At 39.7% G+C, this 288,358-nt stretch overlaps 4 protein-coding genes across 21 annotated transcripts; all 4 read right to left on the bottom strand.

Moving 5' to 3' along the window:
* Positions 1 to 23,548: 23,548 nt before the first annotated feature.
* On the bottom strand, positions 23,549 to 60,668 carry Tc2n (tandem C2 domains, nuclear). Of its 9 annotated transcripts, none has more exons than XM_074067303.1 (14): positions 60,551 to 60,565; positions 58,235 to 58,358; positions 51,733 to 51,893; positions 50,956 to 51,069; positions 49,056 to 49,289; positions 43,683 to 43,850; positions 42,353 to 42,444; positions 39,710 to 39,782; positions 39,043 to 39,143; positions 38,491 to 38,607; positions 35,926 to 36,117; positions 30,716 to 30,830; positions 28,632 to 28,831; positions 23,549 to 26,301 (listed from the first exon to the last, which is right to left on the bottom strand). In XM_074067303.1, the coding sequence occupies exons 4-14, from the start codon at positions 51,020 to 51,022 to the stop codon at positions 26,191 to 26,193; spliced, it is 1,470 nt and encodes a 489-aa protein (XP_073923404.1). In that variant the 5' UTR covers positions 51,023 to 51,069; positions 51,733 to 51,893; positions 58,235 to 58,358; positions 60,551 to 60,565; the 3' UTR covers positions 23,549 to 26,190. The 9 variants fall into 9 exon arrangements, with proteins under 9 accessions (XP_073923404.1, XP_073923401.1, XP_073923406.1 ...); XM_074067300.1 differs by lacking the exon at positions 60,551 to 60,565 and adding an exon at positions 60,327 to 60,461; XM_074067305.1 differs by lacking the exon at positions 58,235 to 58,358 and having other exon boundaries at positions 51,722 to 51,893; positions 60,551 to 60,668.
* A 26,105-nt stretch (positions 60,669 to 86,773) lies between these two features.
* On the bottom strand, positions 86,774 to 157,126 carry Fbln5 (fibulin 5). Of its 2 annotated transcripts, none has more exons than XM_020180924.2 (11): positions 156,665 to 157,126; positions 152,608 to 152,662; positions 150,275 to 150,326; positions 146,573 to 146,827; positions 109,878 to 110,000; positions 106,970 to 107,086; positions 103,760 to 103,879; positions 99,472 to 99,594; positions 98,329 to 98,455; positions 95,182 to 95,377; positions 86,774 to 87,719 (listed from the first exon to the last, which is right to left on the bottom strand). In XM_020180924.2, exons 1-11 carry the CDS (start codon positions 156,679 to 156,681, stop codon positions 87,558 to 87,560), a joined length of 1,347 nt encoding a protein of 448 aa, XP_020036513.1. In that variant the 5' UTR covers positions 156,682 to 157,126; the 3' UTR covers positions 86,774 to 87,557. The 2 variants fall into 2 exon arrangements, with proteins under 2 accessions (XP_020036513.1, XP_020036512.1); XM_020180923.2 differs by lacking the exon at positions 156,665 to 157,126 and adding an exon at positions 156,129 to 156,455.
* Positions 157,127 to 172,824: 15,698 nt separating this feature from the next.
* On the bottom strand, positions 172,825 to 245,436 carry Trip11 (thyroid hormone receptor interactor 11). 2 transcript variants are annotated; one of them, XM_074067296.1, is made up of 21 exons: positions 245,301 to 245,436; positions 240,690 to 240,748; positions 234,363 to 234,473; positions 230,724 to 231,002; positions 226,052 to 226,111; positions 224,249 to 224,414; positions 223,431 to 223,793; positions 213,497 to 213,537; positions 212,869 to 212,955; positions 210,113 to 210,325; positions 206,485 to 209,499; positions 203,224 to 203,364; positions 202,487 to 202,680; positions 199,273 to 199,436; positions 197,663 to 197,766; positions 192,796 to 192,895; positions 181,177 to 181,258; positions 180,290 to 180,404; positions 179,666 to 179,782; positions 177,556 to 177,700; positions 172,825 to 176,796 (listed from the first exon to the last, which is right to left on the bottom strand). In XM_074067296.1, exons 1-21 carry the CDS (start codon positions 245,434 to 245,436, stop codon positions 176,576 to 176,578), a joined length of 5,913 nt encoding a protein of 1,970 aa, XP_073923397.1. In that variant the 3' UTR covers positions 172,825 to 176,575. The 2 variants fall into 2 exon arrangements, 1 of the variants encoding a protein (XP_073923397.1); XR_012446055.1 differs by lacking the exons at positions 172,825 to 176,796; positions 177,556 to 177,700; positions 181,177 to 181,258 and having other exon boundaries at positions 179,750 to 179,782.
* A 6,072-nt stretch (positions 245,437 to 251,508) lies between these two features.
* Positions 251,509 to 285,733, bottom strand: Atxn3 (ataxin 3). 8 transcript variants are annotated; one of them, XM_074067297.1, is made up of 12 exons: positions 285,661 to 285,733; positions 278,638 to 278,802; positions 278,379 to 278,423; positions 276,329 to 276,414; positions 275,876 to 275,942; positions 272,749 to 272,836; positions 269,231 to 269,363; positions 268,470 to 268,636; positions 266,649 to 266,745; positions 260,840 to 260,934; positions 256,606 to 256,645; positions 251,509 to 255,817 (listed from the first exon to the last, which is right to left on the bottom strand). In XM_074067297.1, the coding sequence occupies exons 1-12, from the start codon at positions 285,682 to 285,684 to the stop codon at positions 255,814 to 255,816; spliced, it is 1,011 nt and encodes a 336-aa protein (XP_073923398.1). In that variant the 5' UTR covers positions 285,685 to 285,733; the 3' UTR covers positions 251,509 to 255,813. The 8 variants fall into 8 exon arrangements, 6 of the variants coding, with proteins under 6 accessions (XP_073923398.1, XP_020013106.1, XP_020013107.1 ...); XR_012446056.1 differs by lacking the exon at positions 256,606 to 256,645 and adding an exon at positions 265,640 to 265,693 and having other exon boundaries at positions 255,783 to 255,817; XR_012446057.1 differs by lacking the exons at positions 251,509 to 255,817; positions 256,606 to 256,645 and adding exons at positions 263,950 to 264,028; positions 265,640 to 265,693 and having other exon boundaries at positions 260,871 to 260,934.
* Between the last annotated feature and the right edge of the window lie 2,625 nt (positions 285,734 to 288,358).

Here is a 288,358-nt window from a genome sequence, read left to right as displayed (position 1 = left end):
TGTTCGATCTGTGGCCTGAGTTGTGAAAAGCAGTTTCTTTTTTCAACCACTGTTAAAAGGTGGTCTTGCTTCTTAATGAACAGAATAAATACTTTTTTTTTTCTTTTGGAAATGTTTTTAATGGCAAGTCACTTAGAGCTATTTTTCATCATAGAAAAGGTCAGTAAATGGAGAACACTTGTCATGTGGAAAATGCAGATTCAATCATTTGTGTCCATGTATATTACTGCACACATAGTAGGTTTCATTGTGATATTTTCATACATGAAGATAATGTCCTTTGGTCATATTCACTTCCTTATCTTCTTCTTATCCTCACTCCTTTCTTCCACTGGTCTCTTTCCTTTTTCCTGATACTCCTGTTTTATTTTCTAGATTCCACATATGACAGATAATATGTGATACTTGTTTTTCTGAGGCTGACTTACTTCTCTTAATGTGATAATCTTTAGTTCTCTAGTTCCATCCATTTTCCTGAAAACAACATGATTTTGTTGTTCTTTATGTCGGAACAATACTCTATTGTGCACATATCACATTTTCTTTATCCATTTATTCATTGATGAGCACCTGGGTGACTCCAAAATTTGGCTATTGTGAACAGTGTTGCAATGAACATGGGTGTGCAGGTGTCTCTATTGGGTGCTGATTTTGATTTATTTGGGTATATGTTCATGAGTGGTATAGCTGGATCATATAGGAGTCCTAGGTTTAGTTTTCTTGAAGAAACTTCATACTGAATTCCACAGTGGCTGAATTAGTTTACATCCCATCAGTAGTGTACAAGTTCCCTGGTCCCCAATCCTAGCCAGCATTTTTGTTGTTGTTGTCTGGTTGTTGGTTTTTTGTTTCTTTTTTCTTTTTTTTTATTTTTATTTTTTATTTTGTTTCTTTTTTCTTGGTGATAGCCATTCTGATTGAAGTGAAATGAAATCTCATTATAGCTTTGATTTGCATTTTCCTGATGTCTAAAGATGTTGAACATTTTTTCATGTATTTATTGGCCCTCTGCACTTCTCTTGAAAAGTGTCTATTCAGTTCATTTGTCCTTTTATAGATTAGACTGTCTGTTCTTTTTTATTTAATTTTTGGAGGCTCTTTATGTATTTTAGATATTAATCCCCTGTCAAATGAATAGTCAGTAAAGATTTTTCTCCCAAGCTGGGCACTGGTGGCTCACACCTGTAATCCTAGCTACTTGGGATGCAGAGATCAGGTGGATCTTGGTTCAAAGCCAGCTCTGGCAAATAGTTCAAACGACCCTATCTCAAAAAAAACCCACCACAAAAATTGAGCTGGAAAAGTGGCTCAAGTGGTAGAGCACCTGCCTAGCAAAGTGTGAGGCCCTGAATTCAATCCCTAGTACTACCAAAAAATATAAAATGGTTTTTCTTCCTTTCTGTTTTTCCTTTGTGGTGCAGAAGTTTTCAATTTTATGCCAGCCCATTTGTCAATTCTTGTAATTATTTCTTGGGCTATTGAAGTTCTATTCGGAAAGTCGTTCCCTATGCCTACCTCTTGAAGTGTTTCCCGTGTTTTCCTCCAGCATTTCCAAAGTTTCAGGTCTTACACTAAAGCCTTTGATCCATTTGGAGTTGATTTTTGTACATGGGGAGAGATGTAGTTTCAGCCTTCAACACGTGCTGTCCAGTCTTTCCAGCATCACTTGTTAAAGAGGCTGTTTGTCCTTCAACATGTTTCAGATGCCTGTGGCTGCGTGGGTTTATTTCTGAGACCACTATTCCATTGGTCTAAGTGTCTGTTTCCGAATCAGTACCATGCTATTTTGTGACTACGTGCATCATTCTCACACCATTACAAAGTTGAAAAATCTCAAATCCAGGCAGTTTAAGTGAGGGCTGCCTGTTTACTCTTCTTCCCACCCACAGAAGACAATCTAGCTTAGTAAAGAGGAGGGATTCTGTGGTTAGTTTCTCATTCCTGTGGTCTTTGTAAAAATAGTTACCTAGTCTGCTGTTTCCTCTTCTGAAAAATGAGGATATTACTACGAACCTCATACGAGTTTGCGCATGTGTGTGTGGGAACGCACATATATACTTTCTCTTTCCCTTCCTTACAAGGTGGCTCTACTTTGTTTTGTTTTTGGCAATATTGGGGATTAGCTCTACCATTTGAGTCATGCCCCAGTCTTTTGCTTTGTTTTGTTGTGTTGTATTTGTTTCTCAGACAGGGTCTCGTGCTTTTGCTTGACCCATCCTCAGACCATGATCCCCCTTCCTCTTCCTCCTGAGTAGCTGGGATTACAGGTGTGCACCACCACACTTGACATGTTCTATGTTTTTGAACCTAACAGTATATCTTCTTAGTGTCTATTTTGTGTGTGTGTGTGTGTGTGGAGGAGGTACTGGGGATTGAACTCAAGGGCTTCATGCTTGCAAAACAGGAACTCTACTGCTTGAGCCACACTTCCTGTTCATTTTGCTCTGGTTATTTTGGAGATGGGGGTCTTTCAAACTATTTGTCAGGGCTGGCCTTGAAATGTGATCCTCACAATCCCAGTCTCCCAAGTAGCTAGGATTATAGGCATGAGCTACTGGTGCACAGCAGTATCTTACTATTATTCCATTGGGTAGAGTTACCGTAGTTCATCTAACTGGCCACCAATTGATAAAATAGTCTTTAGCTATTGAAAAGAATATCCTTGTCTGAAAGTCACTTCATACATGTATAAATATGAATGAAATTGCTAGGTTAAAAGGGATGTGCTTTTAAAATTTTGATAATATGAAATTGCTCCTCACTGCTGTCGTAAAAAATTCACGCTCCACAATCAGTATGAGGTGCTCCCCACTCCCACCTCACCAACCAAGTGCTGTTGTGTTTAAAAAAAGATTGTACCTTCTTTAAATTTGCATTTCCTATATTATATACTTCTTTCTTCTCAACTTTTTATTTTATTTTATTTTTTTTTTTCATTTTTCTTTTATTATTCATATGTGCATACAAGGCTTGGTTTATTTCTCCCCCCTGCCCCCACCCCCTCCCTTACCACCCACTCCACCCCCTCCCGCTCCCCCCCTCAATACCCAGCAGAAACTATTTTGCCCTTATCTCTAATTTTGTTGTAGAGAGAGTATAAGCAATAATAGGAAGGAACAAGGGGTTTTGCTGGTTGAGATAAGGATAGCTATACAGGGCATTGACTCACATTGATTTCCTGTGCATGGGTGTTACCTTCTAGGTTAATTCTTTTTAATCTAACCTTTTCTCTAGTTCCTGGTCCCCTTTTCCTATTGGCCTCAGTTGCTTTAAGGTATCTGCTTTAGTTTCTCTGCATTAAGGGCAACAAATGCTAGCTAGTTTTTTAGGTGTCTTACCTATCCTCACCCCTCCCTGTGTGCTCTCGCTTTTATCATGTGCTCATAGTCCAATCCCCTTGTTGTGTTTGCCCTTGATCTAATGTCCACATATGAGGGAGAACATACGATTTTTGGTCTTTTGAGCCAGGCTAACCTCACTCAGAATGATGTTCTCCAATTCCATCCATTTACCAGCGAATGATAACATTTCGTTCTTCTTCATGGCTGCATAAAATTCCATTGTGTATAGATACCACATTTTCTTAATCCATTCGTCAGTGCTGGGGCATCTTGGCTGTTTCCATAACTTGGCTATTGTGAATAGTGCCGCAATAAACATGGATGTGCAGGTGCCTCTGGAGTAACAGTCTTTTGGGTATATCCCCAAGAGTGGTATTGCTGGATCAAATGGTAGATCGATGTCCAGCTTTTTGAGTAGCCTCCAAATTTTTTTCCAGAGTGGTTGTACTAGTCTACATTCCCACCAACAGTGTAAGAGGGTTCCTTTTTCCCCGCATCCTCGCCAACACCTGTTGTTGGTGGTGTTGCTGATGATGGCTATTCTAACAGGGGTGAGGTGGAATCTTAGTGTGGTTTTAATTTGCATTTCCTTTATTGCTAGAGATGGTGAGCATTTTTTCATGTGTTTTCTGGCCATTTGAATTTCTTCTTTTGAGAAAGTTCTGTTTAGTTCACATGCCCATTTCTTTATTGGTTCATTAGTTTTGGGAGAATTTAGTTTTTTAAGTTCCCTGTATATTCTGGTTATCAGTCCTTTGTCTGATGTATAATTGGCAATATTTGCATTTCCTATATTATATACTTCTTTCTTCTCAACTTTTTTTTTTTTAAAGACAGAATCTCACTATGTCATGTTGTCTGTTGCTTAGGTTGTCCTTGAACTTGCAATTTTCCTTCCTCAACCTCCCGAGTAGCTGGGACTAAGGCTCATGCCACCTTGCCCAGCCTTCTTCTGAACTGTTTGTGCAGAGATTTTGCCTACTTTTGTGTGTGTGTGTGGGTTGTTGATCTTTTTATTATTGATTTGTAAATGCTTTTATCTGTTAAGAAAATTAGCCCTCTGTAAGGTGAATTACAAAAAATTTCCTCCATCTGTCTTTTGTCTTTTATTGTGACATGATTTTTTTTGTAAGCTAAATAAATGGATTTTTTTCTTCTATTTTCTGGTAACTTATGGTTTTATTTTTTAATGTGACTTTTTTTATTCATCTGGAAATCATTTTGGCATAATCTGTGAAGTAGAGATCCAACTTTTTTTTTTCAGATGGCTACTCAGTTGTCCCAACATCATTTACTCAATGACCCATCTTTTCCTGCTGCCTTAAAATAAAATCTTTAATTGCTGTGTATTTGTATCTGTTTGTGGATTTTCTAGTTTGTTCATTTGTACTGTTGATACACTCATGTGCCAGGATCTCATTATTATCATTACTGTACAATAAGTTTTTAAGAACCAGCTTGTCCAGTTCCAAACACCCTCTTGGGGTCAGTGAGAGTAACTTCAGGAGAGAGGGCATGGTGGTGCCCACAGTGGCTAAGCCTTCTAAGTCTTCTGTTTTGTTCTCTCATGATATTTTATAATTTTCTTCACATGGATTCTGTATGTTTCATGTTAAATCTCTTCCTATCTTTTGCCTATTTGCAAGCTGTAAAGTGGGATCATTTATTTCATGACCTTTTTTTTTTGGTGGGACTGGGGTTTGATCTATTCAACATAGTGCTGGAAGTACCAACTAGAACAATCACTCAAGAAAAGAAGTAAAAGGCAACCAAAACAGAGAGGAAGAAATTAAATTGTCTCTGATTACAGATAACTTGATCTTACATATAGAAAACTCTAAATACTTCACCAAAAAAACAGAACTAACAAATTTAAGGAAGTCACATGATGCAAAACCAACACACAAAAGCTAATCCTGGGGCTGGGCTGGGGATGTAGTTCAGTTGGTAGAGCCCAACCCCAATCCAAGTTCTTGGGTTTGATTAGTGCTTCAGAAAAATCATGAAAAAAATGATAACAAAAATAAAATAAATCATTTTTAAAAGTTAGTAGTGTTTCTATACACCAACAAGAAATTGCCTTAAAAAAAAAGCCAGAAAGTAATCCTATTTACAATAGTTACAAAAAAATACCTAGTAATAAATTTAACCAAATAGTTTAAAGATCTGTACACTGAAAACTACAAAGCACTGATGGAAGAAGTTGAAAAAGATACAAATAAATGGAATGATAACCTACGCTCATGAACTGGAAAAAAGTATGCTTAAAACATCTATACTACCAAAGTGATCTATAGATTCAAAGCAATGTCTATCAAAATTCCAGTTACATTTCTCACAGAAAAGAAAAACAATCTTAAAATTCATAAGGACCCACAAAAGACATTGAATAGCCAAAGCAATTTTGGGCCAAAAAGAACAAAGCTGGAAGTATCAGACTAATCTGCTTTTTGATTTATTTCTACTTCAGTTTAAGTGCAATGGCCAGTACTTCCAGAACAAAGATGAGTTTGATAAAGTTATCCTTGGCTTATTCCTGACTGCAATGGAAATACTTCTTGTGCTTCCCCCTTAAGCATGGCACATTCAGTAGTCTTCTGTTGTCTACAGTTGTCTAATTCTACAGTTGCTGATGTGTTAGCATCACTCTGTTTGATTGGCTCAGTTGGTCTAAATTTATTACAAATTGCTTTTTAATCCAGAATACTGATTTTTTAATCTAGACTCTTAAAAGAGAAAAAGGCTTGATGGAGAGTCAACAGCTATGTAGACGATGAGGTAGCATAAGACTACTGAAAGGTATGGTGGAGCAAGCTTGTAGTTCCAGCTACTTGGAAAGATCAGAGTTTGAGGTTAACCTCAAAAAAATAGTAAGACCTTGGTTTGTTTGTTTGCTTAAAGAATACTGAGAGTTTCCACAAATGTAGATGACTACAAAGAGAATTAGAATACAAAAAATTATTAGGGTGATGGAGTGAATCATAGAAAAAGAAAAATTCAACCTGCTTTATAGATAGGGTAGGATTCTTTGTCTCCTAGGGTTGATAGACCAAAACAAACCAAAAATATGATGGCTGTTAGGAAAATTATTGACAATATATTTCTAAAGCTTCTGAACCAATTTGAACTTCAAAAATACAAATAAAAAAGAATAACTTAAAAGAAGCCAGAAAAAAGGACAGATTACCTACAAAGAAATAATTGACTTTTCTTTACAGCAATAATTATGGCCAGAAGGCAATATAAAAATACCTATAATTGTTGCCCAGCAAACTATCTAGAATTAGAAGGAAATAAAGGCATTTACAGATAAAATTGAGAGTGCTTACTATCAAGAGACTCACAGCAGGGAAACTTCTAAAGAAAATGACCCCAGAAAGATTATTAGAGGTGTGAGAAGGAATGGTGATGTGTAGGGAAATAAGAAATAATGCAACTAACTCTGGCTGACTTCTAAATAGGAGTTCGCTGGAAGGAATTGTTTAATCCACAAAATTGCTAGAAAGGCCAGAAAATGGGCAGGAACACAGGAGTTAAGATCACAGATAAGTATCACCATAGACCAGTCCTGGGGCACCCTGTTCCTGCTGCAACCAAAGTCACCTGAATCCCCAGCTTACCACACGATGTCCTCTGGAACTAAATGTTGGACATTGCTTCTGGAAACTGGGCACCGCTGAGATTCTCCACTGCCCCTGCTCCTTTTATCATATGCTGCAGACTTCTATAGTGGGGACTTCTCAGACAGGGACATACGGTTCTGAGCAACACAACACTCACTCCTGACAAATGTCTGTTATAGGGAGAAATTAAAAAACAATAATAAAAAAACCCAATAAAAGCAGAACATTATAATTGAAAAAATAAAAGCCAATGGGGTAAACCATAATCAGGGCAGAGTGTTTTACTTAAACTCTTTTCAATAATTAAGAGCATAGTACATAGACTGAGACATAATTTAAGCAACACATAGTATTGGATAAATCACAGCTGAAGGCCTTTTTTTTTTTTTTCCTCCTTTTTGCAGTACTTGGGGTTGAACTCAGGGCCTCACAGTTGCTAAGCATAAGCCCTTGCCACTTGAGCCAGCCTGCTGAAGACCCTATGAAAGTGACAAATGCCAGATAGACGTCCACACAGTAGAGAAGTTCCAGGGAAATGCTTTTAGTTTAGGTAAAAGTATTATGCTTCCCAGCCAGGATGTGGAACAACTCTGTCATACCAGCCAGGTCACATTCCATCACCTGTCATCACCTGGCTTAACTCAGTTCCCTTCCCTGAGGTCTTCAAATAAATACAGTGCTTGGGGGCGCTCAAGAAGAACCCAGTTTCAGATATGTACCTGGAAACTGGAGATCAATAGAGAGACAGTGATGTGGAGTGAGGAGCACAGCCCAGACTAGGTTTAACAAGCACCAGAACTTCAAACAAAGCCGTAAATTGAAATTAGGCAACCAGGAGACGGGCCAAATACAGCTATTAAAAGCCAAGTTTGTTTTAAAGAGTGAAGTGGAGGGCATGGTAGTGAGTGAGAAGAGGTGTAGCAGACAGCTGAGGAGTGGGAAGATGTGATAGTATAAAATCTAAGAAATTAATAGAACTGGAGAAAACTGGAGGTGGGAGCTGGCAGTGTCACAAACTTACCCATGGAAAAGTCATAATGGAAGAAGTTACATTGGAAAGATGGCTTGGTCCATTTTCTGTTACTGTAAAAAAAATACCTGAGTAACTTATAAAGAGGTTTATTTCACTCACAGTCCTAGAAGTCTAAACAACAGGGGGCCAGTATCCTGCTGAGGTCCCTCCACCTGCATTACAATATGGCAGAAGAGCAAACAGAAAGGCACAGGTGTGAGCAAGGAAACAGGAGACTGGAAGCTCCAGGCGCATTCTTTTTGTATCAACTTGTGGAGCTTCCCAAGAGAATAAGAATATGCTCATCTCACATTTCTTTCAAACACCTAATAATCTCCCACCAAGCCCCTGCACCTTTTTTTTTCCTTTTTTTGAGACAGGGTCACGCTATGTAGTTCAGACTGGCTTTGAACTCACTGTGTAGCCCTGGCTTCCTCAAACTTGTAATCCTCCTACCTCAGCCTCCCCAGTGCTGGGATTGCAGGCATGTGTCATCACATTTTAGCCCCTACTTCTTACCACCTGTCAATATTGTCACATTGGGGACCAAGTTCCCAGCACATAACCATATCAAAATCATAACATAAATCTGAACTTGTAACTCATATATATCCAGCTATCCTCTCAAATTTATGTGGATATTTCACATTTCAAATCTAATATGATTAAAATGGAAGTCTTCATCCTGTCTCCCGTCTACAATAATCTCCTCCCCAGCACTTCCTCACGTCATCTACCTACTAGCATAAGTTAAAAACTTGGGAACCATCTTTGGTTTGTTTCTCTCTCCACCTTGTCAGCTAATTTGCTCAGTTGGTTGTGCTTTTACAATTTATCTCAACTCTCCTTTCCCCTTGCAATGCCCCTGCCTAACCCAAAACTATTTCTCCAACACCAGTTCTTAATGTCTCTGCTCTCATTCTAACCCATGCTCCATAAGGGGGAAAAAAAAAGCAGTTGTCTTTGAAAAGCCTAAACCAGAATTGGAAACTTGCAAGTTCAATGGTTTCTTCAATGGCTTCCCATTGCACTCAGCATAAAGTAAGAATTCCTAACTGTGGCTGATGAGGCCATTTGTTAAGATCTTCCCCCACGGTATTTGGAACTTCTTCATCTCATTCCACTCTCACTCTTCCTTCTCTCAAGTTTTATGCTCCAGCCATCCAAATCAGCCTCCATTCAATTCCATAAATAAACTCAAGGTCTTCCCTACCTTAGGGATTTTCCATATTCTTCTGTCTCTTTTAGATCTTTCCATGGTTTACTTTCTCAGGACTCAGATCCCAGCTTGAGTGTCACTTTCTCAGACAGGCCTTTTGCTTTGTTTTAAACATTTTTATTAGTCTGTATTAGCTATACAGGGGGTTTCGTTGTGACATTTCCACATATGCTTGCAATATACCTTGGCTAGGTGCATCCCCACCATCATTATCCCTCATTCCCCAGCCGCCCCAACACACACTTAGAATTATTTCAATGTTATATACAAGTCTATAAACAGCCTCAACCATATTAATCCTGCTTTAACCTCTTCATTTATCCTTACCCTCCCACTAGTACTCTGTCCCAACAGTACCTGTTTTACATTCCTGTCCTTCATTTTTTAAAGTATATATTCATAGTTCAAAAGGTTCTTTGCCATGGTATTTCACCTGTGAATATATTGCTCTTTAATCAGATTAACCCCTTCTATTATTCTTCCTTTCCCTTCCCTCCTATTCTCTATTATTCAATAGCTTTTGGTGTGTTTTGTTGGGCTTTCTTGTATGATGCATTTCAATATTATAGGTGTTTTTGGTAACTCCAATATTTAAAGTACACAGCATCTCTTTTAAAAACCTGCTTTTTTATTGTAGCACTTATTATACATATTTTTAAGAAACATTCCACGTGGGTTATTGGATAAAGAGAAACTTATGAGAAAAGGAAAGGTGTGAGCATCCCATCCTCCTTCTATGGGAACCATCATACTACTGAGCTGCTCTTGGGCTGCCAAAGAATTTTTTTTTGCCTGATAGCCTGAAGTTTTTGGAAATTTATGCCATCCCAAAGGAACACTTATACCAATAATTCTCAGTGATGGGCAATTTTGACCCCCAGTAGTCAAAATGATCAGAGACAATTTTGGTTGTCATAACTGGGCAGGGGAAGGGAGTCAGATATTACGTGCATCTAGCAGCTAGAAGCCACGGATGCTGCCAGAAGCCCTACAATGCACAAGACAGACTCTCATAATCAACAACAAGGAACTGCCCTCAAAATGTTGGTAGTATGGATGGTAAACAATGACTGCTAGGAAGTATAAATTCTCTTACACCTGAGTTGAATAGTTCTGAGATACACAGATACTGTCTACAGAGCTCTCCTGTGGAACTGAGTTAAAACTGCTTGCTTGCAGTTGGCCTAACAGTGGGCCTTTCCTTGGTTCCCGTCTCCTCCTTTATTTCTCTACTTCCCAATATATAACATTTTGAGAACACTTCCTATTAAACTATGTTTACATAGTTTCTCATGGCAAGGCTGCTTCTGGAGAAAACAGTATGTACATGCAGATGTTTATGCAGAAGCACAGGCTTTCTGTACGTAGTATGGGACAGGTTACTAAATGGTGAGCTATGTTAGAACAGAACTTGGGTACTTGGATTAGCCCACAGTAGGGGGCAGGAGTATGGAACTCAAGTCACACAGAGTGCGGTAGGAAAAAAATAACCCGGAAGTTAGGAAACCTGAGTTCCAATCTCTGTGACCAAGGAACCATGAGATCATAAGTAAATTACAGCCCTGTGAAAAATGAGAGAAAAAAAATTAGATCATTGCTGAGGTGTTTTCTCTAATAGTCTGTGTTTTCTTAGAGCAATGGTTTTCAAATAAGGACGCTTTTTCTCCCCAAGGAGCATTTGACAATGTTTGGATACATTTTTGACAATCATAATGAGAAGCAGGGGCCTACTGACATCCAGTGAGTACAGGCCAGAGATGCCGTAAAACTCCCACAAGGCATAGACAAGCCCTCCTGCTCCTTGCCAACAAAGAACTTTCTAGCCTGAAATGACAATAGTGCCAAGGTTGAGAAACCCTGTCTTACAGAGATAATAGAATTAGATAATAACTTAAGAAACTCCAGATGATTATAATTATTAAAAGCAGGCAATGTGTTATTTATAACACAGTCTCTAAATATATCCTTACAACCAGCATTGATTATAGACGTTTTTCTGTGTAAGATTTGGAAGGGCTTATTCTAAACAAATCTTGAAATATTACATGAGTGCTAAGCATCAGGGAGCTAGGGGATAGGGGAGAGAGCAGGAACCTGGATCTTATCAGTTTGACACAATGCCGAAGAATACACTTGTCACATATTGTTATTAAATTATGCTATGAGTATTTGTCTAGACCCACCCCTCTCCTTTGTGATCACTGAAACAGCTTCCTTCCATGTCTATCAACCTTCATAAACAACTTTAGGGACTAATTTTTCCTGGAGAAAAAAGAAAAATTTATCCAAATCATATATAGAGAAGGGTAAGAAAAAAATAATGATTTTATAGCTAGTTTATGAGCTGATAGAAACATTTAAATGTATAACATATTTGCTTAGGAATCCGGGTTTTGTTTGTGTGACAGGTGGTAAGATGACGTCCTTCTTAACTTTGACTTCCCATTCTTGTTGGCCCAAACTGCTCACGCCTTTTTTAAACAAAGAACTGGCAGTAAAACCCAATATATTGCTTAACTAACCAATGTTACATATTGCTCTGAAAACTCTCTGCTGCCAACAGGAAACTCCCGGAATAAAAGGGTTTCTATTTCATTATCAGAAAGGTACCTTGTTCCAGTAACCACAGAAGGTAGATTAAAAGGAAAAGATTCATTCCTGGATTGTTAAATTCTCTGAAAGTGATTTAAGAACAAACTTCAGATTTTTGAAGTAGATCTTACATAATGAAATCTCTTTCATCTTTGACAATACTTTGAAATGTGCTCAGAAAACCTTCTAAGGTGCTTAAGACCCCGAAAGGCAAGCTGCTGCCACTCGAGGCGAGATCACAGGTGAGAGGAACCAAAGGCTTTTGGGTGGGCAACCTGTCTGAAATGCATGGCTGAGCAGAGGCTGAGTCATGCCCTCATGCAAGCCTGGTTCATCTGGACTTGGGCAAGGAGAGGCACATCCTCCACTTTCTGGTATTTTTGGTAGGCTCACTCATTAGGAGAATGACCCAGATATACCATCTGCCACAACTCCTACCATAAAATGCTTGGACTATCTGCGGTCAATTGCCAAACTGATTCCTGCTTAACAGAAACGCAGAGTTTTGACTTTTAAAATCCAGAATTCCAAAGCTGAGTATTTGCTCCCAATGATACAATGGCTAGGTGTTTTAGTCTGCAACAAAGCATACATTTTAAGCTGATTCATACGCTTATCATTACTACATACAAAATGTTAGAAAGCAGGTAGTAATTTTTAACCTTTTTATCAGGCTTTGCACCTGGTGTCACTATAAATCATAAAAAGAGTGTAATTAACATTCACTGAGATTCTACTCCAAATTTTCTGGTATATTTAAGTAAAATAAATTTACTTTTGAAAGGGTAAAACTGAAGGCACAAACGAAGTTATTTTACTGCCACTTTGTGGTACCCTAAAAAATAATAAACCTAAAAATAAGATTCCTTTTTTTTCTTCTTCTGCTTTGATATGTCAGTCTTTATTTGATTTAGAAACACAAAAAAAGCACAGTCTGATAGTAAGCTATGTTTTCTTTCTAAACTCATATAAAAATAACTGTCAAAAAAAAAAAGACAGGAAAGAGAATGAATGCAATTAAAGTAGGTAGATTTCTAATTGTTTAAATAATAGTTAAACAAATGTATATTAAGGATAATTATTAAAGGATAGCCAGCTCCTAGCAGCAGGCAAACATCTTCTACATTGGCTGCTTTAAGAATTTTATCAATAACTTGATAATAAAATGATTATTGAAATTTGATAACAAAATGATTATTAAAATTTGAATTTTATAAAAGCATAGTTCTCTTACATGGATAACATTTGATATTTTCAATATTTCCTCTTTTCTTACTGAAATTGACAGTGACTTATAAAGTTGTTATAACTTCTAAAATGATATTAACCAAAATATTGCATTTAACACATTTCCTCTCTATATAACAAGTACTTGACATCTGTTGAACCAGCGATTACTAAATTAGTCATTAAGAAGGATGAATCCTTGTCTCAGCTCTGCCATTAATTACCTAATAATCCCATGCAAGCCAATTACTTTGGGCCTAAGTTTTTGTTGTTGGTGGTGGTGATATAAAAATGCCCATTTTGGCTCTAAGTTTCTGTAGTTCTAAGATCAACCTGATGGTTAAGTAACTATGAAGAAGAAGACACTAACAATGTTTTAGACAAAGGAAAACAACTTGAACATAGCCCCAAAGGGCAAGACTGCGTATGAGACAGTCACATATAATTCCAAGACAAAGGTAATGATGTCAGATACTGCGATTTTATTGGTCTGTCTCCTATTCTATGTCCTGAGAAAAGGAGAAATAAGCATTCCCAAAGAACATGGATTTACATATCATCAAATCACTTCTCTTTTTCTCAGGACAGATTCTTTCAAGAAACTTCTTGCATGTAATCAATCTCCCTTAGTTAATGTTGACTATCGCTGCTTGAGTCAGATTCAGTCTGGAAGATCTCCAACCATTAATGGTCATTCAGTTACACCAAAATCAGCTGGGAGCTTTTCTTACCACTTTCTCATAGACTTGCATGCAAGACAATATATAATACATATGTTCAATAAATGGGAAACTAATTTTAAGTGACTGGCTAGCTTGTTATATGGCACTAAGGTTGATAATGAATGTCAACTGAATCACAGAATTAGTTATAAAACAGAAATAAATTAAAAATTTTAATTGCAGTCTTTTCTGGATTCCATATAAAATAGATACACTGATTTGAGAGCTGCATCCAAACCAGATTTGAAAGTCACTTGTCTACATAACATGAGCCATTTCTCAAATGTCTACAATTTCCTTTGGGTATGGACATTACTTTTTCTTCACATCTGTTTTTCAAATAAATGTGATTTTATTTGTAGCCAATTGGATTGGTGATGGTAAATAATGTTTTACTCCTGTTTTTTCCCTACTCCTGGAAACTTGAACTTTGTCTGAATTTGTTTCTTCATTATTACTGCTACATTTATTGGCAGAATTATTTGAAATCTTAACAGAGGGGCCCTTTTCCATGAATGTAAACTTCCAGCTGTTTTTGTTTTTTTTTTTTAGACAGGCTCTTACCATGTAGCCCAGGCTGTCCTAGTGTTGCAGGATATTCAAGCAGGGAAACAGGACACCAAGGCTTTTCAGGAAGCAATATTTATTAGTGTGCCCCAAAAACAAAGGGACCTTGCCTTATACCCTTGCAAGCAGGTTACAGAAGTGACAGGCAAAGTTTAACCCATATATGGTTATTGTAATTTCATTGGCTACTTCATCCTCAGTGCTATATGACTGTTTTCAGGTTCAGTTATTTTTTTTTAAGTTTCAGTTTCCTGCCATGTCTTCCCCTCTCCCCACTACACTAGAACTCATGATCTTCCTGCTTCAGCCTCCTGAGTGCTGGGATTACAGCCATTTATCACCATGCCTGCCTCCAGTTTTTTTTTTTTTTAATAAGTATACTATGGAACTCCCCTCCCCCCCAAAAAAGCCCTCCACTATTAATAGTTTCTGGACTTGTGACCATATCCTAGAAACAGTAAGTAGAAAGACTAATCTCAGATTAAGTAAATGTTAGACTGAAAAGCACAGAGAGATAGGCAAAGAGATGGTTCACCAACAGCACAAGTTTATTTAGGAAAAGAAACCTGTAGAGGGGTTCCCCAACAAGAGAGTTAGAGCCCACTGCCACTTACAGACTGGGGGTTTTATAGAAGAGGAAGGACCTGGTAAGGGGTGGGGAATGTTTTCATTGTGGCTTGTCCATTGTCTGTTGCTAGGGTTAGTCAAGGAACCAGGTCAGGTACAGTCATGGACTGATGGCAAGAACTGGATGTTGCTGGCGGTAGTCAGGGACCTAGGTCTTGTGTTCTGGCACAGGTCGGTAGGAGGCAAGAGTTTCCCTTGGGAGCCCATCTCTACTGGAGCTAAACACCACTATGGTCAAGCAGAGTTTAAGATGGCATAAGTGATGTCAAGTTGAGACCTAACAGCAAGTTCTTCAGTGGCGTTAGTTCTAAGAACGTGTAACTTTCTTTAGCAAACTCTGCTGTAACACACTATGTGCGTGATAATCACCTTGCCAGTGGTTAAAAATGCAGACAAGGTGTGAAAGAGGAAAGACAGTACTAGATGAGGAAACCGCTTTCCTTACATTTTAAGAAGCACTATGAACATTACGAATCTTATAATGAAGACACTCAGGAAGTGCTGTGGCAATGCAAAGGACATCAGTAAATCAGCCAGGTGCCAGTGGCTCACGCCTGTAATCCTAGCTACTCAGGAGGCAGAGATCAGGAGGAGCAAGGTTCGAAGTCAACTCCAGACAAACAGTTCTGAGAACCCCCATCTCAAAAACACTTAACACAAAACAGGGCTGGCAGAGTGGCTCAAGTGGTAGGGTGCCTGCCTAGCAAGTGTGAGACAATGAGTTCAATCCCAGTACCACCAAAAACCAACCAAACAAACAAAAAAACCCCAGTAAATCTTTAAAACATAGTATCAGTACAAGACTACATTTCTTTCCAAATAGCTGTATACCATTCTTTCTTAGACTAAAAACTGTTTCTCATCATTTTCTTCCTAAGGCAGAAAAAATAAAACCTTCTGGCTTTCAGATAAGAAAATGCCAGATTGTATCAAAGGTATATTTGTAACACTTTCAAGTGACCCTGCAATAAACATGGAAGTCTTGCTGGAGAGTATGACAAGCATAAAGATAGAAATAGATATTTTATAACAGTTTCCTATCTTTGGAAAACAGATCACTATTTGGAAACTCTGAGCTCCGGTCATCCAAATTCCAAACTGACATATTCTTGGGATGCAGATTCATGACTGTGATGATGACCTGAGATTTTCTTTGACAAGCCAGAGGCTGATTATTTTCTCTTCCATTCCTGTGGTATGAAGCCCACGAGTCAACAATGAAAACTCTAATTTCCATACTCTTTGAATGACAATATTCTATTTTCCAATCCAGTTATTGTAGCAATAAAGGAACACTCCCCATCAACCCCCCCCCAAAAAAACTTTCTTGAATGTGAAGAAAAGTATTGAGGAGGGAGTAATCAACTGCATCCAATCCTTCAAATACTACTTATTAAAAAAAAACTACAATCCGAGAAACCCTAGATATATATATTGGCAAAGAGTGCAGAGGTTCCCTACAACTGCCCTTAATATGACCTGGGTATAAAGTCTGGGAGAGATCATAAAATGTGATTATAACTAAGCAAGATGAAATCCCATCAATTAAATGATAATTGCCTGACTGAAGCCTCCGTAAACAGGAGGTTTAAGTGGTTAGAATGAAATACTGGAAAAACAGAATGCATGTGTGGATTGCATGCTCCAGGAGAGACACTGACTAAGGTTCTTCAGCAGGCTGCTGCTGCGGCAGGATGACATGAGGCCACACCCCAGCCTGGGTGATGCCTCTGTCTCCAGCCTCCCTCCTTTTGCTCCAATTACCTGACTTCTAAAACTCAAATTCATGCATGTCCTGACACAAAACAGGCCTGGTGAAGGCAGACATGAATATTTCTGTCGTCGGAAGGGACTACCTTCCGTTTATAAATTAATAAACTGGTATTGTAGTTTGTTCAGACTTGCTCAGACTTTGGAAAGTTTTGCTAGCAGAGCCAATTCCTCTAATTTATTAGCATCCTGAAGAAATTAAAATTTAAGCCTTGAAAAACTGCACCCAGGCTCTGCACTTGGGCATTTCCACTTGGCTGAAGTTGTCATGAGTAGCCTTGGTCTCCCCAGGTTATTCCCACCTCCCTCAACTCAAGTTTATCTACTATTTTATGATAACCAAGAGCAACCACTCAGGGTTCTGATAAGAATTATTATTTTTTTGGTGGTTCTTGGGTTTGAACTCAAGACCTCAAACTTGCTAGACTCTCTACCACTTGAGCCACTTGAGCCACTCCACCAGCTCTTTTGAGGGTTGGGTATTTTTCAAGATAGGGTCTCTTGAACTATTTGCCCGGGGCTGGCTTCAAACCTTGATCCTCCTGATTGCTCTGCCTCTTGAGGAGCTAGGATTACAGGCATGAGCCACTGGTACTCAGCTGAAAAGAATTATTGTTTCTACTTTACAAAGGGATAGTTTGAGGTATTAAGCCAATGTTTTCCAAATGTGGATCAAAGATCAGAAGATTAACATCTTCCAACATCCTGATTTTCAAAATAAAATAAATATACCTAGTTTATTTCCCTCACTCCTGAGGCATGGAAAATGTTAAGGCAAGATTAATAAGGAAGTGATGAAGAAATTCAAAACAAAAATTGCATTTTAATATGTGAACTACCTGAACAGAAAACCAGGTAGCTGAGGTATGTGTATGAATTTTACCATGATCTACCGCCTTCAAATAATTCTCAAAGGGATAACCTAGAGGACTTTTCTCAAGAGTCACAACCTGGGCACAAATTATTGCCACTGTAACTCACTATTAGTGATGGAAGTGTCATGCCCTCTGTTATGTTAGGGAAGAAAAAAGGTCAAGAACTACTATTTTATTTCTATGCCCAGGTAAAACTATTAGGAAAAAAACCATCTTTAAAACTCTCTCAGCTTTCCAGAGAAGCCAGAAAAGCTACCCCTAGGGAATTTATTACTTATTATCTACAGAACCCAGAGAAAGCTAGACACAGTAAACAGATCCTGTCCCTTTGAACCATATGTAATCTAAGCCAAAAACCAAAGGCATCATTCCAAACATTTTACTGTTTGGTTGTTTCTGTGACTTAGTTTCCTCTGGACTTGGAAAAGAAAAAAATTTCCCTTTTGTTATTTCTCAAGTTTAGGTTTTTCTGGGCAAGGAAAAGAAACTTGACTGTGACCAAACTTGTCATAATGTTTCCATCACTTATTCAATCCTGTTAATCATTTATTCCCTTCACTTTCAAGAAAACACATGTCATTTTCCTAACTCTAGAGATAAAGGGTATGTGCTTTGTGTACCCAGCTGTGTGCACGCACACAAGAAGTAAACGCAGGAAACTGAACATGCTTTTCTTTGGCCATCTCATGTATTCTAAAAATCTCCTGCAACCCAAATATGTTCATGGTCATTTTCTTTAATTCAAAAGCAGTAAGAACAAAATAACATTAAAAATAAATAAACCTCACTTCTACCATTTTTTTTAAAGCCAGAAAAACCCAAATGTAAAAGCAACCAAGATAAAAATTGACTTATAAGTGGGCTCTTTTTACAACAATCACAATACAAACCTAGGTTAAGAATTCTGAGGTGGTTCTTTTTCAATCAAATAATCCCTTGGTTTGTATGTATTCCTCATTTTTGCTTAAATTAAATAAAATAGTCACATAGGAGAAAAGACCAGGCACAACTTTTTTGGTCTTATATTTGCTCATTCATGGCATGAAAGCCATCAGGTTTTATTTGGAAATGTTGTGTGTTCTGAAATATTCACTAAAATATAAGCTATAGAAAGGCAGGAGTTTTTGGTCTATTTGTTTTGTGTTGGATCCCTGACACCTGAAATGAGTGGCACCAGGCTGCCGAATATATATTTATCAAATAAAATATCCCTATGTTCTAGTTAGCTGGGAGTGCACAGGAGGATTTGTAAGGGTTTTTTCTCCCCCCAGGCATGAGAGTCAATGATTTTATTATCACAGACCAAACTAGTTTTCAGATTTTCATTGAAAAAGTAAAAATTTAGCAAGTTTTTGGCAGAAAGGGAGATGGGAAAGAGGGAGGAAGAAGGCCAGTAGTAAAACTTTTGTATAAATGCCTCTGAAAGAAATGTGAAGAATGGCAAGGTTTCATAATGTAACAATATTGTCCTATGTAAAAAGTACATCGTTTTAGGAAGCATATAAATTCATTACACACTTGTACCCATACCTTCCTATTTTTCCATCCTCACTCTGTTCCTTACTTTTCTTCCTCTTTCAGGCCTCTTTCTGGCTGCCAATTTGTTCTGAAAAGGGTTCCTTTTTCATTGTAAGTTAAAACATTACTCAATCCTTCCCACTTCCTTCTCTCCAGCTTATTATCTGTCCTCCTAGATAAGGAGAGGAAGAGAAGGTTGTCCTTAGTACTTAGATGTGCATGGGGTTAGGCTTGCTGCCGTTTCAACCTCTTCCCCGAATCCCTTTCTTAAATTATATCAGGAAAAGCTCCAAAATTCTCATTCTACCCCTCCAGGATCATGTCTCTCTGGTTCATATCCAGAGCTATCATCTCACCAATACTCCATTCACCTTCTTTCCTACAGAAATTTTATGAATCCTGTTTAAGCTAGAAAATAGTATTTCTTCCTCCTCCTCTTCCCCCATCCCTCCTGCTAACATGCAATAAGGTGAAATCTGATGGATATCTCAGCAATCTACTGAATTTGGCATTAAGTATGTTATAAAGGCTTTAGAACTTCAAAAATTGTTTTTTAGCTTTGATAGTTTGAGTTAGAGACATGAAGCTATCATCTTTTGCTTCTTTGTAATTAAGAGATATACTGATGAATTTTAAAAGTAAATGTAGCCATAATGTATAATTCAGCATTATCTCTCTCAAGAAGATATTGGCCTTTCCTCCACTTTAGTGAGTCATAAAAGCTGACTCAATGCATTTATGTTTTCTTCTGTTTGTTCATGTTATATCCCTAGCACCCCAAACACTGCCTATCAGTTAAAGGAATGAATAACAAATATTGACCATGCACCTCTTATGAGCCAGGTACTGTGCTAGGCTCAGGAATTCAGCAATAAACTAGCTCCACTTTCACAAAAAATGTGGTGTAGAAGGAACAACAAGCTTTTCAAGTAACAATTTAAAAAATCATGTTAAAAACTATAAAGGAAAAATATGAAGTATATGGAAAATAGGATCAAATGCTGATTGAAAAGTCAGAAAAGACTATTCTGAAAAATAAACACGTAACTTGGCACCTAAAAAGAATAGGATTCAGCAAAGGGAAGAGTGAAGAGGAGAAATATTACACACAGATGACAGTGAGCATGAAGAGCTCAAGAAAGCTAGGTTTATACTGTATTCTTGGAGCTGAAACAGATCAGAGGGACAAAAAGAACAGTTCAAGATGAGGAGGGACAGAAGGCAGAATGTAGACTATGCAGGGCTAGAACTTCCTATTTTCCTGATGCCTCAACTCCCCCTCAGTCTGTGAGCACCCTTGCCCAGGCAACCAAGTGTCACCAGTGTGAGAAGGGTGGTTCCTTTTTGCTATCCTATGACCTAGTGTCATGCAAATATACCAATTAAATGCATTTGCTTGTATACTCCACCCTGATCCCCAATAAATGCATCTGCCCACCATTCTTCCTCCAGTCCATACTCTCTCTGCTCCCCACCTGCTTGGTTGTTCTGGGTAAATTCTTTTATATGACCCCATGTGACATACCATGTCTCCCTCTCCTAGGAGCTATAAAGTATAAATATCTTTGATTTCCATATGCTTTTCTTTGATGTTATTCCATGTCTGTATCTAACTGATCATTTAAGTTGCATTTAAACAATGTATCTATTCCTTACATTGCAGCAGGCTGAGGGGACCAGGATCTGCCAGCCTACAATACATTACTTTGACACAAGGATTATTTTTGAGCTGAAGGTAAATGAGAATCAATAGGTGAAGGAAGAGTTTTCTGCCTTCCCTTTATCTGTCTAAAAAGCAGGACGTAATTTATCCTTTATAAAGGTGTTCCTTCTATCCTTCCCCACCAGGAAAAGGACTGACTATTATCACTGGAGGTGGAGAGTGGACATCAATATGAGTTTGTACAAACAGACCAAACTGAAATCACACTTAACTTCTATTCCATTAGTTACTATTTCCTAGTGACTGCTCCACAGTGTAACATCCCTTAAAGCTCAGCCTCCATTTCCTTTATTAAAAAGGTCTACAAACGCCTAAGTCTAATTACCTGGAGTTTCACTTTTTTATGAATACCTGTTTTTATATAAGTAAAAATTATCTTTTCTACCATTTGTTAGTTTCATTGAAACTAAGAGGGTAGAAGTTTTCTCACCCGACAAGGGCCTTGTAGACATCGTTAAGGATTTTGAAGTTAATATAAGTCAATGGGAACTAAGATGTGATGATCAGATTTGCATTTTTAAAAATATCATTGGTTGCTGGGTGAATGGACTGGAGGGAGGAAGAACAAACAATTATGGGGAAAGTACAGTATCCAGATGGGAGATGATATTCCTTTGACCAGGGAAGTTACAGTGTAGATCGAGAAGTGCGTGGATTCAAAATCTGTTAATGATGTGTATTTCTAAATAGAGTACTGGAAGAGAGAGGGAGGAGTTCCATTGTGTGACACTGATACAAGAAATGATATACATGGTCTTGTCCCAAGTTAGTGGTTCAGAACTCCTAAACTTGAAATTTCATAAGTAATAAGAGGGATAGCAAAGTCTTTAGTTATATTTGGCTCTTGTCTCTCTGGCTCCTGAAGCAGCTTAGCTTCAAGGTGATTCAGGTCCTAGTTTGTTATTCATAAAATAAGTACCTTTCAATCTCACCTGAGTTTATGTTAGTGAGGTGACTTTTGGAAATCTCTTAAATGGGAGTGGGGCTGGTTGCCTGGGGAACCAACCATGTGATTTAGAGGGCTGGAACTTCAGTTACATCTCCTGACCAATACGGAAGGGAGAGGAGCAAGTCCAGTCACCAACAGCCAATGATTTAATCAATCATGCCTTCATAGTAAACCTTCACAAAAGCCCAGACTGGGTTTCAGAGAGCTTCTGGGTTGGTGAACATAGCCAAGTGTTCCCAAAAGAGCTATACAATGTTCCACACTCTTCCCTTGTACTTCTTCCACGTGACTATTCCTAAATCATACCCTCTCTAATAAACTGGCATGCATATAAAATGTTTCCCTGGGTTCTGTGAACCATTGCCAGCAAACTACTGAATTTGAAGAGGGGCATGAGAAGCTGCAGTCTGTAGCCAACCAGATGAATGTTGTGGGTAAGCTGGGACTCCACTACTAGTGATTAGTAATAGGAAGTGGGGAATTAGTCTTGTGAAACTGAGTCCCTGACCCCATGGGGATATGTGCTAATTTGGGGTAATGTCAGAATTGAGTTAAATCGTAGGACAATCAATTGGTTGTGAAGAATTGCTTGGGGTGGAAAACCCATCATTTGGTGTCAGAAGTGTTGAGAATAGAGAAAGTTTTTCATTGACAAGGTGACTCCTAGGTTTCTGGGATGAGCAACCAGGTAGATGACCGTACCATTTACCCAGATGGGGACAATTGAAGACCAGATTTGTGGAAGGAATGCAACATGTTCAAGAAAAGATGTCCACATTAGCTATATGATAGTGGACCTCACTGCAAGATTTGGGTAGAGATAAAAATTTGACAGCCCTTAGCCCATAGATAGCATCTGAAACCATGGAAATGGATGAGGTTGTCCAGAGATAGTGTAGAGTAAGAAGATGGCCTAGAGCTGATCTTGAAGAACTCCCAATTTTTGAAAGTCAGGTGCATGAAGATGAATCACCAGAGAAGAAAAGGATGGGCTAGAAAGGTGATAAGAAAATAAGCACAGCATAATGTCATGAAAGCTAAGGGAAGAGAGTTTCAAGGCAGGAGAGATCAATTATTCAACAAGTTGATGGGTAATAAAGAAAAAAATAGCTGAAAGGCATTTGATAACACTTCATGAGTTTCAGTGGCGTGGCGAGGAGGGAAGACTGAAAGGAAAAGGCTGAGGACAGAGCAGGTGGGAGATAAGGAATTTTTTAAAAGAGAGAAATAGACCAGAGAGGCCTGAAGCCTAAGTGACCTCACAGATGCTGTGCTGAGAAACCAACCCTCCTATTCATAGTTAATTACATTTTAAATTCTTAGTAGTTATCTGGATATGTTGGGATTGTTTTCTACCAAGCAGACATGAAGACCAGGTGGAATGAGAGACCAAGTTAAAGAAAACTTCTACTAGGAAATTACTAAAAATGCAGGTAGCATTCATCTTCAGAAATTTAATAAAATCCAGTTTTAGAGGATGACATTAAGTTCTTATTTTTTAAAATCCGTGTTTCAAAATGGACATGATACTTACTTATATGAGCCCATTTTCATAATTCTTTCAACTTGGTGTTTCAGCTAAAACTGCAAGTATTTGAAATTTAATTTTGAACAAGAATGATAGGCTATGCACCAAGAGAACATTATAAAGTGTCCTTATAACCAACAGAGACAGAAACATTTTATCTGGTACTTTTCTCAGTATTTCTAGAGGAAACACTAAACACATTTTATAAATACTGAACATAGATGTATATTTTTGAAATATCCATTACTACCATGATAAGAAAAGTTAAAATTTATTGCAAATTTCTGACGTCCTTTCATACATAAGCAAATATTTGATTATACAAACAGTGGAAAGTTTTGCTGAGAAACATAGCTTCCACCTGACTGCTGAGTACATTGGTATCAGAGAAATTTCCATACTATATTCAAATAGATATTCAGTTTAGGTTCTTTTTAGACCACAATTTGTACAAAATCTCATTGGTTTCTTCTGACCAGTCTGAAAAGAGTTGGGCCATTTCTTAATGATTCCCACTTACAAAATCATGTGAAACTAAATGAAAGCCAAGTTGTGATGCTGTGTTTTGACGTAAGTTGTAGCAATTTAGTTGTATTAATCTTTTAAGCTTTTAAGTAAATACGCTGTTAGAGATCAGCACTTTGCAAACTGTCGGCTATCAGTGTGAAGCTCCCATGGTTTTCTTTGGTCACCCAGTGTCATTTTGGTTCCCCATTCCTTATTACAGGTAAAGGTCAAAAAAAGCCTAAGCAAACATGGAGGGAAATGATTCTTGCATAGTATCTCAGCTTTTATTACTAGTTCCTATTGTTTTTCTTACAGCATGAGTGCCTATTAACAGAAGTGTGCTTATATTTGTATTTCCACACGAAAGCTTCCTGGAAACATGAGCATACATTTTAGTGATATTCAGTACATCTTCTCCTCAAAAAGGCTTAGTTAAACACTAATGAAAACATCTGGAATCTCTCTATCAATAGTTCTCTACCTAAAAGGTCTTTCAAATGAAAGGTTTTTGTTTTATCAATTTATCTAGGATTCTAAGAAACCAAGAAGGCAGGGCTTCCCTCAAATTACATATTATGCAAGTATTTTTAAAATACTGAGAATTAAATAACTAAAAATTGAGTTAAATACACGACCAAGTTTAGGAATTGAAAGCATTAATAGAACATAGAAAAGTGCTAAAATAAAATTCATGTTTTTAAAAAATAATAAAGCCTGTTATTTATTATCTAAAAGGCAACAAATACACTTACTTCTTTGGTACTACTAAAACAGTTGCATTTTTAGAGGATTTTTAGGACAATGAAACTACTTGAAGTGATATTATAATGGTAGATACATGCCATTAGACACGTGTCAAAACTCGTAGGATGTACCACACCAAGAGGGATGTCTAATGTAAGTACAGACTCTGGGGAGTAATGACCTGTCAGTGTAGGCTCATTAGTTGTGACAACTGTACACTGTGGTACAGGAGGTGACAGTACAGGAGGCTGTGCCTGTGGAGAGTATCTAGGTGATCTCTGTACCTTGCCTTCAATTTTGTCATGTGAGTACTGACAAGTATGCCATTTTTCACAAATCCAAAAATACTATTTCAAAACTCACAGTAGCAGAGAATACTTGTCAGTACCACAGGTACTATAAACATCTAAGCAGTAGAAGCAAAGGGGTTGTACAATATGTACATTTTGTAGTTTGAGGAGATGATCGCTAGAGAACCGTTTATTTTGGAAGACTATAATGAGATACACAAAACATAAGAACTGAAATGAAAAAGAAATGCTTAGGTTATAGCAAGGTAAATATACTTTTGGCCTGAAATATTTTCATCTATCTCTTGACATGTGCAGTACAAAGGAAGAAAGAAAAATAGAAGACCAAGAACACAGAGCATGTGGTCTTCTTACTAGCAAAAACAAAGACAGATTTTCCAGGGTTAGAAATAATGTTCTTTGCTTTTCTCCAAAGATGTTCTTTTTGGCCAAAGCTCATGTGGCCAAATAAGCTGAACTTACCCCAAACACTGAGTTCTAGTAAGTTCCTGAAAGGAGCCTGCAATTAAAAATATTTATTTGCTATATAACATTATCAGGTAGCTATTACAAAATGGGAAAATACTCTACTATTATGGATTATAGAATATTAATTTGTATTTTAAAAACCTAAAAACAAAGAAATTATCATAAAATACTGAATTTGCTATTTAAATTCATTTAATTCTGTAATTAAGATGGACCATGTATGATGCTCTTATTTCAACTCAAATAAAACAAAGAGCAAAATATTTAAGGAAAGGAAATATCAAAATGTGTGTATTTTGGGTCTTAATTAAATTTCATTTATTCTTGCTAAAATGAAATTTTCTATTTCTGAAATTGTTTGGAAAGAATTATCTTATGAAATGGCAATATAATGTCTTATGGGTGAGAAATTATAAACACAGAGCACAAACTTTCCCAAAATGTAGAAACCAGCCGAAATGGTTCAGTTCATTTTTGCTGAGAGAAAATATGTGGGAAGATGTAAATAGAAGCAAGATCTAATCAATAATGCCTAGAACTAGAAGAGTGGTAAAGTCTTCTAAATGTCTAACAGTTCTAACAGGGACTTGATATACTATGCTTTAACATCTAAGTAAGACTTAAAAAGCAAAAGCAAAACAATTTAGAAATGCCTATCTATGGTTGATATTTTTATAGACTTTGTAATGTATTTAGTGGTCCTAATAATACTACCTTTTTATTTTATTTCTTGTTTTGGCACTGTTTTAAGTACTTTCTTCATGTTGGATATCTGATAAAATTCATCACTATTTTAAAAAAACTGAAAGCATAAGTCTCCTAAAAGAATGTCAAGTTGTCTCTTCACCAGATGGATGTGTGAAGTTTTCAAGATGGATTTAATTTATGCCACTTGATAACAACCTTTTCTGGATTTGCAATTGTCTCTTTCCATTGGTTTACTGCTTCAATGTTATTACTGTCTTCACTTATCCAGATCTGTAAAGAAAAAGTACAATCATTTAACTTTGCATAATAATGATAACTGAGTTCAAACAGTTAATTATTCTTATCTATAAGAGATATTTGAAAGTTTGGTTTACATATTTTTAAGTAAACATCTTTCACTTTTCCAAAAGTTAGTTTGATTTCATCATTTGACACTTGAATATTAAAACACTTAACGTGCTAGTTATTCTGAAGCGTTTTATATGATTGGTAAAGCTGGGTGCTGGCAGCTCAACACCTGTAATCCCTGCTACGTAGGAGGCAAAGATCAGGAAGATAGCTGTTCAAAGCCAACCTGGGCAAATAGTTCTTGAGACCCTAGCTTGGGCTCAAAGCTGGCAGAGTGGCTCAAGTGGTAGAGAGCCTGCCCAGTAAGCGTGAGGCCCTGAGTTCAAACTCCAGCACTGTCAGAAAAAAAAAAAGGAATTCAAAGTGAGATATTTCAAAATCATTTCTTCCAAAACAGTTGTGAGTATCCTTTCTTATTCAATTAATCTAAGACTTATCTAATCTCAATTTATAATTGATCCTGATCACTTAAAAACATTTTTGTAAAAAAAAAAAAAACCCAAAAAATTTTTTGTAAAGATTGAGGCCAATAATGACTTCAACTAGAAAGGAATGTGCATTTTAAGCACCTTTTATATTAAATACAACTGTAATCTTAATCGAAAACTAATAAAGTCATTCTTGATTACAAATAATTTCATGGTATCTATTACTTATATAAGTTTAGATAATATATGTGAATGAACTTGGGAAAACTATAGTATTACACAAATGTTAAGACATCACAATGGTTACATATCATGGAGTTGCCTCCATGGACAAGGAATCAAAAATCTGAATCATTACTTTGGCTCTAACACTAACAAATGCTGTTACCTTGGAATTAACTTCTCTGAGACTCAGTTTCTAATTCTAAGTAAAGAGATTTGAGTAGGTTTTTGGTTTTCAAGCTTTTTTCCTTTTCTTTCTTGGTCTGAAGAAAATTTCCTTCAAATACTATCTTACAAAGAACCCCAATATAAAAAACAGATAACATTAAAGTGTCTTGGTTAAGAGAGTGGGACAACTTGAGTCTACATATGGTCCCCCACCATGGTGACACCTGAGGTTACCAAAGAAGCTGTAGGGAGCAGAAGACCAGCAAAGACTGTTCCAGAACTGTTATTCTGACAGTCACCTCTCAAAGTAAATTTCCTATTCTAGTCACACATAATAGTTAAGGAATGATAATAGAAAAATTAACTGAATTGACTTCAGAGGTCTCATGGTCATAAAAATTGTATTACTTACATGAATTCTTGAATTCAAACTCTTTTCCATATAAGAATAAATGCAGAAACAAAACTATAATATTAAATAAGTATTTTTGACAAATTATATGAAGAAGTAAATCAGAGTTGATACTGATTTTTGAAAATTCACATGCATTACACATTTTGAGGATTTCATATAGACTGTTACTAATACCTTGTTGTCAAGTTGGAGTTTTTAAAACAATACTATATTTGGGCTTTTAAGAAAAATGAAAGATTTCTATAGTCTGAAGAGAAACCAGAATATTAACTTTTTTTTTTCCTGCTGGTACTTGGGTTTGAACTCAGGGCCTCCTACTTGCCACTTGAACTGTGCCCTACTTTTGTGATTTAAATGTAGCTAAAATAATTGCAAATAAGTTAAAGATAAAAGATAATGGACAGTTATCACTAAGCTACTCAGAGTAGGGAAAGAAAACATACAAGGAAACAAGTTCCCATAGGATTGGCAAATAAACCAGTGTTAGGTAGTCTTATACAAATTTTTAGGAACTTTTAAATAAATTAATCCAGACACCAGTATTGGCTGTTTAAGTAATATCACAACCACTGCTAAAAATAGATGTTTTTTAGGAATTCATATCTAACATAACTTAGTTAACACCATATAAACAGTGCTTCAACCTTCTGTTGAAGGTGAAACAGAATAAAGTAAATGTGATGCCCAAGGCCTTAAGAAATTTGATTTAAATACTTAATGCTCCCTTTTTCACCAAGGAATGAATCAGTAGTACTGAAAAACTGACCTTGGTTATTAAATTTGAAAAGCTCAGAGAAAGTCCTACCAATAAAGCCTGACTGCTCAAAAACTTCAACAATTTGTATAAAAGCAAAAAACTGTGGTAAGATTTGGTTTTTGTGGCAACATTGAATTTTAACCTATGATGCCGAAGAATCTTACTCAATTCAAATTCAATTTTATCCTGCACTCCCTTTGCTAGTCAACTGCTTAAATGCCTAGAAGAATACAAGAAATCCAAGATAAAACCTCCTACTAACCTGGCCTACAAAGTGTTTTCTTCTTACAGAGCTTCGACTATAAAGCTTAATGAGAAAAACAATTTCTCTTTCAGTCTGTGTAAGTGGAAAAGTCATGGTTTCTCCCCATTTTACTCTTCCGCTGGAGGCCTTCAGCAGGTGTGTCTTCTTCTTATATATCAACTCCCCTGAGCTAAACATTCCCACTTTCACAAAAAAACCTACAAAACAAGACATTCTGATTTGTAAAATCTTACTTAAAATAGTACACATAAAGGTATATCATATAGGTAAAATATAAAGAAGCAATTTTTAAAGGTTAATGTCTGATAACCGAAAACATCTCTAGTGAATTTTATAACTTTTATCACACTTTACTAATAACTACTGCAGCCTCAATGAATTTAATCCTCTTATGGTCTGAATGGCTTTATCAACTTGAATCACAGGTCTATATAACAATCAGCAGCAAAGGAGCACAAGTGGAAAAGGATTATACAGTAGACAGTGGCACTGTGTGGAGAGTTAGATGTATTTATTTCACAAGTTTATAAAGGTAAAATTCTTTGCTGGAAACTCCAGAAGTATATGCCAACTAGAAAAACCAAACCAAACCAAACCAAACCTATTCTTTAAATAGGTTTGAGATGTGGGGCTTCCAACAATGATAGAATAGTTTCTATGAACTAACCTTCCCATAGATAACAATGATAAACTTGGGGAAAAATATTAAAAAAAAAACCCACTAAAGATTGAGCAAAATCAAGAAGAAATTGGAAAGGAGTCAACTTGGGAACTGCACTGAGAAAAATTCAGGTTAATATAGTTTTTCACCTACACATACTCACCTGTCTGACACAGGATGACTACAGCTCAAACAGAAAGTGCTGTCTGAATAATCTGAGACATCAGGGAATAGAATTGGGACTGCAGGCAGCAAGAAAGGGAAGAGGGGACTCCGTGCATGGAGGCAGCAGCAGAATGTGGACTGAGACCTGACCGTTAGAGTAATAAAACAATACTCAGCAGTAATCCTGAGTACCAGTTTTGATTAAGGGAAGCTGTCTGTTAATGCAGTATGCTGCATCTATACACTTCCGCTGTTGTCCTTGTTTCCAGAATTAACTATATATTAACTATAGTTAACATATTAACTATATGTGACTTCTTATTCCAAGTTGGATTTTATTTGTTTATTTTTTAGAATTTTCCACATAGCTACACAATTGATGACAGTCTATAATTACTTTCTTTGTGCACTATCCACTCTGTCTTGATATCAAGAATATTCTAACCTCACAAAATTATTTTTCCATGCTTTAGAATAGCTTATATAGAGAAGGAGATTCATGTTCCTTGAAGGCTTGGTAGAATCTGCCAGTAAAATTATCTTGGCTTTGTACTTTTTATTAGAGGCAGTTGTTTATCTTTTCATGGTTATTCTTCTCTTCAGATTTCTTCCTCTTTTGAGTGAATTTCTTAGAAAATCATTTACCTTATATAAATATCCAAATGAATTAGTGCAGTTATACAGGGGTTGTCTTATATGTTATCAAATCTCTTCAGAATTTGAAAGTGTATCCTCTTCTTTGTTCAGAATACCATTCATATTTTCTCTATTTTGTTTCATCTAACCTGCTACAAATTTGTTTTTTTAAATGGTCCTTTCAAAGAGAAAACTTTTGGTTTTATTATGCTTTTTGTTGTTGCCTCCATGTTTACCAACTTTAGTTTTAGCTTTAAGACCTTACTCTACTTTCTTTGTGTTTGTTGTTTTTCTAACTTCTTGAGTAGAATGCTCAGTTTCATTTATTTTTAGTCTTTCTAGTTATAGTGGCTATACACTGCTTTTGCCTGAAACCAGCAGTTCTTCTTTTTGGTAGGAAAAAGATGCACTCTTAACCCGCTTTCAGCCCTTGAGGTAGGGCTGACCTCAAATCTCCAGCTGTAAGGGTGGCCAAGTGAACCAGGTCTAGTAAACCAAAGATAACAAACCCCTGTTGTGCATCCAGAGAAAGGCACAGACCTTAATTCACTGACCCCTTGATTCTTATCCAATTTTAACCTCTGTGCATTGACACACCTTGAACTGCTGATGTACTTACTGGAAGTCAGAGGTGTTGATGAGCTTGGAAGGTATTGTGCTTCAAGAATCTGCAGTTGAATCCTGCTATTTACTGCTTGAAAACAAGTCCCCAATTCAAGTTCTGCATGGCACACCTGCACATCAAAAAAGTACCATTCAGTAGTTCATAGTAGAATTTGACGATATTTTTAAAAATTCAAAGATAAAGAGCAATAATTAGAAAATTCAAAAGCACTGCTTTTTTTTGGGGGGGGTGTGAAAGATGGTACTGAGGTTTGAGCTCTATGCCTCACACTTGCTAGGCATGCACCCTGCCACTTGAGCCACACTTCCAGTCCTTTTTATTTAGTTATTTTTCAGGTGGGTTCTTGCATTTTTCCCCAAGCCAGCCTGGACCATGATCCTCTTACCTACAGTCTCTCATGAAGCTGGAACTATAGGAGTATACCACCAGACCTGGCTTATTGGTTGAAACAGGGTCTTGTTAACTTTTTTGCCTGGGCTGACCTTGAACACAATCCTCCTAATCTCCATCTCTCACAGGTATGGGCCACTGTACTTGACTGAAAGCATTGCTTTCTACTGACACTCAAACCCATACGTTTATGAGAAGGTTACAAAGATAAATGTCATAGACGCTAAATATATTCACTTGCACCAATTCTAAAAACACAAGATATGCCAACATGCTGAGCTTTGAAATCAGCAACAAAATAATTCAACTGAACAACAAAGTAAATGTCTAGTGAAATTAAACAAAAGGAACACACTTTCAAAAGCATTAAAAAGTTAACTGAATTATTTTTAAGAACATATAAGATATGCCAAAAAAAATTATAAATGAGATCATTACATTTTCTAATTTTAGAAATCAGAAGGCAAAGGATTATTACAATAGGCAGATTTATGAGTTCAGAGTTGAATTACTATTCTCAATGGAAGCAAGCCAATGAAAACTGGCAAGAAGAAAGCTAGTCAAAGAGATGAGACAGTAAACAATAAGGGAAAGGTCAGAGAAAACTGGAGGCAAACAGTAAAATGAAGCAGACTTGGTGGGGAGGATTAACTGTACTCTTCAGTACTATTGATCAACAGCAAAAGATAATTGACTATTTGTGAAATATAGCACAACACATCCTACTTAGGTGAATCCTAATGTCCTTTAAGGGAAAAACCAAAAGAGAAACATAAAGCTGTCCTAACACAAGAACATTACTGTTCACGGGTTGAGAAGAATAAGAGCAGAAATAAGTCAAGAGCATAACATTATAGATCTTACCAGGGCTCAGCAAACACAAAAGTCTTTGCTAGCACTGATTCCAGTAGAATTACAGAACAGCTGATGACATTTTACAGAGGTTTGCACAGTATTTGATAATTGCCCATTATTCTGCAATAATTGGCTCACTGGCAAACAACCAACCACCAAACAAACCACCCTTTCTATGTGCGTGCCACTGACTGAAGCTTGAGCATTTTCTGTTATAACACTGCATGCCATAAGAAATCGAGAGAGAGATAATGAAAAGAGGATTGCTTAAAAAGTATAAACTAACTGCTGAGGCTGATTTCACTTGGAAAAGTCTAAAATGATGAGAAAACTTATTTTAGTAACAAATGTATACTTCTAATAAATGAGCTTATTACTTTTAATGATTAATCTGAATGAGAATGGATTGGTAACTTTTCACATGAACTAATTCGATAGCCATATGTAAAATAAAACCTTTGCTGGCAAAAGAAAAAAAAGTTTCTGTGGAGGTAGGAGCATCTTGAGTTGGAGGCCAGCCTGGGTTGCAAAGTGAGACCCTATCTCAAAAAAAAAATTTTTTTTAAAGTTTCTGCCCATGTCATTTAAATTACACACTTAAAACCCACACCTACTATTTACAAAACACAATGGAAACCATGATCAAAATTTTTTTTTATTTTGTACCCATGATTAAACATTTATAAAAACACCTGATGGTGACAAAACTCTTACGGTTATGCAATTGCAGAGTTCATTCTCATAAGACAGAGCAGCCTTTAGCAATGAGTTTGCCACCTTCTACTTGCCAAATCTAATTTTATGTTCCAGGACATTAATCCAGATCATGAAAAACAATTCAAAGCAGGTTCTTATTTTCTTTTTGGGGGGGCAGTAATGGGGGTTGAACTCAAGGCTTTGTACTTATTAGGTAGAAACTCTACCACTTGAGCCACACCCCCAGTAACTTTGCTTTGTTAGTTTTTCAGATAGGGTCTTGCCAACTTTACATGGGCTAGCCTTGAACCTGCAATCTTCCTACCTTCCCTCCAGAGTAGATATGCTACCAGGCCATGCTCAAAGTAGTTTTAAATCTCATAATAGCCCAAAAGTTAAAAACCCTCTCAATTAGCAGGTATGTACTGACTACATTTAATGAGCACAAAACTGAGAAATGTATAAGGTATTATGATCTTTGCTCCTGAATAATGTATCATTTTTGCAAGAAAACTTTATTAGCCTTCCCAGAACTGCTGAAAATGAAATGTGAAGCATAGTCAGAGAAAACTATGACCCAGCAATGTTTGACGATATCTTGTAGGGGGACGATACATGGTAGAGTCCAGAGAACTGGCTCTGGAAAGAAATCGACTCTCCAACAACTGCCATGTGTGAGTGCTTCAGTCTGGTATCCACATGAGGGATAAGGAGAGCACAGGCTTCTAAGTATGTACTGAGCACTGAGTCACCTGAGTCAATCCTCAGGTAAATCTCTACAAAGGTCAGCTATTTCTTCAGGCAAACTTTGTCTCTTTCACATTATTCATCACAGAAATTTGAGCTCTCAAGTAAATACCTTAGTATAGGTCAAGTCAGGAACTCTACTGAGAAAAATGTTACCTTTCAACTAAAGCTGTGCTATTCATCATAAAATAGTTGCCAATGCGCATGGGTGTATAAATCTGGCTCTTTCAATGTCACAACTAAAATATCTATTTTCCTCTTCAACACATGAAACAAAGCATACTATTCTTGCCTTAGTCAATAATATGAAATATCAACACTTGGTAACATAAAATCACCAGTCCCAGTCAGGAACAGTTCAAATGCTCTTCTTTCAAGCTATCAATCTTTGCATCCCTAGCACCTGGCATACAGCAAATATACAGATTGTTTAGAAGACTTCTGACATATAAAATAAGAAAAAAATCCAGCCATAATCTGGAAGAAATCTAGCCATAGTCACTCATTCAAATTTTCCAAGGCAGCTAGGGCAATAATGTCTTAGTTCCCCAGAAAATACCTACATTGAGCTTTCTTCTGAGGTACACAGCCTTAAGAGTTTTAATATATGAATTATCCATTTGATACCTGTATTTGGTCTTCTATAAAATATGGCTGCAGAATACTGTCTACTAAACTAGTGTCAATGATGTCAGTGACAAACTCCTGTCACAGTTGCTATACATTAATAGCAACAGTATAATTCAGCATGCCTTCATCATTTAGTTTTTCATACCTACCTACATACAAATATTCAGGATCAATAATATACCAGAGAAAAAAAGCACAGTAAAATATGAAAAAAAATGATGGAAGCTTGAGCCTAGTTTTGTTTTGTTTAAAATAACTTAAGTAATCCTATATCATAAGTTGGATATGGTGGCACACACTCGTACTCCCAACAGTCAGGAGGCTGAGGCAGGAGGATTTTGAGTTCAAGGCCAGTCTGGACTACAGTGAAACCCTATGTCAATAAAAAAATTACATGTTTGAATAAAGTTGAGAACATAAGCAAGATATAAATATGAAGAAATTTCAACCTTTTTCTAATCAATTATAGTAATTCTTTATTTTCTGGTATATTAATCTCTAATTTCCCTTCCCATTTGGTGGTTTTCAAGCCAGGCTACACATTCGGATCACCTAGGAAACTTTTGAAAACTACAAATATTTTTCCGTAGCCTCCGAGAAATCTTAGTTTTATCAGGGTAGGCGTGGCGTATTTTTAAAGTTCCCAGGTAATTCTAATGTGTAGTCAGGGTTAAAAGATATTTCAAGTCATCCTGAATATTTTTGGAAGAGGTAACATATAAATCCTATACAAATTTAAAATTTATAGGCTTAAATTTAAATTTATAGGTTTGACCTTAAAAAAATTGATTACTACCTATAAATGTTATCCTGACACAGAAAGTACATAGTTCAATCACTAGGAATCTGTAACATCTTTAACGACAGTGTTTGGCTGGCTAGTTAAGAAAAGCAAATATCGGGTCTCAAATATCAGTGGAACACTTTTTTTTTGGCGGTACTGGAGTTTGAAGTCAGGGCTTCACACTTGCTAGGAAGGTGCTCTACCACTTGAGCCACTCCAACATTCCTTTTTGGGGTTGGGTGGTTTTGAGATAGGGTCTTGTTTACTATTTTCCTGGGCTGGCTTGGAACCACAGTCCTCCTGATCTGATTTCTGCCTCCTGAGTAGCTAGGACTACACGAGTCACCTATTTTTTTTTTTTTAAACAAAATACAGTGGCTATGAAAACTTCCATTTTGGGCTTGGGATATAGCTCAGTGACAGAATATGTACTTTGTATCTGTGAGGCCCTGGGTTCAATCTCCAACATCAAAACCAAAAAAATAAAAAAACTTCCATTCTAAATGATTTGTAAACAGATATATACTGGACTCGTGATTAAAATAACTTTCCTAACCTATTTCAAGGCAATCTCAGATTGAGTATGGAGTTTATGATTCTTTCTTGTTTTTCCAAAATCATCAGCTGGCAAGATAATTTTTAAAAATAAATTATTTAAAGTTATTTAGGGTTACTGTTCACAAAGTATGAAACATTAATGAAGAATGTTCTAGGAAAAGGTAACCTGAGGTTATTTTCGATTGGAGAAAGAAAAACGGTTGTTAACCTTTTAACAATTATTTCTGAGATACTATTTCATTTTATTTATTATTATTATTATTATTATTTATTTCCTTTATTTATATGTGCATACAATGATTGGGTCATTACTCCCCCTTCCCCCTGCTCCCTCCCTTTCTCTCCAACCCCTCGCTTCCAAGCAGATACTGTTTTGCCCTTACTGAGATACTATTTTTAAATTATGATATTTCTTTCTCAGAACTTTTTTGATCTTCTATTACTCTATAGTGTTCAAGTCATCCTCCAACAAACAAAAACCTATTTATTAACTTATTCTAAAAAATATGAAATACTTTTAACACTGCATACTATTATCACTTACAGAAAATTTTGAAGGTGGTATTATATCCAAAGAGTAATCCACTTCCTGTGGGCTAAGAGTCCTGAGTGATAGAGAGCATTCTCCAATGGTTTTCTTCCTGGGTGTTTGAGTTTGAATCTTAAATACAAGTCTTACAGTTTGTAGACTTTGTAGTTTAATAGCAAATACAAAAGTTTCCATAAATTCAATGACCTTAAAAAGAAACAGGAAAAGATAAAATATATAAACATATAAATATAAAAGGATTAAAAAAGACTGAAGATGAAAGTGGACACAGCTTGTTTTTCCATGGTTTATCGTGAATACTACCTTCCTCAGCTTCACAAGTCATTCTTATAATTATCTAGGAATTAAAGTCAACATCAACACCAAGCTCACCAAAATACAGCTTCTCCTTTTTTGAAAATTAGAGTTTTTTCCATCTTTGGTTATAGGGCATCTTTCCTGCTATTCACAATTCTTCAACAGTTAAGAGAGTGGTCCAATTTCATATACGAACATAATCAGTATTGGCATCTAACTTGTGCACAGAAAGAGACTTTAATTCTCTTTTAAAAGAAGACTGAACCCTAGCCCCTTCCTAGCTATGTACTTTCTTCTTTCCATCTTCTGTATATTCTTTTGAAAAGACAACATGTTAGCCAATTGACATAAATATTTTGGATACTGTGCCCACATATTCACTCTTCTTGTAATCACCTACATCTGTACAGTCAGAATTGTGCTTCTGTGAGTCTCCCAACCCAAGCCTTTTCTTTTAAACTCTCAAGGCATAGGATCATACCAATAATATATTGCACAGAAAACATTTAACGATCTTACAAATTATGCAAGTGTGCTGGTTCACTGCATATTTCCACAATAGGGATCTCCCAAACAACTTGATACATAAGAATAACTTTTTAAAATGAAAGATTCCATACAGATTTTAATATAACATTTTCTAACTTTTCCTAAGTTAACTTAGTTTTATTTGAAACATCAAAAAGTAAAATCAGTATTCATCCTCAAGTGTTAGGATTATAATCAGAGTAAGATTTATTTTCATCTAAACTAATATATATGCATAAGGTGAGATTCTGATACACATGCAATTTTAATTATTACCTTTCCCATGTATTAAGAACATTTCTATGTTCTTAAACATTCTCCCTACACATTTTTCTCATCACTTCCTAACAGCTCATCACATAGTGTGATGAGCTGAATCATATTCCCAAAAGATGATATGTTGAAGTCCTAACTCTAGTATGTAAGACTTTGATCTCATTTGCAAACAGGGTCATTGAGAATGTGATTAGTCAAGTTAAGATGAGGTAATACTGGAGTAGGGTGGACCCCTAATACCATAAGAAGACAGTCATGTGGAGAAAAAGAGACACAGGGAGAAGGCAGTGTGAAGTAGAAGCAAAGATTGGAGTTATGTATCTATAAACCAAGACGTAAGAAGTGGCAAGGATTGCTGGCCATCATGGAATCTGGAAGAGTGACAGAACCAACATTACTGACACCTTGATTTCAGACCTCTTCTAAAACTGTGTGAGAGAAATTTCTGTGTTTTTTTGCTGCTGTTGTGATGTAAGGGATTAAACCCAGGGCTTCATAGATGCCAGGTAAGTGCTCTAGCACTGAGCTACACCCTCAGCTCAAAAGTTCTGCTGTTTGAAGTCACACCCAGTGTGTAGTACTTTACTTCAGCAGCCTTAGGAAACCAACCCTCATGGGCATACCATCAGGTTTCTCAATCATTCCTGTTTAGATTGTTCTCAACTTTTCCACTATGAATAAAACTATCAAGAATATTTGCATATGTTTCTGTTTACATTCTAGATTATTTTCATGGAACAGAGTCCAAGTAGAATTACTATGTTAAAAAGTATAAAATTTTAAGGTTTTGATATGCATTCTCAAAATAATTTCCAGGAAGTTGTATGTTCTAGAGTACTTGTATTTTCTAGTTCAAATAAGCAGAAAAATAGAAAGAGAAATATGTAATTTAAATTTGTATTTCCATGTTAATAATGAGAGTCAATTTTCATGTTTATTAGTCATTTGAATTATCTTTTTAAATGATATGTTCTTTTAAGGATACTTAACTTCTTAACCATACCAAAAGACAACAATGAACATGTATTTACATTAATGTGAAGACAAGAATCTATAAAATAAACTCAAGATTTTAAGTCCTCCAATTATAGTAACTGAAAGCATTTAAAAGAGATTAATTGCAACTGTACAGAAATTATTTTTCAAATATCAAGTGTGTGGAGGCAAGAGAAGATGAAAATATACTTTTCTTCCTTTTATATAAGAAAAGCAAATAGGTTTCTTAGTTACTATTAATATATTTTAGTGATTAGGATTTCCTTTTAAAATGCATCTTCATATTGAACAATAAAATATCAACTCATTTTGGGACTTAACACTATCTTTAAAAAAGCAAGGGTATATAATTTTTAGTTTCTCTAAAATAAAACACTTTCTCTTATTCTCATTCTTTACATAGATAAAAGTGAAAAATATGAGAAAAACAGAAAAGAAATTTAAACACAAACAGCCACTTACACTGGAACCTTCCTTGGGTGAAGACTTGAAATGCACTGGTTTGGGCAATGTCAGAATTCCTTTTATAGAAATTATGGGAGTGTCTCCATAACTAGGGGGCCAACTTAAATCTCTGCACTAAAAAAATTAAAAGTATAGTTTGAATTTTACAAAGCACTCTGGCAGTACAAATATTTGATATATTTATTGAATTAATGATGTTAGATAACAATTCTAAATATAAACTTTAATATACTAAGACTTCATGTTTGTTCAAACCCTAGTCCCACCAAAAAAACTTCATGCTTCATCCACATTAAAATAATTTTGACATTTAAACAGTGTAGATTCACATCAGTTTTATTACTAAAGTTAAAAGCATACATACTTCTGTCATACTACATATTTATTTTCTTAAATGCTTTATTAAATACTAACTTCTACAAAACAGTATAGAATACTAATTCTGAGGACAGTTATTGGTCCCTTCCCCAAAGGAAGGCAACAGTAGATATTTACAGGTCTAAATATTCAATTTAGTAATAAAAATTGGTATTAACTATACCAACTTACCTGTAGAATTGTGATCCAGATCTGCTCTACTGAGGAATTATAGAACAATTTCACATTCAATCTCCCCAAATCTCTTTCATCTCCTGATAGAGTAATTGTATCTGAATTGTAAAAGGACAAAGATTCATGTAATCTTTCTAACCCAATTAAGCTTTGATAAGATCCAATTTAAAAAGTACACTTGAAAAATGCTATAATTATTTTCTAAATTAATAGGACAATTCAATGAGACAATTTAATAAGACAAAAACACACTCCTATGTTTTTAGTGAAGTGCCAGGGGTAAAAAAAAATACTATAAAAGGTACATGGGTTAAGAACTTAACCAAATGATTGTGAGGAACTGAAACTTAAATTAAAACTCAGAAAAACCTTTCCAAGTAACATTACAAGGCATTAGTACTAAATGCTTCTGGAAGTTTCTTCATTCATATGAAGAAAACAAACAAAAGATATTTAACAGTTTCACTTTTTTTTTTTTTAAGATTCATTCCTATCTGAACACCTAGAAATGAACCATTTGATCTGAATACCCATATGCTGGTAATACTGCCAACACAGATATAGTCATGTACAATTTTTTTGCCTAATCATACACACTTTCAAATTACTAATGAGTAGAAATAATTTGCTTGAGAGCATCAGAATGGGATGCTTTATTCCTTACCCAGGCTTCTGTTACTCCCCTGAGAGCTTTTTCTTGAAGAACTACTGGGTACACTGGACAATGAATCGTGTCTCTGCAAATAAAATTCTTCTTTACAGAAACTGCATATCAAGTTTTAAGGATTCTGCTTTTTATGCCCCCTCAAACCACCCTAGTATCAAGTTTCATGCTAATCATTTTGATAGTGTTACCAGTCAGAATTTCATCATCATTGTTATTATTATTTTGGTGGTACTGGGGATTGAATTCAGGGCCTCCCACTTGCTAGGTAAGTGCTCAACCCAACCACTTGAGCCACACCAGTCCTTCTTTGCTTTTAGTTTGTTTTTCAGATAGGGTCTTGTGCTTTTTTGCTTCTGTCCAGGCCAGCCTTGGATGGCCATCCTCCTATCTCCATCTCCCAAATAGCCAGGATTACAGGTGTGCATTGCCATGCCCAGCCCACACTTTTAAATAATAGAAGGGAAAAAAAAGCTTTCTGTGTGTGTTATTGGGAAAATCTTGAGAGCTTGTTTGGAGGTTCTAGCAGGGGAGTCAGCTACCCGTATACCCTTGATGGAAGAATGGTCCTTCTCTATCAGGGATGGTCATCCTCTTCACTGAGCATGCAGCTTCAGGAGGGATGCACATGGAGCAGTGAGGGAGGAAGGGGACACTTGGCTAGCCAGCCACATCAGCTGAATCAACCCTGGCAATCAATGGGGTGACATGTTGCAACCAGATTGTCCTCACATCCAAATTATCGGGAAAATCTTAAATCTTATTAGACAACCTATTGGAAAGTCTTTTTGGTTTGGTTTTAAAATAAAAAGAGATTACTTCTTAAATTTCCTATTTAAACATTAATGCAAGTCAGAATATATTTGGAAGTTCCCAGTTACCTAAAAATCTGTAAAGCAGTATTATCAAAGCATAGTCCCTCTACACCAGCAGCGCAGCATCACTTGTGTATTTGGTACAAATAAAAAGTCAGGCTCCCCCACAAAAACTCTGGGATGGGGGAGTGAGACCTGGCAGTGTGCATTTTAGCAAGTCTTCAAACAATTCTGATGCTTGTTAAAGGACTGCTGCTATAAAAAATTAAGGCGTGGTAGCTCAGGCCTGTAATCCTAGCTACTTGGGAAATGAAGATCTGGAGGATCGAGGTTCAAGGATAGGACAAAAAAAGTTTGTGAGACCTCATCTCAACCAATAAAAAGTGGCCATGGTAACCCACACCTGTCGTCCCAGCTATGAAGGAAGAGTAAATAGGAAAACTGAAGTCCAGGCTAGGCCTAGGCATAAATGCAAGACCCTATTGGAAAAATACCAAAAAGCAAAAAAGGCTGGGGTTGTAGCTCAAATGGTAGAGCGCCTGCCTAACAAGCACAAGGCCTTGACTTCAAATACCATACCACCAAAAAAAAGAAAAAAAAAATCAAGTGAGAATTATTAAATATAACTTAGAATATATTTCCACTTCATAAAACATATACATACATCTACATTCACATTAATGTAAGCTAAATTTCTTTTTTTTTTGTTTTATTATTCATATGTGCATACAAGGCTTGGGTCATTTCTCCCCCCTGCCCCCACCCCCTCCCTTACCACCCACTCCGCTAAGCTAAATTTCTATGGGAACACATCATGAACATTATAAGAAAACTGACATTAAAAAAAAAGTCTTCTGATACAATCTAAAACATTTCTTCTTCAATTATTTTCCTTTGGTTTGAAACAGAACTAACAGAAATCAAACACTTAGATCCACATCAAGCACCAAACAGGTTTTTGCTTACATTCCCCAATTCTTCATCTGAGAAGAATAAGAGAATGCAAACACTCACAGCGCAGGTCCACAGCACAGTCCACAGTGCACATACAAACATTTCATAGTGCCATGCTTTTACCTAGAGGAATGCAGACGGTTTGTCTGTTTACTTTGCTATCTCTATTTCCTAATTTTAAGTAGTTACAGTATACTTGCACTAAAAATGAAGCATTTTTTAAAGTATCAAAAAATTCTCAATTCCATTTTAAAAACAGAATACTGTATTAATATCAGGAAATATTAAAGTTCTATATCTCAATGGAAATACTAACTTTTTGGTAACTATCTGTTATGTTCAATAAGGAATGTTCAAAAGCACTTTTTAACTATACTATTTTAAATTCCAACTGCATCAAGATTCCTTAAGTACATACCAACTGAGAGCTACAAAATTCATGAAAAACAAACAAAAAAACACTGCCTTTTATTTGTTAACTGAGAAGTTCCTAAAATAATGCATATGGGAAGTGTCAAGTATTTATTCTTCAGCTATTAGAATAGATTCACAAGAAATCACTTTTATTCAGCTGGGCGCCCATGGCTCACACCTGTGTCCTATCTACATGGGAGGCTGAGATCAGGAGGATGGAGGTTCAAGGGCAGCCCAGGCAAATAGTTTGGGAGACCTCATCTCCAAAACAGCCAGAGAAAAATGGACTGGGGTTGTGGTTCAAGTGGAAGAATATCTGCATTACAAGCACAAAACCCTAAGTTCAAACCCCAGTTCCACCAAAACCAAAGAACATTATTCCTGATGTAATTCACACATTTCTGAATTTTTAACCTGAAAAAAAAAATCACATATAATTTAATTTATATAACTACTTCACCTGAATGAATCGCTGAGATGAACTTGTCAGATCAAACATAGATTTGCTTAGCCCAGGGGAGCCAGGAAGTTTGCTGGTTCTTAAATCACAAACTACAAAAGACAAGAAAAAGTACGTATTTTATAGTAAAGAAAATGAAACACTGGGATTCCACCTAATTTCCAGAAGCTAAATTTCTATGGGAACACATCATGAACATTATATGAAAATTGATATAAAAAAAGTCTTCTGATACAATCTAAAACATTTCTTCTGCAATTATTTTCCTTTGGTTTGAAACAGAACTAACAGAAATCAAACACTCAGATCCACATCAAGCACCAAACAGGTTTTTGCTTACATTCCCCAATTCTTCATCTGAGAAGAATAAGAGAATGCAAACACTCCGTGCTGAATATAATTCAACTACTATTTAATGAGCACATATCATGTAAAAGATCAATTCTGAACTTCCACGTGTTCCTGTATTTCTAGTGTCCCTTTTAAATTATAAGATCCTTGAAGAAAGGACCTCTGCATACCAAGTGCTCAGTGGTGAGCACAAGGCAGGCAGGTCCTTAAGTAAACAGTAGTGGTTGATTTATATGTATATGTATATGTTGATATATATGTATATGTATATATATTTGGCATATATATTCAAAAACTAGAAAAACAGTGAGAATTTTATGAATTGGAGACATACAAGGTAGCCTATAACTGATATAATCTCAAATATCAAACTAAAACATTCTATAATTACTTAAGGATTTTCTATTTTTTTTATATTCCTAATCACCTTATGATTTCTCATTCATTAAACTTATTAGAACAGAGAAGAAAAAAGCTTATAAATAGCTTGTAGAATTTACTAATAGGTAATACATAAAATGTACAAAATAATGTAAAAGCAAAACTTTCAAAATAAGACTTAAATGGAATTTGGAACTACTAATGCATTAATCTTTCAATTTTTACATTAATTATAATACCACAGAGAAGTCATGATGCTTTTCATGGCACGTACATCTTTTTTTGGTGGCACTAGGGTTTGAACTCAGGGCCTCACATTTGCTAGGCAGGTGCTCTTACTGCTTGAGCCCGTCTGCCAGCCCTATCACAGCATTTATGAAGCCTGCTTTTCTCCTATTTTAAAACTGTTTTTAATAATAAGAATCATTTCTGGGCTATTGGAATGGTTCAAGTGAGCACCTACCTAGCAAGCATGGGGCCCTAAGTTCAAAACTCAGTACCACACACAAAAATCATTTCTGCCAGGGTCTTATATTTAATTTGATTTCTAAATTTGTTAAAAAGAAACACAGAGGAGAAGCAAAAAAAAATTTCATACCCGATCCATACAGTCTTGTGGCTTCCGAATGAGGAGGAAAGCGCCGGTTCAAGTCAGGTGAAAAGTGCTGATACATATAAAATGGATTATAGACATCATAGCTGGGCCCATGCTGGGATGAACCAGAAAGTTCTACCTTTCGATCTCCAAAAGATGCTCTGGCAGATCCTGAAAGCAAATGTTTTTAACATTTTACAATATCCTTTTCATCATATTATAAGCCAACATCTCATATTTGTTTCAAGCAATACAAAATCACTTTCCTTTAATAACTAAAAAAAATCAGCACATGTTTATACGGTTCTAATTGTACCAAGTATTATGTAATGCATCAACAGGCACTCTCATCTTAAAACAGTCTGGTAAATCTGGGCCATTTTTCTTTGCTCTATAGACAATTGTGTACTTTATGATTTGAGTTTCCTTGACTTTTCCACTTACATATAGGACATCTTTTAAATGAAAAGATTTTTTTTTTGGAGATATACCCTTTCAAAGAAGACACAGAACATTTATAAAAATAAACCACACACTGAGATAAACTAAGCATCTCTCATATTTGAAAGAGCTGAAGTCATGCAAAGTACTTTTTTATCCACATGCAATTAAGTTGGAAATCAAGTAACAAAAAGATGAATAGAAAATAATTATGGAAACACTAAGGACCAAGAATAGCCAAAAAGATAATCTTTAAGAAGATAACCAAAATTGAAGTATTTGCTCTACTGGGTATTAAGAATTTTGGCACAATGATAGAAAAATAGATCAATGGCATAGAATGGAAGCCCATGAAAGGGATATCTATTTATGGACACTTTATATATAATCAAGGTGACCCTACATATCAGTGAGGAAGGGATGGTCTTTTTCACTAAGGTGTTAAAACAACTAGATATTGGTATGGGAAAAAAAGACTTCATTTAACTAAATACATTCATAAATAGCTAATTCCATGAGGTGGTAGGTCTAAGTTAAATGTTAAAGGCAAACCAATAAAGTTTCTAGACAAAGTTACTTTATAAGAAAGCTTTCCCAATCTTAGGACAGGGAAGCACTTCTTAAATAGAATATAGAACACATTAATCACAAAAATATTTTAGCTATGTTAAAATTTTAAATTATTATTTGTCAAAAGACTAGAGAGTAAAAAGAAAACCCATAGAGTGGAAATGTGCAACAAATGTAACTGGCAAAGAGCTCATATTCAGAATATATGAGGAACCCCTACAAATTAGTAAGAAAAGGACAGATAAGCCTTTATATAGATTGATTCATGATTTGCATAGGCACAGCAGAAGAAAGACCATCATGAGAGAAATGTGAGCTAAAACCCCAACAATATACCACTATCTACTTACCAGAAAGGTTAAAACTAAAAAGACTCACAATAGCAAGTGTTGACAAGAAAGTGAAGTGATATGAACTACTGTATTCTGCTGGGAGGGACATAAACTGATACAGTCACTGAACAACAATTTGGTAATTTCTACTAAAGCTGAAATGCTTATACCCTATGGCCCAACAATGCCATTCCAACATAGACACAGCTAAAACTGCTGTGCATGTGCACTAAGAGACATGCACAAGTTTGTAAGTACCATTATTCATAGTAGCCAAAAACTGGAAAAACTCAAATGTCCATAAACAATAAAAACAATAAGATAGAAGATCTTACAGTAGGCTACACAGAAACACTACTGTATATCATTTAGAACAGAACAGAGGCTGGTGGAGTGGCTAGAGTGGTAGAGTGCCTGCCTAGAAACCATGAGACCCTGAGTTCAAACTCCAGTACTGCCAAAAAAAAGGTTTGAATTATTGTCATCTTTTAATTATTTTTGTCCCACTTTAAATAGAACACACAGTATTAACTGGTATTTTCTGACTTAACGCTAAACAATAAAACAAGTAATTTAACCTTGAGTTCAGAAAAGAAAAATAAAATATGGAGCATAAGGTGTGATTTAATCTTTATCCTGGCTCAAATAACACTGTGTATAATCCAAGTTCAGCACACAGGCAGAAGAGTGCCAAGAAGGAGCTGTGATGTCTGAGAGCCATTATCTGCATCCCTTATAAGCTAACACTTGAATCATTCAGCACACAAGCATTGCTAGAACTGTCTTTGTTTATAGTAACAAGGGCAGCACTGACCATTAGTAAGAACTCTTTCAAGGGCAGTATCACCAAAGATGACTCACTACCTTTACAAGCCATCCCTTAAAAAAGAATATAGCATTCTCATTTCATTTTTCCTTTATACTAGTAAATCATGAGAGAATTCCAATTTTCCCCTCATATACTATATAGTGATATCATTTCTCAGACCCAAGTGAAATTCCTCTCTGTTTACTAAACCACAGTGCTGTAAAATTTTATGTAGGGATTGGGAGCATGGCTCCAGTGGTAGTGAGCCTGCTTAGTGAGCGTAAGGCCCTGAGTTCAAACCCCAGTACTACCAAAAACAAACAAAATGCAAAATATATGATATGTACATTTCTCAAAAGCCATATTAAAAAAATTTAATTCAAAATGCATGCTCTTGAAAAGTAGGTAGAAGATATGTGGTAGAGAAAGAACAGCAAACGTTAATGGTAAAATCTGTATTTAAGCACCGAGGTACAGTTGTAACCAGACCCATTGGCAAGTAAACAATGCAACAAAACAAATCTCTAATATTTGAAATACAATTTTAGTCACTATGACAGTGATCTGTCTTCTCAAAATTTTCTTCTCCATCTCAGACCATCACTTACATATTCAATGCATATATGCATACAAAAATACACATACTTGAGTATGTTTAGGTTCCAAGAGAACTTTCTTCTTGAATAGAATTTTCTCTCCGATATGTTAAAATTAGATGGGCTCACAATATTGTAATAAACCTATAATTTTTTACCCACTCAATTCAAAATGCAATTTGTTTTGTAGTGAGTACAATGAGAAAAACAAAGGAAAAACTACTGTATATTTCTAGATATTTCTTACTTTTTCCTGATTATGAAAATAATATACAAAACACCCTATATGTCTTAAAATAGGGAATTACTAAATAAATTATGATTCATTCATGTGCTGAAATACTATGGACCTATTAAAAGCAATGAAAATGAAAACACATCCACAGTTTATGACATGAATAAAAAGGATTCTGAGGCTGCTTGTACAGTTTAATCCCAATGTTGTTGACAAGTATGAAAGAAAAAGATCAATTGCTCAGGGTACCCTGTGAGACAGAATATTTTAAAACTATTTTTGAGAGACATTTGACATATGCAAAATAAGATGGTAAGTCCATTCTTCCATCTTTCTTTAAAAAAAAACCATTCCTACCAGATCCAAACTCTCCTACAGATAATAATACACTCTGGGGCAAAAACAAAACAAGCAAAATCTCTGAAGGCCCTGAAGAGTAAAAGAAAGTAGTGCAGATTTTGGATGGGAGTTACTCTTAGGGAAAAGGTAATGGCACAAAGCGAGTTATCTGTTTTTGATGACTCAGCCTGAGTGCAGGCCAAAATTCACACCATGCAGGGTGTATAAAACTCCAATTGCAAACTGGCAGATAAATCAGAGTACAACATTCCAGGCAACCAGAGCTGTTGGAAAGAAAGGTGGGAATCCTGGAAAGAAGAGAGTCTCAAATTCTGTGAAGAAAGTCTGTTCAAATGTCTGGCTGATTTCTGAACCACAAGCAAGGGCTGCTACCCAAGAAAGAGTATGTAGTCTAAGTTCAACCAAATTACATGTCTAATGGGAAAAGGAGGAAGAGAGGGAGGAAGGAAGGAGGAAGGAAAAAAGGAAATAGGAAGGAAGAAAGGATGGAGAGAGGGCACAGAGAGAGAAGAGAACATCTCAAATTAATGTAACCAAATCTAATCTCCACAACATAACAATTAATATCCAGAATACAATCCAAAATTACTCCAAATACAAAGATACTGAAAAATGTGATCCATTCTCAAAAACAAAACAAAACAAAAGGTAATCAACAAAACCTAAATCCCCATTACCTAGATGTCACAATTAGCAATCAATAGTTCAATAAAAGAAAATAGGCTTGCAATAATGTAAAAATAGGAAATTATAGGAAAGAAATAAAATCTATAAAAAAGAACTAAATATAAACTTTAGAATTGAAAACTGCAATGTCTAAAATGAAATATTTACTAGCTAGGCTTAACAGCAGAATTGATATAATGGCGGTAAAAGACCATGAACTTGAAAATAGACCAATTATTAATTATTAATTATTAAAGAAAAGAAAGAAAAATGAGGGAAAAAATGAGCAGTCTCAGCAACCCACAGAATACTATCAAAGGTAAAAATATATGTAATTTGAATCCTAGAAGAGGGAGAGGATAGAACAAAAAAAAATTGGGGGACAAATATTCCAGGACTTAACAGATGTTTGGAATACACTGTTATATATATTTTTGTCAATATTCAGCAAATATACACTTGAAATTCAACAAATATACACAGAATTCAATAAACATATATTGGACAGCTCATTATGTATAAGATTTATGTCAAAAGAAGAAAACTGTAAGCAGATCACTGACCTTTGGCAAATGATATACATATTTAAGTATTTAGAGGTAAGTATATTGACAGCTTCAATTTATTAAAAAATGCATCCCTTTATTCACTGCCAGAAAAGAGGCTTAGTAATGGACAGAAGGATGGGTAGGTAAATAGATATGTAATAAAACAAGTAGAGTAAAATGTTAACGGGAGAATTTAAGTGATGGACATACAGGTATCACTGTTAAGTTCTTTCAACTTTTCTAATAAAAATTTAGGGGGGGGGGAAACACAAATTATTTTTTAAAAATAAGAGCTACATGTCATTTCATCCTGTCTTCATTAGCCCATTGACCTCTACTACATCAGCCAAATTTCAGTCAATGAATCTTCCTCCTTCACGTAGCCATTTAGTCTGGGAAGTACAGATGGGGTAAGAAAAAAAAGGAAGAAAGACTGCTTGATTGTTCCTTACTTTTCATTGTACCAAATATTAGAAAATAGTAGAAAAGAAACTATACTTATTTCTATGTTTACTGATCAAATTCCTTTACCTTTTCTTTCTAGATTTGTGAAGGATAACTGAGGTATATAATTAAATTATCCCTTTTAAAAAAAGCTAAACCTACAGACAAACGTATTATACTGTGGCCAGATTTCAGAATGGGATATTTCAAAAATACTATACATTAAGCCTCTCTACAGAAAGAGAAGACACAAAAAAAGCAAAATACAAATTTTTAATAGAAATGTTATATTAAAGATATAAAGAGAAAAATAACAGCAATAACAACATTTGAATGTGGCATGCTGATTTTTAAGTCCTGCCATTTCATTGTTTACCTTCGAGTTCTTCCAGATGTGAAGGAGTTCTTTGTGTCCGGGGCTGAATATAAGATAACTTAAACTTGGGCACTACAAATGGTACATCTCTGCCATCAGATGGTAATTTAGAAAGCAAATAATCCTCAGAACAGCCAACCTGAGGCTTTATAGAAACAGCAGTCAGTGGAGGTATACATATAGTAGTATTTTGGCTATTTGAGACTGTTGTTCTAAAGTCTCTTTCCACAGAAACTGCATATAAAAGAAGAAAAAGGGAAAGTAGAAAAAAGTCATAAATATGCATATAAGTTACACTAATAACTTAAACCTGAAATATCTTGATACTTATTCAATCATTTTAGAAAGATTTCTGGTACATAACTATTCTTGGGTCAAGAACTTCTGTAATCTACATTCATTTTAGCCAGCTAATGTTTGAGCAATTAGCACATTATTATCAAAGTACATTATCTTATCATAAGATAATGAAACTCTTTAAAAGAGTTTCATTCCCCTAAGAGTTATTGATGAAAAGCAAATTTAGTTATTTTCATAATATTTTCAAGTAAAAAATTTAGTCATTAAAAAAAAACTATCAACAAAGCAATTCTTGTTGTCAGTGTTATTGGTTAACACGAGTCTTAAATATATACATCAGTTCTGAGAAGAAGCTAAGGTCTCCAAGTCTACAAAAATCTCTACCAAATCAAAAAACAAATAAAATGCAGACTCTAGATGTATATCATAGTAGCAACTCTGTCCTAGCTTCTGTTGCGCATTCTGCCCATCCTCTAGAATATGGGATTCCTAAACTGTATAATTTAAGATGGGAAGGTAAGAGACAGTCAGTCTTTATGTATGTTTACTTGTAGAGTGAATGAAAATGTAAGTATGATCATACAGGAATTTGTGGAATGTTTTAATTAAAAAAAAAAAGCTTTTCTGCTATGGCATGGATGTGGTTTGTGCCTCCAAGACTTGATATGTTGAAGTTTAATCCCTATTACGAAGTATTAAGAGGGTGGAAACTTACTATGTGTTTCCAGGTAGGGACTTTGTGAGGCTATTAGGATTAGATTAAGGCCATCAGGGTGGAGCCCCCATGAGTGAATGCCAGTAGCTTTATAAGAGGAAAAGAAACCATGACACACATGTTCACTCCCTGTTTTTCACCATGTGATGCCCTGAACTGCACTGGGATTCTGCCAGCAAGAAGGTCATCATCAGATGCAGCCCCTTGGCCTGGACCTCCAGAACTATAAGCAAAATAAACCTCTTTTCATTAAAACTTACCCAGTCTGTAATACTCAGTGGTACTGTTACTGACACCAGAAAATACTCACACATGCTAGGAATCTCTGCCCTACACTAAGAAATAGAAGAGCCAAAGAAAAATAAAGTTCCAGTCATACCCTGAAGAGATAAAAAAAACCATGCAATAGCTTTCTTGAGGGGGCCATTAATAAATGTGGATCTCAATAAAGTTAAGTTTCTTCCCAACTGGTCATTCATTCATCAAAGACATTTTTAAATCTACAGTATATGAACTGGAAATTTTCTCTATATCAAAACACTTGTGAGAATGTATTTGTCCCCAGACACACTTCTCCCTATATTAGTCCACCTACCTGTCTAACTCCCACATTCTCTTACTTCCTTCTTCCTTTCTATCCAGCTTATTAAAATCCTATTCAAGTTCCCATGGCAAATTCCATGGTTTTTTTATGATGATGTCCAGGGTGTCTCCTGGGTTGAATTCATTTCTCTCTCCTATGCTCCAGAGTACTTGGGAGTTCTGGGATACTGACCTAGTGTGCCTTCTGTTTCTGTCTCTCCCGCAAAGTTACAAAATATCTTTATAAAATGCCATAAACAAAGGCACTAAGTAAATGTTTACTGAAATCAAAACAGAACTCACACTTCTGCTTTTCTGTTTCACCATAGAAACACCCTCTACAGCAACTCTTTATGAATTCTGCTGCCATTACATTCAACTTCCAATATTCAGCAAACTTCCAATTTTAATATCAACCTGTTGATAGAAAAGAAAGCAAATTAAGATTACCCTCATTAGATATTCACCAAATAATTATATTATTTGGCTTTCTAAGACATAATGAAGCCTCTGCAGCAAATATTTAAGAGGAAGACAGAATTTTGTTCCCATATGTAATTTTGATGAAATTGCTAAATGAGTAATTTCAATGCTAAAATCTGACAAAGAAAAATCCCATTCTCAATCTTCTCTTACACCTGATATACATAATATATGTCCAAGCAAAATTTGAAAGAAAATATGGCTCCCATAAAAAGCGTGTATATTGAGCCAATAAACAAATAAGTTTATACTTTGTGAATTATTTTAATCTTTAGTTATACCAACAAAAGTATATCTTAAAAACTGTATCATACTTATCCCCCCCACACACACACACAAATAAGGCAGTGCAAATGAAGGGGGCATGTTTTATATTTACCAGGAATAAAGTTTGTAAGAATTTTATGTCCAACTTCCCACCTGGTCTCAATGTCTTTGTTCCACCCAGATTCTCCTCATTTATACCTACTTAAACTCCATACAATTCTTTGTGGGAAATTTTAAACATATGCAAAAGAATACAGGACCACAAAACCCAAATCACGCAAACAATTATCAACTAATAGCAAACTTTTTTCATCTTTACCTTCCACTTACCTTGTCCTTTGGGTTATTTTGAAATAAATCCCAATCATATCATTCTATCCATAAATACTCAAGTAGTAATCCCTAAAATTTGTGGCAGGACTCAGGAGTTAACTTTGAGAGTTTCTCATTGGGTGAAGACTGGTCATTTCAAACATTAAAACAAACAGCATCTGTAATGGATTATAACATAACAAATGTTTCTAAAAGATACTCTTTTTTAAAAAATACATAATCATAATAGCATTACCACATACAAAAAATTTAACATAAGCAACTACTCAGTGATTACGTGTCCCCTATGGCTTCAATTTTTTATAGTTGTTCTGTTGGAATCAAGATCAAAATTTGGATTGCTGCTGCATCTTTTGCTATTAGAAATAGCAACTCTTTATAAATATAAATACAGATACTTATCAGATCTGTAAGATCTAGGACTACTGGGTCAAAAGGTGTATTTTGCTTGTAATTTTGCTTGTATTGCTAAATTTCCCTGGGAAGTGATACCATTTCACATTCCCAATAGCTATGTACCTCTATCTGTCACCAACAAAATGTGTTGTCCAAATGCCAGACTTTTGCCATTATGATAGGAAATAAATTATTACCTTGTTGATTTTAATCTGCATCTCTTTTATTATAAGTAACACTGAGCATCTTTTAATATAAAGCTCATTTGTTTCTATGAATTCTCTATGTTCATTATCTCCTGCTGTTCTTTTCATAAAGTCATTAGTCTTTTTCTTCACTAGCTCTAGAAACTCTATGTATTTTGGAGATTAACTCATTGTCCATCAGATAAGTGGTAAACATGCTTCTAGTCTGTCATTTGTCTTTTTTTATTTTTTGTGCCCTGTCATTTGTCTTTTTACTTTATTGTGTTTTCTGCTATGCAAAATTGTATGTATATGTGTATGTAAATATAGGACATACATCTACACATAGACAGATTGAGTATCCTTTATCTGAAATGGTTGGGATCAAAAGCAAATTTTTTATTCTGAAATATCTGCACATATATAATGTGGTAACTTGTGGATGGAAAGAAGTCTAAACATGAAATTCATTTGTGTTTCATGCACATCGAATATACCTGGAAGTAATTCTGTGCATGAAACAAAGTTTCATGGAATTTTCTACTCATGGCATCATGGTGGCACTCAAAACTTTCTAGTTTTGGAGCACTTTGGATGTATAAACATAGCACATATCCATATGTAATCATACTCATCTATGTTTTTCCTTTTTGCTTCTGGATTGAGTTATAGTTTTCCCCATTATAGGTCATAATAATTTACCTAGATTTTCTTCTAGTGCTTAATATGCTGTCATTGTCTATATTGACATTTTGGTGTACAATATGAGAAATGAATCCAAACCCATCTTTTCCCTGTTGGTTATACCAATATCACAAATACCACATATTTAAAAATTCCATGTTTTCTCTACTGATATTAGGATGTTCCCTTTATTACAACATTAAATTTCCATATACATTTGGGTTAATCTCTGTATTTTCTATTTTCTTCAGTTGATCATGTTAAATGTCAAAATTATTGTAGAAAAACTGACATCTAAGAATATTGTCTTCCTACCTAGAACATGGTACCACTTTACATTTGCTAAAGTCTATTTTTGTGCCTTTAGAATGTTAAATTCTTAACATTTTTTATGCGGTATGCCTCTAATTTGCTTGGCTATCATAAATGGCATCTTCTCTGTCTTATCTTGTGACTGATGTCTATTTTTAAAATTTATACATTTTCAAAGGTCCAGTATATTAGAGGATACTTTCTTTAACCACTCAGATCAAACTAATTTTCTGTTATATCTAAATGTCTGTTGTAATTTTTTTAAAGTTTAGTATTTTTCTTGACATTTCATGAAAACTTGTTCTATTTCCCACGCTAAAACATAAACAATATTGTACTCACTTTCTGCTCAACACTTGGCATTCTGTATGGTGCTGAGACTATAGTTGGCACTCAGTAACTCTAACTGGTAGACAAGGAACAATAATCTCCTATAAAAACTTAACATGCTCATCAAATCACACCTCTGATCCTAGTCAGCTTGCAAGTACTTAATATTAATCATGAGAGGAATATGAGAGTGTTGGTTAAAAATAACTACTATTTATTTTGCCTGATAGTAATAAAGCTATGTAGTTTTCTTTTGGATAGTACTTACATGGAATATCTTTTTCCATCTGTTTACTGTTTTCAGTTTACCAACCTTTACATATTTTAGATATTTCTCTTATAAATAGCATTAAGTTAGTGTTTTACTCCAGATTAAGAATCTTATCTTTCAATTGGAGTATTTAAGTCCATTTGTAGATATTTAAGGTAACTGATATTTTTGAGTTTGAATCTACCATTTTACTAGGCTTTCTATTTGTCCTTCTTGTTCTGTTTCTTTACATTCCTGTCACACCTTCTTTTGGAATGACTGTTTATGATCTTCATTTTTTCTTTCTAGTAGATTAGCTACTGCATTAATTTCTTATTGCTACTATAACAACTTGTGACAGATTTTGTGTCTTAAAATTACACACACTTGAACACAGTTCAGAATAGTTTTTTTTAATAATTCATGACTGGTAATTCAAGTTCTTGTGGGTTTGTTTCTAATTATTGTTTCTGCTGGTTCTTGCTCAAGCTTCTTATTCCTTTGTGCCCTTGGTTATCTTAGTTTATTCATTGACCATGAAACTTTACTGGAAGATCCTTTTAAAGCCAAAATGAAAGCATACTCCTCCAGAAAATATTTGTATTTGTTCACCAGATCATAATGTTTACTGGATCATGTATTAACAACCCAATTAAACGTGGGTGAAGGATTTCAATATTTCTGCAAAGATAGGCAGATGGTCAATAAACATATGAAAAGGGGGTCAGCATCAATAACTACTGGAAAAATGTGAATCAAAACTACAATGAGGCATCATTCACCTACACTGATATGAAAGGAATAAAATATAAATATTGGTGAGGATATAGAAAGACTGGTACCTACATACACTGCTGATAGGAATATAAACTGGTGTAGCTGCTTTGCAAAGAACACTTTGGCAGCCCCTCAAAAACCTCACACCCATGTGACCCGGGAATTCCACTCCTGTTTTATGAGAATGGAAAACATATTTTCATCAAAAACATGAACACAAATGTTCATAGCAGCCTTATTATTAACCAATCCTCCCACATTCCTCTAATGATTAATGTTAAGTATTTGCAAGCTGACCAGGATTAGAGATGTGGTTCGATGAGTATGTTAGAGTTTTTACAGAAACTGGAAACAACCGTCCAGCAATTGATGAATGGAAAAATAAATGACAGTAAATATCTGTCCATACAGTGAGATATTATTCAACTATAAAAGGAATGAAGCACTGATTCAAGCTAGCACATGGATAAACTTTGAAAACATTATGCTATGTTAAAGAAGTGAGACACTAAAGATCATAATAAATTATTCCATTCATATGAAATGTTCAGAATAGGGAAATCCATAGGAAATGGGTAAAATGGTTCTTGTGAGGGGTGAAGAGATAGTTCTTTAACCAAACACTGGTGATTATTGTACTACTTCATAAATATATGAAACACCACTGATTTATGTACTTTAAAGGGGTGAATTTCATGGTATGTGAATTAGATTTTTTTTTAAAAGTTAATAAATTAAAAAATTTTTTAGGCTGCCAAGGTAAACTTCCCCCATGATCTATTTGGTGTTCACAACTTCCCAAGAACAGGTTGTCTTCCTCTATATTTTACTTGGCATCAAAGCAGCTTTCCTTGCAGTTCTTTGAAAAATGTAGAGTGATTTTTTCACTTTTTTTGTAACAAAACAGCCCTTTAAGATTCCAGAATTTGGGGCAGAACATCTCACTTACAGTGAATGAGCCCTGGGCTGACTTCCAACTACTCTAGGAGCACTGCAAATATACCAAGCACCTACTCAAATCCCGCAAGTTCCCCTAGTGTGGCAAATATCCTCAGAATAAACAGGACTTAAGAGCTCCTTTACTCTCTATTTTCAACATTCTCTTAGATTTCAGCATGTTAAGTCCTACTTTTTGAATTGCTTTTTAAATATAGCATTCTTAGCGTTTTCAGTGTAAACCCTGCTCCAAACACCTCATTGTACTCCGTTCCTAAAGTGAAAACCCTATATTTACTTTTCAAGTTAAAATTAATTCTTTTAAGTTAGGATAAAATGTGTAAAAACTAAAGATAACTTGATATACTTTACATTGGAGTAGCCTCAGTACTTTTTGTGACCTCGGGTGATTACAGTAGATATTTATGAATTAAATAACACACTATAATCCAAATACAAGTTTACTTTAGAAAAAAGAAAAAAATTAAAACAATGTAACAAAACAAAACACATGAAAGTTTGAAAAGTCTAGTTTTGAAAGAAACATGGGTGGTGACTTGTTCTCTCAGATATCAAGGTTCTTTGTACAACTCTGTTCAATAAATGAGATTGTAGGGGAGGGATACATAAATAGGTCAAAGAAAGAATAGCTTCAAAGCATATCCACAGACATATGACACTTAAGAGGTCATGAGAATGAAAAAACAGAATACTCAATAAAACAAAAAACAGAAACTGAACCCCCTACACACACACACACACACTCACTCCACACTACACAAAACCAATTATATGTGGACTAAATACATAACTATGAAAGTGATCACTTTTTAACAATTTTTTAAATGGGTGTTAGGGATTGAATCCAGGACCCTGAGCATGCTAGGCAAGCACTCTATCACTGAGTTACAGCCCCAGCCCTTAGTTTTTTGAGCTCAGGAAATCTTTGACTAGCTATGCAACCCCAGGCTGGACTTGAACTCTCAAGTCCTCCTTCCTTCATTTCCTGAGTGCCACAAAAAAAAAAAATTTTTTTTTGAGGTACTGAGGGTTGAATTCAGGGCCTCCTCCTTGCTAGACAGGTGCTCTACCACTTGAGCCACTCTATCAGTCCTTTTTGTGTTGGTTTTTTTTGAGATAGACCTCACTTTATGCGTAGGCTGGCTTGGGCCATAACTCTCTTATTTGTGGTTTCCTGTAGAGCTGGGATAACAGGTGCATGCCACCACACCTGGCCACTGGTTTAGATGGGGTGAGCTCAGACTTTTGGCTGTGGCTGGCCTGGAACCTCCATCCTCCTGATTTCTGTCTCCTAAATAGCTAGGATTACATGTTTGAGTCACCACATTCAGCCTTCCCACATCATTTTTAATAGACTATTTTTAGAGCATTTTTAGGTTCACAACAAAATTGAGAAGGTACAATGATTTTCTATATATCTCTTGGAAAGACAGCATTTTAAAGCATTTAGCAGAAAATATCAGACAATATTTTTATGATGACAGAAAGAAAAGATCTGTAAAATAAGAAGCCAAAAGCCCAGACCATAAAGGAAAAAGTTGACATAGTAAGCTATGTTAAACTACAGAATGTCTTCATCACAAGACACTATAAAGAAAGTAAAAAAAGGCAAGCTCTTTACTGAGAAAAAGGTATTTACCATATGTGTAATTGATAAGGGATTACTTTCCAGAATACATAAAGAACTAGAAATCAATTTTTCAAAGACAATAAATAAATAAAAAATAAAAGCAAGCATCCCACAGAAGAGGAACTTAAAAGGTTCCTCTTATATTAAAGAAATGTAATTATATATATTTAATTAATATGCTATATATATTTAATTTAATATAATTATATTAAAGAAATATAATTAAACCTCCAGCAGAATACCGTTTCTCACTCACTACACTGTCAAAAAGAAGAAAATTCAGGTAATTTTTTAAACCAGTCTTACCTATTGGTGAGAAAGAGCAAACACTTACTGCTTGTGAAGGTATAAACTGGTACAACCACTCTATAAAATCAATTCACTATCTAGCAAAACTAAACACCCAGCATGGTGCCCGTGGCTCACATTGTAATCCTAGCTACTTGGGAGGCTGAGATCAGAAGATTGCAGTTTGATGCTAGCCTAAGCAAATAGATCAAGAGACTTCATCTCTAAAATAGCCAGAAAAAATGAACTTGGAGGTATGACTCAAGCGGTAGAGTGCCTGCAAGCATGAAGCCCTGAGTTCAAACCCCTGTCCCACTAAAAAAAAAAAAAAAAAAAAAAAACAACCAAACCAAACACCTACAACTCTACTCCTAGGTTTAAGAAGTACAGGAAATTCTTGCATGTGGACACGAAGAAATATGGACTTGAGTGATCATAACAAAACATTGCCAAACAGTTTTTCAAAATGAATGCACCAATTTACACTCCCACCAGGATAATATGAGAGTTCCATGTCTACATCCTCATTAACACTAGGTAGTCAGAATTTTCCATTTTAAATATTCTCTTCATATTCCTAAGGAATATACTCATTAAACTACTGGTCTGATTTTTTTGGGGGGGAGGAGCTGGAGTTCGAACTCAGGGATTCACTTTTACAAAACAAGTGCTTTACTGCTTGAGCCATACCTCCAGTCCATTTTGCTCTGGTTATTTTTGGAGATGGGGTCTCTTGAACTATTTGCCTCGGTCAGCCTTGAACTGTGAACCTCCTGATTTCAGTCGCTCAAGTAGCTAGGATTACAGTGAAGTGCTGAATTTTACGACAACAACAATAACAAAAATCAAATTTTTAATGAAAATTGAAGAGAAACTCATTATACAGAAATTTTAATCTAATAGCATTTTCCCTTCACTGCATAATAATAATAACTAAAGTAAAAGGCCCTGGCTGATGTATGTTTTGATTCTGTATTAGTCAAAACACTGGATTTCGACATAAGATTTTTAGGATAATTACTGAGATATACCTGAAAGAATCATACAACTTTAAAAGTTGGGAATAATAAAGCACTGGACTTCAGTGAAATGTTCAGTCCAACACAGTTCATACCTGTGACTTCAATGCTGATAAAACAGCAGAACCCAAAACACTATTAAAATGGTATTCATAGTCTAGATGTGGGCAGATGCAATACTTTCTCACTATTCGATATCCTCTGCTACTTGTTCTCAGCTTCTACTGTTTAATCATGAGAAAGGAACAATGCTGTAAGACCATTCATTTTAACATAAAGTTACTCTGTAGTCCTTTTATTCTTTCCAGAACATAAACTGCCCTCTAATAACCACACTGCCATCTCTTCTAGTCTCAAAATATAGGTTCTACCCTGCTTTTACTTCCTTATCCTCTATTTACACCTCAAATGCATTCAAAGTTGGCTCCTACCTTTTCCTTTTTTACGTGAATTATGTTTGCTAAGGTAAATGACCCCTCCTAACTATCAAAGTCAATAGGCAATCGGGTTCACTTCCTGGCCCCTCTGATCACATCACTCCCAGACAGACTTCTTCCCTCACTAGAGTTCCCTCACTAGAACTAGAACTCTACTCTTCTGGCTTCTAGAGCCCTGCTGTCTCCTGGTCTCTTCAGTCTCCTTGGTTGTCTCTATCCAACACTTAAATATTAGTATTTCCCATCTTGGTCTTCCCCTCTTCTTATTCTATACTGATTTGAATGAATTCTTACACCTGTACAGGATTGACTGCCACACATCCACGGACATCTATAACCCAGAGTCTGACTTCAAAAAAACCTGACCCCAATAAATCTAACTGCCAACTAGACAGCTCTGCCAGATGTCCTATAAAAACTGCAAACTCATTTTCTCCCAACCTCAACTAATTATTGGAATACACTTATAATTCAAGTGAAGCAAAAAATTCAAGACATACTTTAAAGTGTTTTTTTCTTGAAAGTTTAAAAAAATAAATTTGTAATACGGCTTCCCCGCCAGTGAAGAAGATAACATATTCATTAGCAAAAAAGCACAAAATACAAATGAGATAATAAAAAGCAAATCTCGAATTCTAGCTCCTAAAGGCAAGCGACATTAACATTTCCTTCCAAAAAAGGTACTTTCAACTAAGGTGAAGTTACATATCAAAACATTAAAATGGTAAACAGTGTTGTCAATTCTCAATATTTGCCCTATTTTTTTTTTTTACATTACTCATCAGGAGAAACACAACTCTGTGAATTGCCTACCTGTTGTGAGAATCAGAATAATATTTTAACTACAAAGCAGTCCTTTTCCATACTTTATTCTACAGAAATCAATGCTTGCTGGGCCATCCATCGCGTCTATACTCAGTCGTCATGGGGTGCAACATAACCCACAATTCAACCATTCTATCTTCCCATATTTAAAGAACACCATAGCAGAAAGGGAGGTCGCGGGCAGGGAGAACAGTGGAAGAAGTAGAAGTCAATACAACACTTAGTTGGGCAGATTGTGACATCTTCACACCGCTTTTCAAAGTTTCGGGAACTAGGCAGATGAAGCCCTGGGCCCACCGGGCCCGCGCGGGAGAGTCGCGCTCCGCACAGTCACTGCGGTCGTCGTCCGAGCGCGGGCCGGGTCCCCTCGCCACGGCTGGGGTCCCACGGAGCCGCCCGCGATGGCCGCGGCCCGCTCCCTCCCCCTCCACCCCCTCCCGCTCCCCGGGACCCCAAACCCCCTCAGGCCAGGGAGGAGACTCGGGGGAACAGCCCGCGCACCCAAGCAAGGCGACATTGGAGAAAAACGCTGGACAAGAGGACAGACCCGTCCCTCGCAGTGGCTCCTCAGCTAGCGTCGCGACGCCGGGGCCAGGGCCACTCCGCCGAGGCAGGGGTCGTTCGCAGCCCGCCGGGGAGAAGCGCACCTGAGCCGCGCCGGTTCCTTCCCCGCCGAGGTCCCGCCGCCCCACCCCGCGCTGAGGCCGCGCCACGCAGCCGGCTACCTGCTCCAGGTGCTGGCGGCTCTGCCTTCGCCGCGGGCGGGAACGCGACTCCCAGCTCTTCGCCTGGGGCCCCGCCCCTCAGGATCCCCGGCACCTTGGGCCCGCCACGCCCTCTTCAGATAGCCCCTCCCACTCCCAGCAGGTTTCCCCGCCCTATCCCGGGTCGCCCGGTCCGCCCCGCCTCTCTCCGGGCTCGCCCCGCCTCCCCAGGTCCGCCCCGCCCCCTGGGAGGGGCGAGAAGTGGGGGCTGCTCTCCGGTCTACCTGAGCCACGCTGCGCGTGCGTCTTGCACTGTTCCGCCCCTTCAGGCTGCTTGCTGCTTGGAAAGGTCTTAAAACTTGAGCCAGGCAGAAATTAGGGTGTGCAGAGCGATCAGAAGGGAGGCAAGAGATAGGAAAGGTGCAGAGTGAAAGCTATTGGCCCGATGAACTTGTCTGAATTGGGCAGGAAAAAGCAGTTTTCCTTGCCAGAGATGTTCCTGCACCCCTTTCTTGAAAGTGCAGAAATTGTGATGTCACTTTAATTTTAATGTTTTTTAAAAAGTCTAATTGTAAAGCCTTTCAGAGTTAGCTGGTGTCTTTTCACTTTTTTTGGTTTACACCTACTACTGCCTTGACACCAATGAGTGTCGTAGGAGTATTAAATACAACCACTACAATATCTTGCAGAAATACCCCCTAGAGATGCTGGTTGTGGGGGAGGGGGATAGAGCCCAAGATCACATTACTTTGGAGGAAACACAGTATAGTTGCTTTCCTGGAGATTCACAATGCACATTAGCATTTTACAGGCCTAAGAACTATTTTTGCTTTGTTTAATACTACATTTTCCATATTTGACCACAGAACTCTCTTCTTACAAAATGCCTGTTACCATCCTTGGGCATCCTTGAAATGAGTTTCAACAAACACACTTCAATAAGCACTGCTTGAAAGTTCTGGTACATTCACCTTCAATAATTTACCACCAATGTTTGCAAAACTCTGTATTGTTTACACAAAGCTTTCACATGAGTCATTTTATTTAATCCTGGCAATTATCTTCATGTTACAATTTTTTTAAAAAATTCCAAGCCAACCATTAAGTAGTTGCTCAAGTATAGGTAGTCAAGATTTGAATCTGGACTTTGGACTGAAAGGCTTAAATACATATATATGTATATATATTATAGTTATTATATAAAATATATCTATAATTTAATCCTTAAGTAGAGAACATCATAGTTGAAGCTTCTCCAGAATGAGACCGTATCTTTACATATCTTTTACCTTCCTTCCACACCTGATACAGCACATGGCACAAAAATGTCATTCACATGTGCTGAATGGATGACGAATGACCGCTCAATAACTACTGATCGAACTGGACTGAGCTAACTGAACAATTTAACATCATCTTCACTGAGAAGGAGGTTCCAAGAGCAGCGACTGGTAGAATTATTCCTAGTTTTTTTGCTTTTTGTTTTTTCCCATAGACCATCTTAAAAAAAGCTTTCTTAAAAGAATCCACTCTGTTGACAAGTTTTTGCAAAACCATGAAATGGCTTGCCTTGTTTTCCTTGAAATGAGCCTCCTTCCTGCTCCCCTGTCACAGACAAGGTTGTGTCCAGATGAATGGAGATTATTGTACCTTTCTTTGTGCTCTTGTGTTTATCCTCCTCCCATAAAAGGATGTCATTGCAACATTGAGCAGGTTTCTGTTTGTTTTTTAATGTTATCAATCATATATTATCTGAGGCAGATCTGGAGAGAAAAATAAATTTGGGTAGATGCGTATCAACTCTTATTCAATAAAGACAAATCACGTAATCCCTGTTCCTAATCTAGCCATTCTTTCTTCATTTACTGCAGTTAATAAGGCCTATCCCTTCAGTCTTGTCTCCCACTATCCACTGCCACACATTTTTTTTCTACCTCCTGGGCTAATTGCAGTTTCATAAATTGTCAAATTTGTACAAACTGTTCCCTTTAACCCTCTCTTATGGGCATGAACTGGTAAACTCATGCTCACTCAGCTGAAATATCCCCTTTTCTAGAAGATGAAACCCCAAAATGCCCATCCCTGACTGAATCAGGTGTCCTTTTTCCATGTTCCCACCACATTCCACCCACACCACTATCATGTACCACACAATAATTGTGAGTAATTTCATGTCCCCTTTCCACTAAACTCATGGTAGGTAAATTGCCAATGGACAGGGATTGTGACGCACCCCTGTCTCCTGAGCACACAGCATTACACACAATGGGCAGAAGGCACTCAAATATTTGTTGTATGAATAAAAACATGTCTTCAAGAGACTTTGGATTCCTATAGTGCTTGTGAAATGACTTCACAAATATAAACAGTCATCTGAATACAGCAGGGTGGTAGACAAATTTCTGTTTTCCCTCAAATTATTTCCTTCCCATTTTCTACCTTAAAAAACATAATAGCAGAAGTCTATATGTAGTCATCCATTCATTTAGTTGTTCAGCAAACATTTTTTAGTGCTTACACTATAGCAGGTGCAGTCCTTGACACTTGCTTCAGAGAGAAAGTGACATTTCAACAGTGTCACAGTTGCACACCAAATGTCAATTCTCCTTCCTGGGCACAAAACCAAACTGCTTTGCTCATTCCCCTGACAGATGCCAGGCAAGGCCATGTGGCCAGTTCTCACCAATGGAATTTGAGAAGAAATAGTCTCACTGGTGGATCTAGACAACTACAACAAAGTGAGCCTTCACTATCTCTCCCCGTCTCCCTCTTCCCATTCCTTGACAACCTTGGAACATTACTGTACTGTGCTGAACATTGGCAAAGCTGACGACACAATGAAATGGGAGGAGTCTGTGTCTTGGACTGACTCCACAGAACAAAGCTCTCCCACTGCCCACTAACCTTGACTCAGACATGACGTGAATGGAAACTTATCCTTACTATGCTAAAACACTAGTGTGTGAAGTTTTTTTTTTAGTAGCTAGCTTTATTTACTCTGATTAGTATTGTCATGAATGATGATATACAGACCACATAAAACAGATAAAATTTTGTCCCCTGCTGTAAGCATTGTAGAGAAAACATGGAATACAAAAATTTGTCAAAGAGGTATTGTGGTCATAGATATTTGAATTTTGTGCCAAGTGGATAAAGGAAAGTCTTTAGGGATACACAGAGCTCTTTGTTCTCTCTCAGACAGCCACCTGACCATAATGCTGACATCTTTGCCTGAAAACAAGCATAATGTCACCATCTCATCATCTTCTCCATCTTTGTTAGCCCTTCTCAGATTCTCTCAGGCATGCTGAAGGATTTCCCTGAGTAGACTTCAGGAGATCCAGGGTTGCCCAAAGTCAAGTATATACTGAGGAGAGAGAAGATAGGAGTGGGGAGGTAGGTTCTGAAGGGTCTTGAGTATCTTATTAAAGACTTTGCACTTTAATCTACAGGTCACATAGTTGAACAAACAAGAAATTATTTGTGAGTTTCTTTTCTTCCCTCATCATTTTCTTTCCTGGGATTCTGCCTCGTACTAAACTAACAATGGCAAAACGAGTGGTCATAGATGCTCCAGCAAGAGACCTAGACATGATAAGCGCCTGTTATTGGTGCCCTCCTACAAAGCCAGTTCCCAAAACATTGCCACCCCCCTCCACCAAACCCTGCTAATCAATGAAACTTTATAGTACCAAGAGACTTACAGCTTCACGGGAAGCCTAATCAAAAAATATTCCATATCTAGGGCGGGAGGGATTAAATGAAGGGTATGAAGGAGGAGACAATGGAAGAGGATCTAAAAAAAAGAGAGATTTCGAATTCATCAGGCTGAGCAACTTGTCCAAAGAGGCTGAGAGCACATGGAGAAGGTTGTGTGAAACTGCCACAAGATTCCAGAACAAAGACCCTCAGACCCACTGAGCAGTGCAGAGAAATGTTTAAATTCCAACTTCAAGTGAACTCTGTATGAATTGGGAGAAATGACTCGACCCTGAAGTCCATTCTTCCAGATTCCATGTGGACTCGCTTAAGCTGGTACTGCATTCCTCATACTTCTTCTCTAGGTGGTTCCAACTTAAATTGGCCCCAAAGAGGAATTTGGACAGGATTTGGAAAGTAGAAGTAAAGCAGAGCTGTTATTCTTTGAAGATCATCATGATTGCAGGCAGTGGAAGGTAGACACAAAGATGCTGGCAGATTCTGGCTTGTCTGTGAACCCCATGTCTAGCTCCTCTTCCGCACTGATGGTCCTGTTGACCACCAGAGAACACAGGCCTGCCTCCAGAGCTTAGCAGAAGGCCTGCAGAGTTTGGTAAAAGCCCTCTTTAAAGGTGACAGCTCCTCCTCTGGGTACCAATTCCACAGTTATGTGCACCTGGTTTCTTAGGTTCATTACAAGTTTACCTGCATCAGGGTGGCTATCTAGTGACTTTTCTCCCATCCTTTAATTCTGCTTCTAGACCTTCACATCATCACTTTCTCCCACAATTCTGTAAATCTACAAGATACTATCCATACATCAGTAATACTCTAGTGGCTCTGTTCCCTAATTGGACATGTATTGTGAAACACTATACATGTGCTTGGTTTCCCCATTTGAAGATTGTGTGGCTTATGACATCTTTCCCTTCTACCATTAAAGGCAGAGAGCTGGAGTTATATGTAGGAACTATAGAAATTTGGATAAAAATTACACTAATGTAGCAGTCACCCTAAAAGTGGATGATTGGTTGCACACTGCCTTTAAAGTGTGAGCTTACAAAAATGCTCACCATCTCTAGCAATAAAGGAAATGCAAATTAAAACCACACTAAGATTCCACCTCACCCCTGTTAGAATAACCACCATCAGCAACACCACAACAACAGGTGTTGGCGAGGATTCGGGAAAAAAGGAACCCTCTTACACTGCTGGTGGGAATGTAAACTAGTACAACCACTCTGGAAAAAAATTTGGAGGCTACTTAAAAAGCTAGTCATTGATCTACCATTTGATCCAGCAATACCACTCTTGGGGATATACCCAAAAGACTGTGACACAGGTTACTACAGAGGCACCTGCACACTCATGTTTACTGCAGCACTATTCACAATAGGCAAGTTATGGAAACAGCCAAGATGCCCCACCACTGACGAATGGATCAAGAAAATCTGGTATCTATACACAATGGAATTTTATGCAGCCATGAAGAAGAATGAAATGTTATCATTCGCTGGTAAATGGATGGAATTGGAGAACATCATTCTGAGTGAGGTTAGCCTGGCCCAAGAGACCAAAAATCCTATGTTCTCCCTCATATGCAGACATTAGATCAAGGGCAAACATAACAAGGGGATTGAACTTTGATCACAAGATAAAAGTGAAAGCCCACAAGGGAGATATGAGGATAGGTAAGACACCTAAAAAATCAGCTAGCATTTGTTGCCCTTAATGCAGAGAAACTAAAGCAGATACCTTAAAAGCAACTGAGGCCAATAGGAGAAGGGGACCAGGAACTAGAGAAAAGGTTAGATCTAAAAGAATTACCCTAGAAGGTAACACACATGCACAGGAAATTAATGTGAGTCAACTCCCTGTATAGCTATCCTTATCTCAAGTAGCAAAAACCCTTGTTCCTTCCTATTATTGCTTATACTCTCTCTTCAACAAAATTAGAGATGAGGGCAAAATAGTTTCTGCCGGGTATTGAGGGGGTAGGGGGGAGAGGGAGGGGGCGGAGTGGGTGGTAAGGGAGGGGGTGGGGGCAGGGGGGAGAAATGACCCAAGCATTTTATGCACATATGAATGATAAAAAAATAAATAAATAAAAATAAAAAAAATAAAGTGTGAGCTTACCATTGAAGAACTGACTTTCAGCTCTTTAAGCTGAGAAAGTTGGTTCTTTTCCCCTTTTGCAAATTAAATAAGTCTGTCTTGAAGAAGACTCTTCAGTCTTACTAGGAGTAGACAACAGAGTGACTGTCTATTAATATAGAATTGTGGCAGTACCTGTACATTTGTATCTTCTGGACAAAACAATATGCCATATAGGAATACCATTCGGGAAGCTAAATGATAATCAGAAGCCTGTCTGGGGAGATCCATAGAATCAAAATTAGGAAAGTTAGAAGAAATGTTGACTGCTTAACATCATTAAGTCATAATAACCATCCATTTTCAATACCAAAGAAGGGACTCATCACAGTTGCAGACAAGCTGAGTGGATCAGCTTGCTTGAAGGCACAGTCCTAGACATAAGTACTCTCTGTAGTAGATCACAGTATTGGTCCAGGACTTAGGCCCTCCTTCACTATGTCTATACCTTTTGTCATGACTTTGAAGTTCTTCCCACTGAAATAATGGAGTGTATTCCGCTATCCCATGATTTGGGTTTATCCACGTGACTTGCTTTAGGCAATAGAATGAGATAGAAGTAACAATGTGCAAGTTCTGAGCTTGGGCCTTCAGAATCTTCATGTGTTTCTGATTGCCCTCTTGTGCTTCCACCAATGCTAGACTTACTTGGGTGGGTCATCTTGTCCAAGGAGAATAGGAAACCCATGGAACAGGGCCAGCCAAATAAACCAGGCTGGTGGGCAGACATGTGAGAAATAGTAGATGATTGTTCTTTCATGCCATGGTATTTGGGGACTTTTGTTACACGGCAGTAGTTCTCTTTCATCGCCTCCAACCATGATTTTCTGGGATGGGTGGTAGAGGTACTCCTACTCCACTCTGTCCCCAGCGTTCCAGACAAATGGACCCAGGACCCCCAAGTCACTAAGGGAGCACCAATTGGACCAATAGTAAGTCCGGGGGAGATTCAACTTCTCACTCTTCATAAAATGCTACTGGATGGTTTCTGTCCTTTGTGTTAGACATAAAATCTACATATTTATCACAGGAGAAAGATTTGAAAACTCTTCAGAAGACTACTTCTGGATATTAATGATTGTAAATGCTTCAAAAAACACAATCTAAACTACAATTAGAAGCCTAACATTTATAATTTTTGTTTTCAGCAGAGTTTTAGAAAAACTCATACGCCCAGTAAAATCCCCAGGCAGTTTAAGATGCCAAAGCTTTCTTCCTCTTACTTAAAATCTGGTCCAAATCTATAAGGAGAATTCATGAATAAATGTGGTTGACAGAGGAGCCAAAAATCCAGAGACATAGTTTTAAGACACTTATGTCTTTGTTAGTATATAGTACACATTGGTCTCTCTATGAATTAAAAATATTGGAAAGGACGGTTTCTCAAAACACTTTATAATCCTACTTTTTCAGACATTCTTTCTTTCTCTACCACTCCCAGCCTTTCACTAGCTCCCTCTGCCCTCCCAGCTTACGAAGGGCTGATGGTGTTGGGATAGTTTCTGAGGAAATGTGGGAGGTCTGCAATCCATTTCCTACTTGATGTGGGTTACATTTACCAGAAGAAATAAACAATGCAAATACATTTCCAGCACAGCTGGGCAGCAGCTCCATAAAGAGGCTTTTAAAGAGCTATCATATCACCCTGCGAGGTGACAGCACTCAAGGGATAGGACAGGGTCTTTGAGGGCCAGAAAACCATACCCTTCCATTTCTGAAAAAAAAGAAAGAAAGAAAGAAAAGAAAAAGAAAAAAAATCCCCTAAGGAAACAATTTGGCGTTTCCTGCAAAACATGAACTTGCTTGGCAGCCTGACCAACTCATCACCCCTGTTCATCTCATAGTGCATGCCTGATTAATAACAATAACTCTTCTGAGAACATAGTGAATACAACTTTGATAGCAAAGGGAACAAGGGAGCCAAACAACACCCTTGCCAAACAAGCATGCATGTACACACATAACCCTTAAAATGTTGGGAAATATTAAATGCTTCAATCAAAACCACCTTACATGACTGAGAACAGGGCTGAAAATTACTTCCCTTCTCCCATCCAAATGTGTGCATAAACATACTTCAGGACGATAACAGCTGATATTATCTGGAATGATAATACTGCTACATGCCAAAACAGTCTGCTTATAGTTCATAGCACATTTAATTCTTGCAGCCACCCTGTAAGAATTAGCAGGCATTACTAACTAGACTTTACAAATAAGTAACTTCTCCAAGATCACAAAGAAGTAATTAAGGAGACAAAATTTGAACCCAGGGTATTGTATGATGCTAAGGCTTATGCTCCTTTCTCTAAACCACAGACTGAGTTGGTAAATTCTAAAGCCCAGATATAGCAGCTGTCTTTACATAAACCCAACTCATCTCTCAAAGCCCACTGGAATGTCCATCTCTTCTATGGATTCTTGATTTGTTCAGAGTTCTGATGGTTCAAGGAAGAGAAACTCACTCAAATTAGCTCAAATGAAAACAGGGAACAGTATTCTAGTCCTACCCCTCACTTAGGTAGGGAAACCGTGGGAATAAATTCAGGAGTCTGAAAAGCAGGTCTGGGAAAGGGCAAGGCCTGAAGCAGCCTGGAAACCCCCCTCAACATCTTATCTCATGGAGGCTGTCTTTTTGCACTTGGACATCCCAACCAGCTTCTTTGAGTCTCTAATCCCTCAAACAAGTAGACCTTGAGCTCAGGGCCCACCACTGAAGAAGTACGGGCTTTTCCCTTTCTGGATTCCTGGGAGGGGAATCTGATTGACTCAGCTCCTATTTCCCAGCCAGACCATACCCAAGGCTAAGGTTGCTGGCTTCTCTATGATTGGGCACCCCTGGGTCAGATGTCTGCCCCGGTGCAATCATTAAGGGATCTGCTGCCACACATAGGAAATTCAGGAAATGCTTGCCTCCTGAATTTCTGTTCTCCTTTCCTTTATTGGGCTGTAACACCTCGTCTAGCACGTAAGGTAGTAGTTTCCTGTGCTCTCCAGTTGTTTTCTATTTATTTTCTAGGCTTTTAAGAGAACCACATCTTATTGTTATGTTCTCAATGCCTAGCCGAGTACTAAGAGTTCAGTGGATGAATTACTAGTGATTTTTTATATTAAGAGAGACTTTATCATGAGGCAAGACAGTGTGAAGATCAAGAATAGTTTTACATCTTCTCTCATTTACCAGAATGAATATCAGTACTAAGAAGAAAATATCAACTGTTTCATGATAAAGCCTCAACCTCACTAGCTTAACTGGAGCACATGTAGAAAAGGAAAAGAATTTTGGTCCAAGCAAAAGAACTCTAAAGTTTCTTCCAACTCTCACCAAAAGAAGCATCCAGACCAATAGCACTCATCTGGAGTCAGGCCCCACATATTGCTCCTTGCTCAGATTCCATCCCTTTAGCTTCTGTTCAGAGAATGCTATGACAGTTATGCTGGGAATGTAAATTAGTACAGCCAATATGGAAGACAGTATGAAGGTTCCTCAAAATATTAAAAATAGAACTACCATATGATCCAGCAATCTCTCTACTGGGTCTATAAAAATCAGTATGTCAAAGAGATATTTGTACTCCTATATTTATTGCAGCACTGTAATTTACAATAGTGAAGACAGAGAATCAACCTAGGTGTTCCTTAATGGATAAGTAAATAAAGAAAGAAAATATGACCTATATACACAATAGTATACTATCCGGCCCCATCAAAAGACAAAATTCAGTCATTTGCAGCAGCATAGATAAATCAGGAGAATATTATGTTCAGTGAAATAAACTAGGAACAGAAAAATCAATACTTCATGATCTCACTAATACGTGGGATCTCATAGAAGGACAGAAAAGAATGATGCTTCTTAGAGGCTTGGGAGGTTGGGAAGAGGTAATCATGGAGAGATGTTAGTCAAAAGATACATAATTACAGTTATATAAGAGGGGGGAAAGTCCAGAACAGGCAAATACCTAAAGACAGAAATATAAGTGGTTGTCTGGGACTGACGGATGAGGAGGAAGGAAGAGGTAGAACTGGAAATGACTGCTAATGGTTACAGAGTATCATTCTAGGGTGATTAAAATGTTCCAAAATTGATTGAAGTGATGGCTATACAACTCTGTGAACACACTAAAAACCACCAGATTGTACAGTTTAAATGGGTGAATTGAATTGTCTTAATAAAACATTTTTAATTTTTAAGGAAAGTTCTACTACAATTAAAATAAGTCACATGCTACATTGTGGGGTTGATTATGCTCTGACTTGAAAAGAAAGAAAAAGTAAATAATTTCAAAACCTTAATATGAAATTACTAGTAACAAGTTACTGGTAACCATGTGATGATTGGAAATATGACTGAAAGCTGTTACCCATAGCTGAAACGACAATAACTATGTTAATGGTGTCACAAATAACAGAAAACCAATCATAAGAATAAGACAGTGTTTTAGCTGGTGTGGTTGTTTAACTTAGGGCCACAATTTTTTTTGAGAACCCCCTCTCAACAAAAGTAGCTCCTCTGAACGTTGTCTAGGCTGACCACTCTTTAGCCAGTGAAGTGCAGCAGAAATGATGCCACATGACAGCCAAGGCCAGGTAGTAAAAGGAAGTACAATTTCTACTCCTCTGTCTTGTATTCTTGCTCTTGGAATCCAGCCACCATGCTCTGAGGAAGCCCAAGCGTTTGTGGCAAGACCCACAGGAAAAGGTGTATGTGAAAAGGAGTAAGACCCATGACTGTACAGCTGTCCAACTGTGAGTGGAACTGGATTGGTAGTGGCTCTCACTACCACTTGTGTAGCTGACATAGTCTTCCCTGACAGGCCCTTCTCATATTTCAAACTCGTGAACTCAAAAAAAATGATAAAATGCTGTCTCTTTAGGCCATTACATTTTGAGAAGTCTTGTTCTACAATAGGTAACTGATATGACTAACTTAAAAGGAAGTCCAAAGGTAGACCAGACTTGAACAGTGACTTAACCATTTATCAAAGCGTTTTCCTTCTCTTTTCTAATTCTATAACACATAAACTTAATCCTAAATCTAATCACTTTTGTGGCTGTAGAATAACCATCAGGAGTAATCAGACCTTCCTTCAGTTCAGGTTAAGGAGACAGAATGAAGACCCTCCAGACTGCTCTTCAGAGAGGAAAAGTTTTCCAGAAATCAGCAAACCTCTCCTCCTGTCTCTTTGGCAAGAATTGGGTCACATCTTGAGTCAATATTGAAAAGAGGGTGAGATAACACTTTGATTAATCAGGCTGCTACTTAAGTTGAGATCAATTCCCCAGTCCACATTGCTGCTACTTATGGGATAGAAGGGATGCTGGGAAAGCCATAGCAAAGACATTTGAAAAAAGGTCAGTAAACAGGAGGACCCAAGGTTGTGGGTGACCCAGGCATATAGTAGCTAGGAGAAAATCCACAGGATTGGGACTATCCTGAGTGAGCCAGTAGGGGGGGTCTAGATTTGAACTCTCAAAGGGTTCAATGTCTGTTTTCAGATCCCATTGACTTTTCCTTTATCCCCTTTCCAGAATCCTCCATTCCATCACCTGCCTCACCTTCATCAACCACCTGCTTATTTATGCCTGCTGCCTTACAATGGTCAGCCTAGTGGGGAAAATGTACTTTTCAATGTCTGGTAACTTTATTCCAATATCCTTCTGAAGAAAAACCTTCTGACATGCAAGAATTGGTGTCGACGTTTTTTTCCACTTTTCCTAATGAAAAAAAAAAAAAAGGCTTTATGATAGTCTCAGGAAGATTTCCCCTTCCTGAACGCTGTCTAGCTCTGGGAGTCTCTGCACTCTTTCTTCTAGCTTCTCTGGGATGACCACTGTCAACACTGAGAATGTACAGCTTTGTTCAGTTGTGCTGTGTACTCAACTCTTTATGTTATCTCCCCATCCTTTACTAGCTTGCTCTCACCACTCTGGGTCACCTCCAAATTCTGCCTTCCTTCTTCATTTCCTGGACTCATCACCACCAAAAGTAATAAATACTCCTTAGCTTCTCTACATAGATTTTTTTTCCCTGTTTATACCTTTTGGCATTAAGCTGACTTCTTGTTTTGTTTTGTTTTGTTTTTGTGGTGCTGGAGATTGAACTCAGGACCTTGCATATGCCAGGCAAGTGTTCTACCACTGTACTATATTCCCAGCACAGACTGACACATTTAAACACAGAAAGGTGTTGAGATGGAGTTCAGCAAATATTTTCTTTCCAAAAATTGAGCTGGATATTTCTTGAAAAGAAATAATTTTGTGAATTAAGTTTAGAGTACTCAGAGTAGACATCTATTTTTTAGTCTGCTGGTAAGAATCACTCTTCCTCAACACCACATTTGTGTGGCTGCTGTATTTTCCAGTGATTTACTCAGCTAGTCAGAGATGGCATATGACCAAAGATGGATCAATCAAAATCTTTCCCTAGAATTTTTTTCTTTTTAATTATAACTAGAGAAAATCAGTTAATCCTCTTTTTAGTGACAGAAGGCATTTTGGTGGCTATGTCTCCTAGGTAGCACAAGTCAATCTATAAAAAAGGAAAATGAGTTGGATGTGCTGAGAGAAGTAATTAAGAGTGCTATAAGAGGTTCCAAAGGGGGAAAAAACCATGTAGAGAAGCTAAGGAATCCTTACTACTTTTGATGGTGGTGTGTCCAGGAAATGAAGAAGAAAGGCAGAATTTGGAGGTGACCCAGAGCGGTGAGAGCAAGCTAGTAAAAGATGGGGAGATGGAGGTGACATAAAGAGTTGAGTACACAGCACAACTGAACAAAGCTGTACATTTTCAGTGTTGTCTAGACTTCTTGGTTGTATTCAGTAGTTAGGTAAGCCAGTCCTCTATTTTTTTTATAGTATTAGCACAAAAGCCACAAGGCATAAACCCATAATTTTCAACTTTGCTTGAAATAATACGCACTAAGCTTCTAATACTTACACACAGGAAAGTTAGCATGAATACTGAAAATACTGTATCCCTATCTGACCCTTTGGATTTTGACGTTTTTCATTTGATTGTGATTTGCATACATTTTCATTTGCTTTATATACTTGCCCTATAGCGTTTGTTTATGGCATTGAGCACCAGAGTCGGGGGTGGGGAGTGGATTTAGAGTAAGAAAATCTGAGGTTCACTTCTAGCTTTAATATTTTTTTGTGTGACAGTACAAGAGCCCTCCTGAACTTCAATCACTTTCCTCTAAAATAGGGAAAATAATAATCTTTGCCCTAGCAAGCTCTTGGGGTCATTATGATCATCGAAATAAGGCCATATTCCTCTTAACACTCCTAATGTCACTAGAAGGCCTGGAACAATGATGTAGATGATGGACAAATATTTGATGATCGTAAAGAAAAGTTAGAAGCATTTTATCTACTTTAAAGCACTATTTAAGTGTGAATTGCATGATGAAGACCACTTTATAATGGTAAAGTATGTGTGTAAAGATTTATGTTAGAAAGTTATGTCAGTCTTGGGCTGAGTGACAATTTCAGTGTCATAAGCATAACCTCTTATAGACAAGCTATAAATGAACATAATTTGTGTACGGTATCCCTCCATCTCTCAGGTAGCTGGGGACTTTGGATTTTTTTCTCTACCAATAGATTATATAATATGGGTGCTTTAACCTTTGCTTGAGCAGTGAACCATCCAGAAGACACTTGACTGGCATTTTTGAGGAACTGTGAGAAAGCTGGTAGTGACTGGAGCAAGAGAAACAAAGGACAGAATCCGAGAGCAGAGGAGCATGGGGAAGGGCTTGAGGTAAAGGAGGTGGCTTGGGCCATTATGAAGACTTTTGCTTTTACTTTGAATAGTAGAAAAGATTTGGAATTTCTACAGATCACTCCAGCTGGCAGGTTAAGAACAGACCACAAGAGGCAGAGGGAAGAGGTGACTAGCTAGCTGCCTCTGATTGTAATCAACCAGAGAAGAAGGTGTCCAGGACAAAGGTGGTGGTAGTAAAGGTGACAGGTATGTTCAAAGAAAACAGCATAATGATTGGCACAGTCAACCACCAGGAGATGTCCACTGCTGTTGTGTCATCCTGAAGCCAAGTCTCATTAGCAGATAGTTGGTTCTTGAATGGTGGACCTAGGTAAGTGATTACAAACTACAGACTCAGTGTCAGCATGGAACTTTTTGGCTGGAACACGGCTCAAGTGTTAGAGCCCCTGCCTAGCAAACTCAAAGCCCTGAGTTCAAACCCTTTTACTGCCAAAACAAATAAGAAAAAGGAACTTTTGAACATTTCTGTGTAGATTAATCGAAGTGGAATTGAATCAAAACCAAAGGGCTCATACTACCATTGAACTTTCTGCTTGAACTGTCTGAAAAAATCACACACACACACACACACACACACATACACACAAAAATCTGTGATCAAAACATTTGTTTGCCTGCATTGCCCAGAATTCAGCCTGACCTTGCAATACTCCCATTTATTAAAAATCATTTCTATGGGCTCACAGATTTTGGTTTAATAAGCACAAGAGGCCATGAACTCTAATATCTCAAGCAAACGTGTTAAGCATCTGGGATCTGGCATAAGTTTCTCCTGTGGGATGAATTGTTTGTGCTAACTTTTATTGAATAAAAAAAGTAAGGACTGAGTTTCAAAATATTCGTGTAACCTAGTAAGACTATTTCTCTGAAACCAGAATCAAAATACAGTGTTTTTCAAGTCAATTAATTATCTCAGTTGAAAATAAAGCTAAAAATCTATTCTTAAAGCACACGTTTTCAAAGCAGAGTCCAGCTAAAGTATCCAGAGCTCTAGCTCAAGCAAGAAGACGGTCAGCTGAATTAAATGGGTTTTTCTAGACTAAAGCCTGCATCTCCACTATAAGAAAGTCATGGAGTTTGCAGGAAGGGGAGTGTCCTGGGTTAGGGCCGACTCTGTCATGTAAATGTAGGTGATCTAAGGCCACTTCAGTTACCTCTGGGCTTCAATTTCCTTATTTCTTATAAAAATCAGAAAGAAAAATACTGCCCCATGGGTCTTAGAAATTTTCTTGCATGTAAAAAAATAGAACAACAAAAATGCAGAATTTTTAAAGGCTCTACACTTATTAGACACAGAGGAGGAGTGGAAATACAGAGGAGATAGAGGGGGAAGTAGAACATAAGAGACTCTCATTCAAAGACCAAACCAACTGAACAAAGCTTTTAAAGAAGAAAACCCAAAGATGTTTTTCTAGAATGTTCCTCTAGAGCAGGACAACCTCTGCGTTCTTTTAGTATCTCCCCAAAGAGCCTGGGGCAGCATCAAGACAGGGAATAGTCCAGTCAGTCTGACTGACTGACCAATGGACGTGTTCCTCCTGACTTCTATCCGTGCCCTGAGCAGTCTAAGGGATAGGGCTCAGATGCCTCTGGTGGGCTGAAGGGCAGGAGGTAGAGAAGAGTTATGTTTTCCCCAAGGTGAGATACAAATAGCTTTTTAAGTCCTCATCTCCCTGTTTCTTGCAAAGACCTTTGTGCAGCCAAGCATCTGGAGGGCCCCTGACCTGAGAAATGGTGCTGGGAGCTGAGTGCTGCAGTAGAGTCAGATGAATCTGGCATTTGGGGACTTCATAGGAAAAAGCGATGAAGTTGTTAGGCAGAGAAGAGGAAGGATGGTGGTAGAAGAGCAGAGATGGGGAGCTGAAATGCCCATTCCTCTGTCCCACCCTCTGCTCCCAAATCCTCAGTAAAGTTGACTACACACCCACATAAGAATGCTGGCTGTTCATTTCTTAGGGCTGCCATAACAATGTACCACAGACTGGGTCACCTAAAACAACAGAAATTACCTCGCAATTCTGGAGGCTGCAAGTCCAAAATCAAGATGTCAGTAGGGCTATGTTCCCTCTGAAGGCTCTGGATAAGAATACTTCTTCACCTCTTCCTGGCTTCTGGTGGCTTCCAGAAATCCTAGGTGTTGCTTGGCTAGTCACTGTGTCACTTTAACTCTGCCCCCAACATTACATGACCTCTTCTTTGTGAGTATCTCTGTGTGTCTTCCCCTGTTCTTATAAGGGCATCATTCATTGGGTTTAGGGCCCATTCTACTCCAAAAGGACTTTGACTTAATTTCATTAATCACACACAAAGACCCTATTTCCACAGAAGATCACATTCCAATGTTCCAGGTGGACATGGATTTTGGAAGGACACTATTCATTTTGTTTTTGCAGAAGTCAAGCAAGAGGCAGTGTTTCATGTCAGGGTCCACTAGCAAGGGATATTTGAGGGACGTGGTTATGGTGGAGGTAGGATGGCCTCATGAGCCAAATGAATTCAAGAGAAGTTCATAATTTGGAGTAGAGATAGCCATAGTAATAAAAGCTCCCTCTACATCCAATGGGAGTTTTTAGAAACATGGCAGATGTTTGGAATCCTCTGGGCATGGGACAAGCAGTTCATAGCAACATTACCTAGATTTCCTGGGCCAGGGATCCACAGCTGACTTCTGGGTTACATGTAAAAGACATGTGAGAGAGAGGAAAACAGGGGAAAAGACCAATGATGGGAGATAGGTTTCAAAAAAAAAAAGCAGTTGAGTTTTTAAGGGAGACAGAAGAGAAGAAATCACCAGATCTTTTGGGTCAGGGTTAAGAGTCTAATAGTATAGACGTGGCATATGAACAGTACTCAAGACAAGTTTGGGAAAGAAAGAAAGAAAGGAAGAGAGGAAGGGAGGAAGACAGAGGTGTGCATGTGGCATCATCAACAATCGCCTCCACGGTTCCCAGAGGTGCTCGTGCTCACATGGCTGCCCTGATCAAGATCCCAGAGTGCCATGTGGAGCCTCTCCGCAGTTCTGGTTTCTTTTAGATTAGCGTACATTAGTAGCCCAATGAGGGTTGGTGGTGGTTCATTGTGTGCATCACAGCTCTTTAAGTAAAGAGGTGGGAGTCCACTTTCCACCCAAGCCTTCTGTCCTTTGCCAATGATGCATATTCTGTCTGAATGCTAGTGTGAATTGCCACATACTTCTGGCCTCTTTGTGGTTTCTGCTGTTCCTCTGGTGCCAGAGTTTACCTCACTGAATTCCCATGAAAGGTCACCAACATGGTCTAAATTAAAGAATGTCCTTTAATACCAAGGGGCAAAGACAGCCCTCGGATTGAGCAAATAGCTTTCAGAGCTCTTGAAACAGAAGCTGTTAAAATGGCTTTGGATTGGAAAAATGCTGTGGTTGGGGGGAGTAAGTTAGACCAAGAGCAAGATCAAGAGACCTATCTGCAATGTGATACAACTCACCAGGCCACTAGGAGATGGCCAGTCACCCATCCCAACCTGAGTCCTTGTTGTGCACAAACAGACCTTCTCAATCCTTTCAGCTGTCTGTACTCTCTTGAGCACAATAAAATAGTATGAAAGTTACTTCCCTCATATACCCACAGTGATTGAAAGAGTGAAAGTGTGAGAAAGCACATTTCCAGTTTGCAGAAAGTGGACATGAAACAGACCTGACATCAAGTGACATGAAATAAGTGCTCAGGACATATGGAGGGTAGAGAACATTTTGGTCCTCCAAGTTCCAGGAACTGTTTGTAGATTGAGGGGTTGGGGAGGGCTTGGGTATTTGAAATGTTGGAAGTGAAGAAAGGTATAAAGGTGACTGTGGCTTGCTAGAACAACAGAGAAGAAAAACACCAGCACTTCCACACACGTCATCTTCTTTCTCAAAACCACTTGAAGTGAGTATTGTTCTCCACATTGAATAGATGAGAAAAGTGAGGCTCTGGGAACCTGAGTAACCATTCCAGGTCATGAACTAGGGTGGACTTCACAGTCCAAATTCTAGTCCTGGTTGGTGTCCCTTTCTCCTTGCCAGAGTGGTCCTGTTGCACTGGGTAATGGTGTAACACTGGGTCCTGCTACCTGAGCCAGAGCCTACTCCTATAAAAGCACTGAGCGGCACTCAGCGTATGACCCATCCAGTGACACAGGGAACACGGCCATGTTTTTGAATTAAGAGTGATGGCTCTCTGTCCAAGGGACAGAGTAAAAACATTGTCAGAGTAGGGAGTTTTAACCAGGTCAGTGCCAGGAACACAGCAAAGTTTGAAAAGTATTTGCTGAGGAGTCAAGTGAATACCAGATTCAGGGTTAACACTTTCTTCATGTTACAATGGCTCAGAGGGACCAGGTGACTTGCCCTAGGTCACACAGCACAGAGAACTAGAAAAAGAACCAGATTTCTAAACTTCCAGCCTAGAGATCTTCTGTCTTGTTGCATCAGGGCAACTCCTCAGGGCAGACAAGAAAAATTTTCTGATACATTTAATTAAATGCTGTAGACTTGGGGGAAGCAAATGCTAACTTCCAAAGGCAAGCATTTATTTGCCTGGTGGGTTAATTAGTAAATGACTCTTGCTTCGGGAAGTGACAGCACTGTCAATTCAATTTGCAACTTTCACATTGGACTATGAGTCATTTTTGTTTGTCTCAGAATTTTTTCCTTGATTGTAGTGTGTGGTGACTATAATCACTGGGGATAACCCTGTTGCTTTCTCAGTAAGTGATCTCCAGACCAGCTGTGAGTGGATGAAGAAATACAGCTTTCATGAGTGTATCTGGTCATGGAGCTCAAAGAATGGTCCCAATTAATTGTGACCATCTTATTCTTTGTCTCCTGCACACTTTCCAACCCTTTTTCATCTTAAAGAGCAAAAGGAAAACAGCCAAAACAAAAGCAGAAAACAGCCAGACATAGGAGAAAACATACCAGTTGTCAGAGAGATGGTCCATGTACCCAAGTGTCCCATGGGCTGGCTGGTCCATGGCTTCTCCTCATGCCCAGTGGTCTCCTCTTCTGCAATCTTCTGGAGGAGTGCCAGAGCTCAGGCTCCTGTAGCAAGCTCTGTCCTTCATTGCATACGAGGGACATCCTCATGACACCTCCACCAAAGTTTTCAGGGTCATCTCACAGCACACTTTTTTACATTTGTCCAACTGTGTAATTAAGCTCTATGCATTTCACTGTATATAAATTTTACTACAATAGAAAAGCAAAGAAGAAGTGAATTTAAAACAAAATTCTTCTCCCCCCTTCTCTGCTAAAACTCCACCCCCTGAGGTCTTCAGTGCCACTCAGGTATCCCTTGGCTCCCTGGGTCTTCATGCCAGACCTGCTGATTCTAGCCCCAGCATTGCTCTTAAGTCTTCCCCTTCTCTCCTTTCTCTTGTCAATTCCCATCCTTGCACTCACTCAAATGACACCAGCCACCTACTGTGGGAGGGGCACTGGGCTAGCAGGTAAGTTTAGTGAAGACATTTGCACTTCACAGCCCTGATGCTAACTGCAGCACAGAAACTCTAGTTATACAGAGAGTGGCTGTTCTACACATTGAGGGGCAGGCAAGGCACATACGTGGTGGGGGGGTGGGGCAGGGCTGGATCTGGAATGCTGAAAAATGAAGACAGAGAGAGAGAATGAAGAAGGTGAGAGAGAGGGAGAAGTCATTCTGGTCTGGAGACGGGGTAGGGGTGGTGGTTTGCTTGTTTGAGAATTGTTCTAAGGAGGGGAAAGTGGAAGGAGCTCAAGCTGGAGGCAGGCAGAACCAGACCACTAAGAAACTTCTAAATTGTGTTCAGGAGTCTGAGCCTTAATCTGTGGGCAAAGGGGGTGCCAGTAAAGAGGATTAAACAAAGGGCTAGTCAGTCTTACTCTCTAGAAAGATCAGTTTAGTGATAATGATCACTTATGTGAACTGCAATAGTTTTCTTAACTCGCTTCTCTCCCACCTCCATGCATTTCCCAACTGATCTTTCTAATAAAGAAAAAAAAAAAAAAGCAAGCTAAGCATGGTGGTGCACATCTTCCATCACAGCACTCAGTAGGCTGAGGCAGGAAGATTGAGTTTGAGTTTGACCTGGGTACATAATGAGACCCTGTTTCAGTGAAGAAGGAGGAGGAAGAGGAGAAGGAGAGGAAGGAGAGGAAGAGGAGGAGGAGGAGAAGAGGGAAGAAAGAAGAAGAAGAAGAGGAGGAGGAGGAGGAGGAGAAGGAGGAGGAAGAGGAGGAGGAGGAGAAGAAGAAGAAAAGAAAGAAAGAAAGAAAGAAGAAAGAAAACATTAATAAAATCATCCTATAACTCCCCATAGTAGATAACAGCACTCTAAGGAAAATTTTTCCTGGAGATGGGAATAGTTGTGGGGCAGGGGTGGCAGGAATAGTTCCCTTGTAAAAAAAAAAAAAAACAAAAAAACAAAAAACCCCTTTTATTTAGCCTTTACATAAAATTAAACAAGTGTCCTTCCTATTGCAGAAAATATAAAAGCCTTTACTTTCCTAAAATCAGTTGTGCTTAAAAAGGAGATGTAGCATCCAGAGTCCTCAATTTGTTATGTGAGTGCACTCTGGTCTTGGAGCACTGACTGGCATCTTCTTGGACTAGCCTGCTATGAGCTGCTGCCCTCCACAATAAAGTCCAAACTTGATTACCTGAGGAGAGTCAGACATAGTCTGGTCTCAACTTCCAGCACTCCCTGCTGTATGCATGTCCTGGTGTCCTGTGTTCCAACTACCTTGATCTTCCTACCATCTTTCGCTCCTGTGCTTGAGGAATTCTTGGTCATGCTTGAAGGAAAACAGCAACTCAATTGTGCAAAAGCGGTGTTGGGTGAAGGTTGCTACTATAGTTTGGATGTGGTTTGTTGCTTCCAAAGCTCATGACAAGAGGTGGTGGGACCTACAATAGCACATGTTTGGGCCAGGGATTAATGTGGTTCTCCCTGGACTGGATTGGCTATATGTTATCCCTTCTGCACACACCTTGCCCTGCAGTTTTTCCACCATGAGCCCTTACCAGATGTGGGTGCCCTTGCACTTCCAGAACTACAAACCCAAATACATGTCTTTCCTTGCAAACTACCAGGCTCAGGTACTCTGTTACAGCAGTAGAAAATGGAGTAAGACAGCTGCAGAGATGTAGGTTGATCTGTCTATGTACTAGCACTTGGAAATGGTTTAGGTGGATAATTCTGTAGTCTGAGTTTGTGAAGAGTGCCAGATTATGCTTTACACAGAAAGTTAAGGGTTATTTGTTACTGACAAAGAGGCCCTGACCATCGGAGACTCTGCACTATCCTGGATTTATAGGAATACCAGTGTTTCCCAGCCTCTCTCCCATGAAGTCATAGGCACCATGTCAAGTGGCTAGACACCATGATGGACTAGGGACAAAAGGAGGGGACAAAGGGAGAGCTGGAGAGATAGAGCAGTGCATTTCTGGGAATGAGTGGGGGCAGCCTGGCTCCTGGACAAGAGTTGTTGGAATGAAGGCAGTCGATCCTAGAACGGAGAGATTGGAAATGGAAAAAAGCTGTGAGAACAAATCCTCCCTCATAAAGAATGGACCAGTACCCATGGGGAAAGACTCAGGCTCACAGCATTGATACAGTTGTTTCCCTTTTTTGAGTAAGGACAATCAGGAAATGAAAACTATGGCTTTGCCTGAGAAGAGATGTCCTAGAGACTGGTTCTGTTGCTTGGGAGGAGACAGAGGGAGAAGAGGGGAAATTACATAAATCACTTTCCACTTTGTCCCCTGTACCCAGCTTGGCTGTCATGGGACAGGATCTGACCCTGCTTTACAACTTCAGGATGGAGACCTGAGGACATGGGCAGGGTGGTGTCAAAAGGAAGAAAAGAGGAAGTGAGAAGAGGAAGACAAGGACAAGACAAAGGACTCCTTGGTGCTCTTACTCAGAAATAAAGCCAGATTCTAATCTCAGGAGGAAAAGCAAGAGAACCAGCCCCTTCTTCCTCCTCCTTTCTCTCACCTCAGCCTAGCTACCTTATGGACGAGAATGGAGCTGAGGGAAATCTGGTGAAAGTTTAAAACAAAAGCAGCCTCAAGGTGATTTCCCAAGATGGAAGCGAGGGCTGGGGGCCTTGAGTGTGAAGACAGGGGATCCTTAGCTCATGGCTTGCTTATAGGAGTGACTTCCTCTCCTCCCTGTGGCTTGCCTCAGTCTTGTAGCCACTCCAAAGAGGCCACTGCCTCTTTGTGGTGGCTTTACTGGTTCCAAATTCCTACCAGTACACCTGGGAGGTATTCACCCGCCCCCACACACACTTGTGAGAAGTCCTGGCTTTGATGAGAAAAGGATGCCATGGAGTTTTTTAAATAGTACTGAAGGTCTAAAAAAGATAACACATTCCAAAGTTCCAACAGGAAACAGAACAGGAAGAGGGGCGCAGTGTTCAAGCTCTCTCCAAATAGGATGCATTCTAAGCTAAAAGGAACCCCGTGACTATCTGGGTTTTACTGAAAGCAAAAGCTCACAATTTTAATAGTGCCTTTGCACAATAAAAATGCAGTCCTGTTATTAGCTCATAGGATTGCTTTTTAGAAAGACCAGCATAAGAGGCCGAGTGGAAATGCCAGGTTGGGGGCAGAAATCTCCAGAGGGTTTTTCTAATTGTGAATCTAGAAAAAACAGACAGAGCAAAACAAAAACATGCGACTATGGAATCACTGTAAAGAGCTAAGGTGTTTATAAATATCAAAGCTTGGTTTCAAGCTTTTTGGTAAAAGTTTTAAGAGCAAGGGGTAGAAACCCTTTACAAATAGAACATCAATCTACACTGTGTTTAGGGGTAAACTCTGAATAGTTTACACATTAAAACTCAAAGCACCTATTTTAAAGTATACTGGGGGGGGTGCATGTGTGGCGGTACATGCCTGTAATCGCAGCTCTGAGGAAAGCAGAGGTAGGCGGTCTGAGGCAGTCCTGGGAAAAAGCACAAGACCTTATCTGAAAAACAAAGTAAAGAGCAAAAGGCTGGGGGGTGTAGCTCAAGTGATAGAGTGCTTGCTGAGCAGGCATGAGGCCCTGAATTCAAACCTAGTACTATAAAAAATAAAAATTAAAAATATAACATAGTAGCTATCTGGGGTACAAATCAGTTTTACAACATTAAGTTCATTCTAAGTAGAAGGTTGGAAAGTACAAATTAGGAGAAGGGCTAGGTTGAAACCAAAACAATTCTCTCTAAGCAAAAATTACTTTAGTGATATCAAGCTATCCAATAGCTCTCTGGCCCTATATCAATGTTAATAATTTATCAAACCTTGATAAATAGCTACCATAATGACCTTGGTATTTGCATCTGTGTCCAATTTACTCCAATCTTCATTTTTATATCATTGCTTAAGAATATTCCAAATACCTGCGAAAAAATGCCACTAGTCACTGCCTGCTACCATGTTAACTCTGTCTATAAGAAGATACCAACAAGAGCAAATTAACAGATCATTCCTGGGTTGACACCTACCCTCTCACTTTTATGAGTTATATTTCTGCTATCTGCTGGCTGAGGTTCATTATTGTGAACCAAAAACCAGCCAGAGATTCTGACTGGAGGCTTTCATCCCAAGAAAAGTTATCAAAGTGATAAATCTTGACTCTATGTATTTCTTTGTTCTGGAGCTTCTTGGCTTTTTATAAATATATAAACCAGCTTTTAGTTACCCTCAGCTATCTGTTAAGTAAAGGGACTAAGAAATTTGAGCACAAAAATATCAACAGGAGGAACAATCTGTGTATCTGTTTATGGTTGGTGAGCATTGGTCCCTTCCAGACTAATGAAGAGCTTTATTTAATGTTCTCTGGAGAACAGGGAAGAAAATAGTGCATTTCAAAGTACATACAAGTCAACTCAAAAAGAAAGGAATGTTCTACCTAATGTTTATTTCATATTTCCCTTAAGTATACTTAATAGCTCTATGCAGAGGGATCTTATTCTAAATTTCAAACACATGTCTGTGGATGTTCACAGAATTTTGGTTATACAAAATAGATGTCTTGATAATTACTAAAATCTAACTATAATGTCTACATTGTATTCTGGTTTTGTCTCTGATGCTGCATAAATCCTTGGAGAAATGTGTTATCTGTGGACTGCCTACCTTGTTCATCTCTCTGAGTCCAGCAACTAGCTCAACCAAAGTTCATTCTTAAGCAACATATGTTATTCCCTTAAGACAAAGACCTTTTGTAAACAGGATTTTGTCTGGCCAGAGGGAAGAATAAAGAATAGTCATCCCTTTATCATGTCATTTCTTTCTGGATGAACTTCTTGGCTCAGGATGAATGATTTGTACATATTACAGTTAACACCCAGGCCACAAAAATACATCTAAACCACTGAAAATGAAGTAACCAGATCTACTTAAATGTTTTCACCATCTGGGCAAATAATATCCCAAGTGCCAAGACTGTTACCTAAGAAAATATCTTAAGTGTATTACCCAAGTACGAGAGGGAACAGGTAGGAGGATTTTGTGCCAATTAAAAAGTGTTATGATTGGCACACTTCTGTAAAACTCTAAAGTTGCAGTTTAATGGAAATGCTGGCTGTCATCCCCAAAATACATTTCAAGGAATCACAAAACTTCAGAATTAGGAGCAACTGAATGGAAGTTTTCATCTGTACAGAACTCAAATAATTAGGTGGTAACACGAGGACTTAATCCAGAGCCTCTTCCACTGCAGCCCCCTTCATCCTTCAGGACCTGAAGGGACAGTCTAGAGCATGGTTCACTTGACAAACCTGAACCCAGCTCCTGGATGGGGTCATGCTGACAAGGAACCAACTGGTAGCCCAGAGGTATCAGGGTCCCACACAGTTGGCTTGCTAGGCTCCACATTGGAGCACAATGCTGGGATTCAGAGAATAGGCTTATCCCTAATCTTGTGAAAAAAAAAAAAATCCAAGGGGTGGGTAAAGCAAACAGCATTTTCATTTCTGGGAGCCTCTGAAACCGTTTCCCGAATGTTTGGGGTTTGGCCTCCCAGTACACACTTTGCCCCAGGCTGTTCTTCCCTTAATTTTTAGGCCCAAGTGTATTTTAAGGTAAATTGATCCCACATGCTTCTGATTCATTTACACTGAACTCATCAGCTCATGTTTTGAAAGAGCAATCTAGTCCAAGAAGCCCTCAGAGCCTGCTTTTATGAAGTCTCTCTCTGCCTTTTTCTTCGAAGCAGGAAGCCACATTTGGACATGAACAAGTAAAATACAAGCCCTAGGGACTTGGGTCTGGTTCTAAATATGGCACCTTGGAAACCAATGAGTCCTCAAACCACCAAGACAAAGCTCCCGGGCCTTCTCTGTCTGAAGTGAAAGGAAACCTGACCCTGCACTATGTGGAACCTGAGTCCTTGGTTCTGGCTTCTGGGTGGATGCAGAGCTCCCAGAAGCCTCAGCATTTTTAACTCCACCCCAGCTGTGACACCCAAACCTCCCCATGCAACTGTCCAGGTTGGCAGGTGCCTCTGGCCTTTGCACTGCACAGAGCCTAGCAGAGGCTGCATGCTGGCAAGTCTAAAAGAATTCACCCCTTTTCTCTGAGCTTGGGAACTGGAACCTTCTGTGCCTTGTGTGGCTGTTATCATCAACGTCACCTGAGCCTGACCAGGAGCATCACTGAGCATAGTTTGCCTATGCTCAGCCATGATGTGTGGTGTGGGGGTGAGAAAGGCTCTCTAGTGAGGAAGGTGGCTGTGGTTGCTTGGGTGCTACAGTGACTAAGATCCCAGGAATTGCCTACTAGCCCTAAGGGCCAGGGAACAACTCCTGGCACTGTACTGGTCTTTAATAAATACATCGCAACAGGAGGGATGGGAGCATCCACAGATGGATCCTGTGGACTCAGCCTCAGTCCTCAGGAGCACACTTTCTCCCTCTGAAGCTTCCAGTCCTTTTCTGGGATGGACATGAAGGCAGCTGCCCTAACTTCTTCAATCTGTGTCGTGTGCAGGTGACTGACCCGGATGTCTGAGGCTTGAAGGAGAAAATCCAGAGTCTCTGATCAGGGAAAGGATAATGAGCCCCATAAGGAACTTTGAAGATGGTGAGGGCCAGATGGCCAAGACTTAGACCACATTTGTCCACCTCTCTTTCTAGAGGTTCTAACAAGGCATTCTCACCATCAGTTTATTAGTTTTTAAAAATCCTGATGCATGGGCCCTATAAGAAAAGACATCAGTTTTTGGGGGTGGAGCTTGGGGAGTCGGTTTTCCTTCCAAGTTATCTTTCTATGAAGCCAGGATTGGGAGCCACTGGTTTAAAGTAAGTTGAATTAATTTCTTGAATTTAATTAACTTGAATTTAAATTCCTTCCCGCGAGAGTCCTCAGGAAAACAGTCCACATAACAGAGATCACTAGTGGCATGAAATAGGATTCATTCTTCCCCCTAACTTCTCCACCACCCCATTTCACTGTCCCCCCACCTCCTGTCACTTTGTCACCTTCCTGGTGATGGTCCACAGCTCTCTGGAGATCTTTCCAGGCCAGTGAAAAATCAATGTGTTTAAACAGATCGAAAGCCAACTCTAAGGGCTGAATCATCTATGGTGTCAAAATGAACCAAACACAAGATCTCTTCAAATATTTAATCAGTTTTGGAGACCGCTGCCTTCTGACCCAGTTGGGTAAAAGTTTTAAAGAAAGCATGATTAAGGGGTCTTCAAAAAATTGGGCTAAGATGGAGGGAAGACTAGGATTGTGAAGACAAAACATAACGTGTCTGAGGCCTGTTGAAGGAATTCTAGCACTTTAAAAAATAAACAAGAAAAGGTTAAACAGTTATACAAATTTAAGGACACCTAAAACTTCTTTTATGGCTGAAAATACCAGACATGGTTTTGAAATAGACTCTAGAAACCCTTAGATCCTGCTGTGGTCTGTTTCCATAGCTTTCTCAGTACACGCAAGAAGCAAACTAGCGATACCCAGCATTCCCCCATGAGCTCTTGGGGCCTTTGCGAAGCAGCGATGCAGCGAGAGACAGAAGGAAGGAGTGGAAGAGGTGAGAGCAAGCTGTTCACAGTCTTGGAACATAGACTCATACCCCAGCAAGCCTGATCTATTTTCTTTGAAAAAGATGGAAATAAACTGAAGGCCTCCAAGAATCACGACGATCTCACATTGGGGCCAACAATAATACTTTTTGACAACTGAATCATAGAACTGGGGGTGGGATGTCCTTCAGAGTGACAGTCTGCAATAGTACAGGTGAGGGTCAGGACACTGGGCTGACTCCTCTAGAAACGTTCAGCAGGAAAGTTACAATGTCTGTCTCGCTCTCATTCTGTCTTGTTTCCTCTCTTCTCCTGTCCCTTGGTGCTGGTGAGAGGCAGTGTCACAGGCTGCAGCCCGAGGCTCAGAACGGGTACTGTGACACATATATCCGCAGTCGTATCACAGAGCTGCCTCTGAAGTTGATGACAGTGTTGACGGTGATCATCTCCAAGTCCAACTCGATGTCCCGGGGCCCTTTGATAGGGCGTGTCATCACCAGGGTAGCACTGATGGGGCCTGTTTGCTGTGGACAGAACCAGCGAACACTAATTAGAGAAGGTGTGACACCAGCAAAAAAAAAGCCTGACTGGTGACTCTGAAGCCTTAACCACTGCACTCCCCCTTGCTCACTTCAGTCAGCCTAATGTCCCCGTGGCATCTCAGTGGTCCACACTCTTCCGCCAGCTCTGCCTACTCTATTTGGCTCTTTCCTAAACCCTTAGGTCTCACCTGAAAGGTTACTTCCTAAGAGGAGCCTTCCCTGAATCACCAGTCTAAGTCACATCCCCTGTGACCCTTGACTTTGCCCAAGAGCAAAAGTATTTTTTACCATGTGAAATTGCATATACTATCTCCTTGATCGAGGTTTCATGTCTAAGTCCCTGCTAGATATGAGAATCCCCAGCAAGGTGCCTTAAACACAGTAGGTGTTTAGAAAATCCCTCCGTACCCAGGGGATCTGCATTCTTAGATTCAACCAACTGCAGAGGGGGGAATATTTGGAAAAAAAATATATACTGCATCTGTATTGAATATGTACAGCCCCTTTTCTTGTCACTATTCTGTAAACAATACAGTATGACAATGACTTAGTATTTACACTGTATTATATAAGTGATCTAGAGATGATTTAAAGTGTTTGGGAGGGTGTGCATAGGTTACAAGCAAATATTGTGCCATTTGAATAGAGGAGTTGAGAATGGCTAATCCCTCAGAGATACCAAGGGATGACTGTGTATCTTGAATGAAGGAAGGACTCATTAATTGAACTTACTACATTACTTCGGGCTGTCCTTTGTTCTCTCTGGGCCTCATCTCTAAAATGAAAGTTTGGCCAGATCACTCATTTTCAAACAAATGACTTCAAAAGCACCTACAACACTTTCTTAAACCAGCAACAATTCCGAAGGCCCATTCCCAGCTTTTCTAGTTCAGTCAAGTCTTAGGTAATGCCTGGGAGAGGTAAAATTGTTTAAGAGCCTACATGGGAAACGCGGTAGTCACCTCCAGCATCACCATTCTATGATCCTATCACTGAGATCCTAATAATTTCATGTGAACTCTTCTTCTCCATGGACTCTTTTTCTAGAACTTTTTCAAGAAGGTAGGGAGAGAGTACTGGTATCAACTGCACGACCACCAGGTGAGAGGTACTCTGCCTGCCACTTTCATGTCCTCCTACTTACTTAATCCTCATAAGGCCCCTAAAAGGCCTGTGACTCAAAGTGTGGTCCCTGGGCCAGCAGTGGCAGTGTCACTAGGGAACCTGGTAGAAGTGCAGAATCCCAGGTCTCACTGAGATATAGTAAGCCAGAATCTGTACTTACTAACATAATCCCCAGGTCACTCATGTGTGCATTAATAATTAAAAGGGCTGATCTAAAAGCAAGGACTCCAGTGGGGGACCCCAGCTGTCCTTGTCTAAGGCCTGTCCTAGAGGTATGTCTCATTATTTTCCCATTTTATAAATAAGCAAACCGAGGGCCTGCAGGGTTAAGGAATTGCTGAGCCTGCTAGTCAGAGTCAAAGCTGACGGCTTCCATTTGGATTTTTCTGCCTGACCCCAAAACCCAAGTCCTATTTCACTTTCAGTTATCCGAAGAGTCTGTGTGCTTTGCTTCTTCTCCCTAGCACTGTCCTAAATGAAAGATGCTCTTGGCCAGTGCAGTGGACAGATATGGGTCATCTGAAGAGGAAAGAGAACTGGACAACCACTTCCCAGAAGTTTCCCAGTGCCCAGAAAATGAAAGCAACAGGCTCCAGGAAATCAAGGAATTTGGCTTGTGTAAAGCCAAACCAGGCATTTATTCTATCTCCGTAAAGGACGTGCCCTCCATAAAGTTCTGGACATTCCCAAGTGCTGCCACTGGTACAACAGAGACGAAGCTGGCAGACAGGTGCAGGCCAAATGCTGGGACCTCCCCTGTGCATGGGTTGTCAGCGGCCTTACAGCACGCAATTTCCTCTTGGCATTGGCTTTCTGTGTTCCCGTCAGCATCCATGCCATTGGTAGCTCTTTGTGCAAAGGATCTCTTGGACTTCCTTGTCAGGCTTTGCAAAACCTCAGAGCCCTAGGCCAGGACTTCAGAGGGTACAGCCACACAGGGAAATGCTCATGATTTACATATACAAATCTCTTGCTAGCTTCCAGTATTGGCAGGAACAAGAGTTGAGGACCTTGAGCTGTGGGCAGCCCTCTGGACGATGATTTGCAGAGCCAAAGATCCCAAGGGGGGATAGAGCAAATGGAAACTTCTTTTGGATTTCCTGGAAAACATCTCCAGTGTGTGAAAGAAGCCCAGACTCTCCCATTCATAAGTAACCTTAGAGCTCAGTGAGTCTAGCCTCTGTTGGGGCCAGAGCTGTGGCCTGCCCACAAGCACTAGGGAGGGCACAAGTGCCTGCCAGGAAAGCCAAGACTACCACCTCCTACTCCACATTCAGCATTTAGGGTAGAGTCTGGTCAAGAATGAAATATCTGCTCTAAGAGCCCCTGGTCATTGGGAGTTTGGGGGTCATTGGTTCAAAATTAATGATAGTGATATGTTGGCAGGCATTTGGCTACAACCTTTCATTTCTTTCTTTCTTTCTTTTTTTTTTTTTGTGGTACTGAGGCTTGAACTCAGGGCCTTCACCTTGAGCCACTCCACCAGCCCTATTTTTGTGAAGGGTTTTTTGAGATAGGGTCTCATGAACTATTTGCCCGGGCTGTATTCGAACCACAATCCTCCTAATCTCTGCCTCCCAAGTAGCTAGGATTACAGCTGTGAGCCACTGGTGTCCAGCAACACATACTTCTTATTTAATTCTCATAACCCTACAATGGAAGCCAGTTAAGAATACTACATAAGGTCCCCAAACTAATGCATGGTACTAGAATATCTGACTCCAAAAAGCTTGCTTCAGATCACTGGGCTCTCTGTTTCCTGCCATCCTATGGGGCTTACTTGACTTGGGAATAGCCACTTTGTCGCTTCCTCCCCACCCCCACCCCCACTCCTCTGCCACTACAGGTTTTATGTCATGTATTTGAGCAGAAGCTGCATCCTGTTTGTTTCTAAACTCTCAGTGCCTGGGTCGAATCTGCATAGAAAATGGTGCCAAAGGAACAAACTAACGATGGTGATGGAAGAATGTATTAGAATGACTGAACACTGGTGGCATTGACTAAAGGGGAAATAAGCTGCAAAGAGTCCACCAAACGGAAGTCTCCTTGGCTCTGCTCCTGCACATACTCAGGTTTGCTCAGAATCAACTTGTAGCATTGTATTGTTGGATGTGGCAAGCAGCCAGGCAGGAGCAAGTCAGCTTCCCTGGGCCTTGCCACCTGGTCCATATGTGCTATAGAGTATACACCCTCTGGCCGAGTCTGAACCCCCGATCATGCTCCTTCTGGCCCTAATTGCGCCCTTGAGCTACCTGGTGACGGGCGTATGTGTGCGTGCACGCATGCATATATAAGCATGCATGTGTGGATCTCTGTGCATGCACGTGTGAGCAAGGGAGTGCGTGTGGGTGTGGCTTGCCTGCTGGGTGAGAGTCTGCTCTTCCCAAGTGCTTCTAATAAAAATCAATCAATCTCAGGGTGGAAGAGCCTAAATGGCTGCCCAGCCCAACCACATGATGTTCCCATCCCCCTGGAGTATCCCCGGCCTCTCTAAGGCCTAGGAGCTCATGGGCTAACAACAGGAGGAGCAGCAGTTGCAGCAGCAACAGTGTCTACACAATAACAACTAGTACTCTGGAACACTTTCTAAGGTTACTGAATGTTAAAGCAGACTTTTCTTACTATCTCAGTTTCTGCTGAGACCCTAAAGTTAGATGAATAGGTAAAAAAAAAAAATACCCCACATCCTAAAGAGAAATGTTAAGGCCCTAAGTAACGGCTGTCTGTCAGGGTGTGATTACATCCCACCATCAAAAGTCTGTGCAGAGCGAGAGCACACAAGGGAGGGGTGAGGATAGGTAAAACACCTAAAAAATTAGCTAGCATTTGTTGCCCTCAATGCAGAGAAACTAAAGCAGATACCTTAAAAGCAACTGAGGCCAATAGGAGAAGGGGACCAGGAACTAGAGAAAAGGTGAGATCAAAAAGAATTAACCTAGAAGGTAACACACACGCACAGGAAATCAATGTGAGTCAACGCCCTGTATAGCTATCCTTATCTCAACCAGCAAAAACCCTTGTTCCTTACTATTATTGCCTATACTCTCTCTTCAACAAAATTAGAGATCAGGGCAAAATAGTTTCTGCCGGGTATCAAGGGGTTAGGGGGAGAGGGAAGGGGCGGAGTGGGTGGTAAGGGAGGGGGTGGGGGCAGGGGGGAGAAATGACCCAAGCCTTGTATGCACAGATGAATAATAAAAAAATAAAAATTAAAAAAAAAAGTCTGTACAGGACATTGTGTCTACCACCTGTACCCCCACCTGAGCCCTGGAGGAGCCAGACTCAGTGGTGTCCCTGCTGGGAGGGGAAGAGGAAGACTGGACAGAAGCCAACTACACCTACTCCTGCTCAGAACCAGGGGCAGGGAGAAACTTGACACTGAATGAGACTGAAGGATGAAGTTCCCACTTAAACCATCAGGGACCTTTGACAAAAGAATAGAACAATCAGATAGTAACCCAAGGTGCCTGTGAGTCCTAGAGGAACAACCTGAGATATCAGCCAGGGGTGCACAGGTTTGAGCCAGCAGGGAGAGAAAGAGAAAGCTCTTGACTCTTTCACCCTGGCCCAACCCCATTTGTTAGACAAAAAGTTGTTCTGTGTTCCAGGCACTGTGCTAAGTGGATGATCTCACCTAATCCTAAAGCAAATACTGTTGTTACCAATCTCTTCTTTTATAAGAGGCAAATGAGGCCCAGAGAGGTGAGGTAACATGCCCATGGTCACATGGAAGAGCACCAAGTGAAGCAAGTCAGCCTGGCCCTGGAGCCCACGCTAAGCACCTGTGACTAGACTCCTGGAGGAGATCCTGCAGCTCTGAACAGACTGGATGCTTGGACAGCCAGCTTTATTTGGCCTTTTTGTGTCTGCCTACTCCCATGTACTGTGGCCTCCCCAGGACCCTCCCTTAATTTCTTTTTCTCATACCAGGTTCAGCCTTGGAGACTTTTGGGCCAGGAGCCATATGTCCCCCATCCTTGAGTTCCTTCAGTCATACTCCTGGCATGCCCTTTATCCCTTTGTTCTTTCAATGTCCTCAAATCTCTTCTGAACAAGTGCTAAAGCACTGGGCCTTCTCATGATTCTCAGACAGGTGCAAGCTCTACAAAGCCTGCATGATGAATTTCCAGGATTCCTTAGCTTTTGAGACAATCTAGGCCCAAAAGAAGTTCCCGGGAAGGGGATCACACTGCTGTCTACTCTAGAAAAGGACAGTCTGCTTTCCCCACCGTCTCTGGGCACCTCTCTCAAGTCAGCCACCACAAGGACTTTGGGGTCCAGGTTATTTAGTGGGTGGTGTCCAGGGAAGTGGCATCTTGCCTAGACAAGACTGGACTACAAATCTCTTTCTCAAGGTTGGAGAGGGGACCCAAGGCAGGAAGTGTAAGTGATGATGTCCCAATTCCCTGGGTGGAGGGGGTTTCTGTGACTGGGACCCACTGTGTCTGTCCAGATGATGGAGGCTAGATGGTAGGACACCAGTGGCTTACCCTGAGAAGACAGCCAGTCCACCATGGCTTCCCAGATCAGCTTTCTGTTGTGGTGCTTATGGGTTTGGAAAAAGGACACACAGTGAAAGTCCTTTTCATCTTGTAGAAGCTCCTCTACCCTAATTTCTTCAAAAAACCCTGACCATGCCATCCTGTTCTACTAAGCCTTGTCAATACCACCTTCTTGGGTTGTATAATTACATGTGACCTGGTTCTGTTAGGATCTTACCAAAAATATTTTAGTGAGGATATGCCACTAATTAGTGAGAAAAGGCCCTAGGGCCTTTTCTAATCTGTTCTTTCCTCTGCTTCTGAGACTTCTAGTCCCAGAAGCAGATGCAAAGAGTCTGCCAGAGGCTGGGAAGGGGGCCTAGAGCTCAGAGATGTGACCCTGAGGAAAGTGGGTAAACTTCCCCAGGCCTGCCCTCCTCAGTGTAGCTCCCTACAGTGATCTAGAGGATCATATGCAGTATCTGATAGAAATGCAGTTTCCTGGGTGTAGTGGGCTGAATTATGGTCTCCAAAGATAGCCAGGTCCTCATCCTTAGAACCTGTAAATTTTGTCTTATAAGGAAAAAGGTATTTTGCAGATGAGATTAAGGATCTGGCCATAAGGAGATTATCCTGGATTATATAGATTTGCCCTAAGTCTGATCACAAATGTCCTTATAAGAAGGTGGCAGAGAGAGATTTGATATGCACAGAAGAGGAGAAAACTGTGATCATAGAGGCGGAGATTGAAGTAATATGGCCACAGTCAGGGTGCTACCAGAAGCTGGAAGAAGCAAGGAATTGAATCCTCTAGAGTGTCTAGACAGAGCTCAGCCTGGCCAACACCTCCATTTCAACTCAGTGAAACTGATTTCAGACATCTGACTTCCAAAACTGTGAGAAAATATTTCTATTGTCTTTAGTCACCAGGTTTGTGGCCATTTGACTCAGCAGCCACAGAAACAAATATACTAAGCCTCTCTTACCATCTTCTGAAACAGGTCCTTTGAACAGAAAGATCTGGAACCTACTTTGTGGACAGGTGCCCAAATTTGTGCTTTATGTGTTAACCATTGCTCTGAAGATTGATTGTTCTGGGAGATACAGCACAATAACATGCAGGGCGTGGTATGAGATGCATACAATGTGTTTTAAAAAGTAAGCACATTTTAAGATATGTGCTGTCAAACCTACTGGTATGGTTTAAGTTCATGCTGATGCTGCTTGATCAAACTTTCTACAGTGATAGAATGTTCTAGATCTGAGCTATTCAACACAGTAGCTACAAGACTATGGGGTATTTGAAATATGACTAGTGCCATGCAAGAACTAAAATTTTAATTTTTTTTAACTTTAGTTTGGATTTTGAAAGCCAGAATGGTTACTGTGTGGAGAGAATGTACTTCGTAAGCCATGTCTCTCCATTCACTGACATGCAAGTACCATGAGGCCAAAGATTCAGAGGTGTTTTCTTACTGCTGGGTCCTCAGTTTCTAGAAGAACACAATAGGTAGTATTTGCCAAATGGCTAAACGGAGATATGTGAATGCCTCTCCCACAGAGTTTTAGAAGAAAAAAGACCACAGTTGCCTCACAGCCTAACCTCTCATTCACAGATGAGGATCCTGGGGCTGATGGAGGAAAAGCATCTTCTGCAAACCCATACAGAAAGTGATGGAAGCAGGACTTTGAATTCTTCACCCCCACCTACTATCTTCTCTCCTCACACCTGTCCTCCCTAGCTGTAATCTTACCTGTTCCTGTGAAATACATTCCTAAGTTAGACCTCACAAGGCTATTGTTAAAGATGGCAGCCACTGCTCACCAGTCTCTCTTACCCGCATATAGAATTCTCGACCCTCGTTCCCAGATTTGATCTGGAAAATGTAATAGGCTCCAGGGTAGCGGGTTGTTGCTTGCATCTGGAAGATGTCAGCGGGAACAGAGCGTCCTGACACGACATCCATGTCCCGGAACAAGATGGTGAAGGGCTGGTCTCTGCAGCCAGTATTCTCTGCAGGACACATACAGCGGCTGGTGGGAAAGAAATCATGTGAGAATGCGGTAAATCCCTTCCAGGTGCTGGCTGTGTTCACTCCCTCACTCAGAACACTGAAAAGGAGGCCATCCCATTCTTATCACAGATGGTGTAACTGGAGAACACCTCCACTCCTGGCTCTCCTCTCTTCAGCATGTGGAAATAGCCTTTTCTGCCACTAGAAAGATAGTCTGGAGGATATAAAGTAGATCTCTGGTTTTCAGAATGCTGGAACACTCTCAAATGTACCTAAATCATAGATTTAGCCAGCCAAATGTGCTAATGGTCACGTAGCCTTTCCCTTCCCAGCCAAAGATGCTCATTAAGAAATTTTAAAAGTGAAAATTACATTAGATTGACAGTTGTTCAGGATCCTCTCACACTTTGTTGCACTTAACCCAGTCTGTGCAGAATATAATTGAATCTTTTTATTTAATAAACAAGAGCTCAGAACTCATCATGTATAAGACATGACATCAGACACTTTAGAAACAAAACGATAAATAAAATTGTGACTCAGTTTACCTTCTGTTAGTAGAAATAAACCATACACACAAATATTTCTAATACAAAGCAGCTAATTTGAAACACTAACAATAGCATGTCCACATATAAAATCATTGACTTCTAATGCCTAGAACTGTCTGTTACAGACATGCTCTGATTTATCCCTAAGCCTGCTCTCCTCCATGTCTCACTTCACTCCTGAGACTCCGGTAGGGATTAGAGTTCATAATAGGGTGAGGACACCTGTTGATATGTGCCTTGGTGGTCAGGCCTGAAGGTCAGCATTTTTGGTTCTCTTTCACTTTCCAATAACTTTCAATCTATCTACAAAACCTGTCAGTTCTACTGACAAAATGGATTCCAAATCCAATGCCTTCTTACCATCTCCATTGTCATTGCCATGGTCACCCAGGCCGTCATCATCTCTCACTTGGTCCTATGATGGCTTCTTAACAGATCAGGGTGCCCTTTGTCAAACATAAGGTCTTTCCTCTGCCTGAGACTTTTCAGTGGGCATCTATAACAACTTGAGTGAGCACTAAACACCCATTTTAGCCTCCAGGACCCCATAGGGTCTGGCCTCTGTTAACTTCTCTACCTTACTCTCAGTGAGTGAGTCCCTTGCACTCACTAGGCTACAGTAACTCAGCTTCTTCCATTCTCATCAATATCACTCTTGCCTTACAGCTTTGCCCATGCTCTTCCCTCTGTTCTTCTACTCTCTGTTTAGTTAACATCAACTCACTTCCCCAGACTAGTCCAAAGGTCATTTCCTTAGTGGGTAGGCCTTTGGACTCCTGGATCTAGACCTAATTTAACCTACTTTTTTTTTTTTTCTGGTGGTGCTGGGGTTTGATCTCAGGGTCTTGTGCCAGCTAGGCAGGTACTGTATCACTTGAGTCATGTCCCCAGCCCAACTCTCTCTTTTTTTTAATAAACATTCCTTCTTTCTGTTGATAACATTTATCCCAGTCTATGATTATACATTCATTTATGCACCAGTTTGCTTAATGTCTGTAGACTCTAAGCTCTAAGAAGACCCCATAGTACCTCAGACAGAGTAGGAGCTCCAGCTAACAGTTAACAAATGAAAGAATATGAAGAATTATCAAAGTATCATTTTTTACGACCACATCAAAATAGCCAAGTCAAAATGTCCCTGGTGCCAGCGTGGCCACATAAAAACATCAAGTGACACATAGAAAAATAATTATTTCCTAGAAGAAATTTGGAGAAGGAGCGCTGGCTCCCAGCTGATGAGGATCACAAACAGCTGGGAAAGGGGGCATTGAACAGAGATCTAAAAGACGGGGCGGACCTGGCCATGCAGAGACAGAAGGAATGCCTTCCATCTGGCAGGAAGTATGTGCACAAAGGCAGGGAGGTTGGATGTGCCGGGTGAGGATCAAGGTCAGAGCAAGTCCCGTTCTGCCTGGCATGACCACAGGACACCTGAGTAGGCAAGGAGCTAAGAAGGGAAGAACTGAGTGTTTTTAGCACCAGGGCTGAGACTTTACTGGTAACACCAGCTCAAGGCCACCAGTTTAAGAGGATCAGTTCCTGGTCATAGACAAACCCATAGAGAATTGGACACAGAAGCTGGTGAGAGCAGCCCACAGTTCTGCTCTGTCACTAGAAGTTGAAGAGCCTTGATCTAAAGAGTTGCTTGGAAGCACAACTCCTAGCACAAGCGAAGATATCTCTGAAGGAGACTCCTGCCTGGCTTTGTTGTTAATTTTGCCCATTTTGATCAGAGCAGGAACCACACTGGCAAGCCATGAAACCTCTGGTAGATGCTGCAATCCAGAAGGGCAGGATGGGTGTGACAAATCCATCTCTTTATCTCCAGTGGGAGGGCTGCTCTGGGGGATGGGGGGAACTGTGTGGCAGATTAAAGAGAAAAGGGCAAGTGTACAAACACTTATGCATGTGTGTGTGCAGGCTGGGGAGGAACTGAGGTGGTCCAATAGGGGCTAACTCACCTTATACAGAGCAATCCCAGGAGACAAGAAGCCTTCATTTCTCCTGGGAACTTGTCAGAAGGGCAGAATCATGGGCCTTACCTCAGTTCCACTGCATCTGAACCTGCACTCTAACAAAATCCCCAGGGGAGGGTCTGCATGTTACATCTGAGAAGCCTAGCTCTGAAAGAGGCTATGTATCTAGAACACAGTCATCAAAGGAGAAAAAAGGTTCGTGAACCCTGCCTCTCCACTTGGTTAGCTTTCCACGGAGTCTTCATACAGCCTGGAATGAGTGGAGGAGTGATAGCATGTTGTGTGTACATGCACACACATCACACATGTGAGTAAATATAGTAGGTAGCTGGTCAGGTCTCCTGAGTCCCTATCTGGTATGCTCTCTTTTTATGACACTGCCAGTCCCCAGAACCAGACCCCTCACCCATGTTTCCATTTCCCAAGGGAAAGTCATGACTTACTTATCACCAATCAGCAGATAAGGTTCCTCACAGCGGATGGGGTCGATGCATTTGAAACCCCCTTGCAAATTATAGCAAGACTGTAGCGGGGAGCATGTGTGATTCCGGTGCTCACACTCATTGATGTCTGAAATGCAAGGTAGACAAGAAGCAAGGCCTGGTGTGTGGAGGTAGTATTGTAGGGCAGCTGGGGTGACTGGGTCTCACTATTGAACAACACTATCCAATATGGCAGCCATTGGTCCCACGGGGCTACTTACTGGGCTCTTGAAACATGGGTAGTGCAAATCAAGATGTGCTATAAGTAGGAAATACACACCAGATCTCTATGACTTTGTACAGAAAACAAGAACGTATGACATCTCATCAATAATTTTCATTTTGTGAGTATGTCAAAATGGTAATATTTTAGATCAATTGCATGAAATAAAATATAGCATTTAAAGTAATTTCCATGAAAGTATCTCTTCTTGTTTTTAATGTGGCAACTAGAAAATGTAAGGTTATATAGATGACATAATTTGTAGCTCATGTGTTATTTCTATTGTCCAACACCACCATGAAAAATCATTGCTTGGTACTAGGAAGAGGCAGCTTCCATCAGGCTGATCACAGAGCAGCTGCTCCACAACAGAGACCCAGTAGGCAGAGTGTGGGGCTGTCAACCTGGAGAAGACCTGACCCTTTCACAAGCCAGGTTCTTAACACTTTGAGGAACCCTAGAAGTCAGTGGAGCCAAGCTGAGTAAGCTGCCCTTAAGGTCAGTCAAGAAAACTGGGCTCTGGTCCCTGAGTAGGGTCTGGCCACAGAAGTCATGGTTGAGTGTACAGCAATCCTTGGAAGGGCCAAAGAGATCTGCCTGGTGAGATAGTAACCAGCCCCCAGAAGGTGCCACCTACCTCTTCAGAGTTCATTGCAGAAGTACGAGTGGCCCGTGTCCTAGCCAAAGGATGGGTCATGGCAGGAAGGGGAGGAAGGCATCAGCCCAGACATCTTGCTCAAAATTGCCACTCTGGGAGTTATCTGTACCCATTCACACCCTCACCCATGACACCTTCCTGAAGCCACACAGGATTCCTCAGAGGAAGATATCCAGATGACTACCTCACTCAGCCCCAGCCAGGCCCCTCTGGGCAGTCTTACCCTGGCAGCTTCGGTTGTCATCCAGCAAGATGTAGCCTGGTGGGCAGGAGCAGAAGTATGTGCCAGGCTGATTCACACACTCGTGTTGGCAGAGGAACTCGGAGAAGCTGCACTCGTCCATATCTGGTGGTGGGACGGAGACAAGTTATACCTGCTGTTTATTATCAGGCTATCTGGGAGTGGGAACTTAGCAGTCATCTACTTCAACTCACAAATTCTCCTGATAGATATAATGAAGTTGTTGATTCATTTCTTGAACACTTCTGGTGACAAGGAGCTCTTTACCTACTGAGGACACCCACTAATATTTGGACAACTAGAATTGTTAGAAAATTCCTTTCACCTTTATCAAGCTTCCAATGTCCTGTGACTTTGGCTCTGCTTCATCATCCACTCATTACTTACCCTCATTCGCCCTGTCAGAGCATCCACTCTGTCTGCCCAAAGGAGTGAGAATTGTTTGAACACAGGAGTCTTATTGATACAGATTTCTTCCCCAAGACCCCAAAATGTTCACTGGCCCAGTCTTTTCACTAGGCAACCTTAGCCGTGCTAGCTTCTCTCCCCCAAGCCACAAATTAAGGACGAATATTGTTCCTAAAAGCACAACTAAGAGACAGATACATAGCCAGCACTAGTTAAGTTAAAACTTCACTGTATCAAAAACAAACAAACAAACAAACAAAAACTTCCTTGCAAGGGAAAACTACAGGGTGGCATGAGGTGGGCAGGCACTGTCTCCTATGGCCTGCTCCCTGGGACAAGGACACAGCAGCTTCCCATCAGCCTGGACCCAGCCTAAGCAGGGCGATTCTCTAGCTGCAAAAGACTGTGGGAGAGGGGCACTGTCCCCGTGCTTTTTACCACTTGTCTATTGATACAGAAGCCAGAGTTCCAAAAAGGTTGGCTCTTCATAGCATACTGAGTTTGGCAACTGACGCCCCCATTTGTGCCTCATTCAACAAGTATGCCAAAGAAAACATGTTTTTCTTACGTTTGTTGTTTTCCAAAAACTTGCTTTCACTAGTTTCCCCATGTGACATGTCCTCGGATTACTCTGTAACTCACAGGCCACTGGTGGCTCGGATCACCCAGAGAGGGTGTCGGAATGAAGGAGGCTGCTGCTCTACCATAGGAGAATTCTGGATGTTACATGACTAATGCCTCCCACTTCTCATGGGGAAAACTCAGGCCCATCTCCCTCAGTGGTCTTCCCTCAAAGGGTATGAGGCAGTAGGGTTGAGATGTTGATTTTAAAAGTTATGGCATGTGCCAGTAACATTCACTTCTGTTTTGTCCCTGCCTGCTCCCCCACGAGCAAAGAAAGCTCAGGTCTCTGGCCCCAATTCATCATAACAGAGAGATGCCTTCACGAAGTTGGTAGGTTTCATTCCTACCTTTAGTTGACTTAGTAATGACACCTATAACTTCCTGAGGCTCACTTGGGCCAAGCACAGGGTTTAAGACTTTACATACCTCATCTTATTTAATCCTCACTTCAACCCTGTGAAGTAGGTTCTGTCACTATCTGTTTTTCCAGGAGAAAAATTAAGGTTTGCAGAGGTTAGACAACTTGACCTAGTTCAGAGATAAGGAACATGTAAACAGGAAAGCTGGGATTTGAACACAGCCAGTGTCTAGATCCTGAGATGGTAAACAAAGTAGTGTAATACCTCCAGGACTTCAAATCGGTGGATCTGGGCACTGGGGGAAGTCCCCTAGCAGGGTTAGCTCCAGTGCAGATGGGGAGGTATCATCAGCCCTGGATTTCTTTTGGAAGGGAGAGTTTGTAATCCACCCCTTTCTGATTTATCTTTGGGTCTGCAATTCCCAGATGTCATGAAGGACTGTGGCTCCCCACTCCTGAAAAGCTGAAATACAAGCCAGGTTTCTGGCAGGAAGCATGTATTAGCCCATTTTCATTCTTTCACATGAAACCCAACTGTTGTTTCCAGATCAGATCTGGTTAGAGAATCCATAAGGGACAGAGGGTAAGGCTAGGAGGGGTCTGGTGTTGTACAGAAGAGCCACACCAGCTGCCTTGGGAAACAGAGGAGCACTGAAAAGTAGGAGGGTGTAGAAAAGAAACTTCCGGTGCCACACTTTTATTCTGGGCCACTGTTATTCTCTTCATGAAGCCTGCAATAGCCAACTAAGGCTGTGGAAAGTGGGCATCATAGTGAACATGGAGAGGAGTTGGCCATGCAGGAAAAGTGAGTCAACAAAAACCCTGCCAAACCAGCAAGGATTTGAGCTCCACAAGAAGCCCAAAGTTTGCATGTATGGAAATATCAAACAAAACCTCTTGAACAATCAATACATGCTAATAAAAATGACAAAAAGAAAAAAGAAGCCAAACGTTCCCAAGACTTCCTTAGGGAAGATTCATTAACGGGTAATGACACAGGGACACCAATTTGTTTAATCCTAATGACTTCTCTATGAAGATGGATGGTTAACTGGAGGAAACTTGGGTGCAGACAGGGCCTTGGCCAATGAAAGTAGCAAACAACAGAGGGAGAACTTGAATGTGGCTCCATCTGGCTCCAGGGTCTCTCTTCCACACTGCTTCTGCAGGTGGTCAACAAGTGCCTGTGGATTTGCAGGCAATGCTGGAGAAAGCTGAGCTTTCAACATGTCTTGGTTCCTTGGCTCAGATTCCCCAAGGACAGCCACACAGCGGGGGTGGGGGAATGACTGAAATCTAGGAAGAAAGTGGCCTTTCAATTTCAATCCTGAGGGTATTTTATTTCTGGGACCGATACTTAATCAGGTTAAGGCACTCTGTGTCTCTTGACATTCCTGGCCCTAGAAAGAGGTGCTCATTTGTTTCAGGAACTCTGTCCATAGAACACTGCACCAAGTGAAGCTAAGAAACAAAACTCACTGACAGTCTGGGTCAGCTTCTGTCACAGTGAAACCCAGGATCAGGAAACTTTCCATTCTGCAGGACAAAAGGATTCTCACTTATTTTTAAAAGTGCAGGGAAACACTATTCATTTGGACTTCACTAATTTACAGAAGTGAATTGAATGGATTTTACTTTAATTCAACATTTTCAGTAAAAAAAAAAGGGAGGGTTGGGGACAGAGAGTTGCACAAGTAAAATGTGGTCCTTATTCTTAAAGAGTTAATAATCTAATAGTAGTTTTCTAATTATCTAGGAAATTAAAATTTAACATTCTGGAAAAAAAAGAGGAAATTAATAGGAATATTATAATGGCACCAACAAACATGCATAGGGAGGGACTGATAGCTCTTTGTGCTTGGAAGGTATTTATGAAAAGTACACTAAACCACCACATCTATGTCCTCACAACAAATCATTAAGATTTCATTCATCCAATGGACGGAACTGGAAATCATCATGGAAAATGAAATAAACCAGACTGAGAAAGGCAAATATCACATGCTTTTTCTCAAATGCAGAATCTAGACCTAGAAAAAAAAATTGACAATGGGGGAACTGTTTGGGGATGGCAACGAGCCAGAGGGAGGAGGGTGAAAGGAGAGGGTGGTGGGGGGTGAATATGATCAAAGCACTTCATAGACATGTATGAAAGTAGAATAATAAAACTGGCTACAAATTGTTTAGAGGAAGGAGGATAAGGAACATACTAAAGGGGTGAATTTGATCAAAGTACATTATATACATGTATAAAAACATCATGATGAAATCTCTTTGTATAATTAATATATGCTAATAAAAAGCAGATAAAAAGATTTCATTCACTCAACATTTAAACTTTCATTCACTGGTTCAAAAATGATTGATTACATGGTTGCTATGTGCCAGGCCTAGAATTGGGTGTTGATTATTTGTAGACATTCTCTAATTTCAATAAATATATACACTTACATACATGATTTATTCATTTAGCCCTCCCTTACCTAATGAGATATATGACTACTCCTGGGTCACTGCCCTCTCTAAGTATGATCTGGGCCAGCCCCAGGACTTTGGTCAGTGCTGGGTGAGGACAGAACTCTCAGACCAGCAAACAAAATTGAGTGACTCCTCTCCCTCATCAATCCCATCTCAGATCTAGATGGCAGCTCCATTGTCTTTTTGCCTTATTGGTCAGGTGACCAGGAAGGTGAGACTCTGCCCCACCTCTCAGGAAGTGACTCACCTCTGTTCTATGTGGTTGTGACCCCACAGCACTGGAAACTGTCCCCGGCTAGATATATGTCCAGGAAACGAGAGGAAACACCTGTGAAGGAAGCCTTTGACCCACACCCCCAGGTCCTTAGTACAAATGGAAGTCTCCAATGCTAAGCCTATTACCACTGCAATGCACGCCGTCATCCTCAAGTTCATATCCTGGGTCACAACGGCAGATGAAAGAGCCATAGGTGTTGACACAGGTTTGCACGCAGGGATTCTCAGTTGCACACTCATTCACATCTGCAGAAAGCCAAAGCATATAACTGACTATTTGTATAGCAGAATATCACAAGAAAGCACTTTCACTAGCAACAAAAATTACCACGGCCAGGAGACCAGATTCACGGCTGCCAAGAGTCTCATTCTGGAACCTCTCAGAGTATGATCCCAGACCCCAAAGAGCCTCCATCCTCATGGCTCTTCCTGTATGTGTATGTCCGTATGCACCTGCTAAAAAGTCTGGTCTCCAAGGCTCATGGAACTTCTAGGCAGTACCTGTTCTTTCCCAAACTAGCTATATTCTATCACCTATTAGCCTTTCTCTCACCTCCCATTACAATTTTAGGTAAACAAGTAATTATGACAAGTCAAATAATATGCTTATTACGTATAAATAACTTTGCTGATCGTAAGAAAGTCTCCCACTTACTCAATCCTTACAACTCTGCTTCGGAACCACTGCCCATTCTCTAGGTTAAGTAGGTTAGGGAGAAGACCCAAAAGGGAACAAGGAGTGATGGGAGACTCCATTATCACGTCAAAATTAATGAAATCATGCTCCTATTGTACGTCAATCAGACCGACAAAGCTGCTTAAACGTTTTTCTAGCTTGAGAGATGTGTCCCAGTCCACACACTAGCCAGAGCCTGACTGGAACTAGAACATGAGTCAGCGGTCTTTCCACAATCCACAGGATTCATTCTGCACAGCTCATCGGGATGGCACAGATGGAGTGGAGCAGACCCTTCAGACACTGGCACTGGCTGACCCCTTGCAAGAGCCCCCTCCCATGCTCCATACACCAGGCCAAGCTTCCAGCTGAGAGCTGGTGGATCCACGTCAGAAGCCCAGTTAAACTTTCTGAGGTTCTGAATAGAGACTTGAGTGTGCTCAGAGGTAAGGTCTTCACTCTGACAGCTTGAGAGGCTGTGTTCTTAGAGGAGGGCTAGCCCAATGCCCACAAAGCACCAGCATCCTGCTGTCTTTGGGGCTGTCAAAGAAAACATCAATAAATGAACAGCTGTGTAGAGAGAGTCCCATGAGATAGTCTGTCCTGCTGGCCATGGGAGGTTGGAATTTCTCCATCTAGGCTGGGTAGGAAAATATCCATGGTGCTAACCCAGTAAGCATCAGTACAGATAGTCCAGCGCTGGTGAGCATTTGGGCTGGTGTCCTCAGCTTCTGCCAGATGCTGGCCACATGGAGGCAAATGAGCTCAATCCTGCCCTCCCACTGCTCGCAGCTGCTCATGAGAACAGGACCCAAAGGATTCTACTCCCCTGTCCCCTAACCACCCTTCCCTGCCAGCCTGCCTTCCAAGCACCTTTGTGAATCCTGAAAGCAGAAGGCACCCCATCTGCCCTGCAGGGCAGGAAGACTGGGCTCTTGGTTTTCCTCTCAACTCTGCCACCATCTGGCTGCCTGACTTAGGCCGAGTGGCTTAACCTGTTTGAGCCTCAACTTCCTCTTCTATGAAGCAGGGCCACAAATACCTGCCAGCTTATCTCATAAGACTATTGTTGGGGTTCAGTGAGGTTGACAGACACGACAATGCTTTGTGGAGGTAAAGTGCTCCTTCACGCACTAGGTACTAGGATTGCAAAAGCTCTACGGGGTCATCACAGGCCTATGGGCCCTGCTGATGCAATATCCCAGTGGCTACGTGCCTGTGTCCAGGCCTGAGTGCTGTGCCCGCTGCTTTATCACACTGCTGGACTTGGCATTGCCAGGTATATTAGCTGGTCTTTGTCACACACCCATCCCTGACAGGCCTGAGGACACATGCAGCTTTTGGCTCTGCTGCGCTTGGCCACCCTTCAGGAGGTACTGACTGAGGCCACTGTGCCGTCCCCTGAGAGAAAACCTGGACTGGCACCTCCAGTGCTGGCCTTGGCACCAAGAAGTCGGCATTTGCCCTTAGTGGCTTATCACAGCAGTGAAAGAGCCAGACGCCTGCTCCCTCTCCAGTGGGAAGGAAGGGCCCTGCTCTGGACTTCCTCAACCTCCCAGCCCAGCTCTGCTCTCAGAAGAAAATGACCTCGCCTGGCAAGAGGGGTTCAGTGGTGACTTCTTGGAACAATTAGCAGAACCAGCTTTGGAGGCGAGCCTCACAAAGAATCGAGGATCAAACCCCCGAACGCTGATGCCTTCCTGTTTATCCACTGACTTAGATACGATTAAAGTAATGCAGACATAATATCCTCTGACTAGCTGGCCAGGGGCCTGCGGGACAGAATTCACTGCAATGGTGTGACAAGGAAATGGGCCTTGAGAAACCTGGTGGCAGGCTCCAACAAAGACCTCATTCTGCATCTCCGACGCTGTCTCCACCCAGGACCAGGCTGCTGCCAGGGACTGGAGGTCTGGCTGGGGCCTGGGTGGGGAACTGGAGGCCAGAGCTTGACTTACGCTAATTCCTTGGGTCTTTTGTACCCCTGTTCATTTCCTGAGCAGAAGAAACCTTCCGATAGAAACCGCGATAAATACGTAGCTGGCTTTTCTTACGTATCAGGATTTCAAGTGATTGTATGAAAACCAGAAAGTGCGTTCGTTACGTTCTGATTGCGTAGGGCACACTAGGGAAGGTACCCTTCCCCAACCCCAACTCTTTGCTAAGCCCTCCTGGCACAGGACAGAGGGAAATTTCTAGTGAGAGACCTCAAAATTACCCACAAACCCCCTGCCTAGTGTATATGTGTATATTTTGTGATTCATCAGGGGTAAGGGGGGCCCTGAACACCCCCTCTCTGGTCCTTAGCAACTGACCGTAGGGCTACAGAGCATTCGAGAATATTTCTGATCAGGCAAGAAAGCCTCAAGGCTACTCCTGGCTAGCAGACACAGAAAGGGGAAGATCCACCAACTTACAAGTGTCCAGCTGGTGGATAGCTATGGTTCTGCCCTCCACAATACTCAGAGCACTTTTTGAGCTGTTTCACATAATCCCAGTTTGGGTCTCAGGTTTCTGTAAGCTATGGGAATGGGTGGGCAGTGACAAGGAACAGGAAAACACTTTAATGACAGCGTTTTGCAGACATAAACCGTCAGGCTCTGAAGGAGACCGTGTCTAGAGTTTCACAACACATCCAAGTTATTGTGCACGTCACATACCTTGGCAAGACCTTCCATCCTCATTGAGGGTAAAACCAGGGTTGCATGTGCAGGAGTAAGATCCAGGAACATTGGCACAGAGCTGCTGGCAGTAACCATAGCGACACTCATCAATGTCTAGAAACAGAAATGCAAGTAGGTAAGACAGGTCTCCTCCCCAAGGCTACTATCAGCAGAGGCATCACTGCCTTTCTCTTCTATGATGGGACCAGGGAGGGACATGAAGGGGAGCTGATGCTCAGACAGTACCTAGTAAGTGTCGGGGATGGTGATACCTTCTGGGTTACAAGGCTCCACCTCCCTACAATCTTCTCCCTCCTGGAACAATCTAAATCCCATGAACTTCTGAACCTATTCTGAAAGCTGTATGAGAAATTTCTACTTTGAGTGGGATATTCGGCAAGATAGCATCCCAGAGTTTATCCTACTCTAAGATTCATGCTACATTAATATTTAACACTACGATTCTATGTGAACTTTTCACTGCCCCAAGAAGGGACAAGCTAGCAATGCTCCAGTGGGCCCCCTGCCAGCTCCATTAACAATTAATATAGCCAGCTGTCAAAACCAGGAGCTAGTGTGCACTGGGATGAGCTGTGTAGTGCTACAGTGAGACCTATGGATCCTGTAACACAAGGATGCTTGTGCTCACCTTGGCTCTTGTCCTTGCACCAAAACAGACACAAACCTCTAGATAAACACATCTCTACTAAGCCATGGCCAGCTTTCCCAGAGAAAGCAGTAGCAAAGTGATGAATGACAGTTTTACCAGAGCTGGGCAATCTGAACTCCCTGTAACATGAACCACCCCATGGGGAGCCTGGTGTCATCAGGAAAACACTTCTCAGCATCCTATGTCAATGGGATGATGAGCTGGACAGTGCATTCCTATAGGGCAGGGTATCTTGAATGAAATCACCAGCTATAGAAGGAGATGGTGTCCTTAACATATATATACAGGCTCTTCTGGGACCTGCTATTCTGACTGAAGCTGCAACTGAGCCTTTTCTCATCCCATCTCGCCCTAGACTAACCACATTCCCTCTGTAGCATCAACTCCTATGGAACCAGGGTCCACCCAGAGCCCTGGAGGCCAGCCCAGAACCTCAGTCCCTGTGCCCAGTTTCTTCTAACTACTGCCAAAAAAGTACTCCACTTGCCCTCCCTTACCTCTTGTTCAGCCCTCATCAAATTCTGTGCTCTGCCTTGCGATTCTATTTTATCTCTGAGACCTGGCCCTTAAAAGCTAAGAAGTTCTTGCTTGAAAAACATACTTTTTTGTAAAGTTTCTGGTCCTGACCACTTCTGAGGGTGAAGTTGGGCACATCACCAAGACCCAGGGAGGCAGCAGGGACCGGTGAGGATACCTTTCCCCTAGGGGCACCATTTTTCTACAAAAGCAATACCTCCAAAGTACACAGAAGGGTGGTAGGTGGTATTGATGCTTGCATTTTGAAGGAGAAAGAAGAGTTTGGTCAAGGGAAGGCATGAGTTTGTCCACAAGCAGGAAAGCTCTTCACTCAGATGTGTGACTGGGCTGTGCCACGTGGTACCTATCACGTGGTACCTGCCACGTTAGGCTTCCACGAGCATCCCTCCCAAACTTCCTGCTCTGGGAAAGAGATAAGCCCTTCTCAGATGAGGGGGCTGCCTACTCCTGAGGTCTCTCTGCTGGGCCCAGGTATGCTGGCCTCTACCTCTCTAGCGGCCCTTGTGGCAGAAAAAAACTGGCCTGAGAAGCAGGAGATTTCCATGTTAGACTCAACTTACTTCAACTTTGATCAAAAGTTCCTCTGTTTTGAGTTTATCTCCAACTCTACAAAGGTGTATAACATAATATCCAACGTCCCTTCCAGCTCTAAAGTTCTACCTATTAAGTTCTTGTACAAATAACTCCCTCACTGATCTGCTTATGTTCAAATCTGTGGCATCATATTTTCCATTAGAGCAGAGGTTGGTTTAAATACATGGGGACTGTTATATTCATGAACACCATGTACCCCAGTTCTTCCATTGATGTCTGCAGAAGAAAACCAAGCCAAGCAAGGCAGCTTATCCAGACATGTCAGACAGGTAATAATAGCAGACCCAAACATGGTCTCAATCAAGAGAGATTTACTTTTCTTCTCTCTCTCTCTCTCTCTCTCTCTCTCTCTCTCTCTCAGTTCTATGATGTTGTTGTTTAGATCTGTTCCTCAGTCCTCCAGGACTAACTTCCAGAAAACAGAATAATATCTTAGAATTGAAACTGCCAGGATTTTTCCAAGAAAACACAAAATGGAAACACACCCTAGAAGTAGAAATTGAAGTGAAAGCTAGAGATTGCTATGGATTCATTCACTTGGCTAAACACAAATCCAGAGGGAAGGAGAGGGAAAAAAGCCCTCCAGTAAAAATAAACAGAAGGATCGCATGGCAGATGCCAACTGCTTGGGACAAAATTCTCCATCAGTGATGACTGAAAGACCACAGCTAGTGTGGTGGGCACAGCAGGGCGGTGGGGGTTATGGTGTTGGGAGATGATGTCTGAGCAGAATCTACAGATCCTCATTTGAGACTCAGAACATTTCTGTAATTAAGCAAAAGTATTTCCTTAGCTTAGAATTATTTCTAAGTAGGGAAAATACCCTCACTTCTATTACCTCCTGGCTTAAATACAAACTTTCAAAGACAGGAAGAAGATCTAGGTAAAATCAAATTTGAGCCCTGAAAAGGTACTTTCAAAACCAGTAATGATGGCATGATAGTGATGGTGACAAGTGATTTTAATGGTGGTGACACATAAATGTTCATTTAATAGCCTTCTACACCATCCAAAGAAAAGCTTACTACCCTACCATGTGCCCAGTCTGGGTATCCTTGGCAACCTTCAACTTCCCAAAGTCCCTGTGAACCTGAGAGCTCTTACCCAGGCACTGGCCTTCCAGAAGCCAGTAGCCATCTGTGCAGGAGCAAGTGTATCCGCCCTCTGTGTTGATGCAGATCTGGGTAGGGTTGCACTGGTGGGAATCTGTTGCACACTCATCCACATCTGCAATACAGAAATAGTCCAAAGAATGTCACCTGCATCTTCCAAAGAGCCTGGAGCCACCAGAGGTGCCAACTGCTTATTTGTCTTAGCCGGGAGGTAGTCAATAATGTCATTGGTTACACCTAGGAGATGGAAGCACCTCCCTGACAGTCACCATTAGGAGACACTGATCTCTAAATAGAGGGAGCAGAGCTAGTCTGCTCACTGGAAACCCACAAAGGGAAATGACCAAGAAGGGGACACCTACCCTTAGGCACTCTTCCGCCATTCCATGCCATCACTCTCTGAAAGTATGTCACCTTGACAACAACCATGGCTTGATTTAGAAAGGCATTTTGTATTAAGCTTATTCAGTCATGTGCACAGGACCCTGCTAACCACTGAGAGTATAACCAAAGTAAAAGCAGTGTTCCCTGCCCACCAGAAGCTGCTAGTCAGTGGCTTGATTATATTTTTTAAGGAAAACCTTTTGGTTGGGGGCTCCTACCCCTTCCCTGAACTTCCAGAAGCTCTGCATGCCAGAGCCTCTGGGATAACATGAAATGAAGTTTTGCACTGATGTCAGGTCAATCCCAGCTCTTCCTTCAGGCACAGAATTCAAGCTGTATTCAGAGTTATATCTGGTGGCATGGGTACTGTACATAGTCCATGCCCAAAACTGTTTCCTAAAAATAAACCATCCTTCCTTCCTTTCTCCCTGCACTGCACAGCAGGGCAGAGCCCCTGGATCCTGAGACGGGACCTCCTGATAGCGATTCTCACTTGGGCATAAAGGAGACAGCACCATGTGTTCATGCACTGATGACTCCACACAGGTCCACTGAGTGCCCCGGACCTGCTGAGCCTGACTCCAATGCCTTTCCTCCTTGTTGGTTCTGCCCTCACAGCCTGCACCTCACACCCACGCCCCACATGTGCAGCAGGGTCTGCACACTCTCCCTGCCTATACCATAGGGACCATGGTGCAGTTGGAAGTAGCACTGAAAACTGCAATTTGCCTGACACCTTGCTTGAGCCTGTATTTATTCTCACAGCTCCTTGTAAAGTAGACTCAAGACCTCACTTTACAGATGGGAAAAGTGAGCAGAGGGAGCCAATAAGCACCAAACCATGAGCTGAGTCCAGGTTTCCTACCTGACTTCTGCCAATCTCTACAGGGATGAAAGAGGACATGGCCAGGACCAAGCAGGTGCAGAAGGGGCTGGCAGAGTGGATAGAGGAGAGCTTTCACTGCCCTTTCCCTCCCTGCCTCTTGACACTGTAGGCTGCAGCCTTTTCCCTCATCTATTCAGATGACACCTTTGCATGTATAGTGGGGTAAGAGGGTCCAGAGCCAAAACAAGTTGCCCTGTGCAGAAGACTTTGCCTGCTGTGCACTAAGGAAGCCAGCACAGCTAAGGGGGTCTTTCAACCAGGTAAACAATAGGCTCTTGGGGTCTGATGACATCACCATGTGCATACAACAACTAACATGAATGACAGTAAGTAATCCCCACATCAAACTGACCAAGATGCCCGGGCCTCACAGGTAGCCAGCCTTCATACCTCTCAGCATGAACCACTTCTAAGAACTGGCTCCAAGGTGGTGTCACTTTTGTTGTTTACCACCCTGAAGTGTTGACTATGTGCAGTCTTGGTGCAAAGCCCTAGCCCGGTTCCCAGCTGCAGCTCCTGCCCTTGACCTCTGCCTTCCTCCACAGGGTGGGTTCTGCCCACCAAGACCAGCCTCCCAGGGGAGCTGGTGAATAATGCTTGGCTAGAGGCCGCTCTGTTCCTGATCTGTATTGAAGCCTGTGACAATAAATAATGCTACTATCAGCCAGTACATGTTTACATTTTCTCAGTGGGGAGTGATGGATGGCAATTGTACCCTGGGAACAACATTGCCTTAGGAATTTCTTTTCTTTTTCCTGTCTTGAGGGTAATGAAGGGCAAGAGAGACCAAGGAGGGTAAAGAACTGTGAGAGCCAAAGTGACTGCAAGGTTCCATGAGCCCATGTTTGTGTGACTTATGGCACACACAAGCATGTTCGCAGTGTTCAGGCCCAGAAACAAATTCTTTGAAGTTCATCTTTTAAAAAAAATTCTACCACTTTTACTAAAGAATTAACTCCATGATACCCACTTTGTCAATGTATGTGTAAATACTTGAAAATTAACTTTTGTGAGTCCACTTACCAGATTGTTATAAAGTATATTTTGAGAACTCAGCAAGTTTCTGGGGTTTTTTGAAGGCTATCTCTCATGTTTGCATCCTCACAACACACCTGGAATAGTGCCGGGTCCATGGGAAAGGCTCAGTAATTATTGAATGAATGGACACATGAATGACAAACCTGATGCCTTTGAGCCTCCAGACAGGCTTTTCAGCTAACTAACTGACATGACCATTTTGATGTGTGCACTGTAAAAGTAGCTATTGTCTCCCAAAACACAATCAGCTCCCACACCTGACAGCTCAAACAGCTCGCACCGTGGGTTCCCACAGGAGACTGAAAGACGCATCATGCATTCCAGCTCACAGCTAAATTGCTTACATTAAATACATTTGACTTAAATAACAGAAGGAAAAATACATTGAACCACTCCAAGGACATTCTTTGGCAAGGCCTCCTTTTCTGCATCAGTGGAAAAATACATTACCGCAACCTGAGCAAGTGTCATTTTCCTCACACGCAAACCTTGTCTTTTTTTCCTTTCCTGTGGAATAGTTAGGGAGAGCTTCCTGGGAGAAAAGAAAGCTGGGTGTATGCAGCCATTCTTCACTCATTCACTCATCCATGCTTTATGCCCTACTGCAGGTCTCCAGCCTTCCAGGCCATTTGGGAAAACTGGCATCAAGTGTAGTCCCTCCCACTGGGACTTCACTGAGTGCCCTTCTGCCAGCTCCATGCTTCCTCCTATGAGCTACACCATGGTCAGCTGCCTGGGTACTCAGATGATTTATCCATAGCAACAGTGGCTTGGTCATCCCAGAGAGGGCAATGTCCATCCACTGTCCAGGAGGCCTGCACACTAGCAACTGGAGGAAAGCACTACTACATTTTCTAGAACCAGAAAAGATCCCACATTGTTCCTGCCCATGAAGAAATTAGCATCTCATGAAATAGCCCAACTCAGTTGAACCATGACACTTTACCTGGGCAATCACTCCTTCTTTCACACAGACCCAGAATGGCCTTCTCAATCTCAGACAAGTACTCACTCAGGAAAGTCATTGAAACCTGCCAACATTGGGTCCTGAAGAAGCCACAAGCAGAGTGGGCTCCCAGGCCCAGGATAGAGGGCCACACATGAGAAACACTCATTTAGGATTTCACTTCAGTAGCTATGTCTCATGTCCCCAGCCAGACAGCAAGCTTCACGTGGGCAGCTGTACTAAGGCAGGGTGAATGAAGTGGTGTTCTTTCAACCCAGTCAAGAGCTCACAGAGGCACCAGCTGGAGGAACTGGCCTCAAGACATCACAATAAGCTCTCCAACAACTCAGGGGACAACAAAATGAGCAGCATCTTCCATTCTGACTTAAGGGACAGCACAAAAAGGGACCATAGCCCACAAGCTCCTACAAGGTTTAGCCCCTGGGGCAAGTGTCCACAGCAGAATCCAGCACTGACTGGCATGCCCTCCCTTTCATCAGAAATTCTCCAAGGACTTTGTGGACATACCACTGTTGGCTTAAGCCCATTTTATGTCCTCTTCATTGGAGAGGACTGCTTCTCAAAAAACTTCATTCAACTCACTTTTCTGTCCCATAAAATGATTCTTAATGTGTTGCCCCAAATAGTTAAAAGTGTGTTTCAGAGTAAATAGCATGTATATGCATGCCAGCTATTTATTTTATTTCAATGTACACATTATATATTACATGCATTTATATTTCTACATTTATCTCTGATAAAATGTCCTTTAAAAACTGTACACAGCAGGGCTGGCAGTACGGCTCAAGTGGTAGAGCTCCTGCCTAGCAAGCTCAAGGCCCTGAGTTCAAACCCCAGTACCACCAAAAAATAAATAAATAAATAAAATAAACTGTACACAACAAAACATTAATGGATCTCCCATCTCCATAGGATGAACATTTTCTAAACCATTCTCCCAGCACTGAAGTTTAAGAGAAAAAACACCAAAGCGCTGAGACCTCTGCAGGAAAGGCCAGTGCATAAAAGAATAAGAACTTTGGGGACAGACAGAACTTGTGTGAATCCAGGTCCCTGCACTGATAACTGAGTCACGCAGAGCACAGTCTGCCTCCAGGCTGCAGTGAGAGTTCATAAATTACCATGTGCACCACCCGACACATAGCAGGTGCTTGGGAAATTTTAGTTTCTTCCCCAGTGAGGTCCTTTTCCTAACTTCTGTAGAAGATGGAGAAGCTTGGCTTCAGCCTTCTACAGGCTCTGTTCTGGAATTCACCAAAGACACCAAGACCACAGTGCTAGGGCTCTGTGAGCTGTGAGGCATGGTTAGTTCTGTGGACCTACCATAACCAAAATCAGAGACTTTTTCCCCTTGAGCCCTAGCCTCATGGCGAGGGACTGTAACACAGGTAAAAAATGGCTGGGTACATTTCTTTAAGGGGTCTCACTTTTCACCTCTGCACTCTGGCATCTATGGGTCCCTTTTAGGATTGCAGGCATCCTAAAGCAGAAAGGGATATGTGTGTTAAGGAATTTCACAGCCACATGTGTTCAAGCCTAACACATCTCTGATTCTTCCCTCCTCCTGTGTCTCTGTGTTACAATTCTACGAACAAGCTAGAGCTGATTTTGGAACCTGGGTCTGTAACCTCAGCTGAATGTCTCTGCTCTTGTGTGAGAACAGCCATTAGCCAAAGGGAAACATTCTCGCTGGGTGACACTGGAAGAAGCTGTCCAAAAGTACTTGGAAGACTACACCTTTCTTTCCAAGGCCTCCACTCTTCCTTTTTTGGACACGGCAAAAATCATTTCCTTGGTAGTAAATTGTTACCCAGTGAAACAACATGTTTTCCCAGCCTGACTTTGTTCCTTCCTTGCTCAAGCTAATGGTGTTTGATAAGAAGGCAAAAAATAACAATGGCACATTCCTGAGCCTCCAAGTGAAGCTGGTTTCAGCCCTGCTGCTAGGCTGGGTTTGTGCCATATTTCAACCAGACAAGCCCAGCCAAGGCTGGAAGCTACACAGGATCTGCTTCCCAAACACCTGCTTAATTAAAGATCTCAGCGTTTGAGAACTCAGTCGCTGAATTCCTGAGACATCTGCACTCCACGTGTCCGCAGTCTGTGGCAATCATTCGGAATCGTATCTTTTCATGTTTATGGCCCTTTTCCTAATGATTGATACTCAACATGGAACACCAAACCTTGCTCATTTTGCACTTCTAACTAGGTAACAAATATGTGGTCTATTTTCCAAATATAGAAAGCCTTCCCTTTTGGAAGAAACCAGCTAGAATTCAGGACCTAACCTGTCCTCTCTGTGGATTCTTCTTTTCTATCCATGAAGTGAGAACTTGGAGATTTCGGAATGTGCCCTTCTAGCTATGGTCCTCTACAGAGACAAACTATTCTAGTAATGAGGGTCAGATTGTTTTGTTCTTGGCTAATTATTTTCATCCACAGAATGCTTGGTAAACATCAACTGACTCTAGTTGCTTTGAAACTGGGTGGTGAATTGGCCATGCCCATTCAACTTGTACCAATGATATGGGTGCCACAATGGCAGAAGGGAAAGCACATGTCTCTTTTTGAGCATCACATATCAAGAGGTCCTGAAAGTAAGGTGAAAGGGCTGCTGATTGGCAATTCAGACATTTTTTAAAGGGGATGAGGCTTGGGCCATTATTGTGAATATAAAGCGAACAGGCATGAAGCTTGGATTAGATTTCCAGTTACTAAAATTCTTGCCGTTTGTCCATCAACAGAGATTTTTTTAATCCATACAAGCCAGCGATCCAAACTTAGACACCCAAGAGAATCATCTGACTATATCAAAATGTCTGGGGTTGAGCCTTGGCAAGCTGTCTTATTTTAAAGTTACCTAAACAAATCCAATGTGAAACCAAGTCTGGAAGCCACTCAGCTTTACAGTGCATGTGAATCAGTGGGGATCTTGTTAGGATGCAGATTCTAATTCAGTACATCCTGCATCTAACAAACTCCCAGGTGATACCAGTGCTGTCAGCTGAGGGATCACACTCTGTAGCAAGGCGCTAGACTGTTCTGAGCAAGACTTAGTGATGTTTAGTTTACTCCACACAACTTGCTTAGAGTTTCAGAAGGAATTCAAGAGTCTATGAGGGAATTTGAGTGTTCAAAAATCAAGCATTGATTCCTAACTGGATTCTTTCCTCTTCAAGACAAAGCCTGCTGGCTACAAAAGTACAGCTGGCCCTCTGTATCTGTGGGTCCTGCATTCATGGATTCAACCAACCACAGATGGAAAATATGTGAAAACTGAACATGTACAGACTTCTTTGTTTTGAGACAAGGTCTCACTATGCAGCCCAGACTGGCCTCAAACTCTCCATCCTCCTTTCTCAGCCTCCAAAGTGCTGAGAGTACAGGCATGTAGCATCAGGTGTTTTTTCTTGCCACCATTCCTGAAATAAAACAGTAGAACAATTATTTAGATAGCACTTACATTGCATTGAGTATTATAAGTCATGTAGACATGATTTAAAATGTATAGGCTATATGCAAAGACTATGCCATTTTATACAGGGCATCTGAGGATTTGGATATCCCTGAAGGCTCCTGGAACCAATCCCTTACAGACACTGGGAACTACAGCACTGTGGTTTGGGAGTCTTTGATACTAACGCATCTAGCACAGTCCAGCCAAACAGAAGGCTTTTCTTGTATGCAGACACCACCATGATTCAATTTCACCCTGCAGTGGTTGGATGCCTACTGTACCAGACCTTGGCCTAGAGCCCTGTGCAGTTCCTCCCTTCCTTTAGTTCATTGGTGGTGTTTTGGCTTCCTATGAGTAAACTCAATTCCCTAGATCTTAACTGTGTTCTTAGAAATACTGCCCCTAAGGTGATGACCCAAAGTGCAAAAATTCCTAGTAGGAGAAAAGACAGTGTGTTTCCTTCAATACGCAGCATCATTTTCAATTGCATTTTTAATAGCACAGTGATAAATCTTAATCCTGTAATCTGCCTGCCTTCCCACAGGCCCCTTCTCCCCACCCCCCACCCCCAGCACCTATTCCTCACCCACTTCCTGACTGCTATCTTGTCATCAACGTCAATGTATATAATCGCCTTGTCCCTCCCCATATCCATGGCCAGTCCCCATACAGCTCCCACTCCCTATCCTCTGTGTCAGTTAGTGGCACCAGCATTTTCTAGTTTCCCAAGGCAGAAAGTTTAAATCTTCCCCTCACTTCCACCTTGAAAACCCCCTTTCTTTCTTTATGTCCCCAACCCAAAGACTCCAGCACCTAGCTGTCTGTTCTCTAAATAACCGTGACAACTTCATAACTCCTCCAGTTCCTCCCTGCAAAAGCTATACTAAACACAACCTCCAGGACCAACCAAAACACAAACATGCCCTGTGGCTCTGCTATTCAAACTTTCCACTCCCTCTGTAGAACCCTCAGAACATTCTTTTTACACTTCAGCACCATGGCACGTCAAGCCTACTTCACCCAACCGTGCACAGCATACATCTAGTTTTATAGCAGTTCACATTGTATTATACAATTTGCTGCACACAGCTCTGCCTAAACTTGGAGTTTCTCAAAAGCAGGAGGTGGGTCTTCTTTAAATCTGCTTCTTAAGCACCTACCACAGTGCCTGGAATATGAGGGAGTGCCAAAGTGAACTCTCCTGGAAATGGAAATGCTTCAGACTTTTCTGAAGGTATAGTGGACATTCACAAGAGACCAACTCAGCTATGCACCTATGCTGTGGTTCTTGTCCACTGCTGTAGGTAAAGGCTGTCTGGGAGACATTAACTGGCAGTTCTAGTTCCAATAAAGCCTGAGGATAAAGCTCAGGCCTATTCCTTCCCACTCATGGCGCAGGGCTGATTTGAAAATGTTCTCAACTTCCAGATTAAGCCTATTTTATTGGCACATTTATTACATGTGATTTTGACAAACACAGTCAAAAAATTATAAAAATCAACATAAATTTCAAAAGCAGAAAATTTTATTTCCCACTCATGCATTTCAGAGCTCAGGTAATATGGAGAAGCTCTCAGTTAGCCCTGTGTTATTGTCAGTTGTGTTTAAATCATTGTGTGATCTGCTGAGTGTCTCCCTGCCCTTCATTTTGTGAAAATCTGCCTCTCCAAAAGTAAATGGTGCCCAAAAAGCAGGTAAAAGTGAATGCAGTTAATTGAAGTTATAAAGTGAAATCTGAGATTTGTTGAAAGGGAGCATGTCTTTAGTGGAAGTTGGGCAGTGTTCTAGAAAGAATGAATCAAGCATCCACAGCACAGCACTGTGCTCTACGCATCCTGGGCATGCGTGGTTTTTCCTTAACAGCAACCTCCTTGTAACCATGTACTGCAGATACCAAGGATCTACTGTATACACACTTAATTCACAGACCAACCACTCTGCTCATCTCTTTTCTTGTCCCCACCTCTCTACTACCAGTCTTACAATCCAGAGGTGGAATGTAGCATGACAGACAAATTCTCTCTTATCTAAGCAATGTATTCAAGCTCTCCAGGTTATAGCAGTTTAGTGTGTACTATTGTACAAATTAGAGGAGTTAGCTACAAAGAGGTAGGAACCATGTGGGCAAGGACACAGAAGCACAGCACATTTGGAGAGCTAAGCGCAGCTTAATTTGAGCAGGTAACACAGACACATGTGACTGAATACTGGGTGAAATTTGGGGAGGACAGCCCATTGGTGAAGGCCTCACATGCCAAGATAAGGAGGTTGGAGGAAGCACCAAGAGTCTCCTTATTAGTGTCTGCTCAGTTGCTTCTTAATGCATGCTTCTTTGACAATTTAAGCAGTGGGAGTAGAGAAAATTCAGCAGCATTTGGTACAGAAGACCTCTAGCATTTTCTTTAAAGATCCTCTTTGGGCTTTAAGCACTTCTAGAAGGCTCGCTGGGCAGTCAGTATGGATGGGTCAGGACATATCAGGTTCTTTTTGACCCTCACACCCTAGCTGACCCAGAGCCTTGCCCAGAGGAGACAGGTCAATAAACATGCTGAACTAAAAAGTGCCACTGATGCAGAACTTCACAGTTGGAAGGAATTTAGATATTATTGTCCAATTTCTCTCCACCTTGGCTGTAGGCTGAAATCACCTGCAGGTCTACAGTAGATTTCAGAAGTCCACCAGTAGCTACATGCAATGGGTTCGAATGTTAGTGAGTGCAAGCCAAAACAAGCATGGCCAAGACATAAAAGAGTGGAGAAAGATGTGTTACCTGCAGCAGGTAAGAAGAGCATGGGAGTTATTTCCAAATATGTGCCCACCTTGAATGGAGGAAGTTGGGCATTTTATTTGGGAGCCTATACATATTCATATAGGAAGTACTTTATGAGTGGGCGCATTTAAGATCATAATTTAAGAAGATGGCAGACACATTTTGGGGACATGCTTAGCTCAAGGTCATGGTGCATGTGTATGAAGGTTAAAATAGTGGATTGGAATGCCTCTAAGCATGCTTAGCTTGCATCATAAAATTTTAGCTGAAAATAAAGGAAAGGACACTTTGAAGGTACATTCATGTAGAAGTTGTCCCTAAAGATGCCTGACTTGCTTAGCAGCTAACAACCCTAAACAAGTTAAGTCAGACCCCTGGGAAGGTCTTAGGTATGGATTTTAATGTGCACCCAAATTGAGAACCACCAATCCAGCCCAATGATGTGCACAGAGTCTCCTGGAAGGTTTTTTATTTTGTTTTTAAACAGAGCTCCCAATTCAGGATGTCTGGAGTGGCTCCCAGGAATTGTTATTTTTAGTGGACCTCTCAGACAACACCGGGTGAAAATATTCACACTTGCAGAAACATGGGTCTAGTCTCACTATGTTTGAATTAACCATGTAGCTCCCTATACCAACCACAGTGCCAAAATATTCAATTAAATGAATAGGATTGCTGCTATCAAAAATAATAAATAAATAATTGGAAGATGTAGAAAATTGGAACACTTCTACACTTTTCATGGAAACATAAAATATTTCAGCCATTACAGAAAATGGTATGACAGTTTCCTATAAAACTAAACACAATAGCTCTCCTTAACTACAAATAAGAGCCCAGTGTTGCCTGAAAATTGTAGATAGCACCAAACCCTATGTATACTATGTTTTCTCCCATACATACCTATGATAAAGTTTAATTTATTTAATTAGGCATAGTAAGAAATTAATAATAATAACTAATAATGAAAAGGAAGAATTATAATAATATAATGTAATAATGTAATGTGGAGCCAAACATGGTGGACATGCCTATAATCCAAGCTACTCAGAGGTGGAGGCAGGAGGACCATGAGTGAGGTCAGCCTTGGCAAAGGTAGTGGAGAGGCCCTTCCTCAAAAACAAAATAAAAACAAAAAGGGCTGGGAATTAGCTCGTGGTAGAATTCTTACCTAGCATCATGCACAAGGCCCTTGGTTCAATCCCCAGAAACCCAGCAACCCAGCAACACACACACACACACACACACACACACACACACACACACACAGAGAGAGAGAGAGAGAGAGAGAGAGAGAGAGAGAGAGAGAGAGAGAGAGTTATGTGAATGTGGTCTCTCTCTCTCAAAATATTTTACTATGAACTTTTCACTTAAATAGAGCACTTTATGGCTCCTCTTTGACATATCCAAATTGTCAGCATTACTACCCTTGCCTTTTGGGTGCAATATTAAGTAAAATATGGGTAACTTGAAGACAAGTACTATGAAACCTGTGAGGGTCAATCTGATAGCCAAGGTGTCCATTAAATGACTAATGGGCAGGTAGTACATACAGCATGGACACGCTGAACAGAGGAATCATTCACATCCCAGGAGGGATGGAGCGGAATTTCATCATGCTACTCAGAATGTTGTACAATTTAAAACTTATCAATTATTTCTGGAGTTATCCATTTAATATTTCAGACCATGGTTAACCACTGGTAACCAAAATCATGGAAAGCAAAACCTCAGGTAAGGAAGGACTACTGTGCAAAATTACACAGTAATTTTGTAGCACTTCTGAACATTTATGCAGAATTAAAAGCAAGATCATGAAGAGATGTTTTTACACCTATGTTCATAATATCATTATTCATATTCCAAGAGGTGTGAGCAATTCAAATGTCCACTAATGAATAACTGAACAAAAGACCAGGGGCTACTATTCTGACATCTGCTACATCTTGGATTAATCCTGAGGACATTTTGCTAAGTGAGATAAAGCAGTCACAAAAAGACTAAGACTATCTGATATCACTTCTATGATGTGTCTAAAGTAGTTAACTCCTAGAAACAGAAAGCAGAATAGTGGCTGCCAGGAGCTAATGGGGAGGGAGAATGGGATTGTTTAGTGAGTCTAGAGTTTTAGTTTTGCAAGCTGAATACTAAACATTGGCCCGGCATGAATAAACTTAACACTACTTGAACTGCACACATCAAAATGATCAAGATGGAAGCCCTAAGATCTTGGCTCTTGTTATGTCACTCATTAACTTGTTGGTTTTTTTGTTTGTTTGTTTGTTTTTTGGTGGGACTAAGGTTCACTCATTAACTTGTAATGCAATTTCCTGTATCTTTGCTACTAGACTGAAAGGTCAACATAAATTTTTTTAAAGGTTAAGATAGTAAATTTTATGATATGTGCATTTTACAATAACTAAAATTAATTTAAAAAAAAACCTTGCCCTAGAATGAACATCCAGATCTGGAATTTATATGTAGTCATCGAGCACTGATGCCTGCAAAAAAAAAAATGTATTAGGTACTTCCACCTATGTTCTGTTATTTCATTTAACCTTCTAAACAGCTTCTTTAAGGAACATGCCATCAGTACCTTTTCACAAGTGGGAAACTGTGGTCCCAAGGATGTGCTTTAGCCATGGACATCCAGCTCACAAGTAGTAAATCTGGGGTTTGAATTCTAGAGTCTTCTGAAAAACTTCCAGAGAGTTTTTCCACTCTATTTTTTGATGATGATGAAGAAGAGAAGTGTTCTCTATACAAACACTGTCAGTCCTCTACCATTTGTCCCTCAAGGGACAGCTAGGTCACACCTCAAGTGATTGGTGCATCACCTACTGAAGCCCTTCATTTGCCACCAATGACTGACAGATCTGTGGGCCAGCCAGAATCATGATCCCTGGGTAGGACCCACACATGTGGGATGCTCAGTGGTTTGCTCTGTTCCCTTGGAAGACAACGATATTTCATCTCAGATGGAATTTGAGTCAGGGAATGAAAGCAAGGGTATTCTTAGACTACATCCTTTATGAAAATAAAGATGACTTAGGCTGAGGAGGAAGAAGGCCTGCTCAGTCCTTCCCTCCATCCACTGGCTGTCTGCTGTAGAAAGACAAGATAATCTGGAGCAAGGGGCTCCAGTCAGCACATGCCCCAAGCTTCTGGCAGGCACCTTGCAGACACACAGTGAGTTCCTCTCTCCTGAGGATACCAGCTCCTCAGGACAAACACCTTATCCCTTTTGCATCCCCAGTATAGCGCCCGACACATATGGCACCTGAGACATATGGGTAATAATAACTCCGTGCAACTGGAGGTTTACAGAGTAGGTCACAGCGATTGCACTAATAATGATTGGCTATGTGGGTTAAGGGCTTTTCATGCCTTAGCTTGCTGCATCTTCCATGAGGTTTGTACCACTATCTCCCTTGTAAAGGAAATAGACCTGAATTAAGTAGCCTAGCTGGTTATTGGTGGAGCCAAGATTGGACCCTGGCTCTGCAGCCCACACTACCCACTCCTACCACAACCTTCCTGGGAGTAAAATGAACTCATCCTCCCTACTTACCAAACATGCTAGAAGGACTGACTGATGTTGCTGTCTGTAATCACATGGGACAGCATGCGTGTGTGTGTGTGGGGGGACAGACCTGGTTGACATGTTAAGTAGAATAAACCAGTCCCAAGGGACAAATATTCCCTGATTCCCTATGTGACTTCCCTACAGTAGTCAAATTCCTAGAGACAGAAAGTAGAATGGTAGTTATGTATGGGGGGGGGGGAGGGTGGTAGTCGAATGGGTATAGAGTTTTGATTTGCAAGATGAAGGGCTAGAGACGTGGTTTAAGTGGCAGAGCACCTGCCCAGCAAGTGCAAAGCCCTGAGTACAAATGCCAGTACTGCCCTCCCCCCCACAAAAAATAGACTTGAAGGATGAAGTACGAGATGTTTTGCAAGAATGTGAATGTACTTAACATGACTGAACTACACTGAAATGTGGTGAAGATGGTACATTTTGTGTTAAGGGAATTTAACCACGATACAAAAGTTAGTATTTGATCCCAGTACTCAGGAGGAGGCGGCAGGAGAATCTCGAGTGCCAGGCCAGCCTGGGCTACGTTGTGAGACCCTGTCTCAAAAAGTTAGAATCTATAAAATCAAAGCCTACTTCCTCATTGAGTTCCATTCCAATTTTTACAAACTGTTCCTTCTCAAAGAAATAATCAACCTATGATCACAGCAAACCCCAGAAAGTAGCCAAGTTGTCGCTGTGCCTGGAGCAGCTTAAGTCTGCACCCAAACAGCCCACACCTCTCCCTCACCCTCCTCTCCATAAAGACAAGGAGAACCCACTATCACAGGATGGGAGCAGACATCAGGGAGAAAGGGGATGAAGGGGGTGAAAGATGAAGGCAGGGCGGGGTGGGGAGGAAGCAGGAATGAAGAGGTCTAGATGCCTTCGTGGCCACCTTGAGCCTCTAGTACCCTGGTTCAAAGAGCAGCACAGGGAGGTGGGCACACAGGGTTTGGGGTCAGCCGTGGCTCAAATCTTCTTGCCCCCATTTTTCAGTCATGTGATTTAAAACAAGTTTTGCTTTTTTTGCCTCTAAAGCCTGATTTCCTGGTGTGTGAAGAAAAGTGAAGATGATACTTGACTCATGGGTTTTGTAAGGGTCACATGTAAGCAAAAGGCTTACTTAACACAGTGCAGACACAGAACTGACAGAACTATCCTCAAACAAGTCTGCATATATAGCTTCTTCTTTAAAAAAAAAAAAAAGTAAAGTTTATTAGGAAAGGAATTTAGCATAACAGGATAAGAGTGGGGAGAAATGAAAAAAAGAGAAACATTTCCTGCCTCCCACTCCCAATGCAGGAAATGGGAGATAAGTTTTTGACCAAAAGCAGGAGGAAGAGGAAGACAGTGAAGGGAATGGCAGGGAAGTCCTCCTCCTACCAGAAGAGAAAAGGAAGGGCTTGAAAGCCAGATTCTAGTCCAGAACTGATTCCACAGCGGCCTTTGGACAAGTCTTTCTTCCACTGCCTTCTCTGAGAAGCCAGGTCTCAGGACTCTGGAATCTGGAAAGGCTGATAGATCAGGTTCCTCTGAGCTCCAGGTGAATGCTTCACCCTCACCACACACTGCCTACCCCAGATGCAGGCAGGGCAAAGGAGACCTCTGCAGGATGCAAGAGGAAAGGCCATCAACACAGCTGGAGATGCCCATGACTCCCCTGCGTAATCCAAATAAGGAGGAGAGAACTTCAGGAAGCCTGAGTGGAGGGGAGCTCCTCACCTATGCCACAGTGATTTTATCTTCTACTTTCTGGTCATGTGTCTATTATAAATACTGCTTCTACAAACATTGTTTCTATAAACATTGTTATAAATATTGTTATACTGTGTACTTACTGCTCTGCTCTGTGATCATTGTTGCAATATAAGAAGTTGTTACAATGTAGAAATGTTGTTACAATGTATAAACATTGTAGTGGGTGTAGTGATTGTGGTGACTCACATCAATAATCCCAGAAGAGGAGGCTGAGGCAAGAGAATTGCAAATTCAAGGCCAGTCTGGGCTATAGTGAGAGCCTGCCTCAAAAAAAACAAAACAAAATTTTAAAAAGTGATACTTCCTGAGATTTGCTTTGAAATAAAAATGTTGCATTATTTTCCTGTTGACCTCTTTCAAGACCTATTTATAGACATCTTCAAAAAGCTCTTCTAGGGGCTTAGGAAAAGGAATGATTCACTCTGCTCTCCTTAATATGCCAGAGTAATTGTTGATTCAAAAACAGAGGAAAATTGTTCTCAAAGTAAGGGTTGCTTGTTTCTTCCATTCTTCCTTCACTTCACCAATGTACTGACCAGTGCAGAATGGATTTGCATAATTCATTCTTTGTCTTCCAATACCTTTTCCCAGCAGAATTCAGTCTGAAACTATTATCTGTGTCCTCTTGGGTAAATAAAAGATATTTACCACCTTGTCATTATAAATGATTTTAAAAAATGAGATGGAGATGGTTAATGATAGAACAACAACAAAAAAAATTGTGCTCCCAAAAAGTACATGTCAGGAACTCAACCATCTCCACTTCTAACTAGATTTATATCAGTTTCTCCATTTTTAAAATGGAGGTATACAGCATGAATTTGGGGAATCCAATGAAATAAGAGATTAACCTTCTGGAGGAAATGCCATCTTATATGTATTTGACACCATTCCATTAGAGAAAATTTGCCTTTCTCCAGGTCATACAATAAATAAGCTGGGAAGCCACTGTCTAACTGTATGGTTTTAAGACTGGGTCGGAGGGTCTCTGGTGCCATTTTTGCAAGCAGTCTCTCACCCATCCCCTCTGTATTTGCTTTCCAAGCCAAAGAGCAAGAGCATGAACAGGACAGAGGACAACTTTGCAGGCCATCCTATTTCTAGTGCTCACTTGTAGGGCTATTTGCATATGGTCTCGGTGGCAGGATTGGAGAGTTTGAATGAGCAGGATGAGATCACACATTTATGATCTTAGGGTAAGAAAGGGTTTCTCAAACAAGCTACCACAAAAAAAAAAAAAAGCTACCACCAACTAAAAAAAAAAGGATTAATAAATTCAACTACATTAAAATTGGGATGTTCCATTCTCAAAAATTCCATGAAGAAGTTGGGTACAGTAGCAGATGCTTGTAGCCCAGCTATTCAGAAGGCTGGGGCCAGAGAATTGCTTGGGCAATCCTAGGGTTCAAGACCAACCTGGGCAATACAGTGAGACTCTGCTTTGTTTTGTTTTTTAATTAAAAAAAAAGCTATAAATATACTGAAAAAATTAGCTATAGGTTTTGTAGGGTGGCTCAAGTGGTAGAGCGCCTGCCCCCCCCAAAGATATGTATTGACAAGTCATACAATTGAAAAATGACTAGAATTGACATATTTAAAGAACACATACAGAGTCAGACATGGCTACCCAACTATTCAGGAGGCAGAGGTAGGAGGATTACTGTCTGAGATCAACCCAGACAAAAGCATGAGACCCTATCTGAATAGCAAAAGGGCTGGGGGGATGGCTCAAGTGGTAGATTGCTTGCCTAGCAAGCATGAGGCCCTGAGTTTAACCCCAGTACTTCTACAAAAAAGAACTCAAACAAATCACAAGTATGAAAAAGAAAGAAAACTTAACTGAAAAGTGGGCAAGAGACAGTCATTTCACAAAAGGGAAAACACAAATTGCCAATGACTTTATTAAATGACAACTACATCTGTTACCTGGAAGTGCAATTAAGGACATAAGGAGCAGACCGTGGTGGCACAGTTGCAATCCCAGCACTTAGGAGGCAGAGGCAGGAGGACAGAAACTTTGAAGCCAGCCTGGGCTACATAGCAAATTCTAGGCTAACTTGGGGTTCACAGCACGACCCTGTCTCAAAAAAAGGAAGGAATAAAGGGAGGGAGGGGACAAACATTTTACAACCACTAGATTGGTAAAAATCAAGAGTCTGTCAAAACTAAATTTGGTGATATTATGGATTAATCCAGCCTGTGCACTGCTGAATAATGTATATAATCTGGTATGACTCTTTTTTGGAAAACAGTACATTATTTCATAAAGTTGAATTTACCATCCCTCATAGCCCAGCAGTATGGCACCACAATATTCATAGCCTCATTCTTTGTACCAGCAAAAAACTAAAAACAACCCAAAGGTCTTTTGACAAAAGGGTGGACTGATCAATTATGGTCTAGTCTAGTGTATACAAAAAGTATATGGAAGCAAAAATTAAACCACAGCCACTCACAACAGCACATATGGAGTCTTAGCAACACAATGTTACATGAAAGAAGCAAGTCTCAAGAGACCCTGGAAGGAAGCAGGGGGTGTACCAGTCTAGGTTCTTAGGTTGGGCACTGGCTTCTCACACGTGCATAGTTAACAGGGTTTTGGCTTACCTGTGCACTATATATAATTTATGTATATATCAAATATTGCACAGGTCCTTTCCACAGGTCAGCTCACAGTGTGCTAAGGACTGAGGACAGAACTACAGCTTCAGCATCCCCTGAAAAACGTCAGGGGACATTTTCAATGTTCTGGAAACATTTAGTTCTGTAGGTTTTATAAAAGCAAAAGACACCACTGCATCACTAATCACCCTGAAGTGGGCAGGGCAGGAATTTTTATTCCCATTTCATAAAATAGAAAACTGTGACTTGTTCAAGCTCACACAGCTATGCAAGGCAGAGCTGAGGTCTGCTCCCAGATATTCTGCCCCTGTCCCTATCTTTCTATGGTTGCTTCTCCCCTAAACATTTCCAGGAAAGACTCTGGTCTACCTCTGAGACCTCAGTACTGAGTGCCTAACATGATTCTGGAACATTTTCAGAAAAGCATTATTCAATTTGCTAAGATTTTTTTTCTCAGCCATGGGGCAGTGGTATACCCTTGGCCATGGTTCCAGTCCAAAAGCTCTTAGAAGCTATTTTGCATTTTGTAAGTGACCAGCAGAATTTTTTATTTTCAAGGACAGAAGTTACCCTATGGTGACACATAGGGACTCATGTTACCTAGTGAGCACTACTGAATGCTACATGGTGTGGGCACATTTTCTCCTCTAATCATCACAGAAAAACCTGTGAGATAGGCATTATTCCTGCTTTGGAGATTTAAAAACACCTGCCAAGGCAGTTCCCAAGATTTACTAAGATAGGAGACAGGAGATAAAGAAGGACCAACAGCTCTGCACACATGAGTGGGGGCAGTAGGAGCACAAGACCAGGGCTGTCATCACTAGGTTAGATCAGATCCATGTACATGCTTTGATGTGGATTGGTGGTGATGGTGGTTATAGATGGTCATTTTCTTCCATTCTTGTTTTTTTGCTGCACAAAAGAATTCAGGTGAAGCACTAGGCACTTCTTCATGATTCAAAGCATGGTAACAGTGTGATATTTCTATAAAGAACATTCATGGTATCATTTATGTCCATGATGATTGTTAATGAAAGGGAGAGTTAATTGTCTTTGAGGACAATTAACCTGCTTTCCTGAGGACAGTTGAACAGCACAGATGACAGCTCCAGGTCCTTTCCTTCTTTATTGGTGATTATTTCCTAAAGTCATGGAAGTGTGTAGTGAACACATCCTTTATTATCCGCCCCTGTTGACTCAGAACAAACTTCTGGTCCTCTTGTTTCTTTATTTATGTGTGGAACCCAGGAACCCAGGTAGATCTCCACTTCCGTCTCTGGTAACAGCACCTAAATTTTTTTTGAGGAACCACCTTTCTGTACTTTTACCTATGTGTTCCAGTTAGCTTCCAACCCACTGCTGACTCCAGGGGTAGACTTGTGGCACAGGCTTCCTGAGACATGACCCCACAGGTTGCTGATCATAGTGACCTACCTGGCTACCAGAAATTTGACCATGACCCCTTGCTGATACACTAAGGATTAGGGTAGTCTCTATGAGCTGCTAAGTCAGTAACACACAAGCCTGGAGTTCCCAGGGCCACCACTGACACAGTCCTGCCCTGAGAAGAAAGAAGCTTATATGCTAGAGACAGGAGGAGATACAGGAGGATACAACAACAACAAAGCTAAATGAGATACCTGAGCCCTAGGATCCCACCATGTCTGAAACTAGTTCTACCCCTGGACTTTTCAGTTTATGAAGACACAAATCATGTCTGTCATTTGTGGTTGTGTTGTATTGTTTTTTTTTTTTTTGCCTGCTTAGAGCACTTTTAGCTAGGTTTCTGTCACTTGCAACCAAAAAGTCTTGTTCACTAATACACTGAGTTTAATCAAATATTCCTACAGCTTAATTGAATCACAGCATTCTGACATTGGCATTTGCTCCATCTATAGCCAGAGCAACAACAGTAATTAGTGAATGTGTTTCATTTTTTAAAGGTAAATCTTTAGAAACCTTCTCCTTGTTCCTAGGAACCTCTGAGGAGCACAACAGTCTAAAGTTATCCTTCCTGACCTTTGTCATGTTGAGGGACACATGGAACACTCCAAAGGTGCTAAAGGCACACACACACACTGGAGTAATTGGCCCACGGACTTGGGCTTCTGATGCCCTGACCTCCATCCCAAAAGCTGACCAGACCATACCCAGGGCCTCTCACCACATGCCAGTTGGGAAACTCAGGTCTGGAGAAGTGGTGGGAGATACAGGGGATACTTCAGAGCAGACCCTCAGGTGATTCTTCTCTTAACAAGATGGGTGACCTGCCTTCACGGACAGCACACCATTCATCTTCCATATGCCATTCTGGAACAGAGTGCTTCTAAGTTATTCACATTTTTTTTCACAATCCCCCTGCCAAAGCCCAGCTGTTTCTGCAACATCAGGCTTTGTTGGGTGTGTGGCTCTGGATTCGTGGGAAGGTCCCAAGCTCTGCTGAGATTGCTTTTGCTCACTCCAGCAGACCCAGACGTTCAGCCAAGAAACAAGGGGGCAGAAAGAAGGTCACTGGGCTGGGGGTGGAAGGAGGAGTCTCCATAAAGCCGGGCCAAAAGAATGCCATTATTCAAGAAATGATTGAAGAGTTTCTTCAAAACTGGCCCAAAAGAGTCATTCTCTTTGAACTCTGGAGTTTCAAGAATGCTGAGCACCCAGTTTGCAGATTCTTCCATTGACCCTCTGTGATCAAAAGAGGATGGAAAGTTTCTTTTCTGTATAAAAGCAGTAGCTGGACTTTGTCAACCAGTGCAAAGAATCTAAGCAAAGGCCTCTTGCCATTGGTGTTTTCTAAAGCCTCATCTTCCTGTTTATCCAGCACTTATTACTCAATGTTCTTGGACCACGGACCCATCCACAAGCCAACAAACATTGTCAACCCCACTCTATGTGCAAGGCAGGAGGTAAGGGATATGAGAGGGAGGCGAAGTCAACCAAGACACCAGGTGTTAGTGAGCAGGGAGCAAATGTGCATTTCCAAGTCTGAGGGAGATGGTGATAAATGCCCCAACAGAGATGTGAGCAAAGTGTTTTGGGAACTCAAAGTGGGGAAGGTTCCAATGAGCTTGGGATGGGGTCAGTGAAGGCCTCCTAGAAAGAATCACGTATAGGGTATGTCATACCGATAAAAAAAAAGTATGGTATTCTAAATGATCTCTGACCTCAGTAGGGTCCCTGCTAGAGGAAAAGGACTGAGTTCTGTGTCACAAAGCAACTTAAGTCCCTTATCCACTCATGTGTTGAAGTCTTAACCCCTAGTACCTCAGAATGTGACTGCATTTGGAGACAGGGTCTTCAAAGTCGTAATTAGGCTAAAAGAAGACCAGTAGGGTGGGCCTTAATCCAATGTGACCTTCTAAGTGGAAGCTTGGATACAGATATGTACAGAAGGAAGATGAAGTGAAGACATAAGGAGATGGATGGCTACCAGGCAAGGAGGGAGGCATGAAACAGATACTCTCCTTGGGGGCCTCAGAAGGACCCAATCCTGCCAGTGCCTTGATCTTGGACTTTGGGCCTCTAGAGCTGTGAGACAGTAAGTTTCTGTTGTTTAAGTCTCCCTGTGTATGGCACTTTGTTATGGCCACCCCATAAATAGCTGAGTGCCTCCTCCACTTCCCAGGCTTCTAGAACGGAATAGATGGCCTCATCTTCCCCTCCTTGTCTGCTCTCAGGGTTCTTGTTGATGAGACCTTATTAGTGTGAGTGTGGCTTTCAGGGCTTGATTTTGGAATCCCATATCCTATTCTTCATGGTCAGAAGGGTGCCCTGGAATGTGACCCTGGCAAGCCTTCCCTACTCATGAGAACCAAGGCCAAGTCCACACTATCTCCTGTTGTGTTGATGACTTTCTATCTTATTAACCTATTATGGCTTGTCTGCCTGCAAAAGTACCAGGGTCTCCTGGCCATTTTTTTTTTTTTTTTTTTTTTGCATCTTTGGAAGGAGATAATGGTAGCAGCTAAATTTATTCAGTCTACAGCTATTTATTGAACTTGAGTAGGGAAAGAAAGAACTTTATGGCTCATGGGGAGGGTTAAACTTGGCATGTCTATGTAGTGGGTTGGGGAAGAATTTTTTGTGAAGCCAGACTTTAAAGAGATAATTGTTCTAGCAAAAACCCTTGGTCCTTCCTATTATTGCTTATACTCTCTCTTCAACAACATTGGAGATAAGAGCAGAATAGTTTCTGTCTGGTAGCGAGGGGTAAGGGGGGGTAAGGGAGGAGATGGGGGAAAGGGGGGAGAAATGACCCAAACATTGTATGCACATATGAATAAAATAAAATTTAAAAAAATAAAGAGATAGTTGTTTTATGTCCTGACTTACCTCATCCTGACCCATCTCCCTATAAGTTAATATGGAGCAACAGAATCAGAGATCCCAATCTTGTCAATCAGAGGTTCTGCACTGGTCACTCATTATACCCCCACCTCGCATTGAACAAGTATATAGACTCATCCTCAGCCCACAGCCAAGAAGTGACTTGTCCAAGGTCACTCACCTTTCAGAATCCAGTTTCTTTCCCTAACACAACACTGGTTTGGGGGGGTTAAAAATCTAGAGTTTGGGCTTTACCCCAGCTCTGCAAAAGGACTGCTAGGAAGACTGTGGGCAAATCACATGATATCACATCCCTGGTTTCCAGATTTTTCAGTTAAGTGATAAATATCCCTTCTCTACGAAGACTCTTTTGACCAGGATATTTAGTCTGTGGCAGCCAGGTGGAGGTCTCTGCACGAGTTAGCAGCCCTTCCTCTGCCAAGTCTCCTCCCACCCCGTTGCTTTCCTGTGGCTCCCCAAAGGAGCCCTGCCTGCACAAGGAGGATGAGGTAGGGCCAGATTGGCCCAAGCCTGTGTCCTGGGCATTCCCTGGGCTACAGTTTCAGCTTCCAAAGATTTATAATTACCTAAAATCTCAACTCCCTTTTGTCAGAGAAGATAAAATTTTTACAGCAAAAACTCAACTGCAGTCTGGCAAACTCTCAACTTTGTTCTCCTAAAACCCAAAAGTAGGCGGCCCCAGACACTGAGGGCTCTCAAAGTACAACTTTGGGAATTATGAGAAGTGTTCTGTGCAAGCCAGTCATAAATTTTGATCTTGCTTACCCAGAAAATTCCTAGGAGGTTCACAGCTTGGGCACCTAGGCTGGGCTGCACAGTTTCTTAGAACATGGGGCCCACAAGTCCAGGATCAAGACTTCTCTTGGTGTTAAACTGCTTGTCAGAGAAGAAAGTCCTTTCCCATAGTCACGCCCGCACTCCCTGCCCAGCCCGACCTCAGCCTGCTCTCCTGGAACTCCCTGCCATTTGTCCCAAGGGAGATTGACGAGGATGTGTCTGTTCTGTTCCACCTGCTGGTGGGTGGGGTGCACTAAACAGCTGAAACACAGCACTGCACTATACAGGGACATGGGCTGTGGCAGACTCCAAGATCTGCACTTGGCCAGATGTCCTGGGGTGTGGCTGGAATTCTGACAACCCTCCTTGAACCCACAGAGTCCAATTCATCACCTGGGATTGTATGGAAATTGTTCAGGCAATCAACTCACAATATAAATAATGACCCTAAGAAAAGGCTGAAGAGTGAAAAGTGAAAGAAAAAGATAGTAGAGACAAGAGATCAGACCAAGTAGCTCCCAGGGGTCCTGGAAATGATTGCTCTTCTTCCTTCTCGGCTGCAGAATGATGACAGTTGGTCCTCCATATTCTTACCTGTGTGTTCCACACCAACCAAACATGGGTCAAATATATTTTGGAGGGGCTGCATCTGTACTGAACACATACAGGTGTTTTTTCTTGCCATAGTTCCCTGAACAATTTACACTGTGTTCAGTGCTGTAAATCATCTAGAGATAATCTAAACTACACAAGAGAACAGGGAATGGTGGTGCATGCCTATAATCCCAGCAGGTGGGAGGCAGAAGCAGGAGGATGGCAAGTTTGAGGTCAGCCTAGGTTACCTTGCTAAATAAACAAACAAATAAAGTATATGGAAGGATGTATGTAGGTTCTATGCAAACACTATTACATTTTTTTATAAGGAACCCGAGCATCCAGGGACTTTGTTGCCCAAGGGGGCCGACATGGAGAAGCAAGCAGACATGGAGACTGGATCCCACGGATGACCTATGAAGTGAGGATCCCACTAAGTCTTCAGTCAGCAGTGAGTTTGCAAATATTTTTCATGCACAAGTGCTGGGTCAGGGATGAGGGAACCAGCGGGACACAAGGTTACATTTCTCCCATTCATGAAGACTACCACTAAGTGTTGGGACAGACAATAAACAAACACATATGAGACAGTTATTAGCTAGTGATTCTCAAAGTGTGGTCCCCAGGAGCACCAGCAGCACCTGACAGCCTGGCCCTACCCCACATCTCCCGGCCATAGAGGCCCAGCACTCTGTGTGGGAGGCCCTCCCACCCTGATGCTTTCATGCATGCTCTGGTCTGTGACAGACAATAACAAAGGCTGTGACTGAGAGGAGCTATCATGTTACACATGCACAGGACAGGGCTCTTGAAGGAGATGATATCAGAACTGAGCTAAGGACTGAGTGAAAATGAGCCAGCAAAGTGAAGAATCAGAAGAAAGCTCCAAACAGAGGGCACCACAAGTGTAAAGGTCCTGTGGTAGGGAAGAGCCTGGTTTGTCTGAGGAAGAGGAAGGAGGCCAGTGTGACCTGTGAACAACCAAGATATCTTATGAGGTGAGCAGTGTCTGAAAGTCGGCAAGCCCCTATGCAGGTTAGCCTGAACTACAAATCCTGGATAGCTGGCCATGGAGCTTTCCAAATACTCTCAAACAGAAGCAGCGATGCTTACGAGGCTGCTTTCCTCTTCCTCATTGGGCTGTTTGAGAATAGTGGATAAGAAAGCATTTGGGGAGGGGGGGCTCATGGGAGGGAGCTGAACTCAAGGCCTTGCACTTGCTAGGCAGGCTCTCTACCACTTGAGCCACACCTCCAACCCTTTTGTATTGGGTATTTTTGAGATAGGGTCTCATTTTGTGCCTGACCAACCTGGACCACAGTCTCCCTACATGTGCTTCCCTGCATAGCTGGGATGACAGGCATACACCAACATGCACTGCCATTGGTTGAGATGGGGTCTTGTGAACTTATTTCCCAGTCACCCTCAAACCATGATTCTCCTGATCTCCTCCTCTTGAGTAGCTAGGATTACAGATTTGAGCCACTACATCCACCCAACCTGATAAGAAAGCATTTGGAAAAGAAATAGGCGTGATCAAGTGGGAATTACTCTAATTATGGGACATTGACTATGTTGCCACAGCATCCAGCCTTCAACTTTAAGAAGCTAACAGTGGTCCCTGGCCACTACCTGCTCACTTGGGCTAAAGAAGATTGAGATTTCCTGCAAAAGAATCTGTTCAGGAGGTCTGAGGTGGGGGTTCTCTAAGAAACACATCTGATCACGAAATTCTTACATGTCTGGCATAGTGGTCAGTCTAAAAGGATTCTTGGCTTCATGAGGGGCTGTGTTTTATTTACCCGCAAACCCTCTCCAAGCATTACCCAGGCAGTGCAGGAGCTCATGCAGAAGTAGGCCAGGTGCTATCATTACAATCAGAGCCAAGTTCATCAACACCCACCAACACTCCTTTCTCAGAGGACTCGACAAAGGGCACAGCCTGTTTCAAGCAAAGGAGAGCTTTGCAGAGGTGCTGTGATTATGGAGGGGGGGAGGTCTGTCATTAGTCCCTACAGCTAAGACTAAATGCAAACTCACTGCCTCAAGTGAACAGATCCTGTCCCCAAAGCCACCATCTCTAACGGTCACCTTCCACCTGAGGTCATAGCAACAGCATATTCTGAGTAGCCAGGGCTGGAGAGAGCCTTAGAGACAGTGGTCTATCCCCTCTCACATGGATGGGAGGATGGATCCCCAGAAAGAGAAGGGACTGGGAGCCGCCATTCGCCCTGCAAGCTTGATGAAGGGCTGTGAATAAACCAACCCCCATCAGCAGAGCTTCTAAATCAGAGATCTCTTCAAACTGACAGAAACTTCTCACTTCTCAAGCTAGTGTTCACAGAATAAAACCCAAGTAGGCTGGCTGCCACTCAAGGGCAGGTAGTCTAGTCCCAGCCAACCTGAGCCTCGTCACTCAGTCTATGCCTGCCTGCCTATGACCTGTGCCCAAGCTGCAGCCACACTGAGTATCATAAGTGGGCAGGTGACCAGTAGGCTGGCAACCAAGACTAGCCTTCACCAGCACTCATCAGCTTGCCATGACTTCCTCCCCTCCATGTGAGCAAGTGGCTGTTCCCAGCCCAAAATACCCTTCCCCCATCTCTGACATGAAAATCCTGCTCAATCCTCATAAAGGCCACATAAAGGCTGGAGTATCCATTCCTGGAGAGGAATTCACATTCCTCTGAACTCTGCAATAGCACCTGGCACATACCGCTCCCGCCTGCCACATCTCATGCTCCCAGACACATTCCGATTAATTATGTACATGCACCCCTCCCAGCCCTCTCACATATGCTCCATGGGGAGAGTCAGAGGGCAGAGGCCCTGTCTGGTTCATTCCTAGCACCTGTCAAAGTCTAACAGAGAAATGTTCAATCTCTGTTGCATCAAACGGATGTACACTTGTGTGACACCTGTCCTTCTGCCAAGCTCCTGAGTCCCACTCCCACTATAGCCAACCCAGCATATCCTGCTTACTTTCGTCGTGGTCCCATTTCATTGGGCTACAATTGCAGTATTCCTACAAACCACCTGACTACTGCCAAGAGACCATGAACTTTCCAGGGAAGAGATGATGTCTGTTAATCCTGTGTGCTCAGCACGGACCGCAATTCATAAACAGAATACATGAATTCCATCAACAGTAATAAATTAACCCAGGTGGATCAACTATATCCACAGTACAATACAATGAATTTCTCTTTTTCATATAATTCACCATGTGTGGCTTTTTCATTCACTCAACAAATACCTATCAGGCACTTGAACAAGACAGAGAGCTGCTGCTGGGCAGAGATGTTAAAGAATCACAAATGTCTATTTATCAGTTATGGAGTATGCGTCCGTGGATAAGAACGGGATCTGTGGTCACTCCTGAGACTGCTCTGCATTCATTGGTCCCCTGGATGCCCTGTCCTATCATGCTTCATCCTGGTCACAGCAGCTCCAGCTGAAACAGCCACCCCTACTCAGCCTCAGAGGCAGAAAAAATGACTTCTCTTTGTTCCCATCAGGAATAAAGCTGAGACTGGCTTTTTTGTGTCTCTGCACTGTTTCATATAATCTCCCTCAAATTATTACTCCCCTGCCTCCCACGGGAACATCAGAAGATGTCAATTTCATACTGATTTCGGACGTAAAGTCTATTCTGCCTGACCTCACTGGTTCCTGGGGGATGTGTAAAGACCTGTGAAGTATGTGGAGTTCACAAACCCTGGGTGATTTCTGCAAATGTTCTAGTTTGAAGGAAAGTCAGACAGCACTGACAGAGCCCCCAAGCATTACTGCTTCCCTAGCCCAGCCGCGCCAGTCGTCCCCAGAGTCTGTGGATGCTGATTGCCTGGGGCAGGGCTCAGCTCCGGCTGTCCCCAGCTCCCCTCTGGCTCAGCTCCCACAAGCTGGAGGGAAGTGGGAGGTCAGTCCTTGACATCTTGTCTGCTGTCTGAGGCGCTCTGGAGGGAAGGAATCCTGTGAATGTCCTTTTCCTGCCAGCCCCCAAGGCGATGGCCCCAAGACCCTTCCTCAGGCATGCTCCTCCATGTCCAAGACAAACAGGACCTCAGGGTGGCTATGGACTCTGGGGGTGCCAATGGCATGGAACACAACTGAATGGTGCCCTCTAGAGTTGTGTGAGGAGCTGCCCTGACTGGTGGTGGACTCCTGAGAGCCAGTCTTATCCCTGTGTAGCAGGGAAACAAAGCCCTGGCTTCAGAATATGAAGAATACAGTCGTACCCCATTCCCCCCAGAGAGTGCCCTTAGGGGAAGACCAGTGGAAGGAAGTTTCTGCAAGTCCAGCTGACCTGTAGGTTCTTCACTGGTGTCTTTTCCCATCAGCCCTTTAGTTTTGCCCCGTGTTCAATTCCATTCAACACACTACGTGCCAATGGTGATCAGCACCATGCTCAGTGTGGGGAAGATGCAGTGACCATCTTGGTCATCATGGTCCCCTCTTGGTGCCCATTACAGTGTGAGAGGTTGGTAGGATGTGCACTTTAAATGAGGGATGAGAGACAAGGTGAGGAAAGGAGTGCAGGCTCCCCTCTCACCTGCCCAGGCTCAACAGCCCCCACACTCTCCATCTTCCATTCATTTATTGTTTCTTTTGACAATATCTCATTGAGAGTTCACTCTGTCATGCTAAGGACATATAGTGGATGGTCCAGTGCCATGTGCCCAGGTGCTTCACTTGTGCTCCTCAGTATGAACATTAAGAGCCCATAGATACCTGCTCACTCTCAGGACACATACCTGGTGCTGCAGGAAGCCCTGACCTTTCTGCCTCCAAGCTCAAGGCCCAGAGTGGCTCCTGCGGGGAAGATGTCTGAGGAGGTGCTGGCCCAGTTCACAGTCCCCAGTCACAGCCTGCTGGACCAGGGCACCATGGCATCCATGGGGCTTAAGAGTCCAGAGAGGCTATTAGCCCGTTTGAGAGGAAAACAAAAGATACCTGAGGTATTCCTGGGCACATGCTGAGAGGACCCTGGAGGTGGCTTGAGAGCCACCTCTCTGGCCTCAGCGGGGTATGATGGGAGAGAGATGGAGAGAAGTACAATGTGCATCTACAGGGGGTCTGATAGGATTATATCACCTAGTGATGCTCTAGATATCTTAGTTGTGTATGAGCACACTGCGGTACTTGAACAATGACAAAAATCACCTGAAAATGCACTTCTCAGAGCTTATCCCCATCTTAAGCCACACATGACTGTGTATCTATATGAGGTCACAAATTGAAGGGAGTTTCCTCTCCTTGTCCTTCTCCACCTGCTCTCCCTCCTCAACTGGGTAAGCAGTCAAGCACCTGCCATGTGTCTGACCCTGTGACTGGGAAGACTTCGCTAAGATGCAAAGCAGGGTTGTTGCTGTTACAATGCAAAGAGTGTGCAGGTTCAGGGAGTCAGCAGGTGGGAGAAATGGCACAATTGTTTAGGGGGTACAGCTCAGGTGATCAGACACACAGCACATCCTTTGCTAAGCCTCAAAACAATCCCACAAGATAAGAACTAGTATTCCATCCTGAACACAGGACATTCAAAGTGCCGAACGCCTGGGCCAGACGATTGTGCAGTGGTGGGTTCTGAATCTGAGTGTGAGTGAATCTACAGTCCACGCATTACACCATTGCCTGTGTTCCCTGGCACAACAAACCACTCACTCCAGGTCCTTCAAGGACTAAAGACCCTCTTTTTGTTTTCCTAGCAATCAGGAATTGTAATTGGGCCTATCAGATGAAGCTGCTGTTGGTAACATCAAAAATGACACCTAATGTACTGGCCACGTGCATATTCCCCATAAAACAAATGCCCTGCGGGATGATGGTATGTTCACTTCTTTAGTTTGTTTATTCCATAGCACAAACAACTCCTAAGTCACTGTTTCTTGCATCGCTACTGGGACGTGGCCAGGGGTTGTAGATGTCCTGAGGGTGCCAGCCACATAAGCAGAGGGGAGGCATGGAGGATACATACAGAAGCTGCTAACTTATGTTCAGAACCTACATGGGCTATCAGTTGTCAAGCTCACCAATGATAGATCCAATCCACTTACAGCTGAAAAGACATCTAAGACTGGCCTTGGCAACCAAAGAGAAGGTGTAGTCACTAGCCCCCACTTCAGCAGTTAGAGGCACTGCCTAAACCTGGCATGGTGACTGCACCCCTAGTCCAGCAACTTAAAAGGCTGAAGTGAGAAGATCACTTGAGCCCAGAAGTTCAAGCCCAGTGAGACACCATCTCTAAAAAAAAGGAAAAGGAAAAAAGAAAGCATTGCCCCTCTTCACAAAGCATCATGACATGATCTCCCACTAATTTCAAAAACATTTGGTAGGTGATACCTCAGCACTGGCCTGACAGATAACTATCACCTCCTCTCCTCCAGCAGGTACTCTCTGGAGACCTGACCATGCAATAGCCTTTGCCAGAACCATCAGAAGAAGCAGAGCGGAATGGTTCTGCTGCTAAGTCCACACTTCAGTCTCCTCTTGCAACGCCACTTGCTTCTCACACACAACTGGCTAATTCCACATGGAACACAATTAAAAGAACACGATCAGACCAAGGAACATAAGATGAGAGCCAAGAAAAACTTGTAGGTCATTGAGAAAATTGCCATGTTAGGCACAGGGGAAGTGACCTACTGCACAAAGGCACCAAGGGCTGGTCCTGTCCCGGCAGTGGAGCTCCACCCAGCATGTGAGGCCAGGCAGCTCACTGCGCCTCACCATGGACCAGTGCCAGTCACCAAAGCCAGCTGCAGCTGGAGGAGGCACTTTCTCATGAATGAAGAATTGGCATAGTCCCAGCAGAAGATGTCACTGAGTATGTGGCGGGTTTAAACACACACAAGTAGAGAAACACAGTGCCTGAGCAATCCAGATAAAAAAGAGTTAACAGAAAATCCAGACTGTCTGCACATAAAAATTATGCTCCCCAAAGACTGAGAAAATTTAGAATAGTAGAACATTCTGGAGTTGGAGGGGACCTGAGAAGTTATCTGGTCCAGGGAATTTTGTGTATATGCCATAAACCTGTCTTGCAGACAAATGAAACCCATGGACGGACCCCCTTCTCAGAACAATGCTTTTAATTGCATGAAATACAATTCATAGTGTTACAAAGGAAACCTACTTTTTTTTTTTTGAACTGGAGTTTGAACTCAGGGCTTCACACTCACAAAGCAGGTGCTCTACCACTGAGCCACACCTCCAGTCCATTTTTCTCTGGTTATTTTGGAGACTGTGTCTCATGAACCATTTGCCGAGACCAGCCTTGAACCACAGTCCTCCTGATCTCAGCCTCCCAAGTAGCTAGGATTACCGGCTTGAGCCACTGCTGCCTGGTTGAAAACGTATATTTAAAGACAGTTATGAAAACATTTTAAAACACAAGTGTGTGGTATAGGTCTATGGATTTATATATGTATATATAGATAGATAGATACATACATACACTTCTTTATTAGTGCATCATATAACAAGATTAGGTGGCAGATCTAATGTCTTCTATAATTTTGAAGCATTGATAAGCATAAATAAATATTTCAAAACAAACAGCTGCCACAGCTGTAAGTTGATGTGGAAACACCTGGCTCTCTTGTTGACACCTTCACAGATCCTGCTAGAAGTCCTGAGGCACGCTGCCAATTAGAAGGTAGTGGGAGGGCTGGCAGGGGGGTGCTCAAGTGGTAGAGTGCCTGCCTAGTAAGCATAAGGCCCTGAGTTCAAACCCCAGTGCTGCAAATAAATAAATAAGTTAGTGGGAAAAAGCCATAAAAATCCCCTGATTTAAATCTACAAACCCCAGAATAAGACCTCTAATATAACACCATCTCTTCTCATTACAGATAATAACACTTAGGCCAGAGTGGCCAAGTGACTTTTGTAATGTCACACAGCTAATAAGCAGCAAATCTGGGATCAAAGCCCAATTCTTACAGATCTTTTATCTGTTCACTTCACCACTGCGGCATGCTGCCTCAGTTGAGGTTTCAAGATAATTCCTTTTGGGTTTTTGTTTTTAAGCTAAATAATACATTCTTCTAACAGAGTCAAGGAATATGGGAATTACATTTTTTTAAAAGTTTCTGTCCAAGAATGAATGGATGGACAAAGGTGTTGCTACTCCAGGTGTGGTCCCTTGGCCAGCAGCGTTGCATTGCCCTGAAGCTTGTGAGAAATGCAGAGGCCCAGCCCAGACCTCAGAGCTGGGATCTGCCTTCCTGCTGGATGGCTTCCTGTCCTTTTCCTGCAGAGGTCTTTAGGGTAGCACTAGCTAACCCCCACTCCTGTGGCTGAAGTGTGGCAAGAACTCAGCCCTCAGCCTCTGAAAGCCCATTCAATCTAATTCCCAGAGTAAAGAACCAATAAATAGGCAGAAGAACAGGACTAGGGCTTACAGAGGGTGCAATAATGGGAGTTGGAAATGTCAAAATGGAATGATGAGGTCTGAAGTAATGAAAACAATGATTATAACTAACCTATGAAGTCTCTGTCACCAGCCAGCCTCCAGGTTAGAAAATTCACATACAATATCTCATTTAATTCTTAAACTGTTCCATGGAGCTTGGTACTGCTATCCCTGCTTACAGATGGAAACACTGAGGTTTAGGGAAGATAGCTACTTGCCCACCATCACAGACCATGATAGGGAAAGGCTGAAGCAAGACAGGTGGAGACAGCCATGAACAAATTGCTGGAACCAGTTTGAGGATATTTGAGCAACGCCAACTGTGGAGCCCCTGCCTCTGTCCTGGGTCCCATTTCCTCACTAGGTCTGCTTGGTTCCAAAGACCTCAGCACTGAGGAACTCTCCTCACACATCTTCCTGTGGTGTCAGCCTGAGGCCTGGGTTTCAAGTTACAGCCCAAGCTGGAGGCCTGGATAAATAATACTGAAAGAAGAAGAAACGTGAAGGACGCCCATTCCTGCCTAGTTTGTGCTAACCACAGGCCTGCCACACTGGGGCTGAGGTTTCTCTGTGCTCTTGGCCTTCTTCTATCCGCTCAGAACAAATGCCACACTGGGCTGGCTTCCCGTGATTTTGTTTCACAACTTAAATAAACCAAATTTTGCTGGCATCTTGAAGCAGAATCTGAGCAAAGTTTCCTCAAGGCTTCAAAGGCCTGTAAGTGGGTGTGTTCAAGCCATGTTACAGATTTTTCAAGAATTAGGCCCTCCATACATTTGCAGACTCTGTGACTCTTTCTACAGGTTATCACCATCTCAAGACCCTCCCATCTTCCTCCATGAATCTTTCACAGTGAATATTTACTGTGTGACATTCCATGCAGACCCTGGACAAAAGGTTTCCATGTCATTTATGAGACAGGAATTATAAGTCCCATTTTATACATGAAGAAGCAGAGCCCCAGATGGCACAGGAAGATGAGAATCAAGGGCTGTATGGTTTCCAAGTTCAAAGCCCCTAGAGCATCCAATCTCTGCCTTCTCTTTGTACCGTCTTAGCAACTTAGAAGCCACCTGGTATATCAGCTGTTTGTGTGGTTTCTAATCTCCCTTCCTTGAGCACAAGCCCTGGAAAGAGTCCTGTGGCCGTCCCCTTTTGTGCCTAGGCCAGAGTCTGGCACCAATGAAGCACTCTTGTGAGCATTGGTTGACTAAATCCTGGCTGGCTTTCGGGAAAAATAACTCAAGCGAAAGCCTCAGGCCAACTCCATCCATCTTCCAAAGGGATCTGTATGTATTGCTGTCTGCTTGCTTGGGTGCCCTAATCAACAACAAAATCCCAGGCCAGATGAGAGAATAAAGATACTGTTTATATTTTTAGGAATGGCTCAAAGAACTCCTGCAGTCCCTGGTATAGCATGGCTCTAATAAAACAACTTCTTGGCTTCAAAACATTTCATGAGCCATAATTATTGGTGGCATCCCTAAGTTGGTCACTGAGCCAAGTTGGATAGCCAAGCCAGGACTTGGAATATCCACCCAGAGGGCACACTGAGCCCCAAAGGGGATATGTATGTAGAAGTGAGTAGCAGCCACATTCAATGACCTGGTTCTCGGAGGCAGCGTGTCATGAAAGGAAGATTCCTGAATGCGGTCCAAATCTGGGTTGCCCTGGCCATTCAACTGCAGTTCTCTCACTCCCTGGCCTTAAGCTCAATACCATCAGTCCCACACCATCCTTTTCCCAGATGGCTATTTGGCTGGCTCAGAGCTCTCTGTGTGTGCTCGATTTTGCCTTTTATCTGGGTGTTGGTTGGTGATTCTCCCCTCCAGCAACTCTTTTTGCCCTGCCAGTTCATCATGGCTGTCTGGTTTCCCATCCAGAGAATCTGGTCCACAGATCTCCCAAGAGTCAATGATCTGGATGACAGATCCTCCTGGCTGGTGACTCAACCCGCCATGAGTCCCAGCACTCTTGTGGAGCTGAACCCTCTCCTGGACAAGCTGCTGGTTTTCTTAACACAAAACATTCTTGGCTCATGGGTTGTATTTCTTGGGTCACTAATCCCCCTGTCTGCAAAAAGTGTCCCAAGTGATTCAGCTTTACATCTAGGGGCTTGTGGACTCAAACTTTGTTCCAGAAGGAGCAGGATTTAGTCACTTTTGAAGTGGAGCTCAACACAGAGAAATCAAGAAGAAAGCTCAGAGGTGGAGACCCAGGGCTCTGCTCAGCCTAGAGGAACAGGGCACAGACTAATTTGGACACTATAGAGAAGAGACATCTTCCTTGAAAGTGGGTCCAAAACCCAGCAAAAGTAAGCCACGGGGAAAGAGGATCTCCATTTGTGTCCCCCAGGTGGACTCTCTCATGCATTATGAGAAGAAACCAGGGACTGGACAGGGCAGAAGACCAAAGATGCTCCTGTAAAATGTTTTTCCCAGAACATTAAACCAGAATTGGGTCAATTCTCTAGACCTATTACCAGTTTATAGAAAAGTAAAGAGGATGAATAGGTTATACACCACCACAAAATCCCAAATGTAGGAAATTCACCAGACAGCTCAGCATCCTCAACAAAGAAATGGCAAAGGAAACAAAAAAAGGTGGGAAGATATTTATGAGACTCAGCAACCTTGTTTGGATCTGATTTGAACAAATCAATGAAAAAAGGCATTTATGAGACCATCTGGGAAATGTGTACCTATTTAGTATTATTACTGGGCCTCTGCTGTTACTGTTGACTACTTGTTGTTTTGATGAAGAGGAAATTCCTTTGGAGATGCTGTCCTCCTTTGCTAGAGCCACCGAAGCTTCAGAAATGTCTCCCAGTTCTTGCTGACTTTCACCTGGCTCATTCATGCTTCCTTCACAGGGTCAGTGCCATGCCCCCAGAAATATCCACATTTTCCTTCTGGGGCAGTGGCAGCTCTAGACTCATCTGTTCTCTCCCTTCCTTGCTCCTCCTTTGCCATCTCACTGTCTTGCCTCCCTTTGCCTGCTCCCAGGCTCCCCTTCACTCCCATCCAGTCCCAGTTTCCAGAAGAAATATAGGGTAGAAAGAGCTATCCTTCCCATCCCTTCTCTTGCTGGACCCCCTGACACCACCTCTCCTAATGCCCAGAGGAACCTCAGTGAGGGCCAATTGAAAGCTTCTATAAATCAGGAAAGCATGGGGTGGAGTGAAGGGAAGCCAGAAAGACTCAGGACTTATGAATGCATAATACTGGACATTTTGGAAATGGATGGGCCTGGTGCCAGTCCTTGCCCGGGTTCCCGCATTGTACTCTGCTTACAAAAGGGCTGTTATGAGCAGCTCCACATCTCTGTGTGACAGGTTCGGAGCCACAAATGGTATGACGTTACAGGGACCAGGGGATGAATAGCTTTCCCAGCCCTGTCCTCATTGTCAAGGGCCATGAAATTCTGGAAGGAGGTGCAGGAGGGAGGGCCTCAAGGCAGTTCCCAGCCTTCCTACAGAAAGGGCTGGTGGGATGGCCCAAGACATCAGCCACAACGGCTTACACCATGACCACCAGAAATCCCCACTCCAAATCCTGGAGTACATCCAGTGTCACTGTACCTCTTCCTCACTGCCACATGTGTACACACAGAGGCTGGTCACTCAGTTTATCTGCCCCACACATGACATCTTGGGAGAGCAGCATCCCCCTCCCCCATTCTCCAGCTCTGCATTTTCTTTTGGGATCGTTTCTTCTCTGTATGCTTTCTACTTGGAAAACTGTAAGCAGGTAGTCAAGCCAGCTGGATTCACATCCTCCCTGGGTAATTACTAATTTGTTGGAGTCCACATTCACCTTTCCATAAGATGAAGAGACTGAAGTTAAAGATTGTTTTAAAAGTCTCTTCCAGTTACTACTGTAGGTTATAAGGAAATATGGTATTATCTTCTCCCCAAAAGCTGAGTGCATGGCTTGACTGGGTCCCATTGTCTTTCTCTTTGCTTTCTGAACCATTCAAGGTAAACCTCAACTAGCTCTCCCTCACTTCCTCAACACACCCCCCCCCCATGTCTTTGGGTTCCGATATATCCAGTTTTTCCTTGTAGCTCTGAAGGGGACTTCTTTGCATATTACCCACATGTATTCACTTCAGCATATAGAAGACATTATAAGATAATCAACAGTCTTTCTAACTGTTGGTGACAGCCCCACACTGCAGAGCCCTGCAACAACAACAAGAAAAATCTCACAAAGTCGTCTAACAGTCTCCCATATGTTGAGGCCATAGGAAGGAAATAGTAGAACTTCAATTTGTGTTTACCTTTATCACATTTGTAAAAATTTTCTATTCCTTGTATGTGATTTATATAGCAGGATATGTGTATCATTTATAAATGTGCCTGTAATGGGGATCCAGGTTCAAAAAGACTTGTCAGATGGGGTATATAATCAAAAAAAAGTTAAGCCTTCACTTTAGACCATATCCAAAAGGTGGAGATCGTTACAAGGATTTCATCTGATCATAGCCAAAGGGACCAGGGAGGATCCTAGGTAACTCTCCTCCAAGGCTACACTAGCCAATGGAACCCAATGCTGTCTAGGGCATTGGTCACACCCCTCACTAATCCCTTGAAGGATCATGGTGTATCATGTCCTCTTTTCCTCAGGGTTCCCATCATAAGAACATTGGTTCCCACTCTCTTTCCAGAACAACTCATGTCAGCCCCCGAGGCTTCCATTGTAGGAATACTCATTCCACTGAATGCATTGAAGACAGAGCTCTGGCCTTTTCTAGCTCTTTAAAGGATTCACTTACTAAGTCTAACCTGATAAATTTATTTGAGAAAGCAGGAGCTGAGTTTTAAATGTGTGAAAGGAAGGAAGGAAGGAAGGAAGGAAGGAAGGAAGGAAGGAAGGAAGGAAGGAAGGAAGTCTGGGAAATGTGAAGGAAGAAGTATGCTCAACTCCCGAGGAGCAGACAACCCAGAGATAGAGGCTGGTGGGTAAAATAAGTCCATAGTAAGTAGGTCATTGTTTCACAGTTGCATTGTATGGCAGCTGTTCCCATCTGGGGCAGACATGCTGGATTGCCTTCACCGATGCACAATGGAGAGATTGGAACAGAAGTTGGGCTACTCACCCACACACTGGTTGCCTTCATCCATCTGGTATCCAAAGCGGCAGACAAGAGGCCTGGAAATCGTGGGGTAGTTTGAAGCTGATACTGGTGGGGCAGCTGCTGGGTATGGACCTGAGTAGGGAGTCGAATAGGGATTCGAATAGGGCCCTCGATATACTGGGTTTGTTCGGGGAATGCATAAATAGCCGCCATTTTGGTTAACACACATCATGTCTCCTCGGCAGGCCTCAGGGATGGTCCGGCATTCGTCAATATCTGTAAAGACCACAGAGGAGATAAGCATTCGTGGCCCCCAACCACATTGTGCATGGTGCACGTGTAAGCAGAGCTCTGTATCAAAAGTGACATGATGGACCCCCAAACACACTTCATCAGCATCTGTTCCAGCCTTTCCCTGGCTCCTAACAGACAGATGCTCCCAAATGAAGTAACCAGGGTCACCCAAACATCAGCTATTTGCATTTCACCATCATGATTCAAACACATTATGTGGAGTCATCTAAAAGTATGAAACCAATGACTATACAGGTTTCTGTGAATGTGGTCAAAACAAATGTATTTTTTAAATCTTACATGACTACAACAAATAAAAAATACTCTCAATTTGCATAAATAGAAGCAACAGTAGAAATAAATGCATAGCCATTAAAATAAAGAGTGTTTATTTGTGGATGTAAAAACACATCATATACTCTTGTCCACACATACTATACTTGAAAACACAGAATTGCTCCCACTTCTATCCCAGATAACAGCTGGGCAGGGGAGAAAGAGATCTTTTCATCAAGAATGACAAGGTTTGCACTTTTGGGGATATACCCAAAAGACTGTTACTCCAGAGGCACCTGCACATCCATGTTTATTGCGGCACTATTCACAATAGCCAAGTTATGGAAACAGCCAAGATGCCCCAGCACTGACGAATGAATTAAGAAAATGTGGTATCTATACACAATGGAATTTTATGCAGCCATGAAGAAGAATGAAATGTTATCATTCGCTGGTAAATGGATGGAATTGGAGAACATCATTCTGAGTGAGGTTAGCCTGGCTCAAAAAACCAAAAATCGTATGTTCTCCCTCATATGTGGACATTAGATCAAGGGCAAACACAACAAGGGGATTGGACTATGAGCACATGATAAAAGCGAGAGCACACAAGGGAGGGGTGAGGATAGGTAAGACACCTAAAAAACTAGCTAGCATTTGTTGCCCTTAACGCAGAGAAACTAAAGCAGATACCTTAAAGCAACTGAGGCCAATAGGAAAAGGGGACCAGGAACTAGAGAAAAGGTTAGATCAAAAAGAATTAACCTAGAAGGTAACACACACGCACAGGAAATCAATGTGAGTCAATGCCCTGTATAGCTATCCTTATCTCAACCAGCAAAAACCCTTGTTCCTTCCTATTATTGCTTATACTCTCTCTACAACAAAATTAGAGATAAGGGCAAAATAGTTTCTGCTGGGTATTAGGGGGGGGGGAGAGGGAGGGGGGCGGAGTGGGTGGTAAGGGAGGGGGTGGGGGCGGGGGGAGAAATGAACCAAGCCTTGTATGCACATATGAATAATAAAAGAAAAATGAAAAAAAAAAAAGAATGACAAGGTTTGGCTTAGAGCTGGTTACTTGCTAAGAAGGTACAGCCTTATTTTAAAGTCAGCCCACATTGTGCCAGCAAACAGGACCACATCCAGCCATGCTGGAGCTCAGCTCATACTAGAAGGAGAGAAGTGCTCTGTCTAGAAAATCAGCCTTGCTGGGGAGGAAGCAGGGGAGGCCCCAACTCTGGCTCTCATGAGAAGCAGGCTTGGCTCCAGAAGCTAGGCCCTGCCACCCAGCCTCAGAGTCTGCTTTATGTGGAACCAGAGACTGGGGAGAGGACTGGATGCCAACAGCTTACCCACAATCTCATCTGAGAAATTCATGCCAACTCTCTGCTTGGGAAAGGAGACTGTAATGGTCTGTTCTCTAATTAAAACTAGTGAGATAGAAGAGAAGGCTGTTGCTCTCTTTGTCACTCAGCACATCCTCAAATCAAAGTGCTTCACTGTTAATCCAAGATGAGCCCAAATTTCCCAGGACAGGGTTTTACTCATCATTCTTTCAAACATCTATCTCCCCTCAGATTCTTAGCTGATGTAAGTTCAGAGAGGCCAAATGATTTGACTAAATCAAATATAATTTAAAAAGCTAATTACTTCCTCTATATGGGGTCTGGTCTCAGAGCAAGGGCTGCCTCATTGTTTTCCTGTGCCCAGTGCTCCATCCAAAACGTGCTATTCTACACTGAATTTCCTTTCCACACCTGGTCTTTGCTTAAGCTGTTCCTCCCATCTAAAGTGTCATTTCTCGGGATCTTACTCTCCTTCAGTATCCAATTCAGATGCCACCTCCGTCATCCTTGAGAGCTTGGGAGGTCTAGGAGAGGATCCTAGCTACTCACCTACCCTTGATGGAAGAATGGTCCTCCTCTATTGGGGGAGGTTATCCCCTTCAAATGAACATACAGCTGTGCACATGGAGTAATGAGGGAGGAAGGGTATGCCTGCCTAGTCAGCCAGATCAGCTGAATCAACCCTGGCCATCAATGGGGTGACAGATGGCCCTGATGTCCTCCATCATTCTTTATCAACCCTGGACATAAAGCAGCGATCTTTCTTCTTCTTTTTCAGGGTCCATTGCTTTTACTTCCACTTGGCAATGGCTTTATTCCACCAACTTGTCACAACGTGCCATGTCTAAGTCTGTCTCCCACTAGATGTATGCTAGGAGAATGCCCTCCTCAAAGTACCTCTTCCCCATCCTTGGAAGCTGTGAATGTGTTTCAGGCTACATGGTGAAGGTGGGATTCAGGTTGCTAATCAGTTGGCCTTGAGATGGGGAGTTTGCCCTGGATTATCTGGGTAGTCAGCAAAATCATGAGTCCTTAAAGGGAGAAAAGACACAAGGTGGTCAAAGAGATGCTAGATTGAGAAAGAAGGGATTCTAAGCATGAGGGGTACTTGACTCAATGTGTTGGCTGTGCTGATGGAAGAGGAGCCAACAGCCAAGGAATGAGGACAGTTTTTAGGAAGTAGGAGTGGCTATCAGTTAACAGCCAGCAAGGAGACAAGACCTCAGCCCCATAACTGCAGGAAAGAGAATTCTACTTCATGAGAAGGGACCAGTTTCCCCTCCAACCTCCAGTAAGGAATGCAGCTCTGCTGACACTGATTTTACTCTGGAAGACAGATGGGCTATAGAACTCTGTGATCATAAGTGGGTATGATGGACTGGTGAAGTGGCTCAAGTGGTAGAACACCTGCCTAGCAAGTGTAAGGCTCTGAGTTCAAACCCCAGTATGAAGAGGAGGAGGAGGAGAAGGATAATTAAGTGGGTATGATTTAAGCTACTACATTAGTGGTGACTGGTGATGGCAAACCTGGGGAACCAATACAGATGAAAAGTTCATTGAGGGTAGGGGTCAACTCTGATCCCCCCCTCACAGAGCTTAGCGCACGCACACACACACACACACACACACACACACACACACACACACACACAAAGCTGAGCAATAAAAGGGCGTAGTTTGATGTCACCAAGTTCTTCCATGGGTAAGGTGGGTTAAGCATTGAACAATATCTGAGGAAGGAATGACCCAGCAATTGGGCTGTCACCTAATGTCCCCACCCCAGTGAGTGATCAGCAGTGGCTCATACCTAAACACTGTCCCGACTGGCGATCTAGGTCAAAGCCGTTAGTGCACTGTTGCTGTAGAGAAGGAAAAAAGAAGAAACAGGCAAGGTCATTTGGCTTGCTTACTTCCTTATTACTGTGAATCTGTTATAGTGGCATTGCAGAAAGTTGGGAAATGGAATTTTTTTTAAAGGCATTCATAATACCAACACCTATATCATAGCTCCTTTTAAAATTTTTCTTCATAATCATTTTACACTTAGCATTACTTTTAAAAGTTCCTGCCCCATTGCTTCTGACTCCTACTTCTAGCAGTTGTTATTGGGTTTTTTAATGCCGTTGCTATGAAGAGCAGTGGTGATCCCATCTGACAGTCATGGTGCAGTGTGTCCCCTCTATAGCCCCTTTCTGGGAATGGTTAAGACAGCACTTAAGAACAACAGTTCTCTCTTTAGGGTCTATTTAACTTCTTCTCAGAATGCAAGATAATGCCCTGTATAGCTATCCTTATCTCAACCAGCAAAACCCCTTGTTCCTTCCTATTATTGCTTATACTCTCTCTACAACAAAATTAGAGATAAGGGCAAAATAGTTTCTGCTGGGTATTGAGGGGGGGGGAGCGGGAGGGGGTGGAGTGGGTGGTAAGGGAGGGGGTGGGGGCAGGGGGGAGAAATGAACCAAGCCTTGTATGCACATATGAATAATAAAAGAAAAATGAAAAAAAAAAAAAAAGAATGCAAGATAATTCTTTGTCCCCAATGAAATGCTTTCCTCGATTCTCAGTCCTATTGAAAAAATAAAAGCTCCATGACACATATGGTCCATTTTCTCAGAAAAGTAGGATTGACTGGGAAAATTCATTTCAATCCCAGCAAGACAATTATACAAAGGTGCTTCCAGAAAGAGACATATTTTAGCAATCCCAGAGGATTGTGGGTTTATATACAACTTGAGCTACAACTTTCTCTCCTTTAAAAAAGGAGTCTTGGGGGCAGACAATCAGAGGCCTTTTGGAAGTGCCTGGAGCCCAGTGTGAGACTGTGACTATGGGAGTTCCTGTCCCTGGCTCTCCCTCCAGCTTCAGGGTTGGGCTTCCCTGGGGCCTGGGGATGAAGGACATGGAACAGAAGAGTCAGGAGGCCATGCCCTAAAGCACAAGAGACCTGGGTTTCAGCCCTGCTCTCCAGTTCAGTGCTGGAGTGGGTCCAAGTCCACTGACCTACCTGGCTTCCAATTCTCACTCTAGCCCCTACTCACTGCACAACTTTTCTATGCCTCAGTTTCCTCATTTGTTACATGAGAATGAAAGTTCTTACTTCTAAGGGCATGCAAAGACTAAATGCATTAAAATATGCAATGTGCCTGAACCACAATGAGCACAGTCCTGTGACCACTCTCCTCTGTGGGCCTAGATGTCCTCATCTGTATGAGTCCGGGTTAGAAGACTCCAAGGTCCCCCTAAGGTCTAAATTCTTTGTTTCTTTTCTCAAGACCCTTCCCATTTCCAGTGACCTGAATATGCTTCAGAATTCTTTGTGTGTGTGTGCGCGTGTGCGTGGGCAGTGCCGGGCATTCAACCCAGGCCTTGTACAACTACTCTATCACTGAGCTACTGTTTCAAAATTCTTTACCTGAAGGAAGACAATGTCCCCTCCCTGCCCTCAGCTGCTCTGCCCTGCTCAGAGGCAGGCTCCCCCCGCATTCCTTTCCAAGCAAAGGCTCAGTGGGCCCACTCTGAGATGTCAAGAGGGACCCCTCCACTTTTCTCAAGGGCTGACACACCTGAGGCCAACCTCTTGTGGCCTCACAACATGTAGAATGCTGTAGGCTTCTCTCAGATCCTGTCCTGGGGCTAACCTCACTGTCTTTACACTCCTCTGAGGGGCCTGGGCCTCCCAAGAGTGAGAGCTGATTTACCCAACACTGCATGCTGGACTGTCAGGGTGGCCTCCCCTTCCTCCCCACCTGTTCCACTTGCGGTTGTGTATGTGGAGACATGCGCAGACCTAAGGGGCCCTATATTGTCATCACAAGGCACCATTCCCCTCAATCTACAGCACATTTCACTAGAATTTAAGATGAACTGGAGCTCTCTGAGGGACACAAAGGAGGCAGCATGAACTAAGTCTTGGGTTGGGGTCAGCTACAATCCCAGCCCTACTACTCAGAAACTATGTCACCTGGGCCAGTTACAGCCTCTTGGAAGCTCAGCAATTACTTCTATAGACTCCAGTTAGGAAAACCATCAAGCCCCTCCCACCTCCACAATCCTGGGATTCTAAATGTGTGCCTCACTCCCTTGCCCTATTTTTTTTTTTTTAGCACACTTCTGGATGGCTTAAAAAATTTTTTTTACCTGTGCATTGCCAGGATTTGGAAGACAGAGGGCCAGAATGGTAACGGTGAGAATCCTGTGGAAAGTGAGAAACAGAGTGTGAATCCCAAGACATATTTGGGCTGAGGAAACATGGATCTCATGCTGCCTGGACATTTATGATGATAACTTGGCCATGTTTTTGTAGGTGCCTGGAGAGGCCAAGAGGCCACCTAGATCCCCAACCATCCCAAACAGAACCCATCTCTTCTATTTGCTTCATGTATTAGGAAACTGATTTAAATCCCAAATTTTAATAAAGGGTTTTGCTGCTTAAAAACAAAAGTCAAAACCCCACCACTGTAGGATTTACAAAGCATTGGCCTTTGGTCCTTATGCAAGGAGACTTCTCCAAGCTTTGAACATCCTCATTCAAAGCCAATGAAACATCGCGCCTTCAACCATGGGAGGAACAAAATGGGAATGTGGGGCCCTTAGAGTTCTGCTAAGAAAGGGTCACAGGAATCACCTAACCAGAACTCAGAGGCCTTGGTTCACACATGTGAGACTCCTAAGTTAATGGATGGGCTTGAGTGACCCAGTCCCCCAACCCTGGCCCTAGAGCATGGCCTCTGGGAACTACCAAGCCAGGAGTGGAGGACTGGGAACCCTGTGCCCTGAGATGAAGAAATGCTGCAGGAAACAGCTAGAGAAGTCAGGCTAACATGGCCACCCACGTGCTACTAAGTCTCTCTATGCCTGTCTGCAATTTAGCCCTCATCACAGCCATACTGTTATGTGATGAAATCAAGGTCACCAATGTGCTTTAAAAATACAGTCTTGCTGGGCATTGGCTCAAGTGGTAGAGGGCTTGCAAAGCATGTGTCAAGGCTCTGGGTTCAATTCCCAGTACTTTTTTTTTTTCCTGTACTGGAGTTTAAACTCATGGCCTCCATATGCTAGGCAAGCCCTCTACCACTTGAGCCACATCTCCAGTCCTAAAAATACAAAGTCTATACCCCTCATACCCACTAGGCTGGATATTTTTTTAAAAGCAGAAATGACAAGTGATGGGGAGGATGTGGAGATAGTGGAACCCTGTGCCCTGTTGGGGGAATGTAAAAGTGGCATAGCCACTGTGGGAAACAGCATTACAGCACTCCCAACAATTAAACAAAATGACCACCTGATCCAGCAAGTCTACTTTGGGACAAAGACGCCAAAGTTCTGCAAGCCAGGACTGGAACAAAATGTGTATACCCAGGCTTACAGTGGAGTCACTCCCAACAGCCAAAAGACAGACACAATCCATGTCCATGGATGGATGAACAGTTAAACAACACATACATACACACACACACACACACAAGGAAATATTATTCAGACTTATATACTTAAATTGGTTTTTGGTAGTACTGGGTGGGTTTGAATCTCGGGCCTTGTACTTGCAGGCAGATGCTCTTCCACTTCCATCCCCTCAGCCTTATTTTGTTGGGTTTCACATTTTTGCCCAGGGCAGCCTCAGATTGGCCTGGGACTGAGATCCTCCTACCTCTGCCTCCTGTGTAACTGGAATTATAATACATACCACCATGCCCAGCTTATTGGTTCAAGTGGGAGTCTTATTAACTTTTTTGCCGAGGCTGTTGTCAAACCTCCCAATCTCTACCTCCTGAGTAGCTGGATTAGGGTTAGGATTTAGCTTGAAGTTGGAAATTTTAACACATAATTCAGTATGGGAAGCTGGGCATAGTGGTATTTGTCTGAGTCCCAGCTACTCAGGAGGCTGAAGTGGGAAGATCACTTGAGCGCAGGAATTCAAGGCCAACCTGGCAGCACAGTGAGACCCCATCTCAAAAAAAAAATATGGATGACCCTTGAGGATGTTATGAGTGAAATAGTAGAATTCCACCTATGTGAGGTGCATAGAGTTGTCAAACTCATAGACACAGAAAGTAGAACAGTAGTTGCCAGAACCTGGGGGAGGGGAAAGGAGAAATGTTGCTTAATGGGTACAGGGCTTTAGTTTTGCAAGAGGAAAAGAGTTCCAGAGACTGGTTGCAGAGAAAAGTGAATATACTTAACAGTACTGAATTAGACAGGTCAAAACGGTGAAGACAGAAGAGAATCCCAAATTTCGCAAACTTATTAAGTGCTAGTTATTATTCAGCTCAATAGTGATTTATCTGAGAGCTACTGCTTGCTGTGAGGACACTGCAGAAGAGCTACAGAATGGGGACCCAGTCACTACCCTCACAGCTGGTTGGTTTGCCACCTGGACACTGACAGAAATACCCAGTGGGTGCCACAAGAGCCAGGCTGGGGTAGGACCAGGAAAGACGGGGAAGACTTCCCAGAGAAAGTGATCTTGAAGGTGTTTTCAGCTAGGTAGTGGACCTGGGGCCTGGCTGGATTCTGTGGCCTGTTACTGCCATGGTGCACCACCGCTTTTCAAAGAGGATGTTCAGTAGATTACAAAGCTCACACATCCATGACACCCAGCTCAGGTGAAAGTACAACCTGTGTATGAAGAGGGCACAGACTTCAGGTGACATCCAGAGAGAACAGAACACTAATCTGGTGCCCACTTCCTTCCTCTAGTCCCCAAAGAATAAAGACCCCAAGACTCTCCAGGTTTTCAGATCCACTAAGTGCCTGCATGAGCCAGGTTCTCGAACACTGCAGACAGCTCTAACCATATAAAGTACAGAGCCAAATCCTAGGGCTTTTTGATATTTGCAACAGCCAGATTTATATCTGGAAGGAATGAAAGAACAATAACAAATTTATTTTCCAGTCTGTATATTCTGAATTTCAATGTTTTCCTGTTTCTTCACATGAAGTTTCCTTTTGGGTGGTTATAAAATCCTGTCTCGTTTATGTTGGAGACAGAACAGGCTGACTGCATGCAGGGGACTTCAAGAGCTAGTGGAAAAGGCGTGCTAACCCTGCCTCTCCCCCTACTCCTGCTCCCTAGTCCCTTTGGCTAGAGGCAGCCTTCAGCTGGTCCAGCCACAAGCCCAGCCTCCTGGAAGAGCCACAGCTGGGGTCCTGGGGGCCAAATAAGCTTCAGGCAAATGGGAAGGGTTTCCAAAGTGAAATAATACCCAACCCCGCTGCTTCCAGCGTCATGAATAAATGCACCTTGTCATGAAAACCCTAGAAAACTCCAGACAGGAATGAACCACAGTTAATACTGGAGAGGGAGAAGGAGGGAAGGAGGTGCTTGCAACCGGCCCCTGGAACTTTCTAAATTCAGGTGGGTCCACCCATTTTGTGCATCATCCTAAAATACAAGAAAGCCAGGCAGAGCAGCCATATGTCAGCAGTTTGTCACGGAAGCGCTGGTCCTCAATCCTGGATGACATTATTGCTGCTAGTTTTTAGCATGCATGCACAACGCCCGGCCCCAACACCAATGGTTAATTTGTGTAAAGCAGCTATAGGTTCAAGAGGCGGCTGGAGGAAGTGAGTGCAAATGGCATCTTTAAAGTTCTTCAAGGTTTGAGGCGTACTCCGCTGGAATTGCAATTCCCGCAAAGAACAGCAAAACGTTTGCTTACATGTAGCTCTGTCTGCAGCCTCCACTTTTCATTGGCTCGAAACTTGTGGGTCCTATGCCCTTTGTGAATCCCACACAGGCATGGAGCAAACACAGCCCACGATGTTCAGTGACTCCAAAAGCCCTGGCTGCAAAGCAATTGCTCGTGGACTCGCAATCGGTCTCCCAAGTGTAAAAGAATTATTAAATAAATAATTAAAAAAAAAACCCCAAAAAACTGCGCATCAAAGTGGCTGTCCCATCAGAAAAAGCAAAAGGACTAAAGCACCCAGACGTTTTTTCTGCAGACCTCTCTCGGATGCTGACTTCTGCAACTGTGTTACAAAATCCCCACTCCCAAACCCAGGCTTTGAGATGGAAATCACAGAGCGCAGCTTTTTATAATTAACAGTATCATTGCATCACTGCCTAATGTCTTTTCCAATACCCTGACACGGCCGGAATCTCAGTCATAGCCATTTTCCACCCATCAGGTTTTTTAGCAAGGTCTCCTCCTCCCAGACCCTGGAGAAAGCAAGGCCGGCGCACACAATTTACCTTTTTAATCCTGGCATGTCCGAGATGCGCGCGGGGCAGAGGCGAGGCGGGAAGAGATTGCTGGCGGCGGGAGCTCGCTCGCGGGGGCCGAGGGGCTCGCGGGTGACTTGGTGGCAGAGGGGCGAGCGGGTGGTGGCGAGGCCAGGGAAGCGCGCCGCGGTGCTCCGAGCCACTGCAGAGCCCTCGGAGCGAGCACCTGGTTTCGCTTAGCCCTCTTCAGTAATTCAGCATTAAACCAATTGGGGGAGGAATGTTAAAAATGAACACTTCATTTTCTAAGTATGTTAAACAATGCAAATGGAGCCTCGGTCTGGACACAGCTGGTTCAGATTACAGCGCTCACCAACTGGCTAGACTCCTCACAACAATCTTGGGGCGTCTGCCAGAGCCAAGTGCTCGGTGCTGGGAGGGGAGCCCGGGCCGCGCTGGGCTGCGCTGAGCTTGTCTGCGGCAGACGCTGGGCGGGTGAGTGCGGGGCGCCGGCCGGGAGCGCGCGGGACCCCGAGTTCTTCGCGGGGCGGGGCGGCGGAGGGGGCGAGCGCGCCAGGTCCCGTGGCACAGCAACGCGCGCGGGGAGATGATCGGGGCTGAGACCCAGTGATTTGAACTCAGCACCAATGCAGCTGCAGGGACCAGAAGCATATGATTGATTGGGAAACCAGAGGCCGGGGACAAGGGACTCGAGATCGCCAGGACCAGGGGTGGGGAGGAGGATGGAGTCCCGACAGTGCTAACTCAAAACTTGGAACCTTAATGAGGACACCCTTCCCTCCCCGCCCTCATCTTCGGATTCTCCCTGGGATGGTCTTGCAGTAACTAAAAAGTGTCCCTCGATACAATGTGTGTGTGTGGGGAGAGGGGTTATGGGCTTCCTATACACATCTGAAATAGAACGATGCAACCTCTTGCAATTGCTTCAAGGGGGATGGGGAGGAAGTGAGGAGCTGGGGAAGGTGATGGGGGCTATCTAACCTATGTATGATGTAAGGCTATTTGGAATTGTCACAATGAATCCCCTCTGTTCAATGAGTACATGCTAATAAAAATGGAAAAAAAAATAAAGTGTCCTTCACTTGAAAGTGATTTTGTCAAGTAGAAGGGTGGTTTGAAAAAGTCAAAAGAAAGAAGCAGATTGATAAGCCCTGTGCTAAATCCTTAACGTTTATTATATCAGTGGCTTCAAACTATCTTGTGTGTGGGGAACTGGGGTTTGAGCTCAGGGCTTCACGCATGCAAAGCAGGTGCTCTATTGCTTGAGCCACACCTCTAGTTAGTTCATCTTGCTACAGTTATTTTGGAGATGGGGGTCTCTGAAACCATTTGCCCAGGCTGGCCCAGAACCTCAATCCTCCTAATTTCAGTCTCCCAAGTAGCTAGGAGTACAGGCTTGGCCAGCAGCTTTCTTGCTTTTTTTTTTTTAATCATTGGATCCCCCTTGTCAAATGAAATCATACCAAAGACACTATTCTATAAAAGATGTAAGTGGATTGGCTGATATTCAAGCCTTCCTCACCTGTGTCTTCTCTTGAGCCCCTCCAAAGCTCTACTTATAATTTAAAAGGTACACACAGAGGTGGTTCTCTCTCCTTAGCATATCACCATGCAGCAGGAATTACCTCCTTTTTGTGGAAGTGGGGATAAAAGATGTTAGGCAACTTCTCATGGTCACACAGCTAGTTATTCTTTGATATCACAGAGACTCCAAAACTTACAGATTTAGTTTAGCCTTCTTGAAGGACATTGTTTTGTAGGTAAATGGAATTCCATCTGTAAAAGTACGTTGCACTGAGCAAGAATGGCCTGATGGTGACGGTTGCTGAAGCTGAGAGTCCATTGTGCTTTTCTATTTACTCTGTTTGAAATTTCCAATTCTAAGACATTTTAAAAAATGTATTTTGTATACAGAGTTATTCATTCCTCAACCCCATTGTTTATAATAGCAAAAGGTTATGAACCTTTAAGGCCCATTAATAAGGCACCAGTAAAGTTAAAGTAAGGTACTTTAAAAAATGAGCAATATATAAAGAGCAACGATAAAAAAATTCTAGACACATAAGAGTATGTATTGGATGGCCCCATTTATTTAAACTCCAAGTGAGGTAGTGACAGGGAGGGGACATGGGGGACCTTCTGGGTACTAGGTAGTTTCTAATTATTGACCTGCGTGCTGCTTACCCAGGGGTGTGTAGACTTGGGTTTCATGAAGTCATATGTATAACTTTATGTATGTGTATACATATGCATATATATCTATATGACTGAAGAGGCTCCTTATGTACTAATATTGAAGGATTTTCAATATGTTTTGTAGGTCAAAATAGAAAAATATTGGTAATTTCACATAAGTGAATCTAATATACTAGTGTAAAAAGTATAACAAAAGTATAAAAAATACATTGAAAATCCTTCAATAATTTATCCACTTCCACAGACGAAATCACAAAATAATCAGTCTTGTTTTGAACAGCTCAGATTGTTAGAAAGTTCTATCATGAGTTGGACCTAAATCTGCTTTCTTATGAATAACAACCTTCCACGGGTCCTAATTCTCCCTCCCCTCTGCAACCCCAGACCACCCCCTCTTCTACCTAACAAGCTTCCTATTCAAGGAAACAGTCCATGTTATTACAGTAGATCCCCCCCCCCACTCCCCCAACCCACAGTTTCAATTACTAGCATTCAACCATGGCTCAAAAATATTGAATGGAAAATTCCAGAAATAGACAATCCGTAAGTTTTAAATTGCACGTCCTTTTGAGTGATGTGATGGAACATTACCCTGCTCCACTCCATCCCACCCAGTATGTGAACCATCCCACAGTCCAGGGTATCCATACCCTATATACTACTCACCTGTTAGTCACTTAGCCATACTGGCAATCAGATCCACTGTCACAGACTCATAGTGCTTCTGTAAAAAATAATACTTATTTTACTTAATATTGGCCCCAAAGAACAATCGTAACATTGGCAATTTCATTACAGTATAGTTATAACTGTTCTACTTTATTACTTATTGTACTTAGTCTCTTCCTGTGACTAACTTATAAATTAAGCTTTAGCACATGTACGTATGGAAAAAAACACAGTATATGTAGGGTTTGGTACTATCCAAGCTTTCAGGCATCCACTGGCTCTTGGCTCGTATCCCCCATGGATAAGTGGGGACTCTTAACCAGACTGAACATTCCCACTTCTTTAATTGGTCCTCAGATCCATGACCCTGAGGTAACCTTGTGCATCTCCTCTGGCAGCTGCATCAGTGTCTTTTGCACCAGCAAAAACAATCTGTGTGACCCAGGCTACTTCGTACCCCTCCTTTGTCCTCTTCTTAGATTGCTAATTCTTTTTAAACAAGACCAGTGTTTTACATGTGTCCTTATTAAATTTTTATCCATTCTTCAAGTTCTTTTCATCACCCATTCCATTATGTGAACGATTAAGTGTTGCTCTTCACTTTGACAACTACAGATCTGAGAAATGCGATTTGACATTATAAGAGTCATCCATAAAAGTGTTAGGAGGACATGTGCTGGAGTGAGGCACTCTGCCCAGGATGGCACTGCTATCTCCCTCTATTCCACAGCTTGGGACAGTGCTGAGTCTAAGTCTGGGTGCCACCAGCTCCTCTCACAAAATAGCCAGTCTCACTGCTACATCATAGAAAGTGCTGTCATGAGTTGAACCCAAATCTGCTTCTGTGTGTGTGACAACCTTCCCTGGGTCTTAATTCTCCCCTCTGTAGCTGTGGGCCACCCTTGTTCTACCTAAGTAGCTTCTAGTTCCTGAAAAATGGTTCCCCTTGGTGGCAAAGACTTCATGAGAGACTTCATCAAACATTCTGATGATGTTAGCTATAGCAGGTCCTGGTCCAGCAACTCTATTTCGGAAAAGAGAAGGAGGCTTCTTTGGCCTGAGCTGTCTCCTGTTGGCTTCCAGGGATATTCACTTCCTTTTCTAGGGGTTTTTCTTTTGCAGTTGCAAAATAGGGATCCCAACATCTGCCCTACTTCTCAGATCAGAATCAAATAACAATCACAAATGCGAAACAGCTTCACTAAAGGTAAACTGTGCCATAAGTGGAAGAGCTTGTCATCTGTGGAAGGGGCCTTCTGGTTCCCACGAAGACCAATTTAAGGTGATATGACAAGTTGGGAAGAACTCACAAAATTGTGCATTTAATAATGAGCTTTGACTATTAATATGAAATCATTCATTTTTTCACTGTCCAAAAAAGAATTACATCACAATGCCATTCTAGGACTGAATGCAAAACAGGGGAAAGAATGTTACCGAACATCTGTCATGGGACTAGACTCTACACGCTCTCTTCTTTGCCATAAAAACCTGTGAAATAGGAAACAGTCCATTTTGCAGATCAAAAAACAGGCCTTGGGCCTGGGGGCATAACTCAGTGATAGAGCAGTTACCTAGCATGGGCAAGGCCCTGACTCCATCCCCAGCATTACAAGAATGAACAGACAAATTAAAGGGGGAGGGAGAGAGAAAGAGAGAGAAAAAGGAATGGAGGGAGGGAGGGAAGGAGAGAAGAAGGGAGAGAGGAAAGAAAGAGAGGGAAGAGAGAGGGAAGAAGAAACAAGGGCCATGTGTTCCACTCCCAGCATTATATATACATATATATATACATGTATATGTATATATATATGTATATATATATATATATACATACAGAGAGAGAGAAAGAGAGAAAAGAAGAAGGAGGAGGAGGAGGAGGAAAAGGAGGAGGAGGAAGAGGAGAAGGAGAAAAGAAGATGAGGAAGGAAGAAGGAAGCAGAAGGGAGAAGAAAGAAAAAGAAGAAGAAGAAAAGGAGGAAGAAGGAAGAAGGAAGGAGGAGGAGGAAGAAGAAAAGAAGAGGAAGAAGAAAGAAAGAAAGAAAGAAAAAGAAAGAAGAGGAAGGAAGAAGAAAGAAGAAGGGAGAAGGGAAAGAAGGGAAAGACTTACTGTTTACATGGCTGGTTCCTTCCCTTACTCTTAGCTCCTCAGGAACACACCAGACATCTCAGGCATTTTCATCATTACCTTCTCTTTTTCTTAAATTCTTTCAATTCCTGTATTATCCAACTTGACCCAAAACATCAGAAAACTAAAACAGCAGCCAATACCTGAGTTCAATGGTGAGCAGTGGCTCCCCTCTGCATTCTCTTTCTGGAGGGGAGAGATTTCTTTTGTTTCTGGTGCTCCCAGAGGTTTTTCTCTCTTCCTCCTTCCCTCAGTACTTCTCAATGTGTTCCTGCCTCAGCTACCTCCTCACTAGTCCCACCTCTGTAATTTAGCTCAGTCCTTACCATTTCCAACAGCTGCTCCCTCAGATTCCTAATGACCTCCTCGTCGCCAAATACTCTTCCTATCCCTGCTTGATCCAGTATCTCACATTTGATTTCATGACTTAGCTTGCTTTTCATTCATGACTTTAGATCCTGTTTCTCTTTTTTAGCTCTGTATGTTCTCCAGCCCCTTTTCTTTCTCCTTCTTCCTAACCAGAGTCCCCCAATGTTCCATCCAGCCTCTCTACTCTTTCTCACTACTCCTGTTTTGAGCACAATCACTGGTCCCATATCTTCAATGATCACCACTATGCAGATAATTCTTGAATAAATTCATCTCTGACTTCTCTCTTGCTCTATATATCCAAAGGTTCAGCTTCTTGTGGAAAAGGTTTCCAAACCCCATTTCCTCTCCTCACTTAGACACCAAAAGAAGATAATTAGTTCAATCCCTGTGAACTAACAAAAAGGTCAAAATGATTCCACCTCCATGGTGGTTTTTGTTTGAAGTTTTTAGTGGTAGCAGCTTGGGTGTTTTCATTTTTTTCAAAATACAAATAGCTCAATGATTATGTCTGATGATAAAAGGATACATAATCTCACATTGAAGCTTGTAGTCTAAATAGTCTAGGGCTAGTTTGTGGTAGCTCTGTCCCTCCGTGGTATCTATGGTATGGACCTTCACTACATGGCCCCAAATGGTTCCCCACTGCTATACCACATTCAGGAAGTAGGGTGGAAGAGGTTGATAGCCACACCCACCAGCAAGGGAGGCTGGGAGATGTAGTTTGTGTTCTAAGCGTCACCATGCCTACTTACCTCACACTCTGGAGTTTTCCTACTGTGAAGGCAGAGGACAGACATCAGAGACAAGCAGCAAACTGTGCCAGAAACTCTAGGAGCACCAATTAATTACCTCTCCCCTTATCTTTATTTCTGTAGTGAAGACAGTGCTTTGTTTGTCATTTGTGTTGCAAATATCTTCCTCGTTTGTCTTTTGTCTTTCAATCATCTTTATGGCATTTTGGAAATAAGTACTCGTTACATTTTTGTGTTTTTGGATGTATTAATTCCATCCATCATGATCTCTGTCCTCCATTAAGCTGTCCTTCCATGTTTATTCTAAACAGATAATGACCTTTAAAAATACATTTATAAATTCCTTTGCTTCAACTGTATTTTCTGGAAAAACAAGTTGTATGTAGGGAACATGTGATCTCCCCAAATGTGTAGTTAGCTAGTGGCACGACAGTTAGCTTAGTGGGGTAAAGACTTCATAGGCTGTATCTCAGAGGATGTGTGTCCATGTCCAAGCCCATGGCTAGACCAAAGTAAGCTGGATGACCTTTTTTTAATGTGGTACTGGAGTTTTGAACTCAGGGCCTCATGCTCACTAGGCAAGCACTGTACCACTTGAGCCATGCCCCAGTCCCAGCTGGATGATCTTAAACGAGTTTTTGTGATGGTTTTGTTTTTACTCTCAAATCTCCAGGCCACCTGAAATTTATGTTGGTATCGAGTGTATGGACAGTGCCTACTTAATGTCCCTGCAGTGGTTAATCATTTGAAATACCACAGATGAAGTAATTCCCATTTTCCTCTTAAAGGCAATTTTTATATGCACTATGCATAAACTTACATCTTTTCCCCACTATTCTATTAATTTGCCTGTTCCTGTTCCAGGTCCAGTCTTATTTACTTTAATATAATGTGTTGATATCTGGAAGGGTACATCCCCATTCCTTATTACTTACTCTTTCTTAATGTACTGGTTTATCTGCAGGTGTTTATTTTCCCAAGTGAAATTTAGAATTATTTCACCATGTTCCAAAATAACCCTGTTGGATATTGGAATTCTATTAATTTCATAGTCTTTTGGGAGAACTGTCATTTTGTTCACAGTATCCAGCTCTATTCAAGCTTTTCAATGTCCTTCATAAAAGCTTCATTAATTCTTTTGCATAGGCATCCATCCATTCACCCCACCCATCCATCCACATACTGACCCCTCCATCCACTATCCATCCATGCCTCTACCCATTCACCCACCCACCCATTCATTCACTATCCATCTACCCATCTACCCACCCACCTAGACATACATGCACTGACCCATTCATCCATCCATCCATCCATCCATCCATGAATATCATGGGCTTAGTACATGCAGCTCTATGAGCATCTGGGCTTTAGAAGTCAGATCAAGTTGGGTTTGATTTGTACTTACACTCTGTGAGACCCTAAACTGGTTCTTCAACCTTGTTGAGCTTCAGCTTTCAGCTGTGAAATGGGACAAAAATCTATCATGGTGTTCAAAAGAAGATATTGCCCATATAACACCTAGCGGGTGTCAAAGCCCAGCAGGCCCTCAATAAAGCTTAGTTTGTTTCTTTCTCTCTCTCTCTCTCTCTCCACCACAAGGCACCAATTGGTAAATAGTGGAAGTAGATGTGCACGGGCCTAGGGGACACACAAGGAGATGCCACCACTAGTCTCGGGGATATTAAAAGAGGATTTTTACCTGCAGGAGACTAAATCCTGATACAAATGTGAAAACTAAGGCCTAGAGAGCCCAATTTACCCAAGATCATACAATTAAAGGCAGAACTGAATTAGAACCCAGGTTTCCTACCTTCTCCCCCCACCTTTATTTGTAGTCTTTAACTGTACTTTTTGTTTCTATTATTTTTTTGGTGCTGGGGATTGAACTCAGAGCCTCGTGCATGCTATTCATGTGCTCTACCACTAAGCTACACTCCCAGCTCTTCATTTGTACTTTAATGTAACGAGTCTGCTTGAGAACATCAGGGTGTTCCTGGAACTAGCAGGAAATTCAGCAAATCAGGAAAATGCCTGGGTTTTTCTTATGGCATGTCTTACCAACTGGGTTTTGGTTTGGCAGTATAGGATTTGAACTTAGGGCCTCCTATTCACTAGGCAGATACTCTACCACTTGAGCCAAGCCCCAGCTCTTTTTATATTTCAAATATTTTTTTCAGATAGGGTGTAACATGTTTTTCTGGCTGGCCTTGGACTATGATCCTTCTATCTATTCCTCCTGCATGTGCCACCATGCCTGGCCCTGTGACTGTGGTTTTAACAATATCATATAACCAAGTGTAAAATTGGGATCTATACCAGGCACCATGGCTCAGACTTGTAATCCCAGCCACTTGAGAGGTAGAGATCAGGAGGATTGTGGTTCAAGGTCAGCCTAGGCAAGAAGTTAGTGAGACATCATCTCAACGAATAGCTGGGCGAGGTGGTGTGCACCTGTCATCCCAGCTACACAGGAAGCATAAATAGGAGAATTGTGGTCCATTTATGCAAACACTATCCCAAAAAATAACTAAAGTGAAGAGGGCTGGGGTTGTGGATCAAGTGGTAGAACTCCTACCTAGCAAGCATGAAGCCCTGAATTCAAATCCCAGTACTTCAGAAAAAAAAAGACTATGCCATGGAACTTCAAACTTGAACTCAAGGAATATCTAATAGCGTTTTTCAATTTGCCTTCTCTGATTTGTTCTTGCTTTCTTTTCTGACAATATGGGTTGAGGTTTGCAGCAAACCTAATATATTTAATATAACTCTTAAATGGCATGGTGTTCAAATTCCCTCATTCTTATCTACAGTCCAAACAAAATAAAACATATGAGTGGCTCCTCGATTCTTGAATTTACCAGTCCAGTAAAATCAACCCCCTAAAACAGTGGAGGAAACAATATTATGCTACTAACTTTAAACTTTGCCAAATAAAAATAAAAAGATAGGGCAACAATCAGTCACGTCCTTGTATTTAATAAGAGGAAGGACTTTTGACACCAAATGCAGGAGGGACCTTGCATTTGGTCTTATTACAGAGATTTTCTCACTTTTAGTGGGCTGTTGAAAACCATCACAGGCCTGCATGAATTCCCCCTTAAGCACATTTTAAGACATGGAAATGGTGAATTCTCCCTAATACATGTCAGCTGTTCTCTAGTTACAGGCTTATTGTTCATTTGGCTTTGGCTACCTCAAGCCATTTTGGTTGTGCCTCCTCGGGAGCCCCTTCCTACTTTTTGCATTTAGAACACAAGTGTGAAAGAACTTGCCATGGTTTTGAATGTCAGAATGTCACAGAATCATCTGAGATGCTAAGATTCAGATCCTGCATGTCCTACCCAAGATTCTGACTTGGTGGATACAGGGCAATGGAGGAACCTGCATTTTAACACCTGGGTGATTCTGGCAAATGACTGCTTTCTCAACAGCTCTGATTTTTAAGTAGATGTTAAACTCTTCTAATATAAGCTTTTCTCCTAACTAGTCTTGCCTAAACATATAGAACCTGAATTGAGCCAGTAATGGAGATGTTCTGGTGGTGTATATCTTAGCATCCAGCATGGCAGCAGCTACCCACTTGGGGCTATTGAACACTTGAGATGTAGTCTTTGCCACTGAGCAGCTCAGTTTTGAATTTTATTTAAATTTAACAAATGTAAGTTTACATTCAATTAGCCACATGTGGCTGGTGGCTTCCCAATTGCCCAGCATGGCTCTAGTTCTGACTTGACTATCAGTTTGCAAGAAATACAGAGAATAAAGGAAAAAATTAAAAGACCAATCTGAAAGTCAATAGCCTAAAAAAACCAAACAACAACAACAAAAAATAGGTGTAAAGAAATACAGAAGGGGCAGAGGGAACTGTATCAATTAGGACCTACCTAGGAAAAAAAAAAAAGCCAGCTAGGCACCAGTCAGTGGCTCACACCTGTGGTTCCTCCTTGGGAGGCTGAGATTGGGAGGATCCAAATTCCAGGTCAATGAGACCCTATCTCAACAGAAAAAAGCTAGGTATGGTGGTGTGTACCTGTCTTCCCAGCAGTAATGGGGACCATAAAACAAGAGTGTATTGGTGCAGGCTGGCCTGGACAAAAAGCAAGACCCTATCTTCAACACAGCCAGAGTAAAATGGGCTGGAAGTGTGACTCAAACCAAGTTTAAATACCAGTGAAGAAAGCAAGAAGAAAGAAGAAAGAAGGAGAAAAAGAAAGAAGAAAGGAAGAGGAAGAAGAAAAGAAAGAAGGAAGAAGAAAGGAAGAGGAAGAAGAAAAGAAAGAATAAAGGAAGGAGAAAGAGGAGGAGGAGGAGGAGGAGGCAGTCTGTATCAGGTTATTTGGCACAGGAATTTAAGATAGGGGACTAGTTATAAAAGTGTTGAAAGAACTGAGACCACCCAGAAATAAACTGCATCAGGAAGCTATTACCTCCCCTGGGACAAGAGGAACCAAAGGAGATGATGTTATCAGAACCCAGGAGCTGGAATCATCACCAAGAACTATAATTGAAGTGGGTACTTCTTGTAGGAAGTCACCATCACTACAGTGATGCAGCCACCATCAGAGGCAGAGAACAGGAAGAAACACCTGCTCTGCCCCTCTTGTCCATCCATCCCTTAAGTATCTCACGAGGGCTTCCCATTTGGTGGACTCAATTGGAAGTCAGTTGGCCAGGGAGACTGAAGAGTATAGTCTGCAGGATATGAGAAGAGCAAGGAAGAGACATGACAGTGAACAGATCCAGTAGCAAAGGCAAATGACTGGCACAGAATATAAACAAGTGGACCCTGATTTGCATCAACCAAGTGTGTGAAAAGAAACAACTCTGATACAATCAGAAGATTTGTATATGCACTGGGTGTTAGATAATGATAAGGAATGATTTTTGTAAAGGCTGATCATTTCTAATGTCTTTTAGAAAAGCATACTAAAAATAGTGGGGAATAAATGAAACAAGATCAGTGAAACTATTAAATGTTGAATCTCTACTATGGATTTGTGGTTCATTTTACTCTTCTAGTTTTCTGTAAAGAATTGTGTAACAAAATTTTAAAATGAGTTTAAATATGGTTTCACTTCATCTGGTGTGGTAAAAGTACAGCTTCTTCTTTCTTTTTCTCTCTTCCCTTCTCCCTCAATCCATTCTCCTTTTCTTCAGGATACCTGTGATCCAGAATGCTCAGTAATATTCATGGATATATTAGTTACTTTGTTCATCACTGTGACCAAGTATCTGACAGAAACAACTTGAGGAATTATTTTGGCTCATGGTTTCAGAGGAATGGCTCATGGTTATTTGGCCCCATGTGCTTGGGCAGGACATCATGTTCACCTCATGGTAGACAGGAAGCAAAGAGGAGGAAGCAGGAAGGGGCCAGGGACAAGATATCCCCAAGGACCTGCCTTTAGTGATCTACTTCCTCCAGCTAGATCCCATCTCCTAAAGTTTCCAAAACCTCCCAAAATAACTCCACCAGCTGGGGATCTAGGCCTTAACACATGAGTCTCTGGGGACATTTCATATTCAAATCACAACAATGGGCTTTGGTGAGTTTTAGCCTAATAACCCCATGTGGGATGGTTCTAAGGAACATTCTATGCTAAAATGTCAGATGTAAAACTACATTGGAAGTTGACTTAGGATGAGAAATGTTGACAGCAAAAGGAAGCCCAAGATTTAATTTCAAGTTGACTATTTTGAGTCTCCAGTGAGAGAAATGTCTTGAAATGCAGGGTTTGCTGAAAGGTTTTCTGAGGACATAGGATAAGGAAATGTTTTGATAGCTGAGATTCTGTGCTCAGGAAAATAAATTAGGAGAAGTCAGGAAGCAGAGAGGATCAGATCAGATGATTAGAGTAAGAAACTACCTAGGTTCAACTCAGGAGGTAAAGGTTGAGAGTCTAGGACAATGACTGAAAGGACCCCAGCTAAGAGGAGGAAGAAGCAGAGAAAACCTGGTCCACTTCTCTCAGCATCCAACATGGCAGCAGAATCTGCAGTGAGGAGCCTGAGTCACCCCAGCTTCCTACCAGCCCATGCTTTGCTCATGAGACACACACGTTCCTGCACCTTCCTGGGGCAGCAGTGAACATTGCTTGACCTAAGTCAGGTGAGGGGAAAGAAGATGCAAAGATAAGAGACCTTGGGCTCAGGTCACATCCATGGATAGTGGCACAGAATCCCAAGGTTGGTCCAGAAACCTCCCTCCCTCCCTCCAACCCTGCCTGGCCTGAAGCCATGTTAGCGTCTCTGCATCCAGATGGGATGGTGGGTTTCAACCATAGCATTCCTGGAGGGCTCAGATACAGAGAGGGGTACAGTATTTGCCCTACAAAGAGTAGTTTTAAGACATGCAATTGTAAAAAATGCTTCAGGAAGTAGGTGGGGTACAAGACAAAACAAGAGTTGGTGGGCTGGAGTTGATAGACTGTTGAAGCTGGAGATGGATTATGTGACTTACTTTTGCTTCTATGTTCAAAGTTTTCTTTTTAAAAACTTCTTTAGGAAATATGGCATAGTGTTAAGATTTGATAAGGATGAGTAATGAGTATGCAAGTGTTTAGTATCTTATTCTGTAGTCTTTGGACATACTTTAGGTCTTTGTATTTGCAATCATGTTTTGAAGTTTTTGTGGGCCAAACCCAACATCTAGGCCCACACAGTTTTTTTTTTTTGAGTATGGATCATATGTTTCTCTTTGCATTATTCATAATTTCTGGTTGAAAACTGGACAACTGTCTACAGCCATACCACCCTGCATGCGCCAGATCTTGTCTGAAAACTGGGCAATTTAAGTTACATTGTAGTAACTTCTGATTCTGATGTACTTTTCTGATTCTTTTAGCTTGACTGAATTATTTAAAGTGTGCAAGTTGTCTTCCCCACAGGAGAGTGTAGATGCTGCTGTTTCTGCTGTGACATTCTTATTTTTCACTTCTAATCTGACTTCTCAGGGTCCATCATGCAGTGATGAGGTCAGTTGAGGCTGACCCTGGAACCCTGAGGCTTCCATCCATCACAGAGGGATCTGTGTGCTAGGAAGTCGCTCACTCTGAGGCCAGCTCCACCTTGGCTGGCATCCTTTCCAGTCTTCCAAGTCTCCCTAGCACTGGTGGTCCCCACCAGCCCAGGCCCCTCTCTGTGTTCCAAGGTCTCCACAGTAACTTCCCACTGGCCTACCACTGTTTGATGCATTTCTTTCCATCCAAGTTGGCCACCTTTACCTGATAATGTCAAGGGTTTTGCACCACCCTGTCCCCCCACACTGAGTCGACTCCACTGTGCAAAAAGCTGCTGGTTTTCATGATCTGCTTAGTGCTAGAAAAACCCAGAAGTTTGGAGGTGAGGGGAGTCCTAGGAGGAGGGCCATGGGCTCCAACAGTTCTTACCTGAAGCTCTAGAGGCTTTGCAAAAATAATATTCAATTCCTTATCTGCTTTTGGTAAATCTACACAATCCCCCCAAATGGTCATTTTTGACAATTTTAGTTTTATATTTGTTTTTTGCAGGAAGGACTAGTTGACCTCTTCATACAACCACAGCCACATTCCCTTTTAATATCTGTCAACTCGTTTCCAGTAACACCCACCTGCACATACGCTCACACAAACATGCATGCAAAAGGATGACAGCAAGAGTAAAATTTTAGCAAGTAAAACTAATGTCAAAACAGAAAAAAAAAAAGAGACTTAGAAAAAAAGGAAGTCAGTTTCTCAGTAGCAGTTCTGGGAAGAACTGATTTTTACCATCATCAATGTTTTTCAACACAGGAGCTAGCAAATGGCCAAGCACAATTCCAAAGAGAACACCACAAGCTATATGCATGTCTCTAAGACAGCAAAACAGGTTTACATGTGGCATGGGGATGCTTTAGGAGAAAACTTTAAAATGACTTGAAAACTTTCAAAGACTCCATGGAAGGTGTCAAAAATAAAAAAATTACGTCACTAATCTAGAATTTGGTACTTTATCTCTGCCATCCTTTTTATTCAAGGAAAATACCTCTGACAAAGGGATTCATGTGTTAACTCCCAGATTGCCTTGGTTCTGCAGAGCAGCCCAGAAGCAAATTTACATTGCTTTGTTTCCAGTTCTTTAAAAGATATCATGTCACCCTTTGCCTTTTGGGAAGGGTAGACATCACTCCTGGGTTAAGACAGGTTTGAGACTGACCCAGCTTTGTGAGAGGAAAGCTCCCCTTATAATACCTCCAACATCTACATCCCTCATGTATAACAAAGGACAATGTAGCTTAGATTTTTAAGGGAATCTTGCAACATCTGAGAAACAAACTTAATATGAAGTTCACAGTCAGATACTTTTAAATCACTGAGGGCCAAAAATAGTTCACCAAAGTCAAAGAATGTTGGAGCCAAAGACTACTTGTGTAAAAAAATCAGCTGAAAATGTAAAAACATTAAAAAATGCTCACAGCTGAAAATTATCACAGTCAAAATATCATTACAGTGCAAATTATTAATATCTTAACCCCAGAAGGGCTAAAAGAAAAATTCCATTTTAGGAGCCAAGGCAGAAAATCAACTAACAATTCAGATGTTTGCTTTAAGTGATCCATTTATTAAAAATTTTTATCTCCAAGAGAAATATTGTTGCAATTATGATTATTAATTTACAGGACGTACTAAATTTTGACAATGATATGCTGTAAAATCCTCAGCTATACCATTATTCACTTGACCTAAGTCCCAAGGACAGGAGGACAAGGTTCAGGTTAATAACATTTTGTACTCTACTAAAATTGGTTAGGGCAAGAACCATTCGGCTTTTATCTGACATTTCATTTGCTAGCTTGTTTCCTTTGAGATGTGTTCCTCCCATCTGTCTGCCAGGCCCAAGCCAGGATCCCCTAGCACTTGGCATGTGAACCCAAGAGCATTTCTCACACTTCTTCAGTAATCTGTACATGCGTCCATCTCTCCCCTTCACTGTGGATTTCTCAGGCCTCAGAACCTACTCACTCATTCTCTAGCAGAGAAGCTCCCCTCCAACCTTACAGGAAAAGTCCCATGGCACTCCTCCACCCAAATCCACCTGCTATTTGTACCCCGCTCTCTTCTGTGGCTCCTGCCCCAGTGAAGGTATCCTTCCTACCTACAGCCAGCCCCTCCACCTGGGCTCTGATCTTACCTGTGTCCCAGGCTCAGGAACTTGGTTCCGTCTCCTCTCTTCAGCCGCCCCATCTTCATGCCCTTCCCGTAAGTATATATACAAACTCAGGTCTCTCGCTTGGAACAACATTCCCTTCACTCTACCTTGCTCTCCTAGAAATGCCCTTCTGTCTTTGCACTGCTCTAGTCAAAGCCAAAAACTGCTTTCTGGCCCTTAAATCCAACAGTCTTCTTAAAATTTATCTCGCCAGCCACTGAGCAGCAAGCACTTTTCATGCTTTTGATTTCTCCTCACCTTCTGGAAATGACTCTTAGCTTCCGTAATCTGGCCATTCTTATCTACTCTTAGTTATCTGTATATAACTATAGGCTTTAGCTAGCACACCACAGGTGGTATATTTATTCTTTTAATACAGGTTATGAGTGAATGTGTCACCTAATCTTATGATCCCATGAGGCTTAGGAGGTGGGTATCATCTCATTTCAGAGACAAGAAAAATGAGGTCCATATCTAAAGTAATTTCATGAAAGGTTCAAAATCATGACTGCAATTCAACTGTCAACTTTACAACCCATATTCTATCAGATCCTGCAATCACACGAAGAGTTAAACATACTCAAGTTCTACATCTAAGGAAAAATGGTACACTGATTACCTTGGGGAAAGAGCATAAGGCCAATGATGCATTCTACTACCTCTGAAGGAAAAGAAGAAAAGCCTGGCTGAAACTCTCATGATCTTCTCTCCACGCATAATCTTGAGAATCTTAAGTTGTTCGTACTTAAAATTTCCAAGGCTCAACTAGAACCCTAACAGCACACGTCCAGTGAGCACTCGAACACAGGAGCTTCAGTAGTTCATTAACTGCCGCTATAAACAACATGTGTAAGTCATTTCTCCCCTCTAAAGAAAAAGTCAACAGCTGCTTGCTAAAATCTTTTTTATTGTGGATGAAGACATTGCCAACTTACATATATCATTTTTATTTGGAGAATTCTTTTTTCCCCCTCCCTTACAGTATTCCTGAGAAATTAAAAAATGCATTGACTTTAGTTTTATAAAACACAACCTAATATTAAGGTTGGGTTGGAAATTTCTCACATTTAGTTGTTTCCTTATAAATCAAGATAATTTATCAATTTTAAATAGTGAAAACTTAAAAAGTTAAGAAATAAAGATGTAAATGATCACAAATGTCAGGATATTAAAATTATTATTTTCCCCACAGGAACACGTAAAATAAATACCACCTAATTTACTTGATACTTACGAAATTAAAGATAAACTTTTGTTGATGGAGGATGTTTTAAACATGTTGGTATATGAAAAACTTCATGAGTTTAAAACCAGATTCAAATGGCTTAAATTTGGTGCATTCTAGTTTTCATCACGCCCTGTCCCTGAAGACATACCTTGCTCTTTTTATTTGCCCATTCATTGACTGGCTCAATATTTTCAAGTCTTCCTGCCCATTGAAACTAACCATTGAAAGGTTACAAGAAATAAAAGGCTTTATTTGGGGGATACTGAATGTGTCAAGAAAGCCATTTCTTTTTCCTCATGGGTTTGTTTACTTTTTCTTTCTTCTCCTTTGAAAAACAAGAATGTTTAGCAGCCAGATGTAGTGGTTCATACTGTAATCCCAGCTACCTGAGAGGCAGAAGCAGGAAGATCAGTGTTCAAGGCCAACCTAGGCAAAAAACTTATTGAGACTATATCTCAAAGAGCAGGCCAGGCATGATGGTGATGTGCACCTACTAATCTCAGTAGATTAGAGGCACAAGTACGAGGATTGAGAGTTGAGTCAAGGCCCGTCTGAGCAAAAAGTACAAGACCCTATCTGAAAAATAACTAAAAGCAAAAAAAAAAGGCTGAAGGCTTGCTACAAGCAAGTTCAATTCCCAGTACTAAAACTCATAAAACCACAGGATTTGAAATCAACTTCAACGGATACATGAAAATTTCTGTGATAGCATATTTAACTATAGTTGAAAACCATGAGGAATGTTGTGAAAAACCGTGGAAGCTAAGGCAACATCCAACCACAAATTCTACCAAGTTCATAGAGAAATAAACAGTAAAAATCACTGTTGTTAAAATACTGCAGTAAGTGTGCTGTGAGCAGTATCCTACTGCTAACATTAGAATTCCTTGCTTCATCACTGTCTGGGTACTAAGAGGTTCCTTGAGCAGATGGCTCATCTCTCACACAACTTAGTTTCAGAAAGTCAATGAGTTATGTCTGGTTTAGATCAACGAACACTTAGAATGCATACCAGGGAGCTATAGTTTCAATGATGCAACAAAAACATTAGATACTACAGCTTTCAGACAAGGTCACATACTTAAACAGCAGCCCTATAATATCATGCTCTGTGATACTGGATGTACAATCCACCCACAACACCTTTCAAACTCAGGGTAAGCTATGGGGTGAGGGGGGACAGGTTGTTTTGGTCAAGGAAGGAAATACTTAAAATGTCATAAGGCATTTCAAATATGGTTACGTTCTACTTAAATATCTACCATGCATCTCCTTTTCAAAACAAAACACTTTTTTTCATGTTTATTTCTTCAAAATGAAGGACCATGTATCTTTTTTAGCTTAGAAACTAGCATTTCAGTTGCTCCACACTGAAATGAGTCAATAGCAAGCAGCAAATAATTTAGGATAGTTAGTGAAAATATCCTTTAAGGAGCATATAAAAATCTACATTAATACAGGTGGTCGACTTAGGATGGTTTGACTTAGAATTTTTCCACTTAAATCATGGTGCAAAAACTGATGCAGATTCAACAGAAACTAGTCCTGCTTTTAAATTTTCACCTTTTTCTGGGAATGGTATGCTCTCTGGATGCTGTGCAGCAGTAATGAGCCAAGCACTCAGGAATGCAAATGACCAGTATTCTGTGGCGTGCTGTGTAGAGAAGCTAGGATGGTTGGTAGGTTAGGTGTAGTAAATGTGTTTTCAATTTAAGATGTTCTCAGTTCACAATGGGTTTACAGGGACATAACACGCTATAAACTGAGGAGCATCTGTAATGTCATAGAGAAATAACAACAGGCAAATCAGGCAGGAAGCAGCTTAATATGAACTTCTATGATAAGCTTCCTTTAAACTTACTGAAGAGTGGCAAAATAAATAAGTTACTTAAGGAGAGGTGACATTGTGAAGCAGCATTACCTCAAGTTACTTCATTTTTTAGAAAAAAAAAAGTTTAAACCATCAACACATAATCAAACTCCCAGTCTTCTAATGCATTGGAAATATACAATTCACCACAGTAAAATTTACAACCAAATTTAGTCCTCACCAGAGTCAGGCATATTTATATACTTGGATTAGTCTCATTTTCACCTTTCCTTGCTGTACAAATGTTTCTATCTTAAAGGCATGTCTAAATTTACAAAATATGCAAGAAATTTCTTTTAAATGTACAATTTCAACAACAAATACAAATATGAACATCCTGATAAGCTTTACGTCAGAATTTTTTATGATGCATTTATAAAAAAATTAAAAGAAATACTCTCTTACTCCTAAGGTTCAAACAAATGGTGTTGGTGCTGGTGCTGTTGAAGTGATCTCACTGCCCTCTGTGACCACTGTGATAGGGACACACAGTCCTGGATCACTGTGCCTTAAGCAGCAACACCTCAGACAGAGGCAGCAGGTGGCAGGTTTGATGATATTGCTGACTACAGTTACATGGCTGCAGCTGCACAGTGTAAATTATATAAAAGTTGTATCTGTGTGAGGAAACCTAGTTTTAGATACCTTCAAACATACACCTCAGCTCTTGAAACTAGATGGTATATCTATACCAAGTACTCAACAATAAAAAGGAACAAGCTATTGATCCATGCAACAACCTGGATGGATCTTAAGGGAACTGTAATGAGTAAAATCATCCATCTCAAGAGGTTACATAATGTGTGACCCTATTTATACAACATTCTTGATATAACAAAATTACAGAGATGGTGACAGTGTCTAACAGGGATGAAGGTGGGAGGCAGCGAGGGGTGGTTAGGGTTAGAAAAAGGCTGCTCAAGGGATCCTTGTGATAGAAGAGCCGTATCTTGACTGTGGTGGCCACATGCACCTATACACATGACACAATTGCACAGAGCCAAATAAACATTCCATCTCAGGGTACCTAGGAGCTCTCAGGGACAGACCTGCTCTCAGTCTGTCCATGCCAAGTCCTCTAAAAATGATTAATATGTGTATATGCTTCAGATGATTTTCTACCCTATGCACAGAAGCCACTACTAGTTTTTTTTCTTTGTAAATCCCTTGATAATCTTTAAAAAATAAACCCTGTGTGTCTAGCTTAAATGAGCTTGAAAATCAGAGAAGGAAATAAAAAGCTGATATAGGCAGGTACCAGTATTTATGTCTTCCCTTTTTATTTCCATAAATTAAGATAAATCGTTTCTAGCTTACATTAGGTCAAATGAAAGAAGGAAAAAAACAGATTGTATAGCAAACACTTGCTCCTCTGACAACTGCAATTTCTAAAAGGAGTAAGAATTTTTTTTATTAAATGTAGAGAAATTACAACCACAAATACATGACTTCTTCAGAAAGGCCACTTTGTGATAAAATACATAAGCATAGTGTTCATGGTTCCTTTAAAGTGCTAGATAGACTTTGGCTTCAGAATCACCTATTGCTTTAGCAGGTCTTTTAGCACAACGCCAGCACTGTTGTCAGGTGACACTGGCAAGGGTGTAAATGTGGGCAGAACATCTGAGATGGGTTTCAAAAGAAGATGCCCGGGCCCACCAGGTCCAAGTCCAGCTGGGTTAATAAGAGGCACTGCTGCAGAGCGGGGAGCCAAGAATGGATTCACATCTGCTCTTCTACCAGCTCTGGCTTCTGCTGTCTCTAAATGATGAGATATGGATCATTCAGTCTCTATTCTTCACAAAGAAGTTGGACTGAAATAACTCTCTGAATATAAATAATAGCATAAAGAAGGCTCTTCTGCATTGTTGAATTGGTTAACATTTAAAGAGATCTTCCAGTAATTTCAACTCAAGAATTTTTACATGTTAGTATCACTGATATAAGTAAGACCCTTACAACCCAGTGGGATAGTAAATGTGTATATATGTCTAGAACCACCAACCATTTGCTTCCAGGCAGATCTTTTAGCGCACAACATTCTTGGTGATCTAAAGTTGGTTGACTAAATTGAGCTTATATACATTATCTACAAAGTTTGGTTATTAAGTATAACACTTAAGATTTTCAAAGGTGACACCCGCCCCTTCTCAAAACTATAAAGTACACATCTAAGTTTAATTGGTAATAGGCACCATTAGTGAGAAACACAAACAGGTGATCAAGCAAAGATGTAATTAGTTCACCATTATTTTTCCAGAAAAATAATTCACAATGCCTTATGCAGAGAGAGAATTATTTTGACATACAAAGGGAAAATATTTCATATATTAATTAAAGCAAATAAAGTACCAGATTGCTATAATATACAAAGCTAAAATTTGATACCTTGTTGGAACTTTGGAAGCATTACACATTTTCAGAAACACCAAAAATTTAATATTGCTATGAAGAAAAAATTGTTAAGTTAAAACATTCCATGTTTAATATTGAAGAAAAAAAATAAATATCTGGTTTTACCTTTAGAACTTGTTGGAGCATTTGTATCCAGTTTTCTCCTTCCTGGTGAATCTAGAGGTTTTATGTCATAAATAGAAAGCTTTGGTGGTGGGACAGATGGATGAGATTCCATTTCTAGAAATTTAACAAAAAGCTCTGAAAAAGACTAAGAAAAAAATGTTTTCACATATTAGGCTTGATAATAAAAGTACATTTACACTAGGCACGGTGGCACACACATATATGTAATCCCAGCATTTGGGAGGCTGAGGCAGGAGGATCAAGAGTCCTAGGCCTTACTGGACCACACAGTGAGACCCTCTCTCAAAAAATAAGACAAAAAGTAAAATAAAATAATATTCATTACAACTAAGAAAATGTGCCCAGGGCTGGGAGAATGGTTTAAGTGGTAGAGTGCCTGCCTAACAAGCATGAGACCCTTAGTTCAAATCCAAGTACTGCCACAAAAAAATGTACCAGGTATTCTAATTAAATATTAAAACTAATTATGCCATTTAAACATTTTTTTAAAAAATCAACTTTAACTGGTTATTATCAAATTTTAATAACTTAGTAAATAATATGTCATGATGACTCTCATTTTAAACACCTCATAGAATTAGTCAACTGACAAACTTTTTTTTTTTTTAATTTGTTTGTTTTGAGGAAGGGGTTCACTATGTAGCCCAGGTTGGCCTTGTACTCATGATACTCCTGCCTCCACCTCCTAAGTGCTAGGATTACAGACATGTGCCACCATGCCTGGTTAATTATTATTTCTCTAATTTTTGTTTTGTTTTGTTTGTTTTTTGCAATGCTGAGAATTGAACCCAGGGCCTTGTACATGCCAGGCAAACACTCTACCACTGATCCACATCCCCAAGAACATTTACTTCTTGCCAATAACAGCACTTAAGACATCAAATCATATCATTTTAATAACACAAACATAAAATTATGTCAAAGGAAAAAAGTATTAAAATATGATTTTCTAAAGTAAGACCCAAAGAATATAGTAAAAGGTCACCAGTAATATTATCAGATTAAAATAATACAGTGTGCACCTTTCCTTTAAATTAAATTTTATGTCATCCAAGTAAAACAGGGTTTTATGCTATCTTTGGTATCCTCTTTAGTAAAAAAATAAAAGAAACTGCATTCTAACTCACAGTGCTAATCAATTCGATTAATGGTCACCTAAAGTCTACTGCATAACAGGCACTGTGTTTTCTTGTTTATTAACCATCTCCTACCAGAAGATAAGTCTGTTCAGGGCAAGTACCTCATTACTTAGCTTGCAGCTGCATTCACAATGCCTATAACAGTCTGGTACCTAGCAAGGCCCAATAAGTACATTCATGAATAAAGCCTCTATTCTCAAGAATGTTGTAATTTCATAGCAAGTTTACCTGAGGCAGCATTATCAAACACACAGAGAGAATAATTAATATCTTTTTAAAAAACAACAACAAAAAAACCAGGTTCTCACTATGTAGCCCAGGATGGCCTTGAACTCATGAGGCTTGTGCGGACACCTCCCATGTGATGGGATTAAAGGCATGCACCATTATGTTAAACTTAGCTAATACTTTGAAAAAATCAAAATACCATATAAAAAGTGAACATAGCTGGACACAGCAGATCACAACTGTAACCCCAGCTTTTCTGACACAGAGATCAGGAGGATCGCGGTTCAAGGTCAGCCTGGGAAAAAGTTAGCAAGATTCCATCTCAATCAATAAACTGGGTATGGTGGCATGCACTTGTGATCCCAGATACACAGGAGCCAGAGGTAAAAAGATCTCAGTTAGAAGCCAGCCCTGGGCAAAAATGCAAGATCCTACCTGAAAAATAACTAAAGCAAAAAGGGTTAGAGGTGTGGCTCAAGTGGTAGAGTGCCTGCCTAGCAAGTCAAGATCCTGAGTTCAAAATCCCAGTCCGCAAAAAAAAAGTTAACACCTGTATGCAACAAAATTATTAAAACCAGCTTGTCATAAGCTGATCACCTGTCTGAATCTGTTTCTATAAGTTAAAAATAAAAGGGTCATATAAAATAACCTAAAATGAAATGTGAGTTTGATATACAATCATGTCACCATTTACATTCAGCAAGAACAAAACTGGTTCTTACACTATTAAGCATAGGTTGCTGATTTGGTCTCAGAGGTGTGTTGGGGACACTTTTTGATCCTCCTCCAAGCCACCCAGTCATCCACCTGGCAACACCTCCTTGATCTTCATTAAACAACTGCAAGAATATTTTAAAACATAAAAATATTAATACAAGAAAAGATAAGTTAAAAACCACTTTTATGTGATTTTTTAGATAATAGCAAATCAGGCTTTTTAAGTTCAAGTCCTAGAAAATGTTTCCTACTATATCAGAGGCTACCAATACAATAAAATGAAAGTTTTGGGCATGGTTACATCTCAAAATTTCAGCATCTTGATATGAGAACTGGTTTCTAAGTTGCAAAGTATTTAAACTAATATTACACAAATTGAACCAATCTTTCTATTCAATGTAGAATGAAATGACCTTATTTCTACATAACTGAGAAAATCACATTAAGTAAAAGTTATATACAGTAAATAGAACAATTTTCCATGATGTCCCCATGTTGTAACTATGTTCAGAATGGGGTTAGGATGTAGCTCAGTGGTAGAGTAGTACACAAGGCTCTGGGTTTGATCTCCAGTGCCATAAATAAGTACACACACAAAGTATTCACAGTAGCTGTTGCTGTTTACTTACCTGCTCCATCTCCTCCTTCTTAATACCAAGGATGCTTCCTATTAAACGTAACACTTCATGTCGCTTATTTTTTGGTGTGTGGAAATGACCGATGAAAAGGTTTCTCATGAGGACTCTGTGAAAAGGAAGGTAGAAACAGCTAAAGCCAACTCAACATGGCAGATTCCCAAACACTAGACATATAAACATTTAATTATACTTCAATAAACTATTTAATTACAAAAAAAGACTGGAAAACAAAACATTTTAAAGTGGTTTTTTAAAAAATCTTGACAAATCTAATTAAGAATGTTTCCAGTAACTCATAATGTGTACTGTTTCAGACATCACTCCTTAGGCACTCATTTTCTTCATCCCAGTCACCGACTGAGGAGGTCCCTCATTAGTAATTCTCAGTGCTTGATGGGGCTAATGCGCCCCTAGTTGCAGACACCTAAATGGTGATTATTCTTGACTTACCCGTTGTATTTTCCCCATTTGCATTTATTAAAAATTTGCTAATAATACCAAATGCTTAAAAATATTAAATGAGATATTATTGCACATATATGTAGGTTTCAGACCTAATACATTTGAACAAGTTATGTTACGGATAGTAAAGGGAGAAAAAATAGTAAAAATAACCTTTCTATTTTCTAAGTACTTCATGTTGGGTTGATGTTTTAACTCATCCATATGGTTTTATGAAAAAGAATGAGTTGGGGAAAATATTCTTAAAAAAAAAAAGTTTTTCTACGGACCTTCATTAAAATTACCCACACATCTCCTCACTACGTAAGAAAAAGAAAAGGCTTCTTAAAACATATAAACTTCTATATGTAAAAAGTGTTCTACTGTGAAAGCAATCTTTGTAAGATATTACAAAAAGTTAAAAGGCAAAAGCATACTTGTCCACTTTTCCTTCTGTGCTGTTTACTAAAGTCATCAATTTCTTTTGTGTATCATCCAACATTTCTTGTCGGAGCTCACCTGTTTTAAAAATATGTGAATAAAGACAGCCATTAACTGATTAAAATAGTCTGGATGAATATATGAGACTTACGAGATCTTTACCATGAACTCTGAATGTATGCCCTATTCTAATTGGGAATATTCAATTACTTCCATCTCCTCTTTGAGTCAGGTAAAACTAGGCTCTCTGGTACAGAAATTACCTAGAAGCCAGAGTATGCATTATTCCACCTGGTTTACTCCAATAGAAAAATTTTAGAAAAATCACCAAGTTTCCATCCCCATTAGTAACTTAATAGCAAAAGAACAGACTCTCACCCTAGTTCCTTGCATGAAACATTTCCAGAGCAACTTTTATTTAGTGGGAGGAAATGGAAAGGACAACTTTAAATTTTCCTTTTTCTATTTTCCTGGCTGGACTCTGGTTTTGGAGAGCTGGCTAAGAAAAAAAAAGTATCTTAACATAACTAAGACCACAACTCAAGACACAGCTGATAGGGCAAAGTATTCTGGGGTAAGGAAATTGCAAAATACAATTCAGATAGATCTTGGGAGCTAACATACTAATCATGTTACAACAGCTTATGACTCATTTAGAAGGATGTTTAGACTATTTTTAAGTTTCTATTTAAAAAGTAAGCAAAATCCGTAAAACCTTGTTGGGATAGTTGGGATTTGAGACGTTTAAAGGCAAAGTCCCAAATTACAACAGGAGATTCCCTGTTCAGACACAGACCTGAGGATCCTGGACCAAGGAACACTCAGTCGAACATGGAGTTTACACCTGTTACCTCAAAGGTAAATACTCTGAGCTGAAAGAAGTATTTACTAATTGTAAGGGAGACTGTAAGTTTTCATTCTTAATGAAATGGAGACCATGTTGTAACAGACTGCTACTTTTCAAATGAGGAAACACATCCAAACACTAGTTTTTGACACCTTCCCACAAATCTACCCTTTCTTTGACTAGTAGTAGCTGGGTAACTTCAGATACATGACTTGCAAACATTCTTTCCCATTCCATGGGTTTTCATTTCTCTTTCTTGATGCTTTCCTTTGAAACACAAAGATGTGAATTATGGTAAAGTCCACATTTGTTTTCTCTCTTGTTGCCTGTATCTATGATACTTTATCTAACCCAGTATCATGAAGATTTACTTCTATGTCTTCTTTTAAGAATGTGATGGTTTTTGCTGTAAAATGAAGTTCACGATCTGTACCAAGTTCATTTTTGTGCATGGTATGAGGGTAAGTGTCCAGTTTTGTTATTTTGCATGGGGACATCCAGTTCTTTCAGCACTGTTTGGTGAAAGAACTATTCTTTTGGCACACCTTTCACACATCAATTAACCATCAGTGTATGGTATACTTCTGGACTCTCATTCCCATTGCAGGAATTCTGTATGAGTTTTTTCCTCCTGCAGGGAAAGCGCTTCTCCATTAGTACTGCCAACTGCCTCTTACCCTTCACATTGCAGTTTCCAACTTACTTCCTCAAAAAAATTTTATCCAAGTCTTACAGATTAGGTCTGTGTTTCATTTTGTTCTGCATAATGCCTAAAATTCTGATTTACAGTACTAAATGCAAATATAAAATATCTAGCTTAATAATTTGCAATGGCCTGTGTCTTCCTAAATTGCAAAATTTTAAATTGCAGAATGTTACTCATAATAGGTGAACTTTACCAAAATAGAGATGGTTGCTATAACCATATTATAAAAGCAAGGTTTGTGTTTGGAAAATCTACTACAAAGTTTTCCTTTCCTGTCTTTCCAGTAAGGAATTTAAACTTGAACATAAAAGGGGAAGGGGGAGAGAGAGAGGAAGGAGAAAGGAGGGAGGGAAGGAGGAAAGGAGAGAGGGAGGGAGGGGAGAGGGAGCAAGAGGGAAAGGGAGAACAGGACAATTATTAAAGTATGAATCAGTACAAGTCTTTTCTATCTTAGATTCTTTATGTGCGTACACATGCTGTGGTATGCACACTATGGGCACTTGGTTGCTCTTTGGGCCTTTTGCTAGTACTACATTCTGAATGTGAAAACTCTTAACTATTCAGAGGAAGAACAGCACAAAAGCAAGCTAAGCTCTTGTCACTGTTCTGACTTAATCATCTCACTCATCACAAGTGAAAGTAGCCAGAGTAAAGATGGGCACAATCTTGTCTTCCATCCTTACCTGCTCCTCCCCCAAAAGCTATAGAAAGATAGCAGAGAAACAGGTCAAACTTTTCCACTCTACCTCCTCCTCACCTTTCTGACATTTCCCCTCTCCTGCCTACTAGCCTCCATAATTAATCATTTTTATGCTGAATGTTAATAATTTGTATACACTGGGTTACATAAAATACACTATCAAAATTAATTTATCTGTACCTTTTTAATGTGACCACAAAAAATTAAAAATTATGCTGGGTGTGGTAGTACATGCCTGTAGTCCCAGTATTCAGGAGGCTGAGGCAGAAAGATCAGGATTTAAATTCCAGTCTGGAATACATAGTGAGACTCTGCCTCAAAACTAATAATAATAAAAATACATGTAGCTCATAGGGTATCTCTATTGGACAGTACTTTCTTAGAGCATAATCCAGATATAAAAGTACATTATATGGTTGCTTATACACAAAGTCAAAAAGATGAGCTGGGTGCTGTGGTACACACCTATAGTCCTAGCTATTCAGGAGACTGAGGCAGGAGGATCACCTGAGTCCAGGAGTTTGATGCCTGGGCAACAGAGTAAGATTCCATCTCAAACAAAACAAAATGATAAATGCATTCAGAGTAAAAATTCATAAAGCAAAGAATAGAGTCTGATATAAATAATTTTAGTAAAATAAGCTAGAAAGCCAATCTTTAAGGCCAAAATGATAATATTAAAATTTCTTAAAGTCACTAGTATAATACATACTTAGTCCCCGAGCTAATGCGATATAGAATGCAAATTCAAGCAGTAATTTAAATGTATTTTGATATTTGAGTCAGGAAGGAAAAAAAAAAAAAACCAACCAAAACCTAACCCCAGAATTTAGGGCAAAGGACTAGAAGAAACATGTATGAGAGGTTAGAAAAAAAAGTAAATTCAAACACCCATTTCAAAGGTCTCTATGGATTCCTCTTTTTTCTCCAGGAACACTTATTGTTTCCCTCCCATCAGATTCTGAATATTTCTCTACAAAAACTGAAGAGTAACTCAAACCACAATTTGAAATCAGAACTATATTTATATGGGCAAGCAAAATATGGTCATTCAGAAATGGGTTTTAAGCCAAATACAATATTCCTGTGAATAATCTCACATGCTAAAATAATTCTTTAGAAGTTGTATGGGGTGGGGGAGGAGCACTTTAAAGTTGAGCAATAAAGCAGCTGAGATTGAGTCCAGTCTGGGGAAAGAGTGGCTGAGTGCATGACACAGTAAAGCTCACAAAGCAGAGCTTTTCTGAAACACCCAGAGATGGCACCATGGTCTTCACCATTTCATCTAAAATCAAAATTGAATACAAAAAGTAACCAACTGCAACAAGTCAGCACATCAAAATTTTACATTTGATTTGTGACTAATAACACTGCACTAGGCCAGGCACCCGTGGCTCATGCCTATAATTCTAAGTTTTCAAGACCCCACCTGGAAAAAAACCACTCACAAAAACAGGGCTAGTGGAGTAGCTCAAATTTTAGAGAGCCTGCCTAGCAAGTATGAGACCCTGAGCTCAAACCCCAGAATCATCAAAAACTTGAACACACACACACACACACACACACACACACACACACACACACACACACACACACACACACCGCGCACTATAATTCTGTCTTCAGCGAACATCTTAAAATGAATCATATTCCTTGTTTGGATAGCTGGATATTTCAAGACTAAGCTCATATAGTTAAGACCCACTCACTTGACTGAGGAAAAAAAGAGCCGAAGCCCACCTAAACCCTGAGTGTCACAAGACCTGGATATGAACCATGGTCCTAACCAGGGCCAGATTTTGTTGCCTATTTTGTAAAATGAGCATGCTATCTCAAAAGATTTTGAAAGAATCAACTGGAGATCAAATGTGGTTTTTCTAAACAGTAAAGTGCTAAGTAAACCATGAGTATTCATTCATCCAGTTTCATAAATTAACAAGGAGTTCACATGTTCAATTTTGCCCTAATCAATAACAATCATACTTATCACTTTGGTTAATACTGAGTTTTTCCCTCTCCATTTTACGTATTTCTTTCTCATCTTTAAGAATCAATTCAAAAGAATAAATACAAGAAAGAAAAACATGTTAGAAGGATGATTTCATTTGTATGTATAAATGTAAATAAATTAGGTCTGGGGTCCTAACTGTATTAGTAACCTTAAAAATAACTTTAAGGGGAATGGGGGAGGAGGGAGAATAATGGAGGGGATGAACCAACTCAGGGTATAATACATGTACATATGAAAATGTCACAACAAACCCCCCCAATAACTACCATAAACTAACAAAACTGTTCTTTTTTAGTAAATAGAGGACCGGAAGGTAAAACAGGTCTTGTCTGGGGAGCAGGTATCAGTGGGGAGGGACAAAAGGAAAGGGTGAAGGAGGTAAATATGGTGGATATATTTTGTACTTATGTATGAAAAGAGAACAATGAAACCTACTGAAATTGCTCTAAGAAGTAGGGAAAAATGGGACAAAAGAGAAAGGAGGGGGTAAATCTAATTAAGATATATTGTAAACACTTATGTGAATGTCACAATGTACCCCCGTGTACAATATAATATATTAATAATAAAAAACTTAAGCCTAATACAATATTAAACCTAACATAATTTTTAGAACACTTTCAACACCAAATAATATTTTTTAAAAATACTTCTATTTATAATTTGACATTCTCATGTTTTTTATAAAGAATTTTTTTGACCCTATCGGACACAGAATTTTAAGATCTGGAGTACATGGTGAATGCATTCTTGTCCCATAAGCATAATTATTAACTGCTGAGTGAAAAGTTCCTTTTAAAATTCTGCTTCCTGGCAATGAACTCAAAAGAAAAGAATTTTATTAATACAGTACAAACTCATTAATATGAACTCCAGTAGATCATAATCTGTGATTTAAAAAAAAACAGGTTGACAACTATTGCAATATTTATAGTTAATTGCAATTACTATGTGTGTTTGAAAGACATTTATATAAATATTTTAATGTAACCAAATTGAATTTATTTTCCCTCTTCATTCTCCTCTCTTCACGTGTATCATAAATTTAGATAATTTGTACTGTATACGTCCACACGGAAACAGAAAAGCTTTTTTTAGGTAAGTGGATATTATGAGTCAAGTCATACGGTAGTTAATTTTAAAAGGTTTGCACAGACCAGCCATATCGCAAAAGGAAGGACTGCAATTTCATCAGTGACAAGCAAACTCATTGTAATAATGTGTCCATCTAGTTAGGATCATCATCACTAAACAATATATTAGTGACAAAAGGCTTCCTAAACTGCATGCAGCCTGAATCTCAACTGACAGCTCCCTAGCACAAATCAGTATGGACCACATCAGCTCCAAGGAGCGTTTTGTTTAGTCCACATGAGGTTTTTTAAAAAAAAATTACATTGTCTCTAAAAGTAATTTTTAGTAACATCAGGGCCACATGCCTGTGCAGCAACAGCTGGGTGGAGCTGAATGAGAATCTTACCACACCAGGAAGAAAACGCTCTTTGATTCACCAGTCTTCACCATAGCCTTTGCTCTTTTATATTATCATTCTGGCCCTGTTTACAATCTGTTTGTGATACATGCTTGAGAGTTTCATTTCTCCACACAGAAACTCACTTCCACCTCTATCTTCCAGCCCTCCACACCAACACATTACCCACCCCCACATGTCCACATGCACCCTGCCCTTTGCTTATCAGTCAACTAGATCTTCAGATTACTAAAATTTTTGGATTATGCCACCTTGTGTCATATGAATTCCTTCTTCTGTCTAGAATGCTTTTCCAAACTACCTGTCCACTTAGCTGTACCTATTTATCACTTGAGATCACGTAAACCCTTCATTAACTTTTCCTACTCTTCTATACCACCACCACACAGTAGAATGGATAGCAGTTGGGCTGGGGATATAACTCAGTGGCAGAGTGCTCGCCTAGCATGTGTAAAGCCCTGGGTTCAATCCCCAGCACAGCAAGAAAACAAGAATAGATAGCTCTTTCCTTTCAGAACAATTTGTTACATGCCCTTTATCTTTCCTACCTGACTATAAATCCCCTGAAGATAAGACCTTCATCCCATCTTTCTATCTCTAGCGTTTCTGATAGTGTTTGGTATATAGCAGATAAACAATAAATATTTGGTAAATCAAATGATTGATTTTCTCTGAGAAGGATACAAAGAATCAATTACGTTCTAGGCTGGGGGTGGCAGCCACACCAGTAATTCCAGCTACTTAGGAGGTGGAGATTGGGAGGATCTCAGTTCAAGGGCAGCATGGGAAAAAGTGAGTGAGAATTCCATCTCAATCTATAAGCTAGGCAGTGTGGTGCACCTTATGGGGATCTGCAGTACCAGCTACACAGGAGGCCGTAGGTAGGAGAACTGTAGTCTGAGGCCTGCCCAGTGCAAAAATGTGGGAACTTACTTAAAAAATAATTAAGGCAAAAAGGACTGGAGCACAGCTTAAGGGGTAGAGTCCCTGCCTAACAAGTGTGAGGCCCTGAGTTAAAAACTCCAACATTACTACCAAAAAAAAAGGAAGAATCAATTATGTTCTAATGTACTCATCCATACCTAAAGAAAGGGGGGAAAATACACAAAACGTTAACTCAAAACATTCTGATCAGTACATAACTTACTTTTCCTTTATATTTATAGGAATTTTTTATTTTTTGGTGGTGGGGGCTTTTGAACTCAAGAGCCTCGTACTTGCTTAGGCAGGTGCTCTACTACTTGAGCCACCCCTCTTGTCCCCAAGGAACTATGCCATTTCTGAAACACTGTTCAGTTTAGATATTAACATTAATCAAACACATTTAAAAATGCAAGTATTAAGTTGAAAATAGCTTAATTATTCATCTAATATACATTATTTTCTTAATTCAAATGTTGCAGTCTGGTATACCCAGATGTTTATATCATCACAAATATCATTTTAACCATTTAAGGCAATTCAGAAAACCGCATCTGGTACTTCTTACATGTTTCCTCTACAATCACCACTTCTGCCAAAAACATCTATAAAGAAATCCCTCAAAAGGTTTGGGTAACAAAGCGTCTGGGAATGTATTTGGCTTGTGTTCAACAGGACATTATATGTTTTCTTGTACGAATCATGTCCTGGAAGACGGAATTTCTTTATTTAAAATAAAAACTTAATCATCCAGCACCATAAAGGTAGTTCCATGAAAAACCTTTAAGTTTCTTTTATATTTGTAGTCTTAAAACATGTTTTTATGCTTCATATTACAGTAAGTTTTACTGGAACTCATTTTATGCATTTTTCTACATTTTCTTTTAAAAATATTCTAAGGAAATTTTCCATTTTCAATTCACAGAACATTTTTTAAAAAGTAGTCACTAAACTTTCTTTTAAAAAAAATCAGTTATAGAGTCCTTCAAGATACAGTATAAGGTGGAGCTCAGTGGTAGAACACTTGCATAGCATGTGCAAGGCCCAGGATTTGATCCCTAGCACTGAAAAAAACAGTGAAGATACAGGTGTTAAGTGGCAGATCAAAAGATTTTTCTGGGCTGGGGTGTGGCTCAAGTGGTAGAGTGCTTGCCTAGCAAGTGTGAGGCTCTGAGTTCAAACCCTAGTATGGTTAACTCCCCCCACCCAAAAAAAAACCCCAGCACACTGTACCCCATAAATATACACAAGCACTGCCTGTCAGTTAAATAAATAAGTAAATAATAAAATATTTCAATTTTTTTCCAATGCTAGAAATAAATTTTATTGCTATAAAAGCTAACTTTTCTTTGCATACAATAAAATTCACTACTCTTGAATACCAGTTATTAAAATAACTATCTTGTGCTTTCTGTTTCAACTGGTCCAATTATTTTCACTTAAGCAGGAATTTTATCTCAAGGATGATGGGAGAAACCAACAAGTGAAAGAAGGAAAATGTCCATATATATAGCAAGACAACATATCTTTTAATGGTTCTGCTACAGTCTAGGCTTACATAGGCAAATATTTTCTCATCAATAACAATTCCATGGAAATTCTGTACTCTAATCAACTCAGAATAAAGAAAGACACTGTCCAATCTGCTTCAGAAAATACCATATTGAGCTTGAAAGAAAAAATATATGATGATATATGAAGTAAGTCTTTGGAATTGTACTGAAAAAGAAAACTTTCAGGTGAAATGTTGAGAGAATAATTTCTAGAAGGAAGGATAAAAATAATCCTTCTGCCAGTCAACTTTACCTAGTAAAATACGGTACCTAGGATCTTAGGGTTTCTTTTGTTACTGGGGGTGAAGAGTGTGACTTAGTTTTAAACAGTTCTTACTCTTTGTAGGTTAAAATCTCACTAGTGATTTAAGGCTTTCCTCAAGTTCCTTTCCTGAATGCGGAATGGAATGCGGCCTGACCCTTAATGGAACTAAATGTGCAGTCTGATGACTACTGTCTTCAGTGACTAACTTATGGCCTATCTATGCTATATGTCATTTCTTCAGCTCCATGAAAAAGGGATCCTATCTAGCACTCCACATAGCACCCAACATGAAGCCATCCAGTTGGTTTCCATTAAGTACTTAATGAGCAGTAAGGCATTTATCTTCATGTTTTTCAAACAAGGCCTGTACATTCAATTCACAACCACAGCTGCACATACATAACATTAACAATTATATACTTTCAGAGGGATTGAAATCATCCACACTGGACTGTTTCAATATGCAACAGCTCTCTTGTCATGTTTGACCAGACTGAATCATCTTATCTCTGGGAGCAATGATGTAATCAACCATTTTGAATATGGTATCACTTTTAAAATGAGTTTCCTAATATTGTTTAAATGTTGAAACTACATATCAACTAATCATTAGTCTTCAGATGCACAGAAATAAAACAATACTTTGCCTCTACAATTCAAGTCACTGTGTACTTTGTCTCAACAAAAACCAATCTGTCTTTTTAAAAATTGTTTCTCCTGGCAAAAAATTTTGCTGTCTGGCCAACATTTGTGTTAAAAATAAAGTACAGTAGTACAACATCAATCAGCATTTAAAGTACTTAGTAACTTATGAAGGAAAATATACAGTGATGCTTTTTAAAAGGAATAAGCCAATCAATGGTTTATTTACATCATCAAGAGTGCAGCTTTGAGAAAATAAAATCACATTTATGTTTAGAGATTTAAAAGTGGTATTAACCACGTAGGTAATATAAGAAAAGAGATTGTTAAGACAAGTTATAAAGGCCAAGAATAATTTAAAGACATAACAGAATCAACTGTCTTTGTACTCCTCCCCTTCCTGTCCATGCCACACTTACTAGCACCTTGCCTGCCTTTCCAAATACAACTTATTATTTCCAAATATGACTTATACAAGCCTAATTAGGCAGAGGTTTCTCTGTAGCTAATACTGATTCCATTAAATAAGCCCAAAATTCCTATACATTGATGAAGAGTTTTAACTATACTTTTTATATGAATAGGAACCATGGCTACCTATCTTAGCAAATTTAATCAAGAAAATCTAAAAATATATTCTACCATTGGGAGTTTAAATGGGTGCCTGAACAAATACCAAATACTGCAAAGGACTGTGACCAGTTTTTATACAATAAGTTAAAGGATCTTTTTTTGTCTTACCATCATCAGCTAGGAATGACTCAGGTAGATGTCTAAAAGGAGATGTGGCCTTAGATATTACCATAGCATGACATATAGTACTGAATTGTTGCAGACCAATGAATTGGTTCAGAAATCACCTCTTTACCTCCCATCAGTCTAGCCCAACTCTAACATATGAAATCTTTAGTTAACCCTTTAGGTGCTTGGTGTATCCCCTCTGGTTTGCCATATATCTTCCAAATAATGCTGTAGTTTCACTGGCCTGCCATCTAACTAGATTGTTTTCCCAATAAATGCTGCCTCTGGCTAAGACAGCCATTTTAACAGTGAAGGCACAGTGTAGAGGACACCACATCTTCAGAGGAGATGGAGCTATCCAGAGCAAACGACAAGTCAGACTACTGAAATTCTTGACATGAGTACAATAAAGTGCAAAGATCATGAACTCTGCTTACGGATAGAGAGATTAGAGTTCAAATCTCAGTTCCTTTAGCCTACAAAATGGAATACCATTTACTTTTGGACTGTTTGCGAATGGCAAATGATAAATAATACAGTCTACATCATGTCAACTACGCAAAATATATACTCAGTATATATTGTTTCTTTGCTGCTCATTTCCAGGTCCTCCACTATTTCCTAGGCTTGGCCAATTTTTACCAAGTAGAGGGCTCTCAAGTTGGGAAGTAGCTTGCCTCAGAATCAAATTATTCTGAAGCCAGCCTCCTTACAACTACCTTATTATTTTGTTTTCTGGCTTTTGTATTCCTAGGAATCTCCCATTTTCTGTCTTCCACTGGATTTAGGACAAGTTACTTACATGTGTCGTTTGCTATCCATGCTTTAGTGGTTCTTGCCTGCTTGCATCCTTACTGTTCAAGTCATTGATACTGTTTTGACACTATCTGTGCTGTTCCACCTCCTTGTACTTTAACCTATTTTTAATTTCTGGTAAATGAGATGCCCTTCTTAATTCCTTAACTGTGTGCCCTGTTAGACCCATAAAGTTGATGCATTTCCAGGCTCTATTATATCACCTTTAATCATTATCTACTAAATGCAGCCCTAGAATAGATTCAAATTTCCTGGTTACTACTCAGTCAGAGATTAAATGAGGACATGACATTGTGCTCAGTTGTTGGGTTCAACAAAACACTATGAACCACCAACAACTGAGTGTTTCAATTGTTATCAGTTGAGGGTCAATTGGTAATTTTAAATACAGGACTTACTCTAGGGAATAGACAGGACTTATGAGTTACCTTACAAGCATGCAAAGCAAAACAAAACAAAATGTGTGTAAAGCCCCATCTGCAATCATGGAAATCTAGTTAGTTACACCTAGATATTAATTTTACAAAAAGTTAAGTCTTTTACTTGAGAATATTGCCTTGTCTAACAGATTAGATGGGTTCAGACTCACATGAACTGATCAGGGCAAAGTCATAAACATAAAAGTTGGATAAGTCACACCCCCATCCCCCACCCCATGTGATGATTAACCGGGTGATAATCAACAAAGATGGCAATGTCTCAACATCCAGGAGAACTAAGTGGACAGCAAGGCTGTTAGAACGACTAATTTCACTAGAATTAGATGCAAATGAATGCAAATCAGCCATGGGAGATAGAAATAGAAGTTACCCAGCAATAATAGTGGGTCTCTCATAAATGCCAATGCATTGGTGGAAGAATATATTTGATTCAACACAAGTACTGGAAACAAAGGAGACAAATGAAAAGGAAAAAACCTACTTTGTTTTCTAAGTTCTTCAATCTGTTCTTCCTTTAGATCTAACTGTTCTGTAAGTCTTGATGCTGAATCTAATGCAGCATTTGCTTCATCCAAACGTTCCTGAGGGAGGGAAGTTTATTAAAAAGCAGTATGCAAAAACTGTTCTACAATCTATGGGCTAGAAAACATGTTAGAATCAAACCCTTACAGCTCAGTTGATGATCTGGGCAAGTTCATGTTAACTAAAAAGTATAAAAGAAAGAAGCCATACCCTTTCAAAATAAGCATTGTCTTTTTTAGAAAAACTAAAAAAGAGAAGATGCTACTAAAAGACACTTGAGGAAAGTGAAAAAAGTAACAACAGACCCAAAACTAAAAAGATACAAAAAATTAAGAAATATAGCAACAAATGTTCTTGCTCTTTTTAATTTTTGCAAATCTAACACATATAATGTATCATTAGGACTTTCTTACTTATAATTTTATTTCTCTGACTACTATTGCACATGAGAGTTTTGTTCTGATATAGGAGAGCTGGATCTGCTCCTGTGTTAAAACCTCTTTGCAGATTGTGTGTTTTTACTGAGTGTTCTCCCTTGGCAATTTGTAAGAGTCCTTTGTACATTAGCACCCTCTGTCATCTGTGCTAAATAACTGTTATCAAGATCTGCCATTTGTCTACTGACTACATTATCTTTCCATTTGAACATTTTGAATGATATACAGTCAAATGTGTCCTACTTTGTTTTTATAACTTGAGTTTAATCTTAGTTAAGAGTCCCTTTGCCTCTACACTGTACATGAATTCTCCTAGATTTTATTGCAAGACATTTTGTGTTTTGTTTAAATCTTTTTAATTTTTTTTGGCGGTACTGGGAGTTGAACTCAGGGTGCTACACTTGCTAGTCAAGTGCTCTATCACTTGAACCACACCTCTAGCCCTTTTATATTTAAATCTTTAATATAATGCTTCTCAGTGGGAGTGTTTTTGACAATTTAGAAGTTTCCCAGTCACTATAACAATCAAAAATACCTTCTGAATATCCAATACTGTTCCCAGTGGAGAATCCTTGCTTTAATACAACTGGAATCAATCTACTTTTGTATATGGTATATGATGGCGTCCAATTTTATTTTCTACTTTATGGACAGTTTGTCAACATTTATTAGAAAAATCTGTCTTTTTCTCATTAAGTTAAAACTAGTTTAGTTCAAGGTTTAAATTCTCAAATATATCCTGAGCCCTATTTCTGGATTCTTTTCCTGTTCTACCAACCTAGTCAATATTCTATTAGTTTATGGCTCCACTTTGCTGTTTGATAGGCAAATTCCTTTCTCACTGTTTATCTTTCTCATAATTTTCTTGGCTGTTCTAGAGATTTTACCCATATAAATTTCAGGGGTTAGTGGAGTGTCTCAGGTGATAAGAGTTCTGCCTAGCAAGCATGAGGCCCTGAGTTCAAACACCAGTTCTGCAAAACAAACAAAAACCCATAAAATTCAGGACAAATTTTCAGAGTGATAGTTTTCTGATGTGTTATCTTGGATAGGCCACAGTCCCCAGTTATTCAATCAAACATAATCTAGATGTTGCCGTGAAGGTATTTTGTAAGTGTACTCAAAGCCCTTAATCAGCTGAGTATAAGAAAGGCATGTTTTCCTGGATAATCTGGTGAGTCTGACTGGACCAACTGGAACTTCTTAAAAGCAGGGATTAGGCTTCCCAAAAAAAGACAGCAGGTTTTGCCTCTTGCCCATGCCCATGGAGTTCTACCCTGCTGTGAACTTTCCTCGCTGCCTGTGGACAACAGCTCTGGCCCATGATTATGAGTTCCAGTCAGCCTTTGATGTGGTCTTCCCATTTGACTGCCAACCCTACAAAATGTCAGACTTGCTAAGTCAGCCTACAATCATGTAGCCAATTCCTTGTAATAAACTACGTGTGTGTGTCCATGTATGTTACACACACACAAACACACACACACACACACACACACACAATTTCTGTTGAAGTCTGACTGATACACAGAGGAACTGAAACCAAAAACTGAAAATTTATTATTCCAAATTCACAAAACTAAGTTTGGTGTAAAATTTGCAAATGATTTTTTAAAAACCTTACAGTATTTATAATTATGAAATTAATAATTTCATAAGATTAAAACTTCACTAAGGCTTTTGTGAATATCAGTGTTTGTATGTTGTTACTTTTTTCTACCATTTGTTTGTTTTTTGTTTCACTAGTTTCAGTTAATTCCCTCTTAGTTTCTTCTGTTCTTTTAAAAATATGTATTATATTTTAAATTAAAAAAAAACTAGTCAAAAAAGATCTGGACTTTCATCATACTAGCAGTTTCACAGAGAGGGTGCTCTGACACCACTGAACACAAATAAAATTATTGAATAAAATGTATTAATGAACTTTTTTTTTTTTGGTGGTACTGGGATTTGAACTTGGGGCCTCCTGCTTGCTGGGCAGGTGTTCTACCACTTGAGCCACGTGTCTGGTAGCATATTAACGAACTTTGAGGAGTAATTTGTCAATAAACAAATTAAAAGATGCTTGATCTTATTAGTAATCAGGAAAATGCAAAGTAAACTGAAAGAAGATAGTTCTTCTGCTATTGTTTGAATGTATTCCTCAAAGTTTAGGTGTTGGAAACTTGAGTGCCAGTATGTTGGTGTTAGAGGGTGGGGCCTAATGGTAGGTATTTGGGTGGTGGGAACATTGCTCTTAGGAATGGGTTCCTTATAAAAGGCCAAATTCAGCCAGACAGTGGTGGCTCACACCTGTAATTCTAGCTACTCAGGAGGCAGAGATCAGGAGGATCATAGTTCGAAGCCAGCCCAGGCAAATAGTCTGTGAGACCCATCTCAAAAAACACCGAACATAAAAACAGGGATAGTACAGTGGCTTAAGTGGTAGAATGCCTGCCTAGCAAGCTTGAAGTCCTGAGTTCAAACTCCAGCACCAAAAAAAAAAAAAAAGGCCAAATTCAGCCCCCTCTTGCTGTCCTCTCTCTGCCCTTCTGCCAGAGAGTAGGCCCTAGTCAAACACTGGTCTCTTAATCATGGACTTCTCAGCACCCAGAACCATAAGCCAGTGAATTTCATTACACATTAGCTGTTTGGTAGAATTCTGAAACAGCAGCAAAAAAGAGACTGATAAACCTTCCCACCTACCTGTTTGACAAAAACCTTAAAAGTCTGAGTTTTTCATGGTGGTACACAAGTGTAATACTAGCTACTGGTGAAGCACAAGGCAAGAGAATCTTGAGTTTGAGGCCAGTCCAGGAAAAGTTAGGGAGACTATATCTCACAAACAAAAGGGCTGGTGTGTGGATGGGTGGGGAATGACACTTAAATGGTAAGAGCACTTTGATAGTATGAGTGAGGTCCTGGGTTCAATCCCCAGTGCAGGAAACAAAAATTCAGCCTGACAACATGGAGTGTTGACAAGGATGTACAGCAAGAACTCTTTGATGCATTAGTCATAGGAGTAAATTAACACAACCACACTAGAAAACAATTTGATATCTTCCAATAAAACTGAAATTGTCCATATATGTGTGTGTATGTATGTATGTAAGTTTGTGTATCTCTCTCTATAATATATATATATATATATATATATATAAAATACAACTCAGAAATTCTAATCAAAATATACACCTGAAAGAAATTCATATGTGTGTACCCAAGAGATATAAGTAGGAAAATACATAAGCACATTGTTTGTACAAAAGATTTCTAAAATGGCCTTTATCAGTAAATTGAGCAAGTAAATTAAAATACTGGTTTATGCGGGATAAAGGAGAATGATGGAGATGGTGAATTCAACTATGATACACTGTAAGAACTTTTGTAAATGCCACAATGTATTTTCAGTATAATAATAAATTTTAAAAAGTCTTTTGCTGCTAGAAAAAAAAATACTGGTTTATATATGAAGTAGTAGGAAGGAGATGAGATATGGAGGGATGTATGGGGAATTTCAAAGGATGACATTCTGTTTCTTATACTGGGTAGTGAGTTGTGGCTATTTTCTATTACTATCCTTATACTTTATACATATTAATGTCTATATTAAAGGCTTATAGCTACCTAATACTTAATTAAAAATTTTAAAGCTATAGAAAATATGTATTTGCTTACTTGGAACATTAACATTTATAAATAACATATTCATCACTAATTCAGGTAAATGAATATTATTACTTTACATTGGCTATTGCCAGAGTCTGAATAATGACTTAAGAAGAAGGTTTCTCCAGAACAGGAAGTGTGGCTCATGGTTGAACGTCTGAAGCATGAATCCATGAATTCAAACCCCAGTCCCACCAAAAGCAAACAAACAACTAATAATGAGAAAATTCTTCCAAAGGATGATGCTACTGAGCTGGAGGTATGGCTCAAGTGGTAGAGTTGGTAGAGTGCCTACCTAGCAGACAGGAGGCCTTGAGTTCAAATGCCAATACCACCATAAAGAAAAAACAAAAAAGGATGATGCTAAAAAAGAATACTATCAAATGGGACACTACACATTATTTGAATCTATATGAAATAGTGTCCAATATATTTAAGAGAAAATTATAAAGTTAATATTGTTGATTGATTTTTCTTTTTTCAGAGATCCCTAAAATATCCACGTGTCAAAAAAATTTAAATATCCTTTCACCTCACATTCCCGTGTCTAGTCTAAACTTTAAGTCACTTGAGGGAATCATGAGTATCTTGTTTAGTGTTATGCCCTGCATAGGGCTGGATGCAGAGTAGCCACTTAAACAACTTTTACTAAATTAGTGCTTTAGAGTATTTCCAAGACAAAGATTCTAAAAGTACTTATATCATGAATGATAAAATTACATGAAAGTTATTTTGGCCTACCTGCAATGATAATACTTTTCCTTCCAGATTTTCTGCCTTTTTCTTCCACTCGGCTATAACCTGTTTTTGTTTTTCTAATTCAGCAGAATACATAGCTTTTTCCTCTAAGAAAAAGAAAGTTATATTAATATTTCACAACTATGAATAAAACTGGAATTAAAACTCCTGGAAATTCTAGTAATTCAATAAAACAGTTCAAACTTCTCAATACAAAAAGTACATTTCCTCCAGATCTCAGCTTCCCAAGTAGCTAGGATTACAGGCATGAGCCACTGGCGCCCAGCTAGAGAATTCTTACTTTTAAAATTCAAGCCAGGTGCAGTGGCTCATCCCTGTAATCCCACTACTCAGGCAAGAAAGTTAGGAAACCGCAGCCCTACCCCATCTCAATCAATAAGCTGGGCATGGCAGCCTGGATGCCTATGAGCCCAGCTATTCCAGTTACGTACGAAGCACAGGTAGAAGGACCACGGCCTGAGACTGGCCCCAGGCCAAAAAAAAAAAAAAAAAAAAAGCCAGATCAAACTGAAAAAGAACTAAAGTAAAAAGGGTTGGGGCATGGCTCAAGTGGTACAGCACATAACAGAGAATTCAAGATTGCAGCCTATGAGCAACGCTGAATGGATGCCAGGTATAAACTTAAAGTTAACTACAGTTGCTTAAGCACAAAACTATAAACTCCACGCATTACTTCATTATCCTTACATCCTCTAATCATTCCTTCATCCCTCCCCTCCACTATTCAACTAGCAGTGAATTCAATGCCAATAATTACTAAATGCATGAATAAATAAATAATGGCTGGGTGGGTGAACTGAAGTAGGTAAACCTAAGGATGGGAGGTAAAATGTGAAGGACATAATTGATTTTTAGGGTAAAACTGCTCTGGTCACTGCTACTGTGTCTCCAAGAATGTATTTTTTCACTTGGACTAGAAACGAAGTTACCTGAAAGCACAGAAGAATAGCTAAGAACAGTATTGCAAAAGACAGTAATTACTGATGAATAATACTTTGAAGGGAGTTCAACCTCCAAACAGTATCTCAAAATCCAACCATATTTCCCATGTGTGTATTTCTCTTCTTTGTATTTCCCTTTTATCACTTGATCACCCTTCTTCATGCTACTCTTATATTTCCTTAACGTTCACCTAAGATACTAAAACTTGTTGGGCACTGGTGGCTCATGGGTGTAATCCTAGCTACTCAGGTGGCAGAGATCAGGAGGGATTGCCGTTCAAAGCCAGCCCAGGCAAATAGTTTGAGAGACCCTATCTCAAAAATACCCAACACAAAAAAGGGCTGGTAGAATGGCTCAAGTGGTAGAGCAACTGCTTAGCAAGTATAAGGTCCTGAGTTCAAACCCCCATACTGCCAAAAAAAGAAAAAAGATACTAAAATTTTTAAAAAGTTACTAAGTGCACTTTATATTCTCTAGTTGTTTTTTTATAAAAGGAGTTTGAATTAACTTGTTGAGGGCTACTTACCTTCTCTCCACAACAAGTAACCCTTCAAAGATTTGCTTTGCCTAATCTAAATTAGCATTTGAATATGGCAAAATTACCAACAACTGCAATTTTCCTCCACTGAAAGATCACACATCCAACTTACCTTGCTGGAAGTGCTCTAGAACCATCTGCAGGTTGGTTAATGACAGAGCATATTGCTTTACTTGGTCCTGAGAGACAGTAAGCTGCGCTGCAATTTCATCCCTTTGCTTGGAGATGATGTTCAATTGTTCTTGCAATGACTCTACCTGCACACTGGCTTGATGACTTCAAGCAAAATAATAAGGTCAAATTGCTTCTATCTATTTAGATATTTCAACAAGAAACAACACTTTCCCTACATCTTACTCTGTTAAATTCAAGTAACATTTCAAAGTATTTAGATATGCTTTATGACAGAAACATCTTCCCTACAATCTTTTACGATGGTAAAATAGAACTCAAAATTTACCACTTTTCAAGTACACTGTTGGGAGGCACTAAGTACAGTTATGCAATCATCACTACCATCCATCTATCTCTAGAGCTTTTTTACCTTCCCAACTGGAAACTCCATACCTATAATGCCTCCCCTTTCACCTGGAAACTACCATCTACTTTCTATCTTTATTAATTTGACCTTCCCTACATTTTATTGCATTAAATTCAAGTTCGATTTCAAAGAAACTTGAAGATTTCCTCTTATCTTTGTTCTCTGTATTTCTGTTAAGTCAATCATCCTCCCTGTGAAAGTGACTTTGAACAAATGGCTGTCCTTTTAAAGACTAAGAATTAGTCTAAAAGGAGAGGGTGAATATAGTCAAAGCACTTTGTGTAAGTGTATGAAAACAGAACAATGAAACCTGTTTAAATTGTTCTAAGAATGAAGTAGAGGAGACTGGCAGAGTGGCTCAGGTGGTAGAGGGCCTGTCTAGCAACCATGAGTCCCTGAATTCAAGCCCCAGTACTCCCTGCCCAAAAAAAGGGGGAGGGATGAGGGAGAGGGATAAGGGATGGAGGGGCTGAATCTAATTAAAATACATTGTAAACATATATGTAAATGTCACAATGAACCCCCTGTACAACTAATATATGCTAATAAAAATGTTTTTCAAAAATGAATTAGCCTAAACAAGAAACAGCAGCAAAAGAAAAATTTACAAATAGCCTGAAATTTTCATGTTTCTGGGCTAAAACATTAAACATTATGATAAAATTTATCATAAAATTTTAAGCTGTATAAAGGTCCTTTCAAAGTCATTTTGTCAGCTTCCAACCTAATAAATGGAGACTGTGACACCTCCCTGATTTTGACATTTGGAATCATGGCAAACTTACAACTTTCCAAAGACATCACACTGATAAGCTGCTCTTACTAGTTATCTTTTACATCATCTTCATTTCTGTCTACATCACATAAAATAAACCCTAACATCTCAAATAAGAATTCAGAGCTCTTTTAAGAGATTTACTTATTTATACAGCACCTATGCAGGCTTACAGTACTAGAGTGTGTCCTTAATGTACAATGATCACATTCAAAATACTGCAGTGGTCTTCATGGCATTTAATATCCAGTTAAATTCTTCAAGAGCAGTCCATTAAAACTCATTAAGATCAACTCACTTTGAAAACACTTTGCCCAATAGCACCCTCTTGTGGAAAGAGCTATAAATTGATGAGACCTGAAGCTATCCCCAATATTCCTGAACTTTATTCAACTTTGTTGGTTAGTAAATCAAAAAGTGTGATTGTAAAAATAAAATGAGCTCTGACAGAACTAGAGAAGTTAATAAATACCAAGAGCTACTTTGTTAAGTAAGGGCTCAAAACACCATGATCTGGTCTACAGATCCAATTTACACATACAATGAATATTTATCGAATGTCTATTGAACTACACGTAATATATGATATGGGAAGGGTACAAAATGAATAGCATAATTCCTGTGCCCCAGCAAATTTACATTTTATTGGGCAGCAGATAGTATAAGACAGGTCAACAATTACTTAAAACCTAAAGTAAAATATAAGGTGCCTTAACAAAGACTCAAAAGTGTTATCCAAGTTCAAAACAAAGACATCAAAACAGGGTTTGTTTTTGGACATGAGAAGTGGGGTACTAAGTAAACTACCCTTTGTGAAGAAAATGAAATTTGAAGAATAGGTGAGATCCACAGAAAATCTGTTAGGGATCAGGTCCACTCTTCACATAGAAGAACATGGAAATAAAAAATAGAGGAAAAAGAACTAGGAAAATAGTAGCTTTGAGGAGCTGAGTAATACAGTTTGGCTAGATGTGGATGATAGTATGAAATGAGGCTAAGGAGATAGCCTTATTTGATTTGATAGCCTGCGATCAAATCATGGAAGTACAGGCATTTTTGAAAAAAAGGAGATACAAGATCATAGCCCTACTTAAGAAAGGTTAGTCTGGAAGTTATTAGGAATGGTAAATGAAAGGGACATAGAATAGAAACTATTGGACAAGGGCCTGAAAATCGCAAGAACGTGTTATGTGCTGAGGATATTTTAGCATTTCTGCCAAAGAAAGACACAAACACAAATGACCACTCATTGTTTCAATGTCCATATTAAATAGGCTTTCCTTCTAAGTGAGAAGGCATAATAATACCTTCTCAAGTACTGTAAAGTAGAGGAAGGTGTGCACCCTTCAGGATTGTCTCTTCTGACCTATTACCTTTTAGCAGACAGGTAACATCTACTATCTCCTTTTATCTCTCAGCATCAAACATAGTAAAAAGATGCACAAACCACACTAAGGGAAATATAAACAGACATGATTTTTCTGTAAAGCAGTTCAGTACAATCTCAAAAGTTTTAAATGCCCTTGACCCAGAATTTCTAACAAGGTAAGAAATTCTTCTTGGTGACCTAGGTCTTCACCTTGCTACTTCCAATACTCTTGCCCTTCTAATAGCCATACCTACCTTCAACCTTCAATAATCTGATGAAAAATAAAATCATGTAAATTAAATTAGTTCTTTGGGAGCTGGACAGAGCTAATTAAATTAGTTAGAATTTCAGAACTGTTCTTCTAAAATAACACGTGGCAATTATCTAGGTAGTTAAGAGGCAGAAAGTTTGAATGCCAGACCTGCAGGAGTCACAGAACCGAGTGTGAGAGCCCTCACACACTGTATGCCTGACTTTGGGCAAGTTTTTAAATCTCTGTACCTACAGTTTCCTCATATGTAAAAGTGAAATAATGAATTTTATGAAAGTGAATTAATATATGAAAAATGCTTACTGTGTCTCTAATACTTAAGAAGTGTACAGTTAAAGTTAATGCAAAAGAAAAAAAATTGAAAAGTTACCTTGCATTTTCCATTGCATTAGAAGATGAGACTAACTTTTCCTCCAATAACGTGACTTTCTTTCTCAGTTTAGTCTCTCTATCTTCCACGGCCAACAATTCCAGAGTGTGAGACTCTTCCGATTCTAAAAGATGACTGCGCAATCTATTGAGCTCCTGGTTTAACCGTGATTCTTTGTCATGTAAGTGTTGAACCTACATAGAGGACATTTCTTTATTTTTCTTCTACATAATGCTCCCCTGTCACACCCACAAACTGCTTTGTTATCAAACCTTTTTTTCCACTATTGAAGTTTAATAATTATATACTAATGCCTCATATTGCCAAGATGTATTTATGACAGGAAAAAAGTGTCCTGAAATCATTTTGAATATTCATCTGGAAGCTTTACTCTCTAAGATCACATTTGTTGTGGTTACAATGGAAAATGGAATTACACAGAAGTACTGACTGGGCTCTTTGTGACAATACTTTTTTAGTAAATCTCACTTTTTCATACCCTATGGGGTGAGAAATTTTTCTTATGTCCTAGATATGCCATGGTTTTCACTTTTGAAAAATTGCAACCTGAGAAATCAAAATCCTTGAGAAATCAAAATCCTACTATAGCATATCAGAGAAGACTAAGAAAAATCAACAGAGATGAATTCACTTTAATTGATAGTCATTCCACTTGTCTTATTTAATAGTTATTAAACTTACTGTCTCATTTTCACGTCTTTAAAGAGAAAGTATACCTCATTCTGTAGGGCACTGTTTTCCATTTGTTTCTGTTTCAGGGCCAACATGACTTGATCTCTCTCCTGTTGAAATGTAATTGTCTTCTCCTGCATTGACTTAACTGTATTTAAAAGCTGATTTAACTCCCCAGCCTCACCCTTTTGGAAAGAAAAAACATTAGCTTTAAAGAAAAAGACATTTTTAAAGGCATTTTCTTCATTAAATAATTAATTTTAAAATATAGTTTTAACTATCTCAAAGTCAACAAAAACAAGGAAAGTTGGAGAAATAATTCATCTAGAGGGTCATAAGGAGATACAACATCTAAATACAATGTATATCTTACATCATGGAACAGGAAAAGGACATCTGATAAAAATTAAAGAATTTCAATAGAGCATGAACTTTAGTTTACAGTAATACCTCAGTATTGATTCAGTACCTGTGACAAATGTACCACAGCAATGTTAAGATGTTAACAATAAGGGAAACTGGGTGTGAGGTATGTAAGCACTCTCCACTAGTCCAATTTTTCTCTAAATCTAAAGCTATTCTAAAAGAATAAGTATACTAAAAATGTTTTAAAAGGAACTCTAGAGGAAAAAAAATCTCTCCATACTTACTCGACATAACAAAGTGTTTACAAAACCCAAAGTCACCAAAGACAAGTTTGTTCCAGTGTGTATGTGTGTGTTCCATTCATCAGGAACCCACAAATGTCAGAGAAAGTAACAGTGTTAATTTAACTGACTAGTAAAGGAAAGGGAAGTTATTTCTTATGCACACCTATTTTAAAAGAAATTTTAATGAAAGTAATTCTGAAATGTTATCTTCTAAACAATAATGAAAATGTATTCCTGAATGCATTCCATGCCAAGTACAATGTATTAACAGCAGTATGGAAAAGATAATCCTTCACTGCAAAAGCAGGGACATGAATTTCAGACAATAGTGGAATTCTTAAAAAGCACAGAAATTGGCAGGCTGTTTATAGACAATTCTTTTTGCAGTTTTAAATATGCAAAGCAAATGAATCTAGAGTTTAGTAGTATTTTAAGTTTTCATGTAAATTTTGCATTTCTTTAAGAATACATAAGCCTGGTGCAGTGGTATAGACCTGTAGTCCCAGCTACTCAGGAAGCTGAAGTGGGAGGACAGTGTGGGTCCAGAAGTTCAGGGCCAATCTGGCAACAGAGCAGAACCCTGTCTCTTAAAGAAGAAGAAAAAGAGAACACAGAATAAAATCTCCAGAATAAACCACTAGCACCAAAACATAAAATCATGTAGTCAGCTGGGGCCGATGGCTCATGCCTGTAATCCTAGCTACTGAGGAGGCAGAGGTCAGGAGGATCGCAGTTTGAAGACAGCCCGGGCAAATAGTTCATGAGACCCTATCTCAAAAATACACTTCACAAAAAAAGGGTGTCTGGAGTGGCTCAAGGTGAAAGCCCTGAGTTTAAACCCCAGTACTGCAAAAAACCAAAATAAACAAAAAATGTGGTCTTTTTATCTCAGTATGTACTTCTATTACATAGGGAGACCCAGTATTTTCCACACATTTTCAAATGCTTGAGAAATCAAACAGATATCAAGATCTGTTGAGAACATACCTTTCTCCTCCCAAAAAAGACATTATTTATTATATTAAAAATATATCATTCTTTATCAAAACTGCTTGGTACTAGAAGTGTTTTGGAGTTTGGAGTTTTTGGATTTGTAATATGTCCACAGACTTTTCTGGTTGAAAATCCCAAATCCATCAGGTTTGGTGCTCAAAAAGTTTTAGATCTTAGAGCACTTCAGATTTCAGATTAGGGATACCTGTATAACCTAAAGGTACCTTTAAATTATATACAAAAAATTGGAAGAAACCATTTTAGTTTATACTCAATGCCCTCAACTAATACTTAAGAACTACTTAATACAGGGAAGTTTCCTAAGGCAGGAAAGCATTATTAAAATCTGTACAGTATAGATTTACAAATGTCAATGAAACAGCTAAATGGTACCAAAATGCTAAAACTTCAAAAGACTTCACTGTCCTACATTCCTCTGTTCTACTCTTACAACCATAAGACACAACACTCACTGTTGGTTAGTGAACAATGCAAAGCTCTACCCGCTAAGAGTTTCTTTCACGTTAATTGTAGACCAGTACGGACCAGTACCATTAAAACTAAGAAGTTATCTCTGAAGGACCAAACTGATAATCAGTATACCTATTTAATCAGATAATCAAAGACTCTAAAAGAGAACTTAACTAGCAAAAGAAGTCAAATCATTTTGCATCTTGCGCCCAGCAGTATATAAACGTGTAAGAAATGGTTGGTGAATGTTTCATTGTTCTGCCTATCATCTCTTTTTCAAATTTCTACTACCAAAAGTATCAAAACCATAGGAAAAAGGCACCAATGGATAAGTTCTACAAAGCTTGTATAACAGATCTTCAACGGCTCTTACTAAAATGAACATGTAAAATATTCATTAAAATAAGCAAAAAATGAGCATGTAAAACTCTGTGTATGTCAAAAGCTACTGACACTTTCCATCTAACTACTACGACCCTTCATTTGATGGTTGAATAAATAAACCAGTATGGTCAAAACACATCCAAAGTCCCATCAACAACAAAGCTAGAATTAGAATATTTATATAAACTACTATGTTATACTTTTCAAACTCTGGACTGTGACTCTTTGGTTCATTTAAGTCAATTTAATGGATTTTCTCTTTAAAATAGAGCATCAATGTAGTAAGGGTAATTCCTGGTTCCTGAAACTTCTTTTCAGTTTCTCTCATACACACACATATTCACACAGGCAAATATTTACTACGTCACAATGTAAAAATATTTCTTACTGCAGTTCACAAAGATGTCATGTGTATTTCAGTGTTTCTCGTCCACATAATCTCTAAAATGTTAATCATTACTAGCAGCTACTGAAATATGCCTAAAATTTGGTTAAACTGACTTCAAAATGCCCTCAGGTAACTACTATTTTATAAAGAAAATATTAATTGCTGCTAAGTCCTTGCTTACTACTTAGCAGGCAGTAAAAAACCTACTACTGAAAACATTTGGAAATATCTAACAATTAAAGAGAGAAACTGACAGATGCCACAGAGGAAAACTTATTTAGATAAGCCAGGATACCTTGAAATAAATATTTCTATGAACAAATTCTTGGTCTTCTTCAAAGACAACATCTATGAACCAATTCAATAACAAGTCTCCTTTACCTTCCACATCTTTCTATGATACTACCTCTAGAACATACCTGTTCTTTTTCTTTCAATAGCTGCTCAAAAGCAAGAGCTTTCTCCTTCATTGAATGGTACTCAAACTCTTTTTCGCGAAGCATTATAGAAAACTTCATGTTAGTCTCTTGTAATGCTTGATATTCTGTTTCCTTTCCCCTAGATGTTTCTACTATTTTTTCATTTTCCACTTTTAGTTTAGAAATGTCTGTTTCTAATATTAACGTTCTTTCCTTCAGGTTTGTTACTGCCTGCTTCAAAAGCTCATTTTCATTCACTTTGTTAGTGAAATTTTCATTTGAAGAAAGTAACTGATCACTTTTGGCTTTGATTAAAAGGTCCTTTTCCTTAAGTAAGTTTTGTAACACATCTTGTTTCTCTTTCAGCTGCTTAATTTCTGAATCACTTTGTTCATGTTCTCTTCTTTCCAGCTCTGAGGAGGCAGCAATCGAATTAGACAACCTGTGATTATTTTCCTGGAGAGTTCTAATTGTTGCATCCTTTTCCTGCAGCAATTTTCTTAACTCTTCTACCTCTTCTTGAAGAAAACTAGGAGACTCACTCAATCCAGCAGACTCACTTGCTGCCTCGGGGGTAAATGATGATCCAGAAGAGAGCTGGGGTGACATGATATCAAGTTTTCCTAAAAGAAGATCCTTGGCACTACAAAGCTGTCCTATGCTGTGTTGAACTTGTGCTAATTCTTGTCCAAAATTTTTGAGTTTGGTTTCATTCTGCTCATAACTTTGGATGAGGCCAGTGTAGTCTATTTGTAATTTAGAATTATTATCACTGTCTACCAAAACTTGGGCCTGAAGTTGATGAAGTTCCTCCTGAAGCTGGGCAGACTCATGTTGCATGTTTTGGACGGTGGTCATCACCTGTTGTTTCCATTCTTCCATTTTCTTTACTTGCTGTTTTAATTTATCACGCTCCTGTAAGAGCTCCTCAAACTGATTACTATTAACACCTCCAACCTCATTACCTGGGTTGGAAGTCTGTAAAACTGCCAACAAAGTTTGACTTTTCTGACTTAGTGCATCTATTTCGATGTCTTTTTCTCGAATGATACGTGATAAATTCTGAACAGTTTCTCTAAACATATCTTGCCCACTACTTTCAAATCTAGTGGACAATCTTCTATTCTCATCTTGCACCTTAATGAGTGCTGCTTCTTTGGCAGCAACTATATCCATCATTTTGTGATATTCTGTTTTCAAATGGCTATTTTCCCTTGTCTTCTCATCCAAAACAGCAAATACTTGTTCTCTTTCCATAGCATAGGCCTGCAGTTGCTGTTGAAGGTGAGCACCATCCTGGGTGTAGGAAGCAGAAGAAATTCTTGCGTGAAGAGCTTGTATCTCCAAGTCTTTCTGCTGGATAATCTGAGTGAGTTTACCAACCTCATCTTTGGATAGCTTATCAATTTGTTTAGTTAAAGATATATTCTTTTCATTTAGAAGTTTAATCTCCAACTCTCGTTCTCTTAGTCCTTTCACTAATCTTTCAGTTTCAGCTTTAGATAAATCATGTTTTTCACTTCCATTTTCTATATTAAGGCTTTGAACTTTTGTTTTTTGAAAAATATCAGAATTTTCTGTTTGAATGTCCTGTCTTTCTTCATTCAACTGGGTTTTTATTTGTTCGATTGTTTTTTGTAAATTCTTAATTTCCTCATCTTTCTCTAAAAAGAGCTGGGTATGTGTGATATTCATTTGTTCGTGCTGGTATTTAAACTCGTCCATTTCCTTCTTCTGCTCTTGTAAAGACTGAAGCAGTTGCATATGACTCTGGTTTTGATCTTCAATTATCTTTTGATGATGTTTAATTTCCTCTTCCAGATGATCCTTGATTATATTCAGTTGAGATACCTCGGATTCTAATTCTGTGGTACTATCGAGGGTTTTAGGCTCAGTGATGGGCCCAGTTCGACTCTGCTGTTCCCGGAGTCGTTCCAGTTCTTCTTGTAGATGATTGTTTTCTTCTTTCATGGATCCAAGACTTCTGTCCTTTTCCTCTATAGTCTGCCTTAAAGTTTCATTTTTTCTTAAGGCCTGAGAACATTTATCTAATTCTTCCTGCAGTTTTGAACTTTTTTCTTTAATTTTTTCAATAAAGAATTCTTTCTCATTTATAAGCTGTGTAAATTGCTTCTGCTCTTCTAAAGTAGATGACAAAATACCCTTGGTCTTTTTATGATCGGTATCCATTTGCTCAATATTCTTTTTGAGTCCTGCTATTTCAAAGTCTTTCTCCTGAATGAGTTTAATTAAATGTTCATGTTCCAGCTGTAAGGCAGAAGTATTCCGATTACGTGAATTTGACAGTTCTTCAATGGTTTGTTTATACTTGTTTGTTTCCTCCAAAAGCCTCTTTTCAGCCAGACACAATTCTGCTTCTATTTGTTCTTTTTCCCTTGTCAGAGTCTCTGCAATAGTGTTTTTTTCCACAGAAATCTGTTTGTTATCAGCAACAGATTCTTCCAGTTGTTGTCTTATATCCTCACATGCTAAAACCAACTTCTCATTTTCTATTCTGAGATCAAAAGCAACTTTCTTTAAATTTTCATTGAGCTGTTCTATTTCTGAAAGATTTTGCTTTAAGTTTCTAACTTCAGCTTCCTTTTCTTTAAATAAGTCATCTTTAAAATTACTGTTAGAGTGTTGATTAAGAGACTGAGTTAACTCATTCCTGATTCTGAATAGCTCCTCTTCATTTTGTCTAATGTGTTCCTTAATTTCAAGGTTCTCCATCTGGATGTTTAAGTTATTCTTCTGTGATTTACTTAGCTGATTTTCTAAATCTTCGACTTTATCTTCAAGCTTTTGCTTGGTTAAATGCAAATCATTTAGAGCCAGTTCACTGTGAGTTAACTTTTCTTTCTGCACATCTAACTCTTTGGTAATGTTCATTTTATCATCCTCAAGTTGATGAACTCTCTTTTTTTCATCATCCAGATCTTGCTTCAGTTTCCTGATAACGCTATTCCCTTCATTTTGCTGTTTTGATAGCTGGTCTTTTAATGAAATCACGTGCTGAAAGAGAAAATCATTTTCATGGTAACTCCACAACATTTTCTCATTTTGATGCCTAAAGAAAATTTTGTAAAATTTCATACACAATAGATGAGTAATACTCAGATATTTCTAACCCTTCTTAAAAATAATTTTTTTCTAGCCCAATGTTCCCTATAAAATTATTTATGAATATCTTACAGAAGTTCAAGAAGTCCATTTTATCACATTAGGGCAAGAATTTTAAACTAAAGAAGGCAAATGCTATGTGTTGGGTGTTTTCAACTCTTAAGCACTAGAGCAAGAGTCAAAAATCTACAGCCAATTGACCAAATTGGGCCTGTTGCCAATTTCTGTAAATAGAATCTTACTGAAACACAGCCATGCTTGAAGGCTCATCTGTTTATACATGGCAAATGCACAGTTGAATAGTTGTAACTGAGATGTTATGTCCTGCAAAGCCAGATCTTTACAGAAAAAGTTTGTTAGTGTCTATGACTAGGACATCAATAAACTAAAATATTGATTAAATTATAAAATTAAATCACATCTGTTATTTCTGCATACTAATCAAGGGCTCAATTCACTGAGTTGAATATGCTACCTCTCACATCTATCTTTCATGTAGTGTTACCTTTGTAGCTTCTTGGTTTTGTGTGTCCAGTTCTTCCAACTCAGCTCTCAGTACTTCCTTTTCATTAATACACTGATTCAGTTCTTGTTCCTTTGCCTCCAAGTTAAGTCTTAAGTCACGTAATTCCAAATCCAAAGTCATGTCTCTTGCAGCTGTACTTTGACTTACTTCATATTCATTGCTCAATTTTGAGAATAATAGCTGAAGTTCTTCCTTAAGTAATAAAGGAGGAAAGTTGGCACATACTGTCAATTAAAGAGACACTAAAAGATTAAACACACACACACATATAAACAAGTGAAAACTGTGGATCTATTTTAACTGTTTTGTATTGGAAACAATATTGAACATGACCTCAATAATGATATCTAAAATTCAACAAGCCATACAGCCTTTGTTCTTGTGCAATTTTATTTGCAGCTCCAAGCAAAACACTTCCATAATCCTAGACAAAATGTAACAACTCTTTACCTTCTAACTCCAATTTCTTCAGTGGGGAGTCTTTCCTACCCCATTTTACTACTGCTTCCCTTAGTCCTACCCCTACTACACATGAACTTTTCAAAAGGCCCCAAGTCTCCCAGCTCTCTTCACTTCCATTCCCTAACATTCAGTCACCAACAGTCACAGATTAAATAAAAATGAAAAATCAATAGCCACTTTAAAGCTTAGCATTGCTAGTTGGAAAACAAAAGGCTTCTTTTCCTTAATTAAAGGAATTCACCCGATTACTTGCTTCCGTCAGCATATGCAACATTTTCTTAACTGAAGAAAGTGCCTGCCTTCCTTCCTTTACCTTCTAACCAAGTGCAGACTAGGTTCCCCTCTCTCAAACCCGACATTCCTGAACATGGATCTGTATGCACATTTTGTAGTCTGTCAATATTTTTTTCCAAAATCCCAGAAGCAGGACACTTTTCTAAGTTTCAACATTATTTTAACATCTGATTATGATGTTTGCGGTAAATCATGTATCTCTGTAAAGCCTTCTTTCACCAATAAAAGATTTTTAAAAATCAAACTTCTATGGAATCTACTTTAAAGTAAGAATCTCAAATTCCTCTAAATAAGCAACCTAATAATACCTTATAAAAGAGATCAGGAAAAGCTGTAGTAGAACACCTTCATCACAATTCTCATTTCATTCCAATTCAAAAACTTATTCTGAAATGTACTTCAAAATCTTTCTAAAGTTACCTGTTCACTTAAAGGAGAACCACAAACATTTTTTTCAGGTGGATCTTAAGAGCATGCATACCTTTGGCATTATTAACTAGTAAGCAGACACATGCAGATACAATTCAGTGAAGAGATACAAGGAACTACTAAACATCAAAATGAAGGAGAAACAGCTATCAAGAACAGCTCTGGAATCCAAAAACACCACAAAACATTGCAGGCCCTTATCAATATGTGAAGAGAGAGCTGCAAACTATGACCTAAGCCAGTTAGATAATGAGCAAAATACAATGGAAGCAGAGGCAGAAGAAATATACATAACATACTAATAAAAATCATGACTAGGAGACAGTACTAGAATTTAGCAAGGAGTATAGCAAGGATCCCATAAGGCACACAACTAAGAATTTTCCCACCTAAAGGCTGACTGCACCCTTTTGAGAAACACTGCCTAAATAATACCATGAAAGGTGCTGAAAATAAAATGTTAGGTTATGTAAGATTAATTTTTTTTATTTTTAAAAGCTATATATATATATCTAAAATTATATATTATATATAATATAATAAGCTTTATATATATATATATAAAATATATATATATATAAAATCAGACACATCATATAGTCTGGAAAGATATACTAGAAATCAGAAATGGAGACTGCCTCTGGGAAAGAGGACAAGCAAACAGAAATGTCAAGGATACTCCACTTATACCATCTGAAGTTTTTCAGCATGAATCACTGAATACATCAGTGAATAAGTATTACTTTTAAAAAGTTAAGATTTGAAATTGAGCTGAAACACTGGCCTTTAACTTAGTATCAGTTTTCAACTGTCCTATGTTTAACCACTTGTCATGGGTGACTCACACCTGTAATCCTAGCTACTCTGGAGGCAGAGATAAAGAGGATCACCATTCCAGGCCAGTATAGGAAACAAAAGTGAGACTCTATCTTAACACAAAAAAGGGCTGGTGGAGTGGCTCAAGTGATACAGCACCAGCCTAGCAATCCTGAGGCCCTGAGTTCAAACTCCAGTACCACCAGAAAAAACAGAAAAAAACCAAGGAATTAACAATAGTATAAACATAAAATACTTCTCCCCATACCCAGCACTACATTACAGAATCCTATTCTATCCTTGCTAACAATATACACAAAAAAGATTCCATTTCCCTAACTGAAACTATTCTTTCCATCTCTCACCAGTAAGAAATTCCTTCCACCAAGATGGACACATTCTGGGGCACATAAGGAGTGTATTACATTTGGGACCTCTGGACCTACTTTGTATATGCTGATGCTATCAGGACTTCATCAGAAACCAAAACAGGCCTTTCTTTTAGCTTCTACCTGTGTGCCTACTGGCTTATCTCTCTATATATATGCAAACTCTAGCCAGACTCTCATACTCTGAAGTACTCAGTACTTCAATCTGGCCTGACAAGCATCAATGAGATCAGTTTTATCCTAAGGACTCTACAACTAAACATTTCATTTTGATATAAAATGGCTTTAACTCTGAACTATAATACACACACCATTTTAATTTTGCCCCATTTTAGCAGCACCTACCTTTTCTTGACTCAATATTGACTTCTCTTTTTCTAAAAGTTGAACATGCATTTGAAGTTTCAGATTGTCTTCAACAAGACTGTTATCCTACAAAAACGTCAAAGTAGTATTTTTAGGTAACACGAAATTTCCAGTTTACAAAAAAAGCAGGCTAGCTATACAATTGCAGGTTTTACTCAGTTATTTCTTTAGTGATATATAAAAATTAGAAGAATTCAACATTAGATAATCTGGAGCCAATCACTCATTTTTGACATTAATATAGAGGATTTCTTTATTATATTTAAAAAATATACTCACAAAATAGTTTGTAAGTAAACAACTCCCTAAGGAAAATAAATTGAATTCCTCACTTTGGTATAGAATCTGCTTCCACTGTGTTTATACAAATGTAATATTTGTCAAATTAATCTGCAAAGAGATATATCTGCATTTTTAAATCATGCAACTTCTTAACATGCCATTTATGGTGCAAAAAGTTTGCTTCTATTATTAATCAGCAAACAAAATTACTGAAATATTCTAGGGTAAGTTCATACGAATTTGTAAAAAAATACAAAATAAGCAAATATAGTAAGTTTTTCTTAGTACCAATGCCAAAAGCTTTCTCCCCATAACATGAATTTACCTGGTTTAAACTACTTAGTCTCATTATTTCATTTTCAGCATCTGTAAAAACAATAAATGAAGTTGCCATTAAAATTATTTAGAATAACTTAATAATTACCTCCCATATTAAACTCAGAAATGTAACCCCATTAAAAACAAAGTGTACTTATAAACACAATCAAGGGTTGGTGGAGTGGCTCAAGTGACAAGAGTGCCTGCCTAGCAAGCATGAGGCCCTGAGTTCAAGCCCCAGTACCGACCAAAAACAAAACCAAAAAACAAAAAGATCCACAAAGCTATAAACACAATTAACAAGTATTAACAGTTCAGAGTGAAACATATTTTTTATCATTTTGTATTTCTATTTAACTATACCAAAGAAATGATAACATAAATTACAGTTAAAAACCAGTCAAAATCCAATTCTTTGAAAAAGTATAAGAACTACCATTTATTCCATATGAATCATAAGTTATTGCCTTGATAAGAAAAGTAACAACTATGTTTCAAAATGAGTTGATTAGTTTGGGTATCTTGAAATAATAAAATGTCTAAAAACTGGAGGGACAAAAACCTAGAAAGCAATAAATGTAAATTTATACAATACAATATCTCAATTATCTAAAGTAATTTAGACATGAATTTATTACATACAGATCCATAAACAGAAGAAATTTTGGAAAAGGAACACAGAGACAGAATACCACAAGGTCAGCTAAAGTAATTCACTTAACACTCATTCGAGAAATACTGAGCATTTATAATAAGGCCAGTTAACACAGAATGGAGTAATTTAGCCCTTGCTCTCAAAGAGCTTATCACAGTTCAGAAGGGAAGGAAAACAAGTAAACACATGATTATAACTCAGTGTGATACAGCAAACACAAGGCTCTATGAGAGCAAAAAGGGCAAACAGTTTAGACGAGGGGAGCAAACAGGGTCAGAGAAATGTGATGCATCCCCCATTGAAGATAATGCCTGCACTCTACCAATATACCAAGAATTAGCTAAAAGAAAGACAGGGACACTCCACCCAGAGAAAGCAGCAAATACAAAGGTGACAGAGCTAAGAGACAACACTTTTGGTTTCAGGAGCTACAGATAAAGCTTAGAATGGTAGAAGGATGGGAAGGGTTTAAACTGAAGAAGCAGACCAGATCATGATAGATATTATACATCCAACCAAGGAGGTTCAGACTTTATCTTGAAGTTCTCAGTGAGACATGAAGTACTAAAAGCAGGGAAATAACCTGCCTTGCATTTCTGAAATTTTATTCTGGCTGCAGAATGAAAAAAAAAGAATTCAAAAGGCATAATGAAAACCAAAGCATAAAATCAGGTACCACTTTTCTAACACTCATCATGCACCAGACACTGTTTTAAAGGGAACTTTGCAGCTAGAAATTCATATAACTCATGACTACTACAACTCCTACAAGGAGATACTATTATTATTCTGACCCTATAGACGAAAAATACCAAGGCACAAAGATGTTAACTTGCCCAAAGTCAGCTGTTTAGTAACAGAGTTGGATTCTAGCTCAGTCTTGTTCACAGCCACCATGTTATTCTACTCCATTAAGAGATCTGTCACAGTCAGCAAAGAAAAAAGCAATTATAACAGACTGAAGTAATTCTGTGACAATGGAAATGGAAAAGGGGGGAAGGACTAGAGCAGTAGGTCTGTTTTTTAAACCAATAAATCCAAATGGATCACTGGATATGATAAATAAATAAAATTTTATAGAAGAGCAGAGCTGCTCTGAAGGCAAATGAGAAAGAAGTCCAGAACTCCACTGCACTGCCTTCCCTTTCCTACATGGCAGCTCCCAGCACTGATGCACTGTGAGAAACCCTGGAGCTCCTCTGGGATACAATCCTGAAATATCACTCAGATAGAGAGACGTTAAGAACTGTAAGATAGAGAGATTCCAAGATGGCAGCTAGAGGGAGGAAGCAGAAAGTGAGCCTCCTATAGTGAAATCTTGGAGAGACGCTGGAGACACACTTTGCAGGCATAATCACTGAGAAAAGGCATAACTTTGACCTCTCCACATCTCCAGCCGGCGCAGAGCATCTCCACTTCACGTTAAACGGAGAACCGAGGAGGCCCCGGGGCCGCCAGTCGCCCGCACCCAGACGGCTTGGGAAGACGCAAACCAGGTGAGCTTCTCGGTACCGCGGTTCCCCCACAGACAAGCCTGGGCCAGAGCAGCATAGCCCCCCGGACGGACTGACCTCCACACGGGAAAAAAAAGAGAAACTGAGTAATAAGCAATAAGAACAATAAAAACATGCGGGAAAGAGGGTGGGGTGCACTGAGCGCCAAAGATTGGGGGAAGGGAATCCTTCCCGGGGCTGTAAATAAACAAGCCGGGCGGGCCGGAGAGGCCCTGGCGGGAGCGGGGACACGCGCCCAGCAACCAGGAGAGGGAAAGCTTGTGAGAGGAGGGAAGACCCACTTCCCACGTGAACTGTAAACAAACATGGCGGCTGGCAGGAGCAGCAGCACCGCCCAGTAATCAGGAGCAGGAAAGCTTGTGAAAGTGGCAGTGGGAGGAAAACTGCACAGGAGAGGGGGCAAGACCCACCTCCCACATGAACTGTAAATAAACACGCAGGCCTGAGAAAGCTGGTGCAGTGTCACCTTTCCCAGTGTGCTTGGAAAGGGGAAAGCTTGTAGCAGAGGCTCCCGCACAGGAGAAATCTGCGTAAACAAAGCCTGCGGGGCCAGGTGAGTGCTAAGCTCACCCCAGAGATCTCCATAAACAACGCCTCCAGCAACAGCAGGCTGACAGCAGCGGGCAGGTAAGCCACAGCCGCAGATACCATTCTCAGAACTGTCTCCTCTGTTTTTTTTTTCTTTTTCTCCCTACCTTTGATGAGAGAACAACCGAATTACACGTGCATGCTGAAAAACTTACTGAAACTGTATTGCATTTGAACTTGGGACACGTGGTGGGGTTTTGTTGTGTGTGAGTGTGTAGTTTTGTTCTACTTTATGCATCCCCTTTGATGAGACAACTACAGAACAACATCTGAGGCACCATCTCCAGGATTGGAGACTGAGACGGACACCCAAATCATTAAGACTGAAACTTCATTACATTTGAACTTGGAGGTTTTTTTTTTTTTTCCTATTTTTCATTTTATTTTAATTTATTTTTATATATAGATATTTCCTTCATTTACTTATTTTTTATTTTTATTCTTACCTTTTTTTATTTTTGATTTTCAATCCTCTGTCTCTCTAATGTCTGTTCAGCTTACTGTCAATTAGTACACTAATGCTCCCTGTTTCTACCTTTGAAAGTTTCTTGTCTGATACCTTGTTCTGTTTTCTCCTTCTTCTTTGTGTATGTTTTTTTCCCTTTTCTTTAAACTCTTGCTTTCCATCTCAGCTCACCCTTCCATTCTAAATATTACCATTGTTATTATTACAAGCTAGAAAATACTTAATTCCACACAGTACAGGGACAGTAACACCACCAAAGACAATGACGGGAAGACAGAAAAAACAGGGAAACCAGTTTCCCCACAGCAAAAAATCAGTACAGGAACCAGAAGGGAATGAAGAAAACAGATACTCAGAACCACACTCCAACAAAATGAAGATAAACTATGCCAGAGTACCCAATGAAGCCCACAAGAATAATTTAAAAGAAGACATACTACAGGTACTCAATGAGAATTTTATAGAGATGATATGGATATGGTCAACCAAAATGTATAGGAGACACTCAAGAAATTCCAGGACAACAAAAATAGAGAATTTGAAAAAGCAAAAGAAGAAATAAAGGAAACCATAGAAGCACTGTATAAACACCAAAGTGAAACAGAGAACACGATTAATAAACAGATCAATGAACTCAGGACAAAAATAGACAACATTAAAGAGGAAACCACCCAGGATATGGAAAACCTCAGAAAAAAGAACAGAACTGCAAAACGAAATGGAAGGCCAATCCAGCAGAACAGAATAAACAGAAGACATGGTAATTAAAGGAAAAACCGAAGAACTATTAATTAAACAACTCAAGACCTGTGAAAAGAAAATGCAAGAACTCGCCGACTCCATCAAGAGACCAAACTTGAGAATCATGGGCATTGAAAAAGGAGAAGAGGTGCAAGTGAAGGGAATGAGTAATATATTCAACAAATTAATAATGGAAAATTCCCCAAATCTAGAGAAAGATATTCCCATACAGATGCAAGACGCCTCCAGGACACCAAACAGACCAGATCAAAATAGAACTACCCCACGACATATCATCATTAAAACAACAAGTTCAGAAACTAAGGAAAGAATATTGAAGGCTGTAAGAGAGAAAAAACAAATAATATACAAAGGTAAACCCATCAAAATCACAGCAGACTTCTCAACAGAAATATTAACAGCAAGAAGAGCGTGGGGTGAGATCTTCCGGGCACTGAATGAAAATAACTTCAACCCCAGGATACTCTACCCAGCAAAACTATCATTCAAAATAGATGGAGCAATAAAAGTCTGCCATGATAAGCAGAAGCTAAAACAATATATGACCACAAAGCCACCACTACAAAAGATTCTCCAAGGGATTCTGCACACAGAAAGTGAAACCCAACTTAACCATGAAAAGACAGGCAGCACCAAACCACAGGAAAGGAAAAAGCAAGACAGTAGAGAGTAACCTCAACTTAGGTACACACAAGCAAACCTTCAAACAACTAAGACAACTAAATGACAGGAATCACCACATACCTATCAGTACTAACACTTAACGTTAACGGACTTAATTCCCCCATCAAAAGGCACCGCTTGACGAAATGGATTAAAAAGGAAGATCCAACAATTTGTTGCTTACAGGAGACCCATCTCACCAACAGAAATAAGCATAGGCTTAGGATGAAAGGCTGGAAGAAGATTTACCAAGCCAATGGCCCCCGAAAACAGGCAGGAGTAGCAATACTTATCTCTGACAAAGTAGACTTCAACCTACATTGATCAAACGAGATAAAGAAGGACATTCCATACTAATAAAAGGGGAAATAGACCAAAAGGAAATAATAATAATCAACCTGTATGCACCCAATGTCAACGCACCCAATTTCATCAAACATACACTGAAAGACCTAAAAGCATATATAAACGCCAACACAATGGTTGTGGGAGACTTTAACACCCCATTAGCATCAATAGATAGGTCATCCAAACAAAAAATCAATAAAGAAATCCAAGATCTAAAATATGCAATAGATCAAATGGACCTAGTTGATGTCTACAGAACATTTCATCCAACTTCTACATAATATACATTCTTCTCAGCAGCCCATGGAACCTTCTCCAAAATAGATCATATCCTAGGGCACAAAGCAAGTCTCAGCAAATATAAGAAAAAAGAAATTATACCGTGCATACTATCTGATCACAATGCAGTAAAAGTAGAACTCAACAACAAAAGTAAAGACAAAAAACATGTAAACAGCTGGAAACTAAGTAACTCATTACTTAATGAACAATGGGTCATCGATGAAATAAAAGAGGAAATTAAAAAGTTCCTGGAAGTCAATGAAAATGAAAACACAACCTACCGGAACCTATGGGACACAGCAAAGGCAGTCCTGAGAGGAAAGTTTATAGCCCAAATCAATGACCTAATGATACATCTCAAACTCCTAGAAAAACAAGAACAAGAAAATCCCAAAACAAATAGAAGGAGAGAAATAATAAAAATAAGAGCCGAAATCAACGAAATAGAAACCAAAAAAAAAAAAAAAACAAAGAATTAATGAAACAAAAAGCTGGTTCTTTGAAAAAACAAACAAGATTGATAGACCCCTGGCAAACCTGACTAAAGTGAGGAGAGAAAAAACCCAAATTAGTAGAATCACGAATGCAAAAGGGGAGATAACAACAAACACCATGGAAGTCCAGGAAATCATCAGAGACTGCTTTGAGAACCTATATTCAAATAAATTTGAAAATCTTAAAGAAATTGGACAGATTTCTAGATACATATGATCATCCAAAACTGAACCAAGAGGATATTAATCACCTGAATAGATCTATAACACAAAATGAAATTGAAGCAGCAATCAAGAGTCTCCACAAAAAGAAAAGTCCAGGACCTGATGGATTGTCTGCTGAATTCTATCAGACCTTTAAAGAAGAACTGATACCAACCCTCCTTAAACTGTTCCACGAAATAGAAAGGGAAGGAAAACTGCCTAACACATTTTATAAAGCCAGTATTACACTTATCCCAAAACCAGGTAAAGACACCTCCAAAAAGAGAACTATAGGCCAATCTCCTTAATGAACATTGATGCAAAAATCCTCAACAAAATAATGGCAAACCGAATTCAACAACACTCAAAAAGATTATTCACCATGACCAAGCAGGCTTTATCCCAGGGATGCAGGGGTGGTTCAACATACGAAAATCAATAAACGTAATAAACCACATTAACAGAGCAAAGACAAAAACCACTTGATCATCTCAATAGATGCAGAAAAGCCTTTGATAAGATCCAACATCATTTCATGATAAAAGCTCTAAGAAAACTAGGAATAGAAGGAAAGTACCTCAACATTATAAAAGCTATATATGACAAACCTACAGCCAGCATTATACTTAACGGAGAAAAACTGAAACCATTCCCTCTAAAATCAGGAACCAGACAAGGATGCCCACTATCTCCACTCCTATTCAACATAGTACTGGAATTCCTAGCCAGAGCAATTAGGCAAGAAGAAGGAATAAAAGCAATACAAATAGGTAGAGAAACTGTCCCTATTTGCAGACGACATGATCCTATACCTTAAAGACCCAAAAAACTCTACTCAGAAGCTTCTAGACATCATCAATAGCTATAGGAAGGTAGCAGGATATAAAATCAACATAGAAAAATCATTAGCATTTCTATATGCTAACAATGAGCAAACTGAAAAAGAATGTATGAAAACAATTCCATTTACAATAGCCTCAAAAAAAATCAAACACCTAGGTGTAAACCTAACAAAAGATGTGAAAAGACCTCTACATGGAAAACTATACACTTCTGAAGAAAGAGACTGAGGAAGACTATAGAAAGTGGAGAGATCTCCCACGCTCATGGATTGGTAGAATCAACATAGTAAAAATGTCAATACTCCCAAAAGTAATCTACATGTTTAATGCAATTCCCATCGAAATTCCAATGACATTCATTAAAGACATCGAAAAATCTACCGTGAAATTTATATGGAAACACAAGAGGCCACAAATAGCCAAGGCAATACTCAGTCAAAAGAACAATGCTGGATGTATCATGATACCTGACTTCAAACTATATTACAAAGCAGTAACAATAAAAACAGAATGGTATTGGCACAAAAACAGACATGAAGACCAGTGGAACAGAATAGAGGACCCAGATATGAAGCCAAACAACTATAACCAACCTGTATTTGACAAAGGAGCTAAAAATATATGATGGAGAAATAGCAGCCTCTTCAACAAAAACTGCTGGGAAAACTGGTTAGCAGTCTGCAAAAAACTGAAACTAGATCCATGTATATCACCCTATACCAATATTAACTCAAAATGGATCCAGGATCTTAATATCAGACCAGAAACTCTAAAGTTGATACAGGAAAGAGTAGGAAATACTCTGGAGTTAGTAGGTATAGGTAAGAACTTTCTCAACAAAACCCCAGCAGCACAGCAACTATGAGATAGCATAGATGAATGGGACCTCATAAAGCTAAAAAGCTTCTGTTCATCAAAAGAAATGGTCTCTAAACTGAAGAGAACACCCACAGAGTGGGAGAAAATATTTGCCAGCTACACATCAGACAAAGGACTGATAACCAGAATATACAGGGAACTTAAAAAACTAAATTCTCCCAAAACTAATGAACCAATAAAGAAATGGGCAAGTGAACTAAACAGAATTTTCTCAAAAGAAGAAATTCAAATGGCCAAAAAACACATGAAAAAATGCTCACCATCTCTAGCAATAAAGGAAATGCAAATTAAAACCACACTAAGAGTTTACCTCACCCCTGTTAGAATAGCCATCATTAGCAACACCACCAACAACAGGTGTTGGCGAGGATGGGGGGAAAAAGGAACCCTCTTACACTGCTGGTGGGAATGTAAACTAGTACAACCACTCTGGGAAAAAATTTGGAGGCTACTTAAAAAGCTAGTCATTGATCTACCATTTGATCCAGCAATACCACTCTTGGGGATATACCCAAAAGACTGTGACACAGGTTACTCCAGAGGCACCTGCACACCCATGTTTATTGCGGCACTATTCACAATAGCCAAGTTATGGAAACAGCCAAGATGCCCCACCACCAACGAATGGATTAAGAAAATGTGGTATCTATACACAATGGAATTTTATGCAGCCATGAAGAACGAAATGTTATCATTTGCTGGTAAATGGATGGAATTGGAGAACATCATTCTGAGTGAGGTTAGCCTGGCCCAAAAGACCAAAAATCGTATGTTCTCCCTCATATGTGGACATTAGATCAAGGGCAAACACAACAATGGGATTGGACTTTGAGCACATGATAAAAGCGAGAGCACACAAGGGAGGGGTGAGGATAGGTAAGACACCTAAAAAATTAGCTAGCATTTGTTATCCTTAATGCAGAGAAACTAAAGCAGATACCTTAAAAGCAACTGAGGCCAATAGGAAAAGGGGACCAGGAACTAGAGAAAAGGTGAGATCAAAAAGAATTAACCTAGAAGGTAACACACACGCACAGGAAATTAATGTGAGTCAATGCCCTGTATAGCTATCCTTATCTCAACCAGCAAAAACCCTTGTTCCTTCCTATTATTGCTTATACTCTCTCTACAACAAAATTAGAAATAAGGGCAAAATAGTTTCTGCTGGGTATTGAGGGGGTAGGGGGGAGAAGGAGGGGACAGAGTGAGTGGTAAGGGAGGGGTTGGGGACAGGGGGGAGAAATGACCCAAGCCTTCTATGCACATATGAATAATTAAAAAAACAAAACAGAACAAAAAAAGAACTGTAAGATAGGACTTGCTCAATGATGGCATCTACAATTTTGCTTTGAGAGATTAGTAAATGTTACCTGTCACCAAGGCTAGGAAAGGAAAAGGAAAAGGAAAAAGAGATAATGACTTTGAACCTAACTTTACTTTGAAAATCTATGTTATACATATAGAGTTGGCCATTCAGATCAGGAGCTCAAGATAAACTGGACAAGGAATATAGAATGGGAGTCCACAAACACTCAAGGGCTGAGAACTTCCACAGAAGGAATGAATGAACTTCTTATAGTATGAGAAGAGGACAAAGTACAAAATAAAATGCATCTTTTCAGTTGAAGAGCTCCCATTATGTTTTCCTGACATGAATGAATACTGGTATTTGCCTGTATCATTTAATGCTTATTTCTTTTCTTTTCTTTGCACCCAGAATACTGGTATACTAACTGCATATCATCTTGAGTATGGAAAATGGTAGACGTCCTATGGCTCTTGTCACTTAAGCCTTTGTTTCAATACAGGAAATCATGTCAAAAGTTACCAACAGAATTTTTTACAGCAGAAATGCTGCATTCCCCAACTGGAGGATCTGGGCCCTAGTAAGTTACAGTAAATATTTGGTTCCATACATTAAAAGAAACAGACCCACACCTCCCCACCATATTTATGTACATGAACATTTCTTAGAAATGCAGATGGTTTCCTAAATCACTGACTTCCATATAAATACTTAGGAATAAGGAAGAGAAGGTGACAGACACCTAGTCAATTCTTAAGCTTTTTCATAGAAAGTTTCTATTTATGATCTATTAACTATGGTGCTGAACTCAAATCAACTCTACTCAAATTATAATTATTTCCATAAATACTCCATTTTCAATTATTCAAGTGCTATCTCCAAAAAGAAGTAGTATGCAATGAAACACCAATCTAAAGTAAGTTCCAAACATTTTATACCAGACAGTGCTTGTTGTAGTCTGTACACTTCTTCCTGTGAAGAATTCTGTAGAAGCATTCTCTCCTTTTCTGTCACAGTATCACTCTGCCTCACAGCAGAAGGCTGTAATTTACTACATTCCAGTTTCAAGCTTTCACATTGTTCAATTATTTGTCTCTTTTCCACATTTAACTGTTCTTGTTCTCTCTTCAAGATATCTCTGTCATTTTCTGCAGAAATTAATTTTTTATTTATGTTTTCTATTTTATTCTCCAGTTCTTCAAGTTTTTTTGTAGATTCTACTTTTTCAGTCTGAAGAACCTGAATAGTTTTTTGCATCTCATCAATTTTAGAGTGATCAGTTACTGTAACTCCTGAGTCACCTAGAATGCAAACAAAACCAAGGACATGGAGTGTCACGTTCTAAGAAATAAACAGTTTGCTATATAAACTAAGACATTTAAGAGCTCAGAAAATGCAAAGCTATAAAGTTAAATTAGTATAATAAAGTAACCATTTTTAAATAAAGTTGGAGAAACATTATTTGAATCAACTACTAAAAAGCTCATATCTAAGCGTGACAGAAAATGAAATATTTTCACCAAACAATGCAATGAAATTGATGGGTTATAACTATTTACCACAAAAGCAAAAGAACCTTCCCATTTTTCAGAATCTTGTACGTACTGGAGTGGTAGCACTGCAAATTGCTGGCAAAGAGTGGTAGTCATTTACTCATTCTTTAGATCTTACTCCAAGTTTACAGCAGTGTTCCAATTTTAGAGGTTTGTCATTTAATTATGACATCTAATATGGAAAATTAATTAAAACTAATAACCTTGTTGCAATAGATTTTCGAGTTCTTCAATTCGTTCTTTATAGTCACGTAATTCCTCTCGATGCCGACGACTTATCTCTGTCAATTTCTGTTGATGTGCATTCTGTAATACTGACATTCCATGCTGATGATCATCAATTTCCTGACTTCGGTTCTGTTTAAGTTCCTTAAAAAAATACGAACAAAGGTAGCCACATTTATGATCCATAAATTTACCTAAGCTATTTATTGTACTGTTGTCCAAATGTTTATACAGTGATCCTTAGTATCCACAGGTATATGGTTCCCAGGAGACCACTGTTGAGAAAAAAACTGATGCTCAGGATGCATAGTTTGAATACAACTGATGATAACATGGGACTGGACTGATTGAGAGTTTCTCTGCATCAACTGAGTTGTGTAATGCACATGTGGGAATTTTTTTTAACCACATTTTATCAAAACCATGTGAAATAAATCTGTGAATAAGGCCAGCTTACTGTATTATTAAAATTAATTCTATGAGCACCTTAAAGCTGAACAGAATTTAACAACAGTCCCCAATTAGGACAACTGTGAAAGCCTCCACTCCTTTCTTAGGCATTAAAAACAGTTTTTCTACTTTAATGAGAGAACATCAACAAGAAGACACTGAAAACAAAAGATTAGTGAAAGTACTGCCTGTGACCATGAACCTCTCCTAACAACATAGCCCACCAATACGAGGATCAACCCTCTGGCTAATCTGTACCTGCTACCCTACTACTACTCTCTTGCTCAGCCTTTCCTTCTGCCAGTCTCGGTGGAAATCCCCAACTGTCAACTGAGATGCCTTGCTACCTAAGCAAAAATGAACAATGTCTCTCCAGGAACCTGGATCTTGATAGGGAGCATCATGAGCTGCATCCTTCAGTCTGCCCACCGTGTCCTACTAGATTCCTGATGTTGCTCCCACTTCTGTCCTTCCTGACATGAGAATGCTCAATTCTTCCTTCAGTCCTCTATACAGACTGCCCTGGATCCTTCCAATAAACCTTATTTTGCTTTACTGAGCCTGAGATGATTTTTGCCACTTATAACTAAGAATCCTAATTATAAATTTGCTGCTACTTCCTAAGAACACAGTGAAAGCTATTCTTTAATCTTATGTACTACGTGCTAGAACTAAGCTAGTAACTTGACAAACCTCAGAACAATCCTACAAAGTAGGTATTACGATGATTACCTAACTTACTGATTATAAAATAGAAGATGGGAAAGGTTAAGTAACTTGCCCAAAGTAGCACAGCTCGTAAAGAGTACAACCAGGATTCACACACAGGTCTGACACTGGCACCTAACTGCACTAGTATTGTAACAATAAACTCCAAACAATTCTATATCTGACAATTTCAGATGATTCACTGCCCTGATGAATATATGTAACTAAGACTTTTCTTAAAAAAAAAAAAATTAACAGAAACTAGCAAAATCCCATGACTAAGGTAAAATAACTACTTATAATGAATAATATTAGCATTTTCTTTTGTCAATATTCTTTAACCCCAAAAATCTTAAAACTTCAACAACCTTGGAATTCTCTTTTAATAAAGACATTTTTATAGAAACTTATGAAATACAAATAACTGAAAACATGTTTGCAACCAAATGATTTTCATCTTATATACTCTGTCATAAACAATAAAGGTAATATTAAACAGTTTAAATGAGCATCAATCTATAAAATCACTTTTATAACTAAGACTCTTACCAATTTAGGCTTATACTTTCAATATGCAAATTTTAGATGAACAACAGGCACTGGCAACCAATAATCTGACTTACTTTAATAATATTTTGCAGTCTGCAGATTTCACTTTGATCAGAGCTATGTGTTCCTTGTGCCTTAGAAATTTAGAAAAAGAGAATTAGAAAATAATTACACCAATTTTCTTATAAAACAGAAAGTTACAAACTAACTTTATTAAAGGATTTTCCAAAAAGGGCATTTCCCAGAAAGATTCTGGTTAATGAACACCAAGCACTTTTTAAATAAAATACAGCATATTCAGGAATTTGTTAACCTACTGGGGAGATGACAATTTTACAAAACAAAAGTGAAAATGGAAAAAATATCATAGAATATTTTGCTTAGTTTAACAAAATGCAAATGTGAGAATTAGCTATCTAAAAGGAAATTTCTAAAACAGAAAATTATTCAATATTCGTACTAGTAAAATCTTTAAAATTAACCAGCAAAAATCCTTTAAAAATAACTTTACCCAGAAGATCTCTACCTCAATATAAAATAATGTTTGGTTTGATAAGAAAATAAGAGAACTTCTGGATTCTTCTGTTCTCATTCAAAGTTGTATGCTATTCATCTTTTTTTTTTTTTTTTTTTTCGGTGCTGGGGTTTGAACTTGGGGCCTACACTTTGAGCCATTCCACCAACCCTTTCCTGTGATGGATTTTTTTTTCGAGATAGGGTCTCACAAACTATTTGCCAGGGATGGCTTTAGACCACAATCCTCCTGATCTCTGCCTCCTGAGTAGCTAGGATTACAGTCAAGAACCACCAGTACCCAGCATTTTTTTTTTTTTTTGGTATTACTGGGGGGGTTTGAACTCAGGGCCTTGCACTTACTAGGCAGTTAGGCAGGTACTCTACACTTGAGCCACTCTGCAGCCCTTTTGTGCTAGTTATTTTTGATATAGGGTCTCACTTTATGCCCAGATGATCATTTTATTTGTGCTTCCCTGAAGTAGCTGGGATGACAGAAGTGGTCCACTTTGCCCAGCCATTGGTTGAAATGGGGTCTTAGGAACTTTTTTTGGTCAGGCCAGGCTGGCCTCAAACCACAATCCTCTGTATTTCCAACTCCCAAGTAGTTAGGATTACAGGAATGAGCCACCAGACTCTGCCTCATTTATCCTTCAAAAATTTTTAATTGATACCTAATAAGTTATACATATTTACAGGGTATAGTATGGTGTTTCAATTCACATATGAATTGTTTAATGCTCAAATCAGGGTAATTAGCACAATCTATCATCTCAAACATTTATCATTTATTTGTGATGAGAGCATTCAAAATCCTCTATTAGACCTATTTTCAAATAAACATGGGGCTGGGGATATAGCTTAGTTGTAGAGCACTTTGCCTAACATGCACAAGGCCCTGGGTTCAATCCCCAGCACTGCAGAAGAAAACAAAGAGCAAAGATTTAGTTAGCCAGGTGGCCTATAATCTTAGCACTTGGGAGGATGAGGTAGGAAGATCACAAGTTTGAGGCCAGTCTGGACTATGTAGCGAGTCCCTGTCTCAAGCCCCCCTACACTCCTAAAAGAAATACACATTACTCTTACCTACGGTCACCATAATATGCAAAAGAATGTTAGAACTTCTTTCTCCTATCTGAATGTAATTTTGTACTTCGCCAACTTCTCCCCATCCTCCCTCTCTATTACCCAACCAAGTCTCTAGTAACCCCTCATTTATCTTTATGTTTACTATATGGCATGTTAATGAACCAAAAGCTGCTATAGGACAGAAAGAAAGAACATGGTATAATGGAAAGAACACAGGATTTGGAGTCAAAAGATGTGTATTTGAGTTGGAAACAGTGGTACAAATTTATAATCCTAGCTACTCAGGAGGCTGAAGCAGGAGTTGAAGCCCAGCCTAGTCAACAAAAATGATTCTCCTATCTCAAAAAGGTGGAAGGACTGGAGAGGTGGCTCAATAGTACAGACTTGCCTAGCATGTATGAGACCCTAGGTTCAATTATCAGCATCACAAAAAAAAAAAAAATAATAAGTGTTTTGAGTCTAATCACTATGACAATGGGTATACTTTAGTAGTAAGTTTCAGTTTTCTCTGGGCGCTGGTGGCTCATGCCTGTAATCCTAGCTACTCTTCATGTTTCAAAGCCAGCCTCGGCAGATAGTTCAAGAGATCCTATCTAGAAAATATCCAGCACAAAAAAGAGCTGGCAGAGTTGCTTAAGTGGTAGAGCGCCTGCCTAGCAAGCATGAAGCCCGGAGTTCAAACTCCAGTACCACCACCACCACCAAAAAAAAATTTTTTTTAGTTATCTGTAAAAAAGAGGCAATAAATATTTCATGTAGTTATTAAGGATAATATATATGGAAATATTTTAACATTTTATATAATGTAATCCAAATGTTATTTTTTGTTATGCCTTGCTAAAAAACAAAGCCCTCTGGCTGGGTACTGGTGGCTTCATCCTAACTGCTAGGGAGGTTGTGATGGAGGATTGAGATTTGAGGCCAGCCTGGGCAAATAGTTTACAAGATCCATCTCCAAAATAACCAGAGCAAAATGGAATGAGGTGTAATTCAAGTGGCAGAGCAACTACTTTTAGAGTGCCTACATTGCAAGTACAAAGCTCCCTCGGTTCAAACCCCAGTCCCACCAAAATAACAAAAACATAAAACTAAGTCCCCTGAAAGGTTCCAATTATGCCTGTTTCAACCTTTACATTTCAGTATACATCTCTCATACACTAATCTTTCAATGTATGCTGAAGTGAACATACCAAAAACCCATCTTTTCCCTAGGAAATCTTACTCTAATATTTTTTTTTCCTTTTCTTTCTTTCCTTTTTGTTTTGAGACATGGTGTCATTATGCAGCCCAGGATGGCCTGGAACTCACATTCCTCCTGCCTCATTCTCCAGAATGCTGGGAACAAAAGCATGCACCACCACACCTGGCTTCAATGTTTCTTAAAATGTGTTCCTCACATTAGAATTTGCTTGAATGTAGTTTCCAAGGCCCTAAAATAGGCTACTAAGTAAAAAATCTCTGAAGGTAGGACAGGAAACCTATTGAGTTCACCAGGTTATTCTTTCATGTACAAAGTTTAAGAATACAAATAGGTTGTCCTATGTAAAGGTTAGTTTGGATACTGGGAATATCTAGCAACATGGGAAGAAAGCAGATAATTTTAATTAGGAAGATTATTTTCATAGCTAGATAGTATTCAACAAAAGACAGAAAATAAACTCTTGGGCTGGGAGCATGGCATTACCTAGCAAGTAAGCCCTGAGTTCAAACCCCGGGACCACCAAGAAAAAAATTAAAAATAATAAAGTCACAATCTGTCTTATTGTCTACCTCTTTCCTTCTCTATTACTTCATCAAATAATAATTTCACAGAAATTAATAATAACTGGAAATAAGAACAGAGCATTTAAAAGAAAATAATTTCTTATATACTTTGTTCTTTTTCCTACATTGATGAAGTTAAATCCAAATGAACGAATGCAGCAGTTTATTCTAAGTCTCATGTCTATTAACAACCTCCATATGTAAAATCTAATATATACACATCATTCTGAGTGAGGTTAGCCTGGCCCAAAAGATCAAACATCGTATGTTCTCCCTCATATGCGGACATTAGATCAAGGGCAAACACAATAAGGGGATTGGACTTTGAGCACATGATAAAGTGAGAGCACACAAGGGAGGGGTGAGGATAGGTAAGACACCTAAAAAATTGGCTAGCATTTGTTGCCCTTAACACAGAGAAACTAAAGCAGATACCTTAAAAGCAACTGAGGCCAATAGGAAAAGGGGACCAGGAACTAGAGAAAAGGTTAGATCAAAAAGAATTAACCTAGAAGGTAACACACACGCACAGGAAATTAATGTGAGTCAACTCCCTGTATAGCTATCCTTATCTTAACTAACAAAAACCCTTGGTCCTTCCTATTATTGCTTATACTCTCTCTTCAACAAAATTAGAGATAAGGGCAAAATAGTTTCTGCCAGGTATTGAGGGGTTAGGGGGGAGAGGGAGGGGATGGAGTGGGTGGTAAGGGAGGGAGTGGGGGCGGGGGGAGAAATGATCCAAGCATTGTATGCACATATGAATAATAAAACAATAAAAAAAAAAGCCAAACATAAAAAAAAATCTAATATATAAGACAAAATGCATTCTTTGGAAGGAAGTTTCCAGTCCCAGATATCAAGTATTTAATTTCTAATGCATGAGAAACAACATAAATAGCTTACCATATTTTATAATATTACCATCAGATTTTCATTTTACACATCACTGGAGCTATCAAACGCTTCAGATAAAATCTCAGGAAGCAGTATCAAAACACAGTACCTTGGATCTCTGGTGTTCCCATTAGAGAAGGCTCAGAAACTCCAGAGTAAAAGGTGCTGGCTCAGTTGTTTTTATCTTTTGAATCGTTGGATTTGTAACTTTCAATTTTATCTAAAAAATGGATCTGTTGCTTTAAATTTTTTAGAATTTTTTTCCAAATATTGTACAGAAGGGAAAACTGAGGCTGAAAGAGACAGGTAATCTGCCCAAAATCACTTAGAAAGCCAATGCTGGAATTAGAATACAAACATAGGTTTTCTGTTTCCTGGTCCAGGGTGATTTTTGATACCAGATGCTCTACATATAGCTTCCTAGATAATGCCAGAATTTTTACTTAATTATAGCTTTCAAAAACTCATCCAAATTTTACCTACCTGAGCAATATGCCTCCAATGGCCAACTTCAGATTCAAGTCTTGAAACTTCATTTGACAGTCTGTTTATTTCTTGTTGTGACGAAATTATGTCACCAAAATCCATGTCATCTTCATGGAATCCTGAAGCATGATGACTGAGCCCATAACCAAATGAAGATGACACAGTGGTTGCTGGCATACTGGCAGCTCCTGAATGTACTGACTGAGCAGCTGACTGCATTTTCAGCAACTGATCCTGAAGCGCAATCTGTCTTGCTTTAAGATGGCTGATTTCTACCTGCATATTTATAATCCGTGTTTTAGAAAAGGTATTTTTAAAAAAAAACCACATTGACCTTTTTATAGATTTATAATGTTGAAAGGTATGATTTGGCTAAGATTATCCAAAATGGTACTCTATTAAGTGACTCTATTCTGTAACATCCTAACCATAAGATTTTCATTTAAAAAACAAATATAACTACCATAGTTAAAGCACAATGTTTTGAATAATATGAAGATCATAATTTCACTCAAATGTTACCTAAAGTAATTAATTTCTAAGTTAAACACAGTGTGCTACCTTCTATATAGGGGGTAATACTGGAAATTTCTTAGGACTGTTTGTGATAATCAATCCTCAAATGATAAGAAAATGAAAGCCTGCTGAAAAAGTCTTGTGTGACTGATTATGGTTGGATTTAGGCTGAAAATGCACCAAGAATCAGAAGTAATTTTGTACTAATCTGCACAATACAGCTGGAAGAATACTTTGATTTGTAAATCCAATCTTCTTAGATAAGATAACAGAGTAAGCCAATGATTATTAGCCCACTGAGTCTTAGAGGGAAATAGTACATTAAAAGGGGCCCTGGCTTTAACACCAGCAAAGACGGACCTGTGAAAAATATCATCCTATTTAGGAAGAGAACAGTATATAAATTCTAAAACCCTGAGCAGAGTTTTGACTGAAGGCTGGCAATGCCAAGTTGTAGCCCACAAGAAATTATAAACACAGGACCTTCCACAATGCTACGTCCATTCTGAGTGAAAGATTACCCAAAACACAAAAGTAAGCAATGTAGATAAAACTGAAATAAGCATTCTATAAAGTATCCAATTAGTCCAGGAGGCACTCTATCTCAACTGAAGAATACTGGACACTAGGGAGATAGCCACCAAGTAACAATATTTCTGCATGTGTAAAGCTATTGACATACACCCGACTCATTTATGCTATATGTCATAACAAACAGGTTTTCATATTAAACCCCTTCTCTGGTACAGATTTATAATAGTGTAAAAATTTCACTCATTTCTTCACAAATGAGTTTCATGTTTGGGGAATGTGAAAATCACAGTAAGGGTAGCTAATAGATTTAGAAAATACTAATCTATACAGTTCTATATTATCTAAAAAATACTACAACCCATATTTTAGATGTAGTTATAATACAAAAAAGTTGTCATTATACAGGAGATATTTACATCAAGTTAGAGAGCTACACAAGCACAAGTTCTAATAATAAAAAATTTCAAACTTGAATGCTTAATGTGCCCTCTAATGTCAATATTTAAATAGAATATAAAAAATTTTTAGAGGCTGGAGATATAGCTCAGTGGTTAAGTATTTGCCTAGCATTCATGAGGCTTTGGGTTTGATCCTCAGTAACACACACACACACACACACACACACACACACAAAAACTTCAATAGCAGTTTTTACAACAGTGGGAAAAGTGTTAGAATCACCTATGGAGCTTTTGAAAAATACAAATACAAAGCTCCCTACAATAATCTCCCAGGGGAAAGGGTTGGAAACGTGTGTGTGTGTGTGTGTGTGTGTGTGTGTGTGTGTGTGTGTGTGATATATATATTGCTGGCCTAGAACACATGATCCTTCTTCCTCAGCCTCCCAAGTAGCTGGCATCACAGGCAGGTGCCATCATCATGCATGACTGCATTAGTACCTTTCAAAAGTGTCACTAATGATTCAGCTATAAACTCCTGAGCAGGAACTATTACTCTCACAATGTCTGTAAGTCAGTGCTATTTAGTGTGGTCCATGGACTGATGCCATGTTCATGACAAATACAGGAATTGAAAACGGTTTAAAAAATTTTTAAACAAGTTGTAGTCAATCTTTCAAATAGGAAAAAGTGAGCTTGTAACCCTAACTTGAACTTGCAACTTTGTTTTTTTAATTAATTCATTTTATTCTTCTAGTAATTCATTTTATTGTATTAGGTGAAATTATCAATTTCTATCAGATTGGAATAAAAAATTACATATTAATTATATATTATCTATTACTAGCACTGCAAAGACAAGTCAATTCCAAAGCAACCATTTCAGTCAAACTAAAAGAAAACAAAAACATTTGTAAAACAGTGTAAAGCAATTACAATATACTTAAAATTTTGTGTGGGAAATCAAGTACATGTCAATATAACAAACATTAACATTTGTAGTCAAAAGTATTTTTAAAAAGGAAAGTGTTATTAGCAATGACCTCATTGATTTAAAACAACTTAAGAAAACAGATGATAAATTAGATTTCATAAGATCAGAAATTATAAGCAACAGATCCTGAAGATATTTTATACAAAATTTTTTCTTCTTTTGGAAGTAGAAATTAATGTCCACTTATATAATATAAACTTAATAGAAAAGTTTCTCGTTTTATTAAATGCAATACCTTTCAAGATGTTGTTTAAAGAGTATTCCAGGGGTATTTATTTATTGATTTTTACAATTATTATCATATTATTGTTGTACTGGGGGTACACTGTGACATTTATAAAAATACTTACAATATGTCATAGTTGAATCCACCCCCTCCATCATTCTCTTTTATCCCTCCCTCCCCCCACTCCAGTTTCATACATGAGTACATAATATTTCTACCTACCACATTTATGCTCCCACACCCTTTCCGTATATCCTCTCCACTCCCACTGGTACAGACCTCCAGACAGAATCCGTTTATCTTCCTACTTGTTTTTGAAAAAAGACATCTTTGTTTACGATAGCTATACAGGGAATTTCACTGTGACATATCCACGTATATATGTATTATAACCCAAACTGGTTCATTCCCTCTATTTTTCTCTTTTCTAACTTAGTCCCCTTATGGTAATTTCAACAGGTTTAAAGATTCTATATTCATTCCTGCATAGAAAGTACATCAACCATATTCACTTTCTTATTTTCCTTCTTTTACTCTCCCTCTCCCGTTAGTTACCTTCCCTTAGTTTGACCTGTTTTTCATAATAGTGCTTGTATTTGTACTGGATCTATATTCCATATATGAGAGAAAACATGCGGCCTTTGGCTTTCTGAACTTGGCTAACCTCACTTAAGATGTTGTTCTCCAGTTCCATCCATTTACCTGCAAAGGACAAATTTTCATTCTTCTTTATAGCTGAATAAAATTCCATTGTGTATAAATACCACATTTTCTTAATCCATTCATCAGTTGTGGGACATCTTGGCTGTTTCCATAGCTTAGCTATTGCGAATAGTGCTACAATAAACATGGGTGTGCAGTTGTCTTTATTGTAACCTGACTTACATTCCTTCAAATACTCCTTCAATATCTTAATGGATCTAAAAATGATAGTGATAGAAGACAGAAGAAATCATAATAACCTATACCTCCTTCTGTTGTAGTTGACTTCGGTAACTTGTAGATTGCTGCTTTATTTGAAGCTCTGATGCTTCATGCTTTTCTTCTAGATCACTGCAAAGTTTTTTAAGCCTTTCATTCTAGAAGCAAAGAAAAAATATTCTCAATAAAGAGACAACAAGTCAAACAGGTTATGTGCATGGCATCATGAAATACATACCGCTGCACACAAAAAGATGATATAAAAAATCTCAGAATTCTGGCTCTAATTAACATTGTAAATGCATTAGACATTTTTACTTATAAAAATGTATTTATTTATAAAAATTTGATTTGCCTAATTCCAAACCAAAGGAAGGGGATCATTTTGCTCCTTTGCTTTTCTATAAGAAAAAGCCACAGATTAATGTTTCCTCCATTTCTGAATACCTAGTGTCTAGTGTATAGCAGGCAACACATGACTAGTAAATGAATGAAGAGATTACAGGTTGAGCTTTTGTTTTCTCCCCAAACAGTAGAACTTTAAAAAGAGATTCCTGGTTGCAAAATAGATAGAAGGTTAAAATCTCTTATTATTAGTTTACCTGGTTTTCAGGCTCTCAGGTACCTCTGAAAACCCCCATTTAAACCCTCTGCTAAAACTCAGTTTGGAAAACTACTGTTAGAAGTGTACAATTTATTGGCTGAGGATGCAGCTCAGTGGGAAAGCACTTATCTAGCATGAGCCTAAGGCCCTGGCTTCAATTTCTAGCACTGCAAACACATACACACAAAATTATACAAAGTAGTCATAAGTAATATAGTGATTCTAGACATCACGGTCTTTTATTTTATTATGTTGGAAAATATGAAAAAGGAGCTCAAATTTTATGCACCTAAATGGAAAATTATCTTTACCTATTTATTCCTTTATTTGAATGAACATAGTAACAACATAATAGGGCAAGAAAAATAGACTCTGAAAGACTACAAAAAATTCACAATTACAGTTAGCAATTTATTAAACATTCTGTGACTATGTGTTCACAGTTTAAAAATGATGGCTGAGGAAAAAAGAGACTGATAGTGGTGAAAATGCTCCAGCTACAAGGCAAGGATTCTTTTCACTTTGGAGATATAACCTGTTTTTAATCTTAGATTCTCAGAATTTCAGATATCAACAGACAAAAATATAATAATCCAGGGAGATTACATTAATCTCTAGAGAAAAGCAATGAAGCAAATTAAAAGAATATTACAATATCTACAAATTCTAGTTTGGGACTCTATCCCCAGAAGATTCACAAACACTGTTTATCTTGAAAAACATTAGTAAAAATGGTCACACACTAATTATCTTCTATTCTACTGACTGACTGTGCATGATTCCTGTGAGCTATTGATACAAAAAACACAATATGTTGGAGTCAAAATCTGATTATAAAAATCCATTTTTATTTATTAAGTTCTGAATAATAACTAGAACTTAAAAGCTTTGAATGTGGTCAATACCTACGTGGATGACTACCCTTCCTTCTAGCTGTATGAGAGTCAGAAAGGTTGAGAAAGCAAACAAAGGACAGACTTTCTTCATGTGAATGAACCCATAACCTATCAAAAGTATCAAGGGCCCTATTTTGATTTACCTTGCCTCTTTTTTTGTTTTGGTTTATTTGAGACAAGGTCTCACTATATTGGCCAGGATGACCTTCAACTCATGATCTTCCCCTTCCTGCCTTAGCCTTCTGAGTGCTGAGATTTCAGGTGTGCACCATCATGCCTGGCCATATTTTCTAATGCATGGAATGTGAACCAGTAGAGAAGGGTATAAATAAGAAGAGACTCCTGCCAGGTGTAGTGGTATACATCTGTAATCCCAGCTACTCAGGAGGCAGAGATAGGAGGAATGAGTTTGAGGCCAGTCCAGATAAAATTAGTGCGACTCTATTTCAAAAAAAAAAATCAAAATATAAACAAAAGGACTGGGGGCATGGCTCAAGAGTGGAGAGAGGGAGAGAGAGAGACTCCTGATGGCCTCCATTACTAGTTGCATCCTTTCGTAAAGTCTGGCTATATTTCTCTTGGGAGCCCATGAAACAATCATAACCTTAAAATAATCATTCCTGTTTAATCAACCATTGGTATACTATCAGGGTCTACTGGAACTAACTGTAGTTTCTTTTTTAAGCAGTCCTAACTAGTTGCAAAAATGGAAATTTGTGACTTTTTTCCCTTGGAGATCTTCCAGAAAACAAACAAAAAGGTTACCTCTATATATATACCTATATAGGTATATATATATATACATATATACCTATATAGGTATATATATAGAAAACAAACAAAAAGGTTACCTATATATATACATATATATATATATATATATATATATATTTTTTTTTTTTTTTTTTCCCCCAGCAGTACTGGAGTTTGAACTCAGTGTCTTCCACTTGCTAGACAGGTACTCTACCACTTGAGCCACTCCATCAGCTCTACCTATCTTTTTAATAGAGTAAAGTTCATTCTCTCTTGCAAATACAATAGGATACACTAAATCCTTTTATAAATCTAAGAATAATCATGGGATTGTAAAGATCTTATTTTATCTGTATCTTGAAATGTTTTCCTGTTTTATCATCCCGAGAATTATTTTATCATTATTCATCAAGTATTCTCAATTATTCTCTAAAAAAAAAAGACCAAATAGCAGTTGGCTGAGTGGCTCAACTGGTAGAGCACCTGCCTAGGAAGCATGAGGCCCTGAGTTTAAAGCCCAGTGTCGCCAAAAGAAAAAAAAAAAAAAAGATCAAAATAAGAAGAAAATAGAAGATGTAAAGAATCACTGGAAAGAATGATGCAATAGTGAAATAACCAGTTTTCTGCTGCCCTGCCCAATAGATTGCATCATCTTTTAAAAAGGAAACAGAAATCTGGAGACATCTTTGTAGCTATTGTCTTCTTTTTTTAACTGAATACAATTGAAAATACAGAATTTTTCATTTTTTGACAAAGTGACAAATGAAATCATTTCATAATTATCAGACAATAAATGAAAAAGACAGAAAACAGCACTCTACAACCTAATGGTTATGGTGAAACTGATTGTAGAAGCAAAATCTTAAGATGAGTCATCAGATGGCAAAATCTTAATTTTCTCAAATTCAAGAACTGATGAATGGCCAGGAGCCGGTGGCTCACACCTGTAATCCTAGCTACTTGGGAAGCTGAGAGTAGGAGGACTGAGGTTCAAAGCCAGCCCGGGCAGATAGTTCTCAAGAGCCCCATCTCCAAAATAACCAGAGCAAATTGGACTGGAGGTGTGGTTCAAGTAGTAGAGTGCCTGAATTCAAACCCCAGTCCCACCAAAAAAAATAATCGATGCAGTCATTGATTTTGTTCTAAGAACAAAATGTTTTATTCTGCAATATTTGACAAGTCCCTTAACTACCCTACTTTACTAAATGAATATGTGATAGTATTCTTTCAGTATGTATAGTATTTGCACTCCAGCATTTACTTGATATGGTTCACACAGAGACAAATGTTGAAGGTAGGTGTATATTAGGTGAGTAGAAAAAAACAGATGACATAGAAATGAATAAACTTCAGTAGGTGGATCATTTTAGTCAGCATTTATGAATCTAAGAAAAATTATGGAACAAAGGTAACAGCCATTTTTTCTTCAACAAAATCATGAGCTGTTATCAAAAACTTTGGGAGGTGAATGAAATCTGCAATCAGTGTTTAGAAGATAGACACATTCTGTTTATGCAGAAGAGTTAATAAGTAGCTGAATTCAAAGAATACTGCCTCCTTTGAGTATGTATACTTTTTTTGTTGGTGGATACTGGAGTTTGAACTCAGGGCCCTACACTTGCTAGGCAAGCTCTCTACCACTTGAGCCATACCTCCAGAGCCTTTTGCTTTAGGTTAGTTTTCAGTGAAGCTTTCACTTTCCCACTGTCTCTCCCCCACTAGGCCAGCTTTGGATTACTATCCTCCAGCATGAACTACAACACCCAGCTGTTTATTTTGCAACAGGGTCTCTCAATATTACCCTGCTGGCCTCAAATTCCTGGGCTCAAGAAATCCTCCTAGCGCAGGGAGTCAGTGGCTCACACTTGCAATCCCAGCTACTTGGAACTAAGATCAGGAGGCTTATGGCTTGAAGCCAGCTGGGGAAAAGAGTTTTTAAGACTCCATCTCCAAAATAACCAGAGCAAAATGGACTGGAGGTGTGGCTTAAGTAGTAGAGTGCCTGCTTTGCAAGTGTGAAGCCCTGAGTTTCAACTCCAGCCCCAGAAGAGAGGAAGGGAGGAAGATGGAGAGACAGAGATAGAGAGAGAGATCCTCCTGCTTCAGCTTCCTTAGTATAGCTGGGACTACAGATGTGGCCCTGCATACCCACTCTTACGTATGTTCTCAAAATCAGAAAAACATGGAACAAAAATTTGGATTTGCTAAATTTAAATTATTATTTCAATTTCTAATAAAGTTTTCACTATCATTTTATTCACATGACATTAAAGACAAAAAGAGTTCACTGGACAGAGATGATAAATTAGGTTAGTTTCTGTTACTTTCAACTACAGAATCCTAACTAACTCAGTCAACTATACACATTAACATCTGGCAGCAAATCTAATCTCCTCTGGAATCACACTGCCCTCCTTCCACACTAAAACCTTCTAAACAGAATATTCAGCCATATCATCATCACCTTAGAGCAGTGGATCTTCAACACAGATAGATGGCAAGGTCAGGGGTTAAGAGAATGATGTCAGCACATGAGGCAAGGATCACATACAGTTAAAATTACCTTAGAAAATAAAGCTCTTGATTTTCTCTGTTTGAGCAGCTCAAGCAACAAATGAGGAAACTGGCTTGTATGTGGGATGCGTTTTACCAAAAATAAATATTTCAAACACTGGAATCATATTGCCATAGTCCAATGATAACGTAAGTGACATTAAAAGAATGGAGATCAATTGAAGGACAGAAGATTTCTATCTACCTTCTCAAGCTTGCAACAAAGCAGATATGCACTGAGCAGGTTAACCTTATTTATCCCCCCACTCCTCAGGTGTATACTGGTGAATTCGTCTAACTAATGCCACCATGCACACTTCTGCTGTTTAACTTTCCTAGGTGGGTCTGTACTAGTGAGTGCTTTCTCAAGGATTTTCCTAACTCAGTCTTACAAAGGAAGAAACTTTTAAGTTTATCTGTTCCTTATTAAATAATTACGGCTAAGGTCTCTAAGTGCCACCAAACTGCTATCTTCTATAGGCAGAAGGCTAATGTAGCTCCTCTCGAGAGGTCTGCTTTCAAATTCCTCAGTGTCACCTTGATATTCCAAGAGAGTTCAACAATGCTTGTCATAACTAAACTCAATGTTCTCATTTTATAGACTCACCAGAGAGGAAAACATGCTTACTACAGTTCTCTAAGAGTATCTTTTGCTGCAATACTATCATTAGGTGTTCTCTTGCTGTTCTTATCCCAAGGCTAAGTAGTTGAGTTTTGTTAGTCCTTTACAATAGCTCCCACTCTGAAAGCCTTTCAATTTCTTTACGGCTTTTCTTTGAACCCTTTCCAGGCTTTTCTCATCCCTACTAAGTACAATGTCCAGAATTGATCATGACTAATCATGAATAAAATATAAAATTAATTTGCCATTCCTAACTTCTGTGCCATTGCCTTAACTTCTTTGTATCCTTTTTTTTTTCTTTTCTTTGAGATAGGGTCTTACTACATATCTAGTTGGCCTCTAACTCAAGATTCTCCTACCTCTCCCTCTTGAGCGCTGGTATTATAGGCGTGTATATCACACCCAGCTTATTATTATTTTAATGTTACGAATAAAAAAGCTCTAGATTGAACAAAACTCCTTTATCCACATTATACTTAAATAAATTTACTGCTATCAAGGCATTGTGGACCATGCCTGTAATCCCAGCACCCAGGAAGTGGAGGCGGAAGGATCACAAGTTCAAGGCCAACCTGGGCTACATAGTGAGAACCTGTCTCAAAAAAACCCAAAAAAATATAAATAAACATACTACTGCAATTTAGCACACTGTTAGAACATAGTACATCTTTAATAATAACTTTTTGCCACTATTATTTCTACATTTTTGCAGTTTTCCTTCTTCCAGCATACAGAAGTAGAGATGAGATTATTAAAGAATAGCAAACTGTAATAACATGTAACTGTATTCTTCATGTAAGGCAGCCTCTGAAAAGCTCAAAAGAACCAAGATCAGCAGAAGAGGTAAGAAAGGAGCAGTGCATTTAAAAAGAGGACCAAAAGTTCAAATACAGCTCATAGAACAAGTCAAAATCTTTAATTGATCATAGTCTTTAATATTCCTTACCTCTGATCTTAAGATTGCATGAATGGATTCCAATTCCTTTTTCCCAGAATTAGGAAAATCTGACACAGAAGAAACAGTATACATTGAATATTTAACCAACACAATATAAAATAATAAATGGTTTTTTGTTTTTTTTTTTATGGTGTAGGTATTGAACTCAATGCCTTGCACATGCTTGGCCAGCCCTCTCACTAACCTACATCCTCAGTCTTAAACAGATATTTCAAGGAAAATATATTTCTTTTTTTTTTTTTCCTCAGGGTGTAGTTTTATTGTTTCTTCCATAATATTCAGATTGCAAGAAATTTCACAAGAGAACAAATCAGCAAGCTCTTAAGAAGGCAGCAAATTCTTCACAAGTCAACGGGCTCTTGAACCCACAAAAAGATAAGAAGTATAAGATTAAAATGTTAAAGATGAAATTCCATCACAACATACTTTTTTCAAGATCTACTGCAAATCTAAGGGGAAATATATTTCAATGAGGAATATTTGTCCTCAAAGAACAAATTCAGAGGCACAGATCTCTTTTTTTTTTCTCTTTCCCCTTTTATTTTATTGTTTTTACATTTACTTACATCATTTTAATTTTCATCACAACTTTCCTGGCCACTTGTGTTCTTCATTGTCATATAGGTCATTCTTTTCGCTGACAAGGTATACCTCGGGATATCTATTTTTACCCCTTGAAGGTGCTCATTGAAATTTTGTTGTAGGGCTCTCAAGACATGGCTCAAGTGGTAGAGTACCTGACTTGCAAGCACTCAAGAATGAAGCCCTGAGTTCAAACCCCAGTATCACTTAAAATTTTGCTGTAGGAAATTGGAAATTTTTGTTAATGTCTTGGTTGTTTTATGCTATAATTTTAGATGAACCTTATTTAACTGGGGCATAAGGCCTTATTTCCAACTTTCACTACCAGCACTACCAAATAATTAATGAGTTATACACAAAGATGAAAATACACTAAAAGAACACTTACTTAAGGTATTAAACAGACACAAGTTATTAAACATGGGACTGAGCCCAGTTTGGTTTTGTACACTTTCACTTAAAAGTAGTCAGAGCCCCCAGTAGTACCAAAAAGGTACCACTGATCCTGTCAGGAAATCAATAACCACGGTTCCAGTGTTAATTTTTTTCTTTTGGCACCTTAACATTATAAACATAGCTTCTCAGAGCTGGGAGTGGTGGTATATGCCTGTAATCCCAGCTACTCAGGAGGAAGAGGTAGTAAGATCACAAATTCAAGGCCAGTCAAGGCTATATAGAGAGACCCTGTCTCAAAGAGATAAATAAATATAGACAAATAAAAATAACTTCTCAGAACTACAGTTTAAATTTTAAAAACTTCAAGTGGTGTAAGTTTCAGTGTCAGATACATTTTTTGTTTTGAAAAATCACCAGGTAGTATTGCTTTTGTGGCTATTTGTATATCTTCCTTGAAACTCTGAAAAGACTGTCTTAATTGCTACTCTGAAGAAGACAAAGTATAACCTAATTTGTTTAGGAAAGTAGTCACAAAAAGCGGAGACTGTTTCAAACAAAGATTTAAAAGGTCTATGTAGTACCCTCTCCCTTAGCTACTCTCCTTCCTGCAGCTTTAAACAAACAAACAAACAAACAAACCAGGCCTTTGTTTATGGTGATGGGGATGAACCCCAGAGCCTTGTGCATGCTAGGCAAGTCCTCTACCACTGAGCTACACTCCCAAAATCCTGGCCTTTTTAAGTAAAGGGAGATAATATGGAAGACTGCTCCCCCCACCAAAAAAAAAAAGACAAAACTTTCTCAGTGAGGGAAAATACAACACTGACCATTTTTAAATGCTCACTATTTGCTAAGCACAATTCTAGACATTTTATACTTAGGGTTTCATTTACTCCTCGACATTACAGTTAGTAAGATTATTCCTTTTTATTTAATAGGTAAGGAAACTGTGCTTTTTAGAGGTCAAGTATTTAATACTTTACCAAATATCCTTCAACTTGTAATGCAAGTTAGTGGAGTTTCAACCTGTATGTATCTAATTTAAAAGCCCAAACTACCAACTTTGACTAAATAGGTATATTGTTTGGTAAAATAGATTCTATTATTGCAAATATGATTATCAAGTTGTACCAACTGTGCTGTTTTGGAACTGTTTTCTTGTTCACTTCTGGCACAGGGTGAAAACTCGGTTTGTTGAATGAATAAATGAACTCTATTCTGACTAGTTTAAAATACTTTATAAAGCCAATAAAATAGGTATTAGCCAAGTCTTACTATAACACAAAGGGAAAAGAATGAAAGCATTAAACAACTTAGCAGATCTCCCAGTCACACAACTTTTTATTGAGTTCCTACTGTGTACCAAGGAAAATGGCACCTACTAGTAATATAAGGGGCAAAAAAACAGTCAAGAAAAATGAAAAATTGTAACTTAATATGGTTAAGTGCTGTCAGGGAGAGATCCACAAAGTGTTAGAACACAGACTGCTGGCAATCAACTCAACCTGTGTGGAAGTCAGAATGGTTTCACCAAGTCACTAACAGGGTTGTACAGAAAAACTGTTCTCCAGGCAAAGGAGGGTGAAGAAGGAACAGAGAAGGAAAATCTTTCTATGCAGAGGCTTGGAGTTGTACAGACACATGACGGAGTTCTGTGTGGCAGAATCTCTGGGTATAAGCATGCATGTGTATACTGTCCATACGAATGGCAACTATAAAGACAGATTGAACCCAAGAAAGATAGGTCCATGATCTCTCAAAAGTAAGAAATCTAGATTTTATTCTGCAAGTTAACAGGTCAAGAAAGTTGAAGGGGTGGAGGGATGGCTCAAGTACACAAGGTCATGAGTTTAAATCCCAGTACCACCAAAAAAAAAAAAAAGTCTAAGCAAATGTGAAAAGAAAGTGGCAGTACAACAGAAAATAGAATGGCGTAGGGAAGGGACATGAAAGAAAAACAGTCCCTGGGAGAGTGTATAAGAAGTATGCTACTTCTGAACTACAGAAGTAGCAGTAATAAAAGAAAGGACAATTCCGATATAGGATGAATACGATCTGGTGGTCATTTGGAAGTAAATGAAAAAAGACAAAATAAAGATGACAAAGTTTTCTAGTTCAGGACCTTAGGAAGACAGTGAAAGCAGTAAGATTAAGACTATGGGAGCACTTCTGGCAGGAAGAACAAAATGAACTCTACCTTACACCTACAAGACATACAACTTGGGGGATGCACATTTGCTGGCTTGAGGTCACAGGAATAGCCAACTGCTTTCCTGTGTCTAGGATGCAAAGAGAAACTAGTCAATTCCCATAGTTATTAGCTCTTCTCTGCTCTGACTGCTCTCAAGATCCCATGACCCTGAGACACATAAAGAAGACCTTTCATTCTCATCCCCAAACCCTATTCATGCACCTCCCACTCACATAAAATTCCAAGAAGTAAAATGGATTTTAGCGGCTCCCTAATCTTCCTTCCTTCTAAACAGACACCACACAGAAATTCTAAACATAAACACTTTTTTCTCTATCTCAACCAAATGAACAACAAGGTTCAGTTAAGTGATGATTAAAAAAAACAAAACAAAAACGGGGGTCGGAAGTAGAGCTCAGAGGTACAGCTGCTTGCTTAGCATGTGTGAGGCCCTGAGTTCAATCCCTAGCACTCTCCACCCAAAATAAATCTAGAATGCTAATTTATTAATTTATAAGAAATAAAACTATCAGGGTGAGGGGTGTGGCTCAGGTGGTAGAGCAAGGCCTTGGGCTTGATCACAGCACTGTTCAAAAAAAACTGTCAAAGAAATTGCTGTCCTCCAAAGGATGAGCCCATTATCTCCCTGAAGGCAGACATTGGTGGGAATTTTAAGCTCTTTTGATCTGACCCCTACCTTCTGAAATAATTGTCAAGAAATCAAAACAGTAATTAATTTAACCATTGATTCCCATGTCTTGTTTAGTAAAACAAAATAATGAGGATGGGCAACCATACACAAAAAAACACATTTTTGGCTGCAACGTGTTAATCAAGATAAGCAAAAGTATAAAATAACTGAAGAGAATGTTTCACTAACAAAGGACATGTTCAAGACAAGGCAAAAGTCACCAAATGTTTTAATTATGAATTGTGTCAACTGTTACAAAATACAAGGACTCAAAAAAAAAAAAAAAAAAGATTGGGCTAGCAGAGTGGCTCAAGTGGTAAAGCGCCTGCCCACCTGGCAAGCATGAAGCCCTGAGTTCAAACCCCAGTACCACCAAAAACAAGAAAAATTGTTATAAACATAACCGGGTCGAAATAAAGGACGACGATCAAGTCAGATCCGCCCCCAAACTTGAGAGAGCAAAGTAAGTGATGGATACGGAAGGACCACACAAAAATAATCTACTGAACGTAGGATGAACGACACTTCGCTCACGGGGAGGGAGAAGACCCACAACCCTTCCCAGGACCCCAGGAGTCCTTCATCTTTCAAAATCGGGCAAAAGGAGGGGTGTGGAGAAAAAAAGGGTGGAGTGGCACGCCCGTGCGAGCCGTCCACGTCTCCTGACTGATGGCAGCGGGGACCAAACGGACTTTCCCAGGGTCCCCGAAAAGCCCTCCCCCCTCGCTCCAGCGGTTACCTTCCATTTCCTCCGTCTCCATCAGCATATCCTTGGTAAAGTCTGAAATATGTCCAGTAAGGGAAGCCAGGCTGCCCCCGACCTGACCCAGAGACTGGCCCAAGCCGGAGCCGAGGCCCCCAAACCAGGACGACATCGCTGCGGGTTGAGAGAAACGACCTGCTCCGCCCAGCGAAAAGCGTCCAGCGTCGTCGGATGACCCCACCAGCTGTCCTCGAACCGCTACGAACTAGTCCTCAACAAAGCCTCGAGATTCGAAAGCAGAACGCGGAGCTGCTGGCAACGGCTGGGGTCCTGCCTTGGAAAAACCGACGCCCGGCCCGGGACTTAACCGTTAGTGACAAAGTCACCTCCGCGGGGCTTCTGCTCATTTCCTCGACATTCCGCCGCCCGGGATGGGTCACTTCTCCCTCAGCTTTAGGGACTTTCCCTAGTTCCGTGGGCTGCCCCTGCCAACTCAACGCTAGCCGCCATGACACCGCTCGGAAAGCGGCAGTGGGTCATAGAGAGGCGCCGCTGTGGTGTAGAAGGGCCCTGCGACGCCGCCGGACGTGTCCTTGGCGCAAAGGACGATGGGATTGCGGAGGACCGAGTGCCGGCCGACCAGACTGGCGGCCTCCACGTAACCTCCTGGAGGTGTCGGGGGAGAACTGGTGGCGTCGCGGAGCTCGGTACCAGTGCAGCTGCGTTTAATACGTAGAGCCGACCCTGGTGGTGCTCCTAGAAGCTGGCGTGGCCCGGGAACCCTGAAGACAGGTGTTGGGAATGTTTTAATCCAGTCTACACCGCGAGGGGAGCGGTGCGAGAGACTTTGCGGAGTCGTTCCGCAGCTCAGGAAGTGACTTCAGATAACTCATCCCGCGTCACTTTATCGATTATGCAGCCTCGGCGGAGCTGCCCTGTGCCGGGCACTGTGAAAGGAACCGAGGCTGCAAAGCTATGAAGAGAGGCTTGCAAATTCAAGTCCGGATCGGGGACAGGATTTTTATTATCTTGCATCGTAGAAATTTCCTCTGGTGTCTTTTCCAGGTCACAATTGAAACTCTGTCTTCTTTAATATGCAATCTGCCTTACTCACGAAGCCGACTTCCATGAAGTTGTACAAGACAACCTTTTCGCAAAATGACTTACTTGAGGGCGGCAGGACAACTTACCAGAGAAGAACTTCTACGACGTTGGGGGCGCTAGCTGGGCAGATGCTACCCCTCCCATGGTCCTCAGGTGCACGCCCTGGTTGACACACTCCAGTGTCCCGCGTGTTTGCGTTCCTTACTAATGGAAGAAAGGTTGTCGGGTGAGTTTCAAGCAGTTGGTGCAGAGACCCTGGCCAGGGAGACTGCCACATTTTTGTTTTGAAAGGATGTGATAGATTTGCAGTTCTTTTAGACATAGCACTAAGTATAGTGGCATCTTTCTTTGATTTTATTCACAGGAGAGGCTTGCACTGTGTGTGGGGGACATTGGGAACCTCTCCAGTATTTGGAATCTGATGGCACCTCCTGAAATCTGCACACTTTAAATAAAATTTGCATCTCATTCTTGAAGTGCTTATTAAATGCTTTCCATGAGTTTATTTGAAAGACACCATAGTCCAGGGGTTAGTTGTACAGAGTTTGGGTCTAACTGCCTGGATCTGTCACCTACTAGCTGTGTGACCTTAGAAAAGGTCATACATCGGTTTCTCATATGACAGAGAATTATAACAATCATGCTTACTGGGACGGAGGTAATATTTTTAAGGGCTTGGATCAATGCCTGGTACGTAGTGATTTCTATTTGTTTGTAAGGGGTTTTTTTTGTATTTTTTCAGTATTGGGAATCAAACCCAGGTCCTTGTGCATATTAGGCAAGTGCTCTACTACTGAGCTCTATTCACAGTCCTTGGTTTTTTGAGACAAGATTTCACTATGTAGCAGGTTTGCCTTCAACTAAGTATGTAGCTGGAGTGTGCCTTGAACTCATGACCCCCTGCCTCCACCTTCTGAGTGGAGGGTTACAGGTGTGCACCATTACCCTGAGTGCGAAGTTTTCAATGTACAAATAATCCTCAAGTTATTAATGTATCTGCCATTATTCTGGGCACTGGGAATACATTAGGAGGGAAAAAAACCAAAACATGGTGTCCTTGGTCTCACGAAGCTTGCATCCTAATGTGAAGGCCCAGATAACAAACAAAATTAATAAATGTAAGGCAGATGGTGATGACTGCTGTTGGAAAAAAAATAAAACAGGGTAAGGATGATATGGAAATGATGTGGGAAGAAGGCGTACTTGTAGAGAGGGTGGTCAGGAAAGGCCTCACTGATAAGGTAATCTTAGAACAGAGACTTGAAGGAAATGAGAAAGTAACACATATGGGTGTTTGGGAAATAGCATCCAAGTTCAAAGAAAGACCCTGGGAGCAAGAGAACCCTTGTCAAATTTGCAAGAAGGTAAGGATGGCTCAAGCAATGAAGAAGAAGAAGAACATGAAAGGGGCAGATAACTAGGGCCTAGAAAGTCATTATAAGGGCTCTGGCTTTTTACTCAGTGTAGGACGGTGAGTGACATGGTCTTAGGACCAAATTGAGTTCCTGGATGACAGTGAAAATTTTAGCTATTGTAATTGAGCTCATATTTCCTATAGGTATATATCCTCTGGAGTCCCAGAAATTCACATGTGCCATAAAGTACTGCAATTAGTGGAAAAAGACACAAATATAAACCTTTGGATTATTTATTAAGTAATTAACAAAAAAGCTATGCCCTTAAGAGGAATTTTTTTCTGAGATAGAATATGGCCCAAGAGAGTTAACGTATTGTCCTAATAACATATGATGTCTTTGATATACCTCAAAATAATGGAGGGCAGTGTACATAAAACAAGAATTGTCAGAAATCCATCATTATGGAAGTTGATGAGAAATAATTTATTATACTAGTCTTTTCTTTCACATATGCTTGAATTTTTTATAACAAGTTAAAAGACACCCAAACTTGATATATTGGCACTGAAGACTCCTTTTCCTGTTAAATATCCCTGTAGCTAAGATGGTGTTCATGATCACTCAATGAGTAGTAAGACCAACCCAACACAATCAAGTATCACATCAGACAGAGTCCCTGGAGCTCATGGCTCCAGGTCATGTGGTCCAAACTTCCCAGGTGAAATCTAGGGTTTCTGAAACCTCAATGGATAGAAACAGGAAAAAAAAAAAAAGTCAAAAATACTGTCAGCTGCAAGCTGGCTCCAAGTCTCTCTCTCTCTCTCTCTCTCTCTCTCTGGTAACTCAGGCTGCCCTCAAACTTACGATCCATCTGGTTTCCATTTCTGAAGCAGTGGTATTATCAATGCTTCTCTGGGGGAAAACAGTTCCCTTGTACTGAGAAAATCATCTAAATATGTTTATGCAAATACGAAGCAAAACTTTCATTTTTTTATCACTCAGTGAACCCTTTCAAAAGCCATGCCTTTTAGTTCTGCAAATTATTTAAAGTATTTTGTATTGATGATTATCTCCTCTCTAAGGAAACTACTGTTTCTTTAAAGTTGTAACCAAGCCTAATTCCAGTCATTTCCTCCCCAACCCTTCCAAGATCCTTGTTGCTCTCATTTCCTGTGTACAGCTGGGCACACTTCTCTTTGGCACTTCGATTTGGCTTCCTGGTTCTGCTCATTCTTGCATCAGCTTTTCATCTTCTGAACAAATGTTAATATCTGTCTTTGGCTTGTTGCCTCATCTGGAGGTCACTGCTAATTGTTCTAGTTCCTAGAAGTTGAACTCCCACCTTTTACTTGGATGCCTGGATACAGCAGAATATGGCAGGACCCCTCTTTACGGTTTTCATGTACCTCACTTCACAGCCGTCACCTGTGTTTGCTGCTAGAGGGCTGCCTTCAGGCTGCCATAGCCTATGCTGCATGAGTTTTAAAAGGAGGAGGCTCCCTCGCCTGGGAGGTGTATATACTGCTTCTCAACCTGTCTGTGGAATGAGGCTTTGTTTAGTAGCATTCCCTTGTGTGGCTACCTTTCCTTGTCTCACTTTTTTCTATACCCTTTCCATTTCTTCCTCAGTTTTTAAAAATCATTTTCACAGAAATTCTTGTCTCAGGATCAGTTTCTAGAATCCTAAATTAAGATGATGTTCACCCCGAATAAAAACAACTTTGTAGCTAGGAGTGGCTATGTAATTAAGTTCTGACCAATGTAATATAAGTGGAAGTGGTATGTGCAACTTCAAGTAGGTAACCCTAAAAAAAGGGCACCTGGCCTTCTTGCACCCTACTTTCTTTGATGACTGGGATGCAGATATAATCACAGGTACCCTGGCAGCCATCTTAGACCCACGATTTGACCTTAGCCATGGGAAACATACACATAAAGCAGTAATACAGAAAGAGCAAACTGACATTGTGATGCTCTGTCATCTCTGGACTGGCATTTATTGAAGATGGAGGGGGGGTGGGAACCCAACTTTTTTTTTCATTGCGGTACTGGAGTTTTAATTCAAGGCCTCACACTTGGAGAACCCAACTTTTAAACTTACTGCTTTATTAGGTCTTTCTATCTTCATACAGCCAAACCTAATCCAATAAATATATCTCCTTTCCTGGTTGCTCTGTATTTTTGGATTCATTTATTTTTCTTTCATGTAGGTGGAGCTTTGGAAGAAAGCGAATACAACGATCAATCCTCTATGTTTTTTATTATGATACACAGCATACAACTTACCATTTTAGCATTCAGTTCAGTGGAATTAAGCACATTCACATTCTTGTGTAATCACCATCATTCATCTCCAGAACTGAATCTCTAAACTCCTAAACTGGTTAACTCCCAGTTCCACCCTCTAACCACCTGGCATCCACCTTTCTACTGTCTGTCTCTATGAATGTGACTACTCCCAAGAACCTCAAGCAAGTAGTCATACAGTATCAATCTTCTATATTTAAGTGGAAGCCCCTGGAAGATGTTTGAGGTGATGGTTCAGAGAAGCACTTTTTGCCTTGGGTCTAAGGAAGTAGAAGGGATTTCAGCATTGGAGAAAGAGCTGCTCCTGTGCAGAAGAAAAACACAGATTTTTGAAGAGAATTAATCATTTGGAGAAGGTCTGAAAGCAATGGGGATGGTGTAGGACCTTCTCCTTTTCCCTCCTGGCCTCCAGCACTGGGCCTGAGCCACTGTTGAGGGGCAAATGTCAGAATCTGACAACTGTTTTCTAAGAAACTCAGCAGGACTCAGCACAAGCAGAGCTGTTTGGGGCCCATGTGATGATAGGTAGCTCAGGGGTAAGGGCCACTTCACTCTGCTCAACCTGGAAGTTAGTACCTCTCTGGTGCTCAGGAATTAGACACTATTGGTCTTGGTATTTTTCTTATTTTGTAATAGGTTATTGCTACTACATAAAAAGCTGTTAGTCTTTCTTCAACAGCTGAATGGATAAGCAAAATGTGTATGTAGTCAATGGAGTATTATTCAGCCTGAAGAAGGAAAAAGATTCTATAACTTGTGCTACAAAATGAATGGACCTTCATCCTAAGTGAAATAAGCTAGTCACATAAAGATGTGTGATTCCACTGTCATTATTAGTACTCATAGCACTAACGGCCAGGTGCCGGTCACTCATGTCTGTAATCCTAGCTACTTGGGAGGCTGAGATTGGGAGGATAGTGGTTCAAGGCTAGCCTAAGCAAATAGTTTGCAAGACTCCCATCTCCAAAATAAGCAGAGCAAAATGACTCAAGTGGTAGACTGCCTGCTTTGCAAGTGCAAAGCCCTGAGTTCAAACCCCAGCCCTACCATCCCCCCAAAATCATGACTAGTATGTTTTGCTTCTCATAGTTAAAAAAACAATTGAGCAAACATTTCAAATCAGACTTCAAAAAAAACATGTTGAATTATCTTGGTAAAGATTAAGGAGGGCTGGGGATATAGCTCAGTGGTAAAGTACTTTCCTAGCTTGTACAAGGCCTTGGGTTTGATCCCCAGCACAGCAACTACAGAAGATTAGGGGATTGGTGAAAACAGACTGTCTGGCAGGAGTATCAGTGAGCGCCCCTGGGCTGCTTCGTTTATTGCTGCTGCACCAGAGTGCTTCTGGGGCTTCCCATCCATGATTCAGTAGGTCAGAATATGGCCTGACACTGCCTTTGGGAAAAGCTCTGGGATGATACAGATGCAACTGGCCCTCCCATTGTACTCTGAATTAATAAACACAAGAAAGTAAATAAAAAAGCAAACATTATCTTTATTTAATAATCTTTGATATTTAAAATACAACTCATTGAACATCCACAACAAGAAAACCCTCAAGAGTTGAACAGTGCCTTGGAAGCCCGACTTTCCAGAACTAGAGGGGAAGGCCTGTGCGGAGTAATGGCAAACAACTCTCTCAGAGAGGGGCACAGCAGAGCAAACAGCACTGCCACAGTGCATTTGCATCATGGTCAAAACACAATGCCTTCTATTTCACATGGTTTTTGTACTTGAATTTCAGATATTTTATTTATACAGAACAGTAATTATTAAAAAGTTATTCCTAGTAGTCCAGTGTTGTTGTAGAAATTAGATAATCACGTTTCAAATGAACATTTTCCCCTTTCCAAAAAAAAAAAAAAACAAAAAAACCCCCAAAAAACTCCAGTAAACATTTCATCTTTGAACTGTGCAAGAGACAACCAAGCACTTCCTAAACAAATCAGGAATTTCCACATACATTTCACTAGTGCTGTGTCTATGGATCCCAGTTACCATAAATGTATAAGTTACGTTTTCAGCATTAATTCTTAAAATGCCAGACTATTTTGGGAAAAAATAGCAAAAATATTCCTCAAATTAAAAAAGAATTGAAGAGCTATGTCAAAAATCTTTTCATTCATGAAAGACTCAAACAAAACTTTTTATTATGTATAAGACTTTAAAAAAATACAAAGCCAGTTCATTTCTTTAGCAAAAGATGCTAGTTATAAAGAGATTAGGAGTGAAGGAATTTTTATTTTGAATATGAAAAGTAAAAATTATTTACATTACTAAAGTGATTAGTTGATCCAATCTGGTTTTCCTAAATTAAGTTCACGAAAATCACATCTTTAAGCTTGTTGGGGCTAAAATGTAACAATTTACCTTGAGAAGGTGCTGGGGATGAACCCTGGCTTTGCCTGCACGCTAGGCCTACCACTGAGCTACATTCCCAGCTAAACATTCACTTTGAAAACACTGGCCTAAGGCCTCTCCCTCCAATTGCAGATCAGGTTTTTAGCATTTTTTTTGGGGGGGGGGGTGCTGGAGATTGAACCTAAGGCTTTCTTGAGCACGCCAGGTAAGTGTTTTACCACTGAGCTATACCCTCACGTCTGCAGATAAAGTTTTTAATGATGGTCTCAATATTAATTATTGAATCCTCCTAATAATTTAAAAGATCAAGATTTTCCAATTTAAGATTTTTAAGTTATCGTATATTATACACGGAAACTTTGTATTTGCACAGGTCCAATGGGCCAGTTTTAAGAATTCGGCAACTCTTGGCACTGGCATAACTTAAAAAATAGTATCAAAATGTCAAACATGTAGACATTCAAAATGTGATTTAGGCTCTGACTGGAATAAAATTGATTTCATTCAACTTGATGTGAATGAAACAATACAGACATTACTTGCAGTTTTGCCTGTAGTCATGCTCAACTAGTTTGAGCTTTCTTCCTCCATTAACTTTGGCGTCATTGAATAAAGCCTTAATTAAGAAAAATCAAGTTTTAGAGAAAAAAAGCACCTCCTTAAATAAAATATTTTGTGAATTGTAAATTATTTGGCCAAGATCTTAATTTAATATAGTTTACCTGCAACTGTTTCAAATAATTTATATTACTGAAATATTTGTATGTTAATTATTATAAAAATGTACATTAATGATTTCAGATCAGAGGCCAACTACTATGATTTTTAAAAACATAAATAACTACTTATTAAATCCATGACATCTGAAAATATGAAAGTGGTATTTCCAAAGTTTGCTTCCGCTTTACTTACAACACTAGCATTACCACTGTACATATTTTAACCTAGTGATACAATTATACATTAGAAAAATGATACCAGTAGTTTAAATATTAAACATTAAGTGTTCCCAATTGGTAAAACAGAATGGAAATCTTTATAAAGTTCTTAGCAGGACAGTGTTACTACAGTAAATGGCAGTTCCTGGTGTATGAACTATAACTTTGCATAACTTAAATTTTTTGATGCTATGGTTATAAGAATTGGCATCTTTTCACACTGGCTAATCAACTAAGAATGGAATCTACACGTTCAGATAAATTTAGGCCAATTCAAACAAGATGAGAGTTCAAAGGTGATTCTGGATCTGCCTGCCAAATGCAACAATTTCACAACAGAACAGAAAAACATATTCAAACATCCAGTGTATGCTCAGATCTGCTTTAAAAAGTTTCTAAAGGCCCACATGTCATATTTTCTTAAGTAGTTTTCCTAGGGGAGGTAATATATGAACTTTATAAACTCTAAAATTAAAACTCTGAAATGCACATTGGTTTCCTCATTTTTGTATTAGGTAGTTCTTCAAATGTATGAAAAGATTAATGTAACTTCACAAAGGGAAAAGGCAGAGGCAAAATATCCATGGAAAATATGGCCAGCACACTGGGATAATTTTATCAGTAGTCAGGGTTTTAGCTTTTGAATCTGGAGGGAGGAGTCCTAACTCCAACACCCCTAGCAGATCTAAAGTTTTTTAATTCTTTGGAAACATTTTCAACTACTAAAAGAAAACTTAAGATTTTAAAATAAAACTGCCTAATATTGTGTAAGGGAAACTTCAGTAAGCTTTAATTGGCACAAAATAATTTAAAAATCTGTTCAATCCAAGAAAAACAGCTATTTTATAACCACAAAAATATTTTTTCATCTTTCATTAGCAATGAATCCTAGATCAAAACTCTTTCCCTGATAAAAATGTATGTAGCCACATACCAGTAGGCCAGCACACCATACTTTACTTTTCTAAGTTGTCACCTAAATTATCTTCTTGAGTTTTAGCTTATGTACAATTCAACATTCAAAAGGGCTTCAAGATGGATGTGTGTGTGTGTATGAGAGAGAGAGAGAGAGAGAGAGAGAGAGATGGAGAGAAGATAACAGAGCCTGAAACACCCATTTCAGACAGACATGGTTAATTCTCACAAAATCATGCCACTATACTGACTCAGCAGGACACTCTCTGTGCATCCCAAGTAAAGAATGTTATCAAAACTAAGGACTTCTTTACTTACAGACCTATTCAGTACTGTGACTTCTGGAATTTTTAAGTTACTTAAATATGATGCAAGTGTGAAATCAGCATAAATTTAAATATATTTTCATGTTCCAGATTGCTCTCTGGCAAGCCATACCTACTAAAAAACATTCCAGAACCCAGCTATAAATAGAACACAAAGCTCCAGTCACAGAAGAATAAATAAAATGAACCCACCACTAAACTTGAAGGCCCAATTTCACCTATGACACATTCCTGGTGGGTCTGCACGTTAAGTCTTGGAAGGAGATTTGCTTGCATACTATGTGCTTCCTACTTTTCTCAGGTGCAGAAGAAATGAAGCACAGGAGAAAGGGCTGCAGCAAGGCTGGAAGGTTCTAATATAATTGAAAGACATTTGGAAAGCACATGCTCATTAAACAAAACAAAACCCTCATTCTCCAATATGTGTGCAGAGCTGATTTCAGCATTTAGGAATGCATCAAGGTCATGAAATAATGAGCTAATGATCCCATTGTGGAGGGCTCAAAAAGCAAAATGTCAGAAAAGATTACCATCTTTCAAAAGGATTGCAGGAGAACAATGAAAGGCAGGAAACAGAAATTGTAATAGAGAAAAACACACAGGGAAAACATCCAAGTGCATGATACGGTCAGGGGAAGAAAGGGTTAACCTTCTGGAACCACTATTATAATTAACACAGATAAGAGACACTTTCCTGAAAGGCTAATTTGGTGAATGCGAAATAAAAGCAATTATTAGATGATGAAAGTCAAATTACCTACGACAGAAGAAAGAAAAAAGAAAACAAAATGTATGGAACAAGTTCTGTGGCAAGAGCTAATTAGTTGGTCTCCAAAAAGAGCCAAGAAAAATGCCCTAATTTTAGACATGTTAGATATTGCACACTCAACAAACAAAAAGGAACATGTGAAAACTATTTTCAATTTCTTTAATTGCTGAGTGTCTCTTTGGCTAGTATCTGGAGGATAATTATTTAGTCCCACAGCTGACATTGCTCCACTCTCATCATTTTGTTTGCAAACTACCTAACTGTCTTGTTTCCTCTGGTGAACATTGTTCCCTTTGATACATTACTGACATGGACCCTATGCTGTAATCACACAGGACAATGTTACAAAGTATGAATAATTAAATGACTTTTTAAAGGTATTATTTTTTTCTTTCTGTTTTCAAGTTATTTTTAACAGTTTCTAAAGACATGGTCACAGCTGCCTGAAGCATTTCTTCTTCACTCATGGCATCATCTGTTGGGAAATAAAATACAACATTTCTTAGAATTTTCTGGAAAATTCTCAGTCATCAAAAGGTAGAATTTTAGGAAATGCATTTCTATTTGAACAGTTTTCCTTTCTGGACTTGTAAATTCACAAAGTAAAATTCAGACTTTTATAGTTTTAGAATCTTTGATACTGCTTGGAGTTGAATAACCAATACCAACACCAAGATACAACCATTCTATTGTCCCCTATGTTCCTCTGTGCTGACCCTTTGCCGCCAATCCCAATCCCAGATGACTACTGAGATGTTCTCTGTTCTGCCTTTCCCTGAAAAACATGTAAACAGAACCATAGGACAGGTGAGAGCCTTGATCATGGCTCGTTTCACCTAGCATAATGCATTTGAGATTTACTATACTTATTAAAAATTCTTAAAAACCCTTTCTACTTTAAAACAGTTGTCAATTCATAGGAAACTGCAATGGTAGAGAGGTCCTGTGTACTATTCAGCTCAATTTCACCCAACAGTTTATTTATTTATTGTGGTACTGGGTTTTGAACTCAGGGCCTAATGTTTGCAAGGCAAGCACTCTACCACTTGAGTCATATTTCCAGTCCAAAAGAAAGGCTTCCCTGATGGAAAGTTATGCCTTTTATAACTAAAAGCTCAAACCCAAATCCTGATATTGACAATTAGCACAATGTTTATTGTGTAGTTCCATATGACATTTTGTGAAGCGTGGATTCATGTAACCACTGCCACACTACAGATGACTTGGAAGGTTGGGAGTGTAGTTCAGTGGTGGAGCACTTACTTGCCTGGCCTGCCTGCGGCCTTGGGTTTGATCACCAGCACTGCCAAAACAAACAAATGACACAGAGCTGTTCCAGTACCACAAAGAACTCCCTCCTGCTGCTGCTTTACCTTCATACCCACCTCTCTCTCCCACCCACTTTCTAATCGCTGGCAACAGAACACTATTTTGTTCTCTATCTCTGATACATTTGTGATTTTTATAATGCTACAGAAATGGAATCATACATTTTGAGGCCTTTTCACTCTTTAAGTCCAGCATTAAAAACAGCCTTGAGAGCCATTCCAGTTGCTGCATTATCAACAGTTTCCTTCTTAACCCTTAAAGTAGTTTAAACATTACTGTTTGTTTAAACATGCCTATTGTGTGACATGTTGGTTTTTCCAGTTTCTGATTAAGACCAATAAAATTTCTGTGAACATTCATGTGCAGGTTTCTGCATGAACATACATTTTCATTTCTCTGGGATAAATGCCCAAGAGTATAAATGCTGAGTTTTTTGGTCAGTATACATTCAGTTTTAAAAGAAACAGCCAAATTATTTTCCAAAGTGGCTACACCACTTAAAAGGAAATGTAGAAAGCTTATGTCCCTTAACCTTCCCCCATTTATAAAATAATTGCCTTCAGTATTTCCTATATAGATAATAAGAACTAAATAAATGTAAATTTTATTTCAACGATATGTTATTCTAGAAAATTCAAAAGGAGGGGAATGTGTTGTGTTTACTCATCTTTTATTCTTTCTCTTGTTCTTTCTTCCCTTCCAATATTCCAAAATTACTACATCATTTCTTTTCTGTCTCAAGAACTTTCTTTAGCCATTCTTTCAGGACAGGTCTGCTGGAGATGAATTCTCTAGAAGACAACCCACTGCATAGATAATTCTGGGTTTAAGAGTTTTCTTTGAGCACCTGAAAAATGTCACCTACTTCCTTCTGGCCTCAAGAATTCCTCATGAGAAATCTGACTTTTTGGGTTGGTTATTTTCTTGCTCATTTCAAGACTTTTAGGTTTTTCCCTTTGGGTTTCAGAAGTCTATGATGAGTCTTGGTGTAGATTTCTTTAGGTTTACCCCTAATTTGAAATTCATTCAGCTTCTTCACTCTGTAGGTTTCTGTCTTTTGTCAATTTTTGTTTTGCCTTTTTTTTTCTATTTTTTTCCTTTTTTTTTTGGTGCTGGGAACCAAACTCAGGGCCTTGCACTTGCCAGGCAAGCGCTCTTCCACTGAGCTAAATCCCCAACCCCTTTTGTCAATTTTCAACCATTGCTTTTTCAAAAGCTCGTTCAGTCTCATCTTTCTCAATTCCATTGCAGATGCCCGCGAGTTACATTTTTTGTTACAATGCCACAGGGTCTCTGAGGTTCAGTTCATTTTCACAGTCCATTTTCTCTGAGAGTGCTGCTCAAATGGGTAGTTTCTACAGTTCTGTCTTCACGTTCACCAACTTTTTATGTCTGTCTTTCCTATTCTGCTGAGTCCATTCACTGATTTTTTAAACTTCAGTTGTTATTTTTCAGCTCTAAAAATTGAGCTGTGCACACCTTTAATCCCGGCACTCAGGAGGCAGAGGCAGGAGGACAATTTTGAGGCCAGCCTGGGCTGCATAGTAAGACCCTGTCTTTATTAAAAAAACTGAAAACAAAACAAAACAAACAAAAAGCACATGGTTCTTTATTTCTTTGCTAGGACTTTCTACTCTTTAGTTTGTGTTGAGCATGTTTATTGAAAGTCATATGAAGCATTTTTAGGATAGCTGCTTCAAAAGCTCTTACTGGGCAATCCTAACATCAATGCCATCTAGGTGTTGGTATGTACTGACTGTCTTTCTCTTTCAAGTTGAAATTTTTCCAGGTAAAATAGTGATTTTCAATTGAATCCTGGGCTTTTGGGAGATTGAGGTTATGAATCTTATCTGAGTCTTCTGTTTCAGAAAGCCTCTTCTGACAGCACTGTCCTGGCAGTCCAGGCTTCCTCAAAGCTCTGATGACAAGGGTGGAGGTGGCAGGGGTGATCACTACTGACAAGCACACATGGGAGTTCTGGCTCCCCGTTAGTCATTCCTCCACTGCTATCCCTGACTGGGAGGGAGAGGTGGCCTCCTTACTGCTGGTGTCAGTTATCACCTTAATTCTCCACAAGGCCTCTTTTCTGACACCACCCATGTGAGGACCAGAGGAAGCCCTACTTATCAAAAGGTGAAAGTTCAGGCTCCCCACATCCACTGATGCCATGGAAAAGGCATTACCTCCTTACAACTCCCCATGCAGCTTTCTCTGTCACCATCCAGAGAAGATACACCAGGAGAGATACATCTTGTTACTGCCAGGCTGGGGTACAAATGTAGGTTCTCAATGTCCCTTCCTGATGGGGTGTGGGAGCTGTTTACTTTGTGGTACTGGGGAGCTCATTCTCTTTTAAAAGTTCTGGCTAGAACGAGCAGGCTTTTCTCTGGGTCTGCACTCACCGCCATCTGTCTCCTCTTGCCTGAGGTCCCTACCCAACCTGTCTTCACTCTCTCTCTGAGATTCTTACTGTTTTTTTTTTAGGGTTCCTTTTGGTAACTCAGTTGTTTGTACCACATTGTGCATCCATTCACTAATGAAGGTCAAGGCTGGCATTGTCAATTTGGGGCAAGTATGAACAAAGCCGCCATGAGTGTTTGCAGGGAAGCTTTTATATAAACCTGTTTTCTTTTCTTGTTGGTCATATACATAGGTGTGGAACTCTTGACTCATATGGGTAAGGGTACATTTAAGTTTATAAAAAAAATGCCAAACTATATTTCAAAGTTGCTGTACCATTTCACATTTCCTCTATCCATGTATGAGAGTCCCAGGTGCTCTGACCCTTGCCAGCACTTGCTACTGTCTGTTTTATTCTTTCCTCAGTCCATGGGTTTTTGTTGCTCGTTTGCTTGTTTTTGCAGTACTGGAGACTGAACTCAAGGCTTACAACTTGAGCCATGCCCCCAGTCCTTTTGTTTTAAGTTTGTCTTATACTAACCTTGCCCTGGTAGCCTCAACCTCAATCCTCCTACCTCTCCCTCCTAAATATAGGCATGTGCCACCAGTTCCTATTTGTTTGAGAGAGGGTCCCACTAACTTTTGCCCAGGATGGCCTCAAATGGAGTCTCCTGTCTCCACCTCTCCAGAAATGAGACTATAGCTGTACACTACCATGCTTGGCCATAAAGTAATTCTTGTAAGTTTGTATAAGTGTAGCTTTTTTTTTTTTTTCCGTACTGGTATTTGAATTCAGGGCCTTACACTTGCCTAGAAAGTGCTCTATCAGTTGAGCCAGTCCTTTTTGCTTTATTTATCAGATAGAGAGGGCCTCATGTTTTTTTTTGCCTGAGCTGGCATCAGACCTCAATTCTATTAGCTACACTTTCCCCATAACAGAGATTATGGCTTGGTTGAAATGGGGTCTTATTAACATTTTTCTCTGGCTGGCCTTGAATCTCCTATCTCAGCCTCCCAAGTAGCTGAGATTGCAGGTGTAAGCCACCATGCCTGGCTCACTGTGGTTTGAATGTGCCTTTCCGAAATGACTAGTGATCTTGAGCACCTTTTCACATGCATATTTTGTCATCCCTATATCTTATTTGACGAAATGACTTTTCAAATGTTCACCCACTTATTGGATTCTTTTCTTCCTTTATAGTTTTTTTTTTTTTTTTTTGTAGTACTGGGTTTGAACTCAGGGCTTTATGCTTGCTAGGCAGGTACTCCATTGCTTAAACCACACCTCCAGCCCCAAGTTAAGTAATAACAGTTCTTTTTAGGTTCTCCTTGTAAATCTTTTGTCAGATTTAATTTTTTCATTTAGCTTCTACTACCAATATTTGGTCAAAGTTTAAGACCTAGAAAACCAACGCCTGGTGAGTAACTCTGTATTTCCTGTTGTTATCTGAATTATACAAGTGTTTTTAGTTTTCTAAAAATGTACTTATTTCTACCTACTAATGTTCATTATCTCTGGAGAACTTTTAGAGAATGTACTAATTAAAATGAAGTTGTAAGTACTGTTTATAATTTCAAAGCCAACTATTCATTGAGTGCTCTATCTCTAAAGTAGCCTGCTCTTCAGTTCAGGGAAATTTAGTAGATTACAAATTCAACTTAAATGTTTTAGTAAGATTAAAGAGGGAAGGAAAAATGGAAAGCAAAAATCACATGGAACCTGTGAATCAAACAAAGCAAGCAAGTAACAGGATTTTGATACTTGTACCTAGCTTGCTCCCAAGTCCTCCTGAACTTGTGCTTGGCCTCTGTCGTGGATGGGAAGCCTGTCCTGGTGGGTCTACCTGCTGCTGCTGCTGCTGCCTGAAACATTCAAAGTAAATATATGTTAAAAAACAAAAACCAAAGCCTAAGAATAAATACACCATGAGAAAAATCTACTGGCATGGAAAGTAAGTTGTTCCATAAACCGTCATTGGCATCAGCACCACTAAAGGCAAGAATAATTAATCAAATAATTAAAAGCTTATATACAAGTTTTTTTTTTTTTTTTTTTTGTGATGAGACTGTGCTTTGAACTCAGGGCTTTGTGCTTACAAAGCAGGTGCTCTACTGGTTCAGCCACACCTCCAGTCCATTTTGCTCTGGTTAGTTTGGAGATGGGGGTGGGTCTCACAAACTATTTGCCCCAGCTGGTCTCAAGCCACATTCCTCCCAATCTCAGCCTCCCAAGTAGCTAGGATTACAAGTGTGAGCCACTGGTGCCCAGCAAAAGTACACAAGTATTTTTTCAATAGAAGAGTGCTCACCCTAGGAATCCTAGATATAAAATGTGAAGACTACACAAATTAAGAGGTATTTTTCACCACAAAATAACTTGTACAACAAGATTCACTGGTAGTTATTTTATGCAAATAAGCGTTGCTGTACAGATCCTTAATATCGTTAGAAGCCACTGAGCAGTACCTTTGAAAAGATAAAGCATCTCCTATTACCATGTAATCTTTCCATGACTAGTCCTCCCTGTCACTTAGGTCTGAGCTTAACTACCTCCCCAGAGATATCTCTCCTGACTACCCCACTTCAAGTAGCCACCTGGCATATCATGATTTCATTTTCATCCTCAGTATAAACTTATCACCACTTATTTTCTGTTTGGCTTCTACTTTCGGATGTAAGCTAGCAAGAACACAAATCTTATTTTGCTTATCTATTCCCCAGTGCTAAAACTGTGCCTGCCACATAACACACAAACACATATCCATCAGATACTTGAATTAAAGAAATGGAGCAATTATTTAACACAATAATCAATATCTTGAGCTTTCAGTAGTATCTATCACATTAAGTTCTTATGTATTTTTAAAAGTAAAACCAATGTCATAAAAATCCACACATTTCAAAATACTTGAACAGCACAGTTATGGTATAAAAGTGTAGGAATGAAACTGGGCCCAGTGGTGCATGCCATAGTCCCAGCTGCCCGGGAGATAAAGCAGGAGGTCACCTAAGCTCAGGAGTCAGGGACTAGCCTGGGAAACACAGTGAGACCCCATTTGCAAACAAGACAGAACCTGTAGGAAGACTGTATACTTGTACTTAGAAAACATACACTGAAGCACTGAGACACATAAGAAATAATGTACATTATTCCCAAATGCTCCAGAGTGCCAGCGACTACAGAACCTGGGTGCAGGGCATTGAAAGGTGTAAGGAGCTCTGTGTACTATTTCTGTTTTCATGCAAATCTGAAATTTCATATATATAAACTCAAACATAGAAAACTAAAAAACAAAACTTATCAACAACTGCCAATCTGAGAAGCCATCAGTTAAAAAAAGGGATGCAAAGACTTTATTCTACTTTTTTTCATTTCTTATTTTGACAGGTAATAGTTGTGCATATTTATGGGGTTATTCTACTTTTAATTAATTTGTGAAAAATAAGAAAGAATCCAGTTGCCAGCCTTGAACTAGCACCTTCCAGCCTTGATGACAATGAGTTGGAACATGTCATCAGCATCTACTCCCAGCATGCCTTGGGTTTTACAGAGGCTGCAGAGCTAAAACCTGCATGTCTTACACTCCTTTATGGTAAGATTCTGGTTGCAAATTAAGCACTTGTACAATACTTAAAGGGCAGAAATGAGACACAGCTACCTTGGCTGCTCTCTGCTGACGAGCAAAACCATGGAGCAACAGTCCCCAAATCCCATGCCTCATCACTGTTGCAATGGGGGCCAAACTTCATTGGTCTCAGGTCTAGGTAACCGTGGAAGTGGCTTTCTAACCTAGGATCCCAGACATAAGCTTCCTATCCAATCCCCCAGTATCCCAACTGCACAATGGGTACAGCTCTTCCCCAGGCTAATCTGCAGTACTCTGGAGACCTGGCCTAGAGCAGCACTTCCTGCTTTTCCTAAGGCTGTAAGCCCCTACTTTCTGTGTTAAATAATTTTCTGCTTAAATGCCTTAGTAGTTTCTGTTTCCTAAACTGAATCTTGTCTGGTAAATTATACCATGCCACTGAAGTGATAACTTAAGCATTAGGCAATCCATGGCCATGAAAACAAGTGTTTGAATTCTTCCTCATTGAGAAACACTGTTTCTCTCAGGAGGAAGGAGCTGCATCATTTCAAACCTATCCCTGGAGAAGACATGAATGACACAAATGAAAACCTGTAGAATATCTCACAGTTTTCAAAAAAGTTTTATACCCATTGTTTAATCTGATGCTCCTAAACACATAAATTAAGGCAGGTTTTAAAGTGACATACATGGCTGATGTAGTAGTTTTGCTTGGGTTTCTTTTTTTGGCAGTACTGGGGTTTGAACTCAGAGCTTCATGCTTTCTATGTAGGGGCTCTTACCACTTGAGCCACTCTGCCAGCCTTATTTTGCAATGGATTTTTCTAAACAGGCACTCAAGAACTATTTGCTCAGGGCCACCAGTGCCAGGCTTGTAATAGGCAAATTCTTAACACCAGTTTTTGCCCAAGAAAGAAATTCTAGAGTGTGCTTTATGTGCTACTACATTAAGTATGAAACTTTAATACTCACAGGGGGGAAAACATGAAACTGTATGAACAGCAATTAAGTATCAGGGGCAGTTTGGGGAGGGTAAGAGGGAAGAAGGTGTTAGCCTGACCACCTTAGAACCAAGTGCCCAAAGACAGAAGCTAGAGACATAGGGCCCGCTTAGTGTAAGGAATCAGGAATCTTGGTGAAAGGAAAATATTAGTTTCTCTGCTCTTCTTCTAATGGGTTTTATAGTTTTGAATGCCAGTTAATGTTAAAAATAAACACCAAGAAGTTAGCTCTTACTTCTCAGCAATGTATGACTATTAAAAATACTCTCTAGATCTTTTCAAGTTCTCACCAGCTAAAGGTCAAACCAGGAGGCAGATGATGAAAGGCTACTGGTAGTCATCTTCAATCTGTAAGCGGCTACCCTCCAACTGGGAAGGAAGCAAACATCTTCAAGAGGGTATAAGGTTGATCAAGATATCTATTTACTAAAAAGCACTAGTTACTGCTTTTTAATTGTGCTTTTTACAACTTACTCAGTCATTAGGAGGTGCCACTAAATTATCTTTACTAGTATAAAAAGTAAAAATTCATTGGAAGATTCATATTTTTAATCCAAAAATCTAAAAAATTATTTTTTTAAAAAAACTATTTTTTAGGCTTTACATTTTTAAATGTTTTCTTTTCCTTAGGTGTACTTGTGAATTTTGTAGTTTTCCTATAAAGTACATCTGTTTGAGGTCTACAAAAAAGGTACTGTATGTGTGGAGGTTACTTGGGTGGGGGGGGAGGGTGAACAAAGGAGATTAACGTGAGGGAATATGGTTGATGGGCTTCATATGCATATACAACACATAACAATGAAACCTCTTGCAATTGCTTTAAGTGGGGTAGGGAGAGGGTTGAGGGGGAGATTCTATGGGGGAGAGCTAACCAATGTACAATACAATACTTGGAACTGTCACAATGAATCCCTTCTGTACAACAAATATATCCTAATGAAAAAAAATTTTAAAAAGAAAATAAATTCTTCTAAACTTGTTTCTAAAAGAAAAAATAAAGAACACTTGTTTGGAAAAAGTCTGAAATAAGCACGGTAGGTATCAGTTAAGAACTATTCTGGAAAGCAATTTAGAAATCTGCATCAAGGCCTTAAAAGTGATCACATCCTAGAATCCACTATCTGACATCCTCAGAATAATTAGAACAAATGATGAGCGATTCAAAGCACAGAGTCAGTAGAAGGATTTTCACTGTACTGTTAAATCATAGTAGCAAAAACAAATTATGAGACATTCATTCATTTATAAAAGATCATGCAACCTATTAGAATATTTATCATCACAGGAAAATGGGTATAACTAATATATAGTACATGCTTCTGTGTGAGAAGAAAATGCACCCACAACTAATATTAGTACTGAAGGTTGCCATGGGAGTGTGGCTTCTTTTAATCTTAGAATATCTTGAAATAAATTTTCTATAATATTAGTTTTATCTATTTGTCTTGTTATTTTTGATACTGACTAGATACTTTTTGATAAAGAATTGTCAACAATTATCATGTGATTATTATTGTATGACAATAGCATTTAGCTGTATTAAAAAAAATCCCAAGCTGGGCATGGTGCTGCATGCCTGTAATTCCAGTACTTGGGAGGCAGAAACAGATCTCGAGTTTGAGGCCAGCCTGGGCAAGACTCTGTCTCCAAAAAAAAAATCAAAAAAAGAGAAAAAAAACCCATACATACTAAAACAGTTGTGAATTAAGTAATGTGATGACTGTGATTTGTAATAAAATAATTCAAGTGTGAGGGTGGGAGAGTGAAAGGAACCAGAAGCCTGAGACTGGCTGGCCATGGGCTGTGGGCAATGTATAAACGGGTTTCTTTATGGTAGTTTCTCTGTGTTTGTATACATTTGAGGTTTGTTATAATTTTTAAAAGTTGCTTTTAAGATTTAAAGGAAGTAAAAAGCACTAATAGGCACTATTTTAAAATATCCATTAATCTATCACTGAATAAAGACTAGAAATATCTCACATTAAGAGGATGTCAGCTGATCAGAACATTCCTTCATATACTTCTGAGCTGTGACTTAAAAAAACAGAAAACAGAAAAAAGGTAAATATTATCTTCATTACACCATCAGATTTGAAATGCTCCAATATTTTAGATATCACTCATACTGTCAGTTATGACTGTAAGATGCTTCTTCATTTCAGAGATGTTCAAATGTGAAATTGTGTGCCTATGTGTTGATGAAGCACAGTAAATAACAGGCCAGATCAACCACTGGCCTCCTGTTTCTGACTGCAAATCAGAGGATCTCAGTATCTACTACAGATCTTATAATTGGGCTGGAGGAGTAGCTCAAGCAGTATAGCCCCTGTGAGGTCCTGAGTTCAAGCCCCAGTACCTCCAAAAAAAGAAAAGAAGAAATGCACGTATAGATCTTATAATCTTTAAATGTAGTTTAATTTTTCTTTTAAAAAAATAAAGGAAAAATGACAGTAACTAGAAAGGAAGATACTTTTATGGGGTGAAAAATTCTCCTTTATGAGCACTTATGAAGCTGGGCACAATGTGTTTTAGGACCTAAGATTTGCTCCTATGCCTCTGAGGCTGATGGGTGTGCAGGCCCTCTAAAGTCACATGGAGCAGGACCAGGAACCACCACCTCTATCTGGGAGTATGCACCTCTATGTCAAATGCTGTTTTCCTATCAACTAATAAAAAAATTTACAGGGTTAGCAGGTAACCAAGAAGCACATTCAAGGAATAAACAGGCATTGTTCTTCTCTCACCCTAAGTGCATTTTCCTTTTGAGAGACAAAATCTTGTAAGGTTTCCTTTATCCTATTTCATGTAAATCTGTCCAAGACTGGGGCTCAGTTTTTCCCTTAAAACCGCATTTCATACTTTGTTTTCTATGAAAATTTAAAAAATACATTCATATGTTCACAGAGTCCAGGCAGCAACCAGTCACTTACGAATAGACAAAATAGCCAAATATCAAATATACAACTTTAATTTGTACCAACTACTTTACTTTTCAAAGTAGGCTTCTCTTCTCTTCCGCAGCTCTTCTGAACTAAGATTTATACCTGATGTCTGTGGAATATCTTGAGATATATTTCTGGAACTACCTGAAAACAAAATAAAAGCAGAACAAATAGCAATCATTTTATGTTCAATTCAAGCAATGACATTTATTGCTATTTGAGCAAGCTTTTTAAAAATTACCCTCTTTAAAATACTCTGCTACTTTTCTATAAATATAAGGCTGTGAAAGTCTTTGGGAAACCTGATTAAGGCATTTCAAATCTAACATGTATCTGGTGCAACCAACATTGATGCAGTAGCTGTGCGAATGCAAGCCCAACAGCTAACCTGGCAAGAGAAGTCATTGCCACACACTCGTGCTGTCTACGTTACTAAAAATGAATCTATGGCTGGAGGAATGGCTCACGTGGTAGAGTGCTCGCCTAGCAAGTGCAAGGAGTTCTAACCCCAGTACCACAAAAAAAAAGAAAAAAAAAAGAATTTATACCTTCAAAGGGCATGATATTCCCCAAAGCAACTTAAGGTGGATGATACAACAAACTCATTCTCTGTACACACCTCTGGTCTCAACATCTGGGTATATACAACAACTTAAATGTTTCCGTGTTCTCACTGATAATATAACCAGAGGTTCGACACAAATTGTGAAATAAAGTGGTAAGAAGAATGAATTACATAAAAATAACCAAGATTATAAAAGCTGAGTTCTGGGCTTGCTGGCTAACCCAGCAGGGCTCCATGATCAGAATGGAACTGCACGCCACAGGGGTGCTCAGGGCATGTCTCAAGGCATGAGAGACTCAACATAAATAATGTTCATATTAATGGGATCTTAATTACATTTAGACATTTAAGGAATTCAACAGATGAATAATTTCATTAGAAAGTAGAAGCAAAGTCATATGAATTAGATTTTTTAAAACTACAAAAATAAAGCACATTATACTTTTTTTGGAGGTACTGGGATTTAAACTCAGGTCCTCAGGTTTGCTAGGTGGGAGTGCTACCATTTAAGCCACAGTCCCAGTCCTTTTTTGCTTTAGCTAATTTTTGGATTGGTCTTGTGTTTTTGCCCAGGATGGGCCTCAGACCTCTACCCTCTTACCTATTCCTCCTGCGTAGTTAGTATTACATACATGTGCCATACACAGTTTGTTGGTTGAGATGGTGTCTCACTAACTTTTTGCCCAGGCTGGCTTCAAACCATGGTCCTCTTATCTCTACCTCCCAAGTAGCCAGGATTGCAAGTGTGTACCACCATGCCTTGTCATACTTTTAAAGTAAGTTTCTTTGAGTTGCATCCCACAATTTCTCTCTGCCTGCATTCTTTAGGGGTTGTATATTAACTCTCCTCTGTCAAGGAACACATACCACTAAAAAACTGGGCATAGGACTTCATTGCATACCCAGTTAAGTGTTGGATTTTTGTCAATTACCAAATCAGTTTCTATTCTCTGTGCAGAACCTCCTATCATAACTAATGGTGTACACGTATGAAACAGATGATTTACGTAAGGGTCATCTGACCCCTACAAAGACTGATCTCAATTTACTGTTGTATAAATTACAGTATTTATAATTCACTGCAAATGAATTATAAATTATAATTGTAAAATGGTAATTATATCAAATACAGCTAATACGGTGCTAATATAGTACCGGTTGTAAAAGGGATTTATAAAAGAAAAGCTAATTTATGAAAGAAAAGCTGATTGTTATTGCCAAAGCATTTATAACAGAACATTAGCTTCCAGGAAAACTCGAATGATCTGAATTAATTCTTCAACAACGAATAAAGTGCTTATACCTTGCATACTGAGTTGAATAGCCCTGCGGAGATCTGCCTCCTCATCCTCCATGTCGATTTCCTGGCGACTTAGTGCCAGAGCCCTCTGCAAACCCTCCTCCTCTTCATCCAATATTCCTGACCCATCGTTTGCTTCCAAGACTCGTTCAAGGTCTGTCTGAAGGACTCTGAAGAACAGAAACACCATAATAACTACAGCCTAATCCTCAATTTTAGACATAACATGCACAGGCATTTGTAAACTAAAGGTTTTAAGTCAGTCAAAAAAAAAAAAAACAGTTTTGGGCAGACAAGGTAATATAAAAACTTTGTTGTAATGTGAATCTAAGTTAATTTAGGTAATTCAAAGAGTTAATTCAAGCTGATTCAATAAACTTTATTAAAATATAAAGTCTAGATGGATACAGTGGTATATGCCTCCAGTCCCAGCTACTTGGGAAGTTGAGGTAGGAGGATGGCAAGTTTGAGGCCAGCGCTTAAAGCCCAGAGTTCAATCTCCAACACAGTAAAAATAAATTAAATTAAATTGATTAGTTGAAAAACTAGAGACCAGGGGACAGCTCAGCAGTAGAATGCTTGCCAGGCACACCAGAGGTATGATTCCCAGCACCACCAGAACACAGAAACCCATAAAAGTATGTAAGTTGTAAGAGAGAGTCGCCAGTGGTAAGTAAAGGACTACACACTTAACGTAAGCATGGAGATTTTATTCTCATAATGAAACACTACCATGTGCTCCATCCTGCAGGCTGGATGTTTACCTCTGTTCTTTCAGTTGTGCTAATTCTTCTCCAATAAGTTTTGGTCTGTGCATCTGTTGGACCCTGATCATCTGCAAAAGTTGGTCAGCTTCACAATCTGGCAGATCACCCTTAACAACAAATATAGAATAACCTAAAAAAAGGCAAAAATAAACTAAAACTACTAGTAAGAGACTCAATATTGATTTAAAATGACAGCAAAAAGGCCACATATGACAGTGGGAAAAAAAATAAGCTGAAGATTCAGAAAGATCTGGATTCAAATAAAGATTCTCAAGAACTTGTTCGGAGATTCTAGCAGGGGAGCACAACCACTCACATGCCCTTGACCAAAGAACGGTCCTCCTCTATCAGGGAAGGTTGTCCTCTTCCAGCAAGATGCAGCTTCAGGAGGGACACACATGGAGTGGTGAGGGAGAAAGGGGACACCTGCCTAGCTAGCCAGATCAACTGCATGTTCTACTTCTTACATGAACTAGTACGGCAACTCTAAGACAAGTTATATAAAGTCTCTGAGTCTCACTTCCCCCTCTGTAAGATTGGAAGCATTGCCTCAGAGTGACTATGAGGAACAAAGGAACTAATGTCTGTAAGGCCCTACAAAGGCAGTACTTGACTAGACAGCTTACTCTAAATGGTAACAGAGATGCAGGTAAAGGAGGGGTAAGAACAAAGGATTCGGAATGGGACTGCTTAGGTTTAATCCCTGCTCTGCCACTTCCCAGCTACATGAGGTCTGAAAGTCATTTTACTCATCTGTCTTAATTTCTTCAATTGTTGAACAAATGACAATAGAACCTTCCTCGTAGACTGATGCAAGCAAGCACAGTCAGATCACTTGTGCAATCATGGTAAAGTGGGTAAATGAGTCACCTGTGGAAATAGCTGCTCTCCTCCTCTGACTCCCACCCACATACTCAGCCCTTCAACTGAAAACAGGAGCTGGGAAGCCAATACCCCAGATCTAGTCAAGGTATTCATGTTGTGAAAAAATTACACTGGTCCACTGTAATTTTAATAAACATGAACATAGAGGGCCAGTTTTCTGAGAAGGCAGAAACTAAGAATGGGTTATACCTAAGTCAGTCTAATCAATTTAAGGTTTTTCTTACATAAAGTTTTCTTTTTTTGTTTGTTTTTTGTTTTGTCTTTCTCTTTTTTGGTGCTGGAATCGAACCTCAGGGCTTCACACATGCTAGGCAAGCACTACACCATTGAGCTAAACCTCAGCCACATCAAGTTTTCCCAAATGTCAATGAAACAAAGATGAAAGGGACTATTAATGGAAAAAGAAGAGTACACACTTAACATTTTTATAAGGACAAGACAGATCCAAATACAAACACAGGCCATTATCATATATATACATATATGTAGAACATGTTTCCAAAAGAGGGAATGTTAGAAGACACTAATAGAGAAGGAAAAGAAGAAGAGAATGATGGATAATATTGAAATACATCACATCTGTGTAAGAACAAGACACAGTGAAATGCACTGAAAACTGCCGAACAATACAGGGTAAGGGAAAAGGATAAGGAAGAATTATAGGGGGGGGTTGACTGACTAAAGTACAACATATTCACAGGTAAAATACCAAGGCAAAACCTCACAGAACAGTGAATGGACACTTAAATAATAAAGGACAGAAATGTAAAACAAGTCATGTTAAGAAAAGGGAAATAGGAGGAGGGGAAGGGTAAATGAAGAGGGTAAACAAGGGTGAAATATGGTTGATGTGTGTTCTACACATGTATAAATGTGGAACACTAACACCTGAAGTCATTTCAAGAAAGGGAGTGGGAGAAAGGAGGAGATTAATGGAGGGAATGACCTAAACAGGGGTACTTTGGAAATGTCACACCAAAACCTCCTGTATAACTATCATAAACTAATACAAACAGGCCATGAGGTAATTGTTAAAGTCAGGTAAAGGGTACATGGTGGGGAAGGGTAGGTCATTACGTTATTTTCTCTCCTTTTGTATTTGTTTGAAAACTTTTTATAAAGAAATGTGTTTTGTTCCATTTAGGATTTAAATAAAGGGAAGACTGGGGAGGGAATACCACACTGTCAGTGCAGAGGTCACTGGTGACAATGAGAGCGTGTTCAGTGTCTTGCTGGTTACACAGCCTGACTGGAATGGATTCAAGAATAGAAGGCACACCAGAGACTATTTTAAGGAGAAAATGGGGAGGAAGCTAGAGTTCCATGGAGTTGAGAGGCTTTTTCTTTTTAATCAATGAAGGCAAAAAGCTTCTCCACTGTTAGGAATTTTCTTTTTTAAAGAGGGGGAAACTAATCACCCAGGTGAGCAGAGAGCCAAAATCAAGAGCATCCTGAATAGGTAGGACAAGCTGGGATCTAGCCTACATGGACAGGCTGGTCTGGTTAGATGCAGGCTCAAAGCCCAAGTAGAGATATAAGTTGACAGATTTGCTAGTAGAAAGATAAGGAAGTTCTCTTTTAATTGCTTCTGCATTCTCAATAGAATACAAAGGAAAGCCATAAGGAAGATGAAAAGAAGGGAGATGAAAAGTAGTAGTTAGAGCTTTAAAGAGATAAGATGTGGCATAATCACCCTGGAGAATGGCACACGAAATTCACTAAGAAAACATCATGCAGCACACCAAGGGCTCATTTGAAATCTGTAATTATAAATAAAATTTAATACCAACAGATTTTATATTAGTTTTTAGCCATGGTCAGCTGTGATGGTACAGGACTGGCCAGAACAAGAATTTGGTTTTAAGTGGAGTCAAGATTTTTGTCATTTAAGTATGATGGAGGGAGAGAAGGGGGAAGAAGTTGAGGAACGTAGTGGGAATGATGATGACAATGGGTCATAGAAAATAAGCAGGGTAAAAACGGAGGTAAGAGTATAAGGAGTGTTTGGGCCATGGAAAGATGTAAAGAATTGTAAAATGGCAAAAATGGAGAAAGTGTGACATACAGAAAGTATGACATACACATGACATGACAGATAGGAGAGAGTAGTTAAAGAACAGGATGTTGACAGCAGGAACTTGAAGGTTTGAAGGTGTTATGGGAATGGCAAAGGAAGGTGAAGAAAAGGATCTGTGAGAGTAAGAAAGAACTGGATTTATTATGATGTAGAAATCACTAAGAACGAGAGAGAGAGCAAAAGAGTGAAAAAAAGAATAAGGCAGATCTACAAGTGTGCAATGAAAAGTGGAAGAAGAGTGGCTAGAAGAGGCAAAGAGGAGCAAGAAGAATATACACCCCTCCTCTCATGTGGGAAATGGAAGGAAAAAGCTATTACTCAGAAGGGCTGCAAAGAAAGACCCAGACTCAGAGGCTATGTTGGTGTCAGGAAGCGCTAACACTGAACAGTGTCACCCAAACCACAGCCCAAAGTTCACCACCTAAGGTATAAAGACGATAACCACCACTGCCAGACAACTATCTCGCTGTGCTCACTATACTCACACCTATACGACCCAGTTGTATTTAGTTACTTAAAAGATACCACTACAACATTTTCAGTCTTTACTTACCTTCTTGTTGTAATTGAGCCAAGAAAAGTGCAAGGTATGTATCTGATATTAATTCCGGACCCGTCAAGAGAGAATTCAAGTTAAACCACTGGAGAAGAAAATGTCAATAAATTAGCCTACATTACAGTAATAACAAATTTTCACAGGTTAAGAATAGATAGCTACGCAGGAGGCGGAGATAGGAGGATCACAGTTCACGGCCAGTCCTGGGGGAAAAAGTTAGTGAGAGGCTCTGTCTCAGAAATAAACCAGGCATGGTGGTACACACTTGTAATCCCAGTTACCCAAGAGAACTGTGGTCCAAGACTGGGTGACGTGGGAAAAAACCTGCAAGATCCTATAAAACAAACTAAAAGCAAAAAACAAAACCAAAAACATTAAAAATGCAGCAAGATTGTCTAAACAGAAATATGTCAAACTGAGATTTTTAAAAAGTACTTAAATAATGTGATTTTTAAAAAATTGAAATTAAATTGCTGGATGTTTGCCACTATTAGATGCTTTTTTTAAAGACAAAAATTTTCTTTCTTTCTTTTCTTTTTTTTAGTGGTACTAGAGTTTAAATTCAGGGCCTCATGCTTGCTAGGCAGAGGCTCTCCCCTTTGAGAAACATCCCCAGACTTCTTGCTTTGTTTTTCTGAATAGGGTCTTGCTTTTTGCCCAGGGCTGATCCCAGACCTCAATTCTCCTATAATGTGACTCCTGTGTAGCTGGGACTACAGGTAAGTACTACCACATACAGCTTATTTGGAGAGATGGGGTCTTGCTAACTTTTTGCCTATGCTGGTCTCGAACTGCAGTCTGCCTCCCAAACTCTGCCTCCCAAGTAGCTTGGATGACAGATGTGAGCCATAGTGTGCAGCAAAAATTTCTTTTAAGCCATAAACTTTAATGGTCCCCAAAGAAACTGATAGTACTTTAAAATTTACTGAAAGCTACAATTAAATCTTTTTTCCAAAGTACCAGTCCAACAGAACTAATTATATATCACACTGATGTGGAAAAAATGACAAGGACACCAAAGTTTCCCACTACTGATAATTTTGGTTAAAACACTCCAATTTTGAGAAAGTCAACACCGCAGGAAGAAAAGTTGTAATCTCCACCTCGTCACTGAGCCACCATCACAGGTAATTAACAGCATTTTGCCATTACTTCATGACCCACAGATACAAAACTTTCAAAAGTTACTGCCCAGAATCATGAGCAACTATTTTTCCCTAGATTTTGACATTGCTGATATTACTTTATGCAGTCATCGCCTTCTTTATGCAGAGACCTCAAACAAAGATTCTAAAGTGAAAAATCTAATTTTAAACAAAAATCTAAATCAGAAACAAAGGCACCAAATAGAAACATGACATCTGTATTTGTCCAAGATAAATTGGTTAAAAATATGAAAATTCAATTTCAAAGAGCTAAGTATTTTATAAGTCTCAATATAGTAAGATGTAAGTTTCCCTACAAGTTGACACAAAGGGACTTGTGGAATTTTAAATCTTCAGACCTTAAAAATATGGTGATCACTTCATACAGAAAAAGAATACTGGGCCATATTTTTCTAAAGATATTCATAAAACCCAGAGGGGTTAAATAATCTTGGCAGTCTCCTGCCCTGGTTTTTCCCAGAGTTGATTCTGGCTTGAGTCAGTCTCCAGTCAAAGCCTCTATAACACACCTCCTTTTGTGCTCTTAACTTCTCAGGAAGGACCTTAAGGAACTTTATTTTATTTTATATCTTTTTTAAAATTTTATTTTAGTGCAGGGGACTGAAGCCAAGACCTTGGGCTTGCTAAGCACATGCTCTGCTACTAGCCTGTAGTCCCAAGCAATATTTATTTAAGAGGAGGCTGCTTCCAGGTGACTGACTTAAAAAGATAACAGCAGGATTTTTGTTTTGAATTATCTTTTATTGATTTAAGCCAATGTGCTTGTTCTTGACTTCATATTCTTTTAATTTATTCAAACACCTTTATTAAGGTAAAACTGACATGCAATAAACGACACATATTTATAGTGTACACTTTGAAAAGTTTTCTCATTTGTATACATCTATGAAACCATTAGCAACCAAATAGTGAACACATTCATCATGGCCTGCTCTCCTGTGCCCTCTGGAGCCTTACCCATCCCTGCACTCCCTCCTCATCCCCTCATCGCCTCTGGTCAATTTGCTTTGTCATTATAGGTTAGTTCCCAGTTTTTAGACTTTGAAATAAATAAACCATATAGCATATAGTATTTTGTGTTGGCTTCTTTCAGCATAATGATTTTGAAACTCATCCATGTTGCTGCATGGGTCAACAGTTCATGCCTTTTTAATGCACAAGCTGGCTTTTAATAACCCTACATCGAAGATTTAAAATTCTAATAAAAAGGACTTTAAGTGATTCTATTTCTTTAAAAGCTAGCTCAAGACACATTCCATGTTTTTAATTGAAATGATTTTATGTAGATGTACGTATAACATGCCATTTTGAAATCATTTGAATAATCTTATTACAATAAAGCAAACATGGTTGATTTTTTTTATGTATGCTTGACATGGTTTTAGGCTTTGTGCCAGTACTGTGCTAAACACAAATCTATAAATGTGACAATTGATAGAACACATTCATTACACAAAACCCCACATAAACATAACCATGTTTGCATTGTCCTTTTTTTTTTTTTGGACTAGGGTTTGAACTCAGGAACTCAAGCTTGCTAGACAGGTGCTCTAACACTTAAGCCACTCCACCAGCCCTGCACTGTCTTAAATAATTTTTATTACAGTATAGCTAAATTATATATGATTGTCACAAATAAATCAGTAAGAGAAACTGACATTGTTGGTTTTTTGTTTGGTTGTTTTAACATTATCTCTTAAAATGGCAAAATTCTATCTACTCTACCCAAATTGAATTCAACCTAAATGTAGCTGAGCGAGAGTCCTTGTTTAGGATGCACAAGGCCCTGGGGATGAAGAGGGGAAGGAGGAAGTGTGGGAATGACTGAATCCATACCAACACATATTACTGATCAGTTTCATCTTTAAAGGCACTAATCCTCACATTTTAGTTTCAAATAGTACAGAATGGGAAAAAAGACAAGCAAGGTGAAAAAAGACGAGAATAAAAAAAATTACCTGTTTCCCTAATTTTCTAACTGTAAACCAGTGCTCTTTATAATTACATATAAATGATCTTTCATTTCTAGAAAAGAAAAAACACAGTATTAGAGTTCATATTCATTTATTTTGTCTACTAGTACTGCACAAAATTTTGATAATTTAAGGTATCACTGATTTTTTGAAAAAGCCACATGACTGTATAAAGCTGTCTGCACAGCTTAGTGATACTGTGCTAAAATGATAGATCCCCACGCCACTCAGAGGTCAGCTGTATGCTGCCGCAGATATTAGGGAGTCAGGAAGCATAGAGGGCAAGTGCTTATTCACACCAAAAAGATAAAATGGGAAAGTCTAAGAGAATGAAATAGGGAACATCAGAACAAAAGCATCAAAACTGTATTTTTAAATTATAACTTTAAAAATCAGATTTAAGAAAAGAAATGTAGGAAAAGGAAAAAGAACTCTTACATAGGATCAATCCTGAGCCTCTGATACTCTGGACTGTTGAACAGGATTAGTTCTAAACCCCAGACTTTCAAGGCATTGCTTATAACCTGTTAAAAAAAAATAGCAACTTTTCATGAGCTAAACCATTCAATTCCAAATTTAAGTAGCACAGCCATGTTAGTTGTGTAAACAATTCACTTCATATGTAAATTTACCTAGAAGATTATGGTTTTAAAAAATATCACTAAACCTATACAGAACTCTCACATATATACTTTGAAAGAGTGCTTTTTACAGGAGGCTTCTGAGACAGTCCAAATAATCACACAATTCCTATATAAAAACGCATCAAAAATCTAGAGAACACTAGGTGCCAGTGGCTCACACCTCTAATCCTACCTACTCAGGAGGTAGAGATCAGGAGGATCGCAGTTCGAAGCCAGCCTGGGCAAACAGTTCTCAAGATCCTATCTTGAAAAACCCTACACAAAAAGGGCTGGTAGAGTGGATCAAGATGAAGGTGCTGAGTTCAAGCCCCAGTACAGCAAAAAAAAAAAAAAAAAAAAACTAGAGAAGTATTTCATTTTGTTCTTAAAAACCAGTCAACCACAGACATTCACCACTACCTGTAATGCTGTAATGTCAGTAGTCACATTCTATTAAAGTAAGTTCCCAGAGAGAAAATTCAGGGGGTTAAATCAAAGGCTTCATAGATTTTAGAATTCTATGGCTATGTATTGGGTAGAACAAAAGGCAGACTAAGAATAAAAGGGAAATTTCTGTAAATTCACTATTTATCCTTTCAGGTAGCCAATCAAGAATCAAGTGAAGCCGGTAGTATCACAGAAAAAGTGAACGCAACGTAGTGGTAAATGTGAACTACCAAGAGCAGTGCCACACACACAGGATATGGCGAGGGCTGGCCAACTCTGACCTCTGACCTCTGATCTCAGCTCAGCTGCAGTGGCCCTCACCACTGACCAACAGTGTGGCACTAGGAAGAAATGCTGGGGAATGAGAGCATGAAAGGGATATGTGCAAAGATACACATGTGCAGAAACAGGCTCCTCAAGAGCAGTCTCAAAGAACTTGGGGTACATCTCTAATTGTCAGAAACAAAAGACTCTCACCAAGTACAAAACAAACAACCACAAGGCTGGGGGTGTAACTCAGTGGTAGAGTGCTTGCCTAGCTTGCAAAAGGTCCTGGGTTCCATCCTCAGCACCACAAAAATAAATAAATAAATAAATAAATAAATATCAATAAACAAGCACAGAATTAAAAGAGAACTATAGGGGTTAGGGGAAATGGCTCAGTGGTAAAGTGCACATCCAGCTTTCATGGGGGAAAAAAAAAAATCCTGGGTGCTGGTGGCTCACACCTGTAATCCTAACTACTTGGGAGGAAAGATTGGGAGGATCAAAGTTCCACATCAACGTAGGCAAAAAAAAATTCATAAGCCCTCATTCTCAATGGAAAAAAAAAGCTGGGTGTTGTCACACACACCTGTCATCTCAGTGTTGGTGGGAAACTTAAACTAGGAGGACCATAATCCAGGATGGCCTGGGCAAAAAGCAAGACCCTCTCTCCTAACCAGAGCAAAATGGGCTGGAGGTGTGGCTCAAGTGGTGAAATGCTTGCATACAAAATTTTTAAAAATAGATCAAAAAGGTAAAGACTATAATAACTCTAATCCTGTTAGGCTGATTTAAATGGAAGGTTGCAAATTATTGTGTTTTCTCAAATTTATCCAAGAGATAGTAAGTTTGAAACATTGTGACTTGTTAGTATTAAGGTTATTAGCACCCAGATGTAAATTAAGTAATCTTTGTCAAAAAGTAATTTTTAAAAGCCTTCCTCTAAAATGAAAATTCTACTGTCCTAATGCTCCTATTTATCTCTATAAAATCTAGAGCACAGTCTATACACAGTCTATGGGAGGAACTCCTGAAGGTCACATCATTACAGCTGCTATCCAAGACTGTGAAAAGATATTCCACATCAACCATAAGCTGAGTTTACACAGTGCCTGGGACACAGAAGCACGTAGCACATGCATGTGAGCACTTACTTGAATAGAGAAAAAACCACTGTCATCCATATTTCCAGAAGGCTGCTGTTCATTTTGATGGGTAGTTAAGGGAGGCAAGGGGAAAGGATAAAAACCATCATTAGTGTGCATATTTAAAATAACATGTTGTGCATTCCCACTTACAAAGTTAAAAGCAGGGCTATAATTACGAAGTCAGATCCTTAGAGGAATGGTTCATCCTCCTCTAAACAATACCCATATATTTTTTTAAATGCAGTTTAGAGTTTAAAATCAGTACCTGTAAAAATGTGCGATAATCTTCACTAGTAACTCCTCCTTCTGCCATTCTCATTCTTTCTTCTTCATCTAGCTGGTGTGCTATGGAGGATAATTCCACAGGGCTAAAATATTCTCCTTGCAATAGATTATTCAGACAATGCTGAGCACAAAGCGAGCCTTCTTGCTAATATTCCCAAAAGAAAAAATTCAAATGTGATTTATTAAGCAGATTTGTGTGTCTTCTCCCAAAAACTTTTAATTATACCAAACCTTCTAAGCCTTAGGCAAACCTGAGTAACAACAGGGACATGCACTTTCATTTGTCAATCTTTATTTTATAATTCTACCATTACTGGGTCTATAATTATTTAGTTATATGACTAGAAACTTCAGAATAACTTATAGTAAACAAACTTCATCTATCAAATCTCTTATATTACAAACACTTCTCTATAAGACATTTGCCTTTCTAATTTTCAGTACCTAAAATGAATTCATTTTTGGAGGTTCCTTGGCAAAGCACTAATTCTGAAAGGGAGTTTTAATCCCCAAAACATGTATTCTTTTAACAAAATAATCTCTATTTGGTCTAAATTCTTGTTCCTGGAATTTCAAATTTCAAGAACTGATACAAGTAAGAAGAATTCTGACCTGCATTAAGACTTGTAGCTCTAGAGCTGAGGCTCTCTTTAGTGAGCTCTGCTGAATACATACCCCAGATAGTGAGTACATGCGCAGAACTGTCCCAAATCAACGCCAGCTCACTCCTGGACAAGCCAGAAAGAAGGCCTGCATTCAAGCCCAGCATCTCATGTAGGGAGGGCACAACTTTCCATGGGCCCAGGGGTTTCTGGTGCTGGGCAGCCAGCTTTCATACACAACTGCCACCCTGAATCCAAATCCCGACAGCCTGGCACTGAGCAGCCTGTTTGTCACATTCCTCATCTTAACAGCACTGCTTTCCCATGCTGTAGGGAAAGGAAGGGATCCCTCCCTTGAGCACAAATCCTAGGTTAGCCTCTCTGTGAGGCAATGGCAGATGGGAGAATACTTCTTTTTCCAACTCTGGCTCGCTAATGCTGTCTTTCCCCAACAATGGCTGTTCCTTAACTTAACCTGCTTAACGTCATGTAATTTGTTCTGAGCAATGTTACATGGAAGATGGTGACCCCAAAGAGCACCATCTTGTAAGATACATATTTTTCCTGATTAACCAATTTTCTAGGAGCAAACTGTCATTGCTGAAATAGATACAGGGTTTGTGTATGTACTGGAACAGGAAGGAAGGCAGCACTGAGACAGTTTATCCTCATAGTTTGGCAAGGGCTGTTGCCCAGGCTGACTTGGAACTAGAGAGATACTATCCCTCCAGTCTCAGCCATCTCTTTTGTCTTTGCCTCTATCTCTTTTAACTTTCACTGTACCTCTACAGCCAGGAGCAAGTTTCACCAAATATAATATATCATGAAGTGGAAGGATGTATTCTATTGAAAAATAAAAAAGATGAACATTTCACAAGAAGATAGCCAAATAAAATACACAAAAAAGTGCTCAAGGTCATTAGCCATCAGGGAAATGTATACTAAAACCACAGTGTGTTATTACTGTAGACTCTCCCAAACGGCTAAAACGCTGGAGAGGATTAGAGACATAAAACCATTATTTGCTGCTGGTGTGAGTATAATTATTATAACCACTTTGGTAAACTGTAGTATCTGCTAAAGCTTAACATATGCATGCCCTATGATTACCAGTTCCACTACTAGATACATAACGTAACATGTTCATCAAAATACCCATGGGATTGTTCATAAAAGCACTATTTGTAATGGCTCCCAAACAGTCCAGGTCACTGAAGAAGACATAAATTGTGTTGTATTCAAAAAGAATGCTGTACAACAATACAAATGAATTAATTACAACTAACTGCAACAATACGGATGAACAATACTGTTTAAAAAGAAGAAGACAGACTGGAAAGAGTACACACTATATGATATCACTTATCAAAGCTCAAAAACAGCCAAAACTAATCTATGGTGCAGAGTTCTGTTGGTGGGAATATGGGCAGAGGAAAAGTTAGTACCTCAAAGAGGATGTCTTCTGTGACATGATCCAAGAATACATGTGTGTTTGTCTTGTGAGACTCATATGGTTTGTGTGCTCTTATTATTTCTTACAGTGAATTTAAAAAAATTTAGACTCTGCTAAGATAAAGCTATTCCACACATGAAAAGAGCCACCTCCTGTGGTAACCAGATGCTGGATTTTCTAGAAACAGCTCTAGTACACACTTTCTGTCCTATGGTTTGGCTATATGCCTCAATTTGGGGTTCACTTAATGTCATACAGAAATAGTGACACCCAAATATTTGATAAAACATTCTATCTATAAAAATTAGTTTTAAATTATGAAAAGTAAGCACTTAAAACCAAATGTGGTCCAAGAAAAACTGCAATGCTAGAGGAAATACAAAATTCTGCACTTCTAATATGATTTAATGGAAGGTAAAAACAAATTGTTTAGCCCAATTTAAAAATCACTTTGTTACAAGGTAGACCAAATTCTGCATGGACAGAAAAAAAAGAAAAAGTTCAATGACCCTACCTGAGATTGTGCATTTTCCTGTCTTACTTTCACCCCCAAACTATCCTATCTTCTTTTTCTCATCAAGATTTCACCCAAGTGGAGGAGCAGTTCGCTGCTATTCAATGTTCAGTGATACTGAAATTCCTTTTCAGGTCAGACTTTATTGTTGGGTTCAGTGCATCTCCACTTTTACCAAGATATTTTATAAAACCACAAAAGGGAAGGCAACCAAATCAGCACCCCCAGTCTTCAGGTCTAACCTGAAACAGTGCAAATTCCGAGACATGATTAACTACTAACTACAGAAATCAGGTACAACCCTAAGGGGTTGAAATTGGCTAGCAGGGAGATGCCATCCTTACTGTTAGGAAAGGAATAGTGGCTTGGAGCTAGAGAGCGGTCACTATTTCTCTCTCTCTTTTTTTTTTTTTTCATTTTTCTTTCATTATTCATATGTGCATACAAGGCTTGGTTCATTTATCCCCCCTGCCCCCACCCCCTACTATTTCTCAAGTCATATCACAATGATGAGGTGAAGACCAAGATGGTCTCAACCTCATCAATGCTTAATGGTTTCCCATCCCTCAGCTTTTTGTTTACTTTATTTTGGTGCCAGGAATTGAACCCAAGGCCCAGCACATACTAAGCATGCACTCTGCCACTGATCCTATATACCCCAGCCCTCTCCTGCTGTAAGGGGAAAAATGTGAGAGGAAATAAACTGCAAGAATAGCTTTGGAAACAGCAGAAGAAACTTTGTTTTAGATAAAGGAGACAGGAAGGCATCCTTAAGAGCAAAATATCTAGGGAGATGTGAGAAACTGGCTTCTCCAGCAGGTACAGCACAGCAGTCTTTTCTCCTAGACAAGGGAGACAAAAAAGCATTCCAAAAGGCAAGACCTCAAAAGAGATGAAATATAGACCCTTAAAGGAAAGAAACACAGCAAACTTTTCCAAGATAAATGAAAAGGGAGTCTCATCAAAATAATGTGCAATAGTTATAAAATGTACATTACAGGTCTCAAGGACAGGATGGACTAATGAGACTCTCTTGGAATGTCCAGTCTGATAAGGATGAGGGGGCAGCCAGATGGTCAGGTTCAGCCAGAAGTTAATTAGACAGCAGCAGCTTCAAAGTAGAGTGTGGGTGTGTGTGTGTGTGGGGGGGGGGTACTTAAGTTAGGCCCTTTATAATCTCATGAATTTTAGCCATTCTTTGGCTCAGTTCTTTCAGTAAGTCCCACTCATAAGGATGCTTTGCTATCCTTTCAATAAACTTTGTGCTACCTTTACTCTTAACTTCTGGTCAGGCGTGAACTTGCTGTAACTGTCAACTCCTTGTCCAGTGCCAACTGTGCTGGGGAGCAACAATCCAGTATCTTATCACTGCCCTTTAGCACCAGCCTCAGCAAACAAAGTTCTAACTAATGGGTTTGCCAGCACTTCTGTAGCACTCACTGCCACAAGCCTTCTAAGTACTCCTAGTGTTTATAGAGATACACTGTATCCTTATACTAAGGAGGCAGATTCTGGAGCACAGAGACAACAAAGTAACTTGTCCATGATCACAGAGCCCCACCTGGCTGAGGTGGGATTCAAACCTATTCACATGTTTCAAAGTTTGTGCTACTATCACTTCCCTGAGTCAATTACCTGGAATTTGGCTTTTCCTAAAACCTAAATATCCTAAAGATGGCTAAGAACAGCCAGGTGCTGGTGGCTCACTCCTGAAATCCTAGCTACTTGGGAGGCTGAGATAGGATAGCGATTACAGGCTAGCCCAGGCAAATAGCTCACAAGACCTCATCTCAACCAATAGCTGTGTCTGGTGGGGTGTACCTATCATCCCAAACTATGTGGGAGGCTGACATCAAGAGGATTGTGGTTCCAGGCCAACCCGGGCAAAAATAAAGTTTGTGAGACTCCAAGGCAAAGGAAAAAGGCTGGCCATGGTGGTATACGCCTGTCATCCCAGCCATAGCAGGAAGCATAAAATAGGAGGACTGTGGTCCTGGAACCTTAACCCTCTGCCTCCCAAGTGCTGGGATCACAGGTGTGTACCATCATAGCCAGCTTTTTCTTTCTTTTCTTTTTTGAAGATAGGAGGGTTTCCCTATGTTGCCCAGGCTGGCTTCCAATTTCTGGGCTCAAGTGATCCTCCCGTCTCAATCTCCTGACTAGTCCACCTGGCTAAGGAGCTCTGTTGATCCATTCAAATATCTATTATCTTAGATTATGGAGATGTATTGGTAGACAACGTTTTAAAAAAAATAATCTAACTTAATTAAATAAGTACTTCAAGTGACAAGTCTGAAAATGAGGAAATCAACTTTTCAAGAAGTGGATGCAAGGCCCTCCATCTGTGGATATCTCTACAACAGTTTTTTTTAGGGTCAAAGCTGGTTCTCTGACTCAAGGGTTAAAGATGTGTTGTGGATGGGAACACTCTGGAAAATGTTATACTAAACTCAAACATTCCCAGAATGGATGGTGTACACCATTAAAAATGGGTCCTAAGGTTACAGGTACTTTCTTTTGAAATATGTCAGAAAAACTAATTTAAGAGTCAGCATTTGCCAATTGATGATAAAGGTAAATGCAAAGGTTTTGGAGGCTTTTTTTTTTTTTAAGCTGGAGTCTTGCTTTGTAGTCCAGGCTGTTAGTTCTTGAACTGATGAATCTTTTGCCTCAGCCTCATGAGTGCTGGGATTACAGGTGTGGACCACCATGCCTGGTTCCTGAAGTGTTTTTTTTAAGCCTGTACATACACATGCTGATAACTGAGAGTGACTACTTTTTTTATACCTTGGTTCAGTAGTTACCTTTGCTGAAATTTAGCCAAATGAACTAACATTCAGTATTGTTAAAAATACAGAGCTCGCGGCATAACTCAAGTGGTAGAGTGCCTGTGTAGCAAGTTAAGAGGCCCTGAGTTCAAACCCCAGTACATAAAAAAGTTGTATAAGTCTCATGAAGTTAGTGCAGAAAGTGTTCAGTCTTCCATGATGATACATGTGGTTCTACATCAATGGCTTTGAAAATTAATTCTAAATATATATACATGTGAGCTGAGTGTGATGGAACACAAACCTGCAATCCCAGCACTCTCCAGGAGGAGGCAGGAGGATCACCAGTCCCAGACCAGCCTAGGCTACATATTGAGAACTAGTTTCAAACTAAATAGAACAGTAACAAAAATCTGTCTGTTCCAGTCCCAAAACATTGTTTTCTTAAAAGCACTACATCTCTCTGGCCCTGGTGGGTCACTCCTGTAATCCCAGCATTTAGGAGGCTGAGGCATGAGGATATTGAGTTTGAGGCCAGCCAGAGAGACCCTATCTCAAAAAACCAGCCCCCCCACCCCCGCCCAAAGCATTGCTATTAACAATGTATTTAGATTTATACCATGTTTCTTTTCTCTTTCCTTTGTGGTGCCTGTGTGTGTATTTTTAAGTGTGTTGGGTAAACGCTCATTCACAAGAGCTTAATAAAACAAAAACCCTTTACTCCTACTAAATAATAATAGTCTGGTTAGCAATCCTTTCCAAACATGAAACTATTATGAAATAACACATGCCACAGTTGTCCTGAGGAAGGTTTCACTCACACCCAAATGATTGGTAATTGTATGTGAGCAAAGACCAGTTTCTCAAGATGCCACAAACAGTATCTTGAATGTGTGGTCAATAAAGAATTAAATCAAAGAATTAGGTCAGGGGAGGATGATCACAACAAAATTATTCCAGTCCATCCCTAGTACCTAAAAACAAAGCCGGCCTCTTGATCTGGAAAGATGAACAAACCAAAAGAAATCAAACCCAACCATCCCATAATAAAAACTCTATGACGACTTTCCTGCTCGGGGGGTGCCCAGGGTTTCCTATTTCACTTCCTAAATGTTAGGCCATATAATGGGCGATGTAAGGTACCCGCCTTCGAAGGCTCAGGAACCCGGTGCAGAAGGAGGACATGGACTAGACCCCCAAGATCCAAGTGCAGGGGAGATTCCATCACAGAACTGAGGAGCAGAGAAGGAAAAGTTAATTCTGCCTTGGGGTGGGCTGGGGCGTGGGTGGAGTTGGGGAGGGTGCGTAGAGGCGGAGAGGTGACTTTAGGTAGCTAAAGCGGAGGACACAGGAATCCTCCCCACGAGGAAGCGACTGAGAAACGAGGAAGCGAGTGAGAAGCTCCGAAGCTCACCCACTCGGTGCCGCCCCCGGGCCGGGCCCCATCCCCTCCCGCGACCCCTCCCGGGTCCCTCTGGGGCAGAAGGTGCAGGGGGAGATCACGGACGCTCCCCAACCTCAGCCGCGGAGGCTGGCGGCACCCTCCCCTGGCAAGGACCGGACGGGGGCGCCGCGGGCCCCACCCAGCACTTCGGGCGGCAGCGATACCTCACCCCATGCCCGCCGCCGCGCCGCGGACCGCTCCCCACCGAACGCGGACACTCACTTTCTCGTGGAAGATGGACTCCATGTTTATTTGTCTGGAGCCAACGGCCCCCGCGCCCAACCCGGCCCTTCCAGCTCCGCCCCCAGCCCCACCCCTCCTCCCTCCCCACCCCACCCCGCCCCGCCCCGGTCCTGCCCACGTGCCTGGTCCAGGCCAATCATCCCTGAGGACGCGAGTCACGTGGAGCGAAGAGAGCGTGAGCGCCGGGGCGGTAAATGAGGAGACACGTGACCTTGGTAGCATGTCCTCATATCGCCTGTTACATCGTTGTCTGAGTGGTGCTGCGGCGCCATCTGCCGTCTGGACGATCTCCGTCTTCCGCCCACTGCTATAAATTCCGTTTCTAGGGGTCTGGGTGAGGCCCAAGGTCAAGTTCTATCTTCTTTTTGCTTTTTCACTTTGTACTTTTTGCTTATTGTATCCGCATGTAGTTACCTAATATCTCTTCCTCCCCCCCCCACCGAAAGTCTTAAGAAAAAGGCATCATTGCATTGTCCCAATACCTCAAACTTGTGTAAAATGATAGTTAATATTTAGCTACGGCTTAATGTAAGCTAGGCACTCTTCTAAGTGCTTTGCATATAATAACGAATTTGATATAGCAAATGTGGGTTTCGATGTGGGTGTTGTTATAATTCATGTTAGACACACAAGGAAACCAAGGCCTGGTTAAGAAAAGCGCAATGTGTAAGATGAGAAGAAGGTTGCATTGTCAGGATAAAAAATCGAAGCAGCTTGTTGCCGGCATAGGTGCTCTGGCCTTGAAGAGGATGCATTAGTTGGGGAAGTGAGAAGTCTAGCAAAATGGTGGTGGTGTGGGGGGGAGGGGGGACTTGACGAAGCTTATAGGGCAGGTACAGATGTTACAACTTGAAACCAGATAAGGGTGTACACCTTAAAAAGACAGTGAGGAGTATAGAAAGATTTTAAAATAAGAGAGGAGGTCAGGTTTGCATTTTAGAGGGATCACTCTGGCTGCAAAGAGAGTACTTGAAGGAATCTTGGGAGAGATGATGGTCTGGACTAGGGTAGTGACTCGAGGATGGAGAGACTGTTTTTTGAGATAATTAGGAAGTGGGGAGACTCAGCAGAACTTGGTTTTCAAGAGCAAGGCAGACAGAAGAGCTAGGAACGAATTTTGGGTTTCTGCCCTACACAGTCTCTGTGGCATGAGCAGTCTTCATTGAGATCAGAAACACTGGAGCAAGGTGTTGGGGAAAGTCTCTTCATTTTGGAGATAGTGAATTTATCTGTGCGACATGCAAGTACTTTTGTTGACTAATAGGTATCAGTATGCAGTTCAGGAAGCTAGTTTTAGGCTGGAGGATGGGGGTTTGCTGATATAAAAATGTAATTGAAATAAGAGTGAACAAAAGCATCATAGAGAAGAGGAAGAGATTGAAAGGAGGACCAAAAGCTAAGCCTTGAGGATAAAAAAAGCAATCGCCAAGGAAGAGGAGGGTGGAAAAGCAGGAGTGTGTAATATTATAGAAACCCTGGAAGGAGAAGGCTTCAAGGACTAGTGTCATTTGCTGCTCAGTCAAGCAACACAGGACTGAGAAGAGACCACTCGATTTTTTTATTGTCTTGCACACCATTTTGGTCAATGCAAGTTCAAGAGAAAGAGCAGTGAGAGGTAAGAGGATAGAGACTGCCAATGAGAAACAGGTACTCAGAAGGGGATGTGACCATCATTTATTGAACATCTCTGCAAGCATGGTTTGCAGTCCTGTGCAGGAGAAAGTCCATAATCTTAAGGAACTGTGGCTTAACTGGGGAGATAAATTATGTTGTTATGAAGTGAAAATTCCAAACATTTTCTGGTATTTTCTTTTAAGTTACTATTGGTGTCTTTCAAGTGAATAAACGAAACAGGCTGCTATAACAGAATACTTATACTGGGTAATTTATCAGCAGCTCACAATTCTGGAGGCTGGGAAGTCCAAAATCAAGGCTCATGCAGATCTGGTGTGAAGTAAGGGCCTTATTCCTCATTGATGGTGCCTTCTCTGTCTTCACTTGGCAAGACCAAAAGGGACAAAGAGGCTCCTTGTGGCCTCTTTTATACTGGTATTAATCCCATTCATGAGAGCTGGACCTAATCACGTGACCTACTCACATTCCAAAGACTCCACTTCTTAATACTAATACATCAGGGATGACATCAGGATGAGCTTTGGAGGGACACAACATTCAGCCTATTGCACCAAGTATCTGGGAATCATTCTTCACTCCTTTCCCACACCACTTCCACCTTGCCCCTTATCCCAGTCAGTCCTCAAATGCTATACATTCACTCATCTCACCTGTTTTCCTTGCCACTGCCTAGTTCAAGCCTTCTTGGTCTCCTGTGTAGTCCACTCCAGGGAACTCTGAATTGGTCTTGTGATTCCAGTCTCAATATGTCCAATTCATAGAATTGATCTTTCAAAAATGCTCTCACACTGTTTTTCTTTGCTTTTTTGAAGTACTGGGACTTGAACCCACGGCCTTGTGTTTGTTAGGCAGGTGCTCTACCACTTGAGTCACACTACCAGCCCTTCGCCAGCTTTTCTTTTATTGAATAGAGTGTTGCTATATATCAGGCACTGGCATTACAACCACGATTTGATTTTCAAAAGTAGTTCATGCTTTGTGTCTCACATTTAAAAAATCTTTGCCAAACCCAGGGTCACTAAAATTTTCATCTGTATGATTT

Source organism: Castor canadensis, chromosome 3, assembly GCF_047511655.1.
Source record: "Castor canadensis chromosome 3, mCasCan1.hap1v2, whole genome shotgun sequence".
Taxonomy (NCBI): Eukaryota; Metazoa; Chordata; class Mammalia; order Rodentia; family Castoridae; genus Castor; species Castor canadensis.
Note: the sequence above shows the minus strand (reverse complement) of the source record. Positions and strands in the feature narration are given on the sequence as shown.

Bases quoted from the DNA above. Each gene is read 5' to 3' on its own strand.
- Tc2n (XM_074067305.1), bottom strand. From the start codon at position 51,022: ATGGCAGCAGAATTCATAAAGAGTTGCTGTAGAGGGTGTTTCTATGGT. The intron at 39,783-42,352 runs GTGAAGTAGTTA...TTTTATTTGCAG, and splicing joins CATCTCAGCGATTCATTCAG to AGACACGATTCATTGTCCAG. The intron at 30,831-35,925 runs GTAAGTGATAAT...TTTGATGTGCAG, and splicing joins TACCACCTTCAAAATTTTCT to GTGTGCCATGCAGAACTTGA.
- Fbln5 (XM_020180923.2), bottom strand. From the start codon at position 156,160: ATGAAAAGTGGAGGCTGCAGACAGAGCTACAT. The intron at 146,828-150,274 runs GTATGAGCCACT...TGGTCTTTACAG, and splicing joins CCAGTCGGGACAGTGTTTAG to ATATTGACGAATGCCGGACC. The intron at 103,880-106,969 runs GTATGTGACGTG...GGCTTTCTGCAG, and splicing joins GGATGGAAGGTCTTGCCAAG to ATGTGAATGAGTGTGCAACT.
- Trip11 (XM_074067296.1), bottom strand. From the start codon at position 245,436: ATGTCGTCCTGGTTTGGGGGCCTCGGCTCCGGCTTGGGCCAGTCTCTG. The intron at 224,415-226,051 runs GTAAGTCAGATT...TATTTTTTTAAG, and splicing joins GACTGCAAAATATTATTAAA to GAACTTAAACAGAACCGAAG. The intron at 177,701-179,665 runs GTAAGAACCAGT...TTTTTTTCTTAG, and splicing joins AGCAACCTATGCTTAATAGT to TCTTTTTCAGAGCTTTTTGT.
- Atxn3 (XM_020157517.2), bottom strand. From the start codon at position 285,684: ATGGAGTCCATCTTCCACGAGAAA. The intron at 278,424-278,637 runs GTACTGATTTTA...CAAAATGAACAG, and splicing joins ATTATCGCACATTTTTACAG to CAGCCTTCTGGAAATATGGA. The intron at 272,837-275,875 runs GTAATTTTTTTT...TTTCTTCTCCAG, and splicing joins TTAGAAAATTAGGGAAACAG to TGGTTTAACTTGAATTCTCT.